Here is a 288,358-nt window from a genome sequence, read left to right as displayed (position 1 = left end):
CACTGGGTCCATGTTTATTTTTAGCAGGAGTCTGCAAGAGTTGAGTAGCTCAGCTTTATTAAATATGTCTTTATTTCTTTAAAGACATATGCACACGCAAATTTACTAAAATCTTCTTCACTACACTCTAATGTCTCCCTGACGTGGAGACCCAGATTAGTTGCCATTCACTACTGCACTTGCAATTTTTTATAGTATAGTATATTTTTAAAGGTAGCAATAAAAAGAAAATGAAATATTTCTCTATACCCATAGAGGAAAAACAAAAGTAGAACAAGAGAGTTGATTGTTTCAAGAAAAATGGAATAGATCTTATTCCATCATAGAAGTGAAGAATACTCCTAAAAATTCAGTCTGCAAACAAGGCATACTTTCTTGCACAGTCATTTGCTTTACCTTTTTGTTATGGTTTGAATTGTCCCCCAAAATATATGTCGAACTTCTAACTCCCTATACCTCAGAATGTAACCTTATTTATGAATAGGGTCCTTGCAGATGTAATTAGTTAAAATAAGATCATCCTGGAGTAGGGTGGATCCTTAATACAATATGACTAGTCCCCTTAAAAGAAGGAAAAGAGACATAGGAGAGAATGCCATGTGACCACAGAGGCAGATTGGATTTATGCCACAAAAGGCAGTGAACATCTGGGCCACCAGAAGCTGAAGGGGCAAGGAGGGATCCTCCTTCAGAGACTTCAGAGAGAGCACGGCCCTGGCAACACCTTGATTTCGGTCTAGTGCTGTCAGAGAATAAATTCCTATTGTCAAAAGCCAGCCAGATTGTGGTACTTTTTTACAGCCGCCCTAGGAAACTAACACACTTCCTAACCACTGCAGGACCAGACCCTCCTACTTCCAATTTAGAGCACTGCTGAACCACAGAGCCAAGAGAGTTCTGCAACTGTCTCTTTGCGTGAAGACTTCCTTCTTCCATTGTATATTTAATGGTAACACAGCAGACTGCAGAAATCATTCTGATCCTGACAGTGTCAGTCAGCAAGCCATGAACCATTCACTACCAGTTAGTTCAGCTGGACATAGGACTGTGGACTTTCTAGAGTAACTGCTATACAATTCACAATCCCATTAGAAAATGTGGTTCTCCAAGGAAGGGCTTGTGAGCACTACAAATCACAAGAGCATGCTAAGGTCAGAGTCAAGAGTTCCGAGCAGCTAGTAGGGAGCAAGTATTCCAGGTTAGCCAGCTGGGGTTAAAATCCAAGCTGAAGGGCATGAACCAAAAGTTCATTCCAGAGGGTGAGGATGGAGTGTAGTCTAAGGCTCAGAACAAATAAGTAAATCCACATAAGGAGCACAGTGGATGATGACAATTTCTCCTAGAACAGAGACCAGCTGCCCCCTGCAGGAATAGATCTAGCAGCTCTCCACTGATATCAGGTAAGGCAGGTAAGGCAGCTTTGCGGAGGCCCAAGGAGCATGTCCTCAGGTGGTCTTCTTGCACTTTCCTCAGTGCTATTTCAGAGAAAGTTCACACCTATCAAAGCGAGGTGAGCATACTTATCTGAGTCAAGTAACTAAACCACGGCCTGGAGATTCACTAACTTACAAGATGCTAGATTGTCAACAGGAAGAAATAGCCTATTTTGCCCGTAAATGCCATGTTGCTTGGGAAATGATATTTTAATTGCCTGTTGGTAGTCTAGCCTTGTTTTTTAGTCTTACAATTCAGGGCATAATGTCTTCTCATTTGTGTTGCGTCAAAACTATCCTCACTGCATTGTGTTTGTTACACCTTCTCTTTTTCACAAATCACATAGTTTTTTATTAAGGGATTCAGCTTTTATCTTTACTTTCCATGATGTTCAATCAGTTATGTCTCCTAAATCATTTCTTTCTCCTATACATACAAAGACACATCAATACAAAAGGGCTAATTAATTTGGACTTTCATCCTGTGTTGCTTGCCTGTGCTTTTTAGTAGAATGGCCAGAGCACATCGTTTGCTAGTCACTTTTATAATAAGCACTAATTTTCATTCTTAAATAGTTACTGATCTAAATAGCCAACCATAGGAGAATCGTTAAGAAAACTAAACTAAACAATTGCCACAATATGGAAGATTAGGCACTGTTAAGCATGATGCTTAAAAATAATTTTTCATGTCTTGGGAAAAGACTTGCAATATGATAAGTGAAAAATCAGAATATAATATACAATAATGGTATTGTTCTAATTATGTGAAAATGTGTGTTAAAACCTAGGCAGTATTTCTTTTGTTCATCCCTTCCCTGTTTTTCAAAATCCCAATAATAAGCAAGTATTATTTTTATAATCAGAAAAAGATAAACTATAACAAAATTTTTTGGAACATGAATGGTATTTACAATTACCTTATATTATCCTGTATTACCTCAGAAGAATTCATATCCGCATTCAAAGTCATTGAACAGGGGGCTTCCCTGGTGGTGCAGTGGTTGAGAATCTGACTGCCAATGCAGGGGACACGGGTTCGAGCCCTGGTCTGGGAAGATACCACATGCCGCGAAGCAACTAGGCCCGTGAGCCACAACTACTGAGCCTGTGCGTCTGGAGCTTGTGCTCCGCAACAAGAGGCCGCAACAGTGAGAGGCCTGCGCACTGTGATGAAGAGTGGTCCCTGCTCGCCACAACTAGAGAAAGCCCTCGCACAGAAAGGAAGACCCAACACAGCCAAAAATAAATAAATAAGTTAATAAATTTTAAAAAAAATCATTGAACAATTTTCCCAATAAAAAAGAATAAAAGATAAATAAATCTTTACATTTGTATTTAGGCCACTACATTCACACTGGGCATGTGATCTCTCAGGGAAGTTTTCCCATAACAACCCTGCAATCCAAAAGCAGAGTCTGCAAACCAATTCTTAAAAGGTGAAATAGTAATTTTTTTTTTTAATCGGGGCATAGTTGTTTTACAATGTTGTTTTAGTTTCTATTATACAGCGAAGTAAAGTAGAGTTCCCTGTGCTATACAGCAAGTTCTCATTAGTTATCTATTTTATACCTATTAGTGTATATATGTTAATCCCAATAGTAAATATTTTAGGCTTTGCAGGCTATGTGGTCCTTGTTGCAACTATGTCTACTCAGCTCTGGTGCTCTGGCACCTTAACAGCACAAGCAATGCTTAACCAAAGGACATGGCTGTGCTCCGATAAAACTTTATTTACAAAAACAGGTGGTGGTTTGCCAACCCCTACTCTAGAGCAATGCATCTCAAACTTTAATGGGCATAAGAATCACCTGGGGATTTAGCTGAAAAGCAGATTCAGATTCAGCAGGTCTACACTGGAGCCTGAGAGTGCATTTCTAACAAGCTTCCACTAGATGCCACTGCTAATGGTCTGAGGACAATACTTTAGCAAGGCAGAGCATCCATTCAGTCACATAACATATAGATTTTCCCTTGAGACAGACCTCAGTAGGAGACAATAATACACTGTGTTTACCCACAATACATTTGCATATAGTAATAATATTTTGCTTAATTTTTTTTACCTTATGCCCTGTTTTATTGGAACTAATTAAGGACATTAAGTGGAAGATAGATGACTTTAAATATTTAAAAATAGTTTACTTAAGCAAAATGATTGATTTTCATGTAGACAAAAATTCATTTATTTGTTCATTCAATAAGCATTTACTGGTTGCTTCTAGACACTAGATTGCCAATTGCTTGGAAAACAAGAATAAAGAAAACACAGTCCCTGCCTTCAAGGGGCTCATCATCAAAAGGGAGAGGCAAACACATGAAAAGACAATTTTATTAAAGAAAATAAGTGGGTCCAAAATAGTTTTTTCTTGGAAGAAGTCAGATCTTTTTACAAAGTTTTTAGATTGCAGAGAGATGTCATTACCCAATGCTGAAAATCCAGCCACTTATCAAACTGTGTCATGGAGGCATCCAAATTATAACAAGTCACAGCGGCCACTTCTGCAAATATTCCTTCAAAACTTGCTATTTTAAGGGCATGTTGTGAATGTAACCCATATTCCCTCAGGATTAATTACATGAGGTACTCATGAGTTCACACTAGCTGAAAATCAAGTCTTGACATTCCAAACTCAATATGGGTAAACCAAACTCCTGAACCCCCCAAATCTGTACCACTTGCATCTTTTTAACTCATCTGATGGCAACTCCATCCTTCCTATTGTTCAAGTCAGCCATCCTTGACACCTCCCTCTCTCTAACACAACAAATTGTCTTATAGCTTTACTTGCAAAATATATCCAGAATCTAACCAGTCTTAGACTTCCACTGCTTACCACTTCCTTTGCTGCCAACTGGTCCAAGCTTCCATCTACACGACTGCAATATCACCTTAGCTGGCCTCCTAGATTGGACACTATTCTCAGCACAGCAGCCCAAGAGATCCTTTTAAACTTATCAATAAATGTGATCCTGTCATTCTCTACTCAAAACTCCACAGTATGTCTCCATTCACTCAAATCAAGACCTTACAAAGGCACTTGTGATCCAGCCCCAGATCATTTTTCTGACCTCGTGTCATTCTACTCTCCCCCTTGTTATTCCCCTCCAGCCACTCTAGCCTCCTTGGAGTTGCTAGAATATGCCAACCACATTCCCACCATAGGGTCATTGTTCTAGCTATACCTGCTGCATAGAACACATTTCCCTCAGGTACCTGCTTGACTAATTCCTTCACTCCTTCATTTCTTTGCTTAGATATCCCCTTCTTAATGATTCCTACTCTGACCACCTACTTTCCCCACAACACTCATAATCTCACTATTCTGCTCTTTAAGATATTTTATTGCACATATCACTGCCTAACATACTAGGTAATATTATATTTATTATTTATTGTATTAATCAGTTTGGGCTACCATAACAAAATATACTATAGACTAGGTGACTTGAACAATGGGAATTTATTTCTCACTGCTTTGGAGGCTGGGAATTCCAAGTGAGAGCCCTTTTCCTAGTTTGCAGACACTACCTTCTCACTGTGTCCTCACTTGTGGAAAGAGAAGAAGCAAGCTCTCTGGTGTTTATACTTAAAGGGCACTAATACTATCATGAGGGTCCCACTCTTATGACTTTGTGTAATGTAGTTACTTCCCCAAAGCTCCAGGGTCAAATACCATCACACTGTGGGATTAAGGCTTCAACACGTAAAGTTTAGGGGAGCACAATTCAGTCCATAGCATTTATCATCTCCACCCCCCCAAACTTTGTGTAAATTCCACAAGAATAGAAATCTTTGTTTTGTTCACTGCAGCATCTCCAACCCCAAGATTTGTCCCAACCCAGATTTGTCAATGATTGAATGAGTTTATCCCACTGTACCAATATAGGACCTTTGCACCCCTTGAAAGTCTTTCCCAGTAATTTGGAGAAGTTTTCAGGAGTGTCTCCCATGAGTTCATGAATAGCCATTTCAGGTCTTTGCCCTGCTGATGGTTGCTGTTCATAATCATTCTTGAGGGCACCTCCCACCCACCCCTGCTGCCAGCCCCACAACCACTATAACCACCCTCTGCCTATGCGAAGGATGGATGAAGTTCCTGAATCTCCGAAGCAGTAAAGCTGTGGCACATTCCCCACAGCCCTTGCTGAGGTGAACATTGTGTTTTGGAAGCAGTGGAGAGAATGTTCACCATTCTCATTTGTGGCCATGCATTGTCACTGGGGCACTGCAATAGGCCTGTGCACAGAAGCCTATGGACTACTGGACCTACAGACTCCCCCAAAAGTTCAGAAATATCTGAATTCCACCAACAGAAGCAACTTCAAGTTCATCCATTCTTCAATTCCAAGATGGTGCTTCTAAATTTTGCTGATGGATGGGTAGATAATGTAAATTTGTTACTTTGTCAAGATGTTGTCCCTTGGGTTATTGAGTACTACTCTTATAGGCTCAAGCCATTGCTGGGTATCAAAAATGTGAAGATTAAGTGAAAAAGCATGTATCCAACAAGCCACACTTAACCTGAAGTGCATAAGGCATTTGTCTTGTAGTTCCTTGAAAGAAAGACACTAAACGTATAAAGAAAATTTTCTTGTTATACATTATTGAAAGGCAATTTGGATATACATCTTGTTATATATATTATTCAAATGTAATTTTTCACAGTAACAAATAAATACTCAAAAATGTCCCACTGCCAAAGGATATATCAATATTGGATGAAGTTCATTCACAATTTATTTATTTATTTATAATTTTATTTAGAAACAACTTAAGAGTCTTTCTATTACTTTTATAAATGTCAGTTGGGTGGCTTTTTTTCTTCATTGAATTACATTTAAATTCCCTTTTCCTCAAACCAATTTAACTGCAGTGTTTCTGTTTTCATCAGAGGCAAGATAAGTGCATCAGACAGAGAATCAAAGTCCTGGCTGTGATAACAGTGGGCCATGTGACGGCGGACAGTCTGTGTCTCAACTTCCTTGTAGATAAAATGAAATGTTTGGATCAGATCATCTCTAATACCTTTTCCAGCAATATATTTTCTTGATTCCATGTTTTAAGAGAACCAACCTAATTTTAAGCGTTGGAAATGACTCATTATCAGCGCACATTCAAACTCACCATTAAGTAATAAATTGAAATTTCAATTCATCTTTAAGAGTTCAAAAATAATTACTTACATTGTAATTAAATTGTTTAAAATTTCTACATATATTATAGGAGAATCGCTTCTTGAAGTATGCTATACTAACATAATTATTTAAATTTTACAGATGCATTTATTTGGTCAACAATTTTTGAGCACCTAGTATGTGTCAGGAATAATGTTAGGTCTTGTACACATAGTTACAATATAGTCTCTGCTTTTAAGGACTAGATGAGTAAGATAAGATAATGGTAATAAAAATGCTGTAAATCTAGGATGAATTCTATATAAGGTCCAGAGTGGACATAAGGGAAAGAAGAAGTCAATTCTATCTGGAGGGAGGGACTGAGGAAGGCTTTCCAGAGGAAATGGGCTTGACCTGAGAGTCTTAGTGAGAAGGAGAGAGAGAAGGGTGAAGGTGTTCTGGGAAAGGAAGATACACCTGCAGAGATAGTAAAGCTTAAGGTGGCACCTTCGGGAAGGAAGATACACCTGCAGAGATAGTAAAGCTTAAGGTGGCACCTTTGGGAGAACAAGTACTCCACTAAGCCTGGGGCTTCAGCAAAAGAAGAGTCAAGCAAGAGAAGATAAATGAGGACTTTCCATCTCGTGCTAAGGAGCTAGGTTTTAACTAGCAGTGATAGGGAGTCATTTAAGGATTTTAAGCAGGGAAGTAATGGTTAGATGTACATTATTGGAAGCTTCCTTTAACATTGTTTTGGAAGATGAATCAGATCATGGCCAAGGAAGGCAGGGAGATGACATCTTAGTTTGTCATGGCTGCCATAACAAAGTACCACAGACTGGGCAGCTTAAACGACAGAAATTTCTCACAGTTCTGGAGGTTTGAAGTCTGAGATCAAGGTGTCATCAGGGCTGTTTCTTTTGAGGCCTCTCTGCATGCCTTGTAGATGATGGTCTTCTCTTTGACTTCACATAATCTTCCCCTTGTGTTTTTCTCTGTCCTAATCTCTTCTTATAAGGACTCAGTCTTTTGTGGGATTACGGCCCATAAATATGACCTCATTTTACTTTAATGACCTCTTTAAACGCTCCATCTCCAAATACAGTTGCATTCTGAGGTACTGGGGGTTGGAACTTCAGCATAGCAATTTCAGGGGTATGTAATTCAACCCATAACAGATAAGTTATGTAAAGTATGCTGCAATGGTCCAGCTAATAGACAGGAGCATGAACAAGGCAAGAGCACTGGGGATGCAGGGGTAGTGATGGGCACAGGTTACATTAAGAAGGACCTGGTCACCACCTAGATCTGGGAGGGAAAAGCAGAAAGAGAAGAAGGAGGACTCCTAGATTTCTGGAGGATGGCAGTGCTCCCTAAGAGAAGCAGGGCCAGGTATGAGGAGGGGATTTTGAATTTGTATATGTTTTTTAATATGTTATGATATGATATGTGTTCATTAATATTTGTACTTATCAACACATTGTATATACCTTAAAGAGTCACATATCACAGGCTTAAGTCAAAAAGAAGTCTTTGGTGCCCACCCACCTCCTATGCCTTCTCCCCTGCTCAGAAGCAATCACTTTCAACTCTTAGCTCTTTCTTCTGGTATTTACCATGATGTTTCTAAATAATACTAACGTTATTTTGATGGGGCTTAACATCATTCTGCCTTCTGAGTTCAGTACTTATTGGGAGGCAGGCACAGGAAGTCAGATGGCTGAAGATCAAAGCATCAGCTTGATTACTGACCAAAGCAGATGGGCTCCCTAAAAGTCCACCCTGAATTTAACTTGCCTGCCCAGGCATGGCAGAGGTGGACAAACTGCAGGCAGTGCATGCCCTGAGAGCTTCCCTTCTCACTAGGGCAGAGGTGCAGGACTCTTGCAAACTGGATACTCTTCAAAAGATCTCAGAAGAGCCTGACCAGGCCTGGCTCCAACTCCCCAATTTACCTGTAAGATAAGGTCCAGGTAAAATAAACAGAAACAGAAAAATATTCCACCAACCAAAAAAACAATCAAAAGACTTAAAAATAAAATCAAGAAAGAATGAAGTTGCTGATACTAAGGAATCCTTGTTAATTTTTATGTATAATGATGATATCACAGTTATACTTTTAATTTTTTTTATTTTATTATTATTTTTTAAATTTATTTTTGACTGCATTGGGTCTTTCGCTGCTGTGCGCGGGCTTTCTCTAGGTGCTGCAAGTGGGGGCTACTCTTCGTTGCGGTGCGTGGGCTTCTCATTTGGTGGCTTCTCTTGCTGCAGAGCATGGGCTCTAGGCACATAGGCTTCAGTAGTTGTGGCACATGGGTTCATTAGTTGTGGCTCATGGGCTCTAGAGCGCAGGCTCAGTAGTTGTGGTGTACAGGTTTAGTTGCTCTGCGGAATGTGGGATCTTCCTGGACCAGGGCTCAAACCCGTGTCCCCTGAATTGGCAGGCGGATTCTTAACCACTGTGCCACCAGGGAAAAGTTCTGCAATTATGCTTTTTAAAATATTTATTTTCTTTTGGCAGTACAAGCTGAAATATGCATGGGTGAAATGAAACGATGTCTGGAATTGCTTCAAATTAATATCAGAGGGAGTAAATGAAGGTTTAGATGAAACAAAATTGGCTGTAAGTTGAAGCTGGGTGATGCTTCCGGGCCTTCATTATTTTATTTTTCTTACATTTATATCCATTTATTAAAATTTTCCATAACAAAAATTTTAAAGAGAAAGAGAAAGAATTAAGTTACAAAACCAAGAGATAGTGAGTTTCAAGATGGAAGTAGTCAAAATTGACAAGGCTACTGAGAAGTTAAGTAAGATAATAAGGCAAAGTTCTTTGCTTTGATGATTAGAAAGATATTTGTTCATTTCTTGAGCAGGTATTATGTACCTGGCACTACTCTAGGGACAGAACACACAGTGGGGAACAAAATAGAGAAGACCCCTGCCCTCTTAGAAGTTACCTTCTAATGACAGTGACCTTTCTCAGAACAGTTTCATGCAGTGGTGAAGTGTAGCTGCCTAACAGCAATAGGCACAGAGTTAGAGGGAAGTGAGGAGGTAAATATAAGGCAGAGTACACTTTTTGAGGAAAAAAGAAAAACAATGCAGTAGCTGGAAGAGGCTCTTTCTTTTTTTTTTTTAATGTGAGACTTGAGAATATGGGCAGGCTATGAGGATGGAGCTGGTAGAGGGGGAGATATTGTAAAAACAGAAAAAATAATTAATAATTTCCTGGAATAGCTGGGAGAGAATTGCATCAGACCTCAGTGGAGGGATCTTCCTTGAATTAAAAAAGGCCACATTTTCCCTAAGTTTAGTGTAGAGGAGGAGAAGGTGGATTCTGTGGAATGAAACTGGCCTGAGAAAAGTTAGCCTGGTCCAGGCCATATGTATTATGTAGGAAGTGGGCACAGATGTTCCTACTCCTAGACCACCAGGAATGCTCATCTTTTCCTTCCAATTCACACCTGCTACTTAGATAATACCTATTTATATCCCATTCACTTCCTCAGAAATTCCATCCCAGACTTCATAGTTTAAATAAGGTTCTCCGTATATCAGGTAGAAATGCATTCAGCTGCAAGTAGCAAAAAAACAGTGAATTACTAATAACAAGGAAGCCTCTTAATGATGCTATTAAGACTCTAGGCTTGCTCATTCTTTCTCCTCCACTATTTTAATTGATGTTTGTTTCATCCCATGGACACAAAATGGCTGCTGTGGCACCAGACATCATGTCTCAAGTAGGAAGAAAGAGGAAAGAACAGTGCCAGAGGCATCTGTCCCTTTTATCAGAGAAAGTAAAAGGTTTTGTTTGTTTTTTTTCCCCCTGAACCCTCTTACAGACATCTGCCCATACATATTGGCCAAAACTATGTCACCTGGCCATTCCTAGCTGCTAGAGAGTCTTGGAAAGTGTTTGCCAAACTGTAGAATTGCGCAAAAAAAAAAAAAAAGCTAGGCTCGGAATGGCTGTAAGTAGTGATTTAACAGTATCTGTCATACCCTTATTGTACTTACTTACTAGACTATATGCTCCCTGCAAACAAGGCTCATGTCCATGCCTCTCACCAACATATGCCATTTACTGGAGCAATACCTAGAGGGGAAGAACATCTGAAATTTTTGCTGGCCAAGCATCTGTCTTTTCTGCCTTCTTTTGGTTACAGAACATAGATTTTCCTTTGGGGAATGGCCCCAGCGTATGCAATTGTGGTAGGACTGTCAGTCAAGGGGTCCTATCCTTCCCACCAAGGTGTGAGAATTGACTCAAGTTTGTCATTTTCCCATTTTCCTGGGAAGTTAAATCTTCAGAGGGTGAAAAGTTTGGAAGCATGGATGCCAGGAAAGCCTCTCTCTAGCTCCTGCTGTTAGACCCTTGGAGCTTCCCTGGGTCTTGTCTTGGAGGCCTACTTGGTTCAGCTTTGCCTTCTATTCTGTGAGCCACCTTCTATCTTGACCATAAATTCTTTTATTATTTTGTTCCTTTATCAAGTGCATCAAAGAAGCCTAGCTGATAAAAGCAGGCATTTAATTATTTGCTGAATGACTATTGTTTTGACCAAAGTTAACCTATAAACCAGAGGATCCTGAAACCAAAATGAAATAAACTGAATAAGATTCCAACATTCATTTGGGGCCAAACTTCTTGACTGGCAATGTTTTACTTAAGTGACTGCAAAATGTCCCTCTTTGTCAATCTCTTCATTTTAAATGTCAGTGATTATGTTTTTTATGATCTGATTTACTCTCCCATGGTGCTTCTATCCTAATCTCCACTGTCTGCCAGCCCATGCCCTCTTCGTCCTCTCTCCTCATTCCTCTTGAAAGGCATCTGTTACCTCTAGACAAGCAGCTATCAAAGGAATCTCTCTTCACACACATCTGCAAGTTGTCAGAATGACAGTCTCAGAGGGATGTTACATCATCACCTCCAACTCTGAATGGTACATTTTCTTTTCCTTCAGGTTTGCACCTGGATGTACAGTTCTGGTCATCTTTGAAAACCTTTTGCTCACAGTCAAGTTGTTTCTTCTAAGGGAGAAACTTTGGGGATATTCTGTTCCATCTCCTTCCCTTTGAAGAAGAGGAGGGATGCCCAGGGCATGCTGTGACCATCCCAATGGCACACACTCAGTTCTTAATAAAGCCGGCGTGAGCACTGAGTCTGGGGACTCCCTGATGATTATTCTTTCCAGCAGACTGCACTATTTTCTTGGTCTTTACATTTGTTTATACTCCTCTAGAACTCCACACTATGTAAGATAATAAAATACTTCCCCCTAAAATCTCTACCTCCACTTCCTAATTATTTTGTATCCTCAGCTAAAAGTGATTGCCGGTGGAGTTCTCCATGACTCTTTCACTGGTGAGTGTCCTTGGGACAAACATCTGTGGAAGTGAGGGGAGGAAACAGAAGTGGACACAGAGAAAAGTCGAGTAGTGAGGCAGGCCCCCGAGAGCTCAGCCAAGCCCACGGAGAAGCTCTGGAGCTAGAGCGGCCCTTCAGAGTTCCCCCAAGCTGACCCAGGATGGTGGCCCCTGTCACTGCAGATCGACCACCCAGGAATGATGTGACCTTGGTCTCAGATGGACTGAGTGCTGAAGCTGTTGACTGACAGCACTGTGGCAGCCAGGATAGAAGTCCTCCTTTGAAGGGGGTCATATCCACTGACACTGTTACCCTCCCAACAACTAACCCTAGTCGTACCAGTAGTCCTAGGAATTCTCATTATTCCTGCCCCTGAGGAGCTTGTAGTCTAGTGAGAGAAACCTTAATAAATCATGATGATAATTGAAGCATAAAATTAAACACATAAGAAAACAGACTCACAAGGAGGAGGTGATTATGTACATGCAGAAGAGGGGTGACTGAATCAGGCTAGACAAGGCCCAGGAAACACAAGAGTGGAGGAAGAGCCAGCAGCCTCGGCCTGTCTTTTTTTTTTTTTTTTTAACATCTTTATTGGAGTATAATTGCTTTACAATGGTGTGTTAGTTTCTGCTTTATAACAAAGTGAATCAGATATACATATACATATGTCCCCATATCTCTTCCCTCTTGTAACTCCCTCCCTCCCACCCTCCCTATCCCACCCCTCTAGGTGGTCACAAACCACCGAGCTGACCTCCCTGGGCTATGCGGCTGCTTCCCACTAGCTATCTATTTTACACCTGGTAGTGTATATATGTCCATGCCACTCTCTCACTTTAACCCAGCTTACCCTTCCCCCTCCCCATGTCCTCAAGTCCATTCTCTAGTAAGTCTGTGTCTTTATTCCCGTCTTGCCCCTAGGTTCTTCATGACCTTTTTTCTTTTTTCTTAGATTCCATATATATGTGTTAGCATACGGTATTTGTTTTTCTCTTTCTGACTTACTTCACTCTGTATGACAGACTCTAGGTCCATCCACCTCACTACAAATAACTCAATTTCATTTCTTTTTATGTCTGAGAAATATTCCATTGTATATATGTGCCACATCTTCTTTATCCATTCATCTATTGATGGACACTTAGGTTGCTTCCATGTCCTGGCTATTGCAAATAGATCTGCAATGAACATTGTGGTACATGACTCTTTTTGAATTATGGTTTTCTCAGGGTATATGCCCAGTAGTGGGATTGCTGGGTCATATGGTAGTTCTATTTTTAGTTTTTTAAGGAAACTCCATACTGTTCTCCATAGTGGCTGTATCAATTTACATTCCCACCAACAATGCAAGAGTGTTCCCTTTTCTCCACACCCTCTCCAGCATTTATTGTTTCTAGATTTTTTGATGATGGCCATTCTGACTGGCGCCTTTCTTGACAAATGAAATCTTCTCACGTTTGCATTGGAAAGTCTCTGTTTCCTTCCTTCCTTTTAAGGTCTCCCTCTCCCAAATATCTTTCCTTTGAATATAATCCTCTTCGTTTCTCACTCATTTCATGCATTTTCCTTGTTTCTTCTAATGCCTAGGGAGTTATTTTTCTCTACCTAAAAAGCTAGTCCCTCAGCACGTTTTAAGGTAAGCTTTAAAAACTAAATTGTGCGACATTTTTGCACATTCACTGTGATTGCACACCTGGCAAACAGCATTTTCAAGGGATCTATAGAGTTAATGCGTTCAGGTTTCAAATATGTACATAGTTAAATTTCTGATGTTAATAAAGGAAATATTTGAATGCTAATTAGAAATAAAACCCTGAACAGGGAGGGAAGTGGGAAATGGAGTCCTTTAACAAGTATTTACTGGTAAGGAGACTTTTAACAGGTGATGCTGCCAAATCTGAAATTTGTTATGTTGTAAATTTGACAAAGGGAATATAATCAGGAAATGCAAACTGGGACTTACAATGCCATGGCCAAAAAAAAAAAAAAAACAAAGAAGGGAGGGAGGGAGGAGGGAAGGAAGAAAGAAAAAGAGACAAACAACTTGCCCTATTCAGACTTGAGAATTGGAAGAAGGGAACACACACTGAACTGCATTTGAAAATAACTGGCAGAGGCCTCCTCAGAGAGCCTGGCCACTTTCCACTTGCTGGTGGAGCTGGCCTCAGACCCACAACGGAAGATCGTTGAAAAGTCTGGCATGCCAAGCCACCACCTCATTTCCCAGGGGAACTTCCCACACACAGTGAGAACGAGTAAGGGCAAACCTCAAACCCACAGCACACTACGCTGGAACGCTTTCAAGCCAGGCACTTGAACTGCACACTAGCTGCAGCCTGCTGGCAAGTGACAAATGGAAAGCGGCCCGAAGCCATTGCTGTCTGTGCCAAGAAAAGCCTGTGCAGTCAGGGACCGACCTGGGTCCTGCACCTAGAGGGTTGGGGGGTGTGGGTAGGATGCAATCATTACAGTGAGCCAAAGTCCTCCCTCCCCTTTGACAGTAGAGTCAAGCCCAACCTGTATTTGACGGCCTGTAAGAATGGGTAATACACAACGCTTTGGGGGTGAAATGTTTTGTGAGTTGCTCGGGCCCACCTGGAGGGTTGGTAGCTGCCCTAGGCCACAGAATCATTTCGTTAGAGCAGCTTCTGAGTAGTTTGGCCTTTACATTTGGAATCTTCTGGTTCTGACGATGAATTACAACCTAATACAGCTGAAAGGTGTGGCAGGTCTCTCCAGATCCATGAATTATGTGAGCTCCTGAGAGGAGGAAGCAGAGATTATTCGCAAGTTAAGGCTTTGGCATCTGTCCCTGTTGCCTCTGAGCTCGAAGTCGTACTGCAGTCCAGGAGCCGACTTTGTGACACCAAAAACCAAAGCCAAACCTCAACCACCAGCACCATGTGCTGTTAAAAGAACAAGTATGTGTGTGTCTCTGTCCATGTCCAGGTTACCGGGAATGTGAAAATAAAGCCAAAGGAACCAAACACCCAGCTGGTACCAGAGAATGACATGTTTGCATTTAAATACTTAAAAAGTGATTAAAAAAAATTTTTTTAATAAATTATTCCCGAACATGGCTTTGGTGCAGGTTGCATTCATATATATAACTTTACTTTTACGTTTAACCATCATTGGGGAACATCTTTTATGTATCAGGCATCATGCCAGGTGGTAGGGAAGAATAAAAAGTAAATAAATTTGGGCTTCCCTGGTGGCGCAGTGGTTGAGAGTCTGCCTGCCGATGCAGGGGACACAGGTTTGTGCCCCAGTCCGGGAAGATCCCACATGCCGTGGAGCGGCTGGGCCCATGAGCCATGGCCGCTGAGCCTGCGCATCCGGAGCCTGTGCTCCACAGTGGGAGAGGCCGCAACAGTGAGGCCCGCGTCCCCCCCAAAAAAGTAAATAAATGTAATCTCAAAAGAGCTTATATTGTAGAGACTCGTGGGAAATCGTGTTCAGAATGGTCATAACTAAACTTTGAATCAAAACACAATTATGTCCTTCAAAGAGGCACTTTCACAGAGGCTTCCGCTCCTAGGACCTACCTAAGTATGACCAGTTTCCCACTTTATAGCGGGGTAACTGTTTCTGTGAGTGAACTTATGAGGACAGGGCACACTAGAGCTTTCCGTAGAGCTTTTTCCTTTTCTTGCTGCTTCCCCAAAGTAGCAGTGTGTCACACAGAGGGAGAACAGGTAACCCAGAGAACTTGTGAGTAACAGCCTTGAATGGGCCTTTTTATTTTTGCTGTTATAAATGGAACATGTTTTTTAAATAAGAAACCATCTATTTTAATGTTTGTGAGAATTCTTAGACAACAGCTAATACTGACTACTTAATACCACAGAGTTCAATGTTTCACATAATTTTTTCTTCTTTTAGTAGTCAATGAGGTAGGTGCAATTATTATCTCCAGGTGAGGAAACATGCTCAGAGAGCCTAAATTACCTGCATAAGGGCACACAGTTAATAAAGAATGGAACACGGATACTGACCCAGGCACTTGGACTTGGCAATTCTGCCTTCCCCTGTGGTTGGGACTTCCTTATCACTTTTCACTGGTGTCTAAATAAATGGGAGAATTCTTTAAAGAATTACTAGGACTGCTTGGTTGAAAAAAGTCTCCATTTGGACACATTTATGGAGTAGCAGTTGCCAAGGCAGCCACAGATCTATGATATATACCTGCCCTCACCTTCCAGGCAGGGGCAATGTGTTCTCTTCTGGACACCTGCACTGTTCTATTCTTCTATTATCCTCTACTGTATTAATTTATTTATTGGTATTTCTCCTCTTGTAAATGATTATACCCAGCAGGAGGGATCTTGAATTATTTATCTTTGGATTCCCAGTACCTATCACAGTGCCAGGTATATTGTATGTATTCAATGAATGTTTAAATGACTGAATAACTGAAATAATCCAGAGACTTAAATATTAATAACATAGATCAGAACTAAAAGAAATCAGTTGAGTGGGGTACAAATGGAATTTATTGAGACTTACTATGTGCAAAGTACTGTGATTTGCTTATTTTAATTCAATTAATCTTCAGAACAAACTTGTGAGGTAAAACTATATCTCCCATTTTATAGGCAAGGTAATTAAAGCTTGGAGAGTTTTAGCAGGTTGCCCTGGGTCACATAGCTAGCAAAGAGTAGCACTGGATTTAACTCAGGTCTTCTGCTTTCAAAGCCCCTGTTATTTTCTGTCCTTCTTCTTCCTTTAAAGATGATCTCTACCTTTCCAATTGCTACCACCAAGTTCAAAGAATTCTATTCTTCTTCAATTGCACCATACCTCATTTTCTTTCTTAAACTTTTTAAGAATAGTCTAATAATGTTAATTCCTTTATAATCTAGCAATCTCAAAAGTTAGTTAAGTTTTGAGGAGGAACCAAGATGGCGGAGTAGAAGGACGTGCTCTCACTCCCTCTTGTGAGAACACCAGAATCACAACTGGCTGCTGGAAAATCATTGACAGGAAGACACTGGAACTCACCAAAAAAATACCCCACATCCAAAGACAAAGGAGAGGCCACAATAAGATGGTAGGAAGGGCGGAATAACAGTAAAATCAAATCCCATAATTGGTGGGTGGGTGACTCACAGACTGGAGAACACTTATACCACAGAAGTCCACCCACTGGAGTGAAGGTTCTGAGCCACACGTCAGGCTTCCCAACCTGGGGGTTTGGCAACGGGTGGAGGAATTCCAAGAAAGTCAGACGTTGAAACCTAGTGGGAATTGATTGCAGGATTTTGACAGGACTGGGGGAAACAGAGACTCCACACTTGGAGGGCACACACAAAGTAGTGTGCACATTGGGATCTAGGGGATGGAGCAAGTGACCCTAGGGGAGACTGAATCAGACCTACCTGCCAGTGTTGTAGGCTCTCCTGCAGAGGCGAAGGGTGTCAGTGGCTCACCATGGGGACAATAACACTGGCAGCAGAAGTTCAGGAAAGTACTCCTTGGTGGGAGCCCTCCCAGAGTCTGCCATTAACCCCAGCAAAGAGCCCCAGCAAAGAGCAAAGAGCAAAGAGCCCAGCAAAGGCTCCAGTGTTGGGTTGCCTCATGCCAAACAACCAACAGGGAGGGAACTTAGCCCTACCCATCAGCAGTCAAGTGGATTAAAGTTTTACTGAGCTCTGCCCACCAGAGCAAACCCAGCTCTACCCAACACCAGTAACTTCCATCAAGCCTCTTAGATAGCCTCATACACCAGAGGGCAGAAAGCAGGAGCAAGAAGAACTAAAGTCATGCAGCCTGTGGAGCAAAAACCACATTCACAGAAAGATAGACAAGATGAAAAGGCAGAGGGCTATGTACCAGTTGAAGGAACAAGATAAAAGCCCAGAAAAACAACTAAATGAAGTGGAGATAGGCAACCTTCTAGAAAAAGAATTCAAAATAATGATAGTGAAGATGATCCAGGACCTTGGAAAAAGAATGGAGGCAAAGATCCAGAACATGCAAGAAATGCTTAACAAAGACCTAGAAGAATTAAAGAACAAACAGAGATGAACATTACAATAACTGAAATGAAAACTACACTAGAAGGAATCAATAGCAGAATAACTGAGGCAGAAGAACGGATAAGTGACCTGGAAGACAGAATGGTGGAATTCACTGCTGTGGAACAGAATAAAGAAAAAAGAATGAAAAGAAATGAAGACAGCATAAGAGACCTCCAGGACAACAAAAAACGCAACAATATTAGCATTTTAGGGGTCCCAGAAGGAGAAGAGAGAGAGAAAGTACCAGAGAAAATATTTGAAGAGTTATATTCGAAAACTTCCCTAACATGGGGAAGGAAACAGCCACCCAAGTCCAGGAAGTGCAGAGAGTCCCAGGCAGGAAAAACCCAAGGAGAAATATGCTAAGACACATAGTAATCAAATTAGCAAAAATTAAAGACAAAGAAAAATTATTGGAAGCAGCAAGGGAAAAAAGGAAAAATAACATACAAGGGAACTCCCATAAGGTTAACAGCTGATTTCTCAGCAGGAACTCTACAAGGCAGAAGGGAGTGGCACGATATACTTAAAGTGATGAAAGGGAAGAACCTACAACCAAGATTACTCTACCCAGCAGGATCTCATTCAGATTCAATGGTGAAATCAAAAACTTTACAGACAAGCAAAAACTAAGAGAATTCAGCACCACCAACCCAGCTCTACAACAAACATTAAAGGAACTTCGTTAAGTGGGAAATACAAGAGAAGAAAAGGACCTACAAAAACAAACACAAAACAATTAAGAAAATTCGTCACAGGAACATACATATCGGTAATTACCTTAAATGTGAATGGATTAAATGCTCCAACCAAAAGACACAGGCTTGCTGAATGGATACAGAAACAAGACCCATATATATGCTGTCTACAAGAGACCCACTTCAGACATAGGGACACATACAGACTGAAAGTGAGGGGATGGAAAAAGATACTCCATGCAAATGGAAATCAAAAGAAAGCTGGAGTAGCTATACTCATATCAGATAAAATGGACTTTAAAACAAAGAATGTTACAAGAGACAAGGAAGGACACTACATAATAATCAAGGGATCAATCCAAGAAGAAGATATAACAATTATAAATATATATGCACCCAACATAGGAGCACCTGAACACATAAGGCAACTGCTAACAGCTATAAAAGAGGAAATCGACAGTAACACAATAATACTGGGGGATGTTAACACCTCACTTACACCAATGGACAGATCATCCAAAATGAAAATAAATAAGGAAACAGAAGCTTTAAATGACACAATAGACCAGATAGATTTAATTGATATTTATAGGACATTCCATCCAAAAACAGCAGATTACACTTTCTTCTTAAGTGCACACGGAACATTCTCCAGGATAGATCACATCTTGGGTCACAAATCAAGCCTCAGTAAATTTAAGAAAATTGCAATCACACCAGGCATCTTTTCTGACCACAATGCTATGAGATTAGAAATGAATTACAGGGAAAAAAACATAAAAAACACAAACACATGGAGGCTAAACAATACGTTATTAAATAACCAAGAGATCACTGAATAAATCAAAGAGGAAATCAAAAAATACCTAGAGACCAATGACAATGAAAGCACGATGATCCAAAACCTATGGGATGCAGAAAAAGCAGTTCTAAGAGGGATGTTTATAGCAATGCAATCCTACCTCAAGAAACAAGAAAAATCTCAAGTAAACAATCTAACCATACACCTAAAGGAACTAGAGAAAAAGAACAAACAAAACAAAAAGTTAGCAGAACGAAAGAAATCATAAAGATCAGAGCAGAAATAAATGAAATAGAAACAAACAAAACAATACCAAAGATCAATAAAACTAAAAGCTGGTTCTTTGAGAAGATAAACAAAATTGATAAACCTTTAGCCAGGCTCATCAAGAAAAAGAGGGAGAAAACTCAAATCAATAAAATTAGAAATGAAAAAGGAGAAGTTACAACAGACACAGCAGAAAAAGAAAGCATCCTAAGAGACTACTACAAGCAACTCTATGCCAATAAAATGGACAACGTGGAAGAAATGGACAAATTCTTAGAAAGGAATAACTTTCCAAGACTGAACCAGGAAGAAACAGAATATATGAGCAGATCAATCACAAGTAATGAAATTGAAACTGTGACGAAAAATCTTCCAACAAACAAAAGTCCAGGACCAGATGGCTTCACAGGTGAATTCTATCAAGCATTTAGAGAAGAGTTAACACCCATCCTTCTCAAACTCTTCCAAAAAATTGCAGAGGGAGGAACACTACCAAACTCATTCTAGGAGACCATCATCACCCTGATACCAAAACCAGACAAAGCTACTACAAAAAAAGAAAATTACAGACCAATATAATTGATGAAGATAGATGCAAAAATCCTCAACAAAATACTAGCAAACAGAATCCAACAACACATTAAAAGGATCATACACCATGATCAAGGGAGATTTATCACAGGGATTCAAGGATTCTTCAATATATGCAAATCAATCAATGTGATACACCATACCAAAAAACTGAAGAATAAAAACCATATGATCATCTCAATAGATGCAGAAAAAGCTTTTGACAAAATTCAACACCGATTTATGATAAAAACTCTCCAGAAAGTGGTCCTAGAGGGAATCTACCTCAACATAATAAAGGCCATATACAACAAACCCACAGCAAACATCATTCTCAGTGGTGAAAAACTGAAAGCATTTCCTCTAAGATCAGGAATGAGACAAGGATGTCCACTCTCACCACTATTATTCAACATAGTTTTGGTAGTCCTAGCCACAGCAATCAGAGAAGAAAAAGAAATAAAAGGAATACAAATTGGAAAAGAAGAAGTAAAACTGTCACTGTTTGCAGATGACATGATACTATACGTAGATAATCCTACAAATGCCACCAGAAAACTACTAGAGCTAATAACGTATTTGGTAAAATAGCAGGATACAAAATTAATGTACAGAAATCTCTGGCATTCCTTTATACTAATGATGAAAAATCTGAAATAGAAATTATGGAAACACTCCCATTTACCATTGCAATGAAGAGAAGAAAATACTAGGAAAAAACTTACTTAGGGAGACAAAAGACCCATATGCAGAAAACTATAAGACACTGATGAAAGAAATTAAAGACGATACCAACAGATGGAGAGATATACCACGTTCTTGGATTGGAAGAATCAATATTGTGAAAATGATTATACTACCCAAAGCAATCTACAGATTCAATGCAATTCCTTTCAAATTACCAATGGCATTTTTTACGGAACTAGAACAAATCATCCTAAAATTTGTATGGAGACACAAAAGACCCCGAATAGCCAAAGCAGTCTTGAAGGAAAAAAACGGAGCTGGAGGAATCAGACTCCCTGACTTCGGACTGCACTACAAAGCTACAGTAATCAATACAATATGGTACTGGCACAAAAACAGAAACATAGATCAATGGAACAAGACAGAAAGCCCAGGGATAAACCCACGCACCTAAGGTCAAGTAATCTATGAAAAAGGAGGCAAAGATATACAATGGAGAAAAGGCAGCCTCTTCCATAAGTGGTGCTGGGAAACCTGGACAGCTACATGTAAAAGAATGAAATTAGCGCACTCCCTAACACCGTACACAAAAATAAACTCAAAATGGATTCGATACCTAAATGTAAGACTGGACTCTATAAAACTCTTAGAGGAAAACTTTGGAAGAACACTCTTTGACATAAATCACAGCAAGATCTTTTTTGATCCACCTCCTAGATTAATGGAAATAAAAACAAAAATAAACAAATGGGACCTAATGAAACTTCAAAGCTTTTGCACAACAAAGAAAACCATAAACAAGATGAAAATACAACTCTCAGAATGGGAGAAAATATTTGCAAATGAATCAACGGACAGTAGATTAGTCTCCAAAATATATAAACAGCTCATGCAGCTCAATATTAAAGAAACAAACAACCTAATCCAAAAATGGGCAGAAGACCTAAATAGACATTTCTCCAAAGAAGACACACAGAAGGCCAAGAAGCACATGAAAAGCTGCTCAACATCACTAATTATTAGAGAAATGCAAATCAAAACTACAATGAGGTATCACCTCACACAAGTTAGCATAGGCATCATCAGAAAATCTACAAATAACAAATGCTGGAGAGGGTGTGGATAAAAGGGAACCCTCTTGCATTGTTGGTGGGAATGTAAATTGATGCAGCCACTATGGAGAACAGTATGGAGGTTCCTTAAAAAACTAAAAATAGAATTACCATATGATCCAGCAATCCCACTACTGAGCATATGCCCAGAGAAAACCATAATTCAAAATGACATATGCACCCCAATGTTCATTGCAGCACTATTTACAATAGCCAGGTCATGGAAGCAACCTAAATGCCCATTGACAGACGAATGGATAAAGAATTTGTGGTAAGTATATACAATTGCATATTACTCAGCCATGAAAAGGAACAAAATTGAGTCATTTCTTGAGATGTGGATGGTTCTAAAGACTGTCATACAGAGTGAAGTAAGTCAGAAAGAGAAAAACAAATATCGTACATTAATGCATGTATGTGGAACCTAGAAAAATGGTACACATGAACTCGTTTGCAGGGCAGAAGTTGAGACACAGATGTAGAGAACAAACGTATGGACACCAAGGGGGGAAAACCGCGGTGGGGTTGGGATGTTGGTGTGCTGAATTGGGGATTGCAATTGACATGTATACACTGATGTGTATAAAATTGATGATTAATAAGAACCTGCAGTATAAAAAACAAACAAACAAAAAAACAACTAATATTAAACTTTCTTTGGGTTATTTTTATGGAAATATGTTAATATAAATGTTTCAGACATTACATGAAATTTCTAAAAATCTTATATGTTCTGGTATAATGTCATAAGTCATAATTCTAGTTATTTCTTTAAAATGTATATCTCAGAAGTAACTAAATTTCCTTGTCAATTGCATTATTATGAACTTTAATCTTTAACCATGGTCATTTTTAAGTCTTTTGTCATTACAGAAAGTTCTGGGTGTACTCTGATGCTTTTGCAAAAATGTTCCTATAAAAGGTTTCATCTTCAAGGAATTCATGGAAAAGACTCTGACAAGTACAGGTTTCTGGTAACTGACTATACTGCTGAACTGAATGAATAAGCATTTTCAGAACTCTAATGGAAAACTGATGAATTCATAAAAGTCCTAACAAAAGATCAAGATGAAAACAAAAAATTAATTACATGGGACTGAGTGAACTGATGAGGATGATTATAATTTTTGTGGTTTTCTGTTTGAATAATAATAATAATAAATCACACAAGGACTGAGAGGCAAAAAATACACAAATCAATTTTCACTGCAAAGTAAAGGAGCTGTTACAGTGGAGGATTACTGGACTGAATGTCAATATTATGACATAGTATGAGTGTGTTTCATGTTTGGTAATTGCAATAGTTGTTTTGTTGTGGTCATCCATTTACAATGTTTGGTGTCAGTTTATTTATCTCTTTTAAAAATAAAATACATTGTGTGTGTGTGAAAAAATATATATATATATGGGCGGAAGACCTAAATAGACGTTTCACCAAGGCAGACATACAGATAGCCAAGAGGACCATGAAAAGATGCTCAACATCACTAATTGTTAGAGAAATGCAAATCAAAACTACAATGAGCTATCACCTCACCTCAGTCAGAATGGCCATTATCAAAAAATCTAGAATCAATAAATGCTGGAAGGGGTGTGGGGAAAAGGGAACCTTCCTGTACTGTTGGTGGGAATGTAAATTGATACAACCACCATGGAAAATAGTATGGAGGTTCCTTAAAAAGCTAAAAATAGAACTACCATATGACCCAGCAATCTCACTACTGAGCATGTACCCTGAGAAAACCATAATTCAAAAAGAGACATGTACCATAATGTTCATTGCAGCTCTATTTACAATAGCCAGGTCATGGAATCGACCTGAATGTCCACAGATAGATGAATGGATAAAGAAGATGTGGCACATATATACAATGGAATATTTCTCAGCCATAAAAAGAAATGAAATTGAGTTATTTGTAGTTAGGTGGATGGACCTAGAGTCTGTCATAAAGAATGAAATAAATCAGAAAGAGAAAAACAAATACCATATGCTAATGCATATATATGGAATCTAAAAAAAAAAAAAAGGTACTGATGACCCTAGTTGCAGGGCAGGAGTAAAGAGGTAGACACAGAAAATGGACTTGGGAAATGGGGTGGGAGGGCAAAGCTGGGGCAAAGTGAGAGTAGCATCAACATATATACACTACTGAATGTAAAATAGTTGGCTGGTGGGAAGCAGCAGCATAGCACAGGGAGATCGGCTGGGTGCTTTGCGATGACCTACGGGGGTGGGATAGGGAGGATGTGAGGGAGGCTCAAGAAGAAGGGGATATGGGGACGTGTATGGATATGGCTGATTCGCTTTGTTGTGCAACAGAAACTAACACAGTATTGTGAAACAATTATACTCCAATAAAGATCTATTAAAAAATAAAATTTAATTTAAAAAATTTGTTTAAATGTTAGTTAAGTTTTAACTAGTGACTGACTGAATGAATAAAATAATGGATGGATGGATTCATTAACACCTCTCTTATTCTTACTAATACAACAATTTAGCAGGGAAACTAGGGTTTAAACATTCAGCTGTAGAGCAGGATTTGGGTCTCTATTTGCAGAAGCGTAATATCTGCAAGATTTCCTTTGGTATTTTTTAATTTGTTTAATTGATTTTACAGTAAGCATGGAAATTAAAATTTATTTTTGCTTCTATTTTCCTTAAACCATAAAGTTTGTAAGAAATTTAATTGCATTTAGCCACTTTAAAACAATACATTTAAATGTCATAATTTTAAATTAAATTGCATCTGAATTTAATAATAAAATCAAATTTTTCATATATTGTTAGAAAGTGCTAGTTAAATGAATTCTCAAAAGACAATAAGTTGCTGTTTAGTACTTTAAAAACCTGGCAACTTCTGCCTTGCTATTTGTTAAAATGTACTTTAGAATATACAATGCAATTTGAGAATTTTAATTTTGGATCATAAAGCAGTATTAAGATTTTTCTCCTGAAATTTGTTCAGTAAACTTTATTAGGTCTTCTTTTGACCCTCACTAGGGAGAAAGAAGATAAGGTCCACTCAGTGGGTGAAGACACACAGCAGAGAATTGAAATTGACAATACAAAACAAGTGGATCATTCAGACAGCAAAAGACTGGGAGTAAGTGGCAACAGGTGATTCCTTGGAGCATAAAGCATAACAGACAATGGGTTTGAGGGGGAATAGTGAAACCTGTAGTCCCTGAGTATGGGATAGTTGTCATATATGGGACATCATTGATACTGGACATGTAAGAGGGCTCAGTTTAGAGCCAAGAATGCCAGGCACTGAAGGTATGATCTCTCTTATATGTGGAATCTAAAAAAAGGAAAAACCAAGATCATAGATACAGAGAACAGACTGGTGGCTGCCAGAAGTGGGGAGTGAGGGGGGGAGGGGTTAGATGGACAAAGTTGGTCAAAAGGTACCAACTTCCAGTTATAAAATGAAAAGTCATGGAGATGTAATGTCCAACATGGTGACTATAGTTAATAATACAGTATTGTATATTTGAAAGTGGTAAAAGAAATTGTTAAAGTTCTCATCACAAGAAAAAAAAGGTAATGTTTGTTAACTAGTTACTGTTGTAATCATTTTGCAATATGTACAAATATCAAATTGTGTTGTACACTGGAAACTAACATAATGTTATGTCAGTTATACCTCAATTTTACAAAATGCCGGGGGACTTCCCTGGTGGTCCAGTGGTAAAGAATCCGCCTTACAATGCAGGGGACGTGGGTTCGATCCCTGGTCAGGGTACTAAGATCCCACATGCCATGGGGCAACTAAGCCCGTACACCACAACTACTGAGCTCCTGTGCCTCAACTAGAGCCTGCATGCCCCAAACTACAGAGCCCACACTCCCTGAAGCCTGAGTGCCACAACTAGAGAGAAACCCGCCTGACGCAAATAAGACTCAACACAGCCAAAAATAAACAAATAAATATTAAATAAATCTTTAATAAATAAAATGCCGGGCACCGGATGATTAGACTGGGCTCTTGCCAGAGCGGTTACCATCTGATACGTAGCTACTTCCATTAAGCCTCACAACCACCCTCTCAGTGGGTATGATTATTATGCCCTCTGAACTGAGGCTTACCTGTGAACAATGTCTCATCAGGGAGTGGTGGACATGAGAGTCAAACTTCCAACTGCCGTCTCCAAAGCTGTACTCTACAACTAAAGTGTATTCTACCAAGTTCCACTATAACCAGTTCTGCTACACTATGGAGTGTCTTCCGCCAAGATCCACTCTACTGCTGAGACTTACAAGTACACTTAATTTTCTTCTAGGTTGTCCAGATAGTTCACTGGAGTAAGAATGAAGGTAAAGCAAAAGATCCTGGGATGAAGATCTATTCAGGTGTTCTTTCTTTAATACTTGAGTATAGTGATTATGGTAGTAGAATTATGAATCCTGAAAAAAAGATATATTTGATGGATAATATATCTGTATCTCATATGATAACAGAGCATGTGAAAAAATGCTCCTAATGTTTTGCAAAGTTGTAGGAAAAATATTGGTATTAGTTTGTAAAAGGACACCCACACCCCCCCACACACACACACTAACGTTGTCTTACAAATTATACTAAATTTTTTCCACATTCAAGAATTAACTGTAGGGCTTCCCTGGTGGCGCAGTGGTTGAGAGTCTGCCTGACGATGCAGGGGACAGGGGTTCGTGCCCCAGTCAGGGAAGATCCCACATGCCGCAGAGCGGCTAGGCCCGTGAGCCATGGCTGCTGAGCCTGCACATTCAGAGCTTGTACTCCGCAACAGGAGAGACCACAACAGTGACAGGCCCGCGTACGGTAAAAAAAATAAAATAAAATAAAAAGAATTAACTGTGATGAAACTATGTCCACAATAGTTCACCTGAAACATTATGGGCCAGATGTGTTTTGAATTCAAAATTTTTTGGATGTTAGTAAAGTAATAGAGTACTATATTACATGACACCTTCAAATGGCATATGAAATGTTGACCTGAAATAGACTGTCACATATTTCCCCAGCAAAGATGGGTTTATTCAGAATCAACAGTGAATTGCAATTCAGGGTCTGCAATCCTATTGAACCAACTACAGGTCCCGGCAAGGAAGGAAGAATGCTTTCACAGAGAAAAAGGAACTTGGAAGGGATATAGTAAACAGAGTCCACGGCTTTTCATTGGCTGAGTCCTTGCCAGGAAAGAAAAACTCTTTCTTCTTCCTGTTGGGCTCTGCTATTGTTGCAGGGTGTAAGCACTCCCCATTCGGTTTCTCAAGTCTATTTAATTGAGGTCTCTGTTTATTAATTTTTTACAGGAGCAGCATCCATATCAAATATTAATATTTCTACCATGAAATATGAATATTGACACTAAGTGGGATAAATAAGTTCTATGTGAAACTTCGTGTCATTTCTGGTGAGGTTTTTGTTGTTTGTTTGTTGTTTGTTTGTTTTTTTGCAGTACGCGGGCCTGTCACTGTGTGGCCTCTCCCATTGCAGAGCACAGGCTCTGGACGCGCAGGCTCAGCGGCCATGGTTCACGGGCCTAGCCGCTCCACGGCATGTGGAATCTTCCTGGACCAGGCATGAACCCATGACCCCTGCATCGGAAGGCGGACTCTCAACCACTGCGCCACCAGGGAAGCCCTCTGGTGAGGTTTTGATGCCAAAAATGTTTGCCACAAATTTATTAATAAATTTTTCAGAGATTTTTTAATTTCAAAACTAAACATATGGGGTTTTAGACTGGTATTTTCTTGAAAAACTCTATTTCGTATACATCATTAAACACTGGATTTTGTCAAAAAATGTCCACATCAAACTGCATCTTAGAGCAAAGTAAACATTCATTCCATTATCCATTTTCTAAATTCTTAATTCAACACATGTGACAACCTACAGAAAATAAGCCAGTTAGATCTGATACAATATTTGTGCCTTAAGATTGGTAAAATTATGAAGCTGTAGAAGTGTTTCTTCCATAACTCTTTCTCTATACTGTCAACCAAAACACAATGCAGGAGGCTGCAAATAAGAAAAGAGTTTATTCAGGGTCTTAAGAATTGCAATTCAGGAGACACAGGTTCAGGGAAAACCGAAAGAGAGTTCCAGGGAATAGAAAGAGTCAGGGGCTTATAAAGACCACAAGGTTTGTCAACTGAAAAAATGCACAACCTAAAATTTGAGAACTACCTTTTATTTGGTGGGGTTAGGATTTAAGGCCAGGATACAGTCTCTCAGGTAGCTCTGAGGAACTGTTCCAAAGAGGTGAGGGAGGAGCCAGGATATATAGGAGTTTTTGCTGAAAAAAGAAAAAATGTAGTCGAACATTAAAAGATTATTGCTAATCACAAAAAAACCAGACGTCTCAAGTTAGTGATTTTAGTGCTTTTCTATGTATGGAAAGATGCAAGAGTCTGGTCTTATTGAAATCATTCCTTCGAAATGTATGTTAACTATCAAGGGCCAGAACACTGTTTTTCTCCATCCTGAATTCCCCTCCGTGTGCACTGTTGGGGGCGGCTGCAGTGGCTGCTGGCTTTATGACCATGATATCCTTTGTTTACTGAAACGGCAGGTACCATTCTTGGTCCATAGTGCCTCCTCTTGGTCATAAATTCGACCAATGTTTGGGAGGCATTTCATGACCAGTTTTGTTCCATGATGCCAAGAAGGCTCATTCCTAGATCAGGCAAACATTCTGGTGACAGACCCCTCAAGTGCTAATTTTTGGATTAGGCCCTGTTTATAATCTAAAATTCTCTGGATCACCTGTCTTACTAGTCTACTATGATTCAGGAAATGTCTTCCCTTATTGCTTCTTCCCATATCTAGAGTTGCACTATTAAAATGATTCTATGTAGAGTTATATATGTGATTGATTGCCTCGAGACATTTAGCCATCATTACTTTTGTTGGAGGCCTGGTTACACATTAGGTAATGCAAGAGACAACAATCTTATAAAATAGACCGGATATAAGTAATACAGCTGTAACATTAATAAAGTCACAGTACAGCAGAGACAGGCACAAGGCATAACTAATTTGAAAACAAGAGAAAACAAATTAAAACAATGTTTAGTATAACTAGTTGTAATCTGATTGCAATAAGCCATCAAGTCCACAGGGGAGCTGGCTGGAGAAACAAAATTCTGGAGGGATCAGGTAGAGAGAAAAAGATAAATGTTTCATCTTTGTTTACAAAAATATACTTTATCAAGTTGTTGTAGGTCATAGTTAACATAAGAGGAAAGTTTTCTTGGAAAACAAATATTAAATGCCAGTATTTTTCAGTAAAAATGTCATAAAATAATAAATCATATTGATCAGTTCATTCAGTCCCATGTAATTAATTCCTGTTGATCTGGATGAACCATCAGGTTTTCCATTACAATTTTATAATTTCTTACCAGTTCAGTAATATGATCTAAGAATCATCAGAATCTCATATTTGTCAAAAAGTCCTTGTTATGAATCTTCTTGAAGATCTTAATTTTATAAAAACATCAGAGTAAAACAGTAATTGTCTATAAATGACAAAAGACTTAAAATACCATGGTTAAATATCTGATTACAATGCAATTGACAAGAAACTTGGTTATTTCTGTGACATACATTTTAAGATAATAACTAGAATTATGACTAATAATATTATACCAGGATATAACAGAATTTTAGGAATTCCACATAAATTTTGGAATATCTGTTTGGACATTTATCCAAACAAAATAACCAAAGATTTTATCACCACTTCTTTGACAATGGTTCCCATGTGATTTAATGTACCAAATAAATCTAAATTGTTTATATCTCTCTTTGAGATGTTTCTGGGACTCTTTGAAGCAACTCAAAGTTAGCTGGAGGTCAAAAGAATCTTAATTAGAATTTGATATTTGGGAAGTCTGTCAAAAAATATTATCAAAAGTTTTCATTTGTTATTTTTAATAACAAGTATAATAATAAGTATTTATTATATAATAATAAATATATTTATTAATTTATATATAAATAATAAGTATTTATTATTTTTAAATTTTATTTATTTTTTTGCTGTGCTGTGTGACTTGTGGGATCCTAGTTCCCTGACCAGGGATCTAACCCAGGCCCTCAGCAGTAAAAGCACAGAGTCCTGAAAACTGGACTGCCAGGGAATTCCCCTCAATAGTTTTTTGAAACAGTTGGTCAAATAGGATCGTAGGTCACTGTGAAACAATACTTATTCACTCAACCAAAGTGACAATAAAAGTTTCTTAAAGGCAAATACAGATCATTTAGAAGGCAAAGAAACTCACAATCTGTTATCAAAAGTAGATCAACATTGCAAGAAAACTTTGTTCTCTTAACAGAGGGAGAAACCAACTCCAGTCCTGCACCAGCCCACTCTCAATAACTAAATTCATTTACCTAATTCAGTTCAATTCAATTTCAGCCTAACCATGAACAAGGACCCTTTTTCAGGGCTCTCTTTCTATAAACCTTCCACAACTTTCTGTATCCATATTAGTTTGTCCCTTATTTTTCCATCCAGATATAACTAGCTATAGGACAAGATTAATCTTTCCCCTTAACAAAATGTATTTCTATTCTTCATACCTTGTTTTGCTGAAAACACACATCCTACTTTCCTTGCAAACTAAAATGTTTCCCTTATTATTTTCAGTAGCCTTAATTACATATTACAATTTTAACCTTTAAAAATTTTGATCTCCAGCAAAAACCTACAAGCAGCAAGCAATTGTGAACTGTTTGTCATACTAGTATTTCTTGATTGGCAAACATTTAGGAACATTCCAAAACCTCTAGACATGTACACCTTTTCATAATATAATTTCTTTCCTCAATGTGGTATAAGATGTGCGTCTAATAAACCTAAACATCTTCAGTTTCCCTCTCATAAGGAGACAAAGTAGGTAAATTTAGACGTGTTTAGCAATTAATGTTCCAGTATTTCATCTTATTTGAAATGACCTAGATACTCAATGAGTTCCCATCATTTAACTTAACTTACTAAAACTCTAAAATTTCAAGTTACCAAAAATCTGGAGAATCTATTTTAGATAGATGTACCCAAAACATAATTATTCCTAAAGAGTTCACCTGAAAACTCTTATCCTGTTTACCATTATTTTATAACTTATGAAAATATCATACCAAGTTAATTTCTCCTTTCTGAAAGAACTTGTAACAGAAATAACATGAATTTATTGACCTTTAGTAAACCTAGGTACAATAAAAGTAAGACATGTCTATATTGATTAACCCAATAAGTTTAAGCTAGTTTTAATGCAAAATATTAATTTAATATTGAATATTTCCTGGATAATCTGAAATTCATTCTGGCTAGTTTTCTTTATATTTAGAAATATTTAATTTGTAAACACTTTTAAGTCAATTAAATAGAATTCTTCTATAAATTTAATTTTGATAATATTTTCCAGAGATAGAGACATCTCATATGTATAATGTACACACAAACATGTAAACAGACAAAACTAGAGATCTCATAGCTTCACTTTAACATTTATTTAGTGATGAATCAGGTCCTACAATATAAACTTATTAATTTCTAAAGAACAGTTGGAATACATTAAATTTATTTGCTCAGATGACTAAGTCTTTACTATTTGTGGAAAAGACTGTTAAGATATATATTTGTTCTTGATAAATTCTTAAGGAAGCTGTGAATTAGATTTTGTGTTAGGGAGTCTTTCCAGTGGTTTGAGTTTTAAAAGGGAACTTTTTTCCTTTTTTAAAAAACTTTGGTTTCGTGATTGAACTAATTAGACTCAGTTTCAGGTTATTGTGGGCTGTATCTACATTTCTGATTTGCAAGACAAAGACAGTTGCTTTAATTCCCCAAAGAACTGGTCTGCCACATAAATGATATTAAAAGATTGATTTGTCCAACTATATTTTCATTAATTTGTTTTTTTATATCAGTGAGAAGATTCCCAAATAAACTGAAAATCAAGAGTTCTTTTTTCTAGAACTTTAAGGATCAATTTATCATGCTTTCGGAATTTTGCACAAGGCATTCAACAAAGGACCTCTTTTTGAGGGTACAAGTTAAACCCAGAGCAAAATAATTTCTATCATTGTTTTCATTAGCCCCTGAATATTAGTTCTCAGTTTTTATTTCATATTGTGCAGGCTCAAGTAATCCTTTTGTTTTCTTTTAGTATTTTTAATTACTATTGTCTGAAGGGCACATTTATATGCCCTGTCTTATAATACCAAGGGGAGGTGAAGCACCCCAGTGAGACATAATGTCTATCACACAATATAATTAAGCAAAAGTAATGTAACCATTTTATATAAAGCCCATTTAAATATACCAATTTTTATAAATTTTCTCAATTCTGTCAACTTTAATACCTTTAACTTTAGTTTCCATTAAGACCCCATCAACAAGCTTTGGTCTTATAAGGAACCGTAGAAGCTTTCCTTTTAATTCCCCAGCCATTTTATCTATTTTTGTATAAAGGCTTTGGGATCCCCAGTGAAAGGTTGAGCAGAGGAACTCAGGTCTTTTTGTCAATCTCTTAACTTGATTAATTGGCCTTTTGCCCCAAGCAATTGTTGATCAGATATCTCAGTGTAATTTTCTTCTAGCCTTTTAAATATATAGATTTTAACTGGGGTCAATAGAGTGAACTTGTTTGGGGCCCTTTAATTATGGGACCAATAGGGAGTCCCTTTGGCCCATCCAACCTTAGGTCATGTTGTATAAAAACCTTTTGTTTTAATCCCATTAATGTTCATTTTATTTAATGTCCTATTTCTTAATAACCATCTAAAGATTTTTATTCTTTTGAGATGAGTTCCTTTAAAATTTCCACCTTCTTGGGATGAAGTCTCTAGACTTTCTCTTCAGTTTTTTCTTATTTCCCTGTTAACCCAGTTAACATTAATTATCCTAATGTTTTTATTAGCATCTGTAAGGCCCATTGAGGGGAAGTAGAGACCACAAATAAGGCTTCTCAAATTGGTTTTTTATTTGTTTTAAACTAAGGGAGTTCTTAGGTTAACTATATATATATAGATAGATAGATATAGATAGATAATATATACCTATATATATATAGATACATTTATGATGTTCTTCTAATTTGTTTTTTTCACCAATAGGTACCAGCTATTTATAATGAGGGCTCTCTAAAAATTTACCAATTTAGAAATTTTTTCAATTTAAAGGGTCTATCATCTGGTCATTGATGAGATGTATCTAAATAGCAGCTCGGGTCACAGGAGGCATCCCCACAAGAGAGTGCAATGGATGCAGCCTTCACAAGATCTAGAAAGTTTACTCCCCAAAACCACCTAAGAAAGTAAAGGGCCTTTGTTATACAGGTAATGCAACAAAAGTTAAGGTGACAAAGACCCCTGTGAGCTGGCAGAGCCAGACAAAACACTGCTCAGAATCCCAGTCTATTTGACTGGCTGCCAAATGTACACTATATGTGTACTTTCTGGGTGGTAGAAATCAAGCTCTCAAAACACAGAAAAGGAAAAAACAACAACAACAACAGCAAACAATGCCTAAGATCTGGTAGAACATTTACATCTCAAAGACACAGGGAGAGAAATGAAAGGGTTTTTGTTTTCTTTAAGGTCAGAATTCTGAAAAGATGTTTTATGAAGCCAGTTTTCTCTAACTTAACTGTGTATGTAATAAAAGAGCCACATCTTGGGCATTTTCAGGGCAAGATTTCCTTGCAAATATAAGTTTTGTACATACATACAAAAGCCTGCCTGGGGTATTAGTTGGAAGCTGGCAATCTGTCATTCCTTTTCTTTTGTTTTGAAAATTTTGTTCTCCATTCCAAGCTCAGCCTGCCAAGATAAATTGCTAGTGATGATCATGCAGTGGACCAATGTGCTCTTTGTGAGCTTAACTCCTCTAGGAGTTTCAACCCCCTTACATGTCTCAGTTTCTCCCTTGGGTAGTATAAGACCACTGTGGGTATTCAGATCACTGAGTGGCCAGCTCCCATATGTGTCCCCAGCAGAGCAAGTTTTTGATTAAAATGAGTGGGTTTCTCTATAGGGACAGCTGCATGGTATGAGGATTTGCTGCCACCACTTTCAAAAGTTTCTCAGTTCCCTGAGAAAGCCTTCATCAGCTGGGAAGAAGATGTTCCTTATTCACAGTTGAAAGCTCTCATGAGATATCTTCACTTTTATTCCAGCAAACCCTATTAAAGTAGCCAATTCAAGGAAAAATGCCAGGCCAGTCTCCCATCTAATTACCCAGACCAACCCTACTCATTGTCTAAATTAGGCAAAAATCTTCTCAGTGTCTTTCAACTGAGGATAACCCAGGTACCTCTTCTTGAAACTAAGTTTCAAGGATAACTTACTCCTCCAGAGAGGAATTTAATACAACTGAATAAAACCTAGGATCATCAGCCAATAATGGGACATCTGAAAACCAGGAGAGACTCACACAAATTTGTCTGGACTCCCTCAGGAGGCGGACAGACCCAAGAGGCCTCTGCTTGTGCCAGGTTCCAGATCTTCATGGAGTTCAGGCAAAGGAGAGACGTCTGCTCTGAATCCCTTCACTGGTTACCAAAACTATCAACTGAAAAAAACAAAAACAAAAAAACGCACAACTTAAAAATGGAGAATTATGTTTTATTCAGGGCATTACTGAGGGTTATAGCTTGGAAACAACCTCTCAGGTAGCTCTGAGGAACTTTTCAAAAGAGGTAAGAGAGAGCCAGGATATACAGGAGTTTTTGCTGAAGAACAAAACAAAACAAAAAACATAGTCAAACGTCAAAAGATTATTGCCAATCACAAAAAATCAAACATCTCAAGTTAATGATTTTAGTGCCTTTCTATATATGAAAGATGCAAGAGTCTGGGCTCACTGAAATTATTCCTTTGATAGGTATCTTAACTATCTAGGGCCAGTATCCTGTTTTTCTCCACCCTGAATCCCATCTGGGTGCATTGGTGGTGGTGGCTGCAGTGGCCAATAGCTTTATGGCAGCAATATGCTTTGTTTACTGAAATGGCAGGTGACCCTCTTTGTCCACAGGTTGTTAAAAGTTGCCTGGTGAGAACTGTGATAGACTCTGACATGAATCAGAAAATATTTACCCTTAAGGAATCACAAGTTATTTTAGGGTTGGGAGTCCAACAAGTAGATAGGATGTCACCAGTTATTTTAGGGTAAGGTTCTATTAAGTATCTTGAGTTTCTGGCAGATGTTCTGGATACCTTCATTAGGACAATAATAAGTCACACTTCCTCAATGGTCTTCCAGCTCCATTTAGAGAGCTCGCTTAGCAATACCAACTCCACTTTGATTTTCCTCCCACAATATCTCTTCCCCATCTGAGGCAGGTTTTCCCTTCATGCTGACCCAGGTGTTCCCTCAGTGGTGACTTAGCTCTTCCCCAGCTCCTCAGCCCTGTTTCTCATTCAGCACCCTCAGGGACCTGCTCTTCACCTGAAGAGGAACCAATGCATGCTGTCTGGTCTGAGCCTCTGCAACATCTTAGTTACTCTAAAAGCACCAGTTTAGGGCTTACAAGAGCAAGATGGGTAATTTTCTCCATTTTAGAGATGAGAAAATGAGGTTAAAAAAATAAAATAACTTGTCCCCGTTGGCAAATAGCTAGCCTAGATCTGAACCCAGCTTTTCCCCCTTGTGTGGGACTCTAGGGACATTGTTCCAGCTAATGATTAAGAACTCTCCAGACAATAGGGGCTTCTTAGACAATGGGTGAATTTCCAGGATGTCCGGCCCCCTTCCGAGAAGGAGGGAGATAACAAAATGTAAAAAAGGTGTCTGTCAAAGACCAATCAGGCAGCTGGGGAGAAGGAGGGAGATAACAAAATGTAAAAAAGGTGTCTGTCAAAGACCAATCAGGCAGCTGGGGACAAGTTCCCTATCTGATCCGAGCCTAAGCCGGGACCAATCAGCAGGAGAACACAACCAAATCTATAATTTACATACGGGGAAGTGGGAACCTATAAAACTGACATATTCGCGCCCAAAAGGGCTCCTTCTTCGACCTCCTGCGTGAGGACTAAGGAACCCCGGTGCACCGGCCTTCAATAAACCTCTTGCGTTTTGCATCGGCTTCCGACTCTTGTTGTTTCCTGGGCGAGTCGAAACTCCTAGGAGACCGCGCAGGTCTAACATTTGGGGGCTCGTCCGGGATTCCACTCGCCCCGGACCACAAGAACATCGGGAGTTGGAGGTACCAGGTAAGCTCGAGCTTGATTGTCTGTTTGTCCCTTGTTCTTTGTGGGCCATTATCGGAGGAAAGCCATAAGAATCGGCTTATTATGGAATCTGTATCGGACCTCTGGCTAGGCAGACGTGCTAATAGCCGGCGTCCATGAGCCCTAGGGGACGCCCTGGTGGCTCATCTGGAAGGAGAGGCAAACTCTGTCTCCCCTTCACTCGGTTTCGGCAGTTCCCTTGGTGATAACTGCCATCTGAAGAAGTTTCGGTTTTGAAGCGAGCTCGCGGTGGCCCATGCGTATATGTGTTTCATGGAGTTTTAACTGTTTCTGTATTGTGGTCTATTCTTCTTCTCTGACGGACGACAATGGGACAAACTGTGACGACTCCTCTTTCCCTTACCCTAAGCCATTGGACCGAAGTTCGGGCCAGAGCCCATAATTTTTCGGTAGAGGTGAAGAAAGGAAAGTGGCAGACTTTGTGTGCCTCTGAATGGCCAACATTTCAGATACGATGGCCCCCCGAAGGATCCTTTTTATTAGACAAGATTAAGCTGCTGAAGTCTAAGATATTTAATATAGATCCCCACGGACATCCAGACCAAGTACCATATGTCTTGGTCTGGGAAGATTTAATTCTCTCCCCACCTCCGTGGGTCCGGCCCTTTGTTTCCTCAACAGGTACGTCCGCGCACACATCAGCAACGTCGGAGATATTAGCCTTAAAGAAAAACCCCAACACGGAAAAGCTACCTGACGCCCCGGATCCACCGAAGGCGATTTATCCTGACCCGCAGTCCAATTTGCTTCTTTTGGATTCCCCACCCCCTTATCCTCCGGCCCCAAATCCCCTACCACCTAGAGGACCCCCAGCTCCACTGCCCTCGGCACCAAGGGAACCATCCATGATGGAAGAAGAAAGGGGTCCCTCAGCGGGCACTAGGAGCCGGAGGGCTATCTCCCCGGACTCCACTGCCCTACCTCTTAGAGAGTATGGCCCCCCCGATGGCCAAGGGAATAGACCTCTCCAATATTGGCCCTTTTCCTCTGCAGATCTTTATAATTGGAAAATGCATAACCCAACTTTTTCCGAAAATCCACAGGCCCTTACTGCTTTAATAGAATCTCTTGTTTTCTCCCACCAGCCCACATGGGATGATTGTCAGCTGCTGCTTCAGACTCTCCTAACGACTGAGGAGAGGCAACGGGTTCTTTTAGAAGCCAGAAAAAATGTATTAGGCGCCAATGGGCAACCTACCCAGCTGCCTAACGAGATTGATGTTGGTTTCCCACTCGTCAGGCCAAACTGGGATTTCAATGCCCCGGAAGGTAGGGAGCGCCTGAAAATGTATCGCCAGGCTCTGGTGGCGGGTCTCCATGGAGCGGCCAGATGGCCCACTAATTTGGCTAAGGTAAGGGAAGTAACTCAGGGGCCCCAGGAATCGCCAACTGTGTTCCTGGAACGTTTAATGGAAGCCTTTAGACGCTTTACCCCTTATGATCCAACTTCGGAGGAACATAGGGCTACTGTAGCAATGGCTTTCATTGATCAAGCGGCCCCTGATATTAGGAAGAAATTACAGAGGCTAGATGGCTTGCAGGGATTTTCGCTTCAGGAGTTAGTAAAAGAGGCAGATAAAGTATATAACAAAAGAGAAACAGAGGAAGAGAAGGAAGAAAGAAAGCAGAAAGAGCAGGAAGCCCGTGAAAGAAGACGGGATAAGAGACAGGAGAGGAATTTAAGTAAGATACTGGCCACTGTGGTTGGAGGAAGAAATATAGGGGATAGAAATGGGCAGGAAGGGCGAACGGCAGACAGAAGGCGACCATTAGACAAGGACCAATGTGCCTACTGTAAAGAAAAAGGACATTGAGCGAGAGAATGCCCTAAGAAAAAGAGTGGAGGAAGGCCAACCAGAAACAAAATCTTAACATTGGAAGAAGAAGACTAGGAAAGTCAGGGCTCGAACCCTCTCCCCGAGCCCCGGGTAACTCTTAAAGTGGAGGGGAACCTGTTCAATTTTTGGTAGATACCGGAGCCCAGCGCTCCGTTCTTCTCCACTCAAAAGGTCCTATCTCAGCTAAAAGGTCATGGGTACAAGGAGCCACTGGGAATAAACAATATTCATGGACCACACGAAGGACAGTAGATCTTGGGATTGGACGAGTAACCCATTCATTTTTGATTATTCCGGAATGCCCCTATCCTTTGCTGGGAAGAGATTTACTCTCCAAAGTAGGGGCTCAAATCCACTTTCAGCCAGAAGGTCCCACCATAACTGATAATAAAGAAAGGTTACTTCAAATATTGACTATGAAATTAGAAGATGAATATAAATTATACGAGCAGCCTTCATCCTCACGAGTTAATGTTACAGATTGGGTAACTCGGTTCCCTCAAGCCTGGGCAGAAACTGCCGGAATGGGGATGGCCAAAAATCGGCCCCTGGTGCTAGTGGAACTCAAGGCAACTGCCACCCCAATAACGGTCCGTCAACACCCCATGAGTAGAGAAGCCAAAGACAGTATCCGTCCCCATATACAGAGGCTACTAGACTTGGGCATCTTAATAAGATGACAATCAGCATGGAACACCCCTCTCCTGCCGGTAAAGAAATCAGGAACAAATGATTATCGGCCGGTGCAGGATCTACGAGAGGTAAACAAATGGGTGGCAGACCTCCACCCCACAGTTCCAAACCCTTACAACCTCCTGAGCACTCTTCCACCTCAACATACGTGGTATACTGTTTTGGACCTTAAAGATGCTTTTTTCTGTTTAAGACTCTCTCCCCTGAGCCAACCCTACTTTGCCTTCGAATGGAAAGATCCAACATCGGGAATGTCTGGTCAGCTGACATGGACACGGCTACCTCAGGGATTTAAGAACTCCCCGACCATCTTTGATGAAGCCCTCCATCAGGATTTGGCATTATATAGAGAATCAAATCCCCAGGTAACATTACTCCAATACGTTGATGATATTTTATTAGCTGCTGAGACCCAAGAAGATTGTATCAAGGGTACTGAAAAACTGTTAACGGAACTTGGAACCCTGGGATATAGAGCCTCAGCCAAGAAAGCACAAATATGCCAACAACAGGTCAGTTACCTGGGGTATCTATTAAAAGGGGGGCAAAGATGGCTCACGGAGAGCAGAAAGGATACGGTGGCCCAAATTCCGGCTCCCAAAAACGCCAGGCAGGTTAGAGAATTTTTGGGGATGGCCGGATTCTGTAGACTATGGATTCCAGGGTTTGCTGAGCTGGCAGCCCCATTGTACCCCCTAACCAAAAACAGCACTCCTTTCATTTGGGGCGATAAGGAACAACGGGCTTTTGACCAAATCAAACGAGCTTTACTTTCAGCTCCAGCCCTAGGACTGCCAGATGTAACCAAACCTTTTCATTTATATGTGGCCGAAAATAAGGGCATTGCAAAAGGAGTATTGACTCAGAAATTGGGTCCCTGGAATCGCCCAGTTGCTTATTTGTCAAAAAAATTGGACCCTGTGGCATCAGGATGGCCCACCTGTTTAAAGATAATCGCTGCAGTGGCCGTTCTAGTCAAAGATGCTGACAAACTAACTTTAGGACAAAATCTAACGATAACAGCTCCTCATGCCCTGGAAAATGTAGTCCGTCAACCACCGGATAGGTGGCTAACTAATGCCAGGATGACCCATTACCAAACCCTGTTGCTAAACTCAGATCGCATCAAGTTTGCTCCAGCCACAGGACTCAATCCAGCCACCTTGCTACCTGATCCTGACTTGGAAGGCTCCACCATCATACATGATTGTCAGGAAGTACTGGCCGCAGCACACGGCAGTAGGCCAGATCTGATGGACCTGCCCCTCCCTGATGCTGATTTCACCTGGTTCACGGATGGGAGCAGTTTCCTGGAGGAAGGTAAGCGTCGAACTGGGGCAGCCGTGGTAGACGGAAAACAAGTCATATGGGCAGCGGCGCTACCACAAGGGACCTCAGCCCAACGAGCTGAATTAATTGCCCTGACGAGGGCATTAGAGATGGCAGAGAATAAAAAAGTAAACATCTACACAGACAGTAGATATGCGTTTGCTACTGCTCATATCCACGGTGCCATTTACCAACAGAGAGGGCTACTAACTTCAGGTGGCAAAGAAATTAAAAACAAAGACGAAATCATGGCTTTGTTGACTGCACTCATGCTTCCTACTAAAGTCAGTATCATCCACTGCCCTGGACATCAAAAAGGAAATACCCCAATAATTAGGGGAAATAATATGGCTGACCAAGTGGCCCGAGAAATAACATCGGGAGAAGTCATTCTAGGACTGTCAGATAAAGTTCCTGAAAAACCAGGCCGTGACGAAGAAATCATCCCGGCCACAACAAAAGGAACTTTGTCCCCTCAGCAAGCAGAATCCATGTTACAACAGATGCACAGATGGACACATTTGGGGACTAAAAAGATGGTAGCCTTGTTACAAAAAGCCGGGTACGAAACCCCTGGAATGACAAAATTAGCTGAACAAATTGTGCAGGAATGCGTCCCATGTCAACAGGTAAATGCTCACAAAGGGAAACTTGAAACTAGAAAGAGACTCAGGGGGGACCGCCCAGGAACTTACTGGGAGGTGGACTTTACCGAAGTGCGTCCTGGAAGGTACGGTAATAAATACCTTTTAGTTTTTGTAGACACTTTTTCAGGAGGCTTTTTCAGAGGCTTTCCCAACAAAGAAAGAAACAGCTGCTGTAGTAGCCAAGAAGAGTTTAGAGGAAATTTTTCCTCGATTTGGAGCACCAAAGGTAATAGGGTCTGATAATGGTCCAGCCTTCGTCGCCCAGGTAAGTCAGGATGTGGCCAGATATTTGGGGACTGATTGGAAATTACATTGTGCATATAGACCCCAGAGTTCAGGTCAGGTAGAAAGAATGAATAGAACTCTAAAAGAGACCCTAACCAAATTGTCCTTGGAGACTGGCGGTACAGATTGGACGGTGCTCCTTCCTTTAGCCCTGTTCCGGGTTAGGAATACACCTTCCCGGTACCATCTTACTCCTTTTGAGGTGCTATACGGGGCCCCACCTCCCCTTCTCACCTTAGGAGAAGAAATAAAACCAGACTGTCAAAATAACACTGACTTGTATGCTAGGCTATTGGGACTCCAACTGGTCCAAAAGGAGATATGGTCCCAACTCACCGAGGCCTACCAACCGGGAACACCGGGAGAAACTCATCCTTTCCAAGTCGGAGACTCCGTATACGTCTGTCGGCATCGAACCCAGACATTGGAACCTCGATGGAAAGGACCATACACCGTCCTCCTAACCACCCCAACGGCCATAAAAGTGGACGGCATCGCTGCCTGGATCCATGCTTCACACGTGAAAGCTGCACCAACGACGACATCATCAGGATGGCGGGCCCAAAGGACTGACAACCCCCTCAAATTCAAGCTTCTACGAACCTAAGACTTATAATTTTGGTTTTACTACCTTTACTGACTGTAAGTGATTTTAGCCCTCACCTCCCCCAACGTTTAACTTGGCAGGTAATTTCTCAGACTGGAGATGTAACCTGGTCCATTAGTCATACTGCACCCCCCTGGACCTGGTGGCCAGATCTTTTTCCTGATGTTTGTAAATTGGCAATAGGAGCACCTTATTGGGGTACAGAAGATTCTCATGATATGAACACTGCCCCTTCCAAAGTTTCGGAAACTGATTGGTTTGGGCCGGGTTGCAAAAATGCAGGCAAAAGAATGATGCTTGGTATCCTCACTTTCTATGTATGCCCCGGGTTCCACCGCCCTCGATCTCTGAATTATAAATGTGGTGGAACTGAAAACTTTTATTGCAAAAGCTGGGGATGTGAAACTACCGGGGATACTAATTGGAAACCCACCTCAACTTGGGATTTTATTACTGTAACGGCTAATTATTCTCATAATGAGGATACCGGACACCGGAGTAAATGTTCAGGATGGTGTCATCCCCTTAAAATTTCGTTTAGTAATCCCGGAAAAAGAGATAAAAAATGGATAAATGGTCATTCTTGGGGCGTTAGATTTTACATGAGGGGATATGATTTAGGAATATTAATGACCCTTAAGCTAAAGATTGAGACTCCTGCTCCTATATCAATAGGCCCAAATCCCGTACTTGGCCCCCCTTTGCTTCCCCCGGCCCCTTCAGCTACGTCAACAAAGAATGAGACTAATGAAACCTCTGGATCCAAAGAACCCACAGTTAAGCCTGGGACTCCTCAGGATAGGATGCTTTCTTTGGTGCAGGCAGCCTTTACGGTTCTCATTGCTACAAACCCAGAGGCTACAAAATCATGTTGGCTTTGCTATGCTGCCCCTCCCCCTTATTATGATGCTATAGGATATAGCTCCAACTATACTAATTCTACCTCCTCAGACCAATGTCGATGGAAGCAAGAAGGGACCAGTAAATTAACCCTGTCCTCGGTTTTTGGAAATGGTACTTGTATAGGAACACCTCCCCAGTCCCATAGACACCTTTGTCATGATTTTAGCCTCCCTTCAGGCTCAGGATATCTTGTACCTCCTCAAGATGGATGGTGGGCATGTAACACGGGGCTCACCCCTTGTGTCTCTTTAGAGGTTCTTAATACCTCAGCTGACTTTTGTGTGTTAGTGCAATTAGTCCCTAGACTTATCTACCATTCAGACTCATCCTTTTTAGATGAATATGTAGAAAAAACAAAAGAGAACCTGTAACCCTCACATTGGCTGTCCTTCTAGGACTAGGAATATCTGCCGGGATAGGAACAGGAACCACAACCCTCATACAACAACCCCAGTATTATGCAAGTTTAAGACAGGCTGTAGACATCGACCTTCGAGCATTAGAAAGTTCCATAACTCAACTAAAGGAATCACTCACCTCACTTTCAGAAATGGTGTTGCAGAATAGAAGAGGCTTAGATTTGCTGTTTCTTAAAGAAGGGGGATTATGCGCCGCTCTAAAAGAAGAATGTTGCTTTTATATTGATCATTCAGGAACCATTACCAAAACCATGGATAAACTAAGGGAACGCTTAGATAAAAGGCAAAGGGAGAGAGAAAACGAAAAAGGATGGTTTCAATCATGGTTTGATAAGTCCCCCTGGTTTACCACCTTAATCTCTACTCTGTTGGGACCTCTTATTGTTTTATTGTTGATTTTAACTTTTGGACCATGTGTTCTAAATCGCTTGATAGCATTTATTAGAGAACATATCAGTACTGTACAAGTTCTAATGTTAAGACAACAGTACCAAAGTTTACGAACAGAAGGTTGAGATTCCATGATTGGAATCAATAGTCACAAGAAAAAGGGGGGAATGTGGGACTCGAGGGACATTGTTCCAGCTAATGATTAAGAACTCTCCAGACAATAGGGGCTTCTTAGACAATGGGTGAATTTCCAGGATGTCCGGCCCCCTTCCGAGAAGGAGGGAGATAACAAAATGTAAAAAAGGTGTCTGTCAAAGACCAATCAGGCAGCTGGGGAGAAGGAGGGAGATAACAAAATGTAAAAAAGGTGTCTGTCAAAGACCAATCAGGCAGCTGGGGACAAGTTCCCTCTCTGGTCCGAGCCTAAGCCGGGACCAATCAGCAGGAGAACACAACCAAATCTATAATTTACATACGGGGAAGTGGGAACCTATAAAACTGACATATTCGCGCCCAAAAGGGCTCCTTCTTCGACCTCCTGCGTGAGGACTAAGGAACCCCGGTGCACCGGCCTTCAATAAACCTCTTGCGTTTTGCATCGGCTTCCGACTCTTGTTGTTTCCTGGGCGAGTCGAAACTCCTAGGAGACCGCGCAGGTCTAACACTTGCACTATAGCCTCTAAAGTGCAAATTCATCTGGAGATCCTCTTTGTGCTGAAAGGCAAGTTGCTTAAAGTGCTACTGTTCCAGAATACTGAATTTAGAGCTTTGGAGGTGGGCGGGCTCAGTACTCCTCAAATCAGACTGTGTGGATGTCCCCGACCTGTCAGTATCCAGCTCCATCCTGCTTCCCAGGGAAGCGCTGAGCCCAGGATGCAAGCAGAATCCCAGGGTGAGGATCAGGCAGGGAAGGGAAGTGCATAGGAGGAAAGGGAAGTTTAAACACGGTGAGGCCTTTTTTAGCTTTTAATGTCCACTGAGAGAATATTTTAAAACATGTCAGCGAAACAAGGCAAAGGCAAAGGCAAGTTCTGAAGAGGGGAAAAAATAGAGAGAAAAATCACAGAGAAAAGACTTGTCCTTCCCAAGAGATGGTCGCCCCAACAGTATTCTTCAAGAAGCTTTCCTTCACAGCCCAAATCACAGAGTTCCCACAAAGCAGTTCCCATGGTGAGGAAGCCGCCCACTGAGCCAGGGAATCTGGAGGCTGAGATAGGCTGTCAGAGCCAACTCTGAGAGACGGTTGTCAGGAAAAGCAGTGTGTGTCATGTCAGTGCTGGCCCTGCATTCACTAACTGGTGCCCTGGTGCCTGGATTACTACAAGCAAGTCAGAGGACGTTGCAACAGGGAAGAGCAAAATGGAACTCTATGTTGGATCTGTTTCTTTTACTTTAACCTCTACATCTCCTTGCTTTTGTTATTATAATCTCACATAATGGCCTGCCTCAGGAAACCCTGCCCCTCTGCCTGAATGTTAAACTAAAGTGCCTTTGTTCAGCTCACAGGGAGACAATCTGACCCTGCCCACCTGTGAATGGCTACAGAAAATAAGAAATTAGCACATTCCCTTCCCCGAGGCTGGCCAAGCCAGGAAAAACTAATGGCCTTTTTACTTTACTTCCTCGCCTCCTCTCCCTCTCTGTTCTATAAAAGAAACTGGCATCCAGACCCCGATAAGATGTTTTTTTGGGGACCCTAGCCCCATCTTCTTGGATGCTCAGCTTTCCAAATAAAGTCGCTATTCCTTGCCTCAACACGTCGTCTCCCAATTTATTGGCCTGTCGTGCAGTGAGCCGAGCAAGCTTGGACTTGGTAACAAGGTGACCCTGTGGCCCAAGGGGAGCCCTCACAGGCTGACCCCATGGGACTTCAGGCAGTGGAACAGAACTTCCCCAGTGCTGTGGATTCCCAGGGGGGGGTCAGGCTTACTACTTACCCTGGGGAACCTGTGTAAAGAACTATTTGCACCTGCTGGGGAAATAGCATTAAAAAAAATCTTCTTCCGACCCAGAAAACCTCTCCACAAAGGTGGTGGAGACAGAAAACAGGTACATTAATGAATAAAAGTTAAATCAGAATGTGATGCACACCACAGGTAGTCTGCTGAGAAATTGCAGTGACAGAAAAAAAAATCCGACCCCCTTGTATAGCCAAGCATAGAACCCATTACATACATGTTCTCAGACAAACAATAACTAGTCCTCAAGTAAGGGTACTTGACAGTACCATTTGTCACACATAGTTCATCCTTGACTTACTTGGTAAATGGGGTGACTGTGTTAGCTTATCAGCCGTATCTGGTGGAGAAAAAAAACTTCTCATATTTTTATGGCTGGAGGTAGTTTTGCAACTTGCAGGGGGATCCTGGAGCAGCTAAGCAAAGAGAACTTGGCCATGAAGTACTCAAGTTATCTTCTTTCATCATGACAACAAACTCACAGCCAGGCTCCATCTATCTTAGAATTCAGAAGTGAGGTGAATGTCTTAAAAGAAAGGTATTGCCATGTTTGTTTGAGTTGGGGAAGAAAACAAAGTTAGGTGCTTTCTGATCCCCCAAACCTTATGCTTTTATTTGGCTGACTGGTCTGACCTGAGGACTGGCTTTGGCTAACTGATGGAAAATGACAACACTGTCCAAAAACTGAATGAGTTAAATGTGTAGCTCCAAGGCTTTGAAGAATATATGTTTCTGAGTCCAAGCTCACTCTGCTCACTGCACAACAGCCAATAAGTTGGGAGATGAGGTGTTGAGACAAAGAATACGACTTTATTCGGGAAGCTGACTGACAAAGATGGCAGACTGAAGTCTCAAAGAAACCATCTTATTGGGATTTGGATGCCAGTTTATTTTATAGAACAGAGAGGGGGAGGAAGTGGGGAAGTAAAGTAAAAAGGCCATAAGTCTTGCAAACATCTCCTGGAATGGCCAGCCACAGGGAGGGGATCTGTTAATTTCTTCTTTTCTGCAGGCTTTCACAGGTGGGCAGGGTCAGATTGTCTCCCTGTGAGCTGAACAAAGGCACTTTAGTTTAACATTCAGGCAGAGGGGCAGGGTTCCCTGAGGCAGGCCATTATGTGTGATTATAATAACAAAAACAATGAAAAACAGAGGTTAAAGTAAAAGAAACAGATCCAACATGGGGTCAAAATTGGCTCTTCCCTGTTACAAATATATAAAGATATTAAAAGTACATGTAAAAATTTTTTATGTCGACTTAACAATATTGTTAAAAACAAAATTCAGCCAAGTAAATCTGAAGATCTAATTAGCTTTATTAGGCAATTCATAAATCAGACAGCATCCATTCTAGCAACTGGAAGAGCCTTCTGAGGGATTGTATAAAATGGAAGGTTTTTACAGAAAGAAGGATAGGACAAGGGAGCTATTAGCAAAAGAAAAGAAAGGATTATTTTTAGGCCAGGACATCTGCTTTTGGGGGGAAGAGAATGGCAAGGGTTTTATTATGCAGGTTGCCTCTTCTTCCTTTGGGGGATGATGTGGGCCCACAAGATCTACTACCTCAGTGGTGCTCACCAGTAAATTTTAGACTAGTGGATTAAGTTTATACTTCTGGTGACAGTTGAAACTGCAGTTAGGTTAGGTATTAAATCGAGGTTTGGCTTTAGCATAAGTGACACCATTTGAGGCCTGCAGTTTTTCTCTTTAACTGTATGCTTGAAGGTATATAGTTTTTTAGTTTTGTTCTATTTTCATGTTCAGGGAGTATGTGGACAAACATGTTATAAAGCATAGCCTGAAAGATTGGAAGGCTTGAGACCTTAAACAAACTTAGTGCTATAGAGGGCAATACAGCTCACAAGTAAAAGAGATCAAAAGAAGGAAGCATAACAACCACCCCATGGCACCACTAGCAACAGCATCTCTATATTTGTGGTAAATGTAACAAGTTCTTGAAGGGTCCTTATAAAACACTGAGAAAATTAGTGACGGTGTCAAACAATAATCAGTAACCATGGCAGCACCAGAGGTAAAGGTAAATCACTTAGGATCCCACTTCTGATGTCATGTAATGTCAAACAGTAATCAGCATCAAGGCTGCAAAGGACAAAGAGTTTTATCTGGGGTCTTAGGAATTACAATTCAGGAGACACTTATTTGGGTAAAACTGAGAGTGTTCCAAGGAAGAGAATGAGTCAGGGGCTCATAAAGGCAAATTCACAAGGTTGTTAAAGTTGCCTTGCAAGAATTATGATTAGCTGTGATGCAAAAAGGAAGATTTGCCTTTAAAGGATAGGATGTCACAAGTTATTTAGGGTAAGGATCCAATAAGTATCTTCAGTTTCTGGAACTTTGGGCAGATGTTCTTGATGCCTGATAAGTGGTCAAAAGTTCAGATTCCATCCAGGTTGAGAAGTGCATAATTCTCACTTCCTCATTAGTCCCCCAGCTCCATTTTAGAGAGCTCTCTTAGCAATACCAACTCCAATCTGATTTTCCTTTCACATTTCCCCCTTTTGATTGAGATCTTTCTTTGGAAAGCATTGATGATCAACCAAGGACCAGCCAAAGACTTCCAGAAATATACCTGTTGTTGAACAAATTTGGTTTATTGGCTCATTGCAATGAAAGAGACCATATGTCATGGAGAACTGTGTGATGTCTTAGTAAGAAGATGCTAGAAAGGACTTGTTATAGGTATTTAAAAATGCACCTGGGATTTTGGTTTTACTCAAATTTGGTGTGGACAGCAGGTTAGAAGATAAGTGCCATTGAAAAGATAGTCTATTATGCACAGTTTCCAAGAATAGGAGGACATGCCACAGGAGAGAACACAAAGGTTGGTGGCAGGCAGAGAGAGAGTGAGGGAAACTGGGAAGAGCTTTCATGTATTGTGGTTTTCCCAGGAACGGATGGTCTGACCAGGTTTACAATAGTTTAAATAATTTCAGTGGACTCTGGGGTGTAGAGGATGCCCCTATTTGTCTGATGCCTAGCCCTGGGAAGATTAGGGCAGGGGATTAGTGTCTCATGAGGGTAAGTGGACTTTGGATGGGTGAGTTTTTGTATGAAAGCAACGTCCCAGAGGTCAGCACATCAAATACAGAAACCAGAAAATGTGGTTAACACAGTAGAATTTGGCCTTGTATTATGGGACTTTTGGAATGGTACAAGAAAAGTAGGCTTTGCTCAGTGTTGGATGTTGTCAAGAAGCAGGAAAATTCTTTGATTGGATATCTTCATACTTGTTATCTCGGTGGTGGGATGAATGAAGCAGAGCTGAAACTCTACTTGGTAAAGGAGCAGCAGTCTTTCAAATTAGCCAGAAAAGGGAGAAGTTCAGTCATTTTTGTGGTTTGGACAAATTCTTGTTTTGGTTTTGGCTCTTTAAATTATTTCTCTGGTGTTTTGGTTTCTTTTGGTATTCAGACATGATTATAGAGTGTTTTTGTTTTTTCTTCTTCATTTTCCAAGTGACTTTAAGTGACTTTGTCTGCTGTTGATATTCTGTGAAATTGTTTATGGGCAAAAAGAGAGTTGAGTTGAGTTCCAGGCCAGCACCTGGCTGTCAGCAGCTGCTTCTATCTGTCTCACAATAATCCTACAAAGTAAGTCCTACTATTTTCCAAATGGGGAAACAAACACTTAGAAAGGTTAAGCTACTTAAGTTCACAAGGTCAAGAAGAGGTAGAGACTTTAATCCCAGCTACTTCATGATTCTACTTCCTCTCTGCTGTAAATAATATGCAAACATAATGGTTCTTTCTGAAAGTATGAAAGATAGGGGGAAAAGCAGTGCCAAGAGAAGGGGGCTGGATAAACAATCCAAAAGGTGTCCACTTTCTTACAAATGTGAATTAGTAAGTAATTCCACTGGTGCAGTGTTTTAGTGTTACTCTGATAGCATAAGTAGCTTCCTTTTATTGGTGTCTAAAATCTAAGAATCAGATTCAGGGGTTGAAGTAGAAACATTTGAACCCAGGAAATATTAACTGAGCAACTGGACATGACCATGACACTTAAGTAGGAACTGTTCACTGTAAGGAGTCCAAGAATTAAGTTCCAAGAAGTGATATAAATGGCACCTGGAAGGAACAATTCCTGTTGGAAAAAGCTGGTTTCATATAAGCAGCTTATTTACAGCATATGGCACAATTTTCTTGTATTAAGTTGATTGAATTATTCACAGAGGAAATTATTTTAGTAGATGACTAAACTGTAATCCGGCCTACCCAGAATCTGTTTCTACCCATGTTCATGAACGAGAAAATAGTAAATGGCCTGAATTCCCTGGGCCTTGTTATTCAGCAGGACAAAGAAATGTGTTCCCAAAACATTTTTAAGAGATACGAAGAAGAATTTAGTTGGAAACAGTTGTATATAAAGGGCATCGTTTTGCAAATACCATGAAGACATGGAAAAATTACCATGTTCCATCTCAAAATAAAATGTTTCCTATAAAATGGTTATAAAAATCTTCAACCTTGTGATTATCACATGCATCTGAGTTTATGAGTTTTAGCATGTTATACATTGAAAGCAACAGGTTAAGACAAAATGTACGAGTTATTTATTCAGTGCACATAAACCTGAGTACCAATAACAGAAGAGTTACGATAGTGTGTAAACATTACCACGTAAATGTATTTATTTTTTTAATTAATTAATTAATTAATTAATTAATTTAGTTTTGGCTGTGTTGGGTCTTCGTTGCTGCACGCGGGCTTTCTCTAGTTGCAGTGAGCAGGGGCTACTCTTCCTTGGGGTGTGTGGGCTTCTCATTGCGGTCTTCTCTTGTTGTGGAGCACGGGCTCTACAGGTGTGGACTTCAGTAGTTGTGGCATGGGCTCAGTAGTTGTGGTGCACGGGCTTAGTTGCTCTGTGGCATGTGGGATCTTCCCGGATCAGGGCTCGAACCCGTGTCCACTGCATTGGCAGGTGGATTCTTAACTACTGCGCCACCAGGGAAGCCCACTGTCTTTATTTTAGCATGTATATGTCATACAGATGCAATATAAGATAGGAGGGGGAAAACTTGCTTCATTTTGAAAAAGTGCCATGTAAAGTTTAGAAGAATTCAATGTACTGTAAAAATGCCAGAGTTAACCACTTATGGGTTTATTTTCCCTAAAGACCTAAAGGATTTATGAAATTAAAACAGGTACCTATTAAGTAGCAAATTAGGCCACAGGTACTAGAGTTACTTCTGTCAGTACTTGAAAATTGTATAATAAATAAAAGGAAAAAACAAAAGGGCTCAGACAAGCAAATGTTTTCTATTAAAAACCCTAGTCCTTTTAAAGAAATGCTGAGGCTTCTGAAAGATAAAAGTCTGAAAATAGAAAATTTAGGTACACATACATATATATAAAACCCAGGCCCCAAGAAGCCTTAGTTTAAAAGTCTAAGTAGTACTAACACAACAAAAATAACAATAATTATAATGACCTATCTGGCCTCTGAGAATTAAGAGCTTTACAAATGACGGTGGCAATTTTAAAGATTCCATATCTCTAAAATGATCATAAAGAATATTTTTGAGGTTAAATATTTTCTAACAAAGCCAATTATATCTGTCAGAATACTGTCACCACAACCCAGTGAAGAGTAAAAAGTTATAATGTGACTTTTTCATTGAATGCAGCAGTAGTGTCCAGTATTATTTCAGTGAGTTAGGGGAAGAGCAAGAAAACATCCACATTGAGTTTACAATTTTTTTTAAGATGTTTTATTGAGGTATGATTGGCATATAGAAATTCTTCTCCCCCCTCTTTGTCCCTCCCTTTCCCCTCCCTCTAAGCAGGAGCATCTAGCCTCTTTCACTCAGCATAATTATTTTGAGATTCATTTCTGTTGTTGCATGAAATATTGATCAGCTCATTCCTTTTCATGGCTGAGTGGTATTTTATTTATGGATATACTACAACTTGTTTATGCATTCACACGTTAAAGGACATTTGGGTTGTTTCCAGTTTGGGGCTATTACAAGTAATGAACATTTATATACAAGTCTAAGTATGAATATCTGCTTTCATTTGTCTTGGGTAAATAACTAGGAGTGGAATGACAGGGTCATACGATGGGTATATATATGTTTAACTTTTTAAGAATCTGTCAAACTGTTTTCCAAGCAGTTTGTATCATTTACATTCTCACTAGCAGTGTATGGGAGTTCCATTCCTCCACATCTTTGCCAACGCTTGGTATGGAGGGTCTTTTCAATTTTGGTCATATTAATAGGTGTGTAGCGGTTACCTCATTATGGTTTTAATTTGCATTTCCTTAATGACTAATGATTTTGAGCATCTTTTCATTGTCTTATTTGCCATCTGTATATATTTTTTGGTCAACTGTTCAAATCTTTTGCCCATTTTTCAATAAGACGGATTTCTTATTGTGTTTTGAGAACTCTTTATATATTATGTATACAAGTCCTTTATCAGATATGTAATTTGCAAATATTTTTTCCAAATCTTTGGCTTGTTTTCTTTTAAATTTTCTTAACAGTGTCTTTGAGAAACATAAGTTCTTAATTTGATTAAGTACTATTTATCAGTTTGTTCTTTTATGGATCATATTTTTGATGTTATACATAACAACTCTGTCTAAACGCAAGGTCATGAAGATTTCCTGTTTTCTCCCAGATCTTTTATAGTTTTACATATTAGATTTAGGTCAAACAACATTTCTCTGGTATTGTGCCCTGCAAAATCTACCAACCCTGTCTTCCCTAAGCTCTCCCCTCTATCTCTCAACTCACAGAGACTGACAGGTACCACCTGGGTTCCTCCTCCCTTCACCATGGCTTTAAAACTTCCTCCAGGCAGTAAGCTGAAGCAATTGTAAGGCTCACCCAGTTGCTTCTCATCTCTCAAGAGTCACTGTACCTTGTTGCCCATGTCCAACGTCTTGATTTCAAATGTCTCATGTATTTAGTCCAGTTCTTTATGTGTTTCAGGCAGGAAGGTAAAGCCTTCCTCTGTTGCTCTATCCTGACACAAGCAGAAATCCTGTGAACTCGAACTTTAACAAAATAGCTTTTCTTTTGTGACGAAAGGGCAAGAATATGACACCTGAAGTTGGAATATGTCACCACATTCCTCTAACTTTGTTCTTTGCCTATAAACCTCAAAGCATTTAACAGTCTGTGAAAATTATGGGTATTTCTGTATCTCTTAAACCAGATGACATAAAAATAGGTATCAAAAAAAAAAAGTTCTGTCTGCCCTTTCATGAGGCTACATTTCCTTACTATTGCTGTTCTAAATTTATTTTTTAAAAAACTATCTAGACCCTGCAAGATGGGGGCAGCTAGTCTCTCAAAGCCTTTTATAAAGGTTTCATTGAGGTTGAGCCCAGCAATCTCTGAACTGAGTCATTATATGACTTCAGTTAAGATCATCCCAATGTGAAACTAAATATGATGCCATCATAATTCTCTCAAATTATAATGTCTATGACTCTGGATTATATAATGTGGACCCGACAATACCAGCAAGCAATGTCTTGATATTTTTAACCTACATGGTCAGTCTAACCATGGTCATAAAATTTACTTTCTATTATCTGGAAAGAAGGCAGATGGAAAAATTAGCAAGGAAAAAAGACCTCACCATGTGCCAGAAGAATCCACGCTACTGCCCAGAGAACATGGGAGTTCTCCATTATGCAGACAACCTGCCCTCTTGGAAAATGGGGGCTGAAAGAGCCTGTCTTCATTTTCAAGTATTTCCCTAAGAGTTCTTTCCTTTATTTGTATCCTTATTTTTAACTTTCCATTTTCCCTTTGACCGCTGTTTCACCCCATGCTCTTGTGGGCAGAATCTCTAATATAAGCAAATAAACAACAAAACAAACAAATAGCACCTCTTTAAGCCCCATATTCTCTAAGTAGCAACCCAGTTTTTCCTGGTATTTCTCTAGCCCAGAAGGATCCCAAATCCTTCAAAGCAGTCACTGTGCTACTAGTATGTTTCATACCTGTGCTCTCAAAGGAGAGAAATTGAATGAGAAGAAAAAAAATGTTCCCCAAATATGTCTCTTTCTCATTCTTGTCATTTCTCAGATTAGGAAACACTTAAAACTAATTAGTAAGCTTTGCTTTGAGAATGCAGGAGACCCTTTCAGAGGCCTCTCTTACTGAAGCAGTTGATTATAACCCTACGTTCTTTTTTTATTCCAGTTTTATTGAGATATAATTGAAAAGCATTGTGTAAGTTTCAGGTGTATAGCATAATGATTTGACTTACATGCATCATGAAATGATTACCACAGTAAGTTTGGTGAACATCAATCATCTCATACAGATATAAAATTAAAGAAATAGAAATATTTTTTCTTTCTGACAAGAACTCTTAGGATTTATTTTTTTAACAACTTTCATATATAACTACAGCAGGGTTAATTATATTTATCATATTGTACATTACATTCCTAGTACATATTTATCTTATAACTAGGAGTTTATACTTTTTGATCACCTCATCCAATTCCCCCCAACCCCCTTCCTCCCTCTCTGGTAATGACAAATCTGATCTCTTTTCTTATGAATTTGTTTGTTTTTGAAGTACAATTGACCTACAATACCATGTTAGTTCATGGTACACAACATAGTAATTTGATGTTTCTGTACATTTCAAAATGATCACCATAATAAGTCTAGTTACCATTTGTCACCATACAAAGACGTTACATAATTATTGGCTATATTCCCCACACTGTACATTTCACACCCATGACTCATTTATTTTGTAACTGAAAGTCTGTACCTCTTAATCTCTCACCTATTTCTTTCCTCCCTCCACTCCCATCCCCTCTGGCAACCACCTGTTTGTTCTCTGTATCTATGAGTCTGTTTCTCTTTTGTTATGTTTATTCATTTGTTGTGTTTTTTAGATTCCACATATAAGTGAAATCATATGGTCTTTGTCTTTCTCTGTCTCACTTATTTCACTTAGCATAATACCCTCTAGGTCCATCCATGTCATTGCAAATGGCAAGATTCCATTCTTTTTTTTTTTTTTTTTGCAGTACGAGGGCCTCTCACTGTTGTGGCCTCTCCCGTTGCGGAGCACAGGCTCCGGACGCACAGGCTCAGCGGCCATGGCTCACAGGCCCAGCCGCTCCGCGGCATGTGGGATCTTCCCGGACCGGGGCACGAACCCATGTCCCCTGCATCGGCAGGCGGACTCTCAACCACTGCGCCACCAGGGAAGTCCTCTCCTTATTTCTTTTTAACTACTCACTTCTTACTTCATAGGACTAAGACTATTATTTTTGTCCTATTAAATTAAGAGTTTGTAGTTTAGACGTACTGGTTCTCTGTAATGGACATTCTGGTTGCTTCTCCAACACCTCTCCCTCTCCTTTCGGCAAGTATCCTGACTTTCAGATATACATCCTCTGCCTCAAATCGAATATGCTTCCAGGAAAGCAGATGGCCCCCCTTGTAAGGGAGGGACACTTGGATCAGGCCTAAACTAACCCACAGACCCTTGCTGAAGTTTCTGGTTCATAGGTTGAAAAGTCACACAATACAGGTAAATGTGGCCTGAGTGTGAAAGCTTCATTTCTCTTCTAAGTGCACTTCTGGAAGGGACCCCAACCGCATCCCTGGATTTAATAGCTCAGGAAGCTGTAGCCATCCTGGGCTCACATGGGGCAGCCTGCTGTAGAATGCTTATGCCAGAGAAAGCAGAAGTGAGATGCAAAGAATCAGGATCTTTCATGACAACTCTGAGTCACTATATTAAACCAGCTGAAATCTACTGTGCTTCTGGTAGGGAAGTCAGTCAGTACTTTAGTGTTTAAGCCAGTTTGAGCTGTGTTTTCTGTTATCTGCAACCAGATGCATCTTAAAAGATCCACTGCACATTTTATAAGGAAGGGAATGCCTGTTTTCAATCAAATTACATTAATAAAGTGCTAAAACAACATATACAAGTTTTGAATATTTTTTGCTGTCATATTTAGTAGTGTTACCATACTAAGAACTGCTATTTGGCTTCAGGTTGTTTTGTAAGAAATGTGGCAAGCTGTGTAAGTCAGTTTATTCTGTAATTACAGGGAGGCATCAGTATGCTGTAACTGCCATTCTACAGAAGGCAATTAGTATGGGGTTAGTACCAGATGAACAAGAAAAATAACGTTCAGCAAATAAAACATACAGCAAAACAATGTATTTAATAGTGCACTGGTTTTATTGATGGCAGAAGAAAAAATTCTTTCACTTGTAAAGGTATTTGCTTAATTTATTGTATTTTTTCCCCCATTCTTTATGTGGGTTGAATTTTTGCCCCTAAAATCTGTCTTTTAGTTCTCCAAATAATAATATCCACCATGGCTCCATCTTATTCTGAAGGGCAAGTAGGAGGTCTATCAACAGGTTTTGACCAGGATGTTTCAGTCAACAGCTCCTTTCTTCACAAAGACTCTATTTAAAAAGAGAGGAAGAAAGTGAAACTGGACCCTCAAATTGACTTTTCCATACGCAAGATACACTGCTGAAACTTACCTGTAAATGTGAAGTGTTTGTATAAGTATCAATAGATCACAAGTAGAGCAAATTGGACACTGTTAATTCATAAACATACTGATTTATAAATAAACTGATTTATAATTTCTATAAATCAGTATGTAAACAAAAAGCAAAATATTTAAAATAATTTTTTCTTCTAGAAATTCTTAAAGTACATCTCTGTCACTGTTAGTCCCTCTATTGCTAGCATGTGCACTTCAGGAATTCGGATTAACTGAGTAGAGTTTAACAGAGGATGACCTAAAAAAGATGCAGTCTGCCAATGCACTTCTACCCCCATTCTACCCACCTCCATTTCCCCTTTGAACACCTTCGAGCTGGTTTAGTCTCACAAGTAATTTACTTGAGTCTGTCGCCTCCCCCTGCCTGCCCCCCACCTTTATCAGATACCACTCTAGTAGAAACACTCTGGGTGGTGACAACAGAAAAGGCTGAGAGGTGGTGAGAGAAGCCTTGTTTGCTTCAGTCCTATTTCAGTCCCATGGATGAAAGAATGGTTGGGCAGGGATGGGTAGCATTCCCATGGCTGCATTCAAACAGCGCAGAAGTCTTCTGAGGTAAATAGTCTCCTGATTAGAAAATAAAGAGCTTTGGGTACTATTATCCTCACACGATGCCTATCCAGCTGGCATCACGGGGTCCTGTAATAATAGCTATCTTTATGGCAATCACTTCCTTGACCTTGATTTGAAAAATTTTGCAAAAAGATGCTGATCTAGATTGCCAAAAAAAAAAAAAAAAAAAAAAAAAAGCCATTTAAAAATCCATCTTTTACCAGTTACAAATGGTGCTAAAACCTGGACCTTAGAAAATAAACAAAGTCATGGTATTTATATAGTAGTTTATGCTTAGCTATTGGTTTCAAGGTTTCTGGTTAATATGCAAAACTGTGAAGACTATTCTTTCATGAAACAAATAAGAAACTAGAAATAAAATTAAAAGTGAGTCACCATTTATTAAACCACTTTGCATACTTAGCCTTAACCTCCATGGCACTAGGGAGCTTCCTGCTGATGTGTGTGACAAGGTCTTTCTACACAGGTCTGCCATTTCTCTCCTTTTACAGCAGGACACGAGGCTGTAACTCTTTGACTGGACCAGTGCAATAGCTTCTTAAATTCTTTCCCTCCTGGTGTTGTAATCCATCCTACATCCAACAGCAATATTTATTTCTTTTTTTTTTTTTAATTGAGGTATTGTTAATTTACAATGTTGTGTTAGTTTCAAGTGTACAGCAAAGTGCATCAACCATATGTATACATATATCTCCTCTTTTCTGGACTTCCTTCCCATTTAGCTCACCACAGAGCATTGAGTAGAGTTCCCTGTGCTATACAGTAGGTTCTCATTAGTTCTCTATTTTATACCTAGTAGTATATATATGTCATAACAGCAATATTTCTTAAGCTTAATTTTAATCATATAATTCTTATTCAGAAGTTCATGATAGCACCAAACACATCAAAGTCAAACTCTTAACGTGTCTAAAGCTGTACTCTTCTGCCACCACCAATAACTGGTATCTAATTCCTAGGACTCCAATAATGTCAGAGACCTCTCCAAATGCACATAGTTCTGGTCATTTTCATTGATTAAATAACTATGTATACTTTCTCTATCCATACATGCTCTTATCTCTAAGTTGTCTGTAACAATGACCAGCCCAGGAACTAGAGGTTTTGGGCCCTCTCTCCCCTCAGGGGGTGAATCTGACTTGCCAGCACTCTCTCAGACCTAGGCCTATTTCCCACATTGCCCCCCGAGACCGCCTCCTCCACTGAGCCCTAACTCCCAGCTATCTCTTGCTTTTGCTAAGCACTGATGTTGTCCTTAGTACCAGGCTCAAGCAGAATCTAATTCCCTTTCCACTTTTGGGGAAGTATATGAGTACGTAGGGGTGGGCGGTGGTGGCGATGGTATAGAAGGCTTGTAAAAAACCTTCTTAGGATAATCAAAGAATGTAAATTACACATCAACAACTTTAAATCTTGGATTTAATACATTGATTTAAAAAACACTTACTTCGCAGCTACTATGGGTCATTCATCACCTAGCAAAGTACCCAAAACATAAAGATTATGACTACGAAATTATGTTCTTTAGAACTGATAAAAGAAAGTGTCTTAAGTGTTTCTTACTATCTTGAATAATTTTAAATAACAAAATCTTACAAAAATTTCAGCATATATTAGAATTCATGCTTATATTTGCTGGAAGTCAAATGGCTGGATACAGTGTATATCTTCTCTTTAAATGTGAGGAAATAAAAACAAAATATACTACCAAATGTAAAATAGACAGCTAGTGGGAAGCACAGGGAGATCAGCTCCGTGCTTTGTGACCACCTAGAGGGGTGGGTGGGATAGGAAGGGTGGGAGGGAGACACAAGAGGGAGGGGATATGGGGATACATGTATGCATGTGGCTGATTCACTTTGTTGTACAACAGAAACTAACACAGTATCGTGAAGCAATTATATTCCAATAAAGGTGTATTAAAAATAATAAAAAAATAAAAGGCCTATGCTAAAAACCTTTCATTTAAAATTATATCTTAAGAAAAAAAAGTAATAAATATATCAACTTAAAAAAAAAGAAAATAATATATTCAGTTGTGTGACAAAAGCAAAAAGTATAATCCTTATTGCCGAACCTCCCATTCAAAGATAGTATATTTAATTCTACTTCATAATTTTTCATAACATATGTTTGAACTAAGTACAAAAATGAATAAATAAGTTTTTTCAACCAAGATCACATGTGTCTTACTAATTAATTTTTAGAGTAAATTTTGCAGTGAGGTTTTTCTAGTGATACCATCATGGGACTCTCCCCCACCAAAATTAATTTTCTTCCTGTGAGGATTTCCATGTCAACAGTATAATCCAAAGCAAGCATCTGGGAAAGATGGAAGTTTTAGCTCAGGGAACATAGAGAACCACTTAGATTGTAACACTTTAGTTGATTAGGAACAATTTGCACTGTACAAGATTGTAACGTTTTAGTTGATTAGGAACAATTTGCACTGTACAGTTTGATACGAATAAGCTACAATTACCCCAGGGCTATGGTTTATAATTTACTTTTAAGCAGTGTACTCTTTTTCAAAGGAAATTTTTGATGGAACCCTAATGTATAAAACATATGAAAGACACTAAAGAAGAGGCCAGAGGACTGAGAGTTCTACCCATTGGCTACACTCTTACTCACTCCCACCATCTTCTCTCTACTTCTAGCCCTCCCTTCAACAGCCCTAAGGCACCCTTGAAGAGCCCTAGAGTCCTGCATCCACTGTCCTAGAGCAATCAGAGGGTTAAGAACCTTTGGCCTCATTTTAAAACCTGTTTTAAACAATTTGGAAGACCCTGGAAAGCTAACAGGGAATTCTGTTTTCATTTACCTTAAATAAAATTTAATTATAAGCACACTGAGCTAATTTTAAAAGTGGATGTTCAACCGTGCACAATGTAAAGTTGCTGAAGTCCTTACGTATACTTTGATTCTGCTTTGGTCAATTCTTGCATGCTACAGAAAAATGCCCAAAGTCAAGAAGTAGCTCTTCTGTGATACTGTGGGCAAAAGGTCACGTTTGTTTACTTGACAGCCTTTTATTAAGTGCAAAGAAAAACCAACGATAAGAGGAAAAAGGTACTATACTGGCTTACTCGGGTAAATCAGAAGTCAAATAGCATCAGGCTTCTGCTCCAGGCACACTATTACATAAGGAGCAAAGGGCTAGAAAATATAGGAAAACATTTCTTCATTTAGGATGACAGAACTAATTTTTAACCAATGAAAGAGCTTTGGGGAAGCTGCAGGAGATATAAGACTCTGGAACAGTGCTGTCCAGAAATATAATGTGAGACATACGTAATTCTTACTTTTCTAGTAGCCACATTAAAAAGTAAAAATAAACAGGTGAAATTATTGTAATAACTTTTTATTTAACCCAATCTATTAAAATATTATCATTTTGATATATAAATAATAAAAATTATTGAGTTTTTTTTCAAACTAAGTCTGAAATCTGGTATGCATTTTTTATTTATAGCACATCTCAATTCAGGCTAGCTGCATTTCAAGTGCTAAACAGTCTTGGCTGGTTTGAGAGTCACACAGTAGGGGACAAATACAATGTGGATAACAGCATTATCAGAATGAACAGCTGAAATAAGGAAATAAGGAATTGGGAACAATTTCTTAAAAATTCTCAATAGTCTTGCTACTAAGAAGAGACTAAGAAAAAAGATATAAAGTCTAAAATAGTCTTATGTGATGTATAACAAAAGCTGTAACGGGAAAACTCTAATTATTAAAAAAAAATATTCAAAAACCCTGGCATAAGGAAAAAATAGAAATGTTACCAAAGATGGTGAAAGTATTTCTTTCTAAAAACATATTAAGAAGTAAGGTCTTTGTTCATCAAAATGAGAATGTCTTAGATTGGTCCTATAATTTGCTGACTTTGTTATATTTCTCTTCCTTCCTACTGAAGATGATTTTCAGATACCACCTCTCTTTCTGAAACTCTAAGATGAAAGTTTCTGTACTGACAGCATAAGGCCCCAAAATTACATCTCAATAAGTAGTCATGTTGTCTTCATCCAATTCCTGAAGATATATATGAAACATTTCCTCTTTCTTAAAAAGGACTGAAATCAATTAAACAAAAAATAAACTCAATTACCCAGGTTGATAATTATTTAGTCCTTTGTTTTCTTTCATCGTCTTCCTGCTTTCAAACCTATAGTCATTTCACTGATTGTCATCACCTCCAATAGAAAAGAGTAGGTATAGAGAAAAAAGGGGATTAGGGATAGCATTTGCAGGGAAAGGTTTGGAGAAAAAGTAGTTTGTAACTATGGTATTATCTTAAATACTTTATAATTGAAAGTAGTTTTAAAACATTAGTTTTCTTCTATTACAGGCAAACCCCAGAGATACTGAGGGCTCAGTTCCAGACCACCACAATAAAGTGAATATCGCAATAAAATAATCACCCTAAGTTTTTTGTTTCCCAGTGCACATAAAAGTTATATTTACACTATACTGTTGTCTATTGAGCGTGCAATAGCATTATGTCTAAAAAGCGATGTACATGCCTTAATTAAAAATACTTTACTGCTAAAAAGTGCTAACCGTCATCTGAGCCTTCAGTGAGTCATAATCATTTTGCAATAGTAACATCAAAGATCACTGACTACAGATCACCATAACAAATATAATAATAATAATAAGTTTGAAATATTGTGAGGATTACCAAAATGTGACACAGAGACAGAAAAGTGAGCAAATGCTGTTAGAAAAATGGCACTGATAGAATTGCTTGATGCTGGGTTGCCAGAAACTTCCAATTTGTAAAAAATGCAATATCTGTGAAGTGCAATACAATGAAGCACAATAAAATGAGGTAGGTCTATATGTTATTATGAAATATTATATATATATATAATATTTATATATTATTATATATAATAATATATTATATATAATTGGACTTATATATTTAACATGATAGTATCTTTCTTTACATGGAAAGCTCCTCACAATGTCAACTTTACCTTCTCACATTAGGTCCGAGCCCGGGGAGGTTGGTAGAACTGCTGGGTTGGCCGAGTGGATCGTCTTGGCTGGCCATCACCTCCTCTACGGAATTCAAGAGTTTGGTCATAGGTGGCTTCTTCTTCCTATTTGCAAAGAGTAGTGATTTAACATGTTCAAAACAGTTCCAAGTTTCCTACATTAAATACATTTTATGGTCCCCATTTTGATATACCCTCTTAGAAGCTGCCCTGGGATTCACATCTGTCAATTTTTATAATAGTAGGCGGCAGGGGAAAGAAAAAAAAAGGCAAGGACATTGTTAAAACTCCTTTGGTCCTTGTTAATAGTAGGATGAAATTTATAGTAGTAACATTAGAATCAAATTTAATTCTAGAAAAGGAAACTATTTCCACATAATATTATGGTTATCTCCTCAAATGACTTGACACAATGTGGTGAAAACACAGAAAAGTGAGCAATGTAATACAAATTTAATTGAATATTTGGGCTTCTAAATATTTCCAGGTATTTATCATGGAAAGGGGTTTTAGTAAGATATGGAAAAGGGATTGAGGAGCCAGAGAATGTTCACCAGCTGTTTGTCCTCATCTGATGAAATCTCCAACATCGTTAAGAACCTTACATCTAGAGACAGGAAAAAAATAATGGATTGGAATGAGGAGAGAAATACAATTTCCATATAAAGAAAGCTTCATGCAAGACACAGCAATCGCCACAGTAAGACGCAAACTGTTTTCTTCTCATATTCTTTCTTACTAAGGGGGTAGAACCAGCAACTCAAGGAATGGCATGGATAAATTAGTATAAGCAGAATAAACAGCAGAAACAGTATAGTTAATTACAATATTTGAAAAGGACTTAGAAGCAACAGAAATGTAGCCAAAAGCCACACTGGTTTCTTACTGAGTGCTGCCACCCTGTTATTTTAGTGTTTTAAATTAATGCAGCTGTGAAGTATGTTCCCTTCATAGAGAGAAAAAAAATTGGCTCTCATTTTTGTTTATGAAAGAAACAGTATCTATTTCAAAAGCAGAGTTTAAATTCCAGCTGAATTATCAGAGCACAATAATTTGCATGATTTAGGAAATTTATCCTATTTCTTCCTATTCCTCCTTAATTGTTGAATCTTCTGTCCCAAAAGATTGCTTTCCTTTGACCCTAAAAGCAAATGGAGTTATATGAAAGACTGAGTTCTATTCTTTAATTTTTACAGATCAACTATTGCAATTTTACTTGATGCAAGTAGAAAGATGCTATGATAATTTGATCAAATCCTATTATTTAGAAATGATATTTAATATTTGGCACGAACATATCACTCATTAATAGGCATTCTCCACAGTATTCTTAAGAATCGTTATCTCCATTTTATATAAAGGACACTGAAGTCCAGGAAAGCTTTGTGACTTTGCCCTAATACTTCGAAGATAAATCTGAGTTTTGATTCAGACACTGCTATTTAAATCCTTACGTCTCAGTCTCCATGTAAAAGAAATAAACTAATTGCCCAAAATTAATGATCACCCTTAAGGGGCCATCATCACCTAAATAAGAGAATAGAGAAATCTGACAATACATCAGTCATAACTCAATAACAACATTTTAGAGACAAACTTCCAGATTAGTTCTCCTTTCTCTATGCCCCTTTCATTAATAATCAATCTCAAAATGGTTAGAAGTATCAGATATTATGTCTATAATTTAGTAAAGCAATCAAGATGCAGGAAGAAAAATTAAAGTGCTCAGAAAAGAAGAGAAATATTTTTTTATTAATATGGTCACTGCTCTGAATGATTATTGTCAAATCTTACAGCTAAATTTGAAAAGAAACTATTTTTATGATATATGACATTTGCAACTGTGCATATTAACTGAGAAGGATAAAAATATGTTTGCTGCTGTAGAAGATGAAGTAATTATTCTAGGAATTAGAATGGAATATTATTATTCTCCACACCCAGCTGCAAAACTGGTTAGAGAACATCTAAAAACCTATATACTTTATCAATAAAATATAGTATTAAAGGTAGGACACTACATTTACTGAGTGAGTGACCTGGATTTATATAATAAATATGCCATTGCTATTTGAAAAACTATCTCTATTGTTTAAAAGAATCTTAGACTATACTAGCCATAACCGATTAAATGGTTTTATAGAGATGACCAACCATGAGATTTCTTTGACATTATTTGATGTCTTCACAATCATTTTATACAAAATGGAAGCAAAAAATAAAAATAATTCTGACAGCTTGGTTTTCAGTTGTCAAAGGCACAATCTTGCTCTTTTAACTTTGAAATATTCTTCCCACAGAGTAGTCGGGGGCAAACCTGGTTACCCACAAAAATCACTTCATACAGTTTAGAGCTAGTAATTTTTAGCACTGAATGAGCACCCCTTTCCATATAATACACAGCTCAATTTAATAGATCAGTTTATTTGGAGTCATCTTTGAATGAAATTTATACCTTTATCTTCTTCCTTTAGTTTCCCTACTCTGTAACAGCTTTAGAACTAAAAAAAAAATTAATTTCACAGTTCATGAAAATTTAAAAAAAAATCTGACAGTATTTTGAGCTGGCACAGTCCTGGAAGGCTATCTGGTCTGTCCCCTTAGATTTGACAGATGAGGAATCTCTAAACCCAGAGAGGTGATTTTCCCAAGTCACAGAGCTCACTAGAGGAAGAGTCCAGACCAGGGCCATTTTGTTTCTAACTCAGACAAGGTTCTTTAAAAGATTGGTGATAACGTTCACAAAAATGGAACTGACCAATGCCATCTTCAACAAAGCTTTTGAGATTTAGAACCATTTTATTGGGACTCAGATTTTTGCTCACCATGCTATCAGATTTACCTGGTTTTAAAATACTAAATAAATAATATTCAAAATGTGCCCTCTTTTTATGCCAATATTTAGTAGTTTATTACTCCTTTTAATGAAAAGATACATATTCAATAATCATTGTGACACCAAACATGAATGAAGTGATATGTTGAAAGGAAAAAAAGAGTCATAGCACCAATGCAAAAAGGAGATACACAACTTCACCTATAAAACACATTTGACGGGTCACAACTACACCTTGCCTGCGTATCATTTTTAGTCTCTTGATAGCACAAACTACATCTTGAGTGAGAATACAGACAAATACATTATTTCCTCATTTATAAATGAGCTGTTGGAAAAGCTCATTGTAAATCAGTTACTTCGAACCTGGAACATACTTCAGTAGGAGGTGTGAAACACATTTAAATACAGGTCAGGTTCTCTGTTCCACAAATAAAGGTGATGTGCAGATAAGCATATAAACCACCACTCTAAAGAAGGTGGTGGATCTGGTGGTTCTCAACTGGGAGTGATTTCCCTACCCCACAGTGTGGGGGGCAGGGGAGGTAGCCAATGTCTGGAGACATTTTTGGTTATTACAAGCTGAAGGAGTAGGTGGGGGGGAGTTGCTACTACATCCAGTAGGTAGAGGCCAAGGATGCTCTCTAGGCAAATGGAGGAGGAGGAAACTTCCTATTCCCAAGTGCCAGGACAGCCTGGAAAATAATTCTGAAATTCAGGAAGTTTGGGTTTGCCACCCTTTCCCTTTCCCTTTTCGGATATTTCTTCTGCCTCTGTCTCTAATGCCTAAAAGCTGCGTTTATGGAACTTCTGTGGGGAGGTCTCTATTCGCTGACAATACTATGTTTTCCTCTGCTTCAGCAACATGTTCATACTTACTTAACTTACTGAATTGCCTCATCTTACATGACCATTTCTTCAGCATTTTTGCACAGCAATGACTTTGTAAGGAGAAAACGATTATTGATTACTGGTGGGAGTAGGGAACAGGGATGGCAATTCTCTTCACAAAAAACTTGGAAAAACTTACTGATATTGTCACCTCTAATAGCTACTTTGTGTGAAATTTAATAAAAATTTTTCTAGTCAGTTCCTTTTAACAATTTGCACAGTAGTCACAAAAACACAAGCCAGCATACAAAATGTATACAACGTACCCTCAACAATAATCCTTGAACTCTGAATATTTTGAACACTGAAATCTTAATGAGTACATATCTCCTTGAGTGATTCACATATGAACTACTTATGAATTTCCAGACCACCTCTGCCTGTCTGGTTAACTTGTGTAGTCAGTTTATAGAAATAGCCACTAATTTTAATATAAAACCTAAGCAAACAATAATTTTAAAGACAAACCTGCTTTCCCAAAACATCATGTAATAAAGGCAAAATAGGGACAGTAAAAAGATCATTGGTTGCCAAGGGTTAGGGGGGATGGAGGGATGAATACGCAAAACACAGGAAGATTTTTAGGGCTGTGAAACTATCCTGTATGATACTATTATGGTAGATACATGTCCCAATACATTTGTCCAAACCCAATGCACACCATGAGTGAACCCTAATGTAAACTATGGGCTCTGGAAAATAATGATGAGTTAATGTAGGTCTATCAATTGTAACATATGTACAACTGATAGATGGTGGGGGATGTTGATAAACGGGAGAGGCTATGCATGTGTGGGGGTGAAGAGTATGTGGGAAATCCCATACCCCTCTCAGTTTTGCTGTGAATCTAAAACTCCTCTATAAAATAAAGTCTAAAACAAACAAAAAAAAACCACGCTGTAAAGTAGGCCACATCAGTGGGATACTTTGCGCCTCATATATTGCTGATGTGGTAGATATTTGATGAAATATTTGTTGACCTGCCTTATTAAAATGGCACATCTTGATCCATTCAGAGTCTTCGTGTGGTTATCCGTAACTAAAATATGAGAATTAAATTTCTTTCACCCTTGGGATGCCATCAGCATTAATTAATGTATGAAAACCACTTTGAAGATTATTGAGCTCTCTGAATTGGCTCTAGGTTGTATATAATTTTGATTATACCTTGGATATTCGTAACATTTCCTCTTGGTTTCCACTGGAAAACTCTGACCTTTAATTTTACTTTTTAGTCCAAGTAATGAAATAAAGTACCTCTGCCCCATTCAAAAACAAAAACAAAAATTCATGTAATGGATTCCAATAGTAGAACTTAAAATATTTTAAGTAATCTATTTTAGATCAATTATACTAATATTCTATTATATTAGAGCAACTGAAAATTGGAGAGTAATAAAGTAATTGAAGATTATGGATAACAGCTGTGCCTACAGGAGTCAAGTATTATGATTAACACTGAACCTTAGTTTACCAATTATTCTTGTTTAAAAATATATTCCAATTCCATATTTACAACTCCACCACAAAATAAACTGGGTCTGTCTGTGGTAGCCTGGAACCACAGACTACAAAACAGATAGTTTCTGTAAAGAACAGTTAGTCCAAAAAACTAAGAAGCTATAATTTGCTCAGGTAATTAGTACCATAACCTGAGTTAGTAGGTCTTCTGATTCATAGTCCTGTCTGCCCTTCACACTATGCTTCCAAGTAATGAGGACAAGAAATACAGACACAGTGAATGCCAGAATTGGAAGAGGATTTGGGGATAATCTAATTGAGCAAATTTAAATTTTAAAAATCATCATCTATTTTTGGGGTAAATGTGACACTCTTCTTTCAAATGAAATTTTATACAGAATTCCAATATAAAATAGATGGGCTCAGGTTACAGTGGGTGTTTTTACATGTGTATGTAAGCAGCATCCCCTTGGCTTTCTCTTCTTTAGTTCTTCCAAGTTCTGTAACCCCTAAAGCACAAAAACTAAAACCCAACCTGGTTCAACCTCTGCTGTACACTAGGAACCAGCTAGGTTGAGTGGCTTGATTAATATAAGAAAATGAACTGCTGAAAGAACAGGAAGGGGAACACAGGCCCCTGACTCAGTTCAGAGACCGTTGTCTTTGCGTTTTATCACAGGGAAAATCTAAACCCTGCTTTTGACTTCTATGAATTAAATTTCTCATTTGACAATACAAACTCACCTTCTATACCTAAATGGGGAAAAATAAAAATCTCAGCCTTCATTAAACATAAGCAAAATAAGCAAATTTTATGTTAATAAACTAATTTATCTGTTTTTGAAACTTTGAGTGAAATAAGATACCATTTTAGAATAAAGTGTAATGCAGAATTATAATCCCTCTTTCCCTTAGAGCAGCTCTAAGATAATCTGTTTAATATACCACATCCAGTAATAATTTATTTTAACCAAATATTTTGTGGCAGAAAAAAACCCCACACTGCTACAAGTAAAAGAATGAAATTAGAACACTCCCTAACACCATACACAAAAATAAACTCAAAACGGATTCGAGACCTAAATGTAAGACCAGACACTATAAAACTCTTAGAGGAAAACTTTGGAAGAACACTCTTTGACATAAATCACAGCAAGATTTTTTTGATCCACCTCCTAGAGTAATGGAAATAAAAACAAAAATAAACAAATGGGACCTAATGAAACTTAAACGCTTTTGCAAAGCAAAGGAAACTACAAACAAGACGAAAAGACAACGCTCAGAATGGGAGAAAATATTTGCAAATGAATCAATGGGCAAAGGATTAATCTCTAAAATATATAAACAGCTCATGCAGCTCAATATTAAAAAAACAAACAACCCAATCAAAAAATCAGCAGAAGACCTAAATAGACATTTCTCCAAAGAAGACATACAGATGGCCAAGAGGCATATGAAAAGCTGCTCAACATCACTAGTTACTACAGAAATGCAAATCAAAACTACAATGAGCTATCACCTCACACCAGTTAGAATGGGTGTCATCAGAAAATCTACAAACAACAAATGCTGGAGAGGGTGTGGAGAAAACGGAACCCTCTTGCACTGTTGGTGGGAATGTAAATTGATACAGCCACTATGGAGAACAGTATGGAGGTTCCCTAAAAAACTAAAAATGGAATTACCATATGACCCAGCAACCCCACTACTGGGCATATATACCCAGAGAAAACCATAATTCAAAAAGACACATGCACCCCAATGTTCATTGCAGCACTATTTACAATAGCCAGGTCATGGAAGCAACCTAAATGTCCATCGACAGACGAACGGATAAAGAAGATGTGGTACCTATACACAATGGAATATTACTCAGCCATAAAAAGGAATGAAATTGGGTCATTTGTAGAAACGTGGATGGATCTAGTGACTGTCATATAGAGTGAAGTAAGTCACAAAGAAAAAAACAAATATCGTACATTAACGCATAAATGTGGAATCTAGAAAAATGGTACAGATCAACCGGTTTGCAGGGCAGAAACAGAGACACAGATGTAGAGAACAAACGTATGGACACCAAGGGGGGCAGTGGCGGGGGTAGTGGTGTTGGTGTGATGAATTAGGAGAGTGAGATTGATATACATACAGTAATATGTATAAAATGGATAACTAATAAGAACCTGCTGTATAAAAAAATAAAATTTAATTAAAAAAAACCACACTGATTCAAGACAAGAAACAAAATTGGATTCAAAATCTAACTACTAAGCAACTGGTCCAAAATGCATGGCTGAGAATATAATTTTTTTTTTCTTCCTTTCACTGCCATTTTAATAGAAAAAATATATAAACTTCTATATTACAAAATATATTTCATATTTTTTTCAATAGAAACTTAAAAAACACTAACTTTATAAAATAAATGGATGTTTAAAAGCAAATTCCGGATGGTACTGCATCAATGTGGGGAAAAAGTGTATTAGGGTACAAATACCCATTTGACTATGGGTACAAAGTATCAGTGAATACAGAGAAGAAATTCCAAGTGAATAGTGTTCTGACTGCTATGATCTTTTGATCTCTATACCACCTCACTTATGATTCAGAGGCTGATCTGTGGATCAGTTCCCCCAAATAAGCAGTGATTGCCTTCAATCTATTATTAAAGTTTTGTTCTATTTCCACTTGCCCTCAGGCCCAGCCAAGGATGCCACCTGGTCGATATTAGCATTTCTTGGAAGAAAATAAATGATATTATTAGTGAGCTTCTGGGAAAGTCTGAAAAATTTCTAAGCCATCAGGAGACATCATGGTGCTGATGTCGAAGATCTCGGCGGTGGTGTAGTGTGGTCCTCCCCAAGGAGGGCTGAGAAACACGACATCAGCCTTTAAACGAGAAGCCAGCTGCAGGAAATCTCCACAGATGAACTCAATCTTGTCCGCTACCCCATAAATTTCTGCATTACTGTGAGCAAGATCGATCTGAACAGGATCAATATCAATGGTGATCACTCTCTTTCCTGTTAAGGCAAACTGAATGGTATTTCCTCCAACTCCACAAAATGCATTGACTACGGTGTCACACTGGAAGGACGGGCTGACCCTGCCAGCAATGTGCTCAGCGATCTCGGGTGTAACTGAAAACCAGCCCTCTCTGTCTAATTTAATCCCATAGTCAAAGTGGGAGAAGAGCCTGTATCTCTGGGCCCAGTACTTTGCCAGCTCGGGCACAGCAGTGATCTCAGGAGGCAGACCAATTCCCTTTCTGTTCTTGCTCTTCTTCTTCTTTTTATTTTCAGCTTCGGCTTCTACCTGAAGACGGTCTGGTGCAGCCTGGGTGGGGCAGTCACCCTCATCTGTCACTGCTCCTTCTGTGCTGTCCCTGTCAGTTTTCTCTGTTCCCACTTCCCCAGCTGAAGACATGGCACGACGCTTTCCAGGTTCTGGCTCACTCGTCTCTGGTGGGTCATCCCCTTTTTCAACAGACACTTCTTGTTCCTCTGAACCACTGCTTGTGCAAGTATCTTGAACGTTGTTATGAGAAACTGACTCCTGCGATGCTTCCTCATCCATTGGTTCATTACCCATTTTAGGAATTTTTCTACCTTATTCAAAGTTTTGCTTTTCTTGAAAAGAGTTTTTCCTGGCTCTTCAGTGAAGAAGATGTGTTTTTCATATTGATTTGTCTTCTCATGTCCAAGTACTTTGACTTGTACTTCACATTCTTGTGTGGATACCTGACCCGCCGGTGACTGAAATTTGAAGTTCCACCATATTTTTGTCCTGAGCCATGCTTGAATCCTAGAAGGGAACCGTCGACATCAAAGTCTGAATCCGGGTTTTCATCAATGTCCAGTTCGTGGCTCCTCTTGAATTTGCTTGGCTTCTGTTCAGGTGGATCTTTGCCACTCTCATCTCCATCAGTGCCGATGAGGTGTGGTCTGTCTTTGATTGTGTTTGCTTCTGATGACTCTTGTGAATCCTGAGCTGGTTGGCTTGTGCTTCTGTTCCCAGACAAGCTGCTTTCCTTGCTTCCTCCATTACATGGTTCACTTTGGCCCTAAGCAAGGCATTCTCTTCTGCTGTCCATCACAACTCACAGAGGGATCTAATCGGCTCTGTTCTACATCCTCTGAATTCAGACTTATATTACTAAGTCCATCAAGAATTTCATTATGATCTTTATCACTTGAACTAGAGCTTTCGCTATCCATTGATGAAGATGGAGAAGAAAGTTCATCTGCTTTCGTGCGATTTTCGTCTTTCTTGTTGTCAACTACTGTTTTAGACACACAAGTATCTGTATCACAGCTTTGTGAAGCATCAAGAGTCCAACCCTGAGCTTCCCAATACTGAAACTGTTCCAAATAATACCAATACAGCTGGCTATAATGCTGCTCCCATTCCGCCTCTGTATTAGGGATGTTCCAGGGTTCTGAGGACGGCGTCTGACCTGCATGCGTTTCTTGCCAGCTTTGCCACAGCAGTTCCCCCCGGTATTCCTTCCAGTACTTCTCCCAGAGCTCCGTAACTTCCAGCTTTGGAGATAATGTATTTTCAGCAGGAAGATTCTCACCTTCAATGTCTTTTTTGGTTCGAAGTTTATACCTTCTGGTGTTCTCATTCTCAGATGAAGATGGATCATCTGAATCTGAAGCCAAAATGTCATCTTCCACACATTCTTGTCTCCAAGATTCTCTCTTAATTTCATCTAAGTACTTCTTTTGATGTTTTTTCTCTTTTTAAACTTTGTTTCTAGTATTCATAGATACCTCAAAATTCTTATGTGCAGACACCCTACCACACTGAAGTGGCAGTCCCATACTTCTCATGAGTTCAGCCTCAGAATCAAGTTCACTTTCATCTGGGCCTACGTCTTTGCTGTCACGTGACTCTGCAGTGCCCTGGGGACGACCACCTTCTTCCTCTTCTGTAGCTTGCTCTCCTGCACTGTTGCCATCGTCTTTAACGTAGTAGCCTTTTAATCCCAAACTGCACAATTTCCGATCTTCCACAAACGCCCTGGAGCAGAGGCAGAGGATGCAGGAGCCCTCCCGCAGGTCTTCAAGGAAGAGACACATCTCCACCCCGGAGCTCCACTTCTCGCAGTACGTCGTAGCACCGCAGAGGAGGCGGCCACGCGGCAAACAGCGCCGGAAGGCCTCCCAGCTGCTGTTCCGCTGCTGGGGACCGAGGGGAGGACTGGAGGCGTGCCTGGCTGCCAGGGAGGAACGGCAATACAATGTTTCAGGAGAACTCTGAGACATTTCACTGTGTTCTGATATTCTCTTTTTAGAAAAGAGGATATTCTCTAAAGTTACATAAGAATTAGGTAAGGATTATTGATGATTCTATCAGATATTAGGAAATCATCTGAATCCCTACCTCAAGGGTTTTATTCTGTACTCTGCCAACTAAAGCACTACCTAAATAAGACAACTAAACTCTAACATGGAAGAAAACTGGATGTTTCAATGACAGTTAAAGCAAATACAGTACTATCCACCATTGTCTTTCCTCTAACATCCTTAAGATCTTCTACTGTTTAATACAAAGTAAACAAGCTATTTTTGGCAGCTTAGACACTCAAGAAAATGCAACTCAACATCAAAAGGCTGCATCCATATTTCAACTAGGAGAATATAATACAAAAAAGAGACTAGAAAATGTCACCCTTTTCAAACTTCAAATAATAAAAGTACTGATACTCTTCCATTCAAAAACACACCCAACTTTCTTTAAAACTTGGAATAGAAAAAAGGGGAATGATTATTCTACTATGTGCCTGGCATTTTATCTCATTTAATCCTTGCAACAATGCTTTGAATTACTTAATCTCATCCTTCTACAGATGAACAAGCTAAGGCTCAGAGTAACTTACCCAAAGTTATGTAAGTGGCCATGCTTCAATAAGACCCCTGGGCTGTCCACGCCAAAGTTCTTTTCATGGCATCACATAGTGTATATTTTACATTTCTTGCTTCAGACAGTTTTGCTTATTTTTTTCTAATAGCTGGCTAAAGATTAATTTTAAATAAGTAGATGGCTTCTGCCCTGAGGCTAGTATAAACATTTAATGGTCAGCATCTTTGTTGAAATGCCATAGTGAAGTCCAAAGAATGAATATATGATTTGTAAAAATGTGTACCTCTCTCCATCTCATTTCCTCTTTTAAAGCTAAAGGTTAAATAGATTCCAAAGCTTGTCCAGAAGTCAGGGTAGGAAGCATATTTCTGCTCCAAAAGATGCCAATCTACTCAGAATCCCTTGAGAGATACCTTATCATGGCATTGGTATTTAAGACCTCAGTCTGTTAGGTCAGATCTGAGTCTGAGTTTAGACTCCACCACTTCCTACATGTGTTACTCAACTTCTCTACATCTCAGTTTTCTCACATAGACAGCAGTAATCAACTCATAGGTTTACAAGGAGCATTACATGAGATAATACCCAAAAAGAGTTTAGCAAATAAGCCATATACGTTGTCTATTATTCTGAATTAAGTAATTCTTTGACAGTAATATATACATGCTCACTTCAATTGAACTATCAAGACTCAAAGATTTTGCTAAAAACCAGGTTTGCTGTTAAGAATATTCCTCAAATTGCTTTTGTCAGATAAGGAAAGTGGAAAAGCCACTGAAGAAAATGAAAGAGCCAATGCAAGGAGAAAGACTCTTGTCACCTGCTTGCCTTTTATTTCTTCAGAAATTTGAAAAACATCTATACACAAAAACTAATAATTTCACATTATAAATCATTCCATTGTTACCACTGTTTTTGTTTCTTTTAGGAAGAGGTCTTCTTTTTTAATTATAAGAGAAAAAGGGCAAATAAAACAAAGGAGAAAATTAGCAAAGACACATTACTAAAAATGATTAATCAAAAGTTAAAGATATTTTTGCCTAAAATATGAATATTTTAAGAAAAAGCTAAAAATAAACGTGATTAACCTCTTTGAACATCTTGCCTTAATACCAAGACCATACCCTTAAAATTTTATCAAATGCCATAAAAAACAGAAACACTATTTAAACAGCAGAGGTATAGCAATGATGATTAATAATGAAAAATGCTTATCTATGCCTGTTGATATGTTTTCAGGTGATTGCCTATAAATTACCCTTGCAAAAGCAACTGCTTTCCCAAATATGCTAATTGAGCAAATATGTTTTAGAATATTTTATGGTTAAAACTTATGAGCACTAATCACAAGTGGTTAATCATTTCACTCCCTCATAAGTTATACTATTTTTACATCTTAAATTTGTAACTAATACAATATACTTTAAGAATGAATTAACTAATTCTTTCTCTGAAAGTAATAATTACCACATCATAATGCCAGACTGCTTTTTATTCTAAAACAGTCAGCCCAGTACATTTTATGTAACTGACCACTTGAGACAAGTACTTATGGTGTGCTTCAGTGACCTGTAATACAGACTAAAGAAACAGAATTAGAAAAAAAAACACCATGTCAAATTGATAAAATACAGGCCAGATCTTTGCCATTAAAAAGTACTGAGTGTTGGAGTAGGGAAAGGAGACGACTTGACATGCTTTATATAACTTTAAGAAAAGGTTTGCAATATCTAACAGTACAGAAAATAAAATCATTTGCTAAAGTTTTCACCCCTAAGGAACATAAGATTGACAGGAAAAGAATTAAAATTTTGAATCTTATAGCAGCTATCTATAAGATTATTTATAGTTATTTATAAATTATTTATAGTTATCTATAAGATTACAATGTAATAATCATTTTCACATTTAAATCCCATACATACCCAGCAACCCATATTAACAATGTCTGCATAATGAAGTAAAATGATTTCTCTTTAGTGAAACATAAAGAAAATATGTTTAAAAGTCCTTATCAATTATCAGGCTAGTTAATAAAAGCTGTAGTTTAAGAATTGTGAGGTGCCCCAGGAGTCAATGATCTGATCTACAAGGTACAAAATTCATCCCCACACATCATACACAGGTGGTGTGATGGTTCTGTCTCCTTCAAATAAGTGGTGAAGGATGCTAAGGCTTTCTCAGGCAGCCAACCCCACTCCTTTGTATCCTTCTCTAGAAAGTGCAAACTACCTGGGCTTTCTAGTTAAGTCTATGTCCTTTGCCATATGGAAGATTTTAAATTATTTTAAAACAAGTATTATGCCTTTCTCTTAGTCTTCTATTTTCTAAAATCAAAAGACTCAGTTCCTGGAATCATTTGTCAAATACCATTATTTCCACTATCTCCCATCATCTTGATCATATTTTCCTTTATACATTTTAATATTTACTATTCTATGTAACCTAGTATTCAGAATAATATTGCATGTATGGTCTGCTTGCAACATAATACTACTATTTCCCATGATGAGCAAACTCTATATAATCATTAGTGCAATCTGACCTTGCTTTAATGTTTTTAGCAGCTGCTTGATCATTCCTTGCTCATACTGTACTTGTCAACAAACGAAATGTCTATAACCTACTCCCAGGTCTATTTCATTGTATATTTGAAGAGAATTATTTTCCCAACCTAAAGTTTTAAATTTAACTGTAATTGAACATATGCACTATTGAAAGATACTAACTACTTTGGCATAGTTTTATCATTGGTGTGTTCTGAATAACTATATAATATTAAGTCAGTTTTTCTAAAATAAAATTATCTTGGTAATTTGTTAGTTTTTTTTTTTGCCTAGTGGAAATTGGAGGATTACCACCTAAAACATACATGGGTGGCTAAAATGTAGTTTAACCCTGAAACTAGATTCCAGTGAAATTTAGAAGATAAAAGGAGATTCACAGTGTAAGATTAAGCTCTTAGGAATAGAACTGTAGGTTAAAGGAATAGGTTGATTCTTTTTCTACTCTTTGTAAAATATCTTCTAGCCCCTTGAGAAATACCTCTTGCATATACATCTTTGCTTCTCAATTTAAAATTCTCTAAATTTTAAAGAGAGAATTAAGACTGAATGAACTAAATAGTTGATAGTTACTTTACCAAAACTGTGTATTACATATTGAGTACAAACTTACTGCTATGATGAAATTTTTATATACATGATACAAAAAGTAGGTTGGTATCATTTATCTCCATTTACAGGTAAAGTGTAAAATCATGTGCTATGATGTCAGCAAGTCTGCAAACTGAACATCAGCTCTACAACTTATTAGCTCTATGATTTTAGGCAAGTTTCTTAATGGCTCTGAACTTGGATTTGTACTTTTTCATGTGTATTAAGTGGGAATACTAATAATTATTTCATAGGGTTCCTGTAGTTATTAAATCAGCTAACACAGACATATATGGTGCCTGGCGTATACGTTCCAGTTATAAGCAGGCATTGTATAGAAGGAACTCCAATCTTCACATTCTCAATCATTTATTCTAATTATTTCAATATGTTGGTAAAGATATATCGTCTTGCTGTTAACTAAGTATAAATTACTCTTAGTATGCTTAAATTTATGAGGTTTTTTCCCTCATGTTGAGATTTCAAAATGTTCGGTATATGAAGAGTTAGCTTTTTTTAAAAGAAATCATTTTCTTTCCAAGCTTAGCTTCTCTTCTCAATCATTTTTGATGGTTAGACTGTTGAAGAAAGAAGAGGTATAACAAAGCTTTTCTCCAAGAATAATAAGGGAGATAAACTCATTTCCATCAAATTAGGTAAAGAAAAATTAGACAGTATATATCACCTGATTTAATTAAGGCTACTAAACATATTATATTTTGCTGTAATAATACTATTTCTAGGTTTATTGAAATTCAGGAACCATGTTTTTAGTCACACGTAATTCCACACCTGAAACATCTGAGATGTTCAACAGAGGCTGGGGGAACTGATAATATACTATGGAGAATAATTTGCTCATCATCATACCCAAAGGAAAAGCAAATAAATGTTTGCTCCTACTGAATATGTAAATATTCTTGTAGTTCAAGAATGAAGCTATTGTTCCTTCTCCATTCAGCCATGGCTGGAACAATGATGGTAAGAAAAAATCAGGAAGGTACAAAGTCTCTGCATTAGAGTCAAAAGATTTTCTCGGGTGCTTCAAATACCCAAGAAATAGATCAAAATCAAGTGCTTATACAAATAGAGCAAAATTTACATTTTAAATACATCATAAAATTAATAAAACAAAATGGATGTGATATCATTTAGGTGCTACAGTTCTTACTGTAAAACACAAATTATCCACAATGCTTAATATGTACCTTCTGGAAAGTATTAAGGTAAAACAATTAACTTTTTAAAACTTCTAAATTCATCCATAAGATTATTTAAAGTGTACTCCTTTATGCAACTCGAAACTCCTTCCCCTTCCTCTCACTTTCTCCCCCACATACAATGTAAACTGCTTATTAAAACAAAAAGTAAGGCAAATAGGTCCTCTGGACAAGAAGGGACAGTAGGCTATCAGTGATGGTGTCTATATTGTACAAGAATTGGTAACACTGAGAATTACTAATTTGGGCTTAATGAGAAATCAGTAAGAGGACTTCCCTGGTGGCACAGTGGTTAAGAATCCACCTGCCAATGCAGGGGACATGGGTACAAGCCCTGGTCCTGGAAGATCCTACATGCCGCAGAGCAACTAAGCCCATATGCCACAACTACTGAGCCTGCGCTCTGGAGCCCATGAGCCACAACTACCGAGCCCGTGTGCCTAGTGCCCATGCTCTGCAACAAGAAAAGCCACGGCAATGAGAAACCCATGAACCACAACGAAGAGTAGCCCCCTCCTGCGGCAACTAGAGAAAGCCCGTACACAGCAACAAAGACCCAATGCAGCCAAAAATAAATAAATAAATACATTTTTTTTAAAAAAAGAAAAATAAATAAGACTAGTAAAGTTTATGGTACTCCTTCAGAGTGTAAAATGCATGATAAAATAGTCAAATTTCACTTTCATTATCTATGGATAAGAGCAGCACAGTCTCTTAAAAGCTGTATTGAAATGAGGAGGAAAAGCCTGTCCAGGGTTAAACACTAATTTATGCAAAAGCCCCATTTTGACAAGAATCCTGTCAATGTCAAGCAGCACGTACACAGACAGCAGGACAGGCTGACAAGCTCTGTGTCAGAGCTGGGATGGAAGTCGCCAATTTATGAAGGCTGTTATAAACCATAGGATTTCAAAAGTGTGAAAGAAAATGATGGAAATTTTTATAACTTTGCAGGCAATACTATTAGCTTAAAGGGAATGCAGTTCTTTCACTTTATAAGAAAAACTAGTTTACTTTAAAAGACTTGTGAATTTTTCTATTAGGGCTATATTGTAAGACTCTTAATACAAAGGTCTGTTATCCTAGTAACATTCAAACAGAAAAGAAAACTTTAACAGGAAATATAAAAGGAAAAAAAATTAATTCAAAGAAAAAGATGGTACAAGGAAGCAGTTTCAGTTTCCTTCCCAACTCCTGATCTGTCAAGGGTCAACAAATATTACCCTGAGGAAGTGAACAATAAGGGAGGCTGCTATTTCTAAATCCTTGAAGGAAAACTAAAGAAATGGAAACAAAAGTAATTAAGAACCTATGTGCCAGGCATTTCAATCATTTGATGACTGAACAAAATATTTATTGAGGAGCTACTATGTTCTTTAAGACAACCAAAAGATTATGTATCTTGCCCAGGTTATGCTGGACTCTAAAATCCATGCTCTTTCCACACATCCCAGTAGATACAGAGGCTGAAGGAGAGAATTGCCTATCATGTTAAACTTTTACAAGGCTTATATAAATAGATCAAAATCAAGTGCTTGCCATCTCATTTACATTTTAAATACATCATGAAATTATAAAACAAAATGGATGTGATATCATTTAGGTGCTATAGTTCTTACTATAAAACACAAATTATCCACAATGCTATCTACTCTGAGCACCGCCTACTATGAATCACTCAATGAGAGAATGAACTACCCTGAAATGGCTACACTATCAATAAGCAGCTACTATACTTTAAATAAATTAGTGTTAAGTAAAGAGCTTAGAATAACGTTGGGTACAACATTAAGTGTTCAATAAAGTTAGCTATCATTACTCCTTCACAAGTGTAAAGTTCCATTCTTTATAATGTCACATACAACAGTTTCTCTTTTATTGGTTTGAGTCAAGCAATTTGCATTATTCTAGTGAGTTACAGAGGTTGAGAACACATAAGGCTAAACGAGCCTTGATGTGGCACTCTACATTTACAAAGTGATTTTACAATTATTGGTGTCAAAAACCAATGTAATACAAAAGTGAGGCTGAGAATCTGGTCAATTAGCAGAATGTTCATTTTTCTTCCAGTGAAGAAAGGAACCCAGAGGCAATCTTCTTTACTGAGACAAATCCTACTAGCTTACCAAATACAGTACATTTGTCCTTCAATACCCATGAGTGACTGGCTCCAGGACTACCCCATCATATCAAAATCTGTGCGTGCTTATATAAAATGGTACTATAGTATTTGCATATAACTGACACACACCCTCCTGTAGACTTTAAATGATCTCTAGATAACTTATAATATCTATTACAATGTAAATGCGATGTAAATTGTTGCCTGCATGCAGCGAAGTTAAGTTTTGCACTTTGGAACTTCTTATAATTTTTTTTTTTTAATATTTTTGATACACGGTCGGTGGAACCTGTGGATACAGAGGGCTCACTGTAATTGTCTTTATGAAATTCATCCAACTTAGTGTCCCCCACCCTTGGTATCCACAGACATGGAGACTCTTCTGAAAAATATTACTAATGAGAAGGAAAAGTATAATAAAGCAGTAAAATTCACCAATACAAATATTTTCACACCAGATTTTTCTCATTAACTATTACATGTTCCAAGACATTTACCCTCAGAGGCTTAGATGAATACAAATAATTCTGCTTTGTATATGTAATTGGCAAGTTCCTAAATTTACCTAAGAACTTATAATACATTTTAAATAAAGGATGTTCATCAATTTCATAATTTGATAAACCTCATAGTATTATTTCTGTTTAATGAGTGTTATCACATTCTGTGGCATAAACTTTGAGACAGATAACTTTCCTAAGCTCTCTTAGGAAAGTTGAAAGTAAGTTGTTGAGGCTCTTTTTTCAGAAATCTTTATCAATATTTTGGTATGGTAGCAATGAGAAAGGGCTGTCCACTTCAATAGCAGAATAAGAATATTCCATGGTAGCTTATAAATTAACTCTATGATTGTGAACAGCATGTGTTCTTAACTGGTTTCATATTTGGATTTTGTTTTATAATTCCATAGCTAGACAACTCTTTATAACTGTCATGCAAATATTATGATGAGCATTTAAAAATTTTTTCCTTATTTAAAACTGTGTCCATGTTAGGAAAATCTCCTTCTGTAAATAGGTCAGTTAATAGAAAAGTCAATAGGTTAGGTTTTAAGAGATTAAACAGGAGTTTAAAAATTTTCTACCTTACTTTCTTCTTTTCTCCTTACTGAGATAAGCCACTCTAAATGAACATTTTAGTAACTATCACAATTTTTTAAACAATGATATCTCTCACATGCTTGCACACTTGCACACCCAAACATACACAGGGTCACTGCGTCGAATGTTCAAATACCTAATTAACATTTTTATCTATTTAATGTATCACTACCTGGCATGAAGATTAGCTCAAGAAGGCCTGAAACTTTTGTTAACATTCCTAGGATTATACTAATGTTACTAGCAAGAGCTTAAAGCCATTTTCACAGGGCATTTTCCAATACTGAATTCTGCTGAGGTCCTAGGGCAATAACATAGTCATTATGACTGTGCAGACTTTCAAATATCAGGTCCTTAATGAGAACCTCTACTGAAAATGGGCTGAGTGGTTAACTTGTTTGTTTCTACTTAATAAACTTGTAAAGTTCTTCTCATTTTTATATCCACTTAAACTTTTCCTGCAGCTACTAAAAGACCAGAAACTGAGAATGAACTCTCACAGAATGCTTTGCGCGTAAGTTTTACTAAGGGTTGAAAACTTCTGCTGTGAAAATACATTCTTGGTCAGCTTCGTCTCCCATTTTCCTGGGTGGTTTCTAAATCTTTACATCTCTCTTCAAAATTCCTCTCCTATTCTTGACCTCATTACTTTGAACAAATGACCTGTTTTTACTTGACAGAAAAGAGTTCATTAGTGAAGGATTATTCACCTTCCTTCCCTGAAACCCAACTTACTCTCATCCACACCTATATTTACTTCCTTCCTCTCTTCTCTTTAGTACTCCTCAACATACCCAAAGTCACCCAAAGTGATCGTACCCCACTTTCTCACCACAGCCTGGATTTTTTTTTAATCCTTACACCTATTTTTACAACCTCTCTTTCTCTCTTTTCTTCACTCTGCCTTTGATGTAAACATGCTTGGATTTTCACCCTGAGCTCCTTTACTCCTTATTCTCTTCTTCTATCCTTTTTATCTTCACAACCAACATCCTATAAGTAGCCTAACCCTCATTTTCTTATGTCCCACTTACTGTCAAGAAACCACAAATTGTCATGCACATCCACCATTCCACTGAAAGTGCATTCTACAGTTATAAGAACCTGTCAATTGCCAAATCCAACAGCCACTTTTCAATTCTCATCTTCCTTGACCTTTCCAGCATTTTATACTGTGGATTAAGCATCCCTCCCCATCTGCCCAATCCCTTGTCCTCCTGAACTACAGCTACTTCTCAATGTCCCTTCCCACCCCTCAGCTGTGAAATTCCCTGGAAGTTGACCCTTGTCTTCGTCTTTTCTCTTTTTACACACTTTCTTTTTTCTTTTTACACACAATCTCACCCATACTCTTTACTTTTGCCTAGACTCTGATGACTCCAAAGTCCCCACCTCTTGCCTTAACTATTGCAATAACTGGTCTCCTTGCTCTCTGCTTTCATTGAAACCCATTTTCTATACCACAGGAAATAATCTCTTAAAGCAAAATCACATCATGACACTCCCCTACCCCAAATCCTTCATTGGTTCCTATTCTCAGATATAAATATTCCAACTCCTTACTGTAACCCACCTGACTCTCCATCCTTCAAGCCACCTGCCTTTGCAGCCAGCCTCATCTGCTGACACTTGTTACACCCAACCTATACTGCTACCAAAATACCTCACCCTACCATGCCCTCCTACACTCTTTGCTATTCTCTCACACGTTTTTTCCCCAAGCTAAGTCTTTCAAAACTTTCGAGACTCACATTAAACTTCATTCATTCAGATTTAACAAGTACTTATTGAAAGCCTTATGTTTCAGGGACTGTTCTGAATGCTGAAGTATTAGCTGAGACAAAGACCCTGTTCTCCCATTGCTTTCACTTAGGGGTTGGAAGGAGGGGCAGGATATGCAGAAAATAAAGCGGGCAAAGGGGATAGAGAGTTTGTGTGATGGCGCACTGCTGTTTCATAATACGATAGTTAGGGAAGGCCTCGCCTCTTCTATGAGTCAGTTCCTGACTGAGTTAAACACGCTCCATCTATGGTGCTTTACTTGCTGGGCTCCTCTGCTAGTCTGACTCTTTTAGTGTAGAGACTGCTCATCAATGCATTGCCATTGTCCAGCATGCAATCATTCTAAGGAAATGTGTTGTGCTGGACACTGTTCTGGGTGGAGAGATAAAGTCACATAGTAAGTGCTCAAAAAGTTTTTTGAAACAGATTAAAATATATTTGAAATTATAAGTTAATAAGAAAACCTCAAATATAAAAATATCACTTTACAGTTAATATTTTAATAATGTATCAAAAAAACAGGGACAAAGTGTCAAAGTATCATAATTATATACTAACATATTCCCAAAATTATGAATGTTAAGTAAGTACAGGCATACCTCTGAGATATTGCAGGTTTGGTTCCAGACCACTGCAATAAAGGAAATATCACAATAAAGGGAATGACACTAATTTTTGGTTTCCCAGTGCATATCAAAATTTATATTTACACTACACTGTAGTCTTTAAATGTGCAACAGCATTATGTCTAAAAAAAACAAAGCACATACCTTAATTAAAATTTACTTTATTGCTAAAAAATGCTAACCATCATCTGAGCCTTCAATGGGTTGAAATCTTTTTGCAGTAGTAACATTAATGATAACTGATCACAGATCACCACAACAAATATAATAGTAAAGTTTGAAATATTGTGAGAATTACCAAAATGTGACACAGGGACACAAAGTGAGCAAATGCTATTGGGAAAATGGTGCCAGTAGACTGGCTCGACACAGGGTTGTCACAAACCTTCAACCTGTAAAAAAATGCAGTATCTGCAAAGCGTAATAAAGTGAAGTGCAATAAAACAAGGTATGCCTGTATGGATTAAATAAACATTTCATAGGAGAAATGTATTTTGCTGTGCATTTGAAAGCACTTGGGAGAGACTGAATTCCGATGTGTTCTGTGGACAGTGATTAAGAGAGAATTTTGCAAGGAATTGGAAAGTAGGTTGTATGGATAGACTGAATGAAGGTGGTAATTTGTATAGGTAAGTCTACTGGTTTAATTGTAGGAGTATTTCATTTACTAATTATAGACAGGAACAAGTTCAAAGATCATGGTATTTTATCATGGAAAACCATAATCATGTTGTTGTTCACTGAAGGCAAAGGGCAAAATTAGAAAGAAGTTATGTTTTTATTCATATTTCTTTTTGTAAACTCCCATATTTTCAGATCCTTTTTGCAAATTTTAGGGATTTCTTTTTAAGACTAAAATTCCCTAATCATGATCAACTTTCTTCTTGCTAATTTTATTTTGCTTGCTGTTACTTTTTCAAATAAAAAATGTAATACAAAATTATAGAAAGTTTATAAAATTGAAAAATAAGTATATACACATATACAGAGTCTGTACATAATTCTACTACACTAAAACAACCACTACTTTGAGGGCATTCTCAACTCTATAAATTGCTTTCATTCAGTCATCATAAATATTTCCCATGATATTACAGCCTTCATAATGATCTTTTATCACAATTGTAAAATATTTCACCCAGCTGATGAATGATGCTTTATTTTACCATTCTTATTGTTAGGCATTTAAGTAGTTTCTAGTTTTTCCTGTTATTGCTGCAATGATCATCTCTCAGAAATTCACTTATTCCTTTGATCTTTCACTAGCAGAGATGAACAACTGTGGGATTGTTAGTTTAAAGGGAATGAACACTTTTAAGGCTTGGAAAAAAATCCGAAAGATCACACCAATTTACACTGCCATCAGCAATGTATAAAAGTACTCGTGTCACTGCATCTTTGCCAGCATGAACATTATCATTTAATTTTTTCCCATTAATTCACACATTTAACACTGTTATCGTTTCAATTTGCACTTGATTGCCACTAGAGTTCAATATTTCTAATTTTTAGTTAAGAAAGATGACACTGCTACTTCAGCAAGAAACCATATTGAGCATAAGTCAATGGTTCAAGGCTGTAAAAATAAAATAAAATAAAAATTTTAAGAAAGTTAATCTAATCATGACATGAGTAACTGTTATTGTGCTCCATGGTAATTAGGCATTAATGGCAAGCAGTTAACACCAGGGGCTATTATTACTATTATTGACACATAGCCAAATCAAGCATTCTCAGATTATGTGGGAAGGCTGGATCAAGTAGAGCTACAAGCTCTCATTATGGCCTCTTAAAGATCCCTTGATCTGAAACCAGACGTGATGCAGAAGGCAAATTCTCTTTCCTCCTTAGCTCCATGCAGGCTCTATCAACTGAGCACCTAGTAAGGACAACAGGTGTTATAAATTTAGTTTGACTGAGGGTAGGCTAGAGTTTACTGAGAATCAAAGATGAGGCCAAGTCAGATACAACTCAAAGAGCTGACCAAAGAAATGGCCACTAAATCCCTTGTCTCCTCTCTATGATTATTCCTCAACTTAGGATCTAGCTTATCAGTGAGATTTCAGAAGAAGTTTTAACTCTGAACTATTTCCATCTCCTTTCACACAAAGAAAAAGAAAGGACAAGAGACATAATCATATTCCCATTTACCCAATCAACCTTACTAACTAATGGAGAAGTGGTCTGGGTAACACGATTTAAGGGACTTCTGCCAACACTGTGTGAACTTCCATGCACTGGAGATTTTTCGACGTTTCTAAGTGCACAATTCTGAGAAGATTAAAGAAGAAAGGTGAGAGTGGGAAGGGTAAAAAGGGGCAACACAATCCACACTCTACAATGAAGATTAATTTAACCAGTCTGGTTTAATATTCTTAGAATACTTAAGTCTGAAGCATGCAGAGGACAGGAATAAGAGTTCCAATATGGAGAGGATACAGGGAAAAGCAAAAGGAGTCGTCATTTTGGGCTGCTTTAAAAATGCATAGCCAAGGATACCAGACTATGGAAGAACTGGGAAGAAGAAGGCCAGGTTATGATAATAAAATTTTAAATTTCTATAGACCTTGGGAGTTTACAAAGCACATTTCCTTTGATCATATTACTTAATCCTCACAACAACCCTGTACTGAAGCTGAGACCCAGAGACATTAAATAACTTACCCAAAGTCACATAGGTAGTAAGTGGCAGAGCCAGGACTCGACCCAGGTCTTCTGACTCCTTCTGTGCATTTCCAGCTCCCCTGGAGCTGAAGCAGGGGCAAAAAGGGAGGTGGAAGTAATTTGCCCAAGACTAGCCCTGCCCTCTCCCCTTCTTTCAAAGGCCAAGCAGAGCAAACATTTCACTCTCTCAGTGACCCTTTTTCATCAAATTCTTTCAGGATAAAACACACAGAATCTGAAAATGTTCCTCAGCCTCGGGTCCAAGAATGGCAACTGGCAGTAGACAATGTCAGAAGTATTTTTGCCATTTATGTGAAATTTACTGGAACTTCAAAGAATAGCAATTATCATTTCAGAAAGCAAAACTTGTTCTTATAATTGAAATTATTTAAAGCAGTTTGTTTAAAAAATTTTTATTTAGCAGTTTAAGTCAAACCTTTTAAATTATACCATTATGAAAATTATTTTGAAAAATGCTTAAGAATCAAGATACCAAATCTACATTTAACCTACTCTGTGGTCATTTTTTTCCCTATCTTAAATACCTTCCCTCAGTCATTAATTTCATTAAAGCAATTATAATCATTAGAATGAACAGAATATTCAGTCTTTTCGTAGCCAATTTTAAGTATTTTTAATAAATCAATAGGAAAATGTGCATATCATTTTCCTGAAATTTAAATCCTATATTCATTTCTAAATTATATCTAAAATGCTTTTATTGTAGCCTTTTATAAGTAATTTTCTATAAAAAAATTTAGAGTTCTCAGTCTCAAGTTTCTTGTATCATTCCTTAATTTTTCTTAGGGAATTATATATTTTAATTTTAAACACATTCAATGAGAATTTTTCTTTGCTTTGCTTATTTCCTAAGAATACAAGGATACAATTTAAATGGACTGGGCATGTGACCAATGTTTTAGCATTTCTAGATCATCTTGTAATCAGCTCCACTACATCTCAGTCTCAAACAGTCTTTCTATTTATGAGAACTACTATCAGTAAGGCCAAGTGCTTAGTATGCATTAACACTAATCAGGGCACATAAAAGATCAACAGGGATATCTTTATTTGTGCCCAAAGCTTTTAGAGGCTTTCTGAACTACTACTCTCAAGTTCTTGATCTGTCTCCCTTTTCTATTTGCTTTAAGACTTCAATTCCATATTTTAAAAATCTAATTACATCTAACATTCGTTTTGAGTCCTGATGGTCAAATTCAGGAATTCTTAATAAGATTCATATTAACTGATCACTTTATAAGGAAAAAAATACACTAGAATACTTTTCTCCACATTATTTTAAGCCTTATTTACTTAAAACTTTTCAAGATAAAATGCTCATTATATTCTCCTTAATCATTCATTAAATAGTATCAAAAATGGCTACCAACATTAAAAAAAGATAACAAGTCCATAAATTTTAGAATTTGAACCATATAGAAACAGAATGAAACTGACTTCTAGTATCTTACTTTGAATAATAAGCTCTTGGGTAAGCATGACCAGGAGGGTTGAGCCTAATTTCCCAATCACATGATCTGGGGGAAAAATGAGCACACTTCAGGCAAAATAAAAATTCCAATAAAAAGTTGTTAAAGTTAACACTAGTTTTAAAAAGTCAACTTTGGCCTTCTCCACTTACTTCCTTCACACCATACCATTCATTTAACAGGCATAACAAAATTATAATCAAGAACCATGCCAACAATGGTTCCCAGACTGGAACCATGCCAGCCAGATAGAGGCCTTATTAATATTTATTATGTGGCTTCTGGAAGGAAGGAAATTTATCTTCTACTTGTCTTATATCCTTTTAATCCCTTGCATATATATGCCAATCTATTTTCTAAAGTAGCTTTGTTACAAAAAGCACTCAGAATACTTGTGGAAAAACTATCATATTAAACTGTTACACTCAGGCTTCATGTCTGAAGTAATAAGGGTGACCACTAGGACTACATTAATCATTCAACAAATAATTACTGACCTCTTTCCACTGTTTCAGCCACCAAGTCAGTTCATATGCTCACTTAAAATCAAATCCCCGTAAGCTCTAAAACAAATGGTACTTATAGTATATACCTACTGCTTATTAACAGAGTTCCTTTGCACTTTCACTAGCTATTATCCAACCATACATTCTGCCCTTGTTTATAATTATAAGTGCCTGGAAAGGATATGTTTCTTAAAATAATTTTTTCCCCTCTAGATCTCTCAAGTGAGCTCTGGAGTTAGATCCAAGATTATCAATTCATCTTAATAACTGTTACAAGGAAAATGAGAGATCTTCTGATCTCTTGAACAGAAGACCAAGAGCAGTTAAGTTTAATAGTTTGTTTTCTCTGAGGCTTTTAACAAGCTTTTAATTAACTGAAATAATACTAGTCAAAGGCTTGAGAACACACTAGCCTATTAGTAAAGGAGCAATACAAACGTTGAAACAAAACAGAATTTTTGGTATTTTAGGAGTCCTCTTCTTCATTTAAGAATGCCCACACACTCAGTGGAATTAACTTGCTTTGTTACTTTCTTTTGATTCAGTAGCCAATGCCAGTTTAACAAAAAAAAAAGGATTTCAGATTTTGCTTTAGGCTAGATTATTGGAGAATAACAAATACAATACCCAAACAAATCATGGCAATGCCTTACTGCTGAAACATATAAAGATCATGTGGGTTATTAGGCAAGAATTACAGAAAAGAAACAGCAATATTATAAAAGCTACAATGGGAGTTTTCATGAATGAAAATTTTAAAAAGTTAATATATAAATGTTTCTAGAATTAGAGTTAAGTTAAAATTAAATTAAATAACCAGTGGGTTGTGTATAATTACATGTAAAAGAAGATCTCAAATTTATTTTTATGTAATAAAACACTACTACTAATGGCATAAGTACTTAGAAGGGACATAAATTTTCAGAAGTATATTTTGTCCTCTATTCATAGAAAGCTAAAGAATCATGGAACATGTTTGAGGAAAAATTGCCTTTTATATATTTAGTCTCTATTTATAACATAAAAGTACAATATTATATTATTAAGAAGAAGTCTGGAACATCTAAAACAGTGTTTCTGAAGATAAATCTTCACCCTATTTTAAAAATGTGAAATCTGAAAACTACGAAGAAAAGAGGTATGATGTTTTTCAAAGTACCTCCTGTAGACTTTCTATAACAAATTTTATACCGGAAAAAAAAAAAAGGGTCCCATGAGCAAATAAGTTTGTGAAGCAATAAACACTATATATGTCTCTCTCTTGGAGATTTAAAATACATATTAATCTGTTACTGGCTCAAAGAAGTCCTGTAATCAAAAAGCATACTTAATTTTTTAACCCAGCATTTTCCAAATTTATTTAACCAGGAAACAGAACTAACCCTGAGCTAGACGGGCTAGGCATGAAGAAGTATGTACAAAAAAATAATAACTTTTAAATTCTTATGATGGCCTGAGCTACTTAACTAGAACGTCATCATTATGTTTACTCTTAACAAACTATATGGGATTTTTTTGTTTTTTTTTAAGGCAAATAAAATGTACTCACTGTTGCAGAACGTCCTGTCCCTTCTGAATGGAGCTCTCAGCCAACGACAGGCCACTACTAAGGGAGTTATTTGAAACTAAGGTGTAAAACTCTTGCCAGTATTTCGCAAGTTTAATGGAACTGAAAGCTATTAACACCAGAGTGTTTCTCACAAGGAGACAGATCAACTCCACTCTTTTTCTAGAGGTGTGATAGTGAAGCCTACTGCACATGATTCTAGAACAAACAGCATAGGTCCAGTAAAGTTCAGGAAATTAGGATCAGTAGGAAGGGGTAATAAACAAATACATCAAGAGATACCACCCACTAAATGTGAAAAGAAAATAAAGTTTAAAAAACAAAGTCAAAAGGATACAATGATGTTTAAGAAATAGAATGAAAACACAGAGAGATGACTAATAAATAAGGTGACAAAAGCAAGAGTACAGAAAAACACAAATAACCATGTAAGGTTAAAAAAGAAAATGGACAACTGATGACTCGTTATGGTACGCAATCAAATATGTATCATAAATCCTCTTTTAGCCTATCACCAACAAAGTTCACAACCACTGACTTTAGAATTGGAAAGATGCATTGTAGGAGCTCCATCTGAAAGGGAATAAAGTCTATGGTGCAATAAGCAACATATTTTTCTGCCTTTTTAGGTATAGATGGAAGAGGCTCAGAAATTCACTAGAAACTAAAACAGAACTGTGTGCACTGTTGTTTGTTTTTTAATTCAAGAAGGATGCCTCTTCAGATTTATAAAAATCTTTAAAACATACTGACATGAGTGCCTAGTCAAGGCACATGCCCAATATGATACTTTAACATCTTTGGGAACAAGAAATAAAACAAAACAAAAATATTCCTCATATTCATTTATTTTACTACTTTATTTCCTGTGCAATGAGTATATTAGCAAGTCTTCTGCACACATATGTGAAGGAATGGTAAAATTCAGTGCAGTTTGAAATTACAGTTTTAAAAATCCGGGTAAGTAAAGTAAATGAAAAAATAAAATTTACACTTGAAAGAGAACAAACCTTGCGTCTATTATATCAAAAATGTCAAAAGAAAAAATAAGTTCATCTGACAATCCTAGCCCCCTTCAGCTGTAGATCATACCCAGGATGCCTCCTAAGACTACTTTGAAGAAAAAATAAAAATTATACAACATTTAGCATAAGTCTAAAGCATCTCGGAATTTACTTCTCAATTGGTCAGCACCATAATCCAGGAGTCCATCCTTTAAGTTGCTATTAATAAAGGGGAGACTTAGAAGATAAAAGATTAACATAATAGCTACTGGTATTATTCATGTACACAAAAAAGATTTTTCAAACAGTTATGCTAACTTGATTCTTAATATTTAAATAATATAAGGCTTAAATTGTTTTATGAATTGTAATTAAAGTTAGAAACAAATCAAAAAGACAGCACATCTTAGGTAATACCCTACCATGTTATTTCACTTTGGGAGTTATTTTACCTTCAATAAAAAGGAACATGAAATAATAACATGATGTACTTTCATTGCTCAATAAAGGAAAACTCAGATTACCCAGAAACCTTTTAAAGATATTTTTATATACAGTTCCTTTGAATAGATTACAATACATTAAATTATCAGATAGCAAAATTCAAGCAGTACTTTTGTACAGGTTCTTAAAATAGCATACTATTTTCTTAGTATTAATTTAATGGTGAAATAAAATGTCTCTTGAATAATATAGCCCGGTCAAAACTAGATCTCGAGATTTTCATAATAATCTCTTAGGTTTCATAATAATCTCAAATTCACAAACAGAATTTGGGATTCAGGAGGTAGATGTCAACAGTATTTAAGTTGATATATCAATGTATATGGCATCATTTATGAATGAATCATCTCTCCCTCTATGTCAGAAGCTTTCATATCTCTAGTAAAGTCCTTCTGTATAATCCACAACCTCCTGTGCGAATTGTGAAAAGCTGGGTGATAGATTAAGAAATAAATAAAGCATATCAAATACAAACAAACTTTATTAAAACAGAGCTTAAAGATATTACATGGAATCCCCCAAATTCCATCACCTATAAGGTGAAAATTATGTACTTAAATGGGGCTGAACTAGCTGTACAGTTTCCTTTTGATTTACTCTGTGTTTACACTGCAAAAGAAAATGAGCATTGCCTATAAGGCAATCTCAGAAAGGGAAGTGTCCCAAAATATGTATAGTGGAAGAAAATGTATTTCAGTATTTCACTGACCTTACTCAAATTATGCTTTTAGTGCAGAAATTTAAGTATGGTAAATTATACCCACTAAATTATTTAAGAACTTATTATCAGAAATGAAAAACCTTCTGGACTATGATCAAATAGGTGCCTGCACTTTTTACTGGATACTAATTGGCAGAACCTCACTGTTACATAATTCTAATTTCCCTTTGAAGTTAATGGTTTCTATAACAACTGTCCTCTTTTTAATATCTATTATGATCTTTGATATCAAATACAAACTAGATATAGCCTAACTTTATTACTATATCATTAAAATTACTAATACATTTACATTACTAATAAATTTACATTTTACATTACTAATAAATTTACTAATACATCTAATACATTTAGGATCCATTTTAAGTCATTAATTTACATATCAAAACTCTCAATCTCCTTCCTCATTAAATAGGTTAGGGATTTTTTTGGGGGTAATATGTTTCTCTTTAATATTTTTATTAGTGGTAGAATACTTTGTTTTTTTCTGAACATTATTTGAATTTGAAAAGGTAATTTTCAAATGTGCTTTCCAGGATGTCATTATAAAATAAATTTTGCACAAAGTTACTTCAAAAGTAAAACTTGAAACTGATAGTTCTTTTTTTAAAGTATGCTAAAACTGAAAAAGATATACATTATAATTATTTTTAAAAGAAACCCAAACCCATCTAAAAAGAAATTTACTTTTTAAATCAAGTAGATAAACAGATAGGAAATTTTAAATAGATAAAATTCATTAAATGACACTTTTTTCTTCTGTAATAATTTTATCTTCAAATAAGGTGAAATAAAATAAAGATCTAAACATTATTTAAATTAAAAATCAGTAAACAAAATTTTTCCCACTTATATCTTGTTTTAAAGCTTCAAGAGGTAAGAGTGAACACTCCCATGAGATATTTAAGTTTGTTTCACATAATTGGAAATATAACTTTCTTCTAACTTTGTGGGCAGGACTTTTGTGTGTTTTGAGTACTAACATATATTCCTCACCCAGAACAATGCCTAGCACCTAACATACATACAATGAATATTTGTTGAATAAATAAATATGCTACAGAAAAACATTTAAGGTAGGTTAAAAGACAATAACAATCCATCTGTCACTTTCCAGAATTACTGCCCAAGTTGATGTGTATGCTAAGGTCTTAGAACTAACCATTATCAATACAATCATAATTTTTCTAGTTGGAACATTAACTGAACAAAGATCATTTCCTGATACTAGGAACCTTTAAAAAGAAAGTTTAGAAATCAGCATGTTCTAAAACATTTCTTGGGATATATAAGTCTCAGTGGCATACAAGTCATAAATATTCTGGGAAATCAGGACTTGACACTGTCCTTCCAGGTTTAGAAAAGTGATTCAGAAGCAACAACACTCTAAAAACACAAAAGATTTGTCTGAGCAGCAACGCCAGGGTATTTTACAGTAATTCCAAATTGCCTGTGGCATCTTTTTACTGGTTTCTTGATATTAGTTTTAGAGTTCAAAAGAATAAATTTGAAAAGCGCCTGCAGGAAACACAAATAGGTTTCCTTTGCCCCTAATGTTTTCTCATACAGTGGTCAGAAATATAAAATAATATTATGGTTTTCTCCCTACATAGTTTTACAAATAATATGAGATTCCATAATGCTTCATTTACTTTGGTAAAATAAGGAAAATCCTGCAATATACAAAGAACATTAAAAAAAAAAAGAGGATTTATCCAGTTAAGAATGAGCTGTGGGCTTCCCTGGTGGCGCAGTGGTTGAGAGTCCGCCTGCCGATGCAGGGGACATGGGTTCGTGCCCCGGTCCGGGAAGATCCCACATGCCTCGGAGCGGCTGGGCCCATGAGCCATGGCCGCTGAGCCTGTGCATCCGGAGCCTGTGCTCCGCAACGGGAGAGGCCACAACAGTGAGAGGCCCGTGTACCGCAAAAAAAAAAAAAAAAAGAATGAGCTGTGAATCTCACATTAATATATGATAGAGAGTTTACTATAATAAAGACACTAAAATTAAGACAGAATATTTTACCATAGTTAAAAGATCCAGGTTTAATCTAGCTAGAAAAAAAAATCAAGTATGACATAACATAAGAAAAAGTTCAGTAGATCATTTTGGAGGAAATAACGTATTTAATCATAATCAGAACATATATTTTTGCCATCTAAAATATCATCACTGAGTATGTTCTGGAAGTAAAAAGGTACATCCAGATAGAAGGGGAAAATAGAAATATGTCTACAGACTGATTTAAGGCAATTAGTTCTTAAACTTCATGAGAAAAATATTAACAGTTAGATTTAAACTATTAACTTGATTTTTATTCTAATTTTCCATATAAGAAACTATTAACTTAGTCATTGAATCTCATTTCATGCTTTTTATTTAATAATTTATCCTTACACCTTTAAGAAACAATACAGACAACTGATTTCTATAAAGATTTTTGGTTTATATGCAGGCTTCTTGGTTATTTTTCCTGCAAACTATTAAAAAAATTTCAATGAATGATCATTGCTACATTTAGGAAAAAAAGAGGTTTTCCAGAATCTTGTGCCAATAACTAACATAAACCTTAATAAAATATACAAAATCATTTCATAATTAAAAACAGTAATGTACATATGTAGTGCAAGAGTTGAAAAAAATTAAAAATTACACAGTCCATAGTGTGAGTGAATAATTGTGCTAAGGCTTCTAACACCTTGCTATACCTTTGCAGCTCTTTAATTTTTCTAGTATGACTTATCAATTAGAGTTACCTTCTTATTGGTATAGTGAATGTTTTGCTTGGATTAACTTAAAACTTGTTACAATTCCCAAGTTACAAAAAGAAAAAGTGCTCATAGACCCCAACATCAGCACTCTCAGAGGATAAGAGAACTCTACACTAATTCTATGTTAAATGTACTGACAGCCACATAGATTGTTTTTCTTCAGAGGCTTTTTATGTATATGCGCACATATGTATTTTTTTTTAAATGGAGATGCGTGGGCTTCCCTGGTGGCGCAGTGGTTGAGAGTCCGCCTGCCGATGCGGGGGACGCGGGTTCGTGCCCCAGTCCGGGACGATCCCACATGCCGCGGAGCGGCTGAGCCCGTGAGCCATGGCCGCTGAGCCTGTGCGTCCGGAGCCTGTGCTCCGCAATGGGAGAGGCCAAAACGGTGAGAGGGTCACGGACCGCAAAAAAAAAAAAAAAAAGGAGATGGGTTAAGATACGTTAAGCTGGTGGCTTCTATTTATCAAGAAGGAGCTGCTTCTACAACTAAGTCAATTATTCACACAGATAAGGAAGAAAGGATGATCTTATCCTCAATAACACTGTTCATGATCCAAAAATATTTGCTGTATTAATTTATGCAAAATCATAAAACATCAACAATCACTTGGTTACTTGTAAATAGGAGAAAAGAAATACCAGAATCTCCAAAAGATTTAGTAATACTATCCTGCTTCTACCTGAAAAATATTTCACGTATCTTATGAAAGATTTTTAAGTTGACTGCAGAAAAAGTAAATAGGTAAAAAAAAAAAAAAAAAAAATAGCACAATAAAGCCTAGAAGAGTATTCACAAGTAGGCAGGGATATGAAAGTACTGCTGTGGTTCAGAATCACTACATGGGCTGTCACGTGATAAATTTATTGTCCAGCTAAGTTTACAAAGACCTAAAATCAATAATAAAGCAACGAGGACTATTAAGGGGAAAAAAGGAAAAGTCACTGACTGTACAAAGAAAATGATCACTTCAGTACCAAACACCTCTGAATGGAAAAGCTACAGTGAGGAATGAGAAATGTGCTCATAAGTTATGTCCACTCTGGAACAGAAAGAGGAAGTAGAGAAGAAACAAAGTAAAGAAACTTAAATTTTTCTTTAGGGAGAAAAGAATAAAATTAATCTTTTATTAAATTTCCTAAAAAAACACTAAATGTAAACATTTTATTTTGACTCTGACTGTAATGGCCAAAAACACTGGGATCACATGATGAATAGCAAACTAGGGTTCAACTTCTACAAATAAAGACTCAATAAATACTTTTACCATCAAAACTACATTAAGATGTATTAATGAAAAAGAGAATAAATGAAAAGAGAATAAAAATAGCCATCACATGGGAATCAAAAGGGCAAAAGATATAGTTACATCAAGTTTCTCTAAGAAAAGATATAAATTAGACATTGATGGTATTTCAGTCTTTTAGGGAAAAAGCAGCTAAACTTTAGAGGATGAGAGTGAAGGAAAGGATCTCTTAAACGTATGAATGTTGTACTGTAAAATATGAAACAATAAGCTACCTAGAAAATGATCATTTTTCTAGAATAAAAAGGTAAAGAATAAAGATCTATGGACCCAAATATGATTGCTGCTACTAGGCTTTTTGTTGTTGTGTTATTTATCTTTTTTGGGGAGGCGAGAGGGAGCAGTGACACAGAGGTCATGACAGAGAAATCTAGAAAGACCAAAGCTAAACTAAACTAAAAGCAGCTCATGAGAATGTACGCTTCAATGATGAAGGCTACTGTCTAGATGATATAGTTTTCTAGTATATTTTTACATTTTAGGGAAACAGCAACAAATTAGGCTTCTAGTGATAAGTTTATTAACAGGTATCCACAAATTACAGAAAGGAAATAAATTTTGAAAAAAACTTTATGAAACAAATTCTAATATGCCTTGTCCTCCTGTTTTTGCCTAAATGTAACTGAGAATCTATCTATGTAAAGTCACATAAGTCCTGTATAAAATGGACTCCATGAGGCCAATACAGTCTAAATTACATCAACAAAATCATCACAGCTTTGACATAACATTTGGCAACAAAATTAATCAAATAATTATTAAACAGATATTTAAATTTAATCTGCACATATACATATATAAATATACGTGTAGTAAATGGAGTATGAGTTCATATATAATTTAAAGTGTTTTTCTTAATTTTACATGTAACTAAAATAATAAAGAATATACATGTATCCAACAGAGACTTAAATTTGACAACTGCTGGACATAATTTAGTCAAATTTAAAGTAACAAACTCGGAAAGAACAAAATATGCATAAGAACCCATAAAAACATATACACATTTTTTGGCCAACTTATAAATAAGGGCACCTATTTCCAAAGCATAATATAACAAAGCATTATACAAGAGAATCAACTGCAATGCATTCATTTTTACTGTAGTTCAGTGTAATTATTAAATTAAAATCTTACTTTAGGAGTAGCTGGTTTTAAGCAAATTCAAAATATTTTTCCACTGGCAAATTTCGTATTACTATGACTAATCTTTTAGAGCTATGTATTTCCTTCAAAACAGCTTATGCCTTTGTACAGAATTTGGATCACGTACCCATGCCTCTGTCTGAATGGGCCTGATGTTGCTTAGTAGCACCTCTTCATAGTTTCCATAATCAATGAATTTAACAACTGCTGTCATACCTGAAGAATGAAGAGCTTCAACTTCTGCTCGGTAAAACTGAGGAGACAAAAAGGAATTTTAAATATGACAATCAATATTGTCTACAAAGGGTGATACATGATGGAAATGTAAATACTCAAAATGTTACAATATTTGTATTTTTTGAAAGCTCATTTTTTAAATCAATTTTTATTGAGACATAATTGACATATATCATTGTATTAGTTTTAAGTGGACAACATAATGATCTGATATATGTATATATTGTGAAATGATTACCACAATCAGTCTAGTTAGCATCCATCACCACAGAGTTACATTTTTTTTCTTATGAGAACTTTTAAGATTTACACTCTTAGCAACTTTAAAATATACAATATTTTAAAGAAAATAATTTTTAAGAGAATAATATTTTTAAGAAAGAAAGCTTACCTTTGGATAATCATAAATTGGCTAAGAAAAAGAGAGAAATTCTCTCAGCCATGTGAGTTCTGATATACGTACACTGAGCAGTAGTAAGATTTCAGAACTAAGAGGGTCAATAGAGAAGAACATTCACATGCTAATGGCTGTAAAAAGAACTAGTGTTATGTTTTGTTGTTAGCCATTGAAGCCCTTTGACTAACACTGGTAAGATGATTCTTATGTACTAATCAGAATATTTAAGTATGGAGCAATGTATTTAAAAAACAGAAATATATGACAAAAAAAAAACAAAGAAAAAGGCTCATTGTTGCAGTCATACAGGCAGCTGTGGTGAAGGAGTGTTTTCAGGTAAAAAGTAAGCACATTACTTATACCCAGGATTTATAGGATTTGAGACATTGTAAGACTGGACACTTTTATTTCATCTGTTTACCCAGTGTTCCTTGGCTCTTGGAAGCAACACACATTAACAAACTCACTAGGAACTGAATTTACGTAACAACTACAATTTTTAAATTTATCTGTTGAGGTAACTGGGAGTAGGTCAACTGATTGGAGTATTCCCTCCACTATAGGTCAACCCATTCAGGACTCAAATTATACATCTGAACGTTGCTTAGTGAATACGATATGGAAACGAAAAACTCATAAAACTCTTATTTACTCTTAAGAAATGTTTTCTTCAAACTAGGGCAGTTGGATGCTCTAATATAACACTCGAACAGTAACCCTTAATATAACAGGACCCTATAGGACCTTCCCAGGACAAACACCCCTCTCCCTCCATGCCCTCCACCTGCCCCTTGTCTGTAGAAAAACTTTAGCCAAAGAATAAATTTAATCAGAGAAGTGAGATGCAGAAACAAAGGAAAACAGTCAAGCAAGACAAAAAAATAATATTGATAGTTTAGCCATTAAGCAAAGTCAAATTTAGTTTCTCCTCCAGGGCTATAGATAAATATTCTGAGCTGTATCCTTTGAGCTGTTTTGCAGATACTGAAACCCCCACCAGTTAGAAAAAGTTAACCACAGGCTTCCCTGGTGGCGCAGTGGTTGAGAGTCCGCCTGCTGATGCAGGGGACATGGGTTCGTGCCCCGGTCCAGGAAGATCCCACATGCCGCGGAACGGCTGGGCCCGTGAGCCATGGCCGCTGAGCCTGCGCGTCCGGAGCCTGTGCTCCGCAACGGGAGAGGCCACAACAGTGAGAGGCCCACGTACCGCAAAAAAAAAAAAAAAAAAAAAAAAAGAAAAAGTTAACCACATGATGACTAGCCATGACATAAGCTGTTCCATCTTACACAATTCCAAGAACTGGCCTCAAGAAAATGGGAACACACCGACGCTGGAGTTGAAGATTACTTGTACTTAAAACAATCATATGATGCTGATCAGATCACTGCATGACCAATTTCAAGATGATTGCTGGAGCTGACTACTGTTCTGCATGTAGTTCCCCTCCACCAACCCCTCCCTCCACACGTACATCCCTGAAAGTCCACTTTAAAAGCTCTTGCCCCCTGATCAGCAATGGGGAGTTAGTTTTTTGGGACACGAGTCCATCTTCTTCCCAGGACTGCCAGCTTCCTCAATAAAGCCATCTTTCCTTTTACTCAACACTTGTCTCTCGAGATTTGGCTTTCAAGCTATGAACAGAAAAGCCTGAGTTCAGTAACATTAATAGGCTCACCAGAATCAAAAAATACTAAACACAACAAAAATTCTTATTCTTAATCTTCTAAAATAGCAGTTACTCTGGGTATACCAGGAAAGAACGTGCTTTCACTGAGTTTTTTTTTTAAATAAGTGATGCTTTTTTTTAAGTCTTTATTGAATTTGTTACAATATTGCTTCTGTTTTATATTTTTTGGTTTTATGGCCCAAAGGCATGTGGGATCTTAGCTCCCCGACCAAGGATCAAACCCTCACCCCTTGCATTTGAAGGCAAAGTCTTAACCACTGGACCGCCAGGGAAGTCCCTGTTTTCACTGATTAACTAGTATACTTCATACTACAAAAGTTATTAAGTTAATCCATCATATTTTCCTTTCCAGATCTGGATGCTAGCAAATTTCGAGATACCATGCTAGAATTTTCCTTATCTTAGAGTTCTTAATATACATTCACATCTCTCCCTTCCTCCTTTATTTCTTAGCCTTACGCTTCTGTGTTCTGTAACTTGCTGTATTTCTGGACCCATGCTTCAGGTGTAAGCTTCTTAGATAATTAATGTCAGTTCAGGTAAGTTCAACAGGTAAGTTCAACAATGACAGCCAGTCATAATACATCCTAGGAAAACAAATAACTTGGCATCCTTTCAGGAACTACATGTGAAAAATGAATTCTATATAATGTGGAAAGTACTGCAATAAAGGTGTAGTGATATGGCACTTAATAAAGCTGAGGAGTTCAGGAAAAGCTTCCTGGGGCAGATGACAATGGATACGGTCTTCAAGGATGAAGAGTATTTAGCCAAGTTAAGAACTGAGGAGGGTGTTCCAGGGAAAGTTACAGAGACATGAAACATGAAAAAAAGTATAGGAAACAACAAGCAGTTTTAAATTAACTATGGCATGATGGGTCAACCAACAGGACAAGAAGGTAAGGACCAGCTGATAGAGGCTCTATATGCATGCTAGAGACTACAAGTGAAAGATTTTAACTAGGAAGAATGACATATGCTCTAAGACCAAGATCACAGTGTTGGCAGTTTCAGTGACAAGTTTAAGAGGAATAAGATTTAAGGCAAGGAGACCAATTTGGAGGCTGTTACAATACCCCAGTTGAAAGAGCTGAACTAGTTATGGCAGACATACAGGGAGAAAAAGCATTGTCCCAAATGCTCAAATCCTTCTATGGAAGTAAAGCTTAAGAGAAGGCAAGATATCATGAGGAATATTTTAAATGATACTAACTGATTATTTCCAGAACATCATTACAATGCAATTAAGATTATGCTTTCTTAATGACAGTTATAGGCAATGCTTTCCTTAAATCTTTACCTTAGTCTCTGGCTAGAAAATTGGAAAGTTGCCTATTCTTGAAAAAACACTTAAAAGTTATCTCTTAAATTAGGTGGTTTCAGAAGATAACTAATGCCATCTCTTTCAGAGAGTGAATATTTATCTTATTTGCTTAAAGGTGCATCTATACAGAGCCTACAGTCCTTCACTCTAAACTGAATGTATACATCCACGTAAATTCAAAGTAGTCATCTTAGACAATCATCCAATTATTCTAAGAATACTCTAAAAGCTCAAAACATTTTGGGAAATATTAGGCACTATCTTTCAGAAGCTATATGACATTACTTTGAATATATTCAGTAGAGGCAATAGATGAATTCAGTATCATTGATTTTCTGAGAAAATTACAATTGAAAGTAAAGCTTTAATAACAATCTCATCAGGTATTTGAAGGCATTTGGGTAACAGCACAGACAAAACTATCTGATATATCCCAAGCACCTAACGCTTAGCAGCTACTCAATTATGGTCTGTTGAATACTCAATATTTGTTGAAGAACTTGTCTAAGTGTAATATCTAAATATCTTAGGTCTGTTATTCTCTGTTGCTTTATTTGTTTCTGGTCTTTCATATTCTCTCTCTCTCTCTCTCTTTGTATTTTTAACCATGCCTCATAATTTTTTATAGGATGCCAGACATTGTAGATGAAATACTATGAAGAGGATCTGTATAGAAAATGTTACTTTTCCCCAAAAGAGGATTATATTTTGGGGGGCAGGCAGATAGAGTACAAGGAGATATCCTTAATCATGTAAAGGGCTGATTTTAGGCATTGTACTGGCTTGTTTGTATTTTGCACTTACTACTAGGGCACAATCCTTATGGGATTTCAATGGAAAGCCTGAGTCTTTTACCAAGCCTTTCAAACATTATTAATGATTAATTATTAATCATTTACTTCCTCTGCTCGTCAAGGTCACCATCAACTCCACACTGTCCAATGCAAACTAAAATTTCCATCCTCATCTTAACCTTTCACAGAAGCATCTGACAGAAGTGAACCCTCCCTTTAAGGTAGACAATGTCAGTTCTATAAACTAACACTGATTTCCAACTACTTCTTGCCTCTACCATAATGGAGAAACAGTTAAGCATAAGTAACCCCTCACTAGCCAAATCAAACAGTTGTTGTATTTTGGAAAGTGAGTGGTCTCAGCTGCAAGAGTAAGAGTCTAGATAGTGAAGAACGCCTGTACTTGCTTTCCAAGTCTCCCTAATAGCCAAGGAGAAGCCAAGTGAAACAGTTCCAACCAATGAAATTTGTCTGTTGGTATTTCTGGGAAGGCTTTTGCTTTTCTTGAAAAAAAGAAAAGACACAGCTAGTGCTGTCTCCTCCTCTGCTTTTAGCCTTGAATAAAAACTTGACAGTAGAGATGCTGCTTCTAGACAAATGTTATCTCACATTCATACCAAAACCTTAAAAGACTATGCCATCTAGTTGTACCTGGACCCCTCCTTGCTGCTATCATTAGATAACACCTCCTGATCCCAAACCCTACAGCATCTTTTAAAAGATCCAACCACACTTCCTAGCCTGAATTTCAGTTCCTTGAAATTTTCAGTTAACTTTACTTCCACCACTCCAGGCACACCCTTATCAACTGAAACTACTCTACATATGAAATATTTATTTCAAATATTTTTTGACTTGATCCTCACATCCACCTAGGTCCCTCACACTATAACTCACCTCTGTTTTTATTACCTTGCTAATATCTCCAGTCCCCTAACTACTCGACTTTTTTCCTGTGTAAGTGCCCCCTTGAGAATGAACTAGTTAACAAAGTCAACAAATAATTATGAAATCCCTACACTATGAGAGGAACAGGGCAATAGAGGAAAAACTAGAGATACATGGTCCTGCCTTCAAGGAACTTAAAATCATGGTAGGGGAAAGAGTTATCAATGCAGGAACCAAAACCAAAAATACTTAGAAACTGTAATAAGTTTTAGAAAGTGAACAAGGCACTGATTGAGAAAGACAATAATGTAGAAGGGATGAGGGGGCAGAAAAGAAGGGCTTCTTGTAGAAAGTATCTGAGCCAAGTCCTCAAGGATCAGAAGAGTAGTTGGTGGAAGAGCATGTTGGGCAGAAGGGGAAACACGTACAAAGGCCCTTCTCTCTGAGGGTCCCTCTGTCCTCTTCCCCTTCCTGTTTGCACTGTGTTGGTCCTCTCCCTCTCAGCCAGGCTCTTTTATCTGATGCACTGTATTCCTTCTCAACCTCATCATCTTTTTTTTTTTTTTTCACGATTTCCCTCTTTCCCTTTTAGCCAGAATATAATGTAGAACTGAAGATTGTTTAAATGATTTGTTTCTTAGATTATTTATTATTAGCTAAATAATTAACCTTCCTGCTCTTAATTTTTTAAAGTAGGCTGACTGTGTATTTATCTTTAAATTAAATGAAATCTGCAGAATTTGTGTCATTCAACTGATTTTCTCCCTTGTGAATCAGTATAATTTTACTAGAAAGAAAATATTAATAGTTCAGTTGATGATAACTGAAGTAACTCATCAACTTCACTTAATCACTTTTACAATACTTTTCTGATATGTGGGTGAAAATCAAACCTAACATAACCAAATCCTATGGGACTCCTAAGCCTCCATAAAAAATATTAAATATTTTGTTTTCCCTTTGATAAGTTATATATGTATACATCTATTCAAAGACTTTACAAACTAGTACAATCATAGAACACAACTCAGTCCCAAAGTAATGGCTTTCTATGGTCTCACTAGCCTGTTACATTCAGTACTATTAGTATTTAATAACTTTATAACATGCATACCTTGTTGTCTTCCCAATAAAGTGCTAAACATTCATCTCCAGGTTTCCACAGTTTTGCATACTCCATAGGAATAGATGATTCAAGTACTTTTTCTGGTTTAATTGGCCCAGATCTTCTTTTGGGCCCACTATTGTAAAATATTTTATCATCATAGGGTGTAGCTGTGATGGGTCCTGCTGGCTTAATAGGTCCTACTCGCCTTCCCTTCAGTGGCATTTCTGTCTCTCCATTTGGAACACCAATGAAACTATTTGTTCGGACAGGATTCTGGTAATCAGCATTTACATTAAAATGTTTTTCAATTTTTACACCACTAAAAGCTTCATTATTTATTGTTCGTGATTTCCTATCATAAAAATGATCAGGATTTGCTGTTTGGCTTTCTCTTTTCCCACGTTTTTGATTATTATAATCTATGGATTCTTGAGGAAGTGGATTTTCTTTTGCCTCTGCATAGGACGGAACTTTTCCTGATTTGCTTTGCATAGAGTTATCCCTTTTTTTAAATGCAGCATCATTGTGCTGGGAACTTAAAGGGTATGAAGTATCTTTAGTTCTATCATATCTAGAATATGGTCTATCACACTTGATTCTCTCTTCAGCCCATACTTCAGATCCTGAAGAAGTACTTGGTCTTTCAGAACCTCTGTTTCTAGGTAATCCACTGCCTTCTAAAACTGACTTTGAATTTTGGATGTCTCTTTGAAAACGAGGAGGTTTTTCATTCCTTGGCTGTCTGGTATCATTTCGAGGAAGATATCTTGGTTGATTATTATCTTTTACTCCATTTTGCTCAGTATTTGACAATCTGTGTTGTCCTTGATGAAGCTGCTGTGGCTGTGATTTAGGTTCTGAAAAGTAAAAGTATATCATATGCATATTAAAATGAAGACTCTGTATTAATACTTAATTATCAAACTACTATTTTAACATCTTCCACTATCTTCCCACCTCATTATCTTAATCCCTCTTTACTTTGTTAGAGTCCTGTATTTCTAATGTACAGTTTGCCTGGTTAGCCACATTAGTGAAGTAAAGCCATGATATGAACCATGAATAAATGGTGGATAATTCAAAAACAAGTTGTCTTTGTCACTGAATATTTGCACTGTTATAACATAGCCAATCTATATATGCTATTCTGGTAATTCATTTCCCAAGCCAGTAATGAAATAGAACTGCAACCTGATAACACAGAAGCTGCTATAAAACTGTACAAGTACAACCCTTGCTCAAGTCCTTTCTGAATCTCAGTCCCATTTAAAATGTATAGCTATCATTGTCAGTCAAGTTCTAGTCTTTGCAAAAAAAAATATTTCTCAAATCTTTCTGGATCTGGAATTGCCAAGTGTTTGGATTACAATTAGATATTTACTATAGACCTATCAAAGTAATTAAGAACAGGTACTACTTGGAAATATAGAAAAAAGTGTCAAAGATATGACTAAGCAAAATAGTGCAGATAATGTCCAACTAGAAATCAAAATCAGTAACATGGTAAATATATACTCATAATCTGATGGTTATATTTCACATAATGATTTTTATTCTACTTCAGTTTGTACTGTGTCACTTACTCTTTCTTCCTCCATTGTTTCACACAGCATGTCTATAACACTATTACCAATAATATTGACTGGTCTTTGGTGTACACATCTTGTTTCTCTTGTCATACACTATAATCAATATGCAGATCAGGATTAATCTTACATTTTCCCACGGTCACAATACTTCTTAACAGGGGCACTACTGACATTCTGGGTGAGAATGTTTCCTGTATTTGCAAGAAAATTAACTTCTTTGACCTTCAGATACTAAATCCTAAAGCATTCTCCCTCAGGATTCCTAGTCACTGTGACTACTCAAACTGTCTCCATACATTTCCAAACATCCACTGGAGGAAAAAAGGTACCAGATAAAATGTTTAGATCAATAGGAATAAAGAGAAGACCTTTAAAAGTTCCTGAACGACAAAGCAAGTCAAGACTAAAGATCAAGGCTCAAAATGAAAAGAAACTTCTCAATGGAACCACTGGAAGCTAGAAAGCAATCTAACAGACTTTAACTGTCTTTGAAATTAAAGGAAAATTATTTTCTAAGTACAATTCTATATTCAGCCAAACCACCCATTAATTGTGACAAAGAATAAAAAATTTTCAAATATGCAAGATCTCAAATAATAGCCAAGACCATCTACAGAGACATTTTTACAAAATCACTTTTTCCCAAGATGGGCTTTATAAATATAACACAAATATCTTATTTTTAAATCACTGTAGTCAATATTAATTTTTTCTTTAGAGAGAAGAAAAGTGGACACAAATGAGCATTTTCAGCAGAAAGCATGTTTTGGCATTTGTTCCAGTCATTATTAGAGAATAAAGGCAGCAGCCGTCTCTTGCTGACAATCTGCTATGTATTAGGTACCCCACACTAGCACTTTATACACATTATCAATAGTCCCCACAGTAGTCGTAACATACAGGTATTGTGGGGTTTATTTAATAGAGAGAGGTAAAGTCCTTTATATATTGAATTGAAGAAATTTTTCAGCTTCCAAAATAAATCAAATATGAAGGTATTTTATTTCCTGACAAGGTTTGAATAGATATTCGGGGAGTAAGCTTTTTAGATCTGTGTTTAGGGATCAATTTTTCAAAATTATTCCAGTTAGGGACACCAAAATCTATGATGATCAGGAAATACAAATAACTTAAGTCATCGTGAGAGTAACTGAGTATCCTGGACTACAAATGGCAGTTGAATAACCATATATACGGAATGAAGGCTTCAATTAGGCTTGGTAGGTGTGGGAGAATTTGATTTCAGTTCTTCTAAAAGAAGAAAAAAGGTAAAGATTCCCTAATCTATTTTAACTGAAGATGTACATTAGATTACAGAATAAAACAATTAATTTTACTACTAAAGAATATACTTCATTTGCATTATTATGCTGAGGCAATATAGTGAGAGAAGAATCTATAAAGGAAACTGCTTTTTAAATAAGAACACCTTAAAAAAAATAAACTCGATGAGGCAGAAGATAAATTGTGCTTTTAAAAGAACATAGTTTTCGGGCTTCCCTCGTGGCACAGTGGTTGAGAGTCCACCTGCCAATACAGGGGACACGGGTTCATGCCCCGGTCCGGGAGGATCCCACATGCCACGGAGCAGCTGGGCCCGTAAGCCATGGCCACTGAGCCTGTGCTCCGCAACGGGAGAGGCCACGACAGTGAGAGGCCCGCGTACCGCAAAAAAAAACAAAAAAACCAAACAAAAAAACCACATAGTTTTCATATACATCCATTTAATTCCAAAATAAAATAACAGTAAGCCAAGGAAGGTCCTTAAAGGTTTCATCGTTCTTGGATTTCCTTAAACCTAATACCTTTTATCTTAGGTAGTTAAGTAATGATGTCAGATATAAAGTAAATATTTTGAAACTGAACTAATCTATTAAATAAATAAAAAAATATGCTCAATCACTAAATTCTGGAATGGTGATTTTAAATAAATTAAGAAATAGCCCAAAAGTCAAACAGAAAGCTCCTCAACTCTGCATCATTCAGTTCTGAATCTGCATCATTCCTCAATTCTGCATCATTCAATTCTGAATCTAGTGGCTCTCTGCCACCTTTCGTGAGGAGGCATGATCATCCCAAGCCACCAAAATACTAATTGGCACCAGGGGCCAGGTCTACAGTCACTCTAATAGGAATATACTGAGACACTCTTCTGTATAGGAAGGAGAATAAAATGCATCACTATTTTTTTCTTTTTTTTAATGACCTGAAGGGGAAAGATGAAACAAAACAAAAGCATAAATGGAAATTGGTAACATTTAATATTAAATAGGAGGAAAAAAAAAGAAAATTAGCAAAAAAATGACAGAAAAATTCATCACAAAATAGATAAAACTGTGAAAACATCTAAAAAATTAAAGTGATACAAGTCCATATGATAAAATTAATCAAAGACTACTACATGAGTTTCATTTGCCTTGTAATAAAATGTTCCTATTAGACCAGATCATGAGTTTCAAAATTCATCTTTACAAGATAATTGATTACAATGTTTTACAGCCCCATGATTTGAAATGCAAGGATCATTAAGAACGAATTTACTAATTGTCACAAATTATTTGGGTTTGTACATAAGAATATGCTTAATTAATCAGGTATCTTAAAATATTAATACTTCTTTGCAGAGTATTCATTCTCCAGTCACAGGTGTACCTGCTTTTAATAGTAAAAAAACAGGTATATTTTGTTTCCCAGGATGACTCTTCATTTTATTCTGAGACACCTACCTGAAGAAATGGCTTAATTAAGACTTTACTACGTGCCTGACTCTACTTTAAGGTCTTTTGACTACATTACTTCATATAATTCTCCCAACCACGCTGAAGGGCAATATTATTATCCCCATTTTACAAGTGAATTAACAGAAAGCAAGGCTAACAGCTAGAAAATGTTGAAGCCAGAGCTTAACTCAAATCTAACTGAAGCAAAAGCCCACGATTTTCTCATTATGCCAACCTGCCTGCCCACAGGAACAAAACAGAATGTAACCAACATGTTAACTACAATTTTATCACCTACATTTGTTCATTTCTGGTGCAATGCAGAAATCACAAAAGCTCTTTGGCAAAACCAAAGGAATGGCCGTTTATGGGCTAGATACTATTTTTAAAAAGTCACAGTACCACAGTATAACAGGTTACCTACTAATGCAGACATTAATTCAAGAAGAATGGTTAAAATTATTGCTGAGTAATCCTTCAACAAATAAAGCAAAATAAAAACAAATCATTAAAGATACTTGTTACAAAAAGATGGTATTAACTGATTAGTACATGAATTCACATTAAAACAGAAGCATAACATTTTCTAATATTTCTATGTTTATATATAAACCCGATTACATTTTTTTTCACATCAAAATTTTCAACTAATTTTCTCATTTATACAAATCAGGGCTTTTGTGTAAAATATCATTAGATATTGTGTATATTCTGTAATGATCACAAAACTCTTTGGCTATAAAATTTTATCTATCAGCTCAAAATTTATACTTTGTGTCCTCTGTAAAAAGTTACTTCCTCTATAAATTTATTCTGTATGAATTCTGACTTAGATTAAAAAGGTTAAGACAAGGAACTATGTTTCATTCTTAGCAGGTACATATAAACACAAGTGGTTATTAAATGATTATGTTCTCCATATAGTAAAAAATAAACTGTAGCCTTTTAAAAATATTATGTTATAGGAAGAGAAACTGCCCATCACCCCAAGCCTAAAGCATAACTTTTTCATGCTATATTAAATACGTCCTTTCTTACCACTCTCTTCAAAATAATCACTTTAACATCCATAGAACATTTATCTACTGGATATCCTTCAGCTTGTCTTCTAACCCCACTACTTCACTGACACTATTTTTGTCAAGGTCTCCAATCAGTGGTGTGTTGGAGCCAGTCTGAATATTGAACAAAAACAGATTATTACATTTTCAGAAAATCTGCAATCTGGTTGCAGATTGAGATTAGCTAATGTTTGATAGCTTTAAATTAGCCATAGTGGAATATTTACACCACAGAAATCAGGAAAAGCTAAAAATCAGAGCATCCCTCCCCTGCCTCCCACCTCTTCCCCCACAGCCAGTTGTTAAACATTCACCAGCACACTCTTAATGCTATGTAAACCCAATGGACACCTCCCATCCTTACCTTTGTTTCTACTCCTCCTACTTTTTGGCAGCTGTTTTCTCAGTTTCCTTTGCTGACTCTTCCAGCTCTATTCAATCTCTAAATTCTACTGCCTGCTGAGTATCTCTCCTTGATTTTTTAAAAACATATCTTTAAAAAGTGTATTTCAAATTCACAGTAAGCCAATTTTCACCAACTTTCTATACATTACCTTTAAATTTTTTCACTAAAGTTATCCCTAAATCCACATGTAAATTTCTATATACAATTAATTTTTAAATTCAAATAACTACTAACTTTACATTAATAATCCGGACATTACCTGTGCAGCACTGTGGCATATTTTCACTTTCCACCTGCTATTTTATCTAGAACCTTAAACTACCTGGATAATGTCAGGTGCTATGCTGTCAGAATGCTTAAAAATCTAGGGATCACAATGTCATAACAACACAGATCAGAGCATTTCAAAGTAATTCTAGCTAAGGACCAGGGTTTTTGTTGTAGTTATTGGTTTTGGTTTTAATTTCCAATCAACTGTTGACTGTCACTTTTGTAAAATGCAGTAACAAATATTGAGGCACTGACAAACTGCTAAAAGAGTTTCTGAATACTTACTCTCAATTTCAGTACTTATCTGTACTTATTCAAAATCAGACACTATACCAGTATCACTGGTACAGACTATTCACTGTTAAGGTAACAAGTCCACATTATAGAATTAGAAACAACTATCTCAAGTTAATCTTAAAGCACTATCTAGATATGTGGGGTAAATTTGCACTTCAAAAAAAAAAAGGAATGGTAGAAAGAAATCAGTCCTATAAGAAAAAATCAAGGACTGGGAAGGTCATACTGGTGGTTAGGGATAGAGAGAAAGTGACAGGCAGTGGATAGATAACTACACATTTTCTCTCTTTTGCTAACAGCTTATGACTATTCACATAGCAATCATTCATCCCTGGCTTCCAAGTAAGCATTCCACTATCAATTTCAATCAATCAGTTGCATAGGGAAATGAGGAGGAATGTTGTTTGATGCAACTGGATGTAAACATGCACAATACTCAATACATGGACGACGTAAACATACACGATACTCAATACATGGGCAATCCTTTCTTGAGGAAATCCTTCACAAGAACATCTAGGCTAACACATACACATTCTCCTTGTCTTCTTGACCTAGTTTTCTGGCCTTCCAATAAAACTGTTACCATTCTATCATATTCCCTTCCTGTATCCCTATTCTTCATTCTTTAAAATTCAAGCTATAAATCTATAAGTCAAACTATTTAAACTGACTTGAAACTTGATTAAATGAAAATAAAACAAAACCAAAAAAGACACCTACCAACCATCCAAAGCCTGCGACTTCATACGCATTACTCACCAACCATTAATATTATACCTGCTACCATCTAAATATATTACATCTGAATATTATGTGGAATTTGAAATTATGCAGTACCATTAACCAAGAAAAATGCTACTTCTCATAAAATCCACAGAAAATAAAGAAATGGAACTCCACAAAAATAGTATATGTAATATAATCTGAATTTTATTCTGCCAACAAGAAGAGTCAATGGAGCATTTTAAGCAAGGGGGTAGTGGGATCAAATTTGTATCTTGAAAGATCACTGTTTGCAAAATGGAGGATGAGATGATAAAGTTCTGCAAAAAGTCAGTGGAGCGTTGATGAGGGCCTAAAATTGGGTAGTAGGGGAGGAGATGAGGACACAATGAGTGGAGGATGCTATTGCTACTACTGCTAATCACAATGATGTTAACGATGATGATAGTGGTGGTGGCGGTGGTGTTAGAACTACCATTATATGGAGGCCTATGTGCCAAACACTGTGCTTAGCACTTTTATGCATAATCTAATTTGATCTTCTCAATAACTCTAAACTTAGGTGGTGCTACTGTTTCCCCATTTCCCAATAATGAAATTAAGGTTTGAGAGATTATATAACTTTCCCAAAGACATACAACTAGTAAAATACAAGAGCTGTGAGTTAAGTTAGTGGTAGAATCAGTTGTATTTACCTGCCACAGCATCCATTCAATTCTCCTCTTCTTTTGGTAAAAGAACTCTGCTTTCAGTGATAACTACTCCCTCCCCTTTAACATATAATCCAGAATCAATTAAGATGTCCTAAGCTCTCCTGACTAAGAAGGAGGCAGATATAGACATTAGAAGATGGAAGGTCTTTTTTCTGTCTGATATTCCAGGTATAAGGGCCATTTGATTGTTTCTGAGAAATATTTTTTTTATTACTTTTTCATATTATGAATGGAGATTTGACACCAACAACTGTCAAGCAGACCATCCAAGTCTCTCTGTACTCCTATTTCAGTTGCTTCACATAATCATATGATGAAAGGTATTTATCTTTTCCCAGAAAAAATGTGCTTGGAAAATTAAGATAAGTGTTTTTACGTGCCTATCTTTATATGTCATTATGCCCCCTTATATACATTGGCCTTATGCTATACCTGGTGCTACCTGGGCCAATCTTTGCTTCCACGTGAAGACAGCCCATCAACACACAATTCAGAGACAAAGACCTTCCACTTATATAAGCCAATAAATTACTTTTTTTGCATATTTGGATTTCTGTGGCTTACAGCTTAATGTAAACTAATTCAGAAATTAGTGCCAGGAAAAAGAGTGATACAAGTGACAGACCTAAAATGTAAAACTTGTTTAGTAAAGGAAGGGTGCAAGGTAGTGAAAGCTGCTTCATCCCCTAACAGAAGTTGGCACTCCTCATTGTTTGGTTAAACTGTAGCCTATTGTCTTGGAACTGAGACCACCTAACTAATGAGGCCAATGCTTTAGAGAACTTGGTATGAAAATATCAGGGCGATGAAAGGTGTTGGTTACTTCTTATTGCCTTCAGTAAGTCCTACAAGAAAGCAACAAGCTGGCAAGCTTGAAAGTAGAAAGGACACAGATGGAACTAGCTATGAGGTGCTCTTCTCAACTATACCAACAAGCCAAAAGGACTGTGACTCAGATAATCATGCTTCTTGAGAGATTACAGAATTCTATGAACCAAGGAATAAAAGAGGAAAAGTAGAAGATGAGACTGGGTCCTGGAAAGGGGAAGCTTGATCACCTATGACCATGTCCAACATTTATGAATGTTGGATGAGTTCTTAGTTCCTATAATTGTTTAATTTAAATCTTATCCTTTTCATAAAAAATATCTCTATTTGAATTCTGTTCATATTTTTCTAAGTGTTTACCCTTTATACAACTGGGTCATATTCTCTAGTCTACTTTCTAAAAATTTGACACAAAATATGGAGAAACATAAATAAAACTTGTAACACATACTTAATTTACAAAATAAGCTATAGAAACAAGGAAACAGAGGAGTATGAATTTAAGAAAGTTACTCTGTCCACTTTTCTCACAATGCCTCTTGTTCCCCATTTGGAAAAATGAAGGTTTTCCTGGTTTTATTTAGATGTAAAAAGTTAAAACAGTAAAGTTACTGTCTTAAGGCAACCCCTCCCTCTATCTCTGGCCAACCCAGATATCTTCCATGATAATAGAAAGAATAAAACCTACTCTTTTTGTCCCAAGTTGAAACTTAAAATATATATTTCTAGTGGGCATTGTTTCAAATGGTAGTTATGTATTACTGAAGTAATATATTGATAAACTTAAGGTATGTAAAGTTGAAAGTTGGCCTGATAATCTGGCCATGAACTCTATCTAGTCTATGAAACCAAAATTTTTTTAAGAGCCTATATATGAGCCTTTTGAACACAACCCTATCACAAACTCATCAGTTGAATATTGACATCAACCGACTTGACATCAAATTATTACATATCACATAGAACACTTTAGTGATTACTCTCATAAAACAATGTAATCCAACATCATTTTTTTTTTTTTTTTGCGGTACACGGGCCTCTCACTGTTGTGGCCTCTCCCGTTGCAGAGCACAGGCTCCGGACGCGCAGGCTCAGCGGCCATGGCTCATGGGCCCAGCCGCTCTGCGGCATGTGGGATCTTCCCGGACCCGGGCACGAACCTGTGTCCCCTGCATCGGCAGGCGGACTCTCAGCCACTGTGCCACCAGGGAAGCCCAACCTCATTTTTTTCAGAATATTGATAATAATGTCAACTAGAATTACATTTGACTTGAATTAAAAGACACAACAAAAATGTTAATGGTACGAGAAAATCTCTAGGAAAAGTACATGTGATGATCAATTATAGGCACTACTTACTTTATTGCATTTCACCTTATTGTACTTTGCCAATACTGCGTTTCTTACAAACTGAAGATCTGTGGCAACTCTGAATTTGTTAGATGATGGTTAGCATTTTTGAGCAATAAAGTAATTTTTAATTAAGGTATGTACATTGTTTTTTTAGACATAATGCTATTTCATACTTAACAGACTACTGTATAGTGTAAACATGACTTTTATACGCACTGGAAAATCAAAAAAAATTTGTGTGACTCGCTTTATTGTGATGTTTGCTTTATTGTAGAAGTCTGGAACCAAACTCGCATTATCTCCAAGGTAAGCCTGTATCTCTGACGGAAATTTCTAAAAATCAGGATAAAGAAATGATAGTGCCCTTTGTTCTTTTAGAGAAAATTACATAATACAATGTGAAAGTAAATGTGTTACTTACCTGCATTAAATCTGTAAGAAACACATTCTTAGAGGATGTATTTTTTTTTTTCCAACAAGCCTAACACGTTACACAGAATTTGATATGACATAACAAGTCCATCCAGGCCTAGGCTTATTCAGCTAAACATGACTTTTAGGGTTACCTGAACTAAACAAAATCCTCAGACAGCTTAAATGATACAAAACATAGAAGCAAGAGAGGTTTGATAATTCAACTGAATTAGAAACAAACATTTAAAAAAAATCCAAATATACACACCATTGAATAATGATAACTTCTTTATAATCAATTTAGGTATGTAACAGACACAAATAATGACACTGATGATATGAACATGAATAAAATTAAAAGCCCATAGTTATTTTCATTAGCTGTCCATAAGGCATTTAACCATTAAAATTTATGGAGACTCTATCCTGAAAAGCTTTCTAGATTTTCCTTAGAAAAATGGCCAATATTTTCTCCCATCAATGCAGAGTTAATTTTAGAACGTAAGATTTATGGAACAATGACCAAATTCTGAGGGAAAACCAAAGTGGAGATTCAATTTTACAAAAGTAAGAGGTTATTCTGGGCTTTATTTTCAATTAAAAAGAAACATGAAATCATGAAGTAAGCAGAAAAACAATTCATTAACTTGCCTCAACTGTTTACTATGAACCTCAGCTCACCTAGAAATACCTCAATAGTATGAGAATTAATAAGAGAAGAAATAACAGAATGATCTTTTTTTTTGCAAGATACCTGAGGAGGACAACACATCAAGCATTTCCATTAATCCTGTCACCTTTATTGTAACAGGATTGCATGAAGACAGAGCCAAGAGAATACAGGCACACCTCGTTTTATTGCGTTTTGCAGATATTGCATTTTTTTTTTTAACAAACTGAAGGCTTGTGGCAACCCTGCATCAAGGAAGCCTACTGGCACCACTTTTCCAACAGCATTTGCTCACTTCCATTCTCTGTGTCACATTTTGGTAATTCAAAATATTTCAAACTTTTTCATTATTATTATATTTGTTATGGTGATCTGTGATCAGTGATCTTTGATGTTACTACTATGACTTGCTGAAGCCTCAGATGATGGTTAGCATTTTTTTTAACAATAAAGCATTTTTAATTAAGGTATGTACATTGTTTTTCCAGACATAATACTATTGCATACTTAACAGACTACAATATAGGATAAACTTTTTTTTTTTAAACATAACTTTTATATGCACTGAGAAACCAAAAAATTCGTGTGACTTGCTTTATTGCAATATTCACTTTATTGCGGTGGTCTGGAACCAAACCTGCAATATCTTCCAGGCATGCCTGCATAAGAAACATCTACAAGCATGATAATCTTCAGTCCATATATGTATCAATTTATTGTCCCGCTGCTTGTGCTCATGTTTGTTATCATTAATCTCCTCTGATGCGATGTCAGCATCATGAAAGAAAGAGTTTAGGGTGAGAAGAGCTATTACTGAAAGGATAAGTTTCTCTGCTCAAACATTTAAAACAATGAAATAGCAAACCAAGCAGTATTTTCAAGGCTGCCTGTTTAAAGGATTTCTTAGCCATTCAAAACAACTAGTTAGCCTTATTTTGGCAATAAAACTTTGAAATAAAGAATGTAATATTATTACAGATTACAAAAACGTCAGATCAGATTTGACTATTGTATTCAAAATACCTCTGCTAAGTCTTTATATTTTGTTTAGTGTTGCTTACACTAAGTAAATGATAAAAAGGTTTACACAAAGTAAATAATAATATTCTTTTTAATAAGCATTCCTATGACCTTTTAAGTTTGTGGTTTCTTCTGTCTCACAAACTAACAGTAAGCTTCTTTGGGGCAAGAGCTACAAAATCCATCTATTTCCATGAATTTTCTGAATGAGGTATTTTATTAAATTTTGTACCCCTGCTGCTTATCATAGACCAGGTACAAATAAATACTACATAAAATACTGCATATATAGAATGAACAATTTCTTACAACACATACAGTTGTAGCCTCACTTCAGTCTCAATCCCATTTTCCACCTTGCCAATGGACAAAAATTTTTTCTGAAAGCACCAAACTTTGTTACTGTCATGCCACAAACCCTTTCATGGCTTTACACTGTCATTTGGATACAGGAAAAACTCCTTAGGACAAAATCCTCTTGATCTGGCTCCAGACTACCACTTTTACATCTGGCCTTATACCTCTACCTCTCCCATAACCTCCCAGGCATAGGAACTGGCGTTCTGCTGCCTCCAAGCCTGGACATGCAGAGTTCCCTACATCTGGACCACCCTTCCCCCAACACTCCTCCTTTGACCTGTCTAAATGCCACCTACTCTAAGAAGCCTCTGCCTATCTCCCATCTTGGTTAGCTGGCCTCCCCACACAGTACTTCTAGGAAAGAACAGAAATTTGCTTCTCTGAGAACAGTGGTTATCAAGTAGGACAGAAAACTCTAATGTAAGTTGGAGAGGGTAATTTCTGGGGTTAGGATGATCAAAGGAACATGTGAATTTGGATAAAATTTAAGAGCCTCTACAAACATTAGAAATACCTAATTTTTTAATTTGGGGATTTATGAAGGTCACAGGTTATATTCCTTGTGAAAATCTAGGGTGTGAAATACTATTATAATGTCTATATCTTTCTCATATTCTAGCTGACTCTGTACCATATTAAGAACAATAATGTAAATACAAAACAGTCTACTAAAACAATATCCAATATTAACATATGTGTTTATAAATTTCTGTTCCCTCAGAAGTAAATCTCTCTAACACTGATGTTTGGATTTCAGTGTATTATTCATGTCATGTATCTTAATTAACTTTAATACCTTTTCCCAAGTGGAATGCTAGTATACTACATTTTGTTGGTATAGGATGTGTTCTGTGAGAACTGAAAGCTGATAGACACACAGGTCACCGTAGATTACTATTCTTGGTCTCAACTTCATTAGGATTTAGTAGAGACTCTAGGAGTCAAAAGCAAATGTAGGGAGACAGAAGGATAAAAGGAAATCAAAGGAGCTCTGATTGGGATAGTATAAAGGAAGGTTGGGACAAAAATATCTAGAAGTCAGATTTTAAGAAGCAGTAGAGATTCTCCTGCTAACCTTGCAGAAGCAAACATGTGAACTGCCTAGGGAGGAGGTCACGTGGCAAGGACCTGAGGGCTTCTAGGAGCTGAAGGCACTCCCCAGGAAACATCAAACAAGAAAGCAAGAATGTCAGTCCTACATCCACAAGGAAGTGAATATTGCTAACAACCAGTTAACTTGTAAGAGGACCTTAAGCCTGAGGCAAGATCACAGCCCCAGCTGAAATCTTGATTTTAGTATGTGAAACATTGATCAGAGATCTCAAGTAAGCTGTGTTTTGACTCCTGAACCACAGAAACTATGAGATAGTATACTTGCATTGTTTTAAGCCACTGACCTTTTGGTAATTTGTGAAACAGCAACAGGAAATGAATTCATCATACTTTTTTTTTTTTTTTGCGGTACACGGGCCTCTCACTGTTGTGGCCTCTCCCGTTGCGGAGCACAGGCTCCGGAAGCGCAGGCTCAGCAGCCATGGCTCACGGTAGCCGCTCTGCGGCATGTGGGATCTTCCTGGACCGGGGCACGAACCCGTGTCCCCTGCATTGGCAGGCAGACTCTCAACCACTGCGCCACCAGGGAAGCCCTCATCATACTTTAAAAGCAAGAAAATATTGCTCTTACATGTGTCTACTTACAAATCTCATCTACATTCTACATCCAACATTTGTTTTTCAAACAATGCATTATCTTTTCTTTGTCATCTAACAAAAGATTCCATTTTCATGAAATCTGTAAACTTCAAATTTGTTATAAAAGTGTTTTATCTCTGAGCTTAAATTTAATTTGAAATATATCTGAAAGAGAAAACTAAATCTAAAAGAATATTTCCCTAACTTTTTGGAATCATATATTAAAATCTTACAATTCTAGAAAATATTTATCATATTCCATACTTCAATTAAAAAATAAACATTTAACATGATTATATCTCTTTCAGTATTATGTTAATCACTAAAATATATCATACTAAGAAATATATCACAATGTGGGAGCATACTCACTCACTGTGCTCATTTAACCCTAACCATAACCACATATTTTCATACAACGTGTAATATGTAGAGAAAAAAGAGACCAATTTCACAATCAAAAAAGTTATATAAAGTTATATAGTAATTTCTCCAACATTACAATATGTTTTCATAGCTAAATCTGTCATCTAGTAAACTGAGGGAAAGAGTTTGGTGATATTGCCCATCGTACAGTTAGAGGGCAAAATAAGCTTTAATATTTTCAGAATGCAACAATTAAAACTTTCTTCTGTACTTTTGTCAAACAGGAAATTTGTAATTAAATAAATTTGTAAATACCCAAGAGTAGACATTCACACTGTCAGTATATTATACCTTTTTTGTACAATTCCAAATAAAGTTTGGTGTTTCAAAAAGAAATCTACTTTAGGGACTTCCCTCGTGGTGCAGTGGTTAAGAATCTGCCTGCCAATGCAGGGGACATAGGTTTGAGCCCTGGTCCAGGAAGATCCGACATGCCAGGAAGCAACTAAGCCCGTATGCTACAACTACTGAGCCTGCGCTCTAGAGCCCGCGAGCCACAACTACTGAGCCTGCATGCCACAACTACTGAAGCCCATGCGCCTAGAGGCCATGCTCCGCAACAAGAGAAGCCACCGCAATGAGAAGCCCACGCACCACAACAAAGAGTAGCCCCCGCTCGCCACAACTAGAGAAAGCCCACACGCAGCAACCAAGACCCAACGCAGGCAAAAATAAATAAATAAATAAATAAATAATAAAAAAGAAATCTACTTTAAGCTGGCTTACCTTCCACACTCAAAGTCCCCATTTTAGATTCCAAGAAGTCAAATAATGTGCTTGGTGCTGATGGCCTTGCATTTCCCAGTTCCTCTTCATCTTCAGATCTTATTCGCCCCCTGCCTTTTCCTTTACCTTAAGAAGTAAAGCAAGACATATACATTATACATGCAAAAACAAAAAAAGAATATACACTAAAATATAATCAGCAGACATCTTAAGTAGAACTTTATATATATATTTCTTTTCATATTTTTCTGTATATTCTACATCCATTAAAACAAAAATGTTTTTAAATGACTATATTAAGTAGTACCTTTAATCCTTTAAATGATCTATCTGGAAATTTGAATTTGTTCATGTAAATTATCTTTTAAGGAAAATAAATCATTTTTGTATGATTTTTCTTTAACCACTTATTTTTTTTTTAATTGAAGTATAGTTGATTTACAATGTTGTGCCAATCTCTGCTGTATAGCAACCACTTATTTTTTTAAAAGAATATAGGATTGGGACTTGAAAAATCACATAATACATTTGACCATACAATAATTTTAAAATAACATTAAATAAAAGTCATGTTCCTGTTAATTATTAAAAGTTTATAGACTAGTCATTTATACAAATGGCCTAGTTCTAGAAATAGTTAATAGAGCTAGTTACTTCATATTTTCTGTATTATTCATGGCCTTGTTAAATAAGGTATTAGACCTACTTTATATAAAGATGAAGACAATGAGACTAAGAATAACCTACATAAGACTGTGGTTCCCAAACTGCTGCTCCTTCCACTTACCATAATGGTAAATGAAGTTATAGCCTTCACAGCAACAAAACCCAGTCTTTGTCGACAACATATATTTCTCTGAAAATCAAATAATACTGTCTGGCACATTGCTTAATGAATTATACCTCTCAGAGGTGGACCCGTAACAGGTTTCTGTTTATTGCTGTTAAGAAGTACATTCAGTGCTGCTTCTAAGTTGTTGCCATTATCCATGAGAGCTTGCCTTGATGCTTCTTTACTAAAGCCCATTTCTGTTATGTGCCTCAGAGCCTTCTCATCAACCTGTAAAGAACGAAGAGAAAAGTTATGCTGATAGCCAATAAACAAGCAAGGTATAAGTTTTTAACTACATGCTGTTTTTTAACTAAAAATTACATCTGATGTTTATGGAAAAAATGTGATATTAATACATCACTTGCTGTTTTTTCATACCAATAGTCAAGGAAGGATCTGTGATATGCAGGGTTGTGCCTTGAGTACTTTCTCTGTATCATTACAAATGCAAAACAAACAAAAAAGAAATTTTATATGTCAGAATAAGGCTTTTGAAAATAATACAGGCAGTGAAAACTACCTAATGAAAAATTTTCATGGTTGATACTTCTCTGTCCTAAGGAAGTGCAATTTATATAGCACCTCTCCAAAAATGCAAAGTATAAAAAGAAGCTAACAAAATAGTACCATCTCAGTAGCTTGGTTTTTTTTCTACTCTCTATTGTTTCAGTACTCTGCTCTATATTTATTAGCAATACTATCTATGAAGCTTTGACAGCCTGTACCCCAAGTAAAAAATCTACTTTACAAATGTCAGAACCCCAAATCTTGAAAAATCTAGACCTGAGTAGAATTAAAGAACTGTTTAAGTAACATAAACATATCCCATGAAGAAATTACTGAATCATAACCAGCTGAGGAATACATAACTAACTTTTACACATTTAAGAGTTAAGATGGATAGGCTTTAAGATAGCATTACACATGGCATGCATGGTGCAGACAGCTACTCTGATACCCATGTAGACGTTGTTAAAAGCACAGCACATTTTACATTTACTAAAGTAAATGTAAAAAGGATTAGACATTAAAACTATAATTCATCCTTCTTATTCAAAAACTTATCTAAATGTAAAAAAAATCCTTCCAAAGCCTTTCCCTCTCCCAATTATCTCCCAAGTAAATATCTAATTAAGAATATTATCCCATACATAGAATTTAACCAAACACACTCAAGAATCAATTAATATCCAACCTTGGTATAACTTATTGTACCTTTCTTGTTAACCTGATTTGCAGTTAACCAGTTAACTCTCATTCAGTGCTGTTGGCAGGGCCATGCTCTCTCTGACAGATTTAGGGTAGAACCTTCCCTGCCTCTTCTAGTTTCTGTTCTTTGCTGGCAATCCTGGGCATTCCTTAGCTTATAGATGTATCACTCCAGTCACACAGCCATCTTCTCACTGTGTGTCTTCAGGTCAACTTCCCTCTGTAAGTGTCTATCTCTGTGTCTAAATTTCCCCTCTTTATAAGGAGATTAAATTAGGGTCATATTGGCTTAGGGCCCAACCTAATGACCTCTTTTTAACTTGGTATCTCTGCAAAGATCCTGTTTCCAAAAAGAGTCAGTCACATTTTAAGGTACTGGTGGTCAAGACATCAAACTATCTTGTTTGGCAGGGGGGTAGCATGGGGGTGATGGATGGGACACAATTCAACCTATTATACCACCTATTATCAAAAATTATTTTAAGAACCTGTCAACTGACATCCCAATCAAGTCCTCTTTCAATTGTTGAAAATAAAGAGCTGAATACCATGCAACATGCAAAAGAACAGGATTCCTGGTCATTAAAATTTCAAACTGTCCTTTTGATAGTCTCCTTCATTCTTTTTTTTTTTTTTTTTTCCTTCATTCTTAAATGACAGTTTTTCTGAATACAGAATTACAGGTGAACAGTTTTTTTTCTTTCCGTACTTTCAATATATCACCCCACTGCTTCCTTGCCTCCATACTTTCTGATGAAAAATTGGCCATTTATTTATTGAGGATCCCTTGTATTTGATGAGTTGCTTCTCTCTCAGTGCTTTCAAGATTTCCTGTCTGTACCTTCCAACAACTTGATTATGTGTCTTGGTGTGTCTCTGAGTTTATCCTATTGGAGCTCACTAAGCTTCTTAGATTTGTAGATTTCATCAAATTTGGGAATTTGGGGGCATTAGTTCTTCAAATATTTTTTCTGTCCCTTTTCTCTTCTATTGGGAAGAGAACATACACAACATAATGTGTATGTTGGTATATTTGATGGTACCTCATAGGTCCCTTAGGCTCTATTTTTCTTCATTTTTTTTCTCTTTCTGCATCTTAGACTGGGTAATTTCAATTGCCCTATATTAAAGTTCACTGATTCTTTCTTCTGCCTGCTCTAGTCTGATGTTGAACCTGACTAATGAAATTTTTTATTTCCACTACTGTACTTTCCAGTTCCAGAATTTCTATTTTGTTTATTTTTATAATTTATCTTTATTGATATTCCCTACTTGTTCATATATTGTCCTCCTGATTGCTTTTAGCTCTTTGTCAATGGTTCCTTCACACCTCTGAGCATTTCTAAGACAGTTAATTTAAGTTCTTGTTTAGTAATCCCAATGCCTGAGCTTCTTCAGGGATAGTTCCTTTCAATTTCTTTTTTTTCCTGTGAGTGGATCATACTTTCCTGTTTTATGGTATGCTTTGTAATTTTCTGTTGAGAACTGAAAATTCTGAATACTGTATTGATGGTAATTTTGGAAATCAGATTCTCCCTCCTCCTCAGGGACTGCTGTTGTTACCTAAGACTGCAGCTGTAAGTTTGTTTAGCAACTTTTCCAGATTTTCTTTTGTAAGGATTTTATTCCTTGTGATATGTGATCACTGGAGTCTTTGTTCCGTTATCTCCCTGGTCAGCCAGTGACCAGCCTCTTTCTTCATTAATCACCACTCTGTATGCTGCAAGAGTTTGATTTGACTCCAGGGTTGTAAAATAGTTGCTTCAGACAATGTTTGTCAGCTTAAGAGTTGTTTTGGTGGACAGCCCAATTTCTGGAGCTTTCCATTCTGCCATCTTTGTGATATCACTCCCTTCATATGTTTTTACTCCTCACAACAATCCCAAACTGCTGGTCTTTGGTGTTCTATGGCAAGACATCCCCAGATGAGGGTTCTCAATTCACTCAAGTTTAAGAGCTTCTTGAGTTAGAGACTGTGTAGTTTTCAACTTGCTGTATCCACTCAAACCTGAAAACTGACTTTTTTTTTTAAAGAAAGAGATGATCATGTATTCAAGGAAAAGATAGTCTGGCTCTGTTATAAACCTATTCTCCTTGGCTAGTGATTGATTTAGGAGTGGGCATGTGACCTAGTTCTAGTCAATGAACCATAGATGGAATTTACTGGAGATTTCCAAAATTATTTTTTTTTCTGATAAAACAGATCCACACCCAGATAAATGTCCCCTTTCCTTCTTGCCTTTGAACTTTTTGCATGAAGATTTAACACACAGAGAATCCTGTAACCCAGAGAAGAAAACCAAGAAACTAGAGAGATGCTCACCAGAGCTCCAACACTGTTATACTGCTGAATTTACCAATCTTTGTAACCATCTATCTCCAAATTTCTTGTTATATGGGATGATGAAACCCCATTAGTTAAGCTAGTCTTAGCACTCTACAGACAAAATCACCCAAAGTCATTTAACCTTTAAAGGCAGAGGAAAATGAATTCCTGTCAGTTCCCTTATATCTGAGGACACTGTAGCATACCAGAAATATCTCTGACTCCTCCCATTATCTCAAAAATCCAGGAATATTTTGCAATTGAGTCTATAATATACATTTTCCATTTCAATATATTTTTCCCAAAGAACACAACAAAACAAAATCACTTTAGACAAAATTTGAGAAAAGATGTGGGGAAGGTAGGGAATGGCCCATAACTGTATGGTTCTGAGGCATCATCTTTTAGAATATAATTTCCATTGAGTGTTTTCTGTTTAAATTTGATGACTTTTTATCAATCCATTCTAAAAGACATCATTCAGACATTAGAAAGTTAAGTAAAACGTAAATTTTACTTAAGTAAATTATTTTTCAACCAATCCAAATTTTCCATGAAATAACTGGAAATTATTAACTGGACTCCTTAATGAAAGCCTTCTTAGAGTTGTGACACCTATTTATAATATACGCAAAAAGCCAGTGGTGGTTCTGAGAAAGAATTAAAAAATCCAAGGCTATTAAAGAAAAAAAGACATAAACTTTGTGGTTGGTTCTTCAGCCTTACCAGTTCTCTATAGACACCTTCATGTTTTCCCTCTGATTTGTTTGACTTTTCTTTCTGTAAAATCTCCCTATTTCGGTTGCCAGCAGCACTCATGTTGAGATTACTTCTAGCACCACCACCACCTCCTCCAAATGTCTTGGTCTTCAGATAACAGAAAGATAAAAGAAATGTAAATAAATAACATTTTAAAAAAGCTCTAAAGGCTAAGCTATGACTAAAATCTGAAGTAGTTAAGTTTCTTAATTATGTTTTACAGGAAAAAAATGAAATGTTAACTAATTCTTTCTAAATATCTACTAGTCATAATCTCACAAGTCCAGGGGAGGCAATTAAAAAAATTACATGATTATAATCTTTAAATCTCCAAGGCAAATCATCAGAATAAACTTAAGTAGACAACAATATAAAAGAAAAGAAAATAGTACAAGTATTATGGAGATTAGGTGTCAAAAATTATTCTAGGGTAAAATACTTGACTGATATCATGAGACAAATCCAGCTACATGGCAAGGCTTTCTTCAGCAAGGCACCTAACCTATCTAGGAATCTGTTACATTATGTTCAGGATTCTATGTTCAGGATTCTAGAACCTAAGAAAGTAGAAAAATAATACAAATTTTAACATGGGATTAAAAGTCTCATTACTAATTTATTATTTACATTAATTACCACATATGCTATATCTTACCAACTATGTATAAAAGCTTTAAAGTCCATATTTCTTATTTTGTCTGACTTATTTGAATAATTATATGTGTAATCAAATTTGAATTTGATCTCATTTTTGTTTTATCAAAACTACAGTGGAAAGACTAGAACATAAAAAACATCGGTTAGGAAAGATACAAATTCATGACTGAAAAGCATTCCGCAGTTATTTGTACAATATTAAATTAAATATCTGGTTATATAATATCTTTATAGTTTTCTAAGAGCTAATAAAAGCAGAAGCCAAGACTTGATTTTTATTAGATATAATTATCAATATCTTTTAATGTATCTTAAAATGATTACAATAAGAAAACATCCTAGATATACATTTATATAAGACTGGGAAATTATTTTGAATCAGATGAAAATGTAAAGAAATAGAATCTGAAAAATAGAAAAATGATGTGAGATAAGCATCAATGGACAACATATTAAATACCTCTATTAGGTAGTTGATACATCACAATATTTAAGTTTAATTCAAATCAAAATTAAAACTACATCTTCAAAGACCGAAGACTCATTACTGGATTCATTCAGTTTTTGGTTTCTGCAATCCCAGCAAAAAAAGAAAAAAAATAGCTTTGGAATGCCTTGATAGTCATTGCTTACATAACCACAAGGAAAAATGTGAGTTTATATTAATGTGATACAAAGTTTATTAGATTGGGAGACAATGTAGTACAGGTAAGAATACAGGCTTAAGAGCTACACAAGGCTGGGACTAAATCTGTACTGAGCCACTTCCTAGTTCCCGCCCTCAGGCAAGTCACTTAACTTCTACCCTCCGTGAACCTCGGGTTTCTCATCTTTAAAACAGGGACGAGAGAATTCCCTCGTGGTACAGTGGTTAGGACTCCACGCTTCCACTGCAGGGGGCAGGGGTTCGATCCCTGGTCAGGGAACTAAGATCCCACAAGCCGCTGGACGGCCCCAAAACACCTACCTCACTGGGATGTTGTGAGGATTAAGTGACATCATCAACATGAAGTGATGAGTTCAATAACTGGCACATAGTAAACACTCATAACAGATGGCAATATTACTGTTTTGCTTAATATATTAGAACATAGTTACCTGAAAAGTCTGGATCCTGACCTGTTCCAAATTAAATATATTTCTGGAATTTAAATTATGTAACTCCAAAAGTGCTTTTTATTTTGGTGCCAGTGAAATAGTCCCATCTTCTGGAGGCATTTCCTTATTATTTTCTTTCCATTTTATGGATTAAGGAATAGGATAAATAGCATTTTCAGAATTGCTTTTCACTGCTTTAAAACAGTTGTTACCCACTAAACATACAAATATCTAGAAACATCACAACTTAAACATTACCCATAAGGTAACTGATGTTGTCGTGTATGAGCCACACCATCCCGTCCATATTATGTGAATTAGGCATCTGTGACATCATCACCATCATAAACCCCAAGTGGGCCTTAATGCTGTCTTGCAATCTTACTACATTTTCTTAGCCCATTCACCCTCCCAATCTTCTTTAGCAAGGCACCAAACCTATCTAGGAATCTGTTACATTATGTTCATGATCCAGTAATAGGATTCTAGAATCTAAGAAAGTAGACAAATAATACAAATAATAAAAACCACTATTTTACATGTTCTCCTCACTCCTCAAATCTCAAACATCTTCTCCCTCATTGTGCCTGTTTGACCATGCTTACTTCCTCACTGAAAAAATGGAAATAATCACTAAAGAACTTACATAGATTTTTACCACATCAACCCACCCACTGATATCTGCACACTTATACTTTATCTTACCAGCATCTACATGAATGATAAAGGAATGTGGAGAGAATGAATGACTCCTCTAACTCTACATTAATTCTCAGGCCACATCTTACATGACTTTTCAACAGTCTTTGATAAATTCAATACATCATCCTCCATGAAATAATTTCTGTATTCTCTTGTTTTGATCCTGTCTTACTGGTCACACCTTAGCTGGTTCAACTTCTTTCATTCAACTGGTAAGGTTGAAATGCTACAGGGTTCATTCCTTCTCCTCTTCTCTTCCCTTCAGCTCTCATTCCCTTGGTGATCTCATTTGACCTCATGATTTTAAATATAATCCATACGCCTACCGCTTTCAAATGCATACATCCAATCCAAAACTCACCTTTCAGCTACATTCTTCTCTGTATTACTGCCTATTAAACATTACCACATGGATGCCTAAGAGGTACCTCAGTATTAATATACTAATTATATTAATAACACCCTGTTCCACCCTGGTCTTCTCCAGTACAAAGTAAGCAACTCTAACCAGCCAATTTTTCAGGCCAAAACCCTTGAAGTCATTCATAACACCTCTTTTTCTCTCAAGCTCCATCTTTAATCTCTCAGAAACTCTGATGGCTGTATTTTCAAAATACCAGAATCTGAACACTTTGTACCACCTACACAGCTGCCATTGCTACCAAAAACTTTTCTCCCCCTGGATTACTTCAGTAATTTCCTAACTTGTCTGATTCCCATCTTCCAGAAAATAGACATCAAACAAGACTTTGGAAAGAAAGTTTGTCTGAGAAAAATGTAAACCAAAAGAACAACTTTCCTATAATCATTAAGAAATTGATATACTCCCAATATCCTTTTCTGAAACTCCATAATTTTAACAGCTTTTTGGGAAAGAAGAAATGCATTTTATGTAAACTGTGCAAAATGAATTAATTTCAGAAATATTAAAAATGATTTTTAAATGTCTTAGAATAGAGAAAACATTGAGGAACAGCAATAGTCACATTTACTGAAGGCTTTTAGCAAAGGACTATTTTAACTGAGGCAGTGAGACTATAATTAGGGGCTCTCAGCTTCTCAGCATTATTCCAACTCTATTTCTTAGTTAGGATATGGCTGTGATCTTATGCTTACTATGCCTGACTTCTACCCTAGTTTACCATTAACTTAGCTTAGCTTGTTGGATGAAGAAAGCTGTTGATGTATATCGAGACTGAAGATTAGTTATTCTATAGGTCTCACCCTTGTTCCTTTTTCTCCAGGAACAGCTAATCAAAGATTTATGACTTAATGTTCCAACCACAAGCGAGACTTGCTAGCTACTTGGAATCGTATGATAAAGAAAAACATCCTGAAAATGGAAGACAGCCCCCTCCCCATGAGCATGTAGCCCTTTCCTCTTTCCCCTATATAATCTCCAAGCAAAACTAACGAGTTGGGAGTTGGTTTTTTGGAACATACATCTACCTTCTCCCCAGGATTCCCGGCTTCCTCAATAAAGCTATCTTTCCTTTAACCCAACACTCTCAGCATTGGATTCTTGAGTGACAAGCTGCCGAACTGGAGTTCAGTAACTATATCATGATCTGTGCCATGTAGTATTCTAAATGTTTTAAAGATTAGCACTTTTGATTCTCACAGTTTCATAGATAAAGTAAATATGGTACAAAACTTAAGTAACCTATCCAAGGTTGTCAGCAGGATATGTTTCCTGTCTGCCTGATTCCAGAATTTGTGCTCTTGTCCCCTACATAAACAGGACAGAAAGACACTGCAGGAAGAACTACCAAAATTCAAGAAGTCTCCTACTTAAAATTTGAATTTAAATAGGAAAACAGCTGTTAGCTAAGATTTATTACTGGTTCTGAATAAAGAAACCTATTTCAATACCACTGGTTAAGAAAAATCTATCTAAGCAACCAATTCATGAACTAAAATTTCTTGTCAAAATCTAAAAATCAATAAATAACTACAGAAAACACCTATTTCAAATAAGCAAGCAATTACAAATAATGAAAAGAAAACTTTTTGATAAAGGAGGGTATGTATAAATGCACATATGATCCAAAGATAAAAATTATTTTTTACTACACATTAGATTTAAGAATGTTAAAAATGTTAATCCTGAGCCACTGATTTACCCTCTAATGTTTACCTGAATTCCTCAAAAATTTCTATTATAGGGGAAAATTATCCTCAAAAAGTATCATCTATCCCAACTAATAATGGGAAACCCTCTGCCATTAAAAAAAAAAAAAAAAAAAAAAAGTTGTGTTCATTTGTATACTGTTAAGAAGAAAAGAAAGTGGGAGAAAAGAAGGGTGGTTTGCTAGCAAAGGTAACTTAATGGAATTGTTAAGGAGATTGGAAAAGGAATGTTTATGAGTAAAATGTGTAACCATAAGACTCCAAAAGGCACCAGGGCATTTTCTACTGATGGAATATAGAAAAAGAATGTCAAAAGTTTGTTCAATTAGTTACTTTATGTGAAAAGACAATAATGATTGTGAGTAATCTAAATAGAACATAATGGCAAGGAATAAGAAAAATTCATAATGATTTAGTTTCTTACTTCTTTGCTCTTTGCAACTTCTGCAATAGCAGCAGTCCTTTGCTTTTCAAATTCATCATTATCATTTGGAGGTTTGACAGGCAATGTAACTTGTAACGTCTTTCTTCGATCAAGTTCTCTGCTATCCACTTGGACATGAGATACACACTTCTGGCAATAATAAATAAAAATAAATTGTTTCAGTAGTTCCAAAAGAGATGCAAGTTTTTCATAAGAAAGTAATGTCTTCAAAAGAAATATTTGTATCACAACAGCTAAGAGCCCATAAAAATACAATTATTTCCCATAGATTTAAAAATAAAGGTAGAAAGCTAATTGAAGTAACTTTTAAGTAATTGTAACTGGTAAATGAAAGCTACACTAAATGTAGGCAATCTAAAACAGGGCACATATTGGGTTGGCCAAAAAGTTCGTTCGGGATTTTCTGTAACATCTTATGAATGAACATGGTGGCTAACCCAATATTTAAAACATACATCAAACCAAAAGATCTAAGTTTCATTTTAGGATAATGACTTAAAATAATTTTAAATTTCAAACAGTCTAGACTATTGCACAAGAAGTAAATTCAGTTTTTAATTAAGCCCTTGATTTCCACATTATGCCACAATATCCATGAGGGTTTATAGTTATTTTAACATATAGAAAGGTGTCTCTCATCTTATAAGCCGAAAGCTAAAAACATACTCCCTCCCCCTAATCAGTCTGCAAAGTTTTAGGTTTTTAGTCTCTTAAGACAAATTAAGAAAGCCATCATTGTCTAAAAATAAGTCCTGAATTCTGTTCTCTCTTCTAATTCTAGCAGCAAAAATCCTATAAAATGAACCTTTTTCAACTTGATAATTTTAAAGAGGAATAAAAATATGCTCTCAAATAAATGTGTTATACAAATATACAGATTTTTGATTTTCAATAATATAAATATAAAATAGCTGACTCTAACACACAGCCAAGCATATTTTGTCTTTAACCGATGTTCAAGGCTAAGATGCTGAATAACAGATTTTCACAATGGACTTCATAAACAAATAATATTATTTAAGCTATAACTTTTAATATACTTCCTAATACAAAAAAAAAGCTATAAACACACTTCAAATTCTTGAAAATATTAAATCATAAGTCTCTGTGAGCAATTTTTGAAAGAAATATTATCACCAAAATGTTTAAGGGGAAAGAAAATTCTTACAAACACAGCATTTGTTATTTTCAAATATAAATTATTAAAGTGTTTACACTCTGTTTTCATTCTGGGGTTTTTCACTGATAGAAATAATATCATCAGCACAGATCATGCCTCCTTTTATCTTGACTGTCCCATGTTCCAAAGCACAATAAAAAATGACATATGTTTTAAATACTTTCAAAATAGCCACGATGCAAGAATGTCTTATTTAATTTTGAGCAGACCCTCCAAAAAGGGTTTTGAAGAGGATGCCAGTCAATTGATCCTGCCCACTTATTTTCTGATCAACTAGGTATCTGTTTTTCATACCAAAATTTTTTTAATTGTTATTGAGATATAGGTCTGTTTCCTAGCTGTTGTGTCCCCAACTCATCTTCACTTTGAGCCAGCACTCTTGAAGGAAAATAAAGCACAAATGCAAGGCAGATTACCAAGAGCTAAATTTTAGTGGCATCATGTGGCAAAGAGCAAGCAGCCACAGGGATTATTCTCAGATTCTTCAGTTATAAAGCAGGGACAAGCTGGAGGAGATTGTTTTAAAGGCAATTTGAGGCTTAGCACAACCAGGAAGACACACGATATTGGTCAGCTGAAGAAGTACCTCAGGGTAACATTTTGCAGCAAGGGGGTTGAAAGTTAGGAAACAGAAGGAAAACCTTTAGCTTATGTGAGAGAAGAATCAGGGCTGCTGTAGTTGAAAATGAAAATACCAACTGGAAATAAAATTAAGTACCTGACTGAGATGGGCATTTGGATCAAGGCAGAAGAACAGAATCTCGGAAAGGGCAGCTGGGACAGCAGGCTCTCCTAAAGTGCATTGATGCCCTTCCCTGCCTCATGTTCTCACTCTTTTGTCTCCTGTCAATCCTTCTGTTGATGCTTTTATTTTTTCTCCCTCTTTTGTTTTTAATGAACAAAGTGAGAAATTATAGCATATTTTTGTCTTCTTACTTTTGCATTTCTCTCTCAAAAAAAAATGCCCCCACCACCATCTGATATTAATTTTAAGCTGCATTTCAGGTGTGTCTCTTAACTGTTTCAATCTTTGGGTTAACAGCTTTTTTTTTTTTTTTGCGGTACGCAGGCCTCTCAATGTTGTGGCCTCTCCTGTCGCGGAGCACAGGCTCTGGACACGCAGGCTCAGCCGCCATGGCTCACGGGCCCAGCCACTCCGCGGCATGTGGCATCTTCTTGGACCGGGGCACGAACCCGTGTCCCCTGCATCGGCAGGCGGACTCTCAACCACTGCGCCACCAGGGAAGCCCTGGGTTAACAGCTTTTGAGAAAAGAATCTACACAAAAACCTTAATTACAATAACGAGAAAACCCTCCACAATTATTGATTTCCTGTAGTTAATATATTTCCATATAACTCCTATGACCTCTGAGTGAACAGTTCAGCACAAAACTAAACACAGCTTGAATACAAATGAAAAACATTTTTTGCTGATTAAAATTCATCTGCCAAAATGAAAGTCATTACCTGTCCAAAAGGCACAAAAGGAGGTGGTCCACCTTCGGTTCCAATATTGCTTCTATTGTGTTTTGACAAGCTCTGTGAGAAAAGTGAGTTGTAAAACAGAAATTATACATTAAAAATATATTTAACAACACTTATAATGCACCAGGAATCTACTCATTTTAGTATATTCTTATAGGAAATAGAAAAAAAGCCTTCTATTATTAATTTCAAACTATATAAATTATCGTATTCCTAACTTCAATAACTAGGCAAAGACTCTCCCCTTACTTCCCCTTTCCAAAACCCAAACTGACATGATTTTCAGAAGTATTTGCCAAGTTGCTCCCATAAGAAGAAAACACAGTTAAAACCTCTCAACAAAGATGATAAACTTTGGTAGCAAGAATTTCATTTTAATTAATTTCATTTTAATGCACAGTAAAACAATAATCTGACAGAAAAATATCTGGAAATTATCTTCAAAATGAAATTTTTAGACATAAAAATCTATTAGCAAAAAACATATTTGTGATACTGTTATATAATAAGAAATATATATTTGGTCTTTGTCCCCAGTTCCTGGAACAGAGACCCTAAAACACTTGAAATTTCCTGAATCACAGGGTTAAGGAGTACATTTTGTTCTTCATAATAAGTGCCTTTGAGCATCCTGAGTTTATATTAATGAGGTGACTATTAATGGGCCCCTAGCAAGCTCCAGGGTGGGGACTGGTAGCTGGAAAAACCAACCATGCGATTAGAGGGCTAGAGATTGAGTCAATCACCAATGGCCAGTGATTAAATCAAGCGGGCCTATGTAATGAACCTCCATTAAAACCCCATAAATGATGGGGTTCAGGGAGCTTCCAGGCTGGTGAATACATCCATGTGCCAGAAGGGTGGTACACACCAAACTCCACAGGGACAGAAGCTCCTGTGTCCAGGACCCTTCCCGATCTTGCCCTATTAAGCTCTTCATCTGGCTGTTTATCTTTTATAACGTCGTTTATAATAAACCAGTAATAGCAAGCAAAGTGTTTCCCTAAGTTCTGTGAGCCATTATAGCAAATTATCAAATCTGAGCAGGGGATCCTGAGAACCCCTAATTTATAGCCAAGTTGGACAGAAGAGTGGATAACATCAGGACCTACTACTTTCAATTAGCACCTGAAGTGAGGGGCAGTCTTCTGAGACTGAGTTCTTAACCTACGGGGTCTGTACTAAATCCAGGTAGTTAGTGTCAGAACTGAATTAAATTTTAGGACATCCACCTGGTATCCCAGTGGAGCGAACTGGAGAATTGCTTGATGTGGAAAAGAAAACTCCACACTAGGTGTCAGAAGTGCTGTTAACTAGAAACAGTTCATAGGAATACTGATAAAAGTGATTTCTAACTATTTAAAGAGATCAGACTGCTATAGTTTATAATATGGAGGATAATTTCAATTACAGTAAAATTTCCTTAATAAAAGTCTTGTTTTACAAATCAATGTATACTTAAAAGAAGTATTCAACAGATTGTTCTTTAATAAAAAAAAAAAAAAAAAGCTTCCAGGGCTTCCCTGGTGGCACAGTGGTTGAGAGTCTGCCTGCTCATGCAGGGGACACGGGTTCGTGCCCTGGTCCGGGAAGATCCCACATGCCGCGGAGCAGCTGGGCCCGTAAGCCATGGCCGCTGAGCGTGTGCATCTGGAGCCTGTGCTCTGCAACGGGAGAGGCCACAACAGTGAGAGGCCCGTGTACCGCATGAAAAAAAAAAACCTATAAACAAATGACAATGAAAACACGATGACCCAAAACCTATGGGATGCAGCAAAAGCCGTTCTAAGAAGGAAGTTTATAGCAATACAATCCTACGGTAAGAAACAAGAAACATCTCAAATCAACAACCTAACCTTACACCTAATGCAATTAGAGAAAGAAGAACCAAAAAACCCCAAAGTTAGCAGAATGAAAGAAATCATAAAGATCAGATCACAAATAAGTGAAAAAGAAATGAAGGAAACCATAACAAAGATCAATAAAAGTAAAAGCTGGTTCTTTGAGAAGATAAACAAAATTGATAAACCATTAGCCAGATTCATCAAGAAAAAAAGGGAGAAGACTCAAATCAATAGAATTAGAAATGAAAAAGGAGAAGTAACAACTGACACTGCAGAAACACAAAGGATCATGAGAGATTATTACAAGCAACTATATGCCAATAAAATGGACAACCTGGAAGAAATGGAAAAATTCTTCAAAAAGCACAACCTTCCAAGACAGAACCAGGAAGAAACAGAAAATATAAACAGACCAATCACAACTCTGAAATTGAAATTGTGATTAAATATCTTTCAACAAACAAAAGCCCAGGACCAGATGGCTTCACAGGTGAATTCTATCAAATATTTAGAGAAGAGCTAACACCTATCCTTCTCAAACACTTCCAAAATATAGGAGAGGGAAGAACATTCCCAAACTCATTCTACAAGGCCACCATCACCCTGATACCAAAACCAGACAAAGATGTCACAAAGAAAGAAAACTACAGGCCAGTATCACTGATGAACATAGATGCAAAAATCCTCAACAAAATACTAGCAAACAGAATCCAACAGCACATTAAAAGGATCATACACCATGATCAAGTGCCGTTTACACCAGGAATGCAAGGATTCTTCAATATACACAAATCAATCAATGTGACACACCATATTAACAAATTGAAGAAAAACCATATGATCACCTCAATAGATGCAGAAAAATCTTTCAACAAAATTCAACACCCATTTATGATAAAAACCCTCCAGAAAGTAGGCATAGAAGGAACTTACCTCAACATAATAAAGGCCGTATATGACAAGCCCTCAGCCAACATCATCCTCAATGGTGAAAAACTGAAACCATTTGCACTAAGATCAGGAACAAGACAAGGTTGCCCAGTGTCACCACTATTATTCAACATTGTTTTGGAAGTTTTAGCCACAGCAATCAGAGAAGAAAAAGAAATAAAAGGAATCCAAATCAGAAAAGAAGAAGTAAAGCTGTCATGTTTGCAGATGTCATGATACTATACATAGAGCATCCTAAAGATGCCATCAGAAAACTACTAGAGCTAATCAACGAATTTGGTAAAGTAGCATGATACAAAGTTAATGCACAGAAATCTCTTGCATTCCTAAACACTAATGATGAAAAATCTGAAAGTGAAATTAAGGGAACACTCCCATTTACCACTGCAACAAAAAGAATAAAACACCTAGGAGCAAACCTACCTAAGGAGACAAAAGACCTGTATGCAGAAAACTATAAGATACTGATGAAAGAAATTAAAATGATAGAAATAGATGGAGAGATATACCATGTTCTTGGATTGGAAGAATCAACATTGTGAAAATGACTATACTACCCAAAGTAATCTACAGATTCAATGCAATCCCTATCAAACTACTACTGGCATTTTTCACAGAACTAGGACAAAACATTTCACAATTTGTATGGAAACACAAAAGACCCCAAATAGCTAAAGCAATCTTGAGAAAGGAAAATGGCACTGGAGGAATCACACTCCCTGACTTCAGACTATACTACAAAGCTGCAGTAATCAAGACAGTATGGTACTGGCACAAAAACAGAAATATACATCAAGGGAACAGGATAGAAAGCCCAGAGATAAACCCGCACACATATGGTCACCTTATTCTTGATAAAGGAGGTAAGAATATACAGAGGAAAAAAGACAGTCTCTTCAATGAGTGGTGCTGGGAAAACTGGACAGTTACATGTAAAAGAATGAAACTAGAAGACTCCCTAACACCATACACAAAAATATATTCAAAATGGATTAAAGATCTAAATGTAAGGCCAGACACTATCAAACTCTTAGAGGAAAACATAGGCAGAACACTCTATGACATAATTCACAGCAAGATCCTTTTTGACCCACCTCCTAGAGAAATGGAAATTAAAAGAAAAATAAACAAATGGAACCTAGTGAAACTTAAAAGCTTTTGCACAGCAAAGGAAACCATAAACAAGATAAAAGAGAACCCTCTAAATGGGAGAAGATATTTGCAAATGAAGCAACTGACAAACGATTAATCTCCAAAATTTACAAGTAGTTCATGTAGCTCAATATCAAAAAACAAACAACCCAATCCAAAAATGGGCAGAAGACCTAAATAGACATTCCTCCAAAGAAGATATACAGGTTGCCAACAAACACATGAAAGAATGCTCAACATCATTAATCATTAGAGAAATGCAAATCAAAACTACAATGAGATACCATCTCACACCAGTCAGAATACCCATCATCAAAAAATCTATAAACAATAAATCCTGGAGAGGGTGTGGAGAAAAGGGAATCCTCTGGCACTGTTGGTGAGAATGTAAATTGATACAGCCACTATGGAGAACAGTATGGAGGTTCCTTAAAAAACTACAAATAGAACTACCATACGACCCAGCAATCCCACTACTGGGCATATACCCTGAGAAAAGCATAATTCAAAAAGAGTCACGTACCACAGTGTTCACTGCAGCTCTATTTAAAATAGCCAGGACATGGAAGCAACCTAAGTGTCCACTGAAAGATGAATGGATAAAGAAGATGTGGCACATATACACAATGGAATATTACTCAGCCATAAAAAGAAATCGAAATTGAGTTATTTGTTGAGTTATAGTGAGGTGGATGGACCTGGAGTCTGTCATACAGCGTGAAGTAAGTCAGAAAGAGAAAAACAAATACCATATGCTAACACATATATATGGAATATAAAGAAAAAAAAATGGTCATGAAGAACCTAGGGGCAGGATGGGAATAATGATGCAGACCTACTAGAGAATGGACTTGAGGACACGGGGAGGGGGAAGGGTAAGCTGGAACAAAGTGAGAGCGTGGCATGGACATATATTCACTACCAAATGTAAAACCGATAGCTAGTTGGAAGCAGCCGCATAGCCCAGGGAGATCAGCTTGGTGCTTTGTGACCACCTAGAGGGGTAGGATAGGGAGGGTGGGAGGGAGAGAGACTCAAGAGGGAAGAGATATGGGGATAGATGTATATGTATAGCTGATTCCCTTTGTTATAAAGCAAAAACTAACACACCATTGTAAAGCAATTATACTCCAATGAAGATGTTAAAAAAAAAATGCCATAAGGAATCTTTTCACCCATCTAGTCCTCCTATCTGTTTTATCTTTGAGGTGTTAACATATATCTGTTAAGCACTGGTTGTCACTTAATACACCTTCTCGACTCTGAAGTTTTTTGTGCATTTTTAATGATTATTGTTATAGAAAATGTTACGTTTAAAATATTTTAAATGGTGAAAAATAAGTTAAAAAATTACCATATGTACCTTACACCTACTCTAGAGTCCCTGCATTATAAAAGGAATACTATATATTTTGTATAAGTTATATAAAAAAACTAAGACTAAAGACAACAGTAATATTCAGTTAATTAATCAAAGAACAATTTAAACTGTATATGAATATCACATTTCTTGATAAGCTGTATTTAAGATGTTAACCTAGTTTAAGAAAAAACAGCAAATGCATAAACTTATCTAGGGGTCCTTTCCCCAGTTTTAATTTAGATTAAAGAAAAAGACCATTCAAAGAGCAATAAATCATTTCAGTTTATGCCATGACTTCCTTAAAAGCTCACATAAGCTGCCAATAATACCATCTCTCAATACACAGTATATAATTAAAAGCATATTACAGGATTTCTACTTCCCATCCTATGACTGTGTAAGAGACAAGACTTAATCTCCCTCTACAACTAGTAATCTGGACAACATGTAGGAAACAACTGTTTTAAGACATAGGGCAAGAAGTAGCACAGGACTGTAATCCCAAAGAGAAAGAGAAAAAAACAAACAAACAGGTGAACTCTGCCTTTCTGCTTGGAGGCATAATGCAGACAGACAGCACACAGTTCTGAGTTGAGAAAATGTCTCACAGCTCAAGCCAGGCTGAAATAACTGGAAGCTCTGGGGCAGAGTTTTGAAAAAGAGAGGCCTGTACAGAAATGAAGCTCCAGAAACCTGTATAGGAATTCCCTTAAGTCACTGCTGAGAACTAGGCTAAGCAAAAAGCAACTTCAAGTTATAAGCTTCCATTTATACTAGAATAAAAAAGAATAAAATACTTAGGGATAAAATTACACAAAGAAGAAGATCTATACAATGAAAACAACAAAAGATTGCTAAAGGAAATTAGACACCAATAAATGAAAAGACATCACATGGTCATGAGTTTGAAGATTTAATACTGTTAAGATGGCAATACTACTCAAACAGATCTAGAGAGTCAATGCAATTCCTATCAAAATCCTAAGAATGCTTTTTGCAGAGACAGAAAAATCCATCCTAAAATTCATATGGGATCTCAAGGGACCCTGAATAGTCAAAATAATCCTGAAAAAAGCTCATACTTCTTGATTACAAACTTACTACAAAGTTACAGTAGTCAAAACAGTACTGGCATTAAGACAGACTAATAGAATAAAGAAATAAAGAAATAAAATAAAGAAAAAAAATATGGTTAAATGATTTTTGATGAGGGAGATAAGGTCATTCAATAGGGGAAGGAGATTCTCTTCAACAAATGGTGGTGGGAAAACTGGATATCCAAAAACTGGATATGCAAAGGTCTTAAACCATGTACAAAAATTAATTCAAAATGGATCAAAGACCTAAATTTAAGAGCCAAAGAGCTAAACCCATAAAACTTCAGCAAGAAAACATAGAGAAAAAGCTTCATGACATTGGGAGTTTGCAATTTCTTGGATATGACACCAAAAACATAGGCAACAAAAGAAAAAAAACAGGTAAAACTGAACTTCAATAAAATTTAAAATGCTTTTGCATCAAAGGACACTACCAACAGAGTGAAAAGGCAACCAATGGAATGTGAAAAATATTTGCAAATCATATATCAGATAAGGAATTGATAACCAGAATAAATCAAAAACTCACACAACAACAACAACAAAATTTAAAATAGACAAAGGACTTAAATACACATTTCTCCAAAGAAGATATACAAACAGCCAGTAAACATATGAAAAGATGCTAAACATCACTACGCACTAGGGAAATGCAAATCAAAACCACAATGATATTCCACTTCACACTTATTAGGATGGTTATTATCCAAAAAACATGAAATAACAAGGGTTGGCAGGGATTTCAAGAAATTGGATCACTTAAGCATTGCAGATGGGAACATAAAATGGTGCAGCTACTGTGGAAAACAATATAGCAGTTACTCAAAATATTAAACAGAATTACTATGCAATCCAGCAATCCTACTTCTGAGTATAAACTCAAAAGAACTGAAAGCAGGAACTCAAGCAGATATTTGTACACCCATGTTCATAACACCTTTATTCACAATAGCCAAAAGGTGGAAAGAACCCTAATGTCCATTAGTGGATGAATGAACAAAATGTGGCATTTACATACAACGGAATATCATTCAGCCTTAAAAGGTTAGTAAATTCTGACACATGCTACAACATGGATGAACCTTGAAGACATTATGCTAAGTGAAATAAGCCAGAAACAAAAGGGCGAATACTATATGACTATACCATTATGAGATAGCTGGAGTACAAGGTGGCCAGAGATTGGGAGGGGGGGATGGGAAGTTATTGTTTAATTGGTACAGAGTTTCAATTTGAGAAGATAAAAAATTCTGGAGGGAGGGGGTTGGTTGTATAACAATAAGGATGTACTTAATGCCACTTAATTTTACACTTAAAAATGATTAAAATGTTAAACTTTGTTATGTATACTTTACAGTTTTTAAAAACAGAAAAAATTTTTAAAAAATTATCTGTCATAGGAGGTGAGGGGCGGAGCACTAAAATGTTATAGAACTACATTACTTTACAAATTATATCTGCTACAGAACTCTCCAAAACCTATCTTTATCATACTTTGAGGTTTGAGTTTTTCTTTTTGTCACCTGTCTATATCCAACTTGCTACAACTACAACACCTACACATGCTTTAAATACTATCCAATGTTCTCTTCCCCCTCTATTTATTTTGCAAGAATGCCTAGGACCCCATTACTTCCAAAATTAACTCTATGGTTTATTATTTCTATGTGTACATTTGATTTCTATGTGTTTCACCTGCCAGATGCTCAAGTAATTTGAACTCTCCATGATTTCTACAACATTATAGTTACCAAAATCAAAAAAACTATAAAACCAAAGAGAACTATTATCATATTAAGATGTTTTTAAACTCTTTTTCATGTAAATTTTTACTGCCCCCTAACAAGAAATACTAGCATGGCTTTCAGGAAACAAAGTGCAAAAATATATAATAAAACATTACAAGAATAACTGTCAAAGTACTACTGATCCATGTATGTGTTTGTGTGTGTGTATGTGTGTGTGCTGGAGGTGAGGAAGTTCCTAGGAATGTCTGACTGACTTTACAATTAGTAAGGTAGTTCTGGCTGGGTTGTAAAAATTATGTATAATATGTTGGTCTGACTTGACAACATCTTAACACACTTTTAAAAATCTCTAATGATAATAAAAATACAATATATTAATTTGTGAAAGGAAAAGATCACATGAAATGGGTGGGATTTCTCCAGGAAATTCTAAGTTCATAAACTTGGCTATTTATATAAAACTATCAAACCACTTCTGATTTACTTGCTTGTGCAACATTTTCAATCAAACAATGCAGTTATGGAATATTATCTTATATTTCATAGTATCTTATATAGTATATAATAGTATCTTATATTTCACAGCAGCCCAAAGTGTAGCACATTAGTATCATAAGGAATGAGTACTAAGGAATAAAAAATGTGCCTAAATTTCCTTATATATTTACATCCCAAACAGAGGCACTTTCAAACTTAGAAGATAGAAAAGAGTAATTTATCTTAAAATACCAAAAGCTTGAAATATTGCTAGGCCCCTTGACTCACTTTAGACAACAGACAAGATCTGAGAGCAGCACAAAAACATGAATTCTATCTCAAAGAGTAATTAGCTCTATGTGCTTGTAATTCATTTATTTCACTATTAGTTATTATGATGTTTATTACATATAAGACTCAGGGCCACCACTTTGGAGATCCAGGAAGGCTCAGATCCAAGGCTTAGACCTATTAGTGGTCTAATCATAAAATAAGTTTAACGGTTCTTAAAGCCTATTTTCTGATCCATATGGACATAACACTCTCTTACAAGACTGCTAGGTGAATTACATGATATACAGATACAGGCACCCAGCTCAAGACCTACACACTGTTCAACAAATATTTCTAGAATTGAATAAAGATAACACAGACAAGAATTCTGACCTCAAAAAGCTTACAATCAAAGGAGATAAGAAATAAATATAATTTTAGTGCTAGATAAAAAGTAATATACTTCTTAATACAATGAATAAAGTATTCTAAGAATTCAATAAAGGAGCAATTATTTCATTTTGTGAAAAAAACGAGCACTTGTTTTGAATCTAAAAGCATGGGGATGAGAGAGAAACTAAGATGAATGTCTTAAAAGTGGGAAAATCTTTTTTCTTTTTCAAAAGTGCAACTGAGGAAAGCTTAGAGAATCAAAGAAAGAGTAAGTAGTTCCATTTAGCTAAAACAAAACCTATGCGAAAAAATTAAGAAAGTTGAAAAGGTAAGCTGGAACTAGGGCTAAATTATAAATGACCTGAATCCCAGATTAAGGTATGTGAAATAAAAGCAGGGTGTAGCATGATCTGAATTATGTTGAAGATAATCTGGCCGAAGTACAATAAGTTAGAAGATGGAGAAAGGGTATATGGTGGAACCAGTTAAAAGGCTGCAAGTAGTCCAGGCCAGAGACTTAAACTACAATAATGGCAATGGAACCTGAGAGCAAGGGATTGACAAGAGATCTGACTGCAGAGGATCAATAAAACTGGTGGCTAGAAGCAAAGTAGAAGGACAATTACTAGATAACCTAGATGACTAGGAGGATAAAGATACTGTTAACATAAATGGTGAAAACATCAACTAATGTGACTAGGAAGACAAATGCAACAAGAACCCTTTCATTATAGTGAAATTCTAATTTGCTTTCACTTGTATCTGTGTGTGTGTGTGTGTGTGTGTGTGTGTGTGTGTGTGTGTGTGTGTAAATAAGACAAATACACATACATTATTCATATATATGCACAAACACTTGTTTTCTGAAGAAAGAATTATATACAGATACATTACACATATCTTACAACTGGTATCTTGGCAGTTTTGAAAACTCCCCAGTAAAGAATGGCCTTTAAAATATGTAACAAAATGTAACAAATACTGAAAATGACATCTGTTTTAGAAGAACAATATGGTTAAACAAAGGTAGATAGTTTCTGTAAAGATCACTGTGTTCCATTCTATTCAACTCTGGCATAAAGAACTAATTTTACTAGCCATTATAGAAAGATCCCTTAAAACAGAGAATACAATAAAAAGAGTGTAGTGTTTTAAAAGTTCAAACCATTCTTAGTTTACACTTACTCTCTGTAACTCCCATTTCTCAATAAGGTGTTCTACTTCACCGCCAAGAACTGTGGTGTTAGAATCATTCAAGAGCAGGAATCCATTTTTTATGTCCACAACGCCTGAAAGCTTAACTTTAGTTCCAGGTGGTGTGTTCAGGCTAAAGCAAAGAGAAAAAAAGAGTTAAAACACATTTAAGCTCCTTCCCCAAACTGGAATTCAGTCTTATACTGTGACCTGGTAAAATTCTTCAAAATGCACTAATGTGAAAACTATTTTTCAGGTGACTGGTTATATAGTGTGAATAGGTCATCAGGGAGGAAGTCAGAAGACCAGGTACAAGACTGTCGTTTTCTACCTTAATTTTTTTCTACATGTAAAAAAATATGGATAGGGACTTCCCCCTCAGTGGTCCAGTGGGTAAGACTCGGTGCTCCCAATGCAGGGGGATCCCTGCATTTGATCCCTGGTCGGGGAACTAGATCCCGTATGCATGTCGCAACTAAGAGTTTGCATGCTGCAACTAAGGATCCTGCATGCTGCAACGACGATCCCGCGTGCAGCAACTAGACCCGGAGCAGCCAAAATAAATAAATAAATAGAAAATAAGTAAGTCAGTAAACAAACAAACCAACAAATAAAAAAATCTGGATAATAAAAATCACAGCTCACAAACTTATGGTAAAGATAAATAGAGTAAAAGATATGAAAGTACTTTCTCAACCATGCCATGTTGTATAAATGTAAGATTTGCCCTTTTTACCCCCCCTCTGAGCTTTGTGCATTATTGCAAAGATATACTATATTATAAAATTAAATTTCAATACAGAAGAGATATCAAACCAGTAATAATCTTAGACATTGAACACCTATGTGAGTTACTGTAATCCACATGAAACAATGCTCTTTTTGGTTAACTATCCAGTTAAAGATCAAATGAGAGTTATTTACTCTAAAGCATACTGACTTCAAAAGTATTTTTTCATAATAGGTTAACATTATCAGACGTGGGGCAAACATTATAACACCATGACCCCTTTTACAAACACCAGAGAAAACACCTCCTATCAATCTTTTAATAAAGGAAACAGTGGAAGAAAACCATTTCATCACATAGGTTTATTCTAAAGTAAAAGCACATATACCAAGCCCCACTGCATCTCTTTGCACATACAGCAAGGGGTAAAGACCTCCAAATAGGAATAAAGATAGTCCTAAAACACTTGGGATAAATTAGAAAATCATGCTGAAAGACTTCACATTCTCAAATTTTTTTTTTTTTGCGGTACACGGGCCTCTCACTGCTGTGGCCTCTCCCGCCGCAGAGCACAGGCTCCGGACGTGCAGGCCCAGTGGCCATGGCTCACAGGCCCAGCTGCTCCGCGGCATGTGGGATCCTCCCGGACCGGGGCATGAACCCGCGTCCCCTGCATCGGCAGGCGGACTCTCAACCACTGCGCCACCAGGGAAGCCCCCTACATTGTCACATTTTTAAAAGCTTATAAAATTCACCATGTGCCGATAAGTGCAATAGCAAATCAATGAAAGCACTGGTATCTCTGGTCTATTTTTAAGAAAGACGGTTGATAAAACAGTTATTAACAAGAAGAAATAGAATATGCCTATTTTTAAGATTTCAAAGAGCCTATATGGAGTAAGACATTATCTGGTAAAAATTATTCTCAGGACTCCAAGCTTAATCATTCTTAGTCATCCTATATAACTTAGAAAACAAATGGTCATGGACAGCCTTGCCTAACCTAACTCTTAAGTAGAGAGCTGTGTGGTGGTAAATGTAGGCAACTTACCACAATGTCTATCAAACTTCAAGATCAGCAACAACTGAATACACTTACACTAAGTGAAGTTTTTCCCAATTCCAGGTAATCAGCAGATACAGATTTTCTAACTCTATAGTCATCATTTAGGGACAAATAAAAAAACTAAGCACCAAGGGTACCAGGCTTCTATACTCTTTACCTCTAAAGAAATTATTAATGAATTACATCATTTATATAAGACCAATATGTGTTCTTTAAAACCATTTTTCGCCAATAATTTCTAACACATTAGTAAATTGGAAATGAAATGAAAATGTAAAAAACACAAATTAGCAACATAAGAAACTACAAAAGACCTTAAAAAATAGCAAGCAAATTACAAGGGCATTTAAATTGTGATTTTTAAAACTAAAAGCTAATCTGAAAGCAGATAATGAGCTAATTTTTTATGTAAAATAACTGTACCTTTCCCAAATTCTTTCTCTAACAGGTTAAGAAGGAAAACATGGTGAATTACTTGAAGTTGGACATACAATTTCATTAAGATAATTGATAAAGAGTTCTATTCACCAAATTAAATTACAGTTCTATTCCCACAAAAGAATAAATAGGTGCTAAAATTTTAATATAATTTTTATTACATCACCTTCAGGGCCATAAATAACTCTTACTCAGAGAGCATACTGTAGCTTAATAAATACTTTATTCACACTCCAAAGTTCCTTTATTCTCTCTTCATTGAAATTAAAAACAAAAACAAAAAACAGAACAAAAACAAAAATACAGTGAGAAGTGGGGCTGGAGGTAGGATAGATGAATGGAAAGAAGCACCCCAGAGAAATGCAATGTCCAGTAGAGAAAACACACTCTACACCAGTTCCTGGTTTATCCTCTCTAGTGAGTTCTTCTACCTTCCTTCTAAGATAACCAATAATCTAACTTATTTTGAAAATGGTCTCCCAAATTGTTCATATGTGAGAACACTTCTGTAAGCTGTTGTTTTTACAGCACCAAAAGTAGACATGCTACTTCAATGATGAGTGAATGAGAAAGTAGCAACATTTTTTTTTTCAACTGTAATAAATTCAACAAAAGAAAACAGCATAAGGGACCCTCCTCTCTGGGTTGATCCTGTGTTTTCATTTACCTCAGAGAAATATACAGCAGTAAAATGAGAGAATGAGCCATTATATGGCAAGTCTTTCTTCTCAGGCATCTGTGAACTCCCTTGGAGGGGATCTGATTAAATTTGTCAAAGGAGGAAAGGCTGCGTTTCCTTTTATGGAAGTTTCTCCATAAAAGTAGGACTCTTTCTACTCTTCAAAAAAAAAGACAACATAATCACAAAGTCAATATACGCCCCTTTGTATATGAAAATCAACATTTTAGACGAATAAATATATCTTCTAAGGAAGGAGCCTCCCTCACTAAAGGCAGACACTAGTTGAAGGAAGAAAAAAAGAAATCATTGAACATGGCATACAAGGCCTCAACCTACCACATCTCCTCCCACATACCACAATGCGAATCACCTATGCTCCTCCAAGTGTAACTTTTCACTCATCTGCTATCAGGGTACCATGTCTAGACTGCTAAACAGTATAATGGATACAACTAACTGTCAAGGAAGAAACTGTGACATATTTAAAGAAATTTTTGTTCTGAAAAAATTTTAATGACCTAAAATTTAGTGATAAAATTGAAAAGCTTACGTTCCATGTAAGAACACCTTAAATTTCTGTTTTTAATTATTAACTTTAAAAGTAAGGAGCAACTAACTCCATTTTAAACTATTTTTCTTTACAGATAAAGTAAAAATACAAACTCTTTAATTTATTCTGAAAAACTGTAACATGCACTTAAGAGTTCATTCCTTCTTTTCAAAGGTCTTAAAAACAAAATCCAATGTGAACAGTACCTTTAAACACTTATAACAAATGTACACCATAAAGTGCCAATTACCTTATTTTTGACATGTAACTAAATTCTACTGCTGTACAACTTATATGACCATCAGTCATCTGCAAACGCAGCATTCTTGGGGCAGCCTGAGATTCTTCATTATCCTTTGGTGCAGCAACATTGCGAATTTTTTGAATTTGCAAAACACATGGACCTTCAAGCTGTCAAAATACAAAGGAATAAATAGCACTTTTAGCCATAGCTTTGTTTTCACTTAAAATGTTTCTCTTTTCCTTACTTTATTATTTATAATGATAATTCAATTAAATAAGTTCAAAATTTAAACTGTTATATACATCAGGGTAGGTTTTTTTTTTCTTTTGTATTTAAAGATAAAACTTCAAAAAAGTCTCCTGAAGAATTTTTTAAATATAATTCTGAATTCATTTTCAGAAAATAACAGGAAAAAACTTCAGGGAAAAAGTTACATTTCTGAATTAAAGGTATATTAAAAGATGTTTTCAGTCTTATGTGCTCTAAATTGTTCACATATACCCCCCGTTCCACCCATGTACATTAACAGACATTCTAGAATTAAAGAACTTGGTAATTTTTTAAGGGACATCAACTTTACAGTAGTAGTTGAAAGGAATGTTTTCTGCTCAAAAACATCAAGTTTAAAGTACACCTTCTTCTGGTATTAAAAAAAAAAAAAACAAACATATTCCAAAATTTAAACCATATAAAATCTAAGAAGTGTGAACTATACTTGACTTATTGTCACATTTCCTTTTTAAATGAGTTTAATGCTATGTTGTTATTCATTGGCAGTAAGGAGAATAAACATCCTATCTAGCCATATTTTAATCAAAGACAAAAAGAAAATTGATGGGCTAACTAGCTATTGAATATTAAGTTAAAAGTTTTTATATAATAAAACACTTATGGTATAACTGGGGAATGAGAGCAAAATCTGCTTACGTGTCTGAAAAATAAATTTAACATAAAGTAACACTTTCTACATTATAAAATAATATATCCATTAAGTAGTATCATACTTACAAAGAAAAAAAAGCTTTTTGTTATAGCTTTTTAAGTAAAATCTTTCTGTATGCATTAGTTTAATTTATATTTTCAGCAAAGAGAAATGTGAAATAACATTTACACAATTTCTTGAGTAAGCATGTTCCCAGGTTGACAAATTTCCACTTCATATTTACCAGTATCTTTCCTGAAAAGCAGTAATTTTGTTATAAATTTAGCCCTAGAGAATATAATTAGAGAAAAGATACGAAACTTACATCTAATTTTCAAGTATGAAAAAAAATTCTAAGTTGAAATAAGTCTAAAACCTTTAACAAATGTAGATAAGCTACTAATTCAGGATAAACTTTTTCTTTTACTTTTGCTAATGCCATTAAAATAAAGACATTTAAATTAAACCAGAGGCATGTTAACGGTTCTTATAATGTTCATCATTCTCTATATTCTACTACTCCCAATATTTTTAGCCTAGACACTGACAAATATTTAGCCTTTGCTTTACTAACCACATATAACTATTTAAATTTACATTTAAATTAATTAAAACTGAGTGAAATAAAAAATTCAATTCTTCAGTCACACTGGTCACATTTTGAGTGTACAATATCTGCACAACACATATACAGACTGTCCTGCATCACTGCAAAAAGTTCTATTAGACAATCAGTGGTGATCTAGACTTATGTGTTCCACAATGATACTAGGGAGTGCACATCCGTTGAAGTGTGGGAGGAAAACAACTGTTTCTATTTAATTCTTAGTAAGAAAGAAATTAAATGTTCCTAATACTTCATAATCAGAGCAACAAAGACACTCTCATTCAGTCCATATGACATACAGGTAACAAGGCATCTTTATAGAATTTGGGGAAATCTACATCTCAAGGGTGTTGACATGGCACCTTCACTGGTTTGTTTGCTTTCAATGTATTGTGACAAACTGACATTTATTTGTGTGCAGTTAAATGGATATACAGATATTACCTAGTTTTAACTATTAATGATCACAAAATGGACAAGTGGCTTTAAAAGATTCTGCCAAAGAAACACAAATTGAAGATAATGCCAACAACGCAATCACAGAGGGGGAACAGGACCATCTTTGCTGATCTCCTACAACCGGTTGACCATGAGAACAAAAAGCTAGGAATGCTAGGGAGGAACACCTGCTCCCAGATCTTGATGTTTCCTAGCAAGCAACAAGTTTACTTATTTAACTACTCCAACTCCTGGCCTCTCCATCCCTTTTAGTGTATTAAATAGTGGTCCTGCCAAAAGATATATGTCTACCTGGAACCTGTAAACATAACCCTATTTGTGAAAAGGGACTTGGCATACCTAATTAAGATCAGTATCTAAAGATGAGATGATCCTGGATTAGGAGAAATACAATGATGAGCTTCTTTAGAAGAGAAGGGGAAATAAACACAAAGACGCTGGGTATAAAGGCCATGGGAAGAAAAAAATGGGGGCAGAAATTGGAGTTACACATCTACAAGCCAAGGAACACCAAAGACTGCCCACAGCTACTGGAAGCTATGCGAGGGGTATGAAACAGACTCTCCTTCAGAGCCTCTGAAAGGAACCAACCCTGCTGACACCTTGATTTTAGACTTCTGTCCCACAGAACTGTGAAAGAATAAATTTCTGTTGTTTTATGCCACCAAGTTTGTGGGAATTTGTAACAAAAGCCTCAGGAAACTAACACACCCATTTATGAAATGACTTATCTGATTGGGAGGAATATACTGTATATTTTGGGCTCATCCTCACCCTTCCTTTCTTGGGATCTAGGTAGGGACCCTGAGGAGGAGGTACCTACTCAGCCTCTTCACTGGATTGGCACTGCAATAAGTGAGTGTACAAATCTGTCAGGTTTGTGGTTCAATTAATGCATCCATTTGGCTCTCCCACCAAGCCATATCTTCCAAATTAATTTTTATCAGTAGTAAAGTTGATACTTTGGCCCACATCTGCCACTTCTCTCTTTCTCAATTGATTCAGAACCAAAGTAAAAAAGAAGGTACTATTTATTAGACTCTCCTTAGAAACTCCCAAATTACACACAGTCTTTTTATAATCAATTCTCAATTTGAATCAACAGGCCTTAAGACTAGTTCCACAATTCAGAAAGATTCTACAAGTAAAACTGCAGATATAACGATTTTTTTCATTATTACGTTTACAATATTCAGTTTATTATCCTCTGTAGTCAAAAAATAAATAGGGAAGTACTGGATCTAAATAAAACACAAATAGCAGAATAAAATGTTAAGATCCTAAATCCTAACTTTAACCCTAAATCTAAAATCATCTAAAAGCATCCACAAAACTGAATGAGAATTAACTTCAAAATCCTTGTTCATCTAGCATCAAGAGCAACCCCAAAGTGAAAAAAGATATAATATTTAAATGAAAATAATAAAAATCAAGGATTAATTTTGTCCAAGATTTCTTTAATGTCTGACTTTCACCTTTACATGAGCAATAAGGAGCAAGTAAAAGAAATTATTGTAAAAAATTTAAATAGGTAAGAAAAAAGATCTCTAATTCTTTTTTTTTAAACATCTTTATTGGAGTATGATTGCTTTACAATGGTGTGTTAGTTTCTGCTTTATAACAAAGTGAATCAGCTATACATATACATATGTTCCCATATCTCTTCCCTCTTGCGTCTCCCTCCCTCCCACCCTCCCTATCCCAGCCCTCTAGGTGGTCACAAACCACCGAGCTGAAGATCTCTAATTCTAATAAACAATATCAAGTATACACCAGAGATATTCTCTGGGGACAGAAAAAGTCATCCAGGCTTCATTCCTTCCTTTCCCTAGGTAGATGGACCTCTCTATCATCTGAACTCCTAACTAGTCATATCAATTGACATGGAATGTCAGATTTAAATGACTGTATTAGTTTATTAATTTATTGATCATATTAAATAACATTTTTGTTTACAATCAGACTCTCCAAAGTTTGGATGACATGGAACCACTTATCTATAGTCTGATCACACCTAGATAAACGGTTAAAACTGAGAATTTTTGAGGAATCAAGAAACTATCTAAATTTAGACATTCTATGATACTATGAAAAATCTGCCAGCCATTTCTTCTTATAACCTTATCAATTTCCTTCAGAAATAAATTTCTTACTCTATCTATACCTAACAACATAAGCATCACATTTTCCATCAACCCTAGAAATGGGGCCATATACTCAGAAGGAATCTATGAGTATGATTAAGTTCTGATAAATCTCCCATCATTATTGCAAAGTGGGTTAAAATTAAGAGAATAAAAAAGTTTCATTCTCCACAGTCCTTTTTAAGTACTTAAAATCATAATTTATTTCTTTACTCTGTTACTACTTCCAAAAGCATTTCCAGTGGCTTCAGCAGAGATTTTCTAGGGCTCATTTTTTCATCCACTCATATTTATATCAAGAGAAGTTTTTGCTGTACTATTCACATCTCTACCTGAGGATCCAAGCAACAGGGTAATGATTCAAGTAAGTTGCCTTGGAATATGAAATAGTGGTTCTGCCTACAGCTGCTTTAAATGCCTGAGGGATAAATTTTTACGACACCCTCTTTCTCATCTACTTCTTTGCTCTGTTGAAATAACTCAATATCATTTTAACAAAATTTGATATTAATAAACATGGGGGTGGGACAGGAAGAAATCAGAAAAAAAGTATCATTTTTCACACCCTGTACCATCCTAAGGATAGTATCAGACTCAAGAAAACTGGAACAAAAGAGAATTGTTTATTATAATGTTAGAAATTTCAGAACTTTCCCCATGTCACCCATGCAGGCATCTATGGTAAGCCTCAATTTGGAGGACATTTTCCTCCAGAGAAAATCTATGTTTGCTTCTGATCGAAACAACACTGCAATTGAGACCCTCAGCTTTCAGCTTATGGAAAAGTAGCAAAGTTAACCTTAGCCAGAATCTCAACTCACTGTCAGTTAGTAGCACCACACTAGCTCCATAATCCTTTCTATCAGCTTTCCTGATTCAGGTGCCCAAGATTTCCATGCAGAAAGATAAAGAAATAAAATTACAAGAACATATGATACAAGGAAATAAGCTACAAAATCTGAGAATCATAAAAATATTAATGTTTAAAAAAATTTAAGACTCTAAGGAGTTGAGAATTTGGAATTATCAAACACAGACTATAAAACAATAAGCCTAATCTAGAGAATTTATATAGAACTGTGAACCTAACAACTAGGGAAAAAATATTCCCCTTAAGCAAGCATGTGACATATAAATATATATCAAGCCATAATGTAAGCGTCTTCAAATACAGCTATCTTTCAGTCCAAATTCTCTGACCACAATCTAACTGAATTAGAAATCTGTAACAAAAAGATAATGTTCTATTATTAAAACAAAGAAGAAATCTTAATATAAACTGAAAAATATTTAGGACCGAATGATAATGAAAATACCATGTGTAAAACCTTTGGGATATAGTTAAAGCAATGGTAGAAGAAAAATTAATAGCCTCGAGATGCTTATATTAGAAAACAAAGTAAATAAATGAGTCGAACTAACAAGTTGGGAAAAGAACTACAGAATGAGTTCAAATAAGGTACAAGAAAGAAGAAAATAAAGATAAATTAATGAAATAGCAAACTAAAAATACAGTAAAGAGGGTTAACAAAGTCTAGCATTGGTTCTTTGCAAAGACTGATGAAACTGATACTGAGCTGAGCAAGACTGACCAGGAAGCAAAGAGTAATAATGCAAATAAACAATCTAAGGAGTAATAATAATAATAAAAACACAAACATACTTTCAGTAGCAATGAAAAAACAATAAGAGACCTATGCATACCAATCTAAATGTCCATCAACTAGAGAATGGAAAGGAAAAAGTAAAGTCCATACAATGGAATACTACTCAGCAATAAATAGTAACAGACTACTGATACATGCTACATCATGGATTCACCTCAAAAACATGACAGTAAGTGAAAGAAGCCAGATACAACAAAGTATATATTGTGTGATCCCATTCATGTGAAGTGTCAACAAAAGGCATATTTATAGAGAAAATGTAAAATAATACACAGATATATTATTAAGAATAATAAGTACAAGATAGCAAATTTAAGATTAGCATACAATTATTGGTTACCTTTTTATGTACCCCTAACAGAGAAAAAAACAGTATTTTTTTTAAAAAACACCATTTACAACAACAAAAATAGGAAGTTCCGAGCATAAAGTTTGCATATAGATACACAACCTACATACTTTCAATAAATTATAAAACTTCATGGACAAAACTAAATAAATGAAGAGATACATCCAAAGGTGTGTTGAAGCCAGCTCAGGCCAGTTCACAAGTGCCTGTTATGAGCACTTCTTCCCAATTCCGGCTTTGGTGATTTCATAGTATAACTTATAATCAGCCACTGCAGGAATTTTTATACTACAAATAGTGGCAACTACTACATATTAGGGCTTTATTTTTTCCTCTTCAGAGAGGCAGCTTACCAGCATTTCACTTATAATTAGTTATCATAAAGATGTCAATTGTCTTTAAGCTGATATGCAGATTCAATGCAATTTCATTCAAAACTCTGACCCATTTTAAGAAACTTGATCATTTGATTCTAAAATGTATATCGGGGAAGGAGGTCATCAGGGACAGAATAGCCTGAGGAAGAATAATGTATGTTACAACCAAAAGATTAGAAAAATTTGGTAATATCAAGTGCCACAAAAGACATGGATCAATGGGATCTCACATACACTACTGAAGGTAATACAAATTGGTACAACCACTTTGAAAAATAATTTGGCATTATCTGGTAAAGTTGAACACTGGCTTACTCTAGCATACAATAATTCAATTCCTGGTTATATTCCCTAAAGAAACTCTTACACATATGCATCAGAAAAAATATACAAGTTTGTTCCTAGACGTAGTAGTAGTGCATCTATTATTTAAAGAAAAAAAAGAAAGAAGAGAAAAAGAAACACATCTAAATATCCATCAACAGGAGAATGAATAAGTAAATTATGGTATACTTAGATAGCTTAATATTATATAAAAGTGAAAATGAATGAATATTAGGTATATACAACATGGACATATGTTACAGCCATCACACTGAATGATAAAAGCAAGCTACAGCAGACAATCTGTTAACATTTTGTAAAGCTTAAAAACTAAACAGTAGGACCTCCCTGGTGGCGTAGTGGTTAAGAATCCACCTACCAATGCAGGGGACATGGGTTCGAGCCCTAGTCCGGGAAGATCCCACATGCCACAGAGCAACTAGGCCCATGCGTCACAACTACTGAGTCTGCACTCTAGAGCCCGCGTGCCACAACTACTTAATCCCGTGTGCCTAGAGCCCGTGCTCCGCAACAAGAGCAGCCACTGCAATGAGAAGCCCACGCACCGCAAGTAAGAGTAGCCCCCGCTTGCCGCAACTACAGAAAAGCCCATTGCAGCAGCCAAGACCCAATGCAGTCAAAAATAAATAAATAAATTAATTAATTTTTTTTTTAAAAAACCCTCTCTCTTAAAAACAATATATTATACAGAAATAACTACATATATAACTAAAATATTTCTTCCAAAAGTCAGAAAAGCTAAAGTCAAAATTCACAACAATCATTTCTTGGTGTTTGGGAGAGGAAGAGGTAGGACAGAATGGCATTGTAATGTTCTAGTTCTTACATCAGGCTGAGGCTTCAGAGGTGCTCACTTCATTTTTAAGCTTCAAAAGAGATACGTTTGTATATGTCCAATATTACATTAAAATTGCTCAAATAATTTACATAACATTTTGAAATTAAGACATTGGGTAGTTTACAGAAGTGTCAAGAGTATTAGAGAACTAAGTCTGTAGCCTTCACAGCAAGAATAACAGTGAAAATCAAACCACAGACTGGTTTAATGACAGTAGTATGTTGATGAAACAGTTTGGGATAGGAAGGGTAGAGAAGAAGCCCTAATTTGTAGCATTTTCCAATTTCCATGGCTGATTTCAACTACTCACCTCTAAACAGGGAAGAGATGCTGACATTCGGCCTTCATCAGTTGGAACAAGCTAGATCCAGCACACTCAAGCATCTAGCTCTACACCTTGTACTATCAATTTCACTAGCCCTGGATACCGATCCCAGCACTGTTGGCAGCTATTAACCTAGAAACTCAATCCTGCTGTAGCTTCTGCCACTACCAGAGAGGATTCACCACAGTTCCTGCTTTTTTGTGTGACTAACCCGTGTCCTATGCAGCTATACCTGAACTAGTACAGCTGAGGTACATGTGCACGGCATAGGTGCAAAGGAGGCTGGGGAAAAAGTATCCGGCATTTTCTTTTCCACCACCAAGACTTTGAAAATGGGAAATTCCCCCAAACAAAGGAAGAGAATTCAGGTTCTAGGAAGTATAAATGTTAACTTACTTATCTTCCATGTATTATTATCAGGCAAGATTTTGTCAAGGTCTATTTTCTGTAGTTTGTATAATAAAATACCTTTTTTGGGGTAGTTTTATTTTCTAAATATAAATAATACGTGTGTGTGTGTATGCATGTGTATACATATATAATCTTTATACACACACCAGATACACTCTCCCACTGTAAGATGTTAAATATTCCCCCAAATGGAGATTTACCTATTATTCCCTTATTGAGAATTACAAGTCTAAAAACTAACAGTCTAGCAAGAAAAGCAACCTCTCCACCTCATCTCACTAAGCTTAACAAGCTGAGATGGCTACCCCTCCCTTGTATGTACTTCTGACATAGCATTTGTTCCACTATACTGACATTGTTGGTTTCTTGATCTTATTAGGGTATATGCTTCAAGAAGGCAGGGGCTGTCCTGTTGATCTCTGCAGCCCCTGCACTTAGCACATATATACATTCAAAAATTGCTTGATAAAAAAGTTACCTTGTGTTTTTACTATAATTTATTTAGCACTTACTAGATACACCAGAAAATGTGGCAGGATTTTTACATGTTATTTTTTTAATAAATTTATTTACTTATTTATTTTATTTTTGGCTGTATTTGTTGCTACGCATGGGCTTTCTCTAGTTGCGGAGAGCGGGGGCTACTCTTCGTTGTGGTGCATGGGCTTCTCACTGCAGTGGCTTCTCGTTGCAGAGCATGGGCTCTAGGCGCACGGTTTCAGTAGTTGTGGCTCACAGACTCTAGAGCGCAGGCTCAGCAGTTGTGGTGCAGATTTAGTTGCTCCACAGCATGTGGGATCTTCCCGGACCAGGGCTCGAACCTATGTCCCCTGCATTGACAGGCGGATTCTCAACCACTGCGTCACCAGGGAAGTTCTACATAAGTTATTTAATTTACCTCCAGAACTAAAAAGTATATTAGGATCATTTGTGTGTCTTAAATGAGAAAATTGAGAGCAGAGGATAAATTATTTTGACAGAGGTTACCCAGCCAGTAAGAGGTAGAATTAGAATTCAAACTCAGATATGCCACATACCAAAGTCTGTCTTCTTTGTTTCATACATTCTAAAACTATGATAAAATTTGTTACATACTAAAAACATGTAGGTATAAAGGGCAGTGGGAATAACTCTTAAAAATTAATTCTGTTCAAAAGAGGTCAAGAAAATTAGAAGAGAAGTGGCATTCAAGTTGGAATTTGAAGACTAAATAGCAGTTTTCCTGACAGCTGAGGGAAGAACATTCCATTCACATGGCAATTATTAAGGCCCTAAAGTAAAACAGAGATTGGTAATGATTTCTATTTTTCAATGCTGTTCTGAAGATTACACAGATTATTTAACATGGGACCTGGCACAAAGTAGGTTCTCAATAAAGAGAAAGAGGAAGTGTTTACTGAAAACCAGGGTTCTCCTAGGTAAGTTAGGGGCTTGTACCAATAAAGGTCAAGAAGAAAGCAGGTTAAAAGCAAAAGGAGGGCTTCCCTGGTGGCGCAGTGGCTGAGAGTCCGCCTGCCGATGCAGGGGACACGGGTTCGTGCCCCAGTCCAGGAGGATCCCACATGCCGCAGAGTGGCTGGGCCCATGAGCCATGGCCACTGAGCCTGCGTGTCTGGAGCCTGTGCTCTGCAACGGGAGAGGCCACAACAGTGAGAGGCCCGCATATGGCAAAAAAAAAAAAGCAAAAGGAACATTGAAAGAAATAGCTTTGGGAAGGTAATCCCTAATCCTGATTTCAAATTTTTCAATTGATATTCATATACGTCAAGAGAGTTTAAATGGATAAATAAATAAATAATAATAAAAGAAAAACTTCCTGAATCATAAATATGGTGGTATACCTACTAGAGGATCTAAAAGTTTCTACCCCTTAGAACTTTTAAAAACAGGGTATTATAAATGTCTAGTAATAGACAAAAAGACAACAAAATATTGAATAGGTTTTCCCAAACTTGAGATCGCCTGAAAAAACATCACTTTGTACATCAAAGTAACAGCACAGCAGATAATTTGCTTTTATTCAATCAGGGCAATTACAGCCAATCAATTACAAGAAAAACATTGTGGACTCCAGTCAAACGTAACACTTCTTTCAATGTGTCATTTGCCTATTTCCATCCTTCACTGCTATAGCTTTTCGTTTTCTGGGAGAATTAGAAAAAAAAAAAAGTGAACAGTTTTTCAATTATTATTAGAGTATCTAATATATATTCTATAGATTGTTTTGTGCAGTTGCTTTCAAACTACACAGAAGTCCTACTAATAATTACCAATAAGTGCTTGTAAATAAACCACAGTAATATCAGAATTTTAGTAATCCATTTTTCTAAAATTAAAAGTACATGTTTAATTTTAATAACTCACTAAAAGAAACACTGGTAAATTGTATTATTTATTAACATAAATAAAACATGACACAATTTATTTAACTTAAAACATTTTTCAATTATTTTTTTTCTGAAAACATTCAAGTTCTATATTGTCTGAGGGTGAGAGGGCATTCAGTTTGAATTTTAAGGCAGTGAAGCCATCTTGTGGTTGATGTTGGTGTTGCTGAGGCTTTGAGAAGGTCACTTCTATCCGGAAAGATTAGGCCTTTAATCGCAGTTTCACATTTAAAAATGCATATACAGGGCTTCCCTGGTGGCGCAGTGGTTGAGAGTCCGCCTGCCGATGCAGGGGACGCGGGTTCGTGCCCCGGTCTGGGAGGATCCCACATGCCGCGGAGCGGCTGGGCTCGTGAGCCGTGGCCACTGAGCCTGCGCCCCGCAACGGGAGAGGCCACAACAGTGAGAGGCTCACGTACCGAAAAAAAAAAAAAAACCATGCATATACAACCTGTCAGTCCTAAAACTTAGATGAAAAAATAAACACAGATCTGGAAAGCCTTTCCTGTTAGGGCTTCACAGTAATGCATTAAAGTCCTCACACAGCTGGACTGGTAATAAAGCATTTTTACATTAACCTATATTTTATAATTAACTTCTACACCTTGGTTCAAAGGCTAAAGCTATGAAAATAACTACAACAAAATATTAAACTTGGAGAAGAATATGAAAAATATTAAACAGTTTTATAGGAAGCATAGTTTTACTTCCATTTTGTCATGACTTCTTTCCATGATTTTTACCTTACAAGCTAAATATTCCAGAACCTTGTAATATCTAGATGTACAAAGCCTGCCCTGAAAAACTCAGAAGTTGCAGCATATAGCTTCCTCGGCACATATTGCTCCACTCTAAAAACCTTCATGGCCTAAAAGTCAAACATAAACTGCTTATGGGAAAATCTAGCTTAGGCTTAGAACCCTGGAGAAAAGTGTCATCTTCCCACTCTAACTACTTTTTAAATTTGTCTGAAACCTTTGCATCAAGGTTACAAGCAACCTTAAGGAGAAAATATGGGAACTGCAAAATAATATTAAGAAGAGAATGGTAGAGGGGTGGGATAGGGAGGGTGGGAGGGAGGGAGGGAGATGCAAGAGGGAAGAGATATGGGAACATACGTATATGTATAACTGATTCACTTTATTATAAAGCAGAAACTAACACACCATTGTAAAGCAATTATACTGCAATAAAGATGTTAAAAAAAAAAGAGGATGGGAGGAAAGAGAAAAGAATGTGAACAGAACTTACAGTAATTACTAACAAAGTTACTTGCATTTTTTTGGCCATCCTACTTCCTCACAAAATAATCAGTGATAACTAATAGAATTATTAAGACTTCAGTTTCAAACTTCAGATGACAATGCCCTTCTGAAGGTCCCAGTTTGTCTTAGGACAAAACAGATGTAAATACAATGTTCCAGGATTAACTGTCTTCTCCTAACTACAGACCTACCATCTCTCCTACCGGATCATAGCTCTCTCTACACTTCCTTTCCAAATGCTGAAAATGCTGTTATCTAAGTCTTATTAGTTATGATAATAACAATACGCAGCATGTAAGCATTTACTTTTGGCCTCTCAGGAGAAGAAGTTTGAAGACTCCTCTCTACATTCCTTTAATCTACTTCTAAAGAGGATTACTGCTCTGTCTTGCAGAATCTCTAGTACATTGGATGGAGCCTGGGGCCTAATGAATAAGCTTCCAAGGGGGAGGGAAGACACAGGACTACGGCTCTTTTAAAGGACCCACACAAAACTAATGGAAGTAGCTCCTAAAAAGACAGCCTCCTCTCTTCTCTTGCTTATTAAGGATTTGCTTCTTAAACGCTGGGGCAAATGCTCTCCAATTCTTTTTTCTTTGGCTTTCTCTCTTAGGAGTGGTAATATCACAGGCAAGCATGGAACTTAGTAGAAATAAAGCAGAAATTTGACCTACTTTGATCCTATTATACTAAGATCAACCTAGCTCAAGTGATAAAGTTCTGCATTAGGGGCTGAGGCTAAAACACAGTCAATAATGAAGTATCCATTTGCCTTACTTCATTTACTGCATTCCCTTGGAGATCTCTAAGTAACAAGATAACATACTGAGGTAATAAACATGCACTCTTAGATCTCCAGGACAAAAATACCATCCTAAATGTCTCATAATGCTCAATCTTGCCATATACATTGCGCTACATTTAAGATGTCACATAGATTATGTCACTTAATTCTTCAATGTCATAAGGGACATAATATTTGAATGATAAGAAAATTAAAATCTGGCAAGATTAAATAACTACAGAAGTCACAAAAACATAATAAGCAGAAGAATGAGGATTTAAATCTAGTCCAATAATTCTAAAATCTGTATCTGTCCAATATGTTACCAGCCCCTACTGTTTTCTGCTCCCTCTCCACATCATATCTGAAGCACAGCAAAACCATGCCTCTGCTTCCTGGGACAGCTAGTCTATCTCACACTTTAAATTTCCTGTCTAAATTAGTTTTTGCAAAATTAGTTTCTAGTATGATCTATTTGGAAAATCACTAGGTAATACAGTTCTTTCTTTCATTTGCTATTTTATTTACTATTAAAAGAAAATTAGAAAATAATATTATTTTATACCAAAATCTGACATGCTCAAGGAACAGGAAGATTACTTATTCAAATACTCTGCTTATCTTATGCACAGATTAAAATAAAATTTATTTAAAATTTATTTTAAATAAGAACTATTATATAATTTTAGTGTCTAGACCCATGTCTTAATGACTCTGTCACCATTAACATGATGAAGTGCTGGGTAATAAAGCTTTCCAATAAAGGCACAAATAAAGCAACTTTTACTGTATTAGTCTTATTTTACAGACAGACACACAAGTAATTCATGTCAAAAATACATTCCTTAAACATTTACTTTTGCCTGAAAGTAGTTATATTTTTATATAATGTATGCAGTTTTAACCAAAGGCAAATAAAATGAGTAATTCCCGTGCGTTGGCTTCTAAACATTCTATTAAAATTAATTTTCAGAATATTTTCACGAATAATGTGAAGAGAATTATACTTGGCGTCTGAAGGAAAAATATAAATGGGAAGAGCAGAAAGGCAGTTAATCCCACTCTACTTCTGTTGCGTGTGAACAGAGCTTATTTTCTATCTTTTCATTTTATGTATAAACTAAATCTACATCAGCATTAAAAATATTTCAAAGGATAAAATTTGGCAAAGAAAATTCTAGATTCAAATATTCTAAGTTATATATTTTTTTTTGTTAGCTACATTCAAAGGAAATTCTGAAGAGACCACTTATAAAACTTTGTGAGAAGCTGGCAGAGTAGAAGGGCGTGCGCTCACTCGCCCTTGCGAAAACACCAGAATCACAGCTAACTGCTGCAAAATCGACAGGAAGACACTGGAACTCACCAAAAAAGATACACCACATCCAAAGACAAAGGAGAAGCCGAAACAAGACAGTAGGAGAGGCGCAATCACAATGAAATCAAGTCCCATAACCACTGGATGGGTGACTCACAAACTGGAGAACAATTATACCACAGAAGTCCACCCATTGGAGTGAAGGTTCTGAGCCCCACATCAGTCTTCCCAACCTGGGGGTCTGGCGACAGGAGAAGACATTCCCAGAGAACCAGATTTTGAAGGCTAGTGGAATTTTATTACAGGACTTCGACAGGACGGGGGGAAAAAGAGACTGCACTCTTGGAGGGCAGACACAAAGTAGTGTGTGCATCATGACCCAGGGGGAAGAAGTGAACCCATAGGAGAATGAACCAGACCTACCTGCTACTGTTGGAGGGTGTCCTGCAGAGGTGGGGGGTGGCTGTGGCTAACCACGGGGAAAAGGACACTGGCAGCAGAAGTTCTGGAAGGTACTCCTTGGCATGAGCCCTCCTGGATCTGCCATTAGCCCCACCAAAGAGCCTGTCCCTTCCAGCACTGGGTCGCCTCAGGCCAAACAAACAACAGGGAGGGAACTCAGCCCCACCCATCAGCAGACAAGTGGTTTAAAGTTTTACTGAGCTCTGCCCACCAGAGCAACACCCAGCTCTACGCACCACCAGTCCCTCCATTAGGAAGCTTGCACAAGACTCTTAGATAGCATCATCCACCAAAGGGTAGACAGCAAAAGCAAAAAGAACTACAATCCTGCAGCCTGTGCAACGAAAACCACGTTTATAGAAAGATAGAGAACATGAAAAGGCAGAGGACTATGTACCAGATGAAGGAACAAGATAAAATCCAAGAAAAACACCTGAATGAAGTGGAGATACGCAACCTTCCAGAAAAAGAATTCAGAATAATGATAGTGAAGATGATCCAGGACATCGGAAAAAGAATGGAGTCAAAGATCGAGTAGATGCAAGAAATGTTTAACAAATACCTAGAAGAATTAAAGAACATACAAACAAAGATGAACAATACAATAACTGAAATGAAAAATACACTAGAAGGAATCAATAGTAGAATAACTGAGGCAGAAGAATGGAGAAGTGACCTGGAAGACAGAATGGTGGAATTCACTGCTGTGGAACAGAATAAAGAAAAAAGAATGAAAAGAAATGTAGACAGCCTAAGAGATGTCTGGGACAACATTAAATGCATCAACATACACATTAAGGGGGGTCTCAAAGGAGAAGAGAGACAGAAAGGACCCGAGAAAATATTTGAAGATATTATAGTCAAAAACTTCCCTAACATGGGAAAGGAAACAGCCCCCAAGTCCAGGAAGCGCAGAGTCCCAGGCAGGATAAACCCAAGGAGAAACATGCCGAGATACATAATAATCAAATTGACAAAAATTAAAGACAAAAAAAAATTATTGAAAGCAGCAAGGGAAAAACAACAAATAACATACAAGAGAACTCCCATAAGGTTAACAGCTGATTTCTCGGTAGAAACTCTACAAGCCAGAAAGGAGTGGCACAATATATTTAAAGTGATTAAAGGGAAGAACCTACAACCAAGATTACTCTACCTGAAAAGGATCTCATCAGATTCTATCGAGAAATCAAAAGCTTTACAGACAAGCAAAAGCTAAGAGAATTCAGCACCACCAAACCAAGTCTACAACAAATGCTAAAGGAACTTCTCTAAGTGGGAAACACAAGAGAAGAAAAGGACCTACAAAAACAAAACCAAAACAATTAAGAAAATGGGAACAGGAACATACATATCAATAATAACCTTAAGTGTGAATGGATTAAATGCTCCAACCAAAAGAAACAGGCTTTTGAATGGATACAAACATAAGACGTGTATATATACTGTCTACAAGAGACACACTTCAGACCTAGGAACACATACAGGATGAAAGTGAAGGGATGGAAAAAGATATCCCAAGCAAATGGAAATCAAAAGAAAGCTGGAGTAGCAATACTCATATCAGATAAAATAGACTTTAAAATAAAGACTGTTACAAGAGACAAGGAAGGACACTACATAATGATCAACAGATCAATCCAAGAAGAAGATATAACAATTATAAATATATATGCACCCAACATAGAAACACCTCAATATATAAGGCAAATGCTAACAGCTATAAAAGAGGAAATCGACAGTAACACAATAATAGTGGGGGACTTCAACACCGCACTTACACCAATGGACAGATCACCCAGACGAAAAATTAATAAGGAAACATAAGCTTTAAATGATACAATAGACCAGATATTTAATTGATATTTATAGGATATTCCATCCAAAAACAGCAGATTACACTTTCTTCCCAAGTGCACACAGAACATTCTCCAGGATAGATGACATTTTGGGTCACAAATCAAGCGTCGGTAAATTTAAGAAAACTGAAATCATATCAAGCAACTTTTCAGACCACAACGCTATGAGATCAGAAATAAATTACAGGGGAAAAAACATAAAAAACACAAACAATGGAAGCTAAACAATACGTTACTAAATTACCAAGAGATCACTGAAGACATCAACGAGGAAATCAAAATATACCTAGAGACAAATGACCAGGAAAACACGATGATCCAAAACCTACGGGATGAAGCAAAAGCTGTTCTAAGAGGGAAATTTATAGCAAGAAACAAGAAAAATCTCAAATGAACAATCTAACTTTACACCTAAAGGAACTGGAGAAAGAAGAACAAACAAAACCCAAGCTTAGTAGAAGGAGAGATTTCATAAATCAGAGCAGAAATAAATGAAATAGAAACAAAGACAACAATAGCAAGGATCAATAAAACTAAAAGCTGGTTCTTTGAGAAGATAAACAAAATTGAGAAACCTTTAGCCAGACTCATCAAGAAAAAAAGGAAGAGGACTCAAATCAATAAAACTAGAAATGAAAAAGGAGAAATTACAATGGACACCGCAGAAATACAAAGCACCATAAGAGACTACTACAAGCAACTATATGCCAATAAAATGGACAACCTGGAAGAAATGGACAAAAATTTAGAAAGGTATAACCTTCAAACACTGAAGCAGGAAGAAATAGAATATATGAACAGACCAATCACAAGTAATGAAATTAACACTGTGATTAAAAATCTTCCAACACGGATTCCCTGGTGGCGCAGTGGTTGAGAGTCTGCCTGCTGATGCAGGGGACACGGGTTCGTGCCCTGGTCTGGGAAGATCCCACATGTCGTGAAGCAGCTGGGCCCATGAGCCATGGCCGCTGAGCCTGCGTGTTCTGAGCCTGTGCTCCACAACGGGAGAGGCCACAACAGTGCGAGGCCCACGTAGCGCAAAAAAAAAAAAAAGAATCTTCCAACAAACAAAAGTCCAGGACCAGATGGCTTCACAGGTGAATTCTATCAAACATTTAGAGAAGAGCTAACACCTATCCTTCTCAAACTTTTCCAAACATTGCAGAGAAAGGAACATTCCCAAATTCATTCTATGAGGCTACCATCACCCTGATACCAAAACCAAAGATACTATAAAAAAAGAAAATTACAGACCAATATCCCTGATGAATATAGATGCAAAAATCCTCAACAAAATACTAGCAAACAGAATCCAACAACACATTAAAAGGATCATAGACCATGATCAAGTGGGATTTATCCCACGGATGCAAGGATTCTTCAATATATGCAAATCAATCAATGTGATATACCATATTAACAAACTGAAGAATAAAAACCATATTATCATCTCAATAGATGCAGAAAAAGCTTCTGACAAAATTCAACACCCATTTATGATAAAAATCTCCAGAAAGTGGGCATAGAGGGAAGGGAACCTAACTCAACATATTAAAGGCCATATATGACAAACCCACAGCAAACATCATTCTCAATGGTGAAAAATTGAAAGCATTTCACTAAGATAAGGAACAAGACAAGGATATCCACTCTCACCACTCTTATTCAATATAGTTTTGGAAGTCCTAACTATGGCAATCAGAAAAGAAAAAGAAATAAAAGGAATACAAATTGGAAAAGAAGAAGTAAAACTGTCACTGTTTGAAGATGACATGATACTATACATAGGTGACCCTAAAGATGCAGCTAGAAAACTACTAGAGCTAATCACTTAATTTGGTAAAGTTACAGGATACAAAATTAATGCACAGAAATCTCTTGCATTCCTATACACTAACAGCGAAAGATCAGAAAGAGAAATTAAGGAAACAATCCCATTCACCCTTGCAACAAAAAGAATACATTACCTAGCAATAAACGTATGTAAGGAGGTAAAAGACCTGTACTCAGGGCTTCCCTGGTGGCTCAGTGGTTGAGAGACTGCTTGTTGATGCAGGGGACACGGGTTCGTGCCCCAGTCCGGGAAGATCCCACATGCCATGGAGCGGCTGGGCCCGTGAGCCATGGCCGCTGAGCCTGCGCGTCCGGAGCCTGTGCTCCGCAACAGGAGAGGCCACAACAGTGGGAGGCCCACGTACCACAAAAAAAAAAAAAAAAAAAAAAAGACCTGTATTCAGAAAACTGTAAGACACTGGTGAAAGATATCAAAGATGACACAAACAGATGGAGAAATATACCATGTTCTTGGAATGGAAGAATCAATATTGTGAAAAACACTATACTACCCAAAACAATCTACAGATTCAATGCAATCCCTATCAATGGCATTGTTTACAGAACTAGAACAAAAAATCTTAACATTTGTATGGAGACACAAAAGACCCTGAACAGCCAAAGCAATCTTGAGGGAAAAAAACGGAGCTGGAGGAATTAGACTCCCTGACTTCAGACTATACTACAAACAGCAATCAAGACAATATGGTACTGGCAGAAAAACAGAAATATAGATCAATGCAACAGGATAGAAAGCCCAGACATAAACCCACACATCTATGGTCAACTAATCTGTGACAAAGGAGGCAGGGATATACAATGGAGAAAAGACAGTCTCTTCAATAAGTGATGCTGGGAAAACTCGGCAGCTACATGTAAAAGAATGAAATTAGAACACTCCTTAACACCATACACAGTAAATTCAAAATGGATTAAAGACCTAAATGTAAGATCGGACACTATAAAACTCTTAGAGGTAAACATATGAAGAACACTCTCTGACATAAATCACAGCAAGATCTTTTTTGACCCACCTCCTATTGTAATGAAAATAAAAACAAAAATAAACAAATGGGACCTAATGAAACTTAAAAGCTTTTACACAGCAATGGAAACTATAAACAAGATGAAAAGACAACCCTCAGAATAGGAGAAAATATCTGCAAACGAATCAACAGACAAAGGATTAATCTCCAAAATATATAAACAGCTCATGCAGCTCAATATTGAAAAAACAAACAACCCAATAAAAAAATCGGCAGAAGACCTAGGTAGACATTTCTCCAAAGAAGACTTACAGATGGCCAAGAGGCACATGAAAAGCTGCTCAACATCACTAATTATTAGAGAAATGCAAATCAAAACTACAATGAGGTATCACCTCACACTGATTTGAGTGGGCATCATCAGAATATCCACAAACAGCAAATGCTGGAGAGGGTGTGGAGAAAAGGGAACCCTCTTGCACTGTTAGTGGGAATGTAAATTGATACAGCCAAATTGATACAGTCACTATGGAGAACAGTATGGAGGTTCCTTAGAAAACTAAAAGTAGAATTACCATATGACCCAGCAATCCCACTACTGGGCATATACCGAGAGAAAACCATAATTCAAAAAGACACATGCACCTTTTGGACTTCCCTGGTGGCGCAGTGGGTAAGAATCCACCCGCCAATGCAGGGGACATGGGTTCCAGCCCTGGTCCAGGAAGATCCCACATGCCACGAAGCAACTAAGCCCGTGTGCCACAACTACTGAGCCTGCACACTACAGCCTGTGAGCCATAACTACTGAGCCTGTGTGCCACAACTACTGAAGCCCACATGCCTAGAGCCCGTGCTCCACAACAGAAGCCACCGCAATGAAGAGTAGCTCTCACTGAACACAACTAGAGAAAGCCCATGCACAGCAACAAAGACCCAGTGCAGCCAAAAATAAATAAATAAATAAAATTAATTAAAAAAAAAATACACATGCACCCCAATATTCATTGCAGCACTATTTACAATAGCCAGGTCACAGAAGCAACCTAGGTGTCCACAGACAGACGAATGGATGAAGAAGATGTGGTACATAAATACAATGGAATATTTACTCAGCCACAAAAAGGAACGAAATTGGGTCATTGTAGAGATGTGGATGTACCTAGAGACTGTCATACAGAATGAAGTAAGTCAGAAAGAGAAAAACAAATACCGTATATTAACGCTTATATGTGGAATCTAGAAAAATGGTACAGATGAACCAGTTTGCAAGGCAGAAATAGAGACACAGATGTAGAGAACAAACGTATGGACACCAAGGGGGGAAAGCGGGGCTGGGGGGCAGTGGTGGGATGAATTGGGAGATTGGGATTGATATATACACAGTAATATGTATAAAATAGATAACTGATAAAGTATTTTTTAAAAAATGCTCTGAGAAGTTGGAGGAAGAGAAAACTCTTATCAGTACCTTTCCCCATGAGCTTATAGCAGAGATAGGTTCTGAGAATCCCTAAAGACACCCAAAGAAACAATGGAAAATCAATAATCCAGAATGCTAGTTTTCTTAAATCAACTAGCATAAGGATGCGCAGCCACTGCTTTGATGTTAGTTACTTTTCCTGTAAAGAACTGTTGCATTCATCAGACCTGTCCAAGACTGCTGCATAATTTGGAGTTCTATACCCCAGCAGTTTTCTAATTATGGTTCCCAGACCAGCAGAATCAACATCCCACAGAAACTTGTTCATAATATAAATTCTCGGGCTCTATCCCAGTTCAATGGAGACAGAGGTGTGGGAGCAGGAGAGGTTAGAGGCTGGCAATGTGTGTTCTAGCCAGGCCTCAGGATGATTCTGATGTATGCTGAACTCTGAGAATTACGACCACAACCAGAAAAAGAAATGTAAGGAACTGGAGAGGACTCTGAGAAGAACAATGAAGATGAACGGAATGCCTGAGACAGAATAAACAGAGGAACCAAGACAGATGGCTTTAGCAAGAAGAAACCTGTGGTACTGACATTTACAAGGCTTCAAGTATATGAAGACTTATTCACAAGGGAAGGTAACCAGATGTTCTCCATTTCCCCTGAGGGAAGACAAAGAAGACGTTACGGACTTCAAGTTGCATCATAAGAAATTTAGGTTAAAATACAATTAAAGTTTGCTGACACAGAGTGTTGTTAAACATTAAAATGAATTGCTGAGGAGTTTGTAGAACTTTCTTCTCTGAGTATCTGCTTCAAAAACTACTGTAAATTATAAAATAAACTCTTGTTTTCTTTCCAGCTAAATGATTACCATCTACTGCATAAGGGAAAATGTGAAAAATACGTTGTTACATTTCAGACCTTTTAAAATTATCTAAAATTTAAAATATCTGAGGTACAGCAACTATCTTAAATATCTGAGTGTTAAAATGATAAGAATACTTATTCAAACACAAAACATATACATTCAAAGTATTTCTTTAAACTATAGATAATGATGTTCCGTAATAGTTCAAAAAGTGAGCAGTAGCACATATAAAATTCTTGGTTGATGCAATTTACATGTATTTTCAAATAAAAAGAAGAAAGTGAATACAAATGAATAAGAAGTAAAAGACTGACTAGTTGGTATCTAAAAATTGTATCCTTGTATTTTAAAAACATCACTGAAAAAATTCATAACATGAATACATATATGTGTTACACAAAATGATAGCAGCAACCAAATGCACAGCTTTGCCAAAATGCTTCTAACACTCTTCCCAATCTTATAGTTTTATATTAATAAGTTCATTAAACAAATATGGTTAACAGGTAACTAAAATAAAAAGATACAAAAAAGGTCCTTTTGCTGAGCACCAATAATATCTGGTAAGTCTCACATGTAAAGTAAGTGTGTCATAGTTACAATTCCTGAAACAAAAGGTTTTTTTTAATGTTGAAAAGTCACCAAAAGTTTAAAAGTTTAAGCTTTAATAATTTTCCATGTGTATAGGAAGTCACTATAATGATAACTCTGTGACTTGTTCACCTCCAAAATATTTTGAAGTTGCAGTCTTTATTGACAAAAAACAATTCCAGGAATTTAGTAGATGTTCATATTTACTGTACTTAGCATAATTCAGGAAGTTAACATTTTTCATTACCTTTTCCACCTTTCCACCATTGATGTCACTGGGGAGGAATTTCTTGCCAATTGTTCTCAAGTCTGTCTAAAATAAAAATATTATTATTAACATAAAATTATAGAGAAAAGTGAATCTAAATCTAATTTCACTCACCAACAAAAGATAAAATTACTTAAGGTGTGTGGAACAAACTTTAAATAAATGTCTTTCAACTGATTATGAGATCTATATATATATAAAATCAATCTTTTCTAATAACACATTCCCATACATACATTGTTTAAAGTACATCAAAGGCCTTATTTACATCTGGTCATACTTCTCTAGACACCCTTTTAACTTACTAAGTCTTCTTTATTAAAATCTAAAACTTGATTTTATAAAACTATATAGTCTTACTAAAAAATTAATGCCACAATCCAAAACTAAATGACTACTTTGAACATATAAACAGAGTATATTTTTGACAACTAAATTCTATCTAACCTTGATATGCAGAGACATGAAAACACATTACTCTATAGGCTGTGATACTTATGACATAACAAAGCTACACAACATAAAAATATCCCGAGAACAATACCACTGCAACAGCAAGAAATCGTAAGACTATACTGTAGTAAATACTTATTTCATTTGCTTTTTAAACAAATTACAGAAACAGAAGTTGTGAACAAATGACTAACCACATGAAAATTCCCAAGTACATATTATTCAGCAAACTAAAGCAAAACAAAAAAGAACAACATAGGACTAAGATAAAGTTGTAGGATTTCTGACATAAAAACAGAACTTCAACTACACAGTCTACATAAAAAAAAAACAGACTTTTTCAGGATTTTGTCTTCTTTAAGTAAGAAGAAGTGAAAACTAAAGGAAAAGTAAGAAATTTGTTCAGAAGAAAACTAATACTACTCATGAAAAAGGCCTAATTATTTAAGCTAAGAAATTATATCGCTGCTTGAGATAGTGAGGTTAGATTAATAACTAAATTTGTACTGTTTTGTTATTCCTTAAATATAGTAAAAAGAAGCTCTTCATTGCCTCAAGAGCAAAACAAAACAGACTTATGGGGAAAAAAATACTTTCCTATACTAGCATTTCCTATATTAGGATTGTTTTGAAGATTAAATAATGCATGTAAAGCATTCAGCACAATGACTTGCAAACAGTAAGCATTTAATGAATGTTAGCTATCATGTTTACTTTAGCGAATATAAAACATGCATATTGTTATCATCTGAACGTGTACAAGTCAATAATACAACTAACAGTTCATAAAAACATAAGCATTATCTTGAAGTCACTCAAAAGCTGAAATATTTAAATATGTATAAAAAACAGAATACATAAAAATTTTATGATACACCATGGTCCTTCATTTCTGGTTTTTATCACTAATTAAAAAATTAAAATAAAATGAGGCATTAATATAAATGAGAAATGAGCACTAGACTAAAATCCTACTTTGATTTACTACATACTGTAATTAACTAATATGACCTGGGACACGTCAGAAATTCTCTAAATCCAGTTAATTTATTCCTCTGTAACATGGAAAATATATTACCAATTCTATCTTCCAAAGCTGTTGTCAGGCTAAAAGGAGACAATATATTCAAAGTGCCTTACACACATATAAGGAATGTTATTTCATTGTTCTTTTAGCAAGATGAAAATGACCTACCAAATCTTTAAACATCCTAAATTCAAAGTCAATTTATGAGTTCTGCAAAGGCAATTCTATGATTCAGATGCTGTTATATCAGGGTCACTAGGATAACTGGGTCCAAAAATACATTTATAGTGAATAAGCAATTATGCAGGAGAAATATATAACATGCACGTGTGCACACGCACAAAAGATTCTTGACTATTTCTTCAAGTAAGTTCAGCAGAATTATCTATTAGGCAAATCATTTTGTATTACACAGAATCTTAAAACAAATTTAAAAATAATCTTTAAAATTTTTACTGTTACATATTATTTAGTAATTTAAGACTAGGCTATCATTTAATTTTTTTCTGAATAATTCAGGAATTTGAACGCAAAACTACATGCTGAATTTCAAGGTTATTTCTTAATATCCTTACTCCTCATTCTACAGAGGAAAAAATTAAGAACCTCCCTCCTTTCAACATAAAAACCCATGCAGAAAAGAGTTACACAGCAGCTCTGAGGCTGCTATCTTTAGAAGGGCCAGCTTACAAAGTTGGCCCGAAGATGTCATCTGGGACCTTGGCACTTGGCATTCCCTAACTGAAACTGTGGTTCACGGCCTAAATTATTTGTGTTAACAATGTGATCTATGGTAAACACCTGCTTTTTAAGGGGGGGAGTCTGGAATTTTATTTCATGCTAAGCAGAGAGTACCTTCCTAAGCAGCCCAATAATAGCCTAATGGACTTCCCTGGGCAGGAAAACCATATACATACCATTGCTTTGTTCACTGCTAGATAAAGGAACAAATTCAGTGTGTTCCCACTGGCGGAAGAGAACATAAGCAAGCTTATGCATGGATTATTCTCCCAATATGTAATAAGTTATATGTAAGAACTAATAATGCAAGTCTTTCTCAATTAGTGATTAACATCCCACAATCACTCGAAAGTTAAAAACTTCAACAGAAACACTGTATATACCTGATTTTATTTAAAGGTTATAAACTTGAACCTTAGATTATTTGTCTGGTGTAGACTTCATCCCGATTAAAAGTATTTTTTTAATCCTATTATATCGCATAATAGCTTTGGACTGCAGTATTTAACTATATATTTTAAAGAAAATTGTAAAGACAAATTAATTCACTAAGATAATAATAATCATGTACCTCTTATGTACACAGGACAAATACTTCATGTTGACTTATTTTACTTAGTTTCATACCCAATTTATACATAGCTCAATGCTATTTACCTATGTATATAAATAAGAAAAATAAAAAAGAACAGAAGATTGTCACAAAGCCTTTTTCCTATCATCTTTAGGATTTTTTTTAATAAACAAAGAAACTAGGGTTCTTTTTTGTGTGTGTGTGGTACGCGGGCCTCTCACTGCTGTGGCCTCTCCCATTGCGGAGCACAGGCTCCGGACGCTCAGGCTCAGCAGCCATGGCTCACGGGCCCAGCCGCTCCACGGCATGTGGAATCTTCCCGAACCAGGGCACGAACCCATGTCCCCTGCATCGGCAGGTGGACTCTCAACCACTGTGCCACCAGGGAAGCCCGAAACTAGGGTTCTTTATACCATTTTTTGAAAATAAAATTCACTAATTTGGGTGCAAATCAAGGGAAGTTAAAGTGTCTAGCAAATATTCCCATTTGTAGTCACAGATAACACACATAATTTCTAAAAAAACCTGTTGGTCTTATTGAATAAAATTTCAAAGCAGCTAAAAAAAAATCACAGGTTTCAAAATATAAATTTTATGTTTAAACCCAAGTTTAACTATGTAAATATAAATTTAAGTAATTTGAAAAGTTATACACAGTTATATATTTATTTATACTTCACATACTCTTATCAGTTGTCGCCCTTTCTGCTTTATGCTAAACCTACTTTGCAGTGACATAATGGATTTATCAGACAGTAATTCTCTTCTGAATTTCACTGATTATGTATCATAGTATATGAAGTTGATTAATAGACTGTGACTGCAAAGGCGATACAAAAAAAACTCCCATAGGGTAACTGCAAGATTGAAAAAAGAATATTAATTTACTTACATCTGTACTTCAAACAATTTTTATAACTCTTCAAAAACATCCAAAAGTCAATCCCAATTATAGATAAGATACAACTATACAAATGGGTAGAGGGAAAGAGCTTGGAAAGAAATATACACCAAAACATTAACGGTAATTATTTGGTTTTATTATTTTACTTTTCTGTATTTTCTGAAGTAGTCGTATGGTACCATATATACTACTTTTATCAACAGGAAAAGTTACTTTGAAAGAAAAAATACAACTGTCAAGAAGCTATAACCTAGCTAGAGTTTCTATGTAAATTAAATGTCAATTTGTTTTCATGAATATGATCAGTTTTTACTGCTATTACATAGCTACTGTAAATGTAATGAAATTCTGTAACTGATCACAGGGTGAAAAAAAAAGGAGTTTTAATTGCATTTTTCCCTTTTTCATTGAATTCTGAATAATAGATGTTAAAGAAATATATATTTCTAATAATTGGCTTATATGAGATTACCAAATCCAACAAACATCCCTGCAACTTAAAATGGACAGTAAAAATGCAAGATGATTTATGATTTTTTCTCATCATAAAATCCAGTTTATTCTATGAGATATTTTTCATAAATATAGCTTCCAGATTTAAAACATTTATAAGTTAATAAATAAAACTTACATTGAGAGCAATCAGGATGATGTCATTTATATTGACTTTGTCAGGAGAACTTGTGCATGCTTCAATGCCTTCATCTGAAAGATACCTGTTAAAATAAAATAAATGGCTTAATATTTTCTAAAATCAAAATTAACCAAAATTATTTTCTTAAGTCTACATGCAATTTTGTTCTCTACTATAAAATGCTTCCACTACAAATACAAGGTAAAAAGCATCCTGGATACTCCCTGTTTATTTACTATCTGATAGAACAGGATAGACAATGCGTATTTTTCCTCTTTTATATCTTTTTTTTTCTTTTTTTTCTCTTTTATATCTTTAAAGGGATACTGTGTTAATAAAAGTATCCATATGTTTTCTGAGAAAAGCTATTTAACCATCAATATACTTCTTAAGGAATGAATGAGCTCCTCTTTACTATTATACAAATACAATATCCAATTTAAATATTTAGTAATACAATAAACTCTTAAGAGATTGAGATGTGCTATAAAAATAGAACCAAAAACAACATAGATTTAAATATAGTCCAACAAACTTTCTTCTGGGCTCCTTTCTCACATTATCTTCTCAAGTCCCCTTTCTCTAACATAATGTTCCCAAGAATCTTTCAATAAATACTACTGACTCCAAATAGCACAAAGATAGGCAACTTTTTACCTTATATCTTTCACTTTTCCTGTCTCTTTTCAGTTTTTTTTACTTATTGTCTTATTGCCCTTTGTTATTTTTTATTCAGTCGAAACCAACTATACATCTGTAGCAGACAATAATTAATTCAAGAGTAAAAAGATTACTGAATCCAAAGGGGGGAAAATCATCTCTACCAATTCACTCACACCCAATACAGTCATTTTGAAATTCTTTGATAAATTCTACAATTCAGATATCATCCCCCCAAAAGTCCACCTGTAAAAATGCCCATTAACATTCAGCATCTTTTGTAATCAGTATCAGACACTCCTTTAACCAAAGGTCTGATGCTAGCATTACCACTGTAGACATTCTCCCACTAAAAAAGATCCCACTACTGGGCATATACCCTGAGAAAACCATAATTCAAAAAGATACATGTACCCCAATGTTCCTTGCAGCACTACTTACAATAGCCAGAACACGGAAGCAACCTAAATGTCCACAGACAGATGAATGGATGAAAAAGATGTGGTGCATATATGTACAATGGAATATTACTCAGCCATAAAAAGGAACGAAATTGAGTCATCTGTAGTGATGTGGATGGACCTAGAGTCTGTCATACAGAGTGAAGGAAATCAGAAAGAAAAAAGCAAATACTGTACATTAACGCATATATATGGAATCTAGAAAAATGGTACTGATGAACCTAGTGGCGGGGCAGGAACAGAGACACAGTCTTAGAGAACGGACTTGTGGACACAGGTGGGTAAGGGGAGGGTGAGATGAACTCAGAGAGTAACACGGACATATATACACTACCATGTGTAAAACTGATAGCTAGTGGGAAGCTGCTGTATAGCACAGGGAGGTCAGCTCGGTATTTTGTGATGACCTAGAGGGGTGGGATGGGGAGGGTGGGAGGGAGGCCCAAGAGGGAGGGGATATAGGCATACATATAGCTGACTCACTTTGTTGTACAAGAGAAACTAATACAACATTGGAAAGCAATTATAATCTAATAAAGATAAAATAAAAATAAGATACAGGAGTGCTAGTCTGACAGAGCTAACTCCGGCTCTTCCTGATGGTCAGCAATTCCACCATCAATCCCCAACCTTAGGCTGATTCTAAGACACCTGTCAATGTAAACTTTACCTGAAGACAGCAACCAAAGAGCATATACCTTTAAGAAACATAGGATGAATGATTTCTCAAAAGTAAAAGGACAAGTGAAAAGAAATGTGAATAGGAGAGTACAAAAAGCAATAGAAAATTAAAGCTGATAAACCTATGCATAAGATCAAGGAGGTAAAAGAAAGGAATGTGTACATAAATCAAAGCAAGAATGTGGTAAAAAAAGTTAGATACTATTAAAAGTTGAAGACCATGGCAGTGCTAAACTACAATGATGAATGAAGGCAAGGAGTTAAGTGGGCTACAGAGAAAAATAGAAGTTAAGTATGTTAAGTATGTAGATGAGTCAGTAAGAATGAATGGATGGGAGGCAGGAATAAATAGTACATGAGTGACCATGGAATACAATGTTTGCAGTCAGCAGAGATGGCTAAAACACTGCTTTAATTCAGAATGGCTAAGTTCATTTCCTTATTACCCTGATAATTTGTCACCATTCACAGCCATTGACTGTATCCGGCACTAACCATCTTACAAACTCAGTTCTACAAATATTAATTAATTCCCCCTTTATGTGAAAAGCACTATGTGAATCAGTAATAAGATCAGTAAAATGATGAAAAATAAACATCTTTCTTCAAGGAGTTTACAGTCTCACATAAAGAATAACACAACATGTAAACAGCTATCTATCATACAATGCCAAAATAACTATAAACAAAATGTTATGGGGGCTCAAAGTGGCTGCAGAATGGAAAAGAGTGCACAGAAAGGGAATAGTATGACCAACAACATGGAAGTAAAAAGTATAAAGCACATTCTAGAGGTAATAACTTGGAACGTTACGGCTGGAAAATGGGGAAGAGATGAGAGGTCAGTATAGGTTGAGACGAATTTTATTTACTGTAGGAAGCAACAGTGCATAGAGGGATATGGGTGCTATATTAAATGTTGACTAAATGTTGAGTAATTACAAAATCACAACTTTCAAAATTCCTACAGTGGGGAAATAATATGCAATGACTAATAAAATACTTTTGTTTTCTAGAAAGGCAACTCTTTAGAATTAAAAGATTATAGGATGTCACATGAACTGGAAATGATCTTAAAAAATAATCAAAGTTTAACTCTTCAATTTTACAGATGAAGAACGCCCAAAGATGTTAACCTAAACTTGCCCCAAAATACAAACTTAAGCTATGAAAAGTTAAAACAAAAATGCCTCCTGATTCCCAGTTTAGCAGTCTTTTCATTACAACACACTATTTTTATTTATCAACAACTAATGCTAATATCAGGAATATGATTTTTTTCTCATAAACAAAAGTCAACATCTATACAGATCAATTTTTTAATCAAGTAGACACTTTACCAACACACACAAAAAAGCACAACTAGGTAAATTCGATCAGTGTCTCCGAAGTATATTAAATAAGAATAGGCCTAGTTTCATAGTAAAAGATCAGGGAACTAATATTAACTACGATTAAGAGATTCAAAAATTGTTACAACAATAATAATACCTATCCTGCAAAATATAAAGAGGAAACATCTATCTAACAAAAATTCTGAAGGCAGAAGAGATAAGGGGGTGTAAATTTGACTTCATCCATGTATAAATCAAATATCATGTGATTTCTTCCAAACGATGCCTGGAGAAGGCTTCCTGAATATAAGAAATTATAAAATATGGCTCAGTCTTAATTTCCAAGTTTTACAAGTCTCCCTTCCTCACCCTTCACATTAAAAATAAATAAATAAATAAATAAAAATCAAAGGACTTGAGCCTCACAGCTTTACTTTGTAATTATCAAGAAACAGGAGACCCATTCACAGGTCTCCCCAGTAACATCTTGGTGATCCTTCTGTCAATACTGGACCATTTTCACAGGACTAAATCTAAATTAACTGTAACTTGAGATTTATAAATTAATCTTTCTGTTTTTGTAAACATTTAAGACTCCAATATCATCAATGAATAAAAAATGTGATAAAACTAAGGTATTATGTCCAAATCCGCTTCAAGATGCACAACAGGAACACAGCAACTGAAAGAACAAAACAACACACAATTCACCAGCCTTAATGTGGTCACTGGGAAAAAAAGGAATTGAAAATTGGCACAGGCATGTCAGATCTGATCCCTGTGCACATCTGCACGATGGACCTCAAGGGAAGTGAGTCATAATCAGTTCCCATGTGCCGTCTTTGAGTATGCAAAACCAAGGGCATGGACCTTAAAGAAGAAACAAACCCCAGAGAGCTCTTGTTGACTACAACAGCCCCCAAAGCACACACTTTTTTTCTCCTCTGGTGGAGATTTGAGCACAGTAACATTATAAAACCACTCATTACTATTCTGAACTAAAAATACATCAGAATACATTTTATTGACAAGCAAGGCACTAAAGGGCTAAATTCCTACATGATACTCACGGAATAGACTAATATTTCTCCTTAATTTTACCTTCAAATAATTCCATTTTAAATTACAGTTTAATAAACACTCAAATTTTTAAAAAAGATTTTGGAAAGTGCTTATTTTCATAAATAAATGTTAAAATTCTGACTTTCTCAGAGTCATTTAATTTTAGCACTGAGCAACTCTTCTTACTTAAGAAGTAAAAGCTTTAAAATTAATTACTATCCACCAATTTGGGGGAGAGGTGGTTTCCTATTACAAATAATGAAAATATATTTAATAAGAAGGGTCTCACTGCTAAAACCATCTTTACCTCATGTTCTAAAGTTACTTGGGCATATAAAACAGACATTCCCAAACTACAGTTCAAGAATCTCAACTGACAGAAAACTGTGATAAAAACAAATACTATTGTTTCAATATCACTTGTTAGATCCAGATAGTGGATCACCATTACCAATAAGTGGATTCCTAAATGCAAGGGAAAAGAGTGCCAATTTTCCTTTGATCCATTCCTCTGGAAGTAGGTAAAATCCTTGAGTCTAACTTAACTACTGACTATGATGTACACATAATGAGGAGGGCAGCAACAAACTGAAGAGTACATGCCCGTCTAAAGGGGGCGCTCCAGTGACTATCTGTATGAGGATAGGTTAAGCAGCCATTGTCAGATCTTCTCATTTTTAGCTTTTAGTTTTTTGCAAAGCAATGTACAAGTCAAACAAAACAGGCTTCAGTCTGCATGTGGCACACACACTTTGTACGTATTAATCGTATTGGTTTATTTCAGTTATCTGTTTGTTTGCTCTTATACACTTTCAACTTGTCTTTGACATGCAGGGTTGTGCCCTAAGTGTCTCTCAAATGATATAATATCCATGGCTGACATCCTTTTCAAGCAAAAGAGGAAAAGAACTGTCTTTTCGGTCACTTTGTATGACTCCTGGACAGCAATAAACATATTTGTGCATGTAAATAGTGTTCTTACGGGATTTATCATCAAATCATTTACTTTGGCCTAAATTATCTTCAAACTGCACATATGATAACTCATCCTTACCTAGATTTCCAGACTACATATATTTTTTAGGGGGAAAAATGTTCTAATTGGCCAGAAATACTAAAAAAGCACACTGAAGTTTTCTTCCCCTCCACCTACCTGTACCCGTCCAAGCAATGACTACCCATTCAAGTCTGAACTGAGACATGAATTCCTAAGATAATCAAAAACAGAATCTATTATCACGCATACAAATTAGGCTGATGACACATGAAAATTCTTTAAAATGCCAATAAGAAAATCAAGAGTGAAAACATTCTTCCCAAATGGATAGGGACTCAATCAAAAATAAAGGACATATCTGGACAATGACTGCTACAGGATGGTCTTAACTGTCTCTGAAGAAAACCCAAATCACATGGCCTCATGTGGTTTTTGTGGTCTCTGATCTATACATGATTATTTGCTGGTACATTGAGATTACTAGCCCACATAGGTTATCCAAATACCAAAATGGGAATTTTATAAATGAATCCCTACTTAGCTACAAAGAAAATAATAACTAACTCCCAATTACTCAAGCCAATAGAGGGACAGGAGAGAATAAAACATGACAGGTAATTTTTAAAATCACTTATATTAAAAGGTATCTTTCATCTTAGCAAATATGAACATTGCCAACCTACTGAAAATTCCCAGGACATTAAAAAAATAATTTTTAAAAACTACCCAAACAAAGGTCTCTCTATTCACTCTGCATATCCTGTTTCCAGCCCCACAGTGTAAGTGGTCTGTAACATGCCTGCTGAAAATTTTGGGTTTTGCTATAGGCTTCTTATAGGCTTTTGCTGTACCTAGTCAAAAACACTGAAATAATAACTTGCTAATTCCCTCCTTTAGGATAAAGGAAAATGGCTTATGAACTCCTATTTATGAACCACAGAGTAATAAGATTAGTTAAAGTAACAAGGCTAATAAAAATTTGGGCACAAGGACTTCCCTGGTGGTCCAGTGGTTAAGACTCCATGCTCCCAAAGCAGGGGGCCCAGGTTTGATCCCTGATCAGGGAACTAGATCTCACATGCTGCAACTAAAGATCCTGTACGCAGCAACAAAGATCCCACGTGCCTCAGCTAAGACCTGATGCAGCCAAATAAATAAATATTTTTTTAAAAAACTGGGGCACAAAATTTGCTTCAAATAACCTGGTACAGACTAAATGAATATACTCAATACAATTTATAAATACATTGGTGAGGGGGCGCAGTGGGGGGAGTCACCAACCAGAATATAACTTGGTACACCAGCATTAAGCTGAAAGAATTTATGATTAAGCACAGCAAACAGGAGGATCAGAATTCTATTAAAAGTAATTCAGAAGGGGGGAGTCCTATGACCCAAATGGCAAAAAAGGAAAAAAGAGGTCTTTTATTTCATTTCCCTAAAAAAGTACCACTTCTATCACTACCATTTTCTTCCCTTCTTTAGGTTAAGTGGCCACCTACTATGCCAAAATGAATACCACAATCTTTATTCCAACAATTACAATAAGGACCTGAGTCAACACTAGCTTAAAATTTAATTTTCTCTATGGTTTACGTATGAATGGATCAAATAAAGATATGTATTATATAAAGGACCTCTAAGTAACAAGTAATTAGTGTTCATCTTAGTGAGTGAACTATTTTCTATATAAGATTTATTTTATTCAAATATAAACTATCTTTAAAAATGCATCTTTTTCAGTTTTTAGCTTTTATGATTTCTTTGCATGCACAAATGTATATTACTTCCACCATTTAGCTAATATGATATTAAATTTTTTCTACACATGGGAAAATCTATTTTAATTTCTTCTCTGCTAACTTTCCAAATTTTTATATTACAAAAATAAAAACACCAAAAGCAAAGACCTTAAAACCTTAACATTTTATGTGCAAATGTTTCAAAAAATTAACCTCCACAAAAATGGAAAGGATAAATATGCAAAAAGTAAAAAATAAAATCTGCTTAGTACTACATAAGGATCTTTTTTCTAAGCAAGTAACTTCAGTAGAGACATGAAGCATTATGAAATGCCTTGATACATCATGATTAATATCTGTATTACTCAAACTTCAACATTTCAGTGGCCAGACAAAAATCTGGGGGCCCAATATTAAAGATTAAGATACGGACATCAGAAAAGGTTCTAGGGATAATCCTTTGTAAAGTCATATATAATGTAAAATATTTTAAAGTGTTTAAATTCTGAAAATTTGAAACCTAGATTTGTTTTTGTTAAGCATTTCCTTTAAAATGCTAAAGATGCATTAGAGAGCTAATTCTGAAGAATGTACTACTTGAAAACACCACTAGATGACAACCTTGCTTCACAAGCATAATATCATCAGCCCATTACTGGAAGCTAAGACTCCAAAGATGTACTAAACTGGCTTTCAAATAAGGGTTTCCAACATTTATTGGGTTTTTTTGGTGGCTAGTAGATATATCAAAAATAAAATAGACTGTTATAATTTTAGAATTTGTGTTTGCTATAAAGATCACTCAGGATTTAAAAAAGAAACTCATTTAGCAGACACTCGAGATATCTCACATGGAAAAAAAAATTGAAGCGTATCAATAGACAATTTTCTCTCTTATTCTCTCCTATGTTCATCCTTTGGAAATAGAAACTTATAAAAAGTACACATAAATTACTAGAGATTAATGCTTTTTTGCTGTGGAATAGTTACAAAGAGTATTTTCAACATTATTTCAATAGTTGTTTTTCTCTGACATCAAAACAAATAATTATGACAATTTTAAGATAACTATAGGAAGACAGGTGACAACAAACTTCTATTTTTTGATCCTTTTTCAGCAATATTTTCCCTATACATAATCCAACCCATGAAGACATTAGTCCTGGAATGTTTATTTGGTATTAAGTAATTAACATCTGAGCAAGTAAAAATTCCTTTGAAATTCCATAATTGATATACTACAAGGATTAGTGGCAATGGGAACCTAACTATGTTATTATTCATTTTTGTAAACCAAACCCTCACATATTTTAAAGTATAAATGAAGGCCTGGATATTTTTACTTTCATTAATTTATGTCCTTCCTCTAATTCAACATTTTCATACTTAAATTCTGAAGCAGAGCTGAAGTTAGTTTTTTAATAAGTCATATTTTAAATATGTGATTTGACATTTCTGTCATCTCTACTTCAGCACAAAGGGGACAGCTATAAAACCATACATCAGGTGGAAAGACTCACTTTAGGCCTAATGTCTGTGCACTGACTACTGCAATACAGAATCAAGGCCTGTAGAGGCCAGGCCAAAGGCCTCCCAGGATTAACCCCAGACCATGTACTTAGTTAGGTTTACATGAGAGTTGTTACTTTAAAATGTAAGATATGATAACAAATATTAGAAGGCATTTTATGAATAGCTTGGAGAGACTGTCATCTGATCTGTACTTTTTAGTGAGATGGAACTAGATGCAAATCTCAGTCTCAGCATTTAATAAATGTGGGATACAAAGCAATTTATTCAATCTTTCTGTGCCTGTTTCCTCCCCTACTTGAAAAAAAAAAATCTATAGAGTTGTTCTAAAAAAATGCTAATCTTTAAAAGCTGTTCTAAGAATAAATGAAATACCTGGCATATGCCTCATATGAAGTTAGATGCTAAATAAAAACTAGTTTTCTTCCTTCTTAAACGCTGTACTCTTTGTGTCTATTCTGGAAAATATTTCCAAAACATAATGATCCTTAAAAATGCCTTCTTCTGAAACTAATATAGTAATTGAATCTACTATAGTTCAAAAAAAAATTCTTCTGGGTTATTAGAAGGAAGGAGGGTGGTGGGATAAATTCGGAGATTGGGATTGACATATATACACTAATATATATAAAATAGGTAACTAATAAAAAAAAAGTAACACATGAAGTATGATTCCACTTTTGATGGGGAAAAGCTTGTATTTAAAAACGAAAAAAAGAAAGAAAGAAAAAAATGAAGGGAGGAAAAGAATGAAATCTGCCAACCAATAAAGGGAATTTACTTGAAGGCTACAGCTAATAGTCAAAAGTGTGTAACCTTCCTTATTAGAAAGCCTAAACTACATATTTCCAACATGCTCTTCATATGGAGCTCACTAAGAAATGAAGGAAGGTGTCAGCAAGATGAAAAGATTTTTATTATTTAATTTTTTCCAATTTTACATATTGAATGAATAGACATAGTTTTTAACAATAAGAAAAAAAACTTATTCCATGAGACTGTGCAAATATTTCTGCCTCAGAGAATTTTCAGTGCAAAATATATTGCCATCATTTTTGCTCAATCTGCCATTTATGTCAAAATTTTAAATAATGATGTCAAGAAACAGCTGGTAAGTAATAAGTTTAATATTCTATAGCACAGAATTATATTGTATTAAAATTACAATTTTAGTATCTGTTTTAAAATTAGACATCTTATAATTTACACTCATAATTTATTTAAACTAATACCATTTATTCAAAACTTTAAAAATGAAAACCTACTACTTCAATTATCATAGGTAATTATGACAAATACCTATGTTTCTATTGCATGTCATCATATAGCTTACCATTTAATAGCATAACAATTCTCCAAAAATTAAAATGAAATGAAAATAGAATGCCTAAAATAAAAAATGGCAGTCACTTAAATATGCTACTAAGCTAATTAAGTAAATATAAATGAATTTTTTGCAAAAGAGTGAAATAGTCCCTCATACATATATCTTAGTCAATAAATATGAATAATTCTAATTTTCGTTTCTTTAAAATGCATCTTAAAATATAAAATGCTTGGTGTTGATTAAATTTTTGAAATTGAAATGCTGCAAAAACATTAAAAGTTTTCTTTTTCCAGCTTAGAAAACATAATTTAAATGTATACCCATCTCTTTGCAGTGGACTGAATGGTGGTACACCAAATTATATGTTCATATCCTAATCTCTGGGACCACTGAATGTTACTTTATTTGGAAAAATGATCTTAACAGATGTAATTAAGTTAAACATCTTGAGACGATTAGCCAGGTGGGCCCTAAATGCAATGACAAGTGTCCTTATAAGAGAACAGCAGAGGGAATTCTGAGACATAACACACAGAAGAGAGAGACACAGATGGACACAGAAACTGAAGCGATGAGGTCTCAAGCCAAGGAATGCCAGCAACCACCAGAAAGCTGTAAGCGGCAAGTAACTGATTTTCCCCTAGACCCTCTGCACACACCTTTATTTCAGACTTCTAGACTCCAGAACTGTGAGTACTTTTCTATTGTTTTAACCACTCTGCTTGTGGTAATTTGGTACAGCATCCACAGGAAACTGATACACCTATTATGAATTTAAGTAATTTGAAAGTACTCATTCAATTAAATAAAAACCTATTTTTTGAAAAGCCATCCTTTATATTAGAATCTAAAAAAAGTCCTCTATTCAATTTAAAATGCCCTGATTCATTAACTCTCCCTGAATGATCAAGTTCAGTGAACTTGATCAGTTTAAGCCTATAAATAATAATAATAGGGCTTCCCTGGTGGTGCAGTGGTTGGGAGTCCGCCTGCCGATGCAGGGGACACGGGTTCGTGCCCCGGTCCGGGAGGATCCCACATGCCGCGGAGCAGCTGGGCCCGTGAGCCATGGCCGCTGGGCCTGCCCGTCCGGAGCCTGTGCTCCGCAACGGGAGAGGCCACTAGCACTGAGAGGCCCGCGTACCGCAAAAAAATAATAATAATAAAAATACAAGTATACAGAGGTATAATAAAAAGTGAAAGTGGCCCCTCCCCAATTCTTCCAAAACATACACATTATTAACAATGTTATTAACAACATTATAGCAATATCCTTGTAATACACATACACATAAATTGGGGTGGATTTTAGAAGGAAATACTTGTTTATAACAATAGACTTATATACGTAAAAGTTTCTGCAATACATCTCTTCCCTTAAGAATAGATCATGGCCAACTTCTATTTCAAACATAGATTTCCCAATCTCATACTGTTCAATAGCTGCTTGTCCCTCAGTATCTGAGAGGGACTGGTCTGAGGACCTCTGTGGAAACCAAAACTGGCAGATGTTCAATGTTCAAAATTGTATCTAGAAATAGAACTTTCAGGATAAACTCATGATTTTACATTTATATATCAATGTATTCATTCTCATGTGTGTGCACTGTCTAGAAACAACATGTGACTCATGTAATAGTTGTATCTTCATTAATCTAATCATAAAGATGACTTTTAATTTTAAAAGAGCAATAAAGCATTGTTTTATAATATCTGACATATATACAATAAATTAGAAAATGTTGCAGATTAATAAAATCTCAATTTTAAAAAACTGAGGCAACATTGATTTATAACATAATACCTTTCATGCATACATTGTATTTCTATTTCTGTATACCCTAACAGCATGCTCACCACCAAAAATTTAGTTTCCTTCCTTCACCATAAACTTGATCCCACCTGTTCCTTCCTCCCTGGTAAATACAAATCTGTTCTCTACATCTACGTGCTTGCTTTTCTTTGGTTTGGTTTGCTTATTTGGGGGGTTTTGTTTGTTTGTTGTATATTCCACATTGGAATAAGATCTATACAATATTTGTCTTTCTCCATCTGATATAGTTCACTTAACATAATACCCTCAAGGTCCACACGTATTCTCAGAAATGACAAGATTGCATCCTTTCGATGGCTAAGTAGTATTACATTGTACATACATACTGCATCTTCTTTATCCATTCATCCACCCCCTGATGGACACTTCTGCTGTTTCCCTATCTTGCATATGGTGAATAATGCCATGATGAACAGATGTACAGGTGTACATATATTTTTTTCAAATTACTGCTTTCATACTCTTCGGATGACCCAGAAGTGGGAAAGCTGGATTAGTGATGATGAGTAATTTTTCACGTGTCTGTTGGCCATATGAATGTCTTCTTTGGAAAAGTGTCTATTCAGCTCCCCTGCCCAGTTTTTACTGAGGTTGGTTTTCTTTTTAGTTGACTTTATGAGTTCTTTATGTTTTTAATTTAAGTATAATTCACTTACAACACTATGTTGGTTCCAGGTGCACAATGCAGTGATTCAATATTTCTACACATTACAAAATGATCAAGATAAAGTCTAGTTGCCACCTGTCACCAAAGTTATTACAGTGTTATTGACTGTATTCCCCATGCTGTATATTTCATCTGCATCACTCATTTATTTTGTAACTGGAAGTTTGTACCTACCAATCCACTTCACCTATTTTGCCCAAACCCCCATACGCTTCTCCTCTGGTGACCACCAGCTTCTCCTCTGTATCTATTAGTCTGTTTCTCTCTTGTGTTGTTTGTTTTGTTTTCTAGATTCCACATATAAGTGAAAACATATGGTATTTGTCTTTCTCTGTCTGACTTATTCCACTTAGCATAATACCAACAAGGTCCATCCATGTTATCACAAATGGCAAGACTATTTTTTTTTATGGCTGAGTAATATTCTGTTGATTCTATAAATCACATCTTCTTTATTCACTCATCTATTGATGGACACTTAGGATCCTTCCATATCTTGGCTACTGTAAATAATGCTGTAGTGAACATATGAGTGCATATATCTTTTTGAATTAGTGTTTTTTATTCTTCAGAAAAATACCCAATAGGGGAATTGCTGGATTGTATGATAGTTCTGTTTTTAATTTTTTGAGGAGCCTCCATATTTTTTTCCATAGTAGCTATACCAATTTACATTCCCAACAACAATGGATGAAGGTACACTTTTCTCCATATTCCCGGCAATACTTAATTACTGTCTTTGATAACAGTCATTCTGACAGATGTAAGGTGATATCTCATTGTGATTTTGATTTCCAATTTCCTGATAATTAGTGATGTTCAGCATCTTTTCATGTATCTGTTGACCACTTGATGTCTTCCTTAGAAACATGTCTATTCAGATCCTCTGCTCATTTTTTAATCAGGTTTTCTTTTTGACATTGAGTTGTATGAATTCTTTGTATGTTTTGGATATAACGTTTGCAAATACATTCTCCCATTTAGTAGGCTAGCTATGTGTTTTGTTGAGAGTTTCCTTCGCTCTGCAAAAGCCAGTTTGATGCAGTCCCATTTGTTGATTTCTGCTTTTGTTTCCCTTCCCTGAGAAGACTGGTCTGAAAAAAATTGCTAAGACCAATGTCAAAGAGCATAATGCCTATGTTTTCTTCTAGGAGTTTTATGGTTTCAAGTCTTATATTTATGTCTTTAATCCATTGTGAGTCTATTTTCGTATATGTTATGAGAAAGTAGTCCAGTTTGAGTCTTCTGCATGTAGCAGTTCAGTTTTCCCAAAACCATTTATTGAAGAGGCAGTTTTTTTCCTCCATTGTATATTCTTGCATCCTTTGCCATAGATTAATTGAACATATAAGTGTGGGTTCATTTCCGGGCTCCTTTATTCTGTTCCATTGATCTATATGTCTTGTTTTTTGCCAGTACCATACTGTTTCAATGACTGTAGCTTTGAAGTATAGTTTCCAATCAGGGCATGTGATACCTCCAGCTTTGTTCTTCATTCTCAAGATTGATTTGGCTATTCGGGGTCTTTTCTGTTTCCATACAGACTTTAGAATTATTTGCTCCATTTTTGTTAAAAAAAAAAAAAAGGCCATTGGTATTTTGAAAGGGAATACATTGAATCTGAACTGCTTTGGAGAGTACCGTCGTTTTAACAATATTAATTCTTCCAATCCATGAGCATGATATATCTTTCCATTTGTGTCGTCTTCAATATTTTTCATCAATGCCTTGTAATTTTCCAAGTACAGGTCTTTATTCCTAGGTATTTCATCCTTTTTGATGCAAATACACATGGGATTGTTTTCTTAACACATTACTGACCAGGGGATTTCTGTAGAAACTAATGCCTGTGGCTGGCAATTTGTTATATAAGTGAATATTGAAACACCCTCGTTTGAGTAAATATCAACAACTTTTTTGCACTTAATGCATTTATTTGATACTTTGAACATGTCATACTACAGCATTCTAATATAGAATGTGACAGTCAGAATAGCAGGCATCTCTGTGCAGGGGAACAGAACATCTATTACAAATATACTATGGAGGCTTCCCTGGTGGCACAGTGGTTGAGAGTCCGCCTGACGATGCAGGGGACGCAGGTTCGTGCCCCGGTCCGGGAAGATCCCACATGCCGCGGAGTGGCTAGGCCTGTGAGCCATGGCCACTGAGCCTGCGCATTCGGAGCCTGTGTTCCACAACAGGAGAGGCCACAACAGTGAGAGGCCCGTGTACCGCAAAAAAAAAAAAAAAAAAAATATATATATATATATATATATATATATATATATATATATATATATATATATACACACACACTATGTTTCACTGTGCTTTCCCCTGGAAGAGCAGACTCTACACTTTCTGGCAGCATTTTTTTTCTTTTAGTCCTGTGGCTATTATTTCCTCTACAATATGTTCTTTTATTTTACCTGATAGTCGACAAGGTGGATCTTTGTGGGGGGCTCTTTTAGAAATGCCACAAGAAGGACCAGGTGCGGGATCACCACTACATTCACCAGAATGGTCAGTTACCTATTCTCTAGCTACTGCTAACAAAAATTGTTTGTAAGTCATTTTATTCTGTTCATTAAGGCTACAATAAATTTTAAATGCATTAAATAAACTGCAATTACTCAAAGAGAAACCCGCTTTCTTATACCATTTTTGTGTTTTCCAGAGGATACTGAAGTTTGCAAGATATTGATCAGATCAATCAACTCCTTTCATATATTTATTATACTCTAATATACAAGTGGGCTTAGTTATCTGATGGCCAGTCCTCCTGTCTTCCTTTCCTGTAGATGCTATGGAGGCATCATGAATAGTTGTCACCATGCGGAATAGGCCTCTTGTCTTTCCATACAAGAAGAATCACTTCTCCCTTCCATAAGAATGTCATTTCTCCCCTCTGTAGATTTTTAGATTTCTCCTTTAATTAGTTCGGTAGACCATGATTCTCTCTTACAGTACCATAAACTCTGGTTTTATTTTTCAACAATATTTCAGATGTGGACACACTGTTATAACAATTGTCTTGGTAAATATGGTGCCATGAACAAGATAAGGTTGTAGGACTGATAATATTGTTTCTTGCAGTTTCTTTCCTTCATGCATGTGAATCTCAAGGTTGCATATATATCCAGTTTCACTTTCGCTAACCATCCTGACCAAAATTCCATACTTTGTAAATTTTCCAGGATTATAGGTCTTGAATCTGAGTCGTCCTGTCCACTTTATCATTGCCTTCTCAAGCGATAGCTCTTCTCTGGGTATATAGGTCGATTGAAATTTTGGTAGAAGATAATCCAAAAGAGGTTTAATTTTTGAAATTCTGTCTGCAGGAAGTGGAGTTTCTGAGATATCATTAAAGTGAAGAAATGTCATTATTTGTTCAAACCTTGCCTCATCATAATCTTTGGAAAGACAGGTGTTTCAAGTAAGGGATCAGTCGACCAATATTCTTTCCAGTGTGACTTTATTTGTCCCATCAAAATTATTAATCCAAGGAACTTCTTCATGTCACTATGGGTTACATCAGTCCATTTTAAAGCCTTATACTTTTTATATGATTTTTCATTCTGTTGGTGACACAAGTTTGTTTGAGAAGCAACCAACTCGAAAAAGTCATTACCAAAAATTAATTCTGTTATTTCACTAACACTTGGAGGGTTATTACATTCAACAGTTACACCTGACACACCTGTAAACTCTTGCAATTTCTGTGAAACGCTGTCTTCAATCCACTCTTCTGTAGAAGCAAAGGAGCATTCTCCAAAACCGTTTCATTTTCACTTTCCGCATCAGAGTCAATCACTAAGTTTTTTTGTCTTTTTGTTGGTCTAATATTCACATCATCTGAATCAGAACTATCTTCTGAAGAACTATCATCTTCTGAGACACCAGTATATATGTCACTTGGACAATCAGAGAAAGTATCTGCACAAAATTCACCAAAAAATTCTTCAATTTCGTGATGTGCCATTTTTGAAAATTTTACGGTAATTAACTTGTATTTATAATATACAAGATTGGGACAAAAACCTAATAGAGCAAAATAAGTTGTATAATGAAACCTTGATCAATTTTAAGTGCTAACAACTTCGCATGGTGATGTTAATTGTATCACTCTCTAAAAACATATTGATATGTCTCTGGTCAATAACATTTGGGTAGCAAAAGATGTATTAATACTTCTCCGGTCAATAAATTATTAACTTCTCTTTCTGATAGTTTGTTGTTGGTGTATAGAAGCACAACAAATTTCTGTACATTAATTTTGTACCTGCACCTTTACTGAGTTAATTTACTAGTTCTAACAGTTTTTGGTCACATCTTTAGAATTTTTTATACATGGTATCATGTCATCTGCAGTGATAGTTGTACTTTTTCCTTTCTAATGTGAATTCCTTTTACTTCCTCTTCTTGTCTGACTGCTGTGGCTAGGACTTGCAATACTATGTTGAATATAAGTGGCAAGAGTGGGCATCCTTGTCTTGCTCCTGATCTTAAAGGAAACGTTTTCAGCTTTTCACTGTTGCATCTACCGTCATCAGTGATATTGACCTGTAATTTTTGTATGTGTGGTATCTTTCACTAGTTTTGGTATCAGAGTAATGCTGGCTTCACAGAATGAGTTCAAAAGTTTTCCTTCCTTCACAATTTTGTGGAATAGTTTGAGAAAGATAGATGTTAAATCCTTAAATATTTGGCAGTATGCATTTGTGAAGTCAACTGGCCCTGGACTTTTATTTGTTAGGCATTTTCTGATTACTGATTCAATTTCATTACTGGTAATTGGTCTGTTTAAATTTTTATTCTTCCTGATTGAGTCTTGGAAGATTAGACATTTCTAGGAATTTAACCAGTTCTTCTAGATTGTCCATTTTATTGGTGTATCATTGTTTGCAGTAATCTCTTATGATCCATTATATTTCTGTGGTGTCAATTGTAACTTTTTCATTTCTGACTTTATTTACTTGGGCAATCTCCTTTTTGCCTTGATGAGTCTGGCTAAAGGTTTATCAATTTTGTTTATCTTTTCAAAGAACCTGCTCTTAGTTTCCTTGACCTTTTCTATTGTTTACCCTTTATTCACTTATTTCTGTTCTGATCTTTAGGATTTCTTTCCTTCTACTAACTTTGGGCTTTGTTTATTGTTCTTCTGCTAGTTCCTTTAGATGTAAGGTTAGGTTGTTTATTGGAGACTTTTTCTTGTTTCCTGAGGTAGGCTTGTATCATTATAAACTTCCCTCTTAGAACTGCTTTTGCTGTGTCCCATAGATTTTGGATTGTTGTGTTTCCATTTTAATTTGTCTCAAGGCATTTATAAATTTCCTCTTTGATTTCTTCAGTGACCCACTGGTTGTACAGTAGCATACTGTTCAGCCTCCACGATTGTTTGTTGTTGTTGTTGTTGTTTTTGGCTGCACCACATGGCAGGCGGGATCTTAGCTCCCAGACCAGGAATCTAATCTACATTTGTATTTTTTGAAGTTTTTTTTTTCTCTTGTAGTTGATTTGTAGTCTCATATCATTGGTTGGAAAAAATGCTTGACATGATTCTTAAATTTATTGAGACTTGTTTTGTGGCCTAACATGTGATATATCCTGGAAAATGTTCCACGTGCACTGAAGAGAATGTGTATTCTGCTGCTTTTGGGTCAAACGTTTTATACATATATATTTATCCCATCCTGTCTCATGTGTTGTTTAAGGGTAGTGTTTCTTTATTAACTTTGTCTGGATGCCCTGTCTATTGATGTAAGTGGGGGTGTTAAAGTCCCTTACAATTATTGTGTTACTGTCAATTTCTCCCTTCATTTTGTTAATATTTGCTTTATCTATTCAGATGCTATGTTGGCTACATACATATTTATAATTGTGATATGTTCTTGTTGGACTGATCCCTTTGTCATTATGTAACATCCTTTTTGTCTTTTGTCAGTCTTTGTTTAAAAGTCTATTTAGTCTGGTATGAGTATTGCTACCCCAGCTTTCTTTTCATTTCCATTTGCATGAAGTACCTTTGACCATTCCCTCATTTTCAGTGTGTGTCTTTACATCTGAAGTATCCTGTGGGTGGCATATATATGGGTCTTGTTTTTTGTTTGTTTGGTTTTTTTGTTTTTATACATTCAGTCATTCTATGTCTTTTGATTGGAGTGTTCAGTCCATTTACATTTAAAGTAATTATTGATAAGTATATACTTATTGCCATTTTGTTAACTGTTTGGGGTTATTTTTGTAGTTGTTGCTTTTTTCCTCCTTCTTTTGCTCTCTTCCCTTGTAATTTGATGACTATTTTTAGTATTATGTTTGGATTCCTTCCTTTTTTATGTGTCTATTTCTCATAGATATTTGATTTGTGGCTACCATGAGGGTTATATATTACAACCTATACATATACATGATTATTTTAAGTTGATGATCTCTTAAGTTCAGACTCATTCTAACCATCCTGAATTTTTATTTCTCTCACAACGTTCAATGTTATGACATAATATTTCACATCTTTTAGTTTTATGTACCCCTTAAATACTTACTGTAGATATCGATGGTTTTACTACTTTTGTCTTTTAATCTTCCTACTAGCCTTATAAATAGCTGATATACTACCATTACTGTATATTTGCCTTTACCAACAAGATTTTTTTCCTTTCATAATTGTTATATTTCTGGTGTGCTCTTTTCTTTTCACTAATAAAATCCCTTTAAAATTTCTTGTAAAGCCAGGTTAGTGGTGCTTATCTCTTTTAGCTTTTGCTTACCTATAAAACTTTTATCGTTCTTCCAAATCTGAATGACAGCCTTGCCAGGTAGATTATTCTTGATTGTAGTTTTTTTCCTTTCACCCCTTTAAATATATCATGCTACACCCTCTGGTGTGCCAAGTTTCTGCTGAAAAGTCAGCTGATAGCCTTACGGGAGTTTCCTTGTATGTAAATAGTTGCTTTTCCCTTGCTGCTTTTAGCAGTCTCTCTTTATGTCTAACTTTTGCCATTTTAATTACAATGTGTCTTGTTGTAGTCCTCTCTGGGTTGATACTGTTTGGGACTCTGTGCTTCCTGGACCTGAACGTCTGCTTCCTTTCCCAGGTTAGGTAAGTTTTCAGATATTACTTATTCAAATAAGTTCTCTGCCCCCTTCTCTCACTCTTCTCCTACAATTTGAATGTTAATGCTTGATGTTGTCCAAGAGGTCTCTTAAACTATCCTCAGTTTCTTTTTAATTCCTTTTAGGTTTTTCTCTTCAGTTTGAGTGGTTTCCACTACTTTGTTTTCCAATTCACTGATCTGTTCCTCTGTATCATCTAATCTACTCTTGATTCCCTCTAGTGTATTTTTTATTTAAGTTATTGTATTCTTCAGCTCTGGTTTTACTTTACATTTTCTAACTGTTTGTTAACTTTGGAACTTCTCACTGTGTTCATCCATTCGTCTCCTGAGTTTATTGAGCATCTTTAAAATCATTATCCTGAACTCTTTATCAGGTAGATTGCTTAGCTCCACTTTGCTTAGTTCTTATTCTGGGGTTTTATCTTGTTCCTTCATTTGGAACATTTTCCTTTGTCACCTCATTTTGCCTAATTCTCTGTTTTTACTTCTATGTATTAGATAGGTCTGTTACATTTCCCAATCTTGGAGAAGTGGCCTTTTGTAGGAGATGTACTATGGGACCCCATCACATACTCCCCTCTGGCCACCAGACCTATATGTTCTAGGGGTTCCCCCCATGTGGCCTGTGTGGGCCCTTCTGTAGTGGTGGGGCTGAATACTGTGGATGCACCGGTAGGTGGGGCTGACCCTGAGCCTGGTTGACTGCCTGGCCTTGCCTCTTGCAGATGCTGCCCACCCAATGGTGGGCAGGGTGAGGTCCTAACACAGCTGGTAGTAGGGCTGAGGAAGTCTTGTGGCTGGTACCAGACTGCTGGTTGGCCAAAACAGGTCCTGGTATGGCTGGCTGTGGGGCTCGGGGGGCCTGGGGCTGGTGCTGGCCTGCTGTTGGGTAGGGTTGGGTGCTTGGGAAGCTGGTGCAGGGTCAGGGCTCGTGCTGGCCCACTGGTGGATGGTGCTGGGTTCCCACATAGTTGGCTATTCAGCCTGGAGAAGCGGGGTGGGGGCTGGACTAAGTCTCAACCTTTATAAGCACAAAGTCATCACCATTTTCCAATGAAAACATTTTTCTCACTTTCAAGTTGTACATATGAACAAAGATGATATTTAATCAAATAATACAGGTAACTAAATATGTGTATTTCTATCAAACAATTATGGTAGTAACAATCCTAAAATGAATAAAGTCAAACTGGCAAGAGGTCAGGTTGTTTGAAGTATTATTCTAAAGGCATGCCTATATAAAAACTGTATGTTCACAAAACTGTATTTTGTGAATCCACTTTTTTAGCTTGTATAATTTAGAAAAATATGAAACCCATATTTTTGCAGTACATTTATCGTGCAGGTAATTTTAAAGACAAACCTTGTTATTCTATCTGTTAAAAAATCTGGTATTTCATTGAAAATGGATATAGATGCAAATATATTTCTAGTGTGTGTAATGGTACTCATATGTCAATTAGGGCACAAGAATTTGGCCTTTTACATGGCCAAAAACTTTAACAAAGGAATTTTTTTTCTTTTTTGTCTCCTTTAATTCAGTCAGTCTCATGAATTCTTTTCTCCTTCCTTCAATAAAATTTTTATTTGGGACTTACTTGGCACCAAAAGCAATTCAAGTTAAAAGCTCAGACCCACTTTCAAGAAGTCTATGATCCAGTGAACTGGTAGACATGAAAACAAGACACTATAATAAAAAGAAGCAAAAATGTTCTAAGGTACCCTATATGAATAAGATGAACTGGGCAGCAAAGTTTGTGTGGAAAGATCAGGGTAGGCTCTAAGGAGGAAGTGGTATAATGGGCTGAGATTAGAAAGAACACAACCCTGCAACTAGGACACCAAAAATGTAATGCTCAGTTTTCCTTCTCATTAGTAACAAAACTATCAGTCATTCCTGAGAATGATAAACCTTGCACGATAAAAGCTCAGGGCTGTGAGATAAGTATACAAATTGTAGTAGTCAAAAGTATATTCTATGTCCAAACTGCAACATCAGTAATATATTCTATAACTGCAACGTTAAAATGGACAAAGCATCATAAAGTCTGCAATAAGTAAGAAAGGTATCAGTTGTGAATTTTATGCCTTCCTCAACTGAACACCCTCTGCCCTAATAAAGGAAGATCTCACTCATAAATGAGGCATATTAAAACAATTCTAAGGCAGTTGATTATTATTCTACAAACTCCAGTAGATCATCATATGCTAAAACAACCAGCCTCAGGACTAAATAAGTTTGCTACAAATCTTATTGCCCTTTAAGAAAATCACAAGATAGGATAACATAACATATTAAATTCCTTGAGGAACCTGAAATAAACAACCTGTTTTCTTTCTATCTTTTTTTTAATGCAGAGTTAATTAGATAAGGGAACCTACTTTCCCATTTAACATCCTCAAAACATATTTTGCATTAGCATTTTAGTATTTGAGGATTTAACTATTTGTAAGTAACCCAAGACTCAACATAGTAATGTGTAATTTTGCTAAAACACAAATGTGAAGCACATCTGCTGAATGGCTGCTTTGTGGGAGTGAGTCACAGAAGACTTAGCCAACCACCAGATATCCACATCTCAGTGCCGCTTTTCAGTATTCTATATGGTAGTCACAGAGAAATCAGGCCATATCCTTCACTAATATCAATATCTACTGTAATTCCGATAAAATATAAAAACTGTATTATAAGCACAATGGCTATTTCCCTACATTTCAAAATGAAAGTATGAAGTAACACAATGTATAAATTATGCCACATATATAACTCAACTCAGGATGCCTTACAGTAACAAAAACAACAGCTAACACTGCTTGCTAGACACTGGTCTAAGTGCTTTATGTATATTAACTTAGTTAATCCTCATGACAACTTTATGAGGTAGGTAATATTATTACACATTTTACAGATGAGTAACCTCAGGCACAAAGAGCTTAATTAAGTTGCCCATGGACACACAGCTTGCAAATGACAGAGCTGGCATGCTAACCCCAGAAGTCTGGCTCCAGTCTATACTCTTGGTAATGACATTTGAACCCAGAGTTTTAAAAAATGCTTAGAGTCTGAAACCCGGATTCTGCACTAACTCAGTGGGACATAAGGAATTCACACTGCTGTGCCTTAGGTTAGTCATATATAAAGTAAGAGAGCTGGGTGGATTCAAGATGGCGGAGGAGTAGGTGGACATGGAGCTCATCTCTCTCCATCGATGCATCAGGAATACATCTATAGACGCAACAATTCTCACAGAACGCCGGTTGAAAACTATCAGAAGACCTTGGACACCAGAAAGGACTATAAAGATCCCTGCATAACTGGGTAGGATGGAAAAAAAGGAAGAAGGAGGAGGAGAGGAAGCAGGATGGGACCTGCACCCCGGGGTGGGGGAGCTGAAGGAGAAGAGAGATTCCCGAATTTGGGGAAAACCCCTCTCTGATGGGGAAACAGATTGGGACAGAAGGGAAGCATTTGAGGCTGTTGGAAGAAAAAGTGGCCGATCTGCGGCAGACAGGACAGAGTGAAAACTACACAGATGGTCCATACTGCAGCCCTATGTGCCCCAGATTGGGATGTGTGTTCACAGGTGTGCAAGGGGGCTGGGAGCTGGTGCGTGGGGAATGAAGAACAGGCCCAGAACAAGAACTGCTGTTGGCTGTGGGGAAATGGAGTGAGGGGACAGGAGGGAGGAAATCTGCAGCAGGGAATGCCTATGGAGGAAGACTGGACTGCCAGAGAAGCAGGGTGCTATTGCTGAATCACAGGCAGGGAGAAGAGTCACTATTGTAGCTTCTCCCTCCCCACACGCTGGCGCCTGCTGATGACAATAAAAAAAGCCCCCTCAGAGCTGGCCCTCACATGCCTACTGCTAGGTGCCAGAAAAACCCCAGCGAGGGCTGGCCCTCACATGCCTCATGCCGGGCACCAGAAGAGGCCCTCACTAGGGCCATGTCTCTTGCGCACATGGCTGCCGGCTTCCCTGTGCATTTGGCACCACTAGTGCTCCCGTGATCCAAGCAGTCATACCACCTCTGCGCCCGGCCCTCACAGAGGCAGACCCAAGAGTTCCAAGGCTGCCTCAGGACCAGGCTCCTACGGGTGGACCACCCAAAGGTGGGTATAAAACCAAAGTTGAACCCCAGGGATAGGGTGACTAAGGAAGAAGATCGAAAATCTTTCCATCAGCTGTACAAGCTGCAGATAAAATCCCCATGATCAGCTAGGAAGACCCTACATCTATGGAATATCTGAATAGACAATGAGTGTTCCCACAAATGAAAACTGTCTATCTCTGGCAGCTGTGGCTTTTGGGGGCAAGCACATGCAGGAACTGGGCCAGATCAGAGTCAGAGTGGTCCCCACAGGGCACACAGCAGGTCCAGAAACCAGCCCAGAGGCAGAGGAGGGCCTCTTGGGGAGGCGAAGGTGGGCTATGGCTCACAGCGTGTACAAGGACACTCACAGCAGACACCCAGAGAAACATAATTATTATTATTAATTTTATTATGTTTTGATTCATTCTGTTGTTGATTCTAGCTTTTTTTTTTCTTGGTTTCTTTTTCTTTCTTTTTTTGTTTCTTGTTTTTTGTTTGTTTGCTTTTTTGGATTTTTTTTTAGTCTTTTGGGATCTCCATGTTTTATAACATATTTTTATTTTTTACTTTTTTTTTATGCATTTCTATTTTCACTTTGCTTTTCTGTTGTTCTGTGTTCTTTTCCCGTATTTATTTTTCTTTCTTCAATATATTTTTCTTTCTTTTTTTTTCATATTTCCATTTCTACTTTGCTTTTCTGACGTCCTGTACTTTTCCTTTTCATTTTATTTTATTACTATTATTTTCCTAACCATTTTTATCCATTTCTTCTGTTTTCTTGCTTTATTCTTCACTTGGTACACTGCTTTGGTTTTGTTTTAAGATAATGTGTTTTTGTTAGTTTTAATCCTGATTGTATGATTTCATTTTTGAGTTCTTCTATTTGTCTGGTTGTTTTCTTGCTTTTTGTTTTATTTGGCTCTATTTTTGTTTCTTTTATGTGTGTGCGTGTTTCCTCGTTTCGTTTTTTGTTTGTTTGATTTTGTTTTTACCATTTCCCCAGGGCTCTGTTTGTCTTTTTTTTTCTTTAATATACCCTCTATTTTACTTTTTCTAAAAATATTTCTCTTTCTACGTTGCTTTTCTGTTGTTCTGTCTTTTTTCCCCTTGCTCTTTTTTTTTTATATATACATCATTTTTGCTGGTTTGTTTTGTTTCTTTGCTTCATTCTTCAGTTGGAACTCTGCTTTGGTTTTTTGGTTTTGGGTTTTTGTCAGCTTTCTCCTTACTTGTTTGATTTCATTCTTGGGTTCTTTTGTTTGCCTGCTGGATCTCTTGCTATTTACTTTACTCAGTTCTATTTTTGTTTCTTTTCTGTGTGTGCCTGTTTCCTTCTTTCTATTTGTTTAATTTTACTTTTTAACCATTGGTCTGGGGTTTTCTTAGTCTTTTTTTCTTTTTTTTAATGCCCTTTATTGCCATGAAGAGTGATTTGTGGGGTTCAGAAGTAGGTCCTGAGGCTCTGGAGTGGGAGCACTGAGTCCAGGACACTGCACCACTAGAGAATTCCCAGCCCCAGGGGAAATTAATTGCCAAGAGCTCTCATGGAGGCCTCTATCTGAATGCAAGACACAGCTCCACTCAACTACCAGCAGCTCCCAGTTCTGGACGCCTCACACCAAACAACAAACAGAAACACAAACCCACACATCAGTACACAGAGTACCTAAAGTCATACTAAGCTCACAGACACCCCAAAACACACTACCTAACATGGCCCTGCTCATCAGAGGGAAAAGACTCAGCTCCACCCACCAGAACGCAGGCACCAGTACCTCCATTAGGAAGCCTACATGAGACACTGGACCAACCCCACCACCAGGGGCAAAAAGAGAAGCAAGAGGAACTACGACCCTGCAGCCTAGGGAAATGAGACCTCAAATACTGTAAATTAGAAAAAATGAGAAGACAAATATCTTACAGACAAAGGAGCAAGATAAAAAACCACAAAACCAAATAAATGAAGAGGAAATAGGGCCACTACCTGAAAGAGAATTCAGAGTAATGACAGTAAAGATGATCCAAAATCTTGGAAATAGAATAAAGAAAATATAAGAAACTTTTAACGAGGACCTAGAGAACTAAAGAGCAAACAAACAGTAATGAACAACACAACTGAAATTAAAAATACTCTAGAAGAAATCAATAGCAGAATAACTGAGGCAAAGAACAGATAAGTGAGATGGAAAATAGAATGGTGGAAATAACTGCCACAGAGGAAAAAAAGAAAAAAGAATGAAAAGACTTGAGGACAGTCTCAGAGAAGTCTGGGACAACATTAAGCACACCAACGTTCGAACTATAGGCATCCCAGAAGAAGAAAAGGGTATAAGAAAATATTTGAAGAGATTATAGTTGAAAACTTCCCAAGCATGGTAAAGGAAATAGTCAATTAAGTCCAGGAAGCTCAGAGAGTCCCATACAGGATAAATCCAAGGAGAAACATGCCAAGACACATATTAATCAAACTAACAAAAATTAACACAGAAAACATATTAAAATCAACAAGGGAAAAGCAGCAAATAACATACAAGGGAAGCCCATAAGGTTAACAGCTGATCTTTCAGCAGAAACTCTACAGGCCAGAAGAGAGGGGCAAGATATATTTAAATTGATGAAAAGGAAAAACCTACAACCAAGATTATGTTACCCAGCAAGGATCTCATTCAGATTCAATGGAGAAATCAAAAGCTTTACAAACAAAAGTTAAGAGAATTCAGCACCACCAAACCAGCTTTACAACAAATGCTAAAGGAAATTCTCTAGGCAGGAAACACAAAGCAAGGAAAGATATACAAAAACAAATCCAAAACAACTAAGAAAATGATAATAGAAACATGCACATCAATAATTACCTTAAATGTAAATGGATTAAAGGCCCCAAACAAAAGAAACAGACTAGCTGAATAGATACAAAAACAAGACCCAAATATGGTGTCTACAAGAGACCCACTTCACACCTAGGGACACATAGCGACTGAAAATGAGGGGATGGAAAAAGATATTCCATGCAAATGGAAATCAAAAGAAAGCTGGAGTAGCAATACACATATGAAACAAAACAGACTTTAAAATAAAGACTATTACAAGAGAAAAGGAAGGACACTATATGATGATCAACGGATAAATCCATGAAAAAGATATAACAATTGTAAATATCTATGTACCCAACATAGGAGAACCTAAAAACATAAGGTAAATGCAAACAACCATAAAAGGGGAAATCCACAGTAACACAATAATAGTAGGGGACTTTACCACCCCACTTACACCAAAGGGCACATCATACAAACAGAAAATAAGTAAGGAAACAAAAGCTTTAAATGACACATTAGAACAGATAGACTTAATATTTATAGCACATTCCATCCAAAAACAACAGAATACACTTTCTTCTCAAGTGCACATGGAACATTCTCCAGGATAGACTACATCTTGAGTCATAAATCAAGCCTTGGTAAATTTAAGAAAATTGAAATCGTATCAAGTATCTTTTCCAATCACAACGTTATGAGACTAAATATCAATCACAGAGAAAAAAATTGTAAAATATACAAACACGTGGAGGCTAAACAATACCTACTAAACAACCAAGAGATCACTGAAAAAATCAAAGAGGGAATCAAAAACTACCTAGTAACAAATGAAAATGAAAACACGACAACCCAAAACCTATGGGATGAAGCAAAAGCAGTTCTAAGAAGGAAGTTTATAGCAATACAATCCTACATCAAGAAAGAAGAAGAATCTCAAATAAACAACCTAAACCAATAAGAGAAAGAAGAACAAACAAACAAACAAAAACACCCCAAAGTTAGCAGAAGGAAAGAAATCATAAGGATAAGATCAGAAATAAATGAAAAAGAAATGAAGGAAATGATAGCAAAGAGCAATAAAACTAAAAGCTGGTTCTTTGTGAAGATAAACAAAATTGACAAACCATTAGCCAGACTCATCAAGAAAAAAAGGGAGAAGACTCAAATCAACAGAACTAGAAATGAAAAAGAAGTAACAACTGACACCGCAGAAATACACAGGATCATGAGAGACTACTACAAGCAACTATGTGCCAATAAAATGGACAAACTGGAAGAAATGGACAAATTCTTAGAAAAGTACAATCTTCCAAGACTGCAACAGGAAGAAACAGAAAACATGAACAGACCAATCACAAGGACTGAAACTGAAACTGTGATTGAAAATCTTCCAACAAAAGCCCAGGGGCAGATGGCTTCACAGGTGAATTCTATCAAACATTTAGAGAAGAGCTAACACCTATCCTTCTCAAACTCTTCAAACATACAGCAGAGGGAGAAACATTCCCGAACTCATTCAATGAGTCCACCATCACCCTGATACCAAAACCAGACAAGCATGTCACTCGAAGAGAAAATTACAGGCTACTATCACTGATGAACATGCATGCAAATATTCTCAATGAAATACTAGCAAACAGAATACAAAAGCACATTAATAGGATCATACACCATAATCAACTGGGTTTTATCGCAGGAATGCAAGGATTCTTCAATATACGCAAATCAATCAATGTGATACACCATATTAACAACCTGAAGAATGAAAACAATATGATAATCTCAAGAGATGCAGAAAAACTTTTGACAAAATTCAATACCCATTTATGATAAAAACCCTCCAGAAAGTGGGCATAGAGGGAACCTACCTCAACATAATAAAAGCCATATATGACAAACCCACAGCCAAAATCATTCTCAGTGGTGAAAAACTGAAAGCATTTCCTCTAAGATCAGGAATAAGAGAAAGGTGCCCACTCTCACCACTATTATTCAACATAACTTCGGAAGTTTTAGCCACAACAATCAGAGAATGAAAAGAAATAAAAGGAATACAAAAAGGAAAAGAAGAAGTAAAACTGTCACTGTTGGCAGATGACATGATACAATACATAGAGAATCCTAAAGATGACACCAGAAAACTACTAGAGCTAATCAATGAATTTGGTAAAGTAGCAGGATACAAAATTAATGCACAGAAATCTCTTGCATTCCTAAACACTAACAACGAAAGATCAGAAAGATAAATCAAGGAAACACTCATTTATCATCGCAACAAAAAGAATAAAATACCGACAAATAGACCTAAGGAGGCAAAAGGCCTGTATGCAGAAAACTATCACACTGATGAAAGAAATTAAAGATGATACAAAAAGATGGAAAGATATACCATGTTCTTGGATTGGAAAAGTCAACATTGTAAAATGACTATACTACCTAAAGCAATCTACAGATTCAGTGTAATCCCTATTAAACTACCAATGGCAATTTTCACAGAACTAAAACAAAAAATTTCACAATTTGTATGGAAAAACAAAAGACCCCAAAGAGCCAAAGCAATCTTGAGAAAGAAAAACAGTGCTAGAGGAATTAGGCTCCCTGACTTTAGACTACACTACAAAGCTATAGTAATCAAGACAGTATGGTACTGGCACAAAAGCAGAAATATTGATCAATGGAACAGGACAGAAAGCCCAGAGATAAACCCATGGACATAAGGTCACCTTATCTTTGACAAAGGATGCAAGAATATACAATGGAGAAAAGACAGCCTCTTCAATAAGTGGAGGTGGGAAAGATGGACAGCTACATGTAAAAGAATGAAATTAGAACACTTCTTAACACCATACACAAAAAAAACCACAAAATGGGTTAAAGAATTAAATGTAAGGCCAGTCATTATAAAACTCTTAGATGAAAACAAGTAAAACACTCTGACATAAATCACAGCAAGATCTTTTTTGACCCACCTCCTAGAGTAATGGAAATAAAAACAAAAATAAACAAATGGGACCTAATGAAACTTCAAAGCTTTTGCACAGCAAAGGAAACCATAAACAAGACAACCCTCAGAATGGGAGAAAATATTTGCAAACAAATCAACAGACAAAGGATTAATCTCCAAAATACATAAGCAGCTCAATACTAAAAAAAAACCCTATCCAAAAATGGGTGGAAGACCTAAATAGACATTTCTCCAAAGACGATATACAGATTGCCAAAAAACACATGATATAATGCTCAACATCACTAATCATTAGATAAATGCAAATCAAAAGCACAATGAGGTATCACCTCACACTGTTCAGAATGGTCATCATCAGAAAATCTACAAACTACAAATGCTGGAGAGGATGTGGAGAAAAGGGAATCCTCCTGCACTGTTGGTGAGAATGTAAATTTATATATATATATACATTTATATATATATATATATATATATATATATATATACACACAATTGATACTATGGAGAACAGTATGGAGGTTCCTTAAAAAACTAAAAATAGAACTACCATATAACCCACGAATCCCACTACTGGGCATATACCCTGAGAAAACCATAATTCAAAATGATACATATGTCACAATGTTCATTGCAGCACTATTTACAATTGTCAGGACATGGAAACAACCTAAGTGTCCATCGACAGATGAATGGATAAAGAAGACGTGGCACATATATACAATGGAATAGTACTAAGCCATAAAAAGGAATGAAATTGAGTTATTTGTAGTGAGGTGGATGGACCTAAAATCTTCAACTGAACATTTTTCTCAATCACTGCTATTTCACAATTTGTCACCGTATTTTGTTACTTATATAAAAGACCAGTCCTCTCCACTTCAGAGTTCCTTAAGGTAAGATATCCTTAGTACCACACTTGCCTCACAAGAAGTAGTTAATAAATATCTGATAAACTGAACACATTTTGTGAAAGGGCATACGTAAAGAAATAATTTTTTAAAGGAACTAGTTGATTTCCTTGAGCCCCCCTCTGTTTATTATCTGTAAAATGAAAATAGTACTACCTTCTTCAACAAGGTTGAAGAATAAATGTCATAGCATGTGAAAAGTGCTTACTTCAGTGCCTGTCTCACAGAAGAATTTAATAAATGAGCTTGAAAACTTAATAAATAAAATCAAGCCTGAGAAAGTCTGGCATCAAATTATAAAGTCCCTAAGAGCCCTTCATTCAGTTTGCCTCTTTTCCCAGATGAATTCCAAAATGTTAAGGCCTGCCCTGATACAGAACCCTGTAAGGTATCCCATTATTAATTTCCTTATTCAGAGCGGAATCCAGACATCCTTGATACTTTTTTGTGTTTCATGCATTTGACAGTCACACTGCCTTATGATATTTCAGCTTGGGGCTTTACCCATCACTGGGGTGAAACTTCTTGAAATTTTTAAAACGTCTATTATTTAGTAGACTGGAATATGGATTCAGGGTGGGATTATATGTGAAACAAAAGAGAAGTAGGGAGAGGAGAGGAATAAGAGGGGAAAAAAGGTAAAGAAGGAAAATGGTCAACATTCTCTCACCCTCCATTACTTAAGGGCAGACTTGCAAACTCTGGCAACCAAGTGTTTGTCAATAAAAAACAAAAACAACAAAAAAGAAAGGAATACACACACAGAGTTTTTCTTTAAAGAAACTGAATGCTCTCTCTGGGAAGCAACAAGATAGCAAATATGAGTACCACAGAACAAATAAGCCCACCCCAATTCTAGCTTTTACGGGTCCTAAAGTGAGTTATTAAGTGATCCACTTGTTCACTCCAGAGCAAAGCCTTTCAGGCTAAAAGCCACTCCCAGTGATAAAGACTGTTTCTCCTCATTCATTCTCAAATGTGAACTAATAACCAAATACCATGGATAACTGGGGAACATCTGTAACATGAAACAGAGATCAAGAATAAAAAATACAAAAAAAAGAAAAAATGGCACTAGAGGAAACAGAAGTAATTCAGAAAGGGAGAGGATCTCTGATTACCTACCTCAGAGAAAGTCAAGAATGATATCAAATAAAAACAGAGTGTCATGAAAATTATTAAGCATCTATAAAAGAAACATGAATAAAAGAATAGGGTGTTATGAAAAACATTAAAGAACAAAGAGGATTCCTAGAAATTAAAAACACTTACCGAAATCAAAAACCCAAGAATAAGTTTGGAAAACATCAAAGAAATCTCTCAGGGAGTAAAAGAAAAATGAGAAGCAGATGAGAGAAAATGGAAGATTTAATGGAGATTTAATGGAGATTTATTAAATGGAGATTTATTAAATGGAGATTTATTAAATGAAGATTTAATGGAGATTTAATCTCCATTAAATCTCCATTAAATTGTCCACTTTAAAATGGTTAATGTTATGTATATTTTACCTCAAAAAGTTATTTTTTAAAGGGAGGAATAATTGGCAATATAACTTAAAAATCAAAGGTTAACTCTTCTAAGGATTTCAAAAGAATGGATCCTGATGCCTCACATAATCATTTTGAAAAGTTGATAATCTGAAAGGAAAAATAAGATAAAACTATTGCTCCAGGGTGCAGAGCACTTAAAGGAAGAAAAAAAAATATGAAGAGAACTTGTTTTAAAACCATGATTTTAAAACCAAGAAACTATGAAAAGTAATTTCATTGTATCTAGATAAATATAAAGTTTATTTTCTACAACCCTGCAACTCCAACCCTAGATAAGCACTCTTGATAAAAATCTCAAACATACGTACAAGGAGATGCATATAAGGATATTCTACAACAGTGTTTGTAATAAGAAAAATGGAAATTAGAAACAACCTAAACTGTCAATCTGTAAGGGAGTAAATTAATAAAATGTGAAATGGGGTATATTCATACAGTTGACTACTACTTAGCAGTTAAAAATAAACTATATTACTTTACCTAAGAAGTACATATACTGGGAGGACCTTCAAGATGGCGGAGGAGTAAGATGTGGAGATCACCCTCCTCCCCACAAATACATCAGAAATACATCTACATATGGAAAAGCTCCTACAGAACACCTACTTAACCCTGGCAGAAGGCCTCAGACTTCCCCAAAGGCAAGAAAATCCCCACGTACCTGGGTAGGGCAAAAGAAAAAACAGAGACAAAAGAATAGGGATGGGACCTGCACCACTGGAAGGGAGCTATGAAGGAGGAAAGGTTTCCATACACTACGAAGCCCCTTCACTGGTGGAAACGGGATGGGAAGTGCAGGAAGCTTCGGAGCCACAGAGGAGAGCATAGAAACAAGGGTGCAGAGGGCAAAGCGGAGAGATTCTCACACAGAGGATCGGTGCCGACCAGCACTCACCAGCCTGAGAGGCTTGTTTGCTCACCCGCTGCAGCGGGCGGGGGCTAGGATCTGAGGCTCGGGCTTCAGAGGTCAGAACCCAGGGAAAGGACTAGGGTTGGCTGCGTGAACACAGCCTGAAGGGGGTTAGTGGGCCACAGTTAACGAGGAGAGAGTCTGGGAAAAAGTCTGGAATTGCATAAGAGTCAAGAGACCATTGTTTCAGGGTGCGTGAGTAGAGAACATTCAGAACACCGCCTAAATGAGCTTCAGAGACAGGCACGAGCTGCGGCTATCAGCACAAACATCAGAGACAAGCATGAAATGCTAAGGTTGCTGTGGCAGGCACCAAGAATCCTGTGTGCAAGCACAGGTCACTATCCACACCTCTCCTCCCAGGAGACTGTGCAGCCCACCACTGCCAGGGTCCCGTGATCCAGGGAAAACTTCACCTGGTGAACAAATGGCATGCCTCAGACTATTGGAACATCACACTGGCCTCTGAGCCAGAGGCTCGTCCCCCATTCTGTACCCCTCCCTCTCCCCCGCCTGAGTGAGCCAGAGTGCCCTAATCACCTGCTCCTTTAACCCCCTCCTTTCTGGGCAAACAAGAAATGCCAGAGAGCAACCTACATGCAGAGGCGGGGCCAAATACAAAGCCAAACACCAGGAGCTGCACAAAGAAGAGAAAGGGAAATTTCTCTGTGCAGCCTAGGAGCAGCGGATTAAATCTCCAAAATCAACTTATGTACCCTGCATCTGTGGAATACCTGAAAAGGCAACAAATCATCCCAAAATTAAGGCGGTGGACTCTGGAAGCAATTGTAGACAGGGTTTGCTGTATGTGCCTAACTAGTTTTTGATTTTTATGTTTATCTTAGCATAGTTTTTAGCATTTGTTATCATTGGTGGATTTGTTTATTGGTTTGGTGGCTCTTTTTTTAATTACATTTTTATTTTTTATTTTAATACCATTTTTTTATTTTAATAACTTTATTTCATTTTATTTTATTTTATTTTATTTTACTTTTTTCTTTCTTCTTATTCTCCCTTTTCATCTGAGCCATGTGGCTGACAGGGCCTTGGTGCTCCAGCTGGCTGTCAGGCCACAGCCTCTGAGGTGGGAGAGACGAGCTCAGGACATTGGACCACCAGAGACCTCCTGGCCCTACGAAATATCGGTGAGAGCGCTCCCAGAGATCTCCATCTCAACGCTAAGACCCAGCTCCACTCGATGACCAGCAAGCTCCAGTGCTGGACACCCCATGCCAAAAGCTAACAACATAGAACCACAACCCAGCCCATTGGCAGAGAGGCTGCCTAAAATCATAATAAGTTCACAGACACCCCAAAACACACTACTGGACACGGTCCTGCCCACCAGAAAGACAAGATCCAGCTTCATCTCCCAGAACACAAGCACCAGTCCCTTCCACCAGGAACCCTACACAACCCATAGAACCAACTTTACCCACTGGGGGCAGACACCAAAAACAACAGCAACTACAAACCTGCAGCCTACAAAAAGGAGACCCCAAACACAGTAAGTTAAACAAAATGAGAAGACATAGAAATACGCAGCAGATGAAGGAGCAAAGTAAAAACCCACCAGACCAAACAAATGAAGAAGAAATAGGGCATCTACTTGAAAACAAATTCAGAGTAATGACAGTAAAGATGATCCAAAATCTTAGAAACAGAATGGAGAAAATGCAAGAAATGTTTAACAAGGACCTAGAAGAACTACAGAGCAAACAAACAATGATGAACAGCAAAATAAATGAAATTGAAAATTCTCTAGAAGGAATCAATAGCAGAATAACTGAGGAAGAAGAACGGATAAGTAACCTGGAAGATAAAATAGTGGAAATAACCATTGCAGAGCAGAAAAAAGAAAAAAGAATGAGAAGAATTGAGGACAGTCTCAGAGACCTCTGGGACAACATTAAACACACCAACATTCGAATTATAGGGGTCCCAGAAGAAAAGAAAAAGAAAGGGACTGAGAAATTATTTGAAGAAATTATACTTGAAAACTTCCCTAATATAGGAAAAGAAATAGTCAATCAAGTGCGGGAGCATAGATAGTCCCACACAGGATAAATCCAAGGAGAAACACGTCAAGACACATATTAATCAAACTATCAAAAATTAAATACAAAGAAAAAATATTAAAAGCAGCAAGGGAAAAGCAACAAATAACAGACAAGGGAATCCTCATAAGGTTAACAGCTGATCTTTCAGCAGAAACTCTGCAAGCCAGAAGAGAGTGGCAGGACATATTTAAAGTGATGAAAGGGGAAAACCTACAAACAAGTTACTCTACCCAGCAAGGATCTCATTCAGATTCGACAAAGGAAATAAAACCTTTACAGACAATGAAAAGCTAAGAGAATTCAGCACCACCAAACCACCTTTACAACAAATGCTAAAAGAACTGCTGTAGGCAGGAAACATAAGAGAAGGGTAACACCTACAAAAACAAACCCAAAACAATTGAGAAAATGGGAATAGGATTACATAATTACATTAATTACCTTAAATGTAAATTTAATTACCTTAAATGTAAATGGTTTAAATGCTCCAACCAAAAGACATAGGCTGAATGGATATGAAAACAAGACCCATATATATGCTGTCTACAAGAGACCCATTTCAGACCTAGGGACACATACAGACTGAAACTGAGGGAATGGAAAAAGATATTGCATGCAAATGGAAATCAAAAGAAAGCTGGAGTAGCAATTCTCTTATCACACAAAATAGACTTTAAAATACAGACTGTCACAAGAGACAAAGAAGGACACTACATAATGATCAAGGGATAAATCCAAGAAGAAGATGTAACAATTATAAATATATATGCACTCAACATAGGAGCACCTCAATACATAAGGCAAGTGCTAACAGCTATAAAAGGGGAAATCAACAGTACCACAATAATAGTAGGCGACTTTAACACTCCACTTTCACCAATGGACAGATCATCCAAAATTAAAATAAAAAAGGAAACACAAGCTTTAAATAACACATTAAACAAGATGGACTTAATTGATATTTATGGGACATTCCATCCAAAAACAACAGAATACACTTTCTTCTTAAGTGCTTATGTAACATTCTCCAGGATAGATCACATCTTGGGTCACAAATCAAGCCTTGGCAAATTTCAGGAAATTGATATTGTATCAAGTATCTTTTCCAACCACAACACTATGAGACTAGATATCAATTACAGGAAAAAAAAAACTGTAAAAATTACAAACACATGGAGGCTAAAGAATACACTACTAAATAACCAAGAGATCACTGAAAAAATCAAAGAGGAAACCAAAGAGTACCTAGAAACAAATGACAATGAAAGCACGATGACCCAAAAGCTATGGGATGAAGCAAAAGCAGTCCTAAGAGGGAAGTTTATAGCAATACAATTCTACCTCAAGAAACAAGAAAAATCTCAAATAAACAACCTAACCTTACACCTAAAGCAATTAGAGAAAGAAGAAAAAAACCCCAAAGTTAGCAGAAGGAAAGAAATCATAAAGGTCAGATCAGAAATAAACAAAAAAGAAATGAAGGAAACGACAGCAAAGATCAATAAAACTAAAAGCTGGTTCTTTGAGAAGAAAAACAAAATTGATAAACCATGAGCCAGACTCAGCAAAAAAAAAGGGAAAAGACTCAAATCAACAGAAATAGAAATGAAAAAGGAGAAGTAACAACTGACACTGCGGAAATACAAAGGATCATGAGAGATTACTACAAGCAGCTATATGCCAATAAAATGGACAACCTGGAAAAAATGGACAAATTCTTAGAAAAGCACAAACTTCTGAGACTGAACCAGGAAAAAACAGAAAATATACACATACCAATCACAAGCACTGAAATTAAAACTGTGATTAAAAATCTTCCAACAAACCAAAGCCCAACCAGATGGCTTCACAGGTGAATTCTATCAAACATTTAGAGAAGAGCTAACACCTATCCTGCTCAAACTCTTCCAAAATAGAGAACAGAGAGTAACACTCCCAACCTCATACTACTAGGCCACCATTACCCTGATACCAAAACCAGACAAAAATGTCACAAAAAAAGAAAACTATGGCCAACATCACTGTTGAATGTAGATGCAAAAATCCTCAACAAAATACTATCAAACAGAATCCAACGGCACATTAAAAGGATCATACACTGTAATCAAGTGGGTTTTACCCCAAGAATGCAAGGATTCTTCAATATACGCAAATCAATGTGATACATCATATTAACAAACTGAAGGATAAAAACCATATGATAATCTCAATAGATGCAGAATAAGCTGTCGACAAAATTCAACACAGATATATGATAAAAACCCTCCAGAAAGTAGGCATAGAGGGAACTTACCTCAACATGATAAAGGCCATTTATGACAAACCCACAGCCAACATCGTTCTCAATGGTGAAAAACTGAAAACATTTCCAGTAACATCAGAACAAGACAAGGTTGCCCACTCTCACCACTCTTATTCAACATAGTTTTGGAAGTTTTAGCCACAGCAGTCAAAGAAAAAGAAATAAAAGGAATCCAAATCAGAAAAGAAGAAGTAAAACTGTCACTGCTTGCAGATGACATGATACTATACATAGAGAATCCTAAAGATGCCACCAGAAAACTACTAGAACTAATCAATGAATTTGGTAAGATTGCAGAATACAAAAATAATGCACAAAAATCTTTTGCATTCCTATACACTAATGATGAAAAATCTTAAAGAGAAGTTAAGGAAACACTCCCATTTACCACTGCAACAAAAAGAGTAAAATATCTAGAAATAAACCTACCTAAAGAGACATAAAACCTGTATGCAGAAAACTATAAGACACTCATGAAAGAAATTAAAGACAATACAAACAGATGGAGAGATATACCATGTTCCTGGAATGGAAGAATCAACATTGTGAGGAATGGGAGAAAGTATCTGCAAATGAAGCAACTGACAAAGGATTAATCTCCAAAATACACAAGCAGCTCATACAACTCAATATCAAAAAGACAGACAACCCAACCCAAAAATGGGTGGAAGAACTAAATAGACATTTCTACAAAAAAGATACACAGATTGCCAACAAACACATGAAAGGATGCTCAACATCACTAATCATTAGAGAAATACAAATCAAAACTACAATGAGGTATCACCTCACACCAGTCAGAATGGCCATCATCAAAAAATCTACAAACAATAAATGCTGGAGAGGATGTGGAGAAAAGGGAACCCTCTTGCACTGTTGGTGGGAATGTAAATTGATACAGCCCTATGGAGAACAGTATGGAGGTTCCTTAAAAAACTAAAAATAGATTACCATACAACCCAGCAATCCCACTACTGGGCATATTCCCTAAGAAAACCATAATTCAAAAAGAGTCATGTATCACAATGTTCACTGCAGCACTATTTACAATAACCAGGACATGGAAGCAACCTAAGTGTCCATCAACACTTTATTTAAATGAATAAAGAAGATGTGGCACATATATACAATGGAATATTACTCAGCCATAAAAAGAAATGAAATTGAGTTATTTGTAGTGAGGTGGATGGGCCTAGAGTCTGTCATACAGAGTGCAGTAAGTCAGAAAGAGAAAAACAAATACCATATGCTAACACATATATATGGAATCTAAAAAAAAAAGTTCTGACAAACCTAGGGCCAAGACAGGAATAAAAGACACAGATGTAGAGAATGGACTTGAGGACATGGGGAGGGGGAAGGGTAAGCTGGGTTGAAGTGAGAGAGTGGCGTTGATATATATACACTACCAAAGGTAAAATAGGTAGCTAGTGGGAAGCAGCCGCATAGCACAAGATCAGCTCCGTGCTTTGTGACCACCTAGAGGGGTGGGATAGGGAGGGTGGGAGGAAGACACAAGAGTGAGGGGATATGAGGATATATGCATACGTATAACTGATTCACTTTGTTATACAGCAGAACTAACACAACATTGTAAAGTAATTATACTCCAATAAAGATGTTAAAAAAATAAAAAAGAAAAAGAAAAATTATTTTAAATTTTTTAAAAAGTAAAAAAAAGTTAAAGAAAATAAAAAATAAATACATACATCATACCTACTATATGCCAGATACTGTTCTTGGTGCTGGGGATTCCACAGTTAGTAAGACAAAGGCCCTGTCCATGGGAGCTTACAAATAGATCTATATACACCAGCATGGACAGAAGACAGAAAAACAGGCTGTAAAACACTAACTATATAAATTCTTAAATTATCGACTAAGCAATCCTACATGTTATTTATTTACACATATAGATAAATACACTCTTTAATGACCTGAGAGAATACACGCAAAAATCGTAACAGGGTTGCTTCTGGAAAGGGAAAGAAGGGGACCAGTCTGAACATGTGTAAGGGAAAGGGTAAAGGGAATTTCTATCTGAAACTTCCCTTTTTTATTAAAAATTTTAAAAAAGTCATTGAACTAGCTAACAATAGTCAATTTTGGGTATTTAAAACACTGATTTTAGTATATTAATCTCTCTGCTTTATTTATTTCCAGAAAGAAGAGAACGTAAAGGACTAACCCAGGGGGATTCTATATCTACCTAATAAAAGTTCTAAAAACAAAAACAGTATTGAAGAAACTAGCAAAGAAAAAAATAAATAAGAGAATTTCCCAAAGCAAACGTAAGACATAATTAATGACTTGAGAAAACTCAGTAAGAAGGGAAAATTCCCAATACAATAAGTGTGGGGGGGACCCCAGACATGTAACTAAATTTTCAGAATGCAAGGGATATAGAGAGAGAATACTAAAAAACTTACATACAAAATTAAAAGAAGGGGGAAAAAGGCAAGAAGGAAGAAGAGTGAGGTTGACACCAAATTTACTCTGATTAATGTCCTCAAAAAGATGAAAGAAAATGATTTCCACTTATAACCCCATAGGTATCCAAAATATCACTCAGGTGTGTGGGCAAAACATAGTTTCAGATATGGAATACCTCAGGAAATTGACCTTTATCCATTCATAGGAAATTAAATTCCATCACAGGAAATTAAATTACATAAGGTTGTAATCTAATGAGGAAATGAAATAAACTAAGAAAGAGAACAAAACCAGAAAATGGACCCAACCCAAGAAACCAGAAAATGGACCCAACCTGTGCAGAGCAGGATGTTTAGCAGCAGTCCTGAGATCTACACACTAGATGCTAGTAGCACTCCCCAAGTTGGGACAACCAAAAATGTTTCCAGACATTACCAAGTGTCCTGAAGGAGGCGGAGAGTTGAGGAAATTGCTATTAATTGAGAACGACTATCTTAACAGAAGGAAATAATAATACCAAGCAATGCAAGGAAAAAAAAAAAAAAGGGAATTAGAAACTCCAGGAGATACAAAAGGCTGTTTAAGAAAGAATATAAAACCAGAGCTTATTTACATGATTTTTTTTTTTTTTTTTTTTTTTACGGTACGCAGGCCTCTCACTGCCGTGGCCTCTCCTTTTGCGGAGCACAGGCTCCGGACGTGCAGGCTCAGGGGCCATGACTCACGGGCCCAGCTGCTCCGCGGCATGTGGGATCTTCCCGGACCAGGGCATGAACCTGCATCTCCTGCATCAGCAGGCGGACTCTCAACCACTGCGCCACCAGGGAAGCCCTACATAATTTTTTAAAAAGAAAATTTATAGTCACATTAATAAAAACACTATAAACTTAACTGCAGCTACAGTGTCAACCAATAGGAAAAATAACAATGATTTAATTGTAGTTACATGACAAAATGTACATATCATCTACCTTGATACTATATACAGATAAGTAAGAAGGGAAGCAAGTAATGGGCTCCTAAAAATAATAATATAATTTATTAGAGAGGACAGATAAATCATAGAACAAGGCTAAATATTCATATATGGCAGATAAATAAAATTAAAACTTATAAAGTCAAGACAGCTTGATAAAAGCATATTATATTAAAAGACGACAACAACCATCAGAAACATTTAAGAGTTAAAGTAGGATGGGGGAGGGGGAGAAAGATGGTTAGGCCAGGAACTACTGTTTTTCGTTACAAGTCCTTCAGTATCATTTTATATTTTTTTAAATTATAAAGATACATTACTTTGATAGAAGTTCTAACAATCATGTTTAGAAACAATTACATTTAGAAAAATCAATGATTACCTTTTACAAGAAGACATTTACATAAATGAAAACAGAATACTAACATCAACCACAGATACACTGAAATTGCACTGTAACCTAATTTTTAAGTGCTATAATAGAACCATTGATTCAACTTATTCAACAAATATTTAATAAAAACCTACTATAAAGTTTAAATAAGTAAAATGAGTTATTTAAAAACCAAAGCAAGATTTAAGTCTATGAAAAATGGAGAGAGATTCTTGAACTGGGCAGTGTCCTGATTAAAAATTCTATTTTAGGTAGATTTGTCTGAAAAGTGTAAATAAACCACATGGATGGGACAGAAACTGGAGGTAATAGTATCAGTTAGGAGGCTACTGCACAAGTTTAAATGCAATGTGATAAGAAGTAGTGTGTAAAATACGATGGTAATTGTCAGAACAGACAAAAGGAAATGATGATGGGGTGGGTATGATGACGATGCTAATGATGATAACAACTGTGACGATAATAATATCAGCAAGTATTTACTGTGCTTTTAAATGTCAGATAGCACACTAATCATTTGCCATGTATTATGTCATTTAATTGTCATAAAAGCCCTGTGAGGAAAGTAGTTTTACTGCCATTTACAAAATAAGAAAATAATACCATAATAATATGGTATCTGAGAGAAATGGCAAACTCAGTAAAAGAATGGCTGAAGAATTATCACTAAAACTTTTAAGACGCTGATGAAAGAAACTGAAGATGATAAGAACAGATGGAAAGATATACCCGTATTCTTGGATTGGAAGAATCGATATTCTTAAAATGACCATACTACCTAAAGCAATCCACAGATTCAATGTAATCCCTATCAAAATACCAATGGCATTTTTACAGAACTAAAACAAATAATTTAAATTTTTTTTGTTTTTTTTGTTTTTTTATTTTTAACATCTTTGTCGGAGTATAATTGCTTTACAATGGTGTGTTAGTTTCTGCTTTATAACAAAGTGAATCAGTTATACATATACAAATGTTCCCATATCTCTTCCCTCTTGCGACTCCCTCCCTTCCACCCTCCCTATCCCACCCCTCTAGGTGGTCACAAAGCACTGAGCTGATCTCCCTGTGCTATGCGGCTGCTTCCCACTAGTTATCTATTTTATGTTTGGTAGTGTATATATGTCCATGCCACTCTCTCGTAAACACAAAAGACTCCAAATAGCCAAAACAACCTTCAGAAAGAACACAGCTGGAGGAATCAGGCTCCCTGACTTCAGACTATACTACAAAGCTACTACTACTACTACTACTACTGGCACAAAAACAGACACATAGATCAATGGAACAGGAGAACAAGCCCAGAAAAAACACACACTTACGGTCAATTAGTCTATGGCAAAGGAGGCAAGAATATACAACAGAGAAAAGATAGTCTCTTCAATAAGTGGTGCTGGGAAAAATGGACAGCCACATGTAGAAAAATGAAATTAGAACATTCTCTAATACCATACACAAAAGCAAACTCAAAATGGATTAAAGACCTAAATGTAAGACAGATGCTATAAAACTCTTACAGGAAAACATAGGCAGAACACTCTTCAACATAAAGTGCAGCAATATTTTTTTGGATCCATCTCCTAGAGTAGTGAAAATAAAAACAAAAATAAAAACACAAAAACAGTGGGACCTAATTAAACTTAAAAGCTTTTGCACAGCAAAAAGGAAACCATCTACAAAACAAAAAGACAACCTACTGAATGGGAGAAAATATTTGCAAATGATATGACCGACAAGGGATTCATTTCCAAAATATAAAAACAGCTCATACAGTTTAATATCAAAAAACAAACAACCCAATCAAAAAAGGGGCAAAAGATCTAAACAGGCATTTCTCCAAAGAAGACATACAAATGGCCAAGAGGTACATGAAAAGATGCCCAATATTGCTAATTATTAGAGAAATGCAAATCAAAACTGCCATGAGGTATCACCTCACACTGGTCAGAATGGCCATCCTCAAAAAATCTACAAACAGCAAATGCTGGAGAGGGTGTGGAGAAAAGGGAACCCTCCCACACTGTTGGTGGGAATGTAAATTGGTACAACCACTATGGAGAACAGTATGGAGGTTCCTTAAAAAAACTAAAAATAGAGTTACCATATGATCCTGTAATCCCACTCCTGGGCATATATCCAGAGAAGACTCTAATTCTAAAAGATACATGCACCCCTATGTTCACAGAAGCACTATTTACAATAGCCAAGACATGGAAGCAACCTAAGTATCCACTGACAGATGAATGAATAAAGAAGATGTGGTATACATATACAATGGAATACTACTCAGCCATAAAAAGGAATGAAATTTTGCCATTTGTAGCAACATGGATGGACTTGGAGGGCACTGTGTTAAGTGAAGTAAGTCAGACAGAGAAAGACAAACACTATATGACATCACTTATATGGAGAATCTAAAAAATAGAACAAACTAGTGAATATAGCAAAAAAGCAGACTCACAGAAAACAGAACAGACTAGTGGTTACCAGTTGTCAGGGGCAACATAGTGATAGGAGATAGTAAAGGTACAAACTATTGGGTGTAAAATAGGCTCAAGGATGTATTGTACAACACAAAGAATATAGAAATATTTTATAATAAGTGTAAATGGGAAGTAACAGGAAGGAAGGAAGGGAGGGAGGAAGGGAGGGCTGAACACTATTCTATTAGCCTAAGGAACTGTATCATCTGGTTACTGACCCAGTAATCATACCTCACTTCATACCATAAAGGTTTTGAGGCAGAAGGAAATAAGCAGAGTTAACTGAAGGTAGAAGGAAAGTGGAAGGAAACTTTAAATTCTGTAAGTATATTTATGGCAGGTACAAGAAAAAAAGTCACAGTACTGTAATGTTCTCTGTAAAAGGTACATGAGACTCCAGTTATCTAAGGCCACTTATAACTCAGTCAACATTTCTTAGAAAAGAGTGAAGAAAAGACTGGGCCTGTAGCTTGTTTAAATAAATACATAAAATACATTTATCTTATATTTAATAAGATTTAGTCTTTATTTGCAAATATGTGCTCATTGAAAGATCCTCCTTATCTTTATTCCCATGAATTTAGCACTTTACCAGTTAGAAAAGCTTCTGGCAACCTAAAAATTTTTCTGCTGTCTTACACTCTCAATCATTTATAAAACTATCAAACAAAACTTGTGCTGGCATCTATTCCTGAAAGACTGCACTTTATATTTTTACCTTTCTCTGACTAAACAAGTGGCCATTCATTCCTAACTACTTGTTACATATCTGAAATGAAGATTAGCTTATTCTTGTAAGTAAAAGAAATTTAAATTATTTGCACTGGAATCATATATCTCAAAAATTAATATCACTGAAAAAAATCTCACTGGTAAAGGCAGGTATACAGTAGGTAGTAGATCAACCACTTATAAAGTTAGCATGAAAGTTAAAAGTCTAAACTAGTAAAATCAATTATAACTACAATGTTAAGGGGTACACAAAATAAAAAGATGTAAAATGTGATGTAAAAAACATAAAACATGGAGGGGGAGTAAAGTATTGCTGGGGGCATGTGAAATAAGTGAAGGGGATTATGAAGTACAAACTTCCAGTTATAAAGTAAATAAGTCATGGGGATGTAATGTGCAGCATAGGGAATATAGTCAATAATATTACAATAACTTTTTATGATACAGATGGTAACTAGACTCATCATGGTGACCATTTCAAAATGCATATAAATACCAAATTACTATGATGTATACCTGAAACTATTATGGTATGTCAATTATACTTCAATAAAAAAATTAATATCAAAGTCCAATTTTTGTGAAAAAGTATATTCTGCTGCATAAAACAATTCAAAGGAAAATATTATTCATGACTACTATCTATACTTTAATAACCCACTACATTCACAATATTATGTACTGTTTTAGCAAATATCTATGTAACACAAATCCGTTTATATGTATATCCCATTTATATTACAGAAGAGATAAACACTAATAATTAATACTCCAGAGAAATAAACTGTCTTTTCTAAACATTTTAAAATTCAAATTAAATTCTGAATAAATAAAATATTCACCACAGATAAAAATTACAAAGTAGAAGTCTAAAACATATAAACATTGTGCTAAAAGACAAAAAAGCAATGGCTATAGATAACTAGATAACACACTCAAACTCATTATGACCAGCTAGAACATAAAGATATTTTCCCATGGGTAAAATAAAGGGATTGGACAACATGACCAAGTAGCTTCCTGTTCAGAACCTCCGAGTCACAATTATGAAGAGATACATTCAAAATAACATTACTTTGCTCAATGATACTCTAGGGCAATGAGCTAGCCTTCGTTTTTTTCAAATTAAGAGTAGACCCAGTCAATATTCTGCTTCAAGTGTACAAAACTTGAAACATTTAAGGAAACTGTAAGGAAATTTTAAAAATTAAAAGGATGATTCATTGGTTATTAATTCCACATTCTTTTACCATTAAGAAAGTTCTACAAAATTAGAAATATAAAGAGAAACACTGTGTTCCACAAAGCAGCAAGAGACGGTCACTCTCAACCAAATGAACAAAACAAATTGAATGAACTACAAAATCACAGGTTTTTAAACCCATCAGAGCAATGAGGCCACAAAGAAACTTACATGAACTAAATTCTAGAGGGTGGCCAGTCCTTCATAAAAGACACACAAAATTGTTCCATCCTTTCTGAAGAAAGAGGAATTTACCACACTTGAAGAAAGACAAATCGGCCAGACTTTCAACTTTTTACAGCCACATATAGTCTGGCTTCACAGATAAGAAAGAGAAAAACAAATACCGTATGCTAACACATATATATGGAATCTAAGGAAAAAAAAAAAAAGCATGGACTTGAGGATATGGGGAGGGGGAAGGGTAAGCTGTGACAAAGTGAGAGAGTGGCATGGACATATATACACTACCAAACGTAAAATATATAGCTAGTGGGAAGTAGCCACATAGCACAGGGAGATCAGCTCGGTGCTTTGTGACCACCTAGAGAGGTGGGATAGGGAGGGTGGGAGGGAGGGAGATGCAAGAGGGAAGAGATATGGGAATATATGTGTATGTATAACTGAATCACTTTGTTATAAAGCAGAAACTAACACACCATTGTAAAGCAATTATACTCCAATAAAGATGTTAAAAAAAAAAAAAGAATCCCAAGGATTTACAGCCACAAGCAAGTCTGCAATTAATGGTCAACTCTCACACAGGTTTTTACCAAGTGCTCAAGCATTGTATGCCAAAAGCTGGGGGCGGGGGAAGAGGGGGCATGGGAGGTGGTGGGGGTGGGGGGAGAGAAAGTCCATCAGAGGCAATCTGGGCTTTTAGGTACAGAAGGCAGAAGGCTGGGTCCAGAGCAGGGTATCTGAAAGGTACCCTCTGAACACTTCAGGCTTTCAACTGCAAATAACTATGGGCAGGATAAGAGAGAAGCAAGAACTTCTCATCTCCTCCCACCTTCCTCACTCCTACATCTCTAGGCACTCCAAGCTTTAAACCACAGGCAGTGAGATAGGAAAGCTGAAAGAAACTACTCCAAGGCTCTCCAGGCTTTAACAGAGTAAACAGGCAAAAGGGTTTAGAGAGCAATAGAAAGTAGAACATGAATCATGAATCTGAGAGCTGGGCAGCAAAACAGAGAAACAGATCTCCCACAGTTTCATAGCTGGCAGCTTAGCTGAAGGAAGAGCAGAACTCTGGAAGTTAACACTGCTAAGATCCCAGGTCCTGCCGAAGAGAAAACTGTGATCCTATCCTCAAAGCACCTGAAACCAGTGGTGACCTGACTCAAACTAACACTGAAAAAAAGCCATCGTAACCTCAAATCTCATTACCTCAGGCTTCCCCATCCCACCCCTCTCCCAAATCTAGAAGAAGGGTATGGAAATGAGTACTATTTATTTCATTTTCTACAGTTCTTTTATACAAAAAGTCTAGCCTGCAATCAAAAATTATATGGCATACCATAAAGCAAATATATATATATATATATATATATATATATATATATATATATAAAACAATCAAGAGATGAAATAGGCAGTAGAAACAGACCACAGATAAAGCAAATGTCAAAACTAGCAGGCACTTGAAGCTAGCTATGATAAAAATAAAAAGATCTCATGGAAAAAACTGAACAGTAAGCAGGAAGAGCTGAGGATTTTCAAAGGATATATAAACTATAAAAAATAGAAATGCTAAAAATAAAAAATACAAGTTAGAAATAAAGAATTCATAGATAGGCTTTGCAGTAAACATGACACAAAAGAGGAAAGGATTAGTGAACTTGAACATAGGTTAAAAAGGAAATAGATAACTAAAAAAAGGTAGAAAATTAACAGAATGGAAAATCCAAGATAACAGAGTCTAACATGAAATGTCAGTGGAGTCCTAGAAAAGAAATAGAAGTGAAAATGAGGCAGAAGAAACGTATGAAAAGATAACACCTGCATAATTTCCAAAACCGATGAAAGATACCAAACCAAAGATGCAAAAACTCAACACTGTGGGGTTCACAGTGAATAAACACAAAGAAAACTACAGCAAGGCACATCTCAGTTAAATTGCTGGGGGAAAAAATAATAAAAAACAAATCTTAATAGAAGTAAGAGAATTAAGACACATCATATACTGAGAAAAAAATATAAGAATTTCCACTAACAATTCATTCTGGAGAAAATAAAACCGTATCTTTAAATAACTGAAAAAGATAACAACCTATAAATCTATATCCAGAGAAAATATCCTTCAAAACAGAAAATGAAATAAGAGATTCCTAGATAAAAGCTGAGAGAAGTTACCACTAACAGACACACAATACAAGAAATGCTATAAGAGGTTATTGATCTTAAGCAAAATAATACAAGATGAAACCACAGGAAAGAATTAAAAGCATCTGAAATGGTAAACATGTAGGTAAATATAGAAAATCTTTTTAAACTACCTATGACCAGCTTTCCTGTGACCAGCTTTCCCTGACACCTTAGAAGGTAGATTTAGAAGTTCCAAAGGAGTGATTTCCAGCAGGTTCTGCCAGTGCAGGACCACAGCAACTTCTCTCCCATTCAGTACCCTCTTCAATGAGGAATGAATCTCAGACCCCAGGACAAGGCAAGTTCTTCCTCCTCAGGCATAGTAGCTGCTCCTTATATCCTCTATTGCTATATTTTTTTAAATTCTCTTTGCTTCTTAGAACTCCTCGTTACTCCAATCTCCTGTTACAGTTCATAATTTTTATATGAAATTTTCTCTGTTCAAGTTACCATGTTGGTTTCACTCTCCTTATTGGAACCAGACTGATACACTACCTTTGCCACATACTAAGTTTCCATTGTTTTGGTGTCTAAACAGGAAGTCCAATTCTGGACTTTCTGTTCTAGTTCCCCTTTTACCAAGTTGTTCAATCCATTTTTAAATTTCTGGGTGGAAGAGGCCGTTTTTGCTTTTGGTAGTAAAACCTAGTTTTATTGCATTGTAATCAATAATTGTAATACTTCTACTTTATGAAAATTATTGTCTTGAGACCTAATATATAACCAATTTTGTCAATGTGTCATGGGCACTCAATAGAAATATGTATTCTCTGTTTCCAAGGTATAGTGCTCTGTATGCACCAAATACCAATCTTATTGACTCTATTATTTAGATCTTCTATCTCCTTTTTTTTTTTTTTGGTACACTTCATCTGTCTACTAATGAAAGTGGTATTTTAAAATCTATTATTGGTATGTTTCTATCTATGTGTCCCTACATCTCCTGTGGGTTTTATTTCTGAAAGGTGGTTGATAAACTAAATATTCATAAGTGTAACATCTTAACTGTGGAGTGTGGGTTTAAGCATTAACCTTCTCTGTCACATTTAATGTTCTTGGACTTGAATTCTGCCATATCTGATATAAAAATCACTATCCCTGCTCTCATATTGTTTCCATTTGTCTGGTATACTGTTATCCATCCTTTTATTTTCAGCTATTCTGAATCACATTATGTCTCTTACAAACAGCATACTGGGTTTTGTTACATGAACCAACATTTTTTTTTTAATTTTTCAGTAAAGCCCATTTATGTTGATCGTTATGACTGATATATTTGGTCTCAATTTCATCATCATAGTTTATAAATTGTGTATTTTGTTATTTTTAGCATGTTTCTTTATCCACAGGATGTGTATTCTTTGCTATTTTGTTAAAGAAAGTTTTTTTGGTTTTTACAAAGGTCTGTATTTTTGTTTTCATAGTGCCTTTGTACTTATACCTTTTTTTTAATTCCCTTGAGTCTCATTTTCTCATTTAACTTTTTAATGTATGATTTATCATGCTGATATTCTTAAATACCTACTGTTGATATTCTTAAATACCTACTGCCCTATTTTCCCCCTCCCCTCTCCATTTCCCTCCTGTTTTCCAGTTACATTATTTCTAATGCTGTCACAATATATAATACTTTTATATTAGTAGTCCATTCTCACACCAATCTTGTTTTAGTGTTATATGTATATTTATACATTTTTTAAATGCTCATCATCAGTCCTTTTGGTGAATTTTTCCCAATCACCAGCTGGTTGGATGAAGCTCACCTTCTAGATTCCTCAAGAAGGACTGAGGGGTAGAGATTTCCCTAAGTTCTGGTTTGCTGAAAACTATGTTTATATAACCATATTTAAAGGCCAGCTTCACTGTATATAAAATCTGGAATTATTTTTTCATTGACTTTTTTTAAAACACTGTTCCACTTTGCCTTGCTTTGTATGTTGGTTTTGAAAAGTTTGATGCTAATACAGTTGACCCTTGAACAACATGGGTTGTTGCTTACTTATACACAGGTCCACTTATACACAGATTTTTCTCAATAAATATTGTAGTAATACTATATTATCTGTGGTTAGTTGAATCTGCAGATGCAAAACTGTGGATATAGAGGGCTGACCATGAGTTACACATGGATTTTCAACCGCGTGGAGAGTCGGTACCCCTAACCCCCACATTGTTTAAAGGTTAACTATATAATTTTTTGCCTTTCTAAGTTATTTGGGTTTTTTACATGGAGTCTTAAGGAGTTTATTATCTTTGATATATTAATATAATAATTTTACTAACATGTATTAGAGTTACATGTTGTGGATTAATTTTTCCAGGTTCTTGGTATACTTTCAATGTGTGGATTCAGATCTTTTCTATCTGGAAAGTTTTCTTGAATTACAGTTTCAGGTATTAGCTCTTTTCAATTGTTTTGGTTTTCTTCTTCAGAGATTCCAAGAAAAGAAATATTATTCCTTCCCTAACTAATTCTTCAATTTCCACTACTTTTTTTCTGACATTTTTTACTTCCTTATGTCATTTTAATTCTCATGGTTACTTTCCTTTTTTTTTTTTTTTTTGATGCTCATTAAATTTCCATATTAGTCTATTATCCCTTTGGCACCTTGGAATATATTCTTCATTTCTGGAATAATTTTGACATTTTCTTCTATTTCTTTTCTGAACTCCATCAATTCTTTTTTTAATTTCTTTTTTTAATGGACAATTTTATTGTCCATTTCTGTTTTCAGTTTTTGAATTTCTGACTAAAATGATTTTTCATATTCTCAAATGTTTATTAGAGTAAATTTAATTCTGTTTGGAGTATCAATTTACAGTTTTTTTTAATACTTCATGGTGTGTATTTGAGGAGAATTTTCCTCAGTTAATTTGTGTACAAATTTGTTTCCTGATTTAGAAACTTTTTTTTTCATTTTTTGTGCTGTTGACCTGTTTTACAGTATTTCTAGTCTAATGTCACCCTTTCCTATCAATACCAGGTACTATAATGGGGTGGTTGGTTGGTCTGTTTCCTTAAGTGGTGGGGAAGGGGGGGCCAAAGTAGTTTTTGTAAATCCTGCAATTTGTGATTCAGTTGTCTTGTAAGATTCTAACTTTCCCCTTATTTTTTTCCTCTTCACTATCCAAATGCCAAAGGAAACTACTTCCTACACTTTTGCCTTTTTTGTCTCCCAGAAGCTATGTATTTGTAAGATTATGCATTTGAATAGTGCATGCTCTTTGAAATCAATCTTAACCCTTTAAATAGAGTCTATCCCTTTAAATCACATACCTGTTCCTTTATATAACCATCTATCTCTTTAAGTTGCATGCCTAGCCCATTATACAACAACTATCTCTTTAAATCTCCCACCTGGCCCTTTATTTGGAACCTGTCCCTTTAATATATGCATAATTTGAAATACCTTCCTGACATGTCAAGTTACTTTAGTATTTTCAGTTTTAGGGTAGATTTCATCTTTCTGGTTTCACCCTCAAGCCACTGGCATCTCTCCTCTGCTTTCCCTATAGCCCTGAATCATCAAGCCCCACAGTGGGACAAGTTTGAAATGGGAATGTGTGGAACAATGGTACTGGTGTTTGTTAACTTTCTTTCTTACCCTTAGCTATTTAATAGTTTCAGCATTCTCCACCTTCACATAATGTTGAGAGTAAGCTTTTACATAGAATTTTCTTACGTATAGTTTGAGAGGTGATTTTGGAGGCTGCTAACTACACCACCATCATTTTCTATCATAAGTTCCAGCAAGCTTTGTTCAATAAATAGGTAAGCTGATTCTAAAATTCATATGGAAATGCAAAGGATCAAGAATAGGCAAATTATACTGTAAGAAGAGATGAAAACTTGCACTAATTGATATCAATAATACTATAAAGCTTCATTCATCAAGACTGTGATATTGGCATGAGGATAGCCAGACAAAACAATGACACAGAATAGAAACTAAATATAGATGCACAAAATATGGTCAATAGATCTTCAACCAAAATGCCAAGTCAATCCAATAGGGAAAGAAAATCTTTTTAACAAATGTTACTGAAAAAACTGAATCCTGTAAAAATAAATAAATAAATAAAACTCAGCCTCTTTCCCACTTCACACACCAAAATTCATTTGGTCATATACCTAAATATAACCCTAAAGCTTCTGCAAGCAAATTTTAGAGCACTTTCACAAACTTAAGATAGGCAACAATTCTTGGACAGGTCATAAAATGCAATAATCATAAAAGAAAAAACTGATAAAATTGATCTTCACCAAAACTAAACATTTCTAATATCAAAAAATAACATTAGTGAAAATAAATTGAAAACCCATAGATGGAAAAAGTATTCATAGTATGTGTATCAGTCAAAAGATTTGTATCTAGAACATATAAACAACTTCTACAAATCAATATTAAAAATCCAACAATCCGGGCTTCCCTGGTGGCGCAGTGGTTGAGAGTCCACCTGCCGATGCAGGGGAAACGGGTTCGTGCCCCGGTCCGGGAAGATCCCACATGCCGCGGATTGGCTGGGCCCGTGAGCCATGGCCGCTGAGCCTGCGCGTCCGGAGCCTGTGCTCCGCAACGGGAGAGGCCACAACAGTGAGAGGTCCGCGTACAGCAAAAAAAAAAAAAATCCAACAATCCAATTTTTTAAAAAATTGGCAAAAGACTCAAATAGATACTTCAAAAGAGAATATATACACATATTTACGAAACAGACTCACAGAAATAGAGAACAGATTTGTGGTTGCTGGTGAGGGGGCAGGGGGGTCAGAGAGGGAAGGATTGGGAGTTTGCAATTAGCAGATGCAAATTAGTATATACAGGATGGATAAACAACAAGGTCCTATTGTATAGCACAGGGATCTATATTCAATATCCTGTGATAAACCATAATGGAAAAGAATACAAAATATATATATATATATATACACACACATATAGCTGAATCACTTTGCTGTACAGCAGAAGTTAACACATTATAAATCAACTATACTTCGATACAATTTTTTAAAAAGAATGTATACAAACAGCCAATACGCACATGAAAGCATACTCAACATCTTCAGTCGTCAAGCAAATGCACATTAAAACCACAATGTGATATCATTTCACTCAAGCATGAATGGCTAAAATTAAAAGGACTGAAAACACTGGTGAGGAAATAGAGAAACCAGAACTCTCATACATTGTTGGCTGGAGTGTAAAATGTCACAGCCACTTTGGAAATAAAGGTAAACATAAATCTACCCTATGGGCAACTATTTCCACTCCTTGATATTTTATCCAAGAGAAATGAAAACACACGCCCACAAAAAACACTTGTACAAGAATGGTCACAGTCTTATTCCTAATAACCGGAAACTAGGAACAGCCCAAAATGTCTATCAAGAGGAAAATGACTTAAAAATTATGCTATACTCAAACACGTAGTACTACTCAACAATAAAAAAATAATGAACTACTGTTACAGGCAAGAACATGAATGAATCTCAAAATCATTATGTTAAGTTTCTAAAAAATCAGACAAAAAATACTTCATTTTTATGATGTCCAATTACAGGAAAAATTTCAGGATGACAGATGTCAGAAAAAGATGACCTGGGGGCAACAGGCCAGTGGAAAGGACAGAGCATGAGAAAGTTTTCTTGGGTGATGGAAATGTTTTGTCCCTTGTTTGGGATGGTGGCTGCGTAAGTGTATACAACTATCAAAACCTATTGCACTAAACACTTAAAAGCTGCACATTATAATGTATGTTAATCATGCTGAAATTTAAAAAGAAAAGTCCGATCACTTTATCTTTTTTTAATTTTATTGGAGTACAATTGATTTACAATGCTGTGTTAGTTTCTGTTGTGTTAGTTTTTGCTGCTGTACAACAAAGTGAATCAGTTATACATATATCTGCTCCTTTTTAGATTCTTTTCCCATACATGTCATTACAGAGTATTGAGTAGAGTTCCCTGTGCTATACAGTAGGTCCTTATTAGTTATCTATTTTATATACAGTAGTGTGAATATGTCAACCCCAATCTCCCAACTTACCCCTACCCTCCATTACGGCCCTGGTAACCATAAGTTGTTTTCTACTTCTGTGACTCTATTTCTGTTTTGCAAATAAGTTCATTTGAACTATTTTTTTTAATTCCACATATAAGTGATATCACATGACATAAATCTAATCACTTTATTCAGTAAACATTTGTTGACTCCCTACTCTGTGACAGACATTGTTCTAGTCCTGGGAATTCAAAGATGAAAGGAACATGGTCACTGACCTCGAATAAGTTCAGTTCCAGTGATGTTTAATTAACCTGAAGAGACACATATAAATAATTATAACCCAATGAGTTAGAGCCAGAATGTTACAAGAGCTCAGAGGAAGGACCTCCCATCAGAAAAGAAGTCCAGTAACAGGTGACAGCTTAAAATGATAGGCAAGAGTGAACTCAAATGGAGAAAAGCATTATGAGAAATGGTACAATGGCAGGACACAAGATACCATGTACACAAAAGATTCACAAGCAGGTTGATGTTGTTACAGCACACACTACAGGAAGAGAGGAGCAAAAAAGGAAGCCAGAGAAAGAACAAGAGGCCATATAAACCTGTGTAAGGAAGACCGTGTTCATCCTGTATGTAACAAGAGATCTGAAGATTAGACAACCATTTTAGATAACTCATACTAACAGCCATAGAAAAGATGGATTTAAAAGAGGAAACAAAAAAAAACAGTGAGGAGGCTACTAATGTGTTCCCAAGGAATGAAGGCCTGAAGTGGAATAATATTTAGAAGGTAAACGGGCAGGACCAACACCTAATTTAAATGTAAGAGAATGGTATGAGTCAAAAATGACTCCCATGTGACTGGTAAGATGAGTGTGCCACAAACTAAGACAAAGTGTAAAGAGAAGAAGTGGGAAAGAGAAGCACAGTTAGAGGCATGGGGAGTTTGAAGTGCCTCTGTGATACCTAGTTAAGTAGCAAGTGTTTCATATACAAGGGTGCCTTTTCAAATACAGGCCTAGGCATTAGGAATCATTAGCATATAAAAATTAGTTTCAATATGAAAACAAATGAGATTTATCAGTTAAAGTAAAAAGAATGAGAAAGTGGAACAAAGACATAGTTTTGGTAGTACCAACAGGAAAGATAAGAAAAGGCAGAGAAGGGCGGGACAAGGATACCATAAAATGACAGCAAATGAATAATAAGAAAGGGATGAAGAGAACAAGAATTCTGCAGTGTTAGGGGATACAAGGAATAGTGAATTTCAAGTAGGGTGACCAATACCATCCCATGTAACAGAGGTCAGTAAGGAAAGGCCTGAAATGTACTTCACTGGGAGGTCACTGGTAACCTCAGCAAAAGCATTTCAGTAGCATGGAAGAAGCGCAAGCCAGACTGCAGCAGACAACAGATGGAACAGTAAATAAAGGTAAAAAGGTAGAAAGTAATATAAAGACTGGTTCAAAGAATTCTACATATGCACACAATCATATATGTACTCAATATTACAACAGTAACTTTCAAACCAAAGAAAAATACCAGAAAAGGCATTCACAAAATAATTTCTTCAAAAAGAAATTCAGATCTTGAAAGAAAAAAAAAGAAGTCTTCCTTAATAAATATCTACTTATTAAATGAATGTTTTAAATATAGCCTCACTCACATATTGGCCTGGAAATAGCACTAAAATAAGAATGGAATTAGTGGTTGATCAGTTAAGAAAAATAATGTCCCTACTACTTTTCAGAAATTTAGATCTAAAAACCATATTATGGACTTCCTCATCTTCCTTTACACTTAGAGAAATACGTTATTTATTGAAGGGATCAGTTGAAATAAAGTAGGTCATTTTTGCCATAACTTGACATCACACCATGTTAAATCTTACATCACTACTTATCAACTTACAAAGCACAATTTTTTAGGCATCCAACAAACTTATAAACCCTTATGAAAGGACACCAAGAAACAACCAGCACTAACACTGAGTAAACAGTATTAACTGATTTTAGTTTTAAACTGGGGCAGAGTAGGGTAGGGAGACAAGTGAAAGACACTGACAGCCAACCAGAGTTTTCCATTTCTTCAGTTCTTAAGGGAACTAAGAAAAAAATTCATTGATGACATTTACCTCTAAAGACTGTTTTTCTTCAAACTGTCCCTGCCTGACAATTAACCCATGCTTGAAATAAAAGCCAGAGTGATCTTTTTAAACCCAGCAAATCTGATGTTTTCATTGCCCTGATTTAAAACTTTCCACAGGTCTCTGGACCAGGGTGGTTCCCAGGAGATCCATCAAGTCATCCATACAAAGTTTGGCCATTTGAGAAAAGGAAGCAATTTTATTTGTTTACATCTCACAATTTGACATGTAAAATTAATCATGATTTGTACAGAAAAACTAATGTATTCTTCAAAATTATTATATTATTTAAGTGTGTGGATGAGCTATAAAGATTGCCTTGGTATGTTTAACTTAGCTAAAATTCAAGGCCCAGTTTTCTCAATAATAGCATTTGCCTGTTAGTGGTTACATTTGTTAAACGGCATGTTTGCTTATAATCACCATATTAGTTATAGCCCCAGTACACCAAAGTAGTTAGATGAAATGTAAAAGTTCTGATGAAACAGTAACTTCTGTAATCAAAGTAATGTCAAAAAATGGATATTGTGCACTGGATCCCAGCAAACATGAATCTACATGGTGGGACTGGTAATTCTACAAGTGTGAGGACCCATTTCCAAAAAGGGAAAATATGAATGAGGATGGCAACAGATATTGAAAAATTGCATTTTATATTAGACCGTTCATGCCTAGTCCCTGGACCACTGTTAGAAAACTTCACCAACTTTGTCAAATCAAGGCATGGAGTTATTTTTTTCGTAAGTTCAATTTCTAACCTAAAATAATCAGCTTGTTACAGATAAATCAGGCTAATTTAAATGATTGGCTACCACATATATTTTGTTATTTAAAGACAAACTTTTATATTTTACTCAGGATTGATATGTTTTAAGAGGTTTTTCAACCTCACACCGTTTCCTTCCCTTAAGCAGTACTGATTTGATTAAAAACTACCTGTGTTCTAGGTTTTCTATAAAATCCAAAAGTTGTCCAGCTGTGATAGAAATTCTCAGTTGAAACCAATGAAGGATTTCTACCTCTCCTAGGACATAACGGAAAAGGTCTATTAATTATTAGACCATTTCAAAAACACCTGACAATTCTGTATTTGATAGAAAGCCCCATTGCAAGTACCGGCACATTCCTATCAAATAGTGAGGATTTACCAATCTGTGAGCCAGCACCATTCATACCAATCATTAGTAGTGAGGACAAGAACAAGAACTGTCATTGTTTTGGAAAGTTATTTTTGCCAAATATTGGACAAGTAACATGTACTAGTTGTGCAAACTTCAGTGTTTTCTAAGTAATAATGGACTAATCTATTTTACTAATTACTTAAGGTAGAGACCAGCAAACGTTTTCTCTGAGGGGTCATATAGTAAAAATTGTAGGTTTTTGAGGCCCTATGATCTCTGTCACAACTACTCAAATCTGTCCCACGGCCCAAAAGCATGGTCTGGTTGTGTTCCAATAAAACTTTACAGAAACAAGCAGCAGGCCAAATTTGGCCCATGGGCCATAGTTTGCCAACTCCCTACTTAAGGTAAAGCTACACAATCTTTCTTTCTTCAAAAATTAGACTCAGAAGATACCTCTCTCAAAATGTATTTAATTTTTAAAAAATTATATTGTCCCATAAATTTATATATTACATAGCTGGTTCCAAACATTTAATTTTTGAGGAGGACATCTCATTACTCCTTAAGTAAAAACCTTATTTACAAAAATAAAGGCAAATACTTACTAAATTCAAATCCATAATAAGAGACTACATATTGATAGTTTCCTCTCTCAAATGTCTTTCTATTCTTTCTTTACAAATGAAATAATTAAATATTATATGAAATAAATATTCTATCTGTACAATTTTATCTTTAACTTGAAACACTAATTATTTATAAGATTACCAAATGATAAGAATATACTTATGAGATTCAAAATCCTTAAGACATAAAGATTTTTTTCTTTATCAAAGGAACCCTTTTAGAGACTAAATAACGTATTCTAAAACAGAGTAAAGGAAAACTTTTCCCAAAAGTGAAACAATATCAGAAATCCATATATGTGCAAATCACATAAGTTATGAGAGTCCAGGCTTAACATACAATAGGAAGAACTGCAAGTATTTACTGAGCATTTAGCATATGACAAGCAATGTTCTAAACACTTTGTGTGTATTAACTCACTAATCCTCATAACTATACTATGGGATAGGTGCTACAATTGACACCATTTAACAGATGAGGAAACTGAGGCAGCAAGCAGTTAATTAATGTGATCAGGCTTATAGCTGCTCAGTGGCAGAACCAGGATTGACCCTGGCTCAAGAGACTTGGACTTCAGAGCCCTTGTCTTAACCACCAACCATACTGCTTCTCAAGAAATAGGTATAAATTTGGAAATTCCTTGGCAGTCCAGTGATTAGGACTTCGCACTCTCACTGCTGAGGGCCTGGGTTCGATCCCTGGTCGGGGAATTAAGGTCCCACAAGTTACAAGAGCCCAGCCAAAAAAAAAAAAAAAAAAGTAGGTATAAATCTAATTGAAGATCAAGGGTACATAGTATTGTTTCTGTAACATTTTTCCTTAGTAATCCCTCATGATAATCCAGTTAATTCTAATTAATAATTCTAATATAGACTTTTAACTATTCAAAACCATGTAATTTATTAATCTCAGTTTCAAACACAAATTGATTCAAGCTTGCAAGCCTGTTTCTAGGCAATTTCACTATGCAGACTTTCTGCTGACCTATTAGTTCATGTACACTGGGTACTTAGAGGGGAAAAGAATTGGTGCTGCAGGACAACACTGGGCAGGCCAAAACAACAACAAGCATGTTGAATATAACAAAAACATTTAGTCAAACATTAGGCTACTTTCCACTTTAAAAGTATGTGTCTTTAATATGTAGAAATACATAATCATACATTTTTAAAATATACTTTTGCATAAAGCATTACCAATAACTATAAATAGTTCAATTTACACATGAAAGTTATTGTGATAAGGTAAAACATTTTAAAAGACTACCAACAGTCCAATTCAATTTTATTTTCCATAAAAACATGTTGAGGCAGGAATAATTCAAACCATGTCAAGCCAATATGATAATGACACAGGTAAGTCTCATAACACCAATTGTAAATTAATATTAGTTTGTATTAATTCATAACTGAAAGTTACAAAATACATTAGAAAGGTATCTCATAACAAACATGAACATCCTCCTTTGACGTGCCATACTAGGTATCAGCAACATGATTAAACGAGGAAAGCTTACAATACCCTTTTATAAGCAAATATAATACATACATACTACTTCTTTTTATGGAATGACATATAATTAGGGAAAGAGGGCTTTGCAAGCTGAGAAGTCCTTTACAAACATAAGATTATCATTTAAAATAATATAATTTTTCAGGAATTCCCTGGTGGTCCAGTGGTTTCACTGCCGGGACCTGGGTTCAATCCCTGGTCCAGGAGCTAAGGTCCTGCAAGCCGTGCAGAGTGGCAAAAACTAAATAATATAATTTTTTAAGTAGAAGAATATTAGCAAGTAAATCAAATCAAAAAGTATGAAAGGCCAAAAATACAGTGACTCATTCATTCATACCAATTCATGTAACATTACCATAATTTGAACAGCATCACTGAGTGAAAAATTGAAAGTGTATCCAGGTAGAATACATGACCCGTGTGTCCATGCGTCGGTGCAGTGCCAATTCTCAAACTCTTTGTTAGTGCACCATGATGGGATAAGTACAGAAACTGAGGTAAGCATTTAGAAGCAATCTGACATTGCTGAAAGATTTCAGTTTACAAAATTACTGATCTGTGAGAAACTGGATATTTTTAAAACTGGCAGATAGTTTGAGAATCACTGAACTAAACCACATTTCTGAGAATCCCGTACAGGCAGATTGAGACGAAAGTTCTTGGAAACCAAGGACATGATGTGTGCCGCCTTCCCCAACAGGGAACAACGACTCTATGGCTCTCTGCTGTCTTTCCTTTTCCTGTTACCTGAAACTCAGATAAGGCTTTGACCATGATGACAATGACAAGGCCCTAGAGCAGTGCTTCTCAAACTTTAATGTACAGAAGAAACACTGAGAGAATCCTGTTAAAATGCAGGTACTGATTTACCAAGTCTGTAGTGGAGATCTGAGATTCTACATTACAAATAAACTATGAGGTAATGCCAATGCTGTTGGTCTGAGGACCTCACTTGAAGTAGCAGGGGTAAGAGGACAACAAATCAGTAAGATGTAAGGAACCCAGGTCCCTAAATGACAGCACAAAGCAAAATTCCCCATCACTTTGTTTTGTGACAGAAAAGGAGGCTACATTCTTGAGCCCTCTGTAATGAGGGGCCTCTATTACAGCAGCCTAGCCTTCAATCTAACTAATACAGAGCGGTTTTCTAAATATTACAAGTGTCTATCTTGGGCCAGTTTTTGCATTTTAATTAAAATAATATCAATGTAAATGTTCATTCACATAAATATAAACTGGCAAAAACTTCGAGGCCCTACTGCATTTTCAATCAGACTTCAATATGTATACATGATTTCTGTCATGTATCACTCAAATATTAAGTCCTTTCTCATTACCCTGTACCCATTAAATTCTATACCACTACACTGGATTATCTTTTTCATGATGTCAAATCAAAATTTCAATTTGTTAAACTCTCAATTTGTTAAGATGCACATCTAATTTTATGAAGATAAAATTTTAATTGTTAACTATCACTACAAAACAAACCTTGTCTATATAACTGGTAGAAAATGTAATAAGTATAATGGTAGCAAAGAGTAGCTAAGTATGTCTACCAACAAAGTTAAAAGTTATGTTAGGTGATCACTTTGCAACAACAAGGACGTAAACAAAGACACAAAACAGGGCACCGAAATTTCATGGTATTGATATAGCAATTAATTAGGCATACATAGTACTTTATTATTTATCAATTTTTAATTATCAAAGAAACACCTAATTAACATATGCTCATAAGAACTTCTGATGGATGTGTAACTAATTAAGTGAACAAGGGAAAAAATAGTAAAAACAAAGAAAACAACCACAGCCAGAAAAAGCAAGTCAAAAAATTTATCAGCAACCAAAATAAGGAAACAGTACATGCCGATGCTGTAAAACTTCCAAACGTAGCAAGGAAAGAAGATTCTGATGGAGCATGGGTATTAACCTACCCCATCCCTCCCCAAGAAGCTCAACTGAGAAAAGAAGTCAAATAAACATAGCCCTGAAGAAATCTCACTATTACTCATAGATGACAGTGACACAGACTGAGAAATCAGCAAACAGCCTGGACAAAAGATCATGGTAAACCAATAAGACTAGGAGCCCCTTTATACCAACTTGGGCTCTCAGCTCAGGCAGAAAGGGCCACTGAAAAAGGATACTGAGAAGGAGCCTATTTCACATGCTTTGTACTCTAACTAGTAACATATACATGGTCCTTCTTGGTGTTCATAATTTAAATAACAAAAGAGCAACGTGTGCTTGGCAGTGTCTTCAGGTGGATTGGGAGCCTATGCCAGCTTACTAGGCTACAAGGTGCCTAAATGCCTACTTCTTTGCCTCATCAAAGGTCCTAGAATGAATTACAATCTCGTCATCCTAACACCTTTCTAACCAGGGACCCGAAGCTAACAATTCTAAAATATCAAAAAGACAAGTAAAAATTAGTAGCATATCTCATAAAATATCTAATGTATAAAGAAATAATTAGGGCCTAGGACAAACATATACTAACTTAATGAGCTTCTGAAAAGTTTCTAATTAACACTGCTTTGAGAAAGAACATTTCAAAGCCCCTACAGAAACAGCTGGTTGTCCCAAGCAAAGAAATTTTATCAACATATTTCAAAATTTACATCTAAACTTGTAGGTATATGTCTTTATATTCAGTTAGAAATAAGTATCAAAATAGAGAAGTATTTGTGTAAGATTATTTCCTATATTTCTGAGGAGATTACGTTCTTTATAAAACTGTTGGGTTTTTTTTTCATTTCACAACATTCACTTCAGAAATAACAATTTTCTACTCTACAAAAAGCTTGAAGAAATTTTGTGTTCCTGGAAAACACAAAAACAATATGATGAAAGATACTGAGACTAATTAAGATGACACTAGCATTCATTCCACAAGCATTTAAGTGTCTACTGTATACCTCACACCCTGCTAAATGCTACGAATACTACAGAAAAATGAAAAGACTGGATCCTTGCCTTACTGGAGCTTACAAAATAACAAGGCATCAATCAAACTACTTTAACTAATTAGAAAAGCCAAATATTCATTTAGCTTGAATATAAAATCAAAAATATATCTAGAGAAAAAGGTAAAATTATTTCATTAATTTTATCATGATTACCTATCAACTTTCTGGACACTTAAACTTACATGCATCAACTATTTCTCGGTAACTCCCTAGCTGTCCAGTGGTTAGGACTCTGCGCTTCCACTGCATGGGGCATGGGTTCGATCCCTGGTCCAGGAACTAAGATCAGACATGTCGCTCAGCACAGCCAAAAAAACCTCTCAAAACAATACAATTCCAATATCCGTTATAAAATGTTGGCTTAACTTATTTAGCAACTTCTTCCATCAATACTTATGTTTAATGTTTCACATTAGGTATTTATCAAACTTCTCAAGGTCCTGCTTAGAAATTTAGCAAAATAAAAATGTTTTTTCTTAACATGTTCACTTAATATTTATGATAGATTGTCTTCTGAAAAGCTGCAACTGAGTTTTACTTGCATTTTATATCTAGAGGACTTTTGGGGGGATTTGGGGAGAATTTTTTTAAAATGACCTTCAGATACCTTAAATTTATAAAGACTGTCTTAAAAACTGCTCTCAATCTATAATACCAGCAAGTCAATAAACTAATGATGACCTAATCAAATACTCTTGTCACAGAACTCTTAAGAGATTATATCCGTTTTCTCTTCTTAGGAAAGTCAATGACTTCATATGCTTTTTCCCCCTCTGGCAGCTCCTTAAAGGCTAATTGTCCTCTAAAAATGCTGAAATTTGTCATTGCTTGAACCTAGTCTCTTCCTACTCAAAGCCTGGTCTTTAGATCATAGATGACTGCTGTCTAACAGAAATATAATGCAACTCACATATGTATTTTCAATTTTCTAGTGACCACATTTTAAAAAGTAAACAGGTGAAATTAATTTAATAATATGTTTTAACACAATATATTGAGAATATTATTTCAATACTGTAAACAATATAAAAAACTTAATGAGAGATATTTACATTCCTTTTTTGTAATAAGTCTCCAAAATCAGTGTGTATTTTACGTTTACATCACATCTGAATTTGGACTAGACCCATTTCAAGTGCTCAGTAGATACACATGGCTAATGTCTACTATATTGGACAGTGCAGCCTTAGATGATCTCATCCATGCTCTGCTTCACCATCAACTATACTCAAATGACCACAAATGTATATCTCTAACCCAGTCTTCTCTGCTGAGTGCAAGATTAGTATTTAGTTGACCAAAAAGTTCGCTTCTAAGCTGTTACGGAAAAACCTAAATGAACTTTTTGGCCAGCCCAATATTTCCTAATGCCCAACTGGCATCTTACTTTAGATGACTCAAAGGCACTTCACACTCAAATAATGTCCAACTTTGATTCAAGATCCACCCCTCAAGAATGTGGTCTTCTTCTAATAGTCTAACTGTACCGTATTCAGTTCAGGTATACAAGCCAGAAACCAAGAAATCAAACCCTTGACACTTCCTTCTCTCTTACTCACATAAAGTTCTGTCGATTTTACCTCATAAATTATCGCTCAAATCAATCTACTGCTCTCCATCTCAATCATCACCACCATTCCGTCCATCTACTCTTACCTAGCTCCAATCCATTTTCTTCAATGCAAGGATACCTCAAAATGTAACTAAGATCTCGTTCCTACTTCAATCCTCCCACCCCCTAATAAAACTTTACGACTGATTTCTGTTGCCTAAAAATAAAAATGAAATTTACCGTGACCTACAAGGCCCAAGCTACATGATCTAGTCCGTGGGTATCTCCCAGTCCCACCTTACTATACTGCCTCTCTGTCTTGACCTCCATTAATACTGGTAATTCAGTCCTTTGTACTCACCATGCTCCCTACTGCCATATGATCTCCGCATATGCTGCTTTCCCCCTACTTGGTCTAATTGCCACTTATCCTCCAGGTCTCATAGAAGCATTCTCTGACCACCAGGAAGACACCAAATTTCCCTTTTATATGCTCTTATGGAGCCATATCCCTTCTCCTCTCTAATATGTTCTATGGATGCAATATGTTTGAATATATAATTAATGGCTTTCTCCCCTAAGACTACACCTGATCATACCAAAAGAAAGTGCCTGGAGGGCAAACAGCAGAATCAAGAAGAACTACAATCCTGCAGCCTGTGGAACAAAAACCACATGCACAGAAAGATAAACAAGATGAAAAGGTAGAGGGCTATGTACCAGATGAAGGAACAAGATAAAACCCCAGAAAACAACTAAATGAAGTGGAGATCGGCAACCTTCCTAAAAAAAATTCATAACAAAGATAGTGAAGATGATCCAGGACCTCGGAAAAAGAATGCAGGCAAAGATCGAGAAGATGCAAGAAATGTTTAACAAAGACCTAAAAGAATTAAACAACGAACAAACAGAGATGAACAATACAATAACTGAAATGAAAACTACACTAGAAGGAATCAATAGCAGAATAATCGAGGAAGAAGAAAGGATAAGTGACCTGGAAGACAGAATGGTGGAATTCACTGCTGTGGAACAGAATAAAGAAAAAAGAACGAAAAGAAATGAAGACAGCCTAAAAGACATCTGGGGCAAAATTAAATGCAACAACATTCGCATTAGAGGGGTCCCAGAAGAAGAGAGAGAGAAAGGACCAGAGAAACTATTTGAAGAGATTATAGTCCAAAACTTCCCTAACATGGGAAAGGAAATACCCACCCAAGTCCAGGAAGTGCAGAGAGTCCCACACAGGATAAACCCAAGGTGAAACATGCCGAGAAACATAGTAATCAAAATGGCAAATATTAAAGACAAAGAAAAATTATTAAAAGCAGCAATGGAAAAACGACAAAGAACATGCAAGGGAACTCCCACAAGGTTAACACCTGAGTTCTCAACAGAAACTCTACAAGCCAGAAGGGAGTGGCATGATATACTTAAAGTGATGAAAGGGAAGAACCTACAACCAAGATTACTCTACCCGGCAAGGATCTCATTCAGATTCAGTGGAAAAATCCAAACCTTTATAGTCAAGCAAAAGCTAAGAGAATTCAGCACCACCAAACCAGCTCTACAACAAATGCTAAAAGAACTTCTCTAAGTGGGAAACACAAGAGAAGAAAAGGACCTACAAAAACAAACCCAAAACAATTAAGAAAATGGGCATAGGAACATACATATTGAAAATTACCCTAAACGTGAATGATTACATGCTCCAACCAAAAGACACAGGCTTGCTGAATGTATACAAAAACAAGACCCATATATATGCTGTCTACAAGAGACCCACTTCAGACCTAGGGACACATTCAGACTGAAAGTGAGGGGATGGAAAAAGATATTCCATGCAAATGGAAATCAATAGAAAGCTGGAGTAGCAATATCATATATCATATCAGATAAAATAAACTTTAAAATAAAGAATGTTACAGGAGACAATGAAGGACACTACATAATGATCAGGGCATCAATCCAAGAAGAAGATATAACAATTATAAATATATATGCCCCCAACATAGGAGCACCTCAATACATAAGGCAACTGCTAACAGCTATAAAAGAGGAAATCGACAGTAACACAATAATAGTAGGGGACTTTAACACCTAACTTACACCAATGGACAGATCATCTAAAATGAAAATAAATAAGGAAACAGAAGCTTTAAATGACACAACAGACCAGATAGATTTAACTGATAGGACATTCCATCCAAAAACAGCAGATTACACTTTCTTCTCAAGTGCACACAGAACATTCTCCAGGATGGATCACATCTTGGGTCACAAATCAAGCCTCAGTAAATTTAAGAGAACTGAAATCATATTAAGCATCTTTTCTGACCACGCTATGAGATTAGAAATGAATTACAAAGAAAAAATGTAAAAAACACAAAAACGTGGAGGCTAAACAATATGTTACTAAATAACCAAGAGATCCCTGAAGAAATCAAAGAGGAAATCAAAAAATACCTAAAGACAAATCAATGAAAACATGACAATCCAAAACCTATGGGATGCAGCAAAAGCAGTTCTAAGGGGAAGTTTATAGCTATACAAGCCTACCTCAAGAAACAAGAAAAATCTCAAATAATCTAACCTTATGCCTAAGGAACTACAGAAAGAAAAAGAAATCCCAAAGTTAGCAGAAGGAAAGAAATCATAAATATCAAAGCAAAAATAAATGAAAGAGAAACAAAAAAGACAATAGCAAAGATCAATAAAGCTGAAAGCTGGTTCTTTGAGAAGATAAATAAAATTGATAAAGCATTAGCCAGACTCACCAAGAAAAAGACAGAGAGGACTCAAATCAGTGAAATTAGAAATGAAAAAGGAGACGTACAACAGACACCAGAGAAATAAAAAGCATCCTAAGAGACTACTACAAGCAACTGTATGCCATAAAGTGGACAACCTGGAAGAAATGGACAAATTCTTAGAAATGCACAACCTGCCAAGACTGAATCAGGAAGAAATAGAAAATATGAACAGACCAATCACAAGCACTGAAATTGGAACTGTGATTAAACATCTTCCAACAAACAAAAGTCCAGGACCAGATGGCTTCACAGGCGAATTCTATCAAACATTTAGAGAAGAGCTAACACCAATCCTTCTCAAACTTTCCGAAAAATTGCGGAGGAAGTAACACTCCCAAACTTATTCTATGAGACCACCATCACCCTGATACCAAAAGCAGCCAAAGATACTACAAAAAAAGAAAATTACAGACCAATATCACTAATGAATATAGATGCAAAAATCCTCAACAAAATACTAGCAAACAGAATCCAACAACACATTAAAAGGACCATACACCATGATCAAGTGGGATTTAACCCAGGGGTGCAAGGATTCTTCAATATACGCAAATCAATCAATGTGATACACCATATTAACAAATTGAAGAATAAAAACCATATGATTATCTCAATAGATGCAGAATAAGCTTTTGATAAAATTCAACACCCATTTATGATAAAAACTCTCCAGAAAGTGGGCATAGAGAGAACCTATCTCAACATAATAAAGGCCATATATGACAAAACCCACAGCAAACATCATTCTCAATGGTGAAAAACTGAAACCATTTCGTCCAAGATCAGGAATAAGACAAGGATGTCCATTCTTGCCACTATTATTCAACATAGTTTTGGAAGTCCTAGCCACAGCAATCAGAGAAGAAAAAGAAATAAAAGGAATACAAATTGGAAAAGAAGTAAAACTGTCACTGTTTGCAGATGACGTAACACTATACATAGAGAATCCTAAAGATGCCACCAGAAAACTACTAGAGCTAATCAATGAATTTGGTAAAGTTGCAGGATACAAAATTAATGCACAGAAATCTCTTGCATTCCTATACACTAATGATGAAAAATCTGAAAGAGAAATTAAGGAAACACTCCCATTTAACATCGCAACAAAAAGAATAAAATACCTAGGAATAAACCTACCTGGGGAGACAAAAGACCTGTATGCAGAAAACTATAAGACACTGATGAAAGAGATTAAAGATACCAACAGATGGAGAGATATACCATGTTCTTGGATTGGAAGAATCAATATTGTGAAAATGACTATACTACCCAAAGCAATCTACAGATTCAATGCAATTCCTATCAAATTACCAATGGCATTTTTTACAGAACTAGAACAAAAAATATTAAAATTTGGATGGAGACACAAAAGACCCCAAATAGCCAAAGCAGTTTTGAGGGGAAAAAACGGAGCTGAAGCAATCAGACTCCCTGACTTCAGACTATACTATAAAGCTACAGTAATCAATACAATATTGGTACTGGCACAAAAACAGAAACATAGATCAATGGAACAAAATAGACAGCCCAGAGATAAACCCACGCACCTATGGTCAACTAATCTATGACAAAGGAGGCAAGGATATACAATGGAGAAAAGGCTGTCTCTTTAATAAGTGGTGCTGGGAAAACTGGACAGCTACATGTAAAAGAATGAAATCAGAACACTCCCTAACACCATACACAAAAATAAACTCAAAATGGATTACAGACCTAAATGTAAGACCAGACACTATAAAACTCTTAGAGGAAAACATAGGAAGAACACTCTTTGAAAAACACTCACAGCAAGATCTTTTTTCATCCACCTCCTAGAGTAATGGAAATAAAAACAAAAATAAACAAATGGGACCTAACGAAACTTCAAAGCTTTTGCACAGCAAAGGACACCATAAACAAGACGAAAAGACAACCCTCAGAATGGAAGAAAATATTTGCCAACGAATCAACTAAGGATTAATCTTCAAAATACATAAATAGCTCATGCAGCTCAATATTAAAAAAACAAACAACCTAATCCAAAAATGGGCAGAAGACCTAAATAGACATTTCTGCAAAGAAGACATACAGATGGCCCAGAAGCACATGAAGAACTGCTCAACATCAATAATTATTAGAGAAATGCAAATCAAACTACAATGAGGTATCACCTCACACCAGTTAGAATGGGCATCATCCGAAAATCTACAAACAACAAATGCTGGAGAGGCTGTGGAGAAAAGGGAACACTCTTGCACTGTTGGTGGGAATGACACAGCCACTAAGGAGAACAGTATGGAGGTTCCTTAAAAGCCTAAAAATAGTGCTTCCCTGGTGGCACGGTGGTTGAGAGTCCGCCTGCCGATGCAGGGGACAAGGGTTCGTGCCCCGGTCCGGGAAGATGCCATGGAGCGGCTGGGCCCGTGAGCCGTGGTCACTGAGCCTGTGCATCCAGAGCCTGTGCTCCACAACAGGAGAGGCCACAACAGTGAGAGGCCCGCATACCACAAAAAAAAAAAAAGAAAGAAAGAAAAAAGAAAAATCTAAAACTAGAATTACCATATGATCCAGAAATAGCACTATTGGCCATATACCCAGAGAAAACCATAATTCAAAAAGACACATGCACCTCAATGTTCATTGCAGCACTATTTACAATAGCCAGGTCATGGAAGCAACCTAAATGCCCATCAACACACAAATGGATAAAGAAGTTGTGGTACATATATACAATGGAATATTACTCAGCCATAAGAAGGAACGAAATTGGGTCATATGTTGAGACGTGGATGGATCTAGAGACTGTCATACAGAATGAAGTAAGTCAGAAGGAGAAAAACAAATATCGTATATTAACGCATATATGTGGAACCTAGAAAAATGGTACAGATTAACTGGTTTGCAGGGCAGAAATTGAGACACAGATGTAGAGGACAAATGTATGGACACCAAGTGGGGAAAGCCGTGAGGGGGGTGGAGGTGGTTGTGTGATGAATTGGGTGATTGGGATTGCCATTTATACACTGATGTGTATAAAACTGATGACTAACAAGAACCTACAGTATAAAATAATATATATTATTCAACTCAAAAAAAATAAATAAATACTACTTTGTAATAAAAGGAAAACGTTTTTCCTCGACCTGATCTAGTTCTTTCTCTAATTTCAGGAAAGTGAGTGAAAATGCAATAGGACCCTGAAAAAAAAAAAAATAGAAAGTGCCTGCCACAAAAAGATGTTCAATAATTATTTGATGAATGAGTACATCAATGAATCTGCCTTGTTTTTTTCATAGACAAAGACTAGACACCATATTGAGTTGGCATATATAACATACCCTACTTATACATCACTAGTTCTAGAAAGCCTTTCATACTTCCCAAGTGGGGGTTAACTGCTCTCAACAACACCCTGGAAGCAAAATACCAGTGTATAAAATGTTTAAATTCTGCCTGTCTTGTACATCATCCTAACAACAAACACAGTGCCTTGTGTATAAGAGGTACAAATATTTACTACTTGTATTTCAGTATACACATTACTATAGGATTACATATTTCCCTGCATTACTGCAAAGACTTACTTATTGTTGTAAAGGTATCATACCGTCAGTAGCACTATACTAAGATGAAGGTAGCTATTTGTCTCCACGTTAAAGGCTGTAAAACTGTAAAATGAGTGAGAAGCGCTCACATTTGCACACAGACTCACACCCATCGAGCAAGGGTATGAAACATGCAGAGATTACAGTACTAAGGTACATGTAGGCTCTGTCCAGCCCCAGAGCACAAAATTGTTCTTTCCTCTTTCTCTACATCGCAATGTGCTTCTGCTATGAGTATCTTTGACTCACTTTATTACTTTATCACCACACATTTCCTGCTATCTCTCTGCTTTTCTTTGTCATTCTATGATTTCACAATGTTTTCTCAACTTTTACAAGAAAAATTTTGCATTGCTGAAAGTGCAGTCTGCTTCTTCTAAAAATTATACAGAGATAGTGTTCTTCAGCTAGTTCCAGATTCTATACCTTTCAAAAAGTCAGAATTTCTAGACACATGGGACTTAACATGATAAGACAAAATGCCAATATTGTTGTTTTGTCAAAAGAAGAAAGCATAAGCCAAAAAATATATATGTTATATTTTTATGGCTCTTGAAATGTTACTATGCAATTTTTACTCGATCTAGCAAATGCTGCTGTATGAGGAGAAAATTATTTTCAACTTGCTGAGGTAGCAAGTTTCTTTTTATATCCCCCTTTATGCTCGAGGCAGTCAAAGACAGGCAGTTAAAACTAGATTTATAGGTTATTCACCAAAAAAAATACTGCAAATAGCACCTTCGAACCTGAAAACTTGCACAGTTTAACAGAATACACAGTCTTTTTTGTGTATTAATGACACTTTACAATATCAACAGAAGCAACCAGCTAATATGTAACATATTTTGAGACAGACGGTCAACAACACTTATTACATTTGAACATTATAACTTCACAAACAACATAAACCAAAGATACAATAACAAATGCTCATTAAAAAAACAGGAAATATTTCAAAATGGAAAGATGTCTCCAATAAGCTCTCCCCAAAACCAAATATAAAGCAGCTGGTTTCTTCTAGTGTTCTTCAGCACGGTCTATTATTCTGTTTCACCTAAAAAGTGTCTTAATGTTTCTGATCCTTTCCAAAAGAGAGTACCAAGAATACATGTATATCAAAGTGGTAATGATGAAGTATTTTATAATTCTAGAAAATAAAAGAATCCTGCACTTAGCACATAACCTTAGAAAGAACTACCAGAATTCTTTACAAATACACTTATGCCTAAGAGTTATGCTGGAATAATATGAGGGAACAAAACTTCTGATACCCTTTGCATAAACTCTTATGCATGACTATTACCAACAATATATTATATGAAGGTATAGTTATATTTATGATGCTACAAAGCGCGTTTCTCACTTGAAGATTGAGCTCATTTACCAGCAATCTCCTGGGGAATTGGCGTGTTTCTCAGGAAAAAAAACAAACAAGGTAAGTGCAGGGGTGGCTACACAACAGGAATCTGACTTTCTTGGTCTTGATGTGTTTTGGAGGAAGTTTCTAGGTGATGGGATGTAAATAACAGCTCTCCATCTGTGGGCAGGTCAAAAGCTAAGAATCAGAAATCCCAGCAAAATATCCTGAAGTTGTCCCACCTCTCTGGAGCAGCTATCTCAAGGCAATATGTGGAATAGCAGGGCATGCTCCTCAAGACAAGAGAACCATAACTTTATAATCTATGCTGCCATTGTGCATCTTCTTTTCTCCATTTATCCCATAAATAAATATTCTCCTCTAGTAGTGTTTTGATAAAGACATTTATACTTGTAGCCTTTCTTAGTTGTTCAAAGGTGAAACCAAGGGAGTGAAGTTTGGTATACACTTGGGCCAGAGGATATCAGTATGGGGGTAGTACCAGTAATCAAGGAGAGATAACTCCAAAAGGGAAGGTGAAATTCAAGGGGGACAAGATAAGAAGACTTTTATGTTCACCCTCTCTTACCCCTCCAACTTCGCCCTACCCACCAAAAAAAAAAAAAAAAAAAAACCACCTCAAAGCACAACCAAGTTAAACTTCAGATGTTAGAAACCCAGGGCTTTTTAGAAAATCTGTTCTTTCAGAATAAAATGGAAACACACTACTTCTAATGCTTCCTTATGGTTTCTTCAACTCAAAACTGCTGGGTAAGGCAAATACATGCAACAGAGTGCCTTACTTTTTCAGATATTCTTAGACTTCAAAAAATACAGAATTAAACAGATTTTTAGATAAGCCTAATCAGCAATTAGGTGAACCACCAAAAGCTAAAGGTTTCTTTGATTCCAAAAGCATCACTCCTCAGTATAAGCACCTATCTTTCCCAAAGAGGAAAGGAAATTTACACATCCCAAAAAAATGCTTTAATCCAATTTTCAATTTTCAAATGTGTTATATTTGACAAACAATTTAAATTAAACATGGTCACCAGGACTCAGTGGAAATCAGTACTGAATCTTTATTCCAGACATTTGGGCTGTATTCATGGTTCTGCCGCTTGTATCTCTGAGCAAACTGTTGATACCAGTGTTTCACCTTCCTTATTTGCACACTGAGGGAGTTAAGCTATACAATCACTAATTCTATTAAAAAAAAACTTTTTCAAAATTAAACACAGTTGATTATGTTTCCTTAACATGTTTCTATTAAAAAAAAAAAGTTCTGAAAGGCTTTAAAAAAAATCCAAAAGGTTAATAGAAGTACAAAATTCACCCTTAAGGAAATCTCAAGAGAAAAAAATAAAAAGGCAAAGAGTGAAGTAAATCTGTTATGCAGACAAATCTAGAGTCAAATATCTTCTCTCAGTAGTTATTCCATGCATATAAGTAAGCATTACAAAGGACCAATGTACGATTTCCTGCAATATTTAAACATAATCACTATACTGGAAAAGTTTCTAGAACTTTTCAGTTCAGATCAGCAAACCTAGCACCTTCCGTGCTACTGGCTACTAAGGAAGAACATTATTGTAAAGTCAGCCAAGGTGGCTCCTATTGGGAGTTACATTTTAAAATATAGATTTTTTTTTTTTTTTTTTTTTTTTGTGGTACGCGGCCTCTCACTGCCGTGGCCTCTCCCGCCGCGGAGCACAGGCTCCGGACGCGCAAGCTCAGCGGCCATGGCTCACGGGCCCAGCGGCTCCACGGCACGTGGGATCCTCCTGGACCGGGGCGCGAACCCGCGTCCCCTACATCGGCAGGCGGACTCCCAACCACTGCGCCACCAGGGAAGCCCCTTAAAATATAGATTTTTATGCGGGTTATAATGAAGATTAAAGACTTAAAAGAAAAAAATGAGCTCAAAAAATAACATAAACTAGAATATAGATCAGTCTATACAGATCACCTGCACCCCATGAAGATCACATTTTCAGAAACATAAGCTTTTCAGCACTAAATATTTCCCTAACCTGCTATTTTAGGTGAAACTGACAAGACAGATAATAATAGTTTAAGTGCTTTAGCATCTATTACTTTTGAGGTCCTGCAAATAATTAAGTGAGTACTAAGTGCTAAAAAAATGATTTTGTCAGCGACAATAACAGAGAATCCCAAGAGTCAAAGGAAACTTAGGATGTCAGAACTGGAATGAGTTGGTCAAAGCTGCTCTATGGTCAAAAATTCTCCTTCCAGTACTCTTCTCTGCATACACCTTTGAGATTCTGTATGTTTACATAACAAATATCTACTTAAATATAAGATCTAATACAAGTCACGGATAAGACTGGGACATCCTCTTGTTTTCTTCACAAGTCTAGTGGGTTCAAGACCCATCAGGAATTACTCCCAAACTTGTAGATATATAGTCTTGTTAGCCCCACAGGTTTCTCCTGCCTTTATGAGTCCCTGCCACACAAAAGGAGCACTCTAGAGTAAGAAACATGTAAACAGATAAACTGCAACACAAAGTGGCAAATGTCACAACATAACATTGCTGAGGGTTTATAACAAAATAACAAAGACAGGAAGAACACTAAGCTTGGGTAGAGACCCTGGTTAGAGAATTCTGACTGGCAGGAGCATGGGCATCCAAGGTCCATTTCTATCAGACTTTATCAAGAATATACAAGGTAGGAGATAGGTTCAAGATGGCGGAGTAGAAGGACGTGCACTCACAACCTCTTGCGAGAGCACCGGAATCACAACTAACTGCTGAACAATCATTGACAGGAAGACACTGGAACTCAGGAAGAAAGATACCCCACATACAAAGACAAAGGAGAAGGCACAATGAGACGGTAGGATGGTCACAATCACAATAAAGTCAAATCCCATAACTGCTGAGTGGGTGACTCACAAACTGGAGAACACTTATACCACAGAAGTCCACCCACTGGAGTGAAGGTTCTGAGCCCCACATCAGTCTTCCCAACCTGGGGGTCCGGCAACAGGAGGATAAATTCCTAGAGAATCAGACTTTGAAGGCTAGGGGGATTATTTCAGGACTGCGACAAGACAGGGGGAAAAAGAGACTCCACTCTTGCAGGGCACACACAAAGTAGTGTGTGCATCAGGACCCAGGTGAAGGAGCAGTGACCCCATAGGAGACTGAACCAGACCTACCTGCTAGAGTTGGAGGGTCTCCTGCAGAGGCAGGGGGTGGCTGTGGCTCACCGTGAGGACAAGGACACTGGCAGCAGAAGTTCTGGGAAGTACTCCTTGGCATGAGCCCTCCCAGAGTCCGCCGTTAGCCCCATCAAAGAGCGGGGCAGGCTCCAGTGTTGGGTCGCCTCAGGCAAAACCACCAACAGGGAGGGAACCCAGCCCCACCCATCAGCAGACAAGCAGATTAAACTTTTACTGAGCTCTACCCACCACCAGTCCCTGCCATCAGGAAGCCTGCACAAGCCTCTTAGATAGCCTCATCCACCAGAGGGCAGACAGCAGAAGTAAGAAGAACTACAATCCTGCAGCCTGTGGAACAAAAACCACATTCACAGAAAGATAGACAAGATGAAAAAGGAGAGGGCTATGTACCAGATGAAAGAACAAGATACAACCCCAGAAAAACAACTAAATAAGGTGAACATAAGCAACCTTCCAGAAAAATAATTCAGAGTAATGATAAGTGAAGATGATCCAGGACCTCGGAAAAAGAATAGAGGCAAAGGTCAAGAAGATGCAAGAAATGCTTAACAAAGACCTAGAAAAGTTAAAGAACAAACAAAGATGGACAATACAACTGAAATGAAAAATACACTAGACGGAATCAATAGTAGAATAACTGAGGCAGAAAAAAGGGTAAGTGACCCGTAAGACAGAATGGTAGAATTCACTGCCACAGAACAGAATAAAGAAAAAAGAATGAAAAGAAATGAAGACACCCTAAGAGACCTCTGGGACAACATTAAACACAACAACATTCACATTATAGGGGTCCCAGAAAGACGAGAGAGAGAGAAATGACCCAAGAAAATATTGAAAGAGATTATAGTCCAAAACTTCCCTAACATGGGAAAGGAAACAGCCACCCAAGTCCAGGAAGTGCAGAGTCCCAGGCAGGATAAACCCAAGGAGAAACATGCTGAGACACATAGTAATCAAACTGACAAAAATTAAAGACAAAGAAAAATTGAGAACAAAGAGGGAAAAACAACAAATAACATACAAGGGAACTCCCATAAGGTTAACAGCTGATTTCTCAGCAGAAACTCTACAAGCCAGAAGGGAGTAGCATGATATACTTAAGGTGATGAAAGGGAAGAAACTACAACCAAGATTACTCTATGTGGCAAGGATCTCATTCAGATCTGATGGAGAAACCAAAAGCATTACAGACAAGCAAAAGCTAAGAGAATTCAGCACCACCAAACCAGCTCTACAACAAATGCTAAAGGAACTTCTCTAAGTGGGAAACACAGAGAAGAAAAGGATCTACAAAACACAAACCCATAACAATTAAAAAACAGTAATAGGAACACACATATCAATAATCACCTTAAACATAAACGGATTAAATGCTCCAACCAAAAGACACAGGTTCGCTGAATGGGTACAAAAACAAGAACCATATATATGCTGTCCACAAGAGACCCACTTCAGACCTACGGACACATACAGACTGAAAGTGAGGGGATGGAAAAAGATATACCATGCAAATGGAAATCAAAAGAAAGCTGCAGTAGCAATACTCATATCAGATAAAATAGACTTAAAAATAAAAAATGTTGCAAGAGACAAGGAAGAACACTACATAATTATCAATAGATCAATCCAGAAAGAAGATATAACAATTATAAATATATATGCACCCAACATAGGAGCAGCTCAATACATAAGGCACTTGCTAACAACTATAAAAGAAGAAATCGACAGTAACACAGTAATAGTGGGGGACTGTAACACCTCACTTACACCAATGGACAGATCATCCAAACAGAAAACTAATAAGGAAACACAAACTTTAAATGACACAATAGATCAGATAGATTTAATTGATATTTATAGGACATTCCATCCAAAAACAGCAGATTACACTTTCTTCTCAAGTGCACACGGAACATTCTCCAGGATAGATCACATCTTGGGTCACAAATCAAGCCTCAGTAAATTTAAGACAATTGAAATCATATCAAGCATCTTCTTTTCTGACCACAATGCTATGATATTAGATATCAATTACAGGGGAAAAAAAGGTAAAAAACAAAAACACATGGAGACTAAACAATACGTTACTAAATAACCAAGAGATCACTGAAGAAATCAAACAGGAAATCAAAAAATACCTAGAGACAAATGACAACGAAAACACAACGATCCAAAACCTATGGGATGCAGCAAAAGCAGATCTAAGATGTAAGTTTATAGCTATACAAGCCTACCTCAAGAAACAAGAAAAATTTAAAATAAGCAATCTAACCTTACACCTAAAGGAACTAGAGAAAGAAGAACAAACAAAACCCAAAATTAGTAGAAGGAAAGAAATCATAAAGATCAGAGCAGAAATAAATGAAATAGAAACAAAGAAGACAATAGCAAAGATCAATAAAGCTGAAAGCTGGTTCTTTGAGAAGATAAACAAAATAGATAAACCATTAGCCAGACTCATCAAGAAAAAGAGGGAGGGGACTCAAATCAATAACATTAGAAATAAAAAAGGAGAAGTTACAACAGACACTGCAGAAATACAAAGCATCCTAAGAGACTACTACAAGCAACTCTTTGCCAATAAAATGGACAACCTGGAAGAAATGGACAAATTCTTAGAAAGGTATAACCTTCCAAGACTGAACCAGGAAGAAATAGAAAATATGAACAGACCAATCACAAGTAATGAAATTGAAACTGTGATTAAAAATCTCCCAAGAAACAAAAATCCAGGGCCAGATGGCTTCACAGGTGAATTCTATCAAACACTTAGAGAAAAGCTAAACCCATCCTTCTCAAACTCTTCCAAGAAACTGCAGAGGAAGGAACACTCCCAAACTCAATCTATGAGGCCACCCTCACCCTGATACCAAAACCAAAGATACTACAAAAAAAAAAATTACAGACCAATATCACTGATGAATATAGATGCAAAAATCTTCCACAAAATACTAGCAAACAGAATCCAACAACACATTAAAAGGATCATACACCATGATCAAGTGGGATTTAACCTAGGGATGCAAGGATTCTTCAATATACGCAAATCAATCGATGTGATACACCATATTAACAAACTGAAGAATAAAAACCATATGATCATCTCAATTGATGCAGAAAATGCTTTTGACAAAATTCAACACCCATTTTTGACAAAAAAAACTCTCCAGAACGTGGGCATAGAGGGAACCTACCTCAACATAATAAAGGCCATGTGTGACAAACCCACCGCAAACAATATTCTCAATGGTGAAAAACTGAAACCATTTCGCCTAAGATCAGGAACAAGACAAGGATGTCTACTCTTGCCACTCTTATTCAACATAGTTTTGGAAGTCCTAGCCATGGCAATCAGAGAAGAAAAAGAAATAAAAGGAATACAAATTGGAAGAGAAGAAGTAAAACTGTCACTGTCTGCAGATGACATGATACTATACATAGAGAATCCTAAAGATGCCACCAGAAAACTACTAGAGCTAAACAATGAATTTGGTAAAGTTGCAGGATACAAAATTAATGCACGGAAATCTTTTGCATTCTTATACACTAATGATGAAAAATTTGAAAGAGAAATTAAGGAAACACTCCCATTTACCATTGCAACAAAAAGAATAAAATACCTAAGAATAAACCTACCTAGGGAGACAAAAGACCTGTATGCAGAAAACTATAAGACACTGATGAAAGAGATTAAAGATGATATCAACAGATGGAGAGATATACCATGTTCCTGGATTGGAAGAATTAATATTGTGAAAATGACTATACTACCCAAAGCAATCTACAGATTCATTGCAATCCCTATCAAATTTCCAATGGCATTTTTTACAGAACTAGAACAAAAAATCTTAAAATTTGTATGGAGACACAAATGACCCTGAATAGCCAAAGCAGTCTTATGGGGAAAAAACAGAGCTGGAGGAATGAGACTCCCTTACTTCAGACTGTACTACAAAACCCACAGTAATCAAGACCCTATGTTACTGGCAGAAAAACTGAAATATAAATCAATGGAACAGGACAGAAAGCCCAGAGAAAAACTCACGCACCTATGGTCAACTAATCTATGACAAAGGAGGCAAGGATATACAATGGAGAAAAGACAGTCTCTTCAATAAGTGGTGCTAGGAAAACTGGACAACTACATGTAAAAGAATGAAATCAGAACACTCCCTAACACCATACACAAAATTAAACTCAAAATGGATTACAGAACTAAATGGACACTATACAGTCTTCGACATAAATCACAGCAAGATCTTTTTTGATCCACCTCCTAGAGTAATGGAAATAAAAACAAAAATAAACAAATGGGACCTAATGAAACTTCAAAGCTTTTGCAAAGCAAAGGAAACTACAAACAAGACGAAAAGACAACCCTCAGAATGGCAGAAAATATTTGCAAAGGGATCAATGGACAAGGGATTAACTCCAAAATATATAAACAGCACCTGCACCTCAATATTAAAAAAACAAACAACCCAATCCAAAAATGGGAAGAAAACTTAAATAGACATTTCTCCAAAGAAAACATACAGATGGCCAAGAGGCACATGAAAAACTGCTCAACATCACTAATTATTAGAGAAATGCAAATCAAAACTACAATGAGGTATCACCTCACACCAGTTAGAATGGGCATCATCAGAAAATCTACAAACAACAAATGCTGGAGAGGGTGTGAATAAAAGGGAACCCTCTTGCACTGTTGGCGGGAATGTAAACTGATACAGCCACTATGGAGAACAGTATGGAGGTTCCTGAAAAAACTAAAAATAGAATTACCATATGACCCAGTAATCCCACTCCTTGGCATATACCCAGAGAAAAGCATAATTCAAAAAGACACATGCACCCCAATGTTTATTGCAACACTATTTACAATAGCCAGGTCATGGAAGCAATCTAAATGCCCATCGACAGATGAATGGATAAAGATGTGGTACATATATACAATGGAATATTACTCAGCCATTAAAAGGAACGAAACTGGGTCATTTGCAGAGACGTGGATGGATCTAGAGACTGTCATACAGAGTGAAGTAAGTCAGAAAGAGAAAAACAAATATCGTATATTAACGCATATATGTGGAACCTAGAAAAATGGCACAGATGGACCAGTTTGCAGGACAGAAATAGAAACACAAATGTAGAGAACAAACGTATGGACACCAAGGGGGTAAAGTGGCAGGGGCGGGGGTGCGGTGGTGGGATGAATTGGGAGATTGGGATTGACATATATACACTAATATGTATAAAATGGATAACTAATAAGAACCTGCTGTATAAAAAAATAAAATTCAAAAATCCAAAAAAAAGAAACTACAAGGTAGTGAGCTCCCTGGCATTACAGGTGTACAGAAACATAAGATGCAGTTTACCCACCCTTAAGGATCTTAGAGTCCAAAAAACAATTTAGTATGTGTTTGGAATCAAAATATTGAGAGTGGCCTTTCTAACACAGGTGGGATCATGTTGGAAAGCAGTAAAAGACTGTAAACGAATTCATACAACTAGTTTGAAGAACTAAGGGTTAATCAAACGAAGAATGGGGAAAAACTCAAAAAGAGTGATCCGAGATTTTTCAGGATAGCATTGTGAGGTAAACAAACTGAATGTAGAAATTCCAGTTAGAAGAACAATAATAAAACTGAAAAAGGTGAGTTTTTAACGCTACAGTTTGTTATGTCAATGGTGTTCTAAGCAAAAACTGTCAGAACAGTAACAGTTAAAAGCAAAAACTGTCAGAACAGTAACAGTTAAAAGCACCAGAGCTGGAACCAGCCCCTCTGTGCTCACCATTCAACTCCACCACTTTCCAGTTATGTCATTTTTTTTGGAAAGTTACTTAACAATTTTGTGCCTCAATCTCTTCACCTGTAAAATGAGGTGCCAGTAGAGCCAGGCACAGCGTCTTCAAAACACAGGTGTTACAACCCTCTAATCAAAAATTTCATTCACAAAATCAAATCCATTCTTTAGGCACTTGTAGGCTCCATAACCTGGCCACAAACTTTTAAGGTCTTAATCTTGACTGGACCCCTTCTACTGCGAGGAACCATAGGGATCTAATATCAATTCTGCAAACCAATAAGCACTTTCCTACCTCTGTGCCTCATCTCCAGCGGCTCTGTATCTACAAAGCCTTTTCCTCACCATCTCCCAAAGCCCACTTCTCCAGGAAATTAACTCTCCTTCCTCTCCAATTCCATACCACATTTGCCTGCACCTCTGTACAGTTTACCACAATTTCCCGTTTTTGTGTTTGTTGTTTTAGTGCCTCCTTCCCCTCTTTTCGCTAAGATAGTGAACTTCCAGAGAGCAGGGGCAAATCTTTTTCAACCTCCTTCCCACCCTTCATCCCCGACTGTGCCCATGCAGGCCTGTTAAAGCGTTAGTAAATTAAACTGGATGTTTACAACCCTAATGGCCGAAGTTGCAGAAACTGCTTAATTCGCATAATTTTTTTTTATTGTTTTCAGATCCTAAAATCTTGACATGTCTTTAAAAATCCGAACACCGTCATCTTTTCAAGAAAACTTCTACGGAGCATCCACACGAGTTAATATGGTCATTCTCAGCTTCAGAAGTTGTGTGTGTGCCGCAGAGGGCGGCTTTCCCCTGCTCCGTCCTGTACTTTGTAATAAGGAGGACGGAGAGGCGGCCCGGCAACAGCCCGGGCTGTGCTGTGCCCTCAACTTCCCGCGGGCCCGCGGGCTCCGGCCGTGCTCGTCCCTCTCCGCCGCACTCCGTTCTCCAGCCCTCGCCTCCTCTCATCCAGCCGCGGCAACAACCCCCGGAGCGGCGCGGTGGCGCTGAGGGTACGCCCGCGCGGCTCGGCTCGGGCCTGCGTCGCCGCCCGCCCCGCCGCCCTGCCCGCGGCCCCCGGCTTCTCCCCGGCGCGCCGCCCGCCTCCCGGGGCCCAGGCCGCGCCGCCACGCCGAGGGGAGCTGGGGGACTCGTTGGGCTCCGCGTGGCGCCGGGGGCGGAGCCGGCCCGGAGGGCCCGGGGAGAGGCCGGGGGCGGGCGGCGGCCTCCGCCTACCCCGACACGCACCCCACCGCCCCAACCCCAACCCTACTCCGGCCCGGCCCGCGCCCGCGGCCGATTATACTCGCCACTTACCAACCCGCCTGGGACAACACCGCGCCGGGGACCTCGGCCATGGTAGCTGCTTAGGCCGGGGGTGGTGGGGGGCTCGGGTGGGGGTGGGGAGAAGGCCTGCTGCTTGAGACCAAAAAAAAAAAAAAAAGAAAAGAAAAAGAAAAAAGAAAAGAAAAGAAAAAAACTCCTCTGGTCGTCTCTGCAACTGGGCATGCTCAGTGCGCCCGGCGCTTCCGCGTGCGGGTTCCGCTAGCCGCGTTTTCCAAGTGGCCGCAGGGGCCGGCCTGGCGTGAGGCTGCGAGGTTGTGGCGCGCCGACAGCGGCGATTCGCCTAGGACAGGCCGGGTCCTGCAGCTCGGGGCCAGTTTGTCGGTAAGGAGCACGGCACGGCCTCTCCGCCGAAGGCGGTTGCTTTTCGTTCGGGGTCACTTTTCTGAGTTGCACACCGTGGAAACTAGTGGGGCGGTTCTTTGTACAGCAGAAAGTAAGGCACCGTTTCCAGCGCCCACAGGCGCCACCTCCGAGAGGGCAGGACAGCGCTAGAGCTGAAACGCTCGGGCGGTGGCGGAAAAGCGCTTCCAGTTATGCGCTAATAAGGCCACATTTCGTACAGGGAAAGTCAAAGTAAGGGTGTTCCCAGTCCACTCCACACAGGAGAAAAGTTTACTTTCTTATTAAGATTCGCTCCATTTGCTCCCTTTTTCGATCTGCCCGGATACAAAGAAAAGAAATATAATCGGATTTTTTCGACTCCCCACAGCTAAATCGGACTGTCCAACTCCCACACTGCAATAAAAATGAATGGGTCAACCCAGGGAAAACCTGCACTTAAGGGATATGGGGAAATCGGGTAGTTCTGTCGGTGCTTGTTTTTCCTGTCGTTCTCCCACTGGGCCCATCCAGGTCCCGGCACGGCCCTCTGATATTGGCACGGGCACTGCCAGGCCCAGTTCCCACCCGCCGCTTGCCGGTGCCCTTCTTTGGCTCTCCCGGGGACTGAAGCGTAGGGGCGGCTCTCGAGTGGGCATGCGCGGCGGCGCCGCAAGCTGCGCAGGAGACACTCCAACGCGATTGGGCGGCCGAGACTCACGCCAGCCAATCGGAGGAACAGGCGGAAGGGGAGCTGGGCCCGGGAGACGCTCACTGAGAGTTTGCTCCACCCTCCCCGGTTTTCCAGTCTTGTGGCTGCTGGGGAGAAACATTCTATCGAGTGGCTCTGGTACCACGTGGCAAGTCATTTGGGGAGACTGTTAAAACCTTCAACCCTATAGCGGGGGCTGCCTCATCAACGTGGACTTAGAGCAGAGACTGCGGAATTGGGCAGAGCCGCTCCTGGGACTGCGGAGGAAACTGACAGTTAAGGAAGAGGATAATTACACTGGGTGGAGTTAAATTCCTTAATGCAAAATTTTTTCACGATGCTTTGCTTAGCTGTGATGCTACTGAAATGTGTGTCCAAGCACGTTGCTTAGATCCTGATTTTAATGAAACATGTTTCCAAGCACTTTTAAATCAGAAATAACTATATCCTTGTCCCTACATTTTGCAGTAGTATACAGTGTTTAGTCCATAGATATACTACATGTGTATTTCAATTTATAGGCACCATTCAAAATATCCAGGAGTCAGGAAAAGATTTACCATTCTGAAGCTAAATAGATGACTCAAAATTAAATTGCTAATAATTTTTATTGGTTGTAGAATTTTCTCTTACCAATTGAATTTTTCAACTAGTGTAACTTGTTAACTATGAAAGTAATATGCTGTCCCAGGGCTTCCCTGGTGGCGCAGTGGTTGAGAGTCCACCTGCCTATGCAGGGGAAACGGGTTCGTGCCCCGGTCCGGGAAGATCCCACATGCCGCGGATTGGCTGGGCCCGTGAGCCATGGCCGCTGAGCCTGCGCGTCCGGAGCCTGTGCTCCGCAATGGGAGAGGCCACAACAGTGAGAGGCCCGCATACCGCAAAGAAAAAAAAAAAAAAGTCCCAATCATCAGAATTCTTTGCTGGTTAAATGTGAAGGCTTTACACATTTGGTCTCATATGCAGTGTGTACAATAAGAATTTACCATTGTGTGGTACTTAAAATAACTTTCATAAAATGCTCCACAAAACACTAAATTTCCTTACTTCAAGAAATGCTTTAAAGAATGGGTCGAAGATTCGGAGGAATTTGGGATAATATGAGCATCAAAAAGAATAATTACAATAGTTGAATTTTTAAAAAAGGATAAAGAAAATGCAAGAATTCAGAGTGCCAGTAAAAATAAATAAAAGGAGGGGGGATGAAACTTTTCTTTCAAAGAAATACCAGAGAATAAATGTAGAACAAATAATAGAATTAGAAAATCACCATATTCCAAGTCAATCTCAATTGATTCAGCCAGAGTCCATCAGAGGATGCTAAAAGGCATTGGGTGAAAGATTGTAGGAGTATAGAATCTTCACATGGTCTCAAAGTATCAAGCCATAACTTACTTCTTACAAAAGGGAAAAACATATCTTTACTTTAAAGAAAAATAATCATTGCCTTAAATAAGTGATCAAGGCTAGAATCACTAATGGCACAATCTGATATTATGTGCTTAGTGATATAATGCAATTAGAAATACACGTCATCTGAGAAATGTTCTTTCCAAAATTGTTTAACCTGAATTTAAGCAAGCTTCTAGACAGTAGTTCACAACCAGGAAGTGGATCCCGAACCCACCCCCATCTCCTGGGCACATGTGGCATGTGTGGAGACATTTTGGTTGTCACAATCTGGTGGGAGGGGGATTCTGTTAAACATCCTGCAATGAACAAGATAGCCACCTGATCCAAGATGTCAGGAGTGCCAAGGTTAAGATATGTAGGAGATGTTGGAACAAGTAAAACATAAGGAAACGGGCAAATAAATCTAGAATGTGGCATCTTCTACCAGAAACCTGGCCTGGGCTGTTCAAATGAGCCAATTCAACTAAAAAAAAAAAAAAAAAAAAAAATTATTCCAGATTAAAGAGAGTAAAGAGACATGACAACAACATGCAACCCTGGATTTAAAAAGAATAAGGAGAAGGAAAAGGAGGAGAGATTTTTGTGGCCAAAAGCACAAATTTAAATGGACTAGATATCAGATAGTACAATGGAATTATAATTTTCTTAGATGTGATAATATTGTCCTTAACGTTAGAAATTTTATGTCAAACATTTATGGCTGAAGAGTTGTGTCTACAACTTACTATTATATGTATGTATGTATATATATATACATATATGTGAAAGAGAGGGAGAAGGCAAATGTGGCAGAATGTTTAAAATGGGTGAATCTGGATGGTTGGGTGCTCATTATATATTTTTTAAAATTTTTATCTAAGTTTGAAACTTTTCAAAATAAAAATTTAAGGAAAAAAGCATGGATTATACTAATATCTTTCACATCAAAAATTTTAAATTGGAATTATGTTCTGTATTGATAAGTTAGTGCCATGGGATATGGTAGGAGCTGACTAGACAAAAAAATTATATTTCCATTTTTAATAGATGAATCATTGATTTACAGAAAATATAAAGTCTACAATGAACTGAAAGCTGGGGGAGAGCCTAAGGATGACAAAAGAGCTTTGTTAGGTACAAGAGGACAAAAAGGAGGAGTTAAATGTATTGGAGTCAATGGTATAAATTAACAGAAGAGAGACTGCAAATCCATTCAACTATGTTTTGCCCCTTTCATTTCATTCAGTTTCGTTTCAGAAACTTCAGGAAAAGTTTCTCAGATTGAAAATGATAGAAGACCATGGATGAGGAGGTAAAAACCATAATTAAAAAAGTGGTATTATAAGAGTAACTAGCCCCTCGGAGGCACATTAAATCTTTTGACCTTAAGCCATTTACAACCCAGAGAATACTAAAATAACCTGTGAATAACTTAGATGAGCCAATGCCAGGGAGGTTTGAAGAACTGCTGAGCTTTTCAGGAAATGTGCTAGAAACCTGTAAACAGGAAAAAACTATTTTCAGTTTTAAGAAAGGGAAGAGAGTCTTTTCAACAAATGGTGCTGGGAAAACTGGGTATTCACATGCAAAATAATAAAGTCGGACCCTTTTAACATCATACATAAAAATTAATTCAAAACTGATTATAGATTTAAATGCAGGGCTAAAAATATAATACTCCTAAAAGAAAATGTAAAAGCAAATCTTCATGACCATGGGTTAGGCAATAGATATGACATCCAAAACACAATTGAAAAAAAGAAAAATTAGATAAGTCAGACTTCATCAAAATTTAAACTTTTGTGACTTGAAGATCATCAAGACAGTGAAAAGACAATTTACAGAAAGGGAGAAAATAGGGGTTTGTATCAAGAATATATAAAGACTCTTATAATTCAATAATAAAAAGACAACTCAGTTAAAAATAGGCAATGCATTTTAACAGATATTTCTCCAAAGGAGACATACAAATGGCCAGTAAGTAAATGAAAAGGTACTCAACATCATTTAGTCACTAGGGAAATACAAATCAAAAGCACATGAGATACTTCACACCCACTAGAATGGCTATGGTTAAAAAGATGATGGACAATGACAAGTGTTGGTGAGGACATGGAGAAATTTGAACCTTCGTACATTGCCAGTGGGAATGTAAAATCATGTAACCACTTTGGAAAGCAGTTTGGCAGGTCTCATAAAGTTAACTTAATGAGTTTTCATATGACTCAGCAACTCATATATACTTCTAGGTATGTATACCCAAGAGAAATGGAAACATGTCCACACAAAAACTTGTACATGGATGTTCATAGCATTATTCATATTAGCCAGTAAGTGGAAAAAATAATCAAAGTGTCCATCAACTCATGAAAAGATCAATAAAAGGAGTGGGATTCCACAAACTAAAGACCAAGGAATTTGCTGTTAACCCATTTGTCATGGTTCTAGAACTCATGATTTAGGAAATGATTTAGTAGGCAGAGGATTGAAATAGCTGACCTCTAAAGATTGTTTGACTCATAGAATTCTATGAAAAAATGAACTTATTTCCTTTAAAAAAAAAAAGTTTCTTAACTACTGAGTATAAGAAATAGGTGGCCATCAAGAGAGTCTGGGTTATGCCATGACAAACAACCACAAAATATTAGTGATTTGTGATCAAAACATGTTTATTTTTCTTTCACGTTATATGTCTAATGTGGATGTCTGGAGAGTGGGGAGAAAGGCCTTGATCATTCTCACTCCAGGACCCTGACAAAGCACTAACCATCTGGAACATTGCTTATTGAAGAAGTAGGAGAAAAGAAGACTCTGGAGGATCTCACAATGGAAATTAAATGCTCTGCCAGGACTGGATATATGACAACACAGGAAGTCAAACACCAGGATCCAGAACTATTCAGTGAGCAAGATTAATGGCTGTGGTAGTCAATGTGGTGCAGTAACACCACAAAAAAAAAACAAAAACAAAATCCGGAAGATAAACAAAATATCTATCAAAAGGGAAATATTTAAATAAGTTATAGTGGGTACGATTGTAGACATTACCAAAAAAGAAAAAAAAGAAAAAAAAATTTAACAGATCACTATGAACTGACTAAGATATATTAGTGAGATACATATGCGGAGTAAAAAAATAAAAGCAAGTTTCAGTGTGATGAATTACTATAAATCATTAAGAAAAAGGCAAAATTCCAATAGAGAAATGGGCAAAGTATATGTATAGTCAATATACAAAAATAAAATCTAAGCATTCAGTAAATATGTGAAAATGGTTAACCACATCTATAAGCACAAAATGACAATTAAAACAACGGGATAGGGCTTCCCTGGTGGCGCAGTGGTTGAGAGTCTGCCTGCCGATGCAGGGGACACGGGTTCGTGCCCCGGTTGGGGAAGATCCCACATGCCGCGGAGAAGCTAGGCCTGTGAGCCATGACCGCTGAGCCTGCAGGTCCGGTCCGGAGCCTGTGCTCCGCAGCGGGAGAGGCCACAACAGGGAGAAGCCCGCGTACCGAAAAAAAAAAAAAAAACAAACAATGGGATATCGCTAAAATTCCATTTTCACCAACCCAATGGTAAAAACTAGTAGACAATGATTAAACGGCAAGGATATGGGGAAAGTTTTAGTGCACTGCTCATGGGAGTAAAGTCGATACAACCACTTGGGAGAGTATTTTGGCAGTATCTGGCAAAACCGAAAAGGTGCATACCTTATGATTGAGCATTTTCATTTTTAGATACGTATTCCAGAGAAAAATGTTCATTGACGCATTGTTTAAACTAGAAGAATGAAAACAACTCTGACGTCCAATTGGGGAGAAATGGATTTTAAAAAGTGTTATATATATTTTTTTCTACCAAAAAATAGAATGATCTATGCCAGTTTAAATAAATAAACTAGACCTCCTTACATGTCAGTTTGGGTGGATCTTGACAACATAATGCCAAGTTTTTTTTTTTTTAAAAAAAGAGCAGCTTGATAAACATACTCAGGGTACTACCTTATGTGAAATTTTAAATGCACATACTAAAATACATATATTACAACAGAGCTGGTAGTCACATGTGGCTACTGAGCACGTGGAATATGGTTAGTGCAATAGAAGAACTGATTTTTAAAACATTTTTTTAAATTAATTTAAATTTAAATAACCACACTGGCTAGTGGCTACGTACTGGACAGCATAGATATATTTATGTTTGGATGTATAGGTGCACACAAATGTATTGTAGAAGGATGAAAATACATTTGAAGGATACCCAACAAACTCAGAATACTGGTTGAAGTGGGGAAGAAAGGGAATACATCCGAGGGAAGTTGCCAGAGAGGAATTTTGCTTTGTTGGTAAGGTTTATTCCTTTAAAAGGAATAGAAGCAATTATGACAATATATTAGTTACTGTTCCTTGAGTAGTAAAAATATGGATTTTTAAAAATTATTATTTACACTTCTGGTTGCATTTTAAATATATCAAAAAAGCAAGTTGTAACACTGTTGTTTTACATGATACTTTAAAATAATATATGTAATACACTTTCATTTTCTACAGTATATTGTTTTATGTTGTTAATATAATGAACATATAATCAGTGTACATATACATATAATCAGTATAAAAATAACAAGGAAGAAAAAATAAAAGGGAAAGGAGGGCAAATAAAAAGACTATAATAGTGACCTTAGAAATTTGAAATGTGGAAGAAAATAGACTTGTCCTTGTCAATCCCAGATGATAGTCCTAAGGACTATCCTAAGGACTATAGTCCTATAGTCCTAAGTCCTAAAGAAAAGATTTCAGCTTAATTTAATAAAGAATCTTAATCTAGAGGCAGTCCAACAAGGAAACAGGTAGTCTTAGAACAGGGTGAGTTCCCCAGAGTTAGATGATTCAGGCTTCCATTAGATGATTAATTGGTACGAACATTACAGGAAAGAATCCAAGCAGTTAGACTGGTTCAGTGGATCACAAAGCATTTTCTAAGGAGCCCTAGTGGCTCCACTTGGTGCCTGAAGAACCACAGTATGTGGCAAGGAAAAGGGGCAGCAAGCTGGAGTCTAAGCCCCTAAGCCCCCTCAAAGCAGAACAGCACTTCTTTAATCTGCTTTAATTTGAATAAAGGATTCAATAAATAAAAAGAAGGTTTAGGAACCATGAGACTACATGAGTAAGCCATTCATTCATTCAACAGGGATTTTTTGAGCCCACACTATGAGCCAACTACTGTGCCAGGCACTGCAGGTGAGATTAGCAGTCATGAGCCCTGCCTTTGAGGTTTATAGTCTATCTGAGAATAAAAACATTAAATTAATTATATGCAGTTACTTAGTTACAATTGTAGCAAGTGCTATGAAGATATCAAACCAAACCTGAGATCTTATATGTAATATTATGAATCCATGTTTTCATTATTAAAATGACTAATTTTTAAGGAATTTGATTTTGTGCTATGTATTTTATGTGTGTCCTTGAATGTAACTGTTGATTGTCTATTTATGCAAATATCCTTTAACAAAAATTTACTTAGGGGCTAAGCGTGGGGAGATACAGTGATTAAGAAAATGGAATCTGTCCTCGTAGAGTTTTCTTTCTAACTGTTTAGGGGAGAAACAATTTGTTTTACTTAGTAAGTTGAATATTTTAGGTGATCACTGTGGGTTTTGTCAGTTATTAAAAAATAATACAATTATTTTGTATTATATGAGCATTATTAGACACAAATACAGCAACATGAGTTGTAAGTGAAGAAAAAGATTGAAAGGGCATATGCATGAATGTTACTAGTATAGCCCTCTAGGTGGTTATAGGAGGAGGATTTTATGTCCTTTTTAAATATATACATATTTTCCAATACAGTGTTACTTTTATAAGAACCAGTAAGTATATGGCAGAGTGAACTTATATGGCATCTTTTATTCTGTGGAATCTTAGAGTTTCACATATACGTGCAATACTGTTGGTAGCTGTATCAATTTGAAGATTCTTCTATCTACCCTTGTTAAGGATTTTATCATCTAATACATTGCAACACTTCTTATGACATATATTTTATATTTCTGATTATGCTATTTCTCTTTGTTATGGGTATCATGAATTATATTTATATATTTGAAATACTATTTTTCTAGTTTAATACTTTACTTGACCTAGGTATTCTACATAACCTTTTTATGTAATCATTTCCTATAAGTCACTGAGTACTTCAAATACCTTATATTTCACTAAACATTTCCATAGCAGTATTAATGTAGTTTTGATATACCACTGAAAGTGCAGAACATGCAATAGGAGTTGTCTTAGGGCTCTTTGGTTTCAATAACACCTAAGGGAAAGTAGAATGTATGTATAAAGACAGAGGGGATTCTATTCAACCCATGAGCAGAGAAGTAGCAGACCTTAAGAAGGACTGAAAGCAATAGCTGAAAGCCACTGTATTCCCAGGCAAAATTTTGTCTCTACATCTCTGCTGTTCCATGCATAACTTCTTTCTTTCTTTTTCCTTACTTCCTAATTTGCATGACAGCATATGTCCTTAACTCCTGAGTTTACATATTACAGTTCCAGGCCCCAGAGAGATTAACTCTCACTCTTGACCCCAAAGGGAAATTTCACTAAAAGCACTCTGGCATGCCATGGCATGGCATGGCATGGGTAAGAAGCCCACCACAAGTTCAACCAAGATGGTCAGATGATGGGGTCATGTTTCACACAGAACTGCTAGAGGATTACTACATGCAAGAAGCAGGTAACTAAGGGGATATTTACCCAAGCAGACACTCCAAAAGATATCTACCACAGCTGTATTCCTTCTAACTGTATAGAAATCAATTGTTTTGTCATGTATTATATTTTAAGTTACCCAAAGAAACTTCCATTTAAAAGAATGCTAGTTGCACCCACTTATAAAATAAATCACCACAATTTTAATGTATCTTCTGGATAACTTTCAGTTTTCCAATAATCACTCATTTAAATAAAAATCATTGGCAGTCACTTTCCAACAACTTTTCAACATGAGCAAGTTTCATAAGTATGTTAAAGAGGAATTAGCCTGTTTTGCTTTCATATCACAAAATTAGATTGCACATATTTTAGTTATTTCATTTAATGCACTTCAAGTACTAAATGTTGCCAAATTCCTTAGAACCATTGAACTTACCTTTTAAACTATTTAGGAAAGACACCATATGGATTTTATGTTCACAGCGTGATCTGATACAGTCCACAGGATGATATGTTTTTAAAGAGAAGTGAAAATGCTCCCCAAAAAGTCTTTGTAGTCTTTCAGTGTCTGATGATAAATCCTCCCTTTAGAATGGCCAGTTAAGTAATGAAATTCAATGTAAAAAGTATTTTATCTACATTTCTTTACAGACTATTTCTTCCAGCATTCACTTTTCTTGAAGTATTGGGAAGTTTTGACCAAATATATATATTTGAATCTTGTTGATGAGTAGTTTTCAGTTAAATTAGTAAATGATAGAGCCAAGATTCCATAGTATTCTGACTCCAAAACACATGCAGTTAGGCCTCACACTCATAAACTGGAAAGTGGTGGGATCCTTGACAAGGGGAGGAGGATGAAACGGATGTGCTGACTTCAGTCATTTCTAATCTAAAGTGACAAGATGTGCCAAATATCAAGTAGTAATTGGGCTGTAAACAGCTGAAGGGCAGATTTGGAGATACTGATTTTTGGAGTCATCTTCTTACAACAGATTGTTAAAGCCTTATAAATGACCAGGCTTCTGAGGAATAATGTATAAACTGAGAAGAGGCTCAAAGATTGAACCTAAGGAAAAATCACAGTAAAAGGTAGGAGAAAGAGGAAGTAGCAGAGAAATAGAGGAGCTATTAGTAAGTCAGATTGCTAGAAGGACTATGATGCTAGGAGGACAAACAATATGGATGGATTTTTAAAACAAAGGAACTGAAGTCAGAATGGATTTGCTTGACAACCAACCTGTAGACAATGCCTTAATAAAACAATAGAAATATATCTATAGTCCCTTCCTTAGCACATCCTGTACATTTTTACCTTATGAGCATTATCATTTCATTATCATTACAACAAAATTTATTGACTGTGCTAAATGTTTGCTTAAATACAAATGAGAAAACAGGACTATAGTAGTAAAATTACCTTTCCATGATAGCTGTGCCATTAAATGACAAAGCTGGGATTTACATCCATGTCTATCCAGCACTCAGACCACCCTCTTAACCAATACACCATTCCCAAAATATGGGACAAGTGGAGATGGAGAACATTTCTAGATTTCTATCATGAAATTTCTGTTTCTATCATTAACATCTCTATCATGTTTGTGAACATGATATTAAATAACATTAACTTAGTAAATATTTATTAAATCAATCATGTAGAGGAAAGTTATACCCCTTCCCAATTCTCTTTCAGTTTGTCTCATGGCCTCAAAGAGGAGGTATCAGTTTGGAGCAAGTGTTTCTAACATCCCTCTAACACTTGCCAACCTCCATTTTTAACAAAAAAGACAGCAGGCCTTAAGGTCAAAATCTTCTGTAGATGACAACTTCTAACTATAATAACATTGCTTTGTTTTCTTTGTGTTTATTTTTTATAGTTTCTGTTTATGGCAAATTATTTGGCTTTTCTATTTATAGTAGTGGGTAAAGTTTCCTGTCTAAATACACATAAGATTTTTAACAGTGGCTCTGTTCAAAAACTTATATTAAGCAAACAAAAATACTGGAAGCATGTGGATATGGCAGAATTTTGAGGGTGGCATGTAAATGACTAAAATTAGGAAAAACTACATTGTGTTAAACATCTTCCCCCGCTCTGTGAAATCCTTAATCATAACCTTGGTGCCAGCGATCAGTCACTTATTTTCCTCCCTACATTCCTGTCACTCTTTCTGTAGCACTGATCCAAGCAATGCCTTCCATGTGATTATCCTGTTCATATGGTAGATTTTTTCTTTTTCTTCTTTTTTCTTTTCTTTTACTTTTTTTTAACCCTTGCAAAGTATAAAACAATAAATGGGACAACCAGATTGAAGAGGTTTTGGATCTCTAAATTTCAGCAACAAAAAAGCATATAATGATACTTTCAAATAGATGCTTCAGTAAATGTTTTTGAAAAGGGTAGTAAATGGAGTAATTTTATAAAACTGCTTGACTCAGAGTGAATGGAAGAGAAGGTAGCAGTTCATTTTTTTAGACATAGGTTATCGAAATCATTCCTCCAAATATCCTTCAAAATTCTAAGAAGTCAAATAAAATTATTGCTAATTAAATGATAATTATAGATAGTTTATTAGTGTGATCCAAATTTTCAAGGACCTTATCTGCCAGCAGGTTCAAATGCATCTACATTAGCATTTCTACACCAATTTTACTATCACTCTTCACAACATAACTACAGGGGACTTAACGCATTACTTATTGCCACCGCAGCAAATAACAAATTCTAGTTTTGCAAAGACTCCTCAGGAGCTGCGTTAACACTTGGGCAGCAACATTCCTCCACTGTCTTCTGTTCTAGCCTCTTGTTTCGTCCACTGGCTCAAAACCCACTAGGGGAAAGTACTTGGATATTATAATCATCTCATGACCTCTCTTTTTCTCTGTTTCTCTGCCTAGGAGATTGTTTATTACTGACCCAAAACCAGCAAAACCTCAACATGCCAGACCACAATGTGTTCCCACCACCACGTCCTCTGCGTAAAGTGGGGACTACCCCTCTCCAAATCCTGGTTGCACTTGGGACACCTGGGACCCAGAGAAGCTCTGCTTACTCAGTGGGTCTTACACTTTCCTTTTGAAACAGCAGTTGCTTCAGCCCTCAGATTCCCTAAAGCTCAAACAAGAAACTGCACAGAACAGGGTTGAGGAAAAGACACTGCACTGTCCCCTCCACTCTGTTGTCTTGCTGAAACCCCGTACTTCTCGCTCATGCAAGTAGATGTCAGGGAGGTCATGAGTCAGCCTGTTTATCAGACACATCTACACTTTTTTAACCCCAGCTGGGAAACATTCTCCTCCAATATTAGTTTCAATAATCTAGTTTTCTCGTATATAAGAATTGTATTTTTTTATACAGATGGATAGTTTTAAATACATTAAGCCCATTTTTCTAATCAGTGGACAAACAGACAAATTTTATGGGATATTTATATGATAAATTACTATAGAATTGAGATTCAACAATCCTGGGTTAAACTCCTAACACTAGAATAACCAGTTGAATGGCCCCACTCAGATAATTTATTTCTCTGGGACTCTTTTTTCTTTAGAGGGTTTGATTTCCAAATAATTGGATTTTAAAGTCCTGCAGACCCTCCTAATTCCTGATTTCAAGTGTAATTTTATTATTTCAGATTATTGATAGGTTGGCAAATTGTTTTTTCAAAGATGGCTGCACCAATATATACACATGCCATATGCTCTTCTTACAGTGTGGCACTCACATGCCTCCACTGACATGTGGACTTGATACTTCCTCCTTTTGAGTCCCTGTAACTTCCTTGACCATTCAAATGTAGCAGAAGTAAGGCTGCTTGATTTCTGAGACTAGATCATAAAAGGCAAAAACAAGTTCAGTGTAGTATCTCCCCTTCTCTCAGTATCTCCCTATCTATCTTACGTGCCCTTACACCCCAACCATCATATTGTGAAGAAACTCAGGCCACACAGAGAGGGCACGTGTAGGTGTTCTGGCCAACAGCCCTAGTTAGACCCTCCTTCAGTAATCCCCAGCAACTTCCAGACATATGAGTGAATAAGCCTTCACATGATTCAGACTTCAGGCCTTGGCTCTTCCAGCTGAGGCCTCAGACATCATGGAGAAGAGAACAGTTGAGCCTATGGTGCCATGTCTGATTTCTGCTTCCTGACCCACAGGAACTGAAATAGGAGGGAAGGGGGCAGGGCACAACCTTTAAAAGAATGACATAGCCATTAGGATAAACATAAACTGGTAGAACCAACTAGGCCCAAGATGGTGGAAGATTCGACATCCAGGAGACTTTGAGCCTCATTAGATGCTCACTGTAATGCACTACCATGCTAAATGTCACACCCACAGGGGCCATGACAGTTCCAAGGCTAATCATAAAAAGGCCAAAAAGTGGGCAGGGCCCAAATCCTGGAAATCTCCTCCCCTTCTCCAAAATAGTTGGAATAATCCTCCCACTTATTAGCCTATGGAATTACCCAGCCCATAAAAACTAACCACGCCAAGGTTTGGGGCCTCTCGCTTTCTGAGATGGCTCACATGCTGTCTGTGGAGTGTGTTTCTCCCATGGCCACTCTCACTTTCCAAGATGACCATACGCCCTGGGGCCACACTTGCCTTTTGAGACTGTCCGCATTCTGTCTATCAAATGTGTATCTCTCTAAATAAATCCACTTCTTACCTAGCACTTTGTCTCTCACTGAATTCTTGCTGCGATGAGACATAAAGAACCTGAGCTTCAGTTAAGTCCTGACACCAGGTGAGCAATTTGGACTAAAGGACAGTAGGTTCAAGTCCCAGCCCATGGGTTCAAGTTCCATCTGAGTTTTCACTGGGTTCAAATCCCATCGGAGTTGTGTGGTTTCAGAACTTTAAGAGAAAATAGGTGATTATTATTATTTTAAGCCATTAAGTTTTGGAGTAGTCTTTGAGGCAGCCAAAGTAACCAGAACCTGGGATGTGAGACACTAACATGTATGGATTGCCTACCGTGTGACAGGAACTCATTTGCATCATTTCCTCTAGTCTGTACCATGACTCAATATTTGCTTTTATGTTATATTGTTGGACATACCTGTGATTTATTTTATGCTAAGTTTTTGTCAGTAAAGCAACCCCCAGATATAACATTGTCCCTTGGGAAAAATAAGACTTTAAGATGTTCCATTTCCTAGTGCTGTCCCCGGAAATGCCCTGTGCCACCTGATTCTTACAAAAGAAAACCTACTGTGAGGTAATGAAAACTCATTTCAGGGTTAATGCTCAGAGAGAATGTTTTGATGTCTTGAAAAAAAGATTTTTAAATGATTAAAATTGAACTCTAAACTGCCTTCCATCTCTAAGGTTTAATTCCTTAAAATTATCAATATATTTATTTTTGGGGTGCCACTTAAAAAGAGGAATTTTAGTTTTATAAAATATTTCTTCTTCTACCTCTTCTTTCACAATAACTAATATCCATTTTTCTTAAGCTTTGCTGAATCTAAGAAGTATAAGGGGAAAAGTGGTCAAATGAGATAGAAATATTCTCATTTATAATCTTTTAAAAATATGTTTTATACCAAATCCTGATTTTTTTACAGAAATGCAGCTGGGCTTATAGCTAGTGTTTGAAGAAGATACCTATTTCCCCCACTCAATCTCTATTATGCAAAAATAAAAATAGTAATATAATAATACAGTAAAATTATATGTATACACACATAGATATTGATATATATGTTTAATTTTATGCATTCATTATGATTGGTGCTAATTAGTCTCAGACACAATATTATTATTTTTAATAAATATCTTAAATATTTATTACAAATATCATCATTATTATTATTGAAATACTTGGGGCAGAAATTCAATCCATGTGGAGTTCAAAGCAGCAATTCAAACTGCTTTGTTTTATCGGTCATCAACAAATGGAACAGATGCAGTGTTTTGTTGACAGATAATAGTAAGTGGTATATTGGATCTTGTGCTAGTAACACTGGTGAATATTAAAGTCATAAATAATTCAATCCTTTGTAGTGTCAGTGTATGACCTCAAAATAACCCTGTTCAATCTGAAGCTACTGGTAATGGCCCAAAGTTCAGTAAGGCCAAATCATAGCCTGCCATATATAGTAACACACTGTAATATAGAGTTTCAACAAAGAAAATACAGTTAGCATAATAATGAGGCATTAGCTGAAATGCACGCGAAGTTGTTGACCTGAAACAAAAAATCTACAGAAAGGATGTCTTCTGAAGGATGCTGACAAAGTAATTAAAATAACTAGAGAAATAGACCTAGCTTAAAACTTAGCAAGTCATAAGTACTGTCTTAGTCACTTAACCTTTAGCTTATGCTCCCTGATCCTTAAAGACTATTTTAATATTCAATTATTCAATAGAGTAAGTTCAGAGTATTGTCATATTTAATTCCAATGCTCCTGCCACAAGCACCTCTACCCCAATGCCAAACTTTGCATGATTTACATAATGTGCAATGTCTTTTCCTCTTTAGCGGCTCTTTACTTACAATGCTCTTAGCCTTGAATACCCTTCTTTTCCTTTGTGTCTCAGATTTCACATCTGTGAACCCTCACTTGATTTACCCAGATACAACTGCTGCCTCCTGTCTCTGTGCTCACATGCCATTTTGTATATCCATTTTCTCCAGTTCTTACTGTAACACATTGATATCATTTGTGTACACATCCACCCATTTCTCCCTTCACATTGTGAAGTGCTTAAAGGCAGGCACTTTAATTCATCCTTTTCCTACCCAGCTAGTCACAGAGCTTGGTGGTCAACAGTATGGACTTGGAAGTTATACATCCAAGTTTGAATTCTGGCTCTACCTTTCATTAGCAGTGTGCTCCTGGAAGAGCTACTTAGCTTCTGACCCTCATTATCTCCTAATGGACCACACTAACAGGAATCCTTGAAAGATTAAATGAATTAAAACACACATACACAGAGTACTCAATAAACATTGGGTTACTGAATGTAATAAATGTTTGCTGTCATCTGATTAACTTGAAATGTTTACTCTAGGTTAGATCAGACTAATGGACTGAAATTAGTTTACAGATACCATTTGTCTTCTCTGGATTAAAAGAACTGTATGCACTTATGAATGTTACCCAACAAATTTCCAACACATCATGGGCAATAATACAAAGAATCCATGGAGATATTATTTGACTCAATACCTTAACCTCTTCCAGAACACCCTCAAAACCACAAAATGATCATCATCATCATCATCATCATAGTTATCAACTTATACCAAATTCACTCCCCACAGTCTTTTCTTATTAATAAAGAGGTACATTTAAATTAATTTGGTAAAATTTAAATATAAAAATATTTTTCTATTATAGAAAATATTATTTTATTATATATGAATTATTCAAAATATATCAACTATTTAATATCTTTAGAAATAGTGACTAGTGGTAAAGAAGTAGGAACCATGAAGGAATAGTTTTTTGTGTGTTTTCTTATATAATAGGACTGGTACCATGTTTAGCCTTATACTAAAAAATGCGGAAGTCATTATTCCAGAATATGCATCTACAGGCTTACAGGAAACATGATCACACAGTAAAAGCCACAATCAAGTTAGTGACCTGTTCAGTGCAGGAGAGCAAGTGAACTCTGCCTTGAATCTAATCATGCTCCTGCTACAGGGCCAGGAGCTTGAAACATTTTGCATTTTTCAGTATCAAACTCACCTTAGAGTGAATTTAATCTGGATAACTGACTGGATCTAATCTTATTCATGGCCCTGGACAGTAATAATAGTGGGCTGCCAACTGCTCAAGCTATAGTCCTGAACAGGAGAGTGGCTGAATGAGGTGGAAATGTCTATGTAGGGCAGAGAAGTCAGAAGTCCTTCTCAGGGGAACTGGAGAGTGTAAGGAAATAGAGCAAAAATGAACCTTTCTCTCCCATCCATGCCAACATTTTCTTGCATAGGGACTGAAGACACTGTTTTCGCCTCCACATGAAAAAGCGAAGTAACACCAAAGACAGAGCCTACTACTTAAAAACAGCTTGGAAGAGGTAGGAGGTAAGAACAGAGCTGAATAATAATACTGCTCAACATTTCCCTCCATTATCACTGCTCTTCATTTCTTCTTGTACTTAAGCTCTTTTCAGAAATGTCAAGCAAATAGCCAGTATGGTATTACTTCGAAATGCACACTCTATCTACAGATAGTGAGGGGGTTTGATCTTTATTATATAGAAACTGTTAAGGCCTTTAAAATTCAAGGCTCTTAGAAAAACCTAAGTAAATTAATTCATTCTCAAATTTAGACCTCCCAGCAAATGATAGCTTAAAAATTGATATTCTGACTTTAACAAAATAAAATGAGGGGAGAAGGCGGAAGATGGCGGAAGAGTAAGACGCGGAGATCACCTTCCTCCCCACAGATACACCAGAAATACATATACACGTGGAACAACTCCTACAGAACACCTACTGAAGGCTGGCAGAAGACCTCAGACCTCCCAAAAGGCAAGAAACTCCCCACGTACATGGGTAGGGCAAAAGAAAAAACAGAGACAAAAGAATAGGGACGGCACCTGCACCAGTGGGAGGGAGCTGTGAAGGAGGAAAAGTTACCACACACTAGGAAGCCCCTTCGCGGGCGGAGGCTGCGGGAGGCGGAGGGGGGAGCTTCGAAGCTGCGGAGGACTGCACAGCAACGGGTGCGGAGGGCAAAGCGGGGAGATTCCCGCACAGAGGATCGGTGCTGACCGGCACTCACCAGCCCGAGAGGCTTGTCTGCTCACCCGCCGGGGCGGGCGGGGCTGCGAGCTGAGGCCGGAGCGCAGGGAGAGGACTGGGGTTGGCGGCTTGAACATAGCCTGAAGGGGTTAGTGCACCACAGCTAGCCGGGAGGGAGTCCGGGGAAAAAGCCTGCACCTGCCGAAGAGGCAGGAGACTTTTCCTTCCCTCTTTGTTTCCTGGGGCATGAGGAGAGGGGTTTAAGAACGCTGCTTAAAGGAACTCCAGAGACGGGCGCGAGCCGCGGCTGAAAGCGCGGAATCCAGAGACGGGCGCGAGCCGCGGCTGAAAGCGCGGAATCCAGAGACGGGCGCGAGCCGCGGCTGAAAGCGCGGAATCCAGAGACGGGCGCGAGCCGCGGCTGAAAGCGCGGAATCCAGAGACGGGCGCGAGCCGCGGCTGAAAGCGCGGACCCCAGAGGCGGGCGGGAGACGTTAAGGCTGCTGCTGCCGCCACCGAGGGGCCTGTGTGCGAGCACAGGTCACTCTCCACACCCCTCTTCCGCGGAACCTGTACAGCCCGCCACTGCCAGGTTCCCGGGATCCAGGGACAACTTCCCCGGGACAGCGCACAGCGCGCCTCAGGCTGGTGCAAAGTCACGCCGGCCTTTGCCACCGCAGGCCCGCCCCGCACTCTGTGCCCCTCCGTCCCCGCCGGCCTGAGTGCGCCAGAGCCCCCAATCAGCGGCTCTTTTAACCCCATCCTGTCTGAGCAAAAAACAGACGCCCTCCAGCGATCTACACGCAGTGGCAGGGCCAAATCCAAAGCTTAGCCCTGGGAGCTGTGAGAACAAAGAAGAGAAAGGGAAATCTCTCCCAGCAGCCTCAGAAGCAACGGATTAAAGCTCCACAATCAACTTGATATACCCTGCATCTATGGAATACCTGAATAGACAACCAATCATCCCAAATTAAGGAAGTGGACTTTAGGAGCAAGATCTATGATTTTTTCCCCTTTCCTCTTTTTGTGAATGTGTATGTGTGTGCTTCTGTGTGAGATCTTGTCTGTATAGTCTTGCTTCCACCATTTGTCCTAGGGTTCTATCCGTCCATGTTTTTTTTAAATTTTTTTTCTTAATAATTAATTTTAATAACAATATTATACTTTACCTTCGTTCTTTCTTTCTTTCTTTCCGTCCTTCCTTCCCTCCTTTAGACAACGAATCATCCCAAATTGAGGAGGTGGTCTCTGACAGCAAGATTTAGGATTTTTCCCCATTTACCTCTTTTAGTGAGGGTGTATGTGTATGCTTCTGTGTAAGATTTTGTCTGTATAGCTTTGCTGCCAACATTTGTCCTAAGGTTCTTTCCGTCCCTTTTTTTTTTTTCTAAATAAGAATTTTTTAATTCAATAACTTTATTATATTTTATTTTTACTATATCTTCTTTCTTTCTGTCTTTTTTCCTTCTTTCCCTCCTTCCTTCCTTCCTCCCTCCCTCCCTCCTTTCTTTCCTTCTTGCCTTCTTTCCTTCTTTGCTTCTTTCTTTCTTTCTTCCTTCCTTCCTACCCTCCTTTCCTTCTTTCTTTCCTCATACTTCTACTAATTCCCTCTACTTTTTCTCCCTTTTATCCTGAGCCATGTGGATGAAAAGCTTTTGGTGCTCCAGCCAGGAGGCAGGGCTCTGCCTCTGAGGTAGGAGAGCCAACTTCAGGACACTGATCAACAAGAGACCTCCCAGCTCCACATAATATCAAACGGCGAAAATCTCCCAGAGACCTCCATCTTAACACCAGCACCCAGCTTCACTCAACGACCAGCAAGCCACAGTGCTGGAAAACCTATGCCAAACAACTAGCAAAACAGTAACACAACCTCACCCATTAGCAGAGAGGCTGCCTAAAATCATAATAAGGCCACAGACACCCCCAAACACACCACCAGACGTGAACCTGCCCACTAGAGAGACAAGATCCAGCCTCATCCACCACAACACAGGCACTAGTCCCCTCCACCAGGAAGCCTACACAACCCACTGAACCAACCTTAGCCACTGGAGACAGACATCAAAAACAGGAGGAACTACGAACCTGCAGCCTGCAAAAAGGAGACCCCAAACACAGTAAGATAAGCAAAATGAGAAGACAGAAAAACACTCAGCAGATAAAGGAGCAAGATAAAAATGCACCAGACCTAACAAATGAAGAGGAAATAGGCAGTCTACCTGAAAGAGAATTCAGAATAATGATAGTAAGGTTGATCCGAAATCTTGGCGATAGAATGGACAATAGATTGGACAAAATGCAAGAATCAGTTAACAAGGACCTAGAAGAACTAAAGATGAAACAAGCAACGATGAACAACACAATAAATGAAATTAAAAGTACTCTAGATGGGATCAATAGCAGAATAACTGAGGCAGAAGAACGGATAAGTGACCTGGAAGATAAAATAGTGGAAATAACTACTGCAGAGCAGAATAAAGAAAAAAGAATGAAAAGAACTGAGGACAGTCTCAGAGACCTCTGGGACAACATTAAACGCACCAACATTCGAATTATAGGGGTTCCAGAAGAAGAAGAGAAAAAGAAAGGGACTGAGAAAATATTTGAAGAGATTATAGTTGAAAACTTCCCTAACATGGGAAAGGAAATAGTTAATCAAGTCCAGGAAGCACAGAGAGTCCCATACAAGATAAATACAAGGAGAAATACGCCAAGACACATATTAATCAAACTGTCAAAAATTAAATACAAAGAAAGCATATTAAAAGCAGCAAGGGAAAAACAACAAATAACACATAAGGGAATCCCCATAAGGTTAACAGCTGATCTCTCAGCAGAAACCCTACAAGCCAGAAGGGAGTGGCAGGACATACTGAAAGTGATGAAGGAGAAAAACATGCAGCCAAGACTACTCTACCCAGCAAGGATCTCATTCAGATTTGATGGAGAAATTAAAACCTTTACAGACAAGCAAAAGCTGAGAGAGTTCAGCACCACCAAACCAGCTTTACAACAAATGCTAAAGGATCTTCTCTAGGCAGGAAACACAAGAGAAGGAAAAGACCTATAATAACGAACCCAAAACAATTTAGAAAATGGGAATAGGAACATACATATCGATAATTACCTTAAATGTAAATGGACTAAATGCTCCCACCAAAAGACACAGATTAGCTGAATGGATACAAAAACAAGACCCTTATATATGCTGTCTACAAGAGACCCACTTCAGACCTAGAGACACATACAGACTGAAAGTAAGGGGATGGAAAAAGATATTCCATGCAAATGGAAACCAAAAGAAAGCTGGAGTAGCAATTCTCATATCAGACAAAATAGACTTTAAAATAAGGACTATTAAAAGAGACAAAGAAGGACACTACATAATGATCAAGGGATCGATCCAAGAAGAAGATATAACAATTGTAAATATTTATGCACCCAACATAGGAGCACCTCAATACATAAGGCAAATACTAACAGCCATAAAAGGGGAAATCGACAGTAACACATTCATAGTAGGGGACTTAAACACCCCACTTTCACCCATGGACAGATCATCCAAAATGAAAATAAATAAGGAAACACAAGCTTTAAATGATACATTAAACAAGATGGACTTAATTGATATTTATAGGACACTCCATCCAAAAACAACAGAATACACATTTTTCTCAAGTGCTCATGGAACATTCTCCAGGATAGATCATATCTTAGGTCACAAATCAAGCCTTGGTAAATTTAAGAAAATTGAAATTGTATCAAGTATCTTTTCTGACCACAACGCCATGAGACTAGATATCAATTACAGGAAAAGATCTGTAAAAAATACAAACACATGGAGGCTAAACAATACACTACTTAATAATGAAGATATCACTGAAGAAATCAAAGAGGAAATCAAAAAATACCTAGAAACAAATGACAATGGAGACACAACGACCCAAAACCTGTGGGATGCAGCAAAAGCAGTTCTAAGGGGGAAGTTTATAGCAATACAAGCCCACCTTAAGAAGCAGGAAACATCTCGAATAAACAACCTAACCTTGCACCTCAAGCAATTAGAGAAAGAAGAACAAAAAAACCCCAAAGCTAGCAGAAGGAAAGAAATCATAAAAATCAGATCAGAAATAAATGAAAAAGAAATGAAGGAAACAATAGCAAAGATCAATAAAACTAAAAGCTGGTTCTTTGAGAAGATAAACAAAATAGATAAACCACTAGCCAGACTCATCAAGAAAAAAAGGGAGAAGACTCAAATCAATAGAATTAGAAATGAAAAGGGAGAGGTAACAACTGACACTGCAGAGATAAAAGAGATCATGAGAGATTACTACAAGCAACTCTATGCCAATAAAATGGACAATCTGGAAGAAATGGACAAATTCTTAGAAATGCACAACCTGCCAAGACTGAATCAGGAAGAAATAGAAAATATGAACAGACCAATCACAAGCACTGAAATTGAAACTGTGATTAAAAACCTTCCAACAAAGAAAAGCCCAGGACCAGATGGCTTTACAGGCGAATTCTATCAAACATTTAGAGAAGAGCTAACACCTATCCTTCTCAAACTCTTCCAAAATATAGCAGAGGGAGGACCACTCCCAAACTCCTTCTACGAGGCCACCATCACCTTGATACCAAAACCAGACAAGGATGTCACAAAGAAAGAAAACTACAGGCCAATATCACTGATGAACATAGATGCAAAAATCCTCAACAAAATACTAGCAAACAGAATCCAACAGCACATTAAAAGGATCATACACCATGATCAAGTGGGGTTTATTCCAGGAATGCAAGGATTCTTCAATATACGCAAATCTATCAATGTGATAAACCATATTAACAAATTGAAGGAGAAAAACCATATGATCATCTCAATAGATGCAGAGAAAGCTTTTGACAAAATTCAACACCCATTTATGATAAAAACCCTGCAGAAAGTAGGCATAGAGGGAACTTTCCTCAACATAATAAAGGCCATATATGACAAGCCCACAGCAAACATCATCCTCAATGGTGAAAAACTGAAAGCATTTCCACTAAGATCAGGAACAAGACAAGGTTGCCCACTCTCACCACTATTATTCAACATTGTTTTGGAAGTTTTAGCCACAGCAATCAGAGAAGAAAAGGAAATAAAAGGAATCCAAATCGGAAAAGAAGAAGTAAAGCTGTCACTGTTTGCAGATGACATGATCCTATACATAGAGAACCCTAAAGATGCTACCAGAAAACTACTAGAGCTAATCAATGAATTTGGTAAAGTGGCAGGATACAAAATTAATGCACAGAAATCTCTGGCATTCCTATATACTAATGATGAAAAATCTGAAAGTGAAATCAAGAAAACACTCCCATTTACCATTGCAACAAAAAGAATAAAATATCTAGGAATAAACCTACCTAAGGAGACAAAAGACCTGTATGCAGAAAATTATAAGACACTGATGAAAGAAATTAAAGATGATACAAATAGATGGAGAGATATACCATGTTCTTGGGTTGGAAGAATCAACATTGTGAAAATGACTCTACTACCCAAAGCAATCTATAGATTCAATGCAATCCCTATCAAACTACCACTGGCATTTTTCACAGAACTAGAACAAAAAATTTCACAATTTGTATGGAAACACAAAAGACCCCGAATAGCCAAAGCAATCTTGAGAACGAAAGAAGGAACTGGAGGAATCAGGCTCCCTGACTTCAGACTATACTACAAAGCTACAGTTATCAAGACAGTATGGTACTGGCACAAAAACAGAAAGATAGATCAATGGAACAGGATAGAAAGCCCAGAGATAAACCCATGCACATATGGACACCTTATCTTTGATAAAGGTGGCAGTAATGTACAATGGAGAAAGGGCAGCCTCTTCAATAAGTGGTGCTGGGAAAACTGGACAGGTACATGTAAAAGTATGAGATTAGATCACTCCCTAACACCATACACAAAAATAAGCTCAAACTGGATTAAAGACCTAAATGTAAGGCCAGAAACTATCAAACTCTTAGAGGAAAACATAGGCAGAACACTCTATGACATAAATCACAGCAAGATCCTTTCTGACCCACCTCCTAGAGTAATGGAAATAAAAACAAAAATAAACAAATGGGACCTAATGAAACTTCAAAGCTTTTGCACAGCAAAGGAAACCATAAACAGGACCAAAAGACAACCCTCAGAATGGGAGAAAATATTTGCAAATGAAGCAACCGACAAAGGATTAATCTCCAAAATTTACAAGCAGCTCATGCAGCTCAATAACAAGAAAACAAACAACCCAATCCAAAAATGGGCAGAAGACCTAAATAGACATTTCTCCAAAGAAGATATACAGACTGCCAACAAACACATGAAAGAATGCTCAACATCATTAATCATTAGAGAAATGCAAATCAAAACTACAATGAGATATCATCTCACACCAGTCAGAATGGCCATCATCAAAAAATCTAGGAACAATAAATGCTGGAGAGGGTGTGGAGAAAAGGGAACACTCTTGCACTGCTGGTGGGAATGTGAATTGGTTCAGCCACTGTGGAGAACAGTATGGAGGTTCCTTAAAAAACTACAAATAGAACTACCATATGACCCAGCAATCCCACTACTGGGCATATACCCTGAGAAAACCAAAATTCAAAAAGAGTCATTTACCAAAATGTTCATTGCAGCTCTATTTACAATAGCCCGGAGATGGAAACAACCTAAGTGCCCGTCATCGGATGAATGGATAAAGAAGATGTGGCACATATATACAATGGAATATTACTCAGCCATAAAAAGAAACGAAATTGAGCTATTTGTAATGAGGTGGATAGACCTAGAGTCTGTCATACAGAGTGAAGTAAGTCAGAAAGAAAAAGACAAATACCGTATGCTAACACATATATATGGAATTTAAGAAAAAAAATGTCATGAAGAACCTAGGGGTAAAGCAGGAATAAAGACGCAGACCTCCTAGAGAACGGACTTGAGGTTATGGGGAGGGGGAAGGGTGAGCTGTGACAGGGTGAGAGAGAGTCATGGGCATATACACACTAACAAACGTAGTAAGGTAGATAGCTAGTGGGAAGCAGCCACATGGCACAGGGATATTGGCTTGGTGCTTTGTGACAGCCTGGAGAGGTGAGATAGGGAGGGTGGGAGGGAGGGAGACGCAACAGGGAAGACATATGGGAACATATGTTTATGTATGACTGATTCACTTTGTTATAAAGCAGAAACTAACACACCATTGTGAAGCAATTATACCCCAATGAAGATGTTAAAAAAATAAATAAATAAATAAAAACCAATTTGGCACTAAAAAAAAATAAATAAATAAAATAAAATAAAATGAGATTTCCCAGTAAGTATTAATAGGCAGAATTAAATGTAATGAATAAAAATGTAAATAGATTAGTATTGCTTTGAATTTATATCATTTTTGTCAACTATACCTCAAACTATTAAGTATATTTTTTGTTCTTGTTGCAGCGTTGTATAGGTAATCTTTTAATCTTCATTTTAGTAATGAAAAAATTTTATACATATATGTGTATATATATACATATGTATATATATATTTACATATATATACATGAAGTTAGGTAGCTGTCTTTTGGTAATTTTGATGGTGAATGCATTAAATGGAGAACTCAGGGATCCTGAGCAATTCAAGTCAATAACTATATTAGCTGTCACAAATTCTTAACCCTAACCCTAGCTAAGATCCTTGTTATACTAGTGACTAATTGAAAAAAAGTAGGGTTGTTTTTTTTTAATTCATCTTTGTACCATCTGTAGGTGCCATCAAGTGGCAATAAGTTAGGACTCACTAGACTTGTTACAGGAATGTAGAAACACACCTTTCTCATCAAAGAAAATACATTCAGGGACATATAGTCAAAACTTCACAGAGCTATAAATAATCTTCAAAGCTCTTCTTTCCCAGCAACACCCTGACAAAGACTTACTTTCTCCTGTTCCTCTCATCCCATTCTCACTTAAACCCATTCCATTTTGCCCCCATTACTCCATTAAAATTGCTCTTGTCAAAGTTATCACAGACCTCCATATTGCCAAATGCAGCGCTCAGTCTTTCTTTCTCACTCTTTTTGACCTATCAGCGTTGATATTTAGCACATTGATTTATCAGCCTTGACCCTGAACACAGTTGAGCACCTCTTCTTCCCTGGTACACATTCTTCACTCGGCTTGCAGGATACTACACTCTTGATTTTTCTCCTACAAGAAAAACAAAGAACTTCATAGCAATTGAACCATTTGAAAGATAAAAAAATGTATCTATGCTCAGAGAGGCAGCCTTTGCCAATCTCCTATAATCTGAAATGCCTGAGGGTCTACTGCTCTGAAGGTTTGAAATATTATAAAAACAAAGTTCTCCGCACCAAACTAGAGAAATGCAAACAAAGCAGGAGATGGGAAAACTAACATGAGAAGAAATTGGCATTTAAAAAAAGTCTGATGCTCAGGTTCTTCCCTAGCATCTCTTGTTATGAATTCTCTTCTTGCAAAAGGGAATAATCATTGTAATTGCAAATATTCAGTGGGCTTGCAGCTTGAGGGCTAAAAGCTGCTTAGTTATTGCCTATTCACTTGCAGACCATATGTTCACTGTGCTGTGAGACAAAGGACTAGATAAAGGTCTTGACACTGAGATCTGGGCAAATAAAGAAGAAACTGAAGGTGGTTGCTAAGAAGTACAAATCCCTGCTCAGATTCTAAGTTGAATGACTAATTTAACAAGATTAAACAGATTTGGTGATTAACCCATGGAATTGCAGACTCAGAGTCAACTAAATTTTTAGATTGCATTGCTAGAGAAATCTCAAATTTAGTAAAGAAAGGTGGTGATTGCTTAATTCCTAAGTCCTAAGTAATCCTTAGACCTCCTCTCAGTGATTTCCTGATAAATGGTAAACCTGGCTGCAGGGAGGGGGACCTAGATTCATAGCATTTGCTGATTTCTGTAGTATAAATACTCCCACCATGGCCATTTCAAGTTGCCAATATATGTCACTGGATTCAGAGTTGGCAAGAGATATACACAATTAGCTCTCACACCCTTGCCTTCTTTGCACCAACAGAAAGTCGGCTGCTACAGACATAACTTCACCAGAAGGGGACTTGTCCTTAATGGTCATTATCTATCGAGGATACTAGACTAGGGAGATCCTTCCAGAGAGAGAGCTAGCAGATTGTATATGACCAAGGATTTTCTTTTACTCCCCAAGCAAAAGTCCATATTGGTCCTTACCTGAAGGATGTGATATATACTACTGAATCAGTGACCAGCCTTGGTTGTCTCCTATGCTATCCGCTTCTCTATATGAATTCTAAATTGAAATTAGGCTATTTTAATCTACAATTGCATTTTGAGTTAATTGGAACTACTTAGGTTTTGCATTTATCCACTGGTTCTCAGATCATGAGAATTATATCAAGATCTATTTGAAAACATGCATTATCCAGATATCTTAAATTTAGAGTTAGATGCAGTAACTGGACCAAACTCTCAGTTGTTTCCCTTTGGGAAGGATAGGAGTGTCATTATGTGTCAAGCTAAGACATGTTTGGAAATTTATATTTGTGGAGAAAGATGAGTATTCGAGCTGAGTTACCAAAAGGTAGACGCCACTTGATTTTCTCCATCTAACAGTCATTCTCCCTCTTTTGTTAACAGTGTTATATTTGGATTTCTTTTGGGTGCCCATTTCTCTTCATTCTCATCCATGCAGTGTGGCATAATTTTACCTTTTGTTCCAGGGAAAAGTATGTGACTCAGGCCCTTCCAAATGGACTTCTGCTTTCCTCTAGAGAATAATTTGATCTACCATGAGAATGTGACCCCAGTTGGTCCAGTAAGAATGAAGTCTATCACTTTTGCTGAGTTACTAGCAAGAGGTATTTTCCCTTATCTTCTGGACTTGAATCTTGGGAGATATAAGCCTGGAGATCCAGAAGCCACTATTCAGTGCCTTAAAATGATACCCCATAATGAATGGCATGGTTGAAAGAGATAAATTGATTTATTTTAGCCACTAGATCAAGCCAAACCTGAAGAAATTGTTACATGGGCCAATAAGTTATTTAACCAGTTTGAATAGAATTTTTTTTTACCTCTTAAAACTGTTTCAAGTACATATTTCTCTTAGCTAATTTCAAATTAAAGAGAAAAATTTTACACTAAATTATATATATATTTTTATACTTAAGTTTTCTCAGATTCCCCTAGCTACAATCTACTTCTTTAATTAAATGGAATACTAACATTTCAAAAAAAAAATCAAATCACATTTAGGAAAGATAGAATACTGATTACTTGATTCCCTATCTGCTACCATTTCAAAAACTCCAAAAAAAATAATGCATAAAGCAAAATTTGCATATTTATGTTTATTGAATTAAGCTGAAGAATTGAGATTTCTATAGTGGCTAGTTTCTGTGATATCACCGCAGCCCTGTCATCTATGGTCAGAAATCTGTTGCCATCAAGATCTTGTCTCTGCCATGTTCCATTCAATTTTATTGACCCTCAGACCTGTCAGATTTCTTGTCGCTACAAAAATCAAGATAATAAATATCAATAGCTTATATAATTAAATAATTTATATTATTATAATAGGAGAAGAACATGCTCTAGTAAAAGATCCCTTTTTGCCATGGCACATAGAAATATTTTGGAACAACTTGACATTTTGGTGTCCCTCAAACCAAAATTGTAGTGAAACTCCCACTTTGCCAAATTGTTGCAACAATTGTAGTGACTTCTTTTAAAGGCATAAGTTAAACAAAGTGTGTCTTGAAAGAGCATGAAATTTTGATTATGACAAAGCTTTACATAAGGTAATTAAATATCATCTGTTACAGGTAAATTATAATCCATACATAAATTAATACATCTGTTTCTTATATTTAATGATCTATAACATAAAATATATTTGATCTTTCAATGAACAAAGATGTTACATTTTTCTTTTTCTTAAACAATGAGTTTCTTTAACATTTCATCTTCCCATTCTCATACTCATAAGGAATTTTTTGTTCCCTCTAACACATGAGGGTCAGATTAATTCTCAGATTTTCTCTTGAACTATCAGAACTCAATTGGTAGTCTCAGAAAGACATCTGTTTGAATAGAAGAAATTAGTCACCAACTTTGTATATTAAGGAAACTTAATGTAGGCACTGAATGAAATGCAGAAATCCAGGGAACATTTGTTCTTAGTCTGCTGTGCTAGGGCTAGACCAATACCCACTCAGAGCTCGGAGGGCACTTTTCAGAGCATAGATAAAATTAAGTAAAATGCTACATCTAGTCCTCTAGCTTCAAGTTCCTTCCCCATGAGATAGAAGTTGATTTACTGTGCCCAGTTTGTAAAATTTTCTAAAGAAGGATATTTTAATCTCAATCAGTTAAAACCACTGTCTCCTTCTATTCTGCATTGGAATTCTACATATTGGGGATTTGCCTAAGGGGAACTGAGTTGGGAGTACATTTAGTTTGGGTTTGGAGACATGTATTTATGTAGTTTGTGGGCACTTCCCTGGATAGCTGTTATTGCTGGCTGTCCCAGTGTGGAATGACTTCCCGGAATCTTCCTTCATCCCACTGTGCAGACCCACCCAGCATCATAATACAAGAATATCAATTACAAATTGGTTAATGAGTGCTATCAGATCAGTCACTGCTTAAGAGATCTTGAAATGCCTTGAAATCCAATAACTCATGTATAAAAGAAACTTGATAGAGGATTTTCTAAATTTAGCAACAATATTAAAATTGTATATGGATGTGATCTACAGGAGTTGTGAAGCTGAAACTTTTCTAAATTTTTAATAAGAATAAACAAATTTAAGTTAACTATGCTAGAGGAAAGTCTGAATTATTTTTCTATTCTCTAGATAAAAAACTATATTCTGAAACTATTGTCGTATGAAGAGATCATTAATGAGTATGCTGCTAAAAAGTGTAGGGAAAAAAGTATTACAGAGATGTATCAGGAAGTCCATCAATTAAAATAATTTTGTTAATTTTCTGGATTTTGTGATTTTTTTAGTATTTCAGGCTTTTGAAATTTGTAACTTGCTGCAATTTCTACTATCTTTCTAAATAATAATCACTTTATTACCAAATTTTATATTCACTACTTTGTATTCTTTTTCTTAAAGAAATCCCCCTCCCCAAATTGCATAAGCTTCAGGATACACAAAACATGGATCCACATATACCTTCAAAATAAATATCAATACAATTCTATCTATTTGAGTGCAAAGTAAGAAATTTTATTATCCAGGAGTTTCCAAATATCTGGATGATTTGCTGTATTTTTAAAAATTTCTCATCAGGATGACTATCTCCTCAGATAGTCATAATCAATGAATGACATTTCAGAATTAGAATGTGATTTACAGCCTCTGCCAGTTCTCCAGGCTATGAAATCTCATTTGTTTGAGGGTTCAATCCCACTCAAAATTAAAGAAAGTTTTAAATAACTCTGGTTATCATGGAAAATAATGTTCTGGCTCTTTGCTTCCTTATCATATAGTTCTTCTCATCTAAACACAGTAAGTTCTTCCTTTACATTTTTATTCAATATCTTTTGGCTAAGAATAAAACAGTCGCTATCAACTTCTCACCAGTTCCTGAACATCCCTAAGTTGAAATTATTTTAGAGTAGTTATTCATGGGGCTTGCAAGTTGAAATGAAAAAGCAATGAAAATCAATTTCATTATAAGCTTTGAAGTAACGGGATGTTACATCAAAAAACTTGACTGGTTGGTAGGTGGTATTTACTTATTTTATTCTGGAATGCTATAGAACAGCAGCTTTTAAACCACTGAAAAACCCAGCTGGTGATTTTCTGAAATGCATTCCCTGTACATAATCAGGGAAGTCTCAGCTTGACTAGGTGTTTGCACAGAATTCACTGAAAAGAATACATCGGTATTATTTCATGGCAGTGACTTCACTTATAACATTATGCACTTTCCTTCTCAGAGTGGATGCTTCAGTTAACGATCCTGTTCCATAGCAGGTTGGATATTTTCCCTGGTGAGTATCAAAATAGCGAGACTAACAAACAGTTCTCAAAACCCTGCGGACAGTTCAAAAATCAACGTTTGCAGTATTTAATGGGCCAGAAGCCTAAGGTTTAAAGCCATGCATACACAAGCAATGTGAAGTAGAGAATAGCAATTGACACTCAGAAATTTTAATAGCCCCAAGTGTTACTAACTTCTATGGGAAACCAGAGTTCTTCCCAAACCCCTTGAAAAGAGTCAAGGGCAAAATGGAGTCCCAAGTACACACAATTTAGGTTTTGATATCAGGAGAGGACAATTTGGTGGAAATTGCAAAGATACAGTCAATAGAATTCAAATGAGACCATCATCCTGCCTTCCTATGCCACTGAGCTGGCTTTCTACATTCTCTTCCCCACACTGTGATGAATACATCAAGGTAAAGCCTGAGGGTATTTCCTGTATGGGAATCCTACCCCACCCCAATTTAAACAGTGTAGTCCTTTGTGGGTGCTGGGATATCCAAAAGCAAACAGAGGGCTGTTTACCAGCAGAATCCTTATTGAGGATGCCCTAACTTTGTAAGGTCTAGTGGACAGCAGGGTGGGACCAGGAAGAGGAGACAGACAAGCTCCTCTCCAGTCCTTAAAGACAGGGCTCTTGTTTTCTCTGCCAAGCTTCACAGGGAAAATTTCAGGTGCTTAGGGTCAATCAAAGAAGACCTAGGAGCAAGCCCCCAAACTACCTCTGGTGTAATCTGAAGGAATTCTCATGGATCTCATGTCCAACTACTTCACCAAGCACGTGGTCAGATAGGAGTTTTGACTAAAACCCAGGCATCAGACTTGCATATTACAGTGACTGTGGGCATCTGGCAGATAACATGACTGATCCAGTCAGCCCAGGCCTAAGGAAAGTAAAGCATGAGTGCCCTGATACAGCATCAGTGCCACCCACCTTTAAGGTCAGGGGGACAGGACGAAGTTGGGGAGCTGCCCCCTCTACTCCAGGGGATTGCTGCCAGCCATCCTGATTTTTCAAGGGAAATTGGAAATCTGGATTTTCATGTGAAATCTCCTGATTTTTTAAGTTTTGTCAATTAACTGAAACTTTTTAAAAAACATGCTGGCTGATACCATGCAGGTCAAGCAAAAAATAGCTGTAAACTGGATGTTGTTTATGGGCCACCAATTTGTAGTCTCTGCCAGGTGTTTACCATATATGGGATCTTCATGTCCCCATGACTCTGTGTGGCAGTAAGTTGTTGTTTCAGGAATCAGAAGATCTGGGGTTCCTATCTCTTTATATGAGATGGTGGGACTAATACTACCTACTTAATAACAATAGATTCTAAAAACAAAATGGAGAGATTCAAATTCCAAGTAATATAATTATTATATTGCATTGAATTGGGATTGGAATTGGAATTGAAGGTGATAATTTTGCTCTCATTTTCATCTCAAAAGCTGGGTAGAGAGACAAAAACCAATAGAGAGCTATAAAATACTTAGGTTGTAATTGCCTCATGTGGATGAGATTTTGAGGATAAGTTTTTATGTAGGATAAATTACTCAATACTCTGATTTTTAGAATAGGTAATGTTAGTACCCAGAAAAAAATAAATTACTTTAGATTTGGAAGTAAGAATACGAAGTTCTATCTATAGAAAATCTGAAAGTGTACCACTATTATATGAGCTATTATAACACGATTCAACTCAGGAAAACCCAAAAAAACTATGGTACCTTTACTACATGTTACAAATATAATGAAACAAGTGCATTTATTATGGAGAAAACATGGATTAATTTAATGGAAATAAGCCACAGGCTCTTTGCAGATAATTTAAAAATAACTCACTGGAAGCTCAAGAAAATGTGTGACGTGAATTAAAAAGACCAGATTTCTGGAAGAAAAAAATTCATCATGGTTGATTGCAATGTCTAAAATAATGCAATATCAAAGATGCTGTCACAGAAAGGAATAGAGCATTTCTTTAAAAATATAAAGATTTCTCACAGGAAGATCAGGTGAAAATAAAATTATGAGAGGAAAAATTATCCAAGGCTAACCATGAATTAATATCTCAATGATGTATAGAAGAACACACACCACAAGAGTACCAGTAAAATGGGAAATCTGAATAAAAATTGATGGATTGCTTCATGTTAACATGTTAATATCCCGGTTGTAATATTGTACTATTGTTTTGCAAGATGTTACCATCAGGGAAACTGGATAAAGTGTACCTGGGATCTCTGCATATTATTTCTTACAACTGTTTGTGAATCTACAACTATCTAAAAGTAAATTTTTTAATTTCAAAACACTAATAAAATTGTAAAATATCAATGACAAGTTGTTAAAATATTGAAAGATAGGAATCTTGCTAGAGAAGCACTTAATAACCACAGTGTGATACATGTACAGAGGAGAATAGAGAGAGAATAAGTTAGTTGTTTGCTTCAATCAGAGAAAAGACTTAAGGGGACTTCTCATTTCCATGGTGTCTTTGAAAAAGAAAGGTAGCAGTTACTATATCAAATATTGGCAATCACATGTACTAGCCTCAACTTAGTAGTGAGTTCTGGTAGTTCAAGACTCTGTAAGGTGTCGCTGTCAGCTATTAACCACCATGAGTCCGAGGACAGGCACACTGCTCTATTATCTTTGTATACCTATTGCCTTTGAGAGTACCTGGCACATAATAAGCATTCAATAAATGCTTATTTTTCTATAGAAAGAAAGAAAGAAAGAAAGAAAGAAAGAAAGAAAGAAAGAAAGAAAGAAAGAAAGAAAGAAAGAAAGAAAGAAAGAAAGAAAGAAAGAAAGGAAGGAAGGAAGGAAGAAGGAAGGAAGGGGAGAGAGAGAGAAGTGGAGAGAGAGAGGAAGAGAAAGAAAGAGAGAGAGAAAGAAAGACAGGAAAGGGAAAGAAAGAAAGAAAGAAAGAAAGAAAGAAAGAAAGAAAGAAAGAAAGAAAGAAAGAAAGAAAGAAAGAAAGAAAGAAAGAAAGAAAGAAAGAAAGAAAAAGAAAGAAAGGAAGGAAGGAAGAAAGAAAGGAAGGGGGAGGGACGGAGGAAGGGAGGAAGGGAGGAAGGAAGGAAGGAAGGCAGGAAGGAAGGATGAGGGAGTAAAGGCCTGAGGATTAGTGAAATGCCAGAGCAAACATTCCTCAAGAGGCAATATAACTCATAATTAAAAGGATGGGCACTGGACTTGGACTAACTGGGTTCAAATCCTGGCTCTGTTCCTAACTAGCTGGGGGGTTACACAAACTCTTTAATCCTTGGATACTCACCCTTGAGCTGAAGATGATGAAATAACACCACCAACTTCACAGGTTTGGGAAAACTCAGAAAAGTTTAATGCAGCAAGAGTGCACAGCACAGAGCCTAGGACACAATAAATGCTCAGTGAACATTAGCTGCTACTCTCCTTAAGGAAGAGCCCAGTGCTAGCTTTGAGCATTACAGGCCAGTAATCCTTCCATACTCAGTAAATTAGTTAACAGTGGAATAACAGTAATGACTAGCAACTAAGATAAATAGAGCAAATGCAAGAAGATAATCCTTGTGCATCTGCTGGAGTTCTTCATGAAGACAATTGTTTACTAAATACCTAGTAAATGCCAGATGCTTTATGAAGTGTTTAACTTAACTCTAACAATAACCCTAAGAGGTAGGTACTATTATTATGCCCAGTTTACACATGAAGAAAGCAAAACCAAAGAGTTCAACTAGTTAGTCAGCTAACAAAGTCAATCAACCTGAAATTGAGAAAGCCAAACTTTAAGCTGAGGGGCTGCCTTGAGAGCCCACTCCTTTGGAGGATAAAGAAAATTAAAGTGTGATTAAGGATCTAAATACCAAAGGACATACTGTAGATTATCAGGCAGTACATACTTTTTTAGATAGTAAACA

The 288,358-nt window shown here is 36.7% G+C and overlaps 2 protein-coding genes across 2 annotated transcripts; both read right to left on the bottom strand.

The window, feature by feature from the left end:
• Nucleotides 1-55,609: 55,609 nt before the first annotated feature.
• Nucleotides 55,610-253,934, bottom strand: TDRD3 (tudor domain containing 3). The gene is made up of 14 exons (XM_082859705.1): nucleotides 253,508-253,934; nucleotides 171,828-171,912; nucleotides 167,477-167,542; nucleotides 145,004-145,164; nucleotides 141,279-141,420; nucleotides 130,778-130,849; nucleotides 128,109-128,258; nucleotides 123,065-123,205; nucleotides 118,875-119,031; nucleotides 117,972-118,097; nucleotides 102,707-103,557; nucleotides 96,392-96,517; nucleotides 61,506-61,631; nucleotides 55,610-55,840 (listed from the first exon to the last, which is right to left on the bottom strand). Exons 1-13 carry the CDS (start codon nucleotides 253,546-253,548, stop codon nucleotides 61,515-61,517), a joined length of 2,235 nt encoding a protein of 744 aa, XP_082715831.1. The 5' UTR covers nucleotides 253,549-253,934; the 3' UTR covers nucleotides 55,610-55,840; nucleotides 61,506-61,514.
• On the bottom strand, nucleotides 69,310-71,819 carry LOC309974594 (trimethylguanosine synthase-like; the record flags this gene model as incomplete). The annotated part of the gene is given in 7 exon segments (XM_082859261.1): nucleotides 69,310-69,407; nucleotides 69,410-69,497; nucleotides 69,499-70,298; nucleotides 70,301-70,387; nucleotides 70,390-70,774; nucleotides 70,776-71,456; nucleotides 71,460-71,819. Coding segments are annotated over 7 exon segments (2,475 nt in total). The 5' UTR covers nucleotides 71,796-71,819.
• Nucleotides 253,935-288,358: the final 34,424 nt, after the last annotated feature.

The sequence above is a fragment of the Leucopleurus acutus genome, assembly GCF_964270905.1.
Source record: "Leucopleurus acutus genome assembly, chromosome: 18".
Lineage (NCBI taxonomy): Eukaryota > Metazoa > Chordata > Mammalia > Artiodactyla > Delphinidae > Leucopleurus > Leucopleurus acutus.
The sequence above is the reverse complement of the archived record's forward strand: the minus strand, read 5'-3'. Positions and strand labels throughout refer to the sequence as shown.

What these genes read in the sequence shown, in the direction of transcription:
- TDRD3 (XM_082859705.1), bottom strand. Translation starts at nt 253,548, where the DNA reads ATGGCCGAGGTCCCCGGCGCGGTGTTGTCCCAGGCGGGTTG. An exon ending in AGTTACATGTCAAAAATAAG is followed by an intron (nt 141,421 to 145,003) that starts GTAATTGGCACT and finishes TCTTTGCTTTAG; the next exon opens with CCTGAACACACCACCTGGAA. An exon ending in AGAAATGGGAGTTACAGAGA is followed by an intron (nt 130,850 to 141,278) that starts GTAAGTGTAAAC and finishes CTTTTCTCACAG; the next exon opens with AGCTTGTCAAAACACAATAG.